The sequence below is a fragment of the Dasypus novemcinctus genome, chromosome 19, assembly GCF_030445035.2.
Source record: "Dasypus novemcinctus isolate mDasNov1 chromosome 19, mDasNov1.1.hap2, whole genome shotgun sequence".
Classification (NCBI taxonomy): domain Eukaryota; kingdom Metazoa; phylum Chordata; class Mammalia; order Cingulata; family Dasypodidae; genus Dasypus; species Dasypus novemcinctus.
Window position 1 is genome coordinate 49447109 of NC_080691.1, and position 288358 is coordinate 49735466.

A 288358-nucleotide genomic window follows, 5' to 3' on the forward strand; every position below is an offset into this window, starting at 1 on the left:
CCAACAGGCCCACCCCAAGACATATACTTGTCAAATTATCCAATGCTCAAGACAAAGAAAAAATTCTAAAAGCAGCAAGAGAAAAGAAAACCATCACATACAAGGGAAACTCCATAAGATTAAGTGCTGATTTCTCATCTGAAATGATGGAGGCAAGAAGGCAGTGGTATGATATAGTCAAGGTACTAAAGGAAAAAAAATTTCCAACCAAGAATACTCTATCCAGCTAAACTAGCATTCAAAAATGATGGAGAGTTCAAAATATTCACAGAAAAACAGAAACTGAAAGAGTATATCAACAAGAAACCTCCCCTTCAAGAAATTCTTAAGGGAATTCTGCAGGAAGAAAGGAAAAAACAGGACAGTCAGAGATGGAGGAGAGTTTAAAAGCAACAAGAAAGACAAAAATAGAAGGGGAAAATAAAATAATACAAACAAAATATAATAAACACAAATCCAACCAAAATATGGCTACCATAAATAACTCTCTAAACGTAATAACACTGAATGTCAACGGATTAAACTCACCTATCAAAAGATTCAGACTGGGACACTGGATAAGGAAATACGACCCATCTATATGCTGCCTACAAGAGACACATCTTAGACCCAGAGACTCATGGAGGTTGAAAGTGAATGGCTGGAAAACAATCATACAAGCAAACAACAACCAAAAAAAAGCAGGACTAGCTATATTAATATCAGACAAAATAGACTTTAAATGCGAAACAATTGTGAGAGACAAAGAAGGATACTATATTTTAGTGAAAGGGACAATTTGTCAAGAAGATCGAACAATCATAAATATTTATGCTCCTAATAAGGGCGCCTCTAAATATGTGAGGCAAACGCTGGAAAAACTAAGTGAAAGAATAGATGCATCTACAATTATAGTGGGGGATTTTAATACACCACTATCAACTCTGGACAGAACATCTCAAAAGAGAATCACTAAAGAAACAAAACATTTGAACAGTATATTAGAAGAGCTGGATCTAATAGACATATATAGATCATTACACCCAAACACAGCAGGATATACATTTTTCTCAAGCGCACATGGAACATTCTCCAAGATTGACCGTATGCTAGGCCACAAAGAAAGGCTTAATGAATTCAGAAAGATCGAAATCATACAAAACAATATCTCTGACCACAGTGGAGTCAAGCTGGAAATTTGCAAGGGACAGAGACCCAGACTTCACACGACAATTTGGAAATTAAACAGCACACTCTTAGAAAAACAGTGGGTCAAAGAGGAAATCTCAAAAGAAATCAATGACTACCTTGAAACAAATGATAATGATAACACAACATACCAAAATTTAAGGGATGCAGCACAAGCGGTACTGAGAGGGAAATTTATAGCCATAAATTCATATAGCAAAAAAGAAGAAAGAGCAGAAATTGAAGAATTAACTGCACATTTGAAGGAATTAGAAAAACAACAACAAAGTAACCCAATAGGAAGAAGAAGGAAGGAAATAACAAAGATAAGAGCAGAACTAAATGAAATAGAAAATAAGAAAGCACTTGAAAAAATAAACAAGACCAAGAGCTGGTTTTTTGAGAAGATCAACAAAATTGACAAACCTTTAGCGAGACTAACAAAGAAAAAAAGAGAAAAGATGCAAATACACAAAATAAGAAATGAGAAAGGTGAGATCACCACTGACCCCACAGAAATAAAGACTATCATAAGAGGATACTTTGAAAAACTATATTCCAACAAAAATGACAATTTAGAGGAAATGGACAAATTCCTAGAAATACATAAGCAGCCCATACTGACGAAAGAAGAAATTGATGATCTTAACAAACCAATCACAAGCAAAGAGATAGAATCAGTCATTAAAAATCTCCCAACTAAGAAGAGCCCAGGGCCAGACGGCTTCACAGGTGAATTCTACAAAACATTCCGGAAAGAACTAACACCAATCCTGTTGAAACTATTCCAAAAAATCAAAACAGAAGGAACACTGCCTAATTCCTTCTATGATGCCAACATTACCCTAGTACCAAAGCCAAACAAAGACACCACAAGAAAGGAAAATTACAGACCAATTTCTCTAATGAACCTAGACGCAAAAATACTTAACAAAATACTTGCTAATCGTATTCAACAACACATTAAACGAATTATACATCATGACCAAGTGGGATTTATTCCAGGTATGCAAGGATGGTTCAACATAAGAAAATCAATCAATGTAATACACCATATAAACAGATTGAGAGAAGAAAACGACATGATTATATGTATAGATGCAGAAAAGGCATTTGAAAAAATACAGCACCCCTTCCTGATAAAAACACTCCAAAAGATCGGAATACAAGGAAACTTTTTGAACATGATAAAGAGTATATATGAAAAACCTAAAGCCAACATTGTTTACAATGGCGAAATCCTGAAATCCTTCCCTCTAAAATCAGGAACAAGACAAGGATGCCCATTGTCTCCGTTCCTATTTAACATTGTCTTGGAAGTACTGGCTCGAGCACTGAGACAAGAACCAGATATAAAAGGCATTCAAATTGGAAGGGAAGAAGTCAAAATTTCATTATTTGCAGATGACATGATCCTATATATAGAAAACCCTGAGAGATCTACAACAAAGCTCCTAGAACTCATAAATGAGTTTAGCAAAGTCGCAGGTTATAAGATCAATGCGCAAAAATCAGTAGCATTTCTATACACCAATAATGAGCAAGATCAGGAGGAAATCAAGAAACAAATACCATTCACAATAGTAAATAAAAGAATCAAATACTTAGGAATAAATTTAACTAAAGAGGTAAAAAACTTATACATCGAGAACTATACAAGATTGTTCAAGGAAATCAAAGAAGACCTAAATAAATGGAAGAATATTCCCTGTTCATGGATAGGAAGACTGAATATTATTAAGATGTCTATCCTACCAAAACTGATCTACACATTCAATGCAATCCCAATAAAAATCAATGCAGCCTTCTTTAAGGAACTAGAAAAACTAACTATGAAATTTATTTGGAATAGAAAGAGGCCCCGAATAGCCAAAGACATATTGAAAAAGAAAAATGAAATAGGAGGAATCACACTTCCTGACTTCAAAACATACTACAAAGCTACAGTAGTGAAAACAGCATGGTACTGGCATAAGGAGAGACACACAGACCAATGGAATCGAATTGAAAGTTCAGATATAGAACCTCATGTATATAGCCATATAATATTCGATAAAGCCACCAAACCCTCTCAACTGGGAGAGAATGGCCTATTCAACAAATGGTGCCTGGAGAACTGGATAGCCATATGTAGAAGAATGAAAGAGGATTACCATCTCACACCTTATACAAAGATCAACTCAAGATGGATCAAAGACCTAAATATAAGAGCCAAGACCATAAAGACCTTAGAAAGCAGTGTAGGGAAACATCTACAAGACCTTGTAATAGGAAATGGCTTCATGAATATCACACCAAAAGCACGAGCAGCAAAAGAACAAATAGATAAATGGGACTACCTCAAAATTAAAGCCTTCTGCACCTCAAAGGAGTTTGTCAAGAAAGTAAAAAGGGAACCCACACAATGGGAGAAAATATTTGGCAACCATATATCTGATAAGAGACTTATAATTTGCATATATAATGAACTCATATATCTCAAAAACAAAAAGATAAACAACCCATTTAAAAAATGGGAAAAAGATTTAAACAGACACTTCTCCAAAGAAGAAATACAAATGGCTAAAAAGCACATGAAAAAATGCTCCAAATCCCTAGCTATCAGGGAAATGCAAATCAAAACTACAATGAGATACCATCTTACTCCCATAAGATTGGCATCCATGAAAAAAACAGTAGAATACAAATGCTGGAGAGGATGTGAAGAAAGGGGAACACTCATCCATTGCTTGTGGGAATGCAGAAGGATCCAACCATTCTGGAGGACAGTTTGGCAGTTTCTCAAAAAATTATCCATAGATTTGCCATATGACCCAGCAATACCACTGCTGGGTATATACCCATCAGATCTGAAAACAAGGACACAAACCGATATATGTACACCAATGTTCATAGCAGCATTGTTCATCATCGCCAAAAGTTGGAATCAATCCAAAAGTCCATCAACAGATGAGTGGATCAATAAAATGTGGTATATACACACAATGGAATACTACTCAGCTATAAGAACCAATACACTACAATCGCACGTGATAACATGGATGAACCTTGAGAATCTTATGTTGAGTGAAGCAACCCAGGCATTGAAGGACAAATACTATATGACCTCAATGATATGAAATAAGTTAACTGCGTTAGAGAGCTAGAGTCTGGAAAAGTGGCTTACTGGAAATCGGGGGGTGGAGGAAGGATGTGAGTTAATGTCTGTAGGGGTGGAATCTGTGATGAGCTGGGGGTAAGTATGAGCACAAAGAAGGGACAAAATGGGGGCAAGGGGTTACCTTTGGGTGGGGTTTTCTGGGTTTGAGGGGGGCTGGGGATGGGAAGAGGGGTAATATGGTCCAAGAAATAGGTGGGAGGGAGGGGCAACATACAAACATGGGAGAGTGCCAGAAGTTCGTCGAGAACTAAATGTTGAGTAAAACGTATCAGAGTATAAGTAGGAGGGTTACCTGGTTAGGACGCTCAGGGGGTATGGTCTGATGCGGGACGGACTCCGGAGGGAATAGCTGAAGGCTCATTTTTCCAAGGTGGGTTCTACCATTGGGTGGGGTGGACCCATATCCTGGGGAAGACTAATGCCGTTGAATAGAGAGAACTGTATCTCTTGTGAGAAAGGACGGCTCCCAGGGCATTAGATTGGCAGGTGTTGTGGGCCCTAAGGGGAGGGGAAAATGGACGTGCAATGGATGGAACAAAGGTAAATAAGGGGGCAAAAGAGGAGTTATGTGAGAGTACACGAGGATGAATATAAAACAGCTAATATTACACCAAAAACATATAGGGGACGACAGACTAATAATGAAAACCATAAGACAAAACATAGGATAACTAAAAAATTTAGAAAACTGTACAACCTAAAGTATGGACCACATAGTAAGCACAAATGTTACCTTGTTTGAAAACTATAGTTTCGGAATCTGTACATCAGTTTCAGGAAATATGATATGAATAAGTTAAAAGATTATTGCTGTGGAAGGGAAAAGGTTTTATGGTGGATCTGGGGAAATACTGTATATTGTATATATGAATTTTGGTGATCTAAGACTCTTCTGAAGCTGACATTATGTTGGGATTCACTTTATGGGAAGTTTTGGATCACAGAGTGGTTCAACAATGGCAACGGAGGAATACTGATATGGGATGTTATTGACAGGATATATATGGTTGACAGGGAGTTATACAGGGCATATGCCCAGGGTATATGGTAATGTCTATATATACTCATAGTGGAAACAATTAAAAACAACAGCTGGGGGGGTACTGGGCTCCTGGCCGGGGGGTCACTGTTGTGGGCCCTGGGAGAGCAGCGGCAATCCTCCAGGTGCAACGGCAAGAACCAGGAAGGAAGGAGGGCCCAACAGTGGGCTCTTGATACTAATGGCTACACTTTTGAGCCTATGCACCTGCAATAAGAACAAGGCCTAGAGTAGCATTGTGCCTGGGGGTTTCCTCCTGACAGCCTTCATGTTACTCAAATGTGGCCACTCTCACAGCCAAACTCAGCGTGTAGATGTGATGCATTCCCCCCAGCATGGAACACGACACCCAGGGATGAGCCTCCCTGGCACCGAGGGATCACTACCACATACCAGCTGAAGAAGCAACTAGAAAATGACCTTGAATTAAAGATTCAATGCGGAACAGCAGAATATACCTGTCTACATATAATAACATGACTTCGGGAAGCGGTTTGACCTAATGTAAGGGGGAAATGGAAAGGAGAAATGAGATTATAAGGCTGTGAGTCTCTAAAAAAGAGTCTGGAGGTTGTCAGAAGGAATACCCCTATGTACAACTGAACAGAGTCTAAGAGACAGATAAGGTAGATACAACCCCAGGTATTGGTTCTTTTGAGGGATAAAGAGACCCACGGGTTCTATGGTCATGGCAGAAGGGGTTCACTGCCATGACAGATGGCCCTTCTTTGGAGCTGGTGTTTCTGCGTGATGGAAATGGACTCAGAGAGGATCTCTTTTCACAAGACTTGCATGCTACTTTATTGGAATTGTAGTTGGTGCTGGGTTTAAGATATATGTAGGGGATTTGAATCTCTGGACTGATAATATGACACCCAGGCCCAGAGCCTCAACAGACTTCAGCTCCTACACTTTGACTTATTGGACTTACTCCACTCAGCTAACATGGAGTTGAAGAAGGTCAACCACCACAACATGGAGCCTAGAGTGTCTACAACTAGAAGCGGGAAGAGTGCATCCAGTACCCATGTGGAATCTAAGCCCTCACTTGACATAGGTGTGCAATGGACACAACCAATCCAATGTCCACAGAGAAAATGTGAAATGGGTGTGGGAACGGTAGCCATGGGGGCTGCTGGGTGTGGGGAACGGGAGGAAGAGATGAGATGTGGAGGCGTTTTCGGGACGTGGAGTTGTCCTGGATAGTGCTTCACGGACAATTACGGGACACTGTAGATCCCCCCAGGGCCCACTGGATGGAACGTGAGAGAGTCTGGGCTATGATGTGGACCATTGACTATGGGGTGCAGTGATGCTCAGAGATGAACTTACCAGGTGCAATGGATGTATCATGATGATGGGAGAGAGTGTTGCTGTGGGGGGAGTGGGGAGCGGGGGCGGTGGGGTTGAATGGGACCTCATATATATTTTTTAATGTAATTAAAAAAATAATAATAAATAAATATTTAAAAAAATGCAAAAAAAAAAAAAAGCATCATCAGAGATGCTCTCTCACTGAAGGTTGGTTGCTGGCAATCCTGGATTCCTTCCACATGGGAAGACACATGGAGGCACCTGCTCATCCGGGTCTCTGCCTTCTTCAGGGTTAATTTCTCCCTGACCTCAAATGTGGGCAATCAGGCATATTGCTTGTCTCTTCCCTCTCTTCTAGACCTCTTCACTTTGAGTCTCTCCTGGGCCTCTTTCTGAGTCTATACTCCACTGATTCTAGCCTCCTCTCTCTTGGACCTCTCAGCCATGCAGGATTTTTCTGTCTCTGCTACCTTTTTCTGTGTGTCTGCTGCTTTCAGTCCTCCACTTATAAAGGAATTCAGCAAGAGGACCAAGACCCACCCTGGGTCACACCTCACTTAAGTAATCCAAACGCCCCCCAACTGAGTCCAATCCAATCCAATCAAAGAGTCTCACACCCACAGGAAGGGATTAACCCTAAGGATATAATTGTCTGGGTTATACCCAGTTTCAAACTGTCACATATTGTTTTTGTTTTTTGTTTTCAATTGCTGTTGTAAATGGAGTTATTTAATGATTTCCTTAACAGATTGTCCACTACTGGTCTTTAAAAACCCAACTGACTTCTGTATGTTTATCTTGTATCCTTCAACTTTGCTAATTTTGTCTATTCTAGCAGCTTTCTTGTGAATTCTTTAGGATTTCTTATTTATAGGATCATATCATCTGTGAATAGGGATAGTTTGATTTCTTCCTTTCCAATTTGCCTGATTACTCTGGTTAGAATTTCCAGTAGAATGTTGAATAACAGTGGTCATAGCAGGTATACTTGTTTCATTTCTGATCTTAGGGGGAAAGCTTTCAGTTTTTCACCATTGAGTATGATATTTATTGTGGGTTTTTTGTAAATGCTCTTTATCATGTTGAGAGATGTCCCTTCTTTTTTTAAAAATTGTTTTTGTTTTTTCATCTTTTTGAGAGATTCCTTCTACTCCTAGTTTTCTGAGTGTTTTTATCATGAAAAGATTTTGAATGTTGTCAAATGCCATTTCCGTACAAATCGAGATGATCATGTATTTTTTTCTCATTCTATAAATGTTGTATTACCTTGATTAATTTTCTTATGTTGAACCAATACATTCCACTTGGCTATAGTGTGTAATCCTTTTAATATACTGTTGTATTCAGTTTGCTAGTGTTTTGTTGAGGATTTTTTCATCTATATTCATAAGGATATTGGTCTGTAATTTTCTTTTACTGTGTTGTCTTTATCTTTCTTTGGTATCAGACTAATGCCAGCCTCATAGAATCAGTTAGGAAGTAATCCCTCCTGTTCTACTCTTTGGAAGAGTTGGAGAATGATTGGTGTTAAATATTTTTTAAATGCTCAGTGGAATTCAGCAGTGAAACCATCTGGTAATTGTCTTTTCTTTGTTGGGAGGTTTTTAAAATTATTGATTCAATGTCTTTTCTTGTTATAGGTCTGTTGAGATTTTCTATTCTCACAACAGATTAGGTAATTTGTATATTTCAAGGAATTGGTCCACTTATTCAGATTTTTACTTTGTTGGGCTGTAATTGTTCCTAGTGCCCTTTTATAAACGTTTTATTTCTAGTAAGGTCATAGTAATGTCTAAACTTTCATTCCTGGTTTTAGTTTTTTTGTGTTCTCTCTTTCTTTTTGTCAGTCTCGCTAAAGGTTTATCAATTTTGTTGATATTTTCAAAAACCCAAACTTTGATTTATTGATTCTCTGTATTGTTTTTAGTCTTTCTTTCATTTATCTCCACTCTACTCTTTACTGTGTCCTTCTTTCTACTAACTTTGGGTTTAGTTTGGTCTTCTTTTTCAGTTTCTTTAGGTGTGAAGTAAGGTATTCTGTTTGTTTGTTTGTTTGTTTATTTATTTATTATTATCATCCCCCCACACATTGTTTGCACTCACTGTCTGATTTCTGTGTCTCTGTTGTGTACTCTCGGTGTCTGCTCGTCTTCTGAAGGGGCATCCCCCATAGGCATAACAGAGATGGGTTTAATTAATGATTTTCTGCCAGCAGTTATATTAAGCAAAGCCCTTTGCACTCTGAACGTTCTTAACATTTAGACTAATATTCATATATCAGCAGCTGGGTGGTTCTGGGAAGAAAAATCAGGACCCTGTAAAAATCTTCAACAACTGATATATTATAAAAGGCTTTTAGATAATACGTGGTATGCTGCTATGGTAAAAGTGTGAGGTCAAGGGTATGCTCTTGTTATTACAAAGGATGGAGAAGAGTGTTGGATACCTTCTAGTCACATTAAACTTCATTTCTTTGGAGATGATGGTCCCCTGAGCCCCATCGTGTTGTGTCTTTTGTGTTTTTCTTTTCACTTCTTCATTCAACAGGTTCCTGCAACAGTCTTCTTTTTAGGAGGCACTGGGAACTGAACCCAGGACCTCCTATGTGGGAGGGAGGCGTCCAATCATTTGAGCCACCTGTACTCCATGCTTCTTGGGTCTCTCATTTTGTCTCCTCATTGTGTCATCTCACTGCACAAGCCCATTGTGTCAGCTTGCTGTCTTGCTCATCTTCTTTAGGAAGCCCTGGAAATTGAACCTGGGATCTCCCATGTGGTAGGCGGGTGCCTAACTGCTTGAGCCACATCTGCTTCCTGAAGTTAGATTATTGTTTTGCAACCTTTGTTTTTCAATGTAGACATTTAGAGCAATAAATTTGCCTCTGAGTATTGCCTTCCCTTCATCTCATATGTTTTGGTATGTTGTGTTTTTATTTTCATTCAATTCAAGGTATTTCCTAATTTCCTTTATGACTTATTCTTTGACCCATTGATTGGTTAATAGTGTGACATTTAATTTCCATGTATTTTAAAATTTTCCAGTTTTCCATCTCTTATTGATTTCTAGTTTTATTCCTTTATGGTCTGAGAAGATAGTTTGTATGATTTCAATGTTTTAAAACTTACGAAGATTTTGTTTGTGGCCTAATGTGTGGTGTATCCTGGAAAATGTTCCATGGGTCTTTGAGAAGAATGTGCATTCTGCTTTTGGGTGGAGTGTACTAAATATGTCCATTATGTCTAACTGGTTAATAATGTTGATCAAGTCCTCTATTTCCTTATTGGTTTTCTGTTTAGATGCTGTGTTAATTATTGAAAGTGGAGTGTTGAAGTTTCCAACTTTTATTGCAGCACTATTTCTTCTTCTAATTTTTTCCATTTTATTTTTCCATAATATTTTTGGGACTGTGTTGTGAGCTGCATATATGTTAATAATAGTTATACCTTGTTGGACTGAATTTTTTATCAATATATAATACTCTTCTTAGTCTTGTGTAATTTTTCTTTTTTTTGAGATACTGGGGGCCAGGGATTGAACCCAAGACCTCCTATGTGAGAAGCCAGGACTCAACCACTGAACCACATCGACTTCCCTGAGTTGTTGTTTTTTGTTTGTTTTGCTATTTGTTTGTTTTTGTTTTTTCAGGAAGCACCAGGAACATGTAGGAGGTGGGAGTTCAACTATTTGAGCTGCATCCGCTCCCCAATCTTTTTATTTAAAGTGTATTTTAGGGAAATGAATGTGGCTCAACCAATTGGGTTCCCATCTACCATGTAGGAGGTCCAGAGTTCAATGCTCAGGGACTCCTGGTGAGGGCAAGCTGGCCCATGCAGTGAGCTGGCCCACATGGGGTGTCGCCCTGCACAGGAGTGCTGCCCTGTGTAGGAATGCCACCCAGCACAGGAAAGCCATGCCATGCAGAAGTGCTGGCCAACGTGGAGAGCTGGTGCATCAAGATGACGCAACAAGAGATACAGAGGAGAGAAAATAAGAAGACATAGTAGAACAGGGAGTTGAGGTGGCACAAGAGAGTAATTGCCTTTCTGCCACTCAGGAAGGTCCCAGGATCAGTTCCTGGAGTGCCTAATGAGAATACAAGCAGACACAGAAGAACACACAGTGAATGGACACAGAGAGCAGACAACGAGAGAATGGGAGGGTGAGAAATAAATAAAATAAATAAATCTTAAAAAAAAAAGTGTATTTTGTCTGAGAATAATATAATGACTCCTGCTCTTTTTGATTACTCTTTTCATGGAGTGTCTTTTTTTTTTAATATTACATTAAAAAAATATGAGGTCCCCATATACTGCCCACCTCTTCACCCCACTCCCCCCCCATAGAAACAATCTCCTCCATCATCATGAGACATTCATTGCATTTGGTGAACACATCTCTGAGCACCACTGCACCTCATGGTCAATGGTCCACATCATAGCCCATACTCCCACAGTCCACCCAGTGGGCCATGGGAGGACATACAATGTCCGGTAACTGTCCCTGCAGCATCACCCAGGACAGCTTCAAGTCCCGAAAACGCCTCCACATCTCATCTCTTCCTCCCATTTTCCACCCCCAGCAGCCACGATGGCCACTTTCTCCACACCAATGCCATATCTTCGATTACTAATCACAATAGTTCATGAATAAAGTATCGGTAACTCCACTCTAATCCATATTCTGTTCCTCCATCCTGTGGACCTTGGAATGATTGTGTCCACTCCACATCTATATCAAGAGGGGGCTTAGCATTGGCTGGACCGTACTGCTTGAGGACCTCCTCGATGGTGCCCTGGCGGCTCAGGCCTGCAGTGGCTACCTGGACGCCATGTTTGGTCACCAAATTCACTATCTCACTGAGACCCACATAAGCACCTGGCAGGTGCTCTTCCTGGCCTGGTACGCAGACTTCCTGGCCTCTGGTATCATTCTTCTTGTCTCTGCCTTTCTCTCCTGTGGAGCCTGCGTCTCCTCCTGGCTCAACTACACTTTCACAGTTGTCAGCCTCTGTGTCATCATCTTTATCATCATCCTGGGCTTCTCTCTGGCCAGCCTGGAAAACTGGAGCACTGAAGAGGGCGGCTTTATGCCCTTCGGCTTCTCAGGCATCATGGCTGGCGCTGCCATCTGCTTCTATGCCTTCGCGGGCTTCGAAGACATTGCCACCTCCAGCGAGAAGGCCCAGAACCCGCAGAAGGCTGTGCCCATGGCCATCGCCATCTCAGCCTGGCGGCCACGGCCTACATCCTGGTGTCCACCGTGCTTACCCTCATGGTTCCCTGGCACAGCCTCGACCCTCAATTGGCGCTCGCCGACACCGTATATCAGCGGGGCTACAGCTGGGCCGGCTTCATCGTGGCAGCGGGCTCCATCTGCAGTGAGGAAGCAGCACCTTGCAGGGTGGGAACTGGGTGGGGTAGTGGGGGGAGAGGCAGCCTTACGTCCTGGGCTTCCCGGGTTGACCCCTGCTGTGTAACTGTCCCAGGAGGGCTGTGATGATTAGAGAATCCTCCACTCCCACTCATCACCTTCCCAAATTTTCCAGTGGGCCTGTAACTGAGCACCCACACCCAGCCAGGCTCACACACCCTTTCTGACAGGCCCCTCACTCCCACCCCTCTACTGCAGCCATCATCACGGTCCTGCTCGGCAACCTCTTCTTCCTGCCTCACTTGGTCTATGCCATGGTGGCTGACGGGCTGTTCTTCCAGGTATTTGCCCGCGTGCACCCCAGGACCCAGGTCCCTGTGGTGGGCACCCTGGTGTTTGGGGTCCTCATGGCCCTTCTGGCGCTGGTGCTGGACTTCGATGTACTGGTGCAGTTCATCTCCTTCGGGGCACTGCTCGACTACACCTTCGTGGCCGCCAGCACCATAAGGCTGTGCTTCCAGAAGATCTCTCAGCCCAGGTCCCTGGGCCCAGCTAGCCCCGAGCCTGAGGCCAACTCCTCAGTGCCCCTGCAGCAGCTCTTGGTTTTGTTTATTTTTTCTATTGCCACCTTATTTTCCATTTCATTTAGTTCTGCTCCTATATTGGTTCTTTCTTTCTTTCTTCTTTGTTTGGGGTTAGTTTGTTATTTTTTTGCTAATTCCTCCAAATGTGCAGTAAGGTCTTCAATTTTGGCTCTTTCTTCTTTTTTGATGTATGAATTAATGGCTATGAATCTCTCTCAGTACCGCTTTTGCTGCATTCCATAAGTTTTGATATGTTGTGTTGTTGTTTTCATTGGTTTCAAGGTAGTTACTGATTTCTTTTGAGATTCCCTCCTTGACCCACTCTTTATCTAAGAGTGTGTTGCTTAACTTCTATATCTTTTTGCCTAATCTGGTCCTCTGGCCCTTGCTGATTTCCAGCTTCATTCCACTGTGGTTGGAGAAATTATTTCTTCTATGATCTCAATCTTTCTGAATTCATTGAGACTTTCTTTGTGGCCTAGCATGTGGTCTATCTTGGAGAATGATCCATGTGCACTTGAGAAGAATGTATATCCTGCTGTATTTGAATGTAATGTTCTATATATGTCTGTTAGGTCCAGATCCACTAATACATTGTTCAATGTCTTTATTTCTTTATTGATTCTCTGTTGAGATGTTCCGTCTAATGGTGATAATGGTCTATGAAAGTTCCCCCCCTATAATTGTAGAGGCATCTATTCCTTTACTTAGTTTATCCAGTGTTTGCCTCACATATTTGGAGAGGCCCTGGTTAGGAGCATCAATGTTTATTCTTCTTCTTTCTTCTTGAAAGATTCCCCTTTTTACTAATATGTAGTGTCCATTTTTGTCTCTCACAATAATTTTGCATTTAAAGTCTATTTTGTCTGATATTAATATAGCTACTCCTGTCCTTTTTTGTTGTTTGCTTGTAAGATTGCTTTCCAGTCATTCACTTTCAACTTGAATGCCTGTGTCTAAGATGGGTTTCTTGTAGACAGCATATCCATGGGTCCTGCTTCCTTATCCATTCTGCCAATCTGTGTCTCTTGACAGATGAGTTTAATCCATTGACATTCAGTGTTATTACTCTCAAGGAATTACTTTCATTAACCATATTTTCTTTGGATTTGTGTATGTTATCTGTTGTTTTTATTTCTCTTTTTGGTTTTTCTTACTGTCTCCTCCAAATCTGTCTCTCCTGTTCTTTTTTTTTACTCCTGCAGAACTCCCTTTAGTATTTCTTGAAGGACAGGTTTCTTGTTGGCATACTCTCTTAGTTTCTGTTTATCTGTGAATATTTTGAACTCTCCATCATTTTTGAATGCCAGCTTTGCTGTGTAGAGTATTCTTGGCTGGAAATGTTTTTTCTTGTAGTACCTTGACTATGTCATACCACTGCCTTCTTGCCTCCATGGTTTCAGATGAGAAATCGGCATTTAATCTTATTGAGCTTCTCTTGTATGTGATGGTTCTCTTTTCTCTTGCTGCCTTCAGTATTTTCTCATTGTCTTGAGCATTGGCTAATTTAGCAAGTATATGTTTTGGGGTAGGCCTGTTGGGATTTGTGCTGTTTTGGGTGTGTTGTGCTTTCAGGACATGTACATCCATGTCTCTCAATAGGTTTGGGAAGTTTTCAGGCATTATTTCCTCCAGTACCCCTTAGTCCCCTTTCCCTTCCCTTCACCTTCTGGGATGCCTATAATGTGCATTGTTATGTTTTTATTTTTCATTGTCATTAAGATCCCTAAGACCCTGCTGGATTTTTTTCTATCTTTTTATCTATCAATTCTCCTGTTTTGATTTCAGAGGTACTGGTCTTCCATATCACTAATTCTTTCCTCTGTCTCTTCAAATCTGCTGTCATTTGCTGAGAGTGTAGTTTTGGTTTCTAGGATTGTGCTATTCATCACCATCATATCTGTAATCTTTTGGGTATGTTTACAATTTCTTCTGTATGCTCTGCAAGTGTTTTCTTAATATCCTTAATCTCTTCCTTGTCTTCATTAACTTGGCCCATGATATTTTTCTGGAGAGCTTTGATATTATGTTTGATGTTCTGCTCCTCTTCCTGTTTTTTAGTTTGTTCAATTGCTTTAGCCATGTCTTCCTGGTTATTGGTATAGTTTGTAATTTTTTGTTGCTGTCTGGTCATCATTTTATCTTGATGGATTTGTTCAGTTGATTAGTTTCTCCATCTAGTCTTGGGGTTTATTTAGGTGCTGTTTGTGTGTGTGTTGTCTTCTCTTTGACATTTTGTTCTTCTTATTCTATTCCCTGTTGTTGCCTAAGTTCCCTTGAAGGAAAATGATTAGGGCCAAGGAAAGTAAAAGAGGTAAGAAAAGAAAACGTATAATAGCAGTATTAATAGTAAATATTAGCAGAAGAACCATGTAAGACATAGGAGAATGAATATTAAACTCATGTACGCTGTGTAGAGTTATAACAGTAAGAAAGTGGAGAGCCTACAATGAGATGGGAAACTGAATATGGAGCAAAATATAATATGAATTAAAAAGCCAGTGTGAACAGAAGAGAGGGAAAGAGAAAAGAAAGGACAATAACAAAAAAAGTGAATAAAAGATAGAAAACAGAATAGAGGTGTTAGAAATAAAAAGTCGGAAAGATTCAGGGCTATACAAAGAGAGGCAGAATGTAAGAGCAACAACAGAAGATGGAAGATAGAAAGATGTAAAGGAAAAGTGATAGCATTTGAGGCCAAAATCAGTATACACAGAAAAGAGGAAACTGAGGATGAGGAAGCACAACAAACAAGAAACACTGCCTGCAGCACTTCATAGAAAAAAAGAAAAAGAAAAAAAAAAGCTTGGTGAAGGATGAAAGGAAGGAAACACAAGAAAACAAATGAACAACAACAAAAGCAAACCAAACAAACAAACAGATAAGCCCTCAAGCAAGGAGTTCTCTTTACATCTGAATAAACTGCTTAGGAATCTGCCCTTCCCTTTTTCTCCCTTCCTCATTTCTCTCTTTCCTAGGGCAGCAGGAAGCCTGTGTAAGAGCTCCCCTCCAAGATTCCAATGGGACTCTGCCAAACCAACTCACCACAGAAAATAATGACTCTCAGTCTCTTTAAGAGCTAGCACCCACACCTTGGTGGGAACCCTAAATATGCTGTTGGAAGCCTACCAAGCAGGTTGTAATGTTCCCCTTCCTTAGGTGTTTTGCTCAGGACTAGTTAATTGCCTTACTCCACCTTCTCCCAGACCAATTTTCCCTATACCAGGGCATTTAGTTAAATCAGGGAGCCTCAGAAACTTCACCTCTCCTCTCTTCCTAGCCTCTTCTGAAGCCAAATAGCATGCTCCCCCAAGCTCAAAAAAGGGGGTCCAGACAATTGGACCCACAATCCTTGGGCCCCTCTGTACCTCTCACCAGAACCCTCCCACTCTCAGAGTTTGTCGGAGACCAGTGGGCTCGGGAATGCCGTGGTTTGGAAGATCTGGGTTCAGGGAACATGGGCTCAGGGAACACAGATTTGGGAAGCAAGGTGCTTGGGAATGCCAGCATGTCACCGGCAGTGTTCAGGGGATGCTGCAACTATCAGCCCTAGGGGAAGGGTTTAGTCTTCTGACAGCTTTGGGCAAAAGTGCCAGAAAACCTGGTTTTACCTTGAGCAAACACTCCTTTTGTCGCCCTCTCTCCAGATCGATGTCCAGAAACGTCCTGCTTTTTGGGTTCCCAAAACAGCTCACTCAGGCAGGATTCTGCCCCACTCATCTGGTTTTTTGCAGGAGAGATGACGAGGGTGCACTCACTTAGATGCCATCTTGTGTTACCTCCTCTATTAATTATTGAAAGTTGTGTACTTAAGTTTCCAACTTTTATTGTAGCATTATCTATTTCATCTTTCCATTTTTTCCCTTATAGCATCATATGTTTGGGACTCTGTTGTCAAGTATATATAAGTTTATAATTGTTATATCTTTTTGTTTGAATCTTTTTATCAACATAAAATACTCTTCTTTGTCTTCTGTAATTTTTTTTTTTTTTTTTTGAGGTACTGGGACTGGAGGATTGAACATGGGACCTCTTATGTGGGCAGCCAGCACTCAACCACTGAGCCACATTGGCTTCCCTCAGTTTTTTTTTTTTGTTTGTTTATTTCAGTGATTGCTTGCTTTTGTTTTTTCAAGAGGCACCAGGAACTGAATCTGGAACCTCACGTATGGGAGGTGGGAGGTCAAACAGTATTTTTAAAAAATTTATTTATTTATTTATTTCCCCCTTCCCCTCCCCCCCCCAGTTGTCTGTTCTCTGTGTCTATTTGCTGTGTCTTCTTTGTCCACTTCTGTTGTTGTCAGCGGCATGGGAATCTGTTTCTTTTTGTTGCGTCATCTTGTTGGTCAGCTCTCTGTGTGGGTGGCACCATTCTTAGGCAGGCTGCACTTTCTTTTGCACTGGGTGGCTCTCCTTATGGGTCACACTCCTTGTGCGTGGGGCTCCCCTACGTGGGGGAAACCCCTGCGTGGCACAGCACTCCTTGCACGCATCAACACTGAGCGTGGGCCAGCTACACACGGGACAAGGAGGCCCGGGATTTGAACCATGGACCTCCCATGTGGGAGATGAATGCCCTAACCACTGGGCCAAGACAGCTTCCCAGGAGCTCAACCACTTGATCCACATCTGCTTCCTTATCTTTTTATTTATAGTGTATTCTTTCTAAGAATGTTATACTGACTCCTGCTCTCTTTTGATTACTCTTTGCATGGAGTATTTTTTTCACCCTTTACTGACAGTGTCTTTGTGTTTTGTATCTAAAGTGAGTCTCTTATAGACAGCATATAGATGGATCATGCCCTTTCACCCAATCTACCAATTTGTGCCTTTTAATAGGGTAGTTTAATCCATGGACATTCAAGGTAATAACTGAGCAGGAAGGTTTGACTTCTGCCATTCAGCCATTTGTTTTCTGAGTCTTATATGTTTTTGTTCCACAATTATTCCATTACTGCCTTTTTAAAATTCCTTCCCCACCTCCACACCTGAAATGTCTCCCTCCTCTCTTTGCTCACTGTCATTTATTTTTTTCCCTTGTTGTCTGCCTATTGTCTGTTTTTTCTTTAGGAGGCACCAGGAACTGAGCAGGGGACCTCCCATGTGGGAGCTGGATGCCCAAGTGCTTGAGCCACATTTGCTCCCCTTTTTTGTATTTAATTGCCTTATCTATCCACTTCTCTTTTCCTTTTCTATGTATTTTTAGTTGTTTTATTGTGGTTTTTTTACTTTTTACAATGAACATCTTAAACTAATAACAACCTAATTTGACTAGTAACAACCTAGTTTCAGTACTATGCAAACTCTCTACTTCTATATATCTCCATCCCTCTTCTTCACGTTGTTATGGTCTCATATTACATCTTTATATGTTGTGTGTCATTTTAGCAATGTGTGTGTGTTTGTGTGAATGTATAATTCTTTGGCTTCCTGAAATGATCCTTATGGGATCTCCTGCCTCATCCTCTCCTGTGCCTCAGCCTGTTGCCATTTACTGCCCCAAAGTTGCCAGTCCAACCTGTTTCCAACCCACATCTGTTACTGTCCAGCTTCAGCCCACTGGACAAAATCAAACTCCTTGGTCTTGTTGCGGTCATACCAGCACCACATACCCAATACCTCAAGTATCACCCACTTCACTGCAGCCCAGATGCGTGGTGGAACCTCTAGCTCGCAGATCTCCCTGTCCCCATGCTTGCCCTCCCCCTTTGCTGCCTGGAAAGCTCTCATGATTCTTCAAGGCCTCCCCACCCTGTCAGGTCCCTAAGCCTTTGGAGGGGTACACTTAATGCTTCCCTCTTTCTCCTGGAGCCCCCTCCCTGCTTCCCTTCTGGAAGTCGTCAGGTGGGACGCATCACGTGATCTTGCAAGATGGGGGCGACACGTATGCTCTTGAGGGCGGATCTGGGTCAAAGTGCTTAGCAGCTCGGCACTAACATGTATTTGCACATGCAGGAGTGTTCAAAGCCCTTTCACAGCTGCTAATTCTCATAACTTCTCTCGCCCCTGTAAAACCTCAGAGCGTGGTCCCATTTTGCAGGTGGCTGACTGTACGGGGTTCAGTCTGGGTAAGCTCCCTCTGCACATACTCCCTGCGTGGCCGCCGCTTCCCGCCCTAATCGACGACCAGTTAGAAGGAGGACCTCACCATAAGAATTAAACTGGCCAATTGTGATCAGTATCCCGCGCGATGTCCTCAGCGAGGGAGGCAGGGCAACGGAAGTAACGGGGCATCTCTGCCCCTCCTCTTTCCCATTTGTCTCTTCTGTTTGAGGCACTGAATGCAATAGGCAAGGTTTATACCGTCTAGAAAGAAAGAGAACTGCAGAAAACGGTATGAGCTGAGAAGTCTTGCTTTCCCCATTTGATAATATTTTAGTTTTTCCTTCCTTTTATTATTTTTAATGCAAATTGGGATACATAGAGGTATTTTGCTCCTTTTTTTTTTGCATGAAAGGTGGCACACCGTACCTACAATTCCACCTTATTTTTTCATTGCACAAAAATTCTGGAGTTCCCTGGATCAGCATACATGAAGAGGTGAATTATTGTTTTCAGCTGCTTAATAGTCCATTGAGTGGCCTGACCTTAGGTTATTCCAAGTGGTCCCGGTCGATGGACACTTGGATTGTTTCCAGGATGGTGCACATAAAGCTGCAGTGAGTCACCTGAGTGGGTGCCACATCTTACAGGTGTCTGTGTATCTGGGATGGGTGCCAGGAGTGGGGTGGCTCTGATTTCATGGATGCTGTCAGATCCCCTTCCACCTGCTATAAATGAGAATTCTTGTTTCTTCACAGCAGGGCAGGCTTCTGCTGGGCACTTGTTGAATTAATCCATTACACATTCTTGGAGACCAATCAACACCGCTGTTTTTGTGCACATCCAAAACAAGGGATGCCCAAGAGACAGCTTATGTGGACAGAGATCAGAAGGACCCTTGGCAGGACTTTGCGAGGTCCAGGTCAAGTACCGTTTGTCCACTATTAACTGTACCTGATGGCAGGTCAACAATGAGCCTCAACTTCCTCTCCCCCCTCCAAACTTTATAAAAACTTACTGACTGGAGAGCAGGTGTAGCTCAGTGGTGAGTGCCTACTTTGCATGTATGACATCCTAAAAACAAATTATTATATAATGATCAAAGCAAAATTTCACACTCACCCGTTGTAAAAGTTGGTATAGAGGGAGAACCAGCAAGATGGTGGCCGAGTAAGGAGCTTCTAGAGTCAGCTCCTGCTACAGGGCAGTTAGCAAACACCCAGAGCTCTCTGGACCTAGATGAAGGACTTGTTTGGGGACTCCAGGAGGCCAGAAGAGCATCCTACAGTGTCCTTGGAGAGGAAGGAGGAGACTCCGCATCTGCAGAGAAGACTCGTAAGTAGAGTGCTCCATGCCACAGAGGCCAGTGCCCATCCTCTACCGGAAGCACAAGCCACCTCAAGAGCTGTTCTGTGGCTGGAACTGAAAGCTCCACTTCCCCAAAATGGGGCAGGAAGAGGTGGTTGGGCACCAATTTCAGCTATGATGAGGAAATTCAGTGGGCTACAGTATGATCCTGAGAACAGCTAAGGTTTGAGCCTGTCCAGGTCAGAAAGAGGCCAGAAGCTGCCATCTTAACTCCGTGGCTGGCACAAGGGGGAGCAGGGCGGACTGAGAATCCCAGTGCAGGTGGGGACCAGCTTCTTCCCATCCAGATCATATTGCAGGTCTAGCCTAAGACCCAGTGCCACCTCCAGCAGGGAGGAAGCTGTGGGGACCTGCGCCAGCCTCTCTGGGAAATTACTAGCCAAACCATGGACGTTGGTAATCATCCTACTCTGGCGCACGAGCCACTTCAGGAGCTGTTCTGTGATGGGAATTGGAAGCTCCATTTCCCAGAAATCGGGGAGGAGGAGACAGTTGGCTGCTGATTATGGCTACTGATTGGGAGACTTTGATGGTGAAGAGATAACCCTGGAAACAGCTGGGGTGAGAACTAGCCCAAGTCAGAAAGGCCAGTAGCCACCATTCTGACTCTGCCCTCAGTCTGAGGGGAAGCAGGGTTGACTGAAACTCTCAGTGTTGGTAGGAACCAGATTCTTTCACACAGATCAGCCTGCAGCCCTAACCTAGGCTTCAGCCCTGCCTCTAAGGGTGTGGAGGGTGAGGAGCCCTGCACCAGCCTACATAGGTAACTGCAGGGAACTTTGGCTGGCATAGACTGAAAATCAGAAGTCTACCAGGGCAACTGCGGTCATCTTGGACCTGCACTGCATAGATTGCTGCCCATACCTGCAGCTCCATCCCTGCCCCAGGTAGGGGAGAAAGCGATGTGAAGCTTCATCAGTCTCTCTGGGCAACTACAGTCTAGGTGTGCGCATGGATTATGCCACATAGCCATCACTCTGTCCTTACCCCTGGCAAAGGAGAAAGGTGGAAGAAGTTCCATTGGTCCCTGGAGCAACAAGGGCGGCTTGAGCCTCCACAGCTTACAGCACCAACTACATGCTTGGCTCCTATGGCATAACCAGCAAGGGAGAAACAATAGGAAGCCCTAAACTGCAGAGAAAAACTGCACCCAGAAAAAACACTCTAGTAAGCCAGATGCCAAGACACCAACCAAAAATTACAATCCACACCAGGAAACAGGAAGCAATGGCCCACTTAAAGGAAAAAGATAAGCCTCTAGATGACATAAAGGAGTTGAGACAACTAATCATAGATGTTAAAAATAAATCTCCTTAATAAATTCAATGAGATGGCTAAAGAGATTAAGGATATTAAGAAGACATTGGGGCAGCGAACTTGGCCTAGAGGTTAGGGCATCCGTCTACCACATGGGAGGTCCACGGTTCAAACCCCGGGCCTCCTTGACCCTTGTGGAGCTGGCCCGTGTGCAGTGCTGATGTACACAAGGAGTGCCCTGCCATGCAGGGGTGTCCCCCTTGTAGGGGAGCCCCATGTGCAAGAAGTGTGCCCCATAAGGAGAGCTGCCCAGCATGAAAGAAAGTGCAGCCTGCCCAAGAATGGCGCCACACACATGGAGAGGTGACACAAGATGACACAATAAAAAGAAACACCGATTCATGTGCCACTGACAACAACAACAGAAGCGAAGAAGAAGATGCTGCAAAAAGAAACAAACAACAGACAGCTGGGGTGGGGAGTGGGGGGAAGGGGGAAGAAATGAATAAATAAATAAATCCAAAAAAAAAAAAGGAAGACATTGCATGAGCACAAAGAAGATTTTGAAAGCATACATAGAAAAATAGCAGATCTTATTGGAAAGAAAAGTGCAATCAATGAAATTAAAAAAAACATTGGAATCATAACAGCAGATTTGAGGAGGCAGAAGAAAGGATTGGTGAGCTTGATGAAATGACCTCTGAAAGTGAACATACAAAGGAACAGATGAAGAAAATAATGGAAAAAATTGAACAAGCTCTCAGGGAACTAAATGACAGCAAAAAGCTTGGAAACATACGTGTCATGGGTGTCCCAGAAGAAGAGAAGGGAAAAGGGTCTGAAGGAATATTTAAAGAAATAATGGTAGAAAATTTCCCAACCCTACTAAAGGACATATATATCCCTGTCCAAGAGGCACAACGTACTCCCATCCAAAAAAATCCAAATAGACTAACTCCAAGATGCATACTCATCAGAATGTCAAAGGCCAAAGACAAGGAGAGAATTCTGAGAGCAGCAAGAGAAAAGCAATGCATAACATATAAGGGATATCCAATAAGATTAAGTGCTGATTTCTCACCAGAAATCATGGAGGCAAGAAAACAGTGGTCTGATAAATTTAAGATACTACAAGAGAAAAAGTTCCAGCCAAGAATCTTATATCCAGCAAGACTGCCTTTCAAAAATGAGGGCAAAATTAGAATATTCATAGATAAACAGAAAGTGAGAGAATTTCTAAGCAAGAGACCAGAATTTCAGGAAATACTAAACGGTGTGGTAGAGCCTGAAAAGAAAAGACAGGAGAGAGGGTTCTGGAAGAGAGTCTCAAAATGAAGAATATATCAATAAAAGTAACTAAAAGTGTCAAGAGAGTGGTAAAATAAAATGTGACAGATAAAACTAAAATAGGCAGGAATAAACTTAACCAATGATATAAAGCACTTGTATTCAGAAAACTGCAAGTCAATGTTCAAACAATTTTTTAAAAATCCCTGAATAACTGGAAGAACAGTCCATGCTCACGGATTGGAAAACTAAATATCATTAAGATGTCAATTCTAATCGAATTGATATACAGATTTAATGCAGTCCTGATAAAAATTCCACCAGCATTAAAGAAAAAATTGAAAACATGATCATTAAATTTATTTGGAAGCGTTAGGAGTCCTGAATAGCCAGAAACATCATAAAAAGGAAAAGTGAACCGTCATGTCCATACTTGAAATCATAATACCTACCTATAGTGGTGAAAAGAGCATGGTACTGCCCTAAAGACAGACACAATAGACCAATGGAAACAAATTTATGGTTCAGAAACAGACCCTCACAGGTATGATCAAGTGATTTTTGACTAGCCTGTCAAACTCACACATTGCGGGCAGAACAATCAACAAATGGTGCTAAAAGAATTGGACATCCACAGCTGAAAGGAAAGAGGATCCCTATCTCACACCTTATCCAAAAATTAACTCAAACTGGATCAAAAGACTAAAAATAAAAGCAGGAGTCATGAAACTTCTAGAAGAAATTATTGGAAAATATCTTCAAGACCTGATGGTAGGTGGTGGATTCTTAAAGGAGATAAGAGGACTGAGTGGACTACTGATGTTTAATGTGTGTAGAAGTTGTAATTAGCTTTACTGTAAAATTGTGGAAATGTATAGAGTGGATGGTAACACAGTGAGTAACAGCTAGTTTATAAATGGGGATGTGACTGAAAATGGTAGTCTAGTTATGTAAATGCTATTTGACAGATGCTTGAGAATAATCTAGGAACTGGATAGCACAATAAACCAAGAGGTGGGTAAGAATTGTGGCTGACGGTACAGATCCAAGAGTGTCCTTTGTTAGCTAGAACAAATGCATATCAGTACTGCAGGGTGTTGGGAATGTGGGGAAGCATGGGAAAAATACAGCTGGAGTGACCTCTGGACTGTGGTTAGTAGTACTAATATAATATTCTTGCATCTATGCAAAAGATGTACTGTGTTGATACTGAGGTGGTATGGAAAATGTGAGCCAAATGGACACTATGAACATGGCAAAAATCAGATGATATTATTTTATCAGTAGAAAATGACACACCACATTGTGGTGTGTTGATGGAGGGGTGTTGTTTGTGAATTCTGCACATGTGCATGATTGTTTTATAAGTTTACAACTTGTCATGAAAATTATATTTAAAAAACAATAATAGGTTTGGTTGGGGGAAAAACACACCAAATGTAAGAAAAGAGCTATGATTAGTAGTAAGGTTTTGACAGTGTTCTTTCATAGTTTGTAACAAATATCTCTTGAGAATGCAAGGTGTTGGTGGAGGTTTGTTGTATGGGACCCTGTATGATGTTATGCATGTTTGCTTTGTAAGTGCATAACTTTTACTATACACTTAATTGTTTATGTATGATATAAAGATAATAATAATCAGATTGGTTAGGGGAAAAATACTTTGTTTAGTAGTAATGTTTTGACAATGTTCTTTTAATCATTAGTTGAAAAGGTTTAAAAACAATGCAAGTAGGGAAGCGGACCTGGCCCAGGGGTTAGGGCATCTGTCTACCACATGGGAGGGCCACGGTTCAAACCCCGGGCCTCCTTGATGCATGTGGAGCTGGCGCACGTGCAGTGCTGATGTGTACAAGGAGTGCCATGCCATGCACAGGTGTTCCCCATGTAGGGGAGCCCCACATGCAAGGAGTGCACCCCGTAAGGAGAGCCGCCTAGTGTGAAAGAAAGTGCAGCCTGCCCAGGAATGGTGCCACACACACACAGAGCTGATGCAGCAAGATGATGCAACAGAAAGAGACACAGATTCCCGTACCGCTGACAACAACAGAAGCGGACAAAAACAAGAACATGCAGCAAATGGACACAGAGAACAGGCAACTGTGGTAGCGGGGGGAAGGGGAGAGAAATAAAATAAATCTTTAAAAAAAAATGTTGCAAGTTATTGGTGGTAGGGTGAGATGTTATATATTTTTGTTTGATGTTATATGTTTGTTTTGTAAGTTCACAAACTATTACACATTTCTTGTTTATGTATGTTTATGTATGAGTGATATACTTCAATAAATTATAAAAAAAATTTTTAAAAGCTGGTGTAGAGGCTGCTTTTATTGGTCATTGCACAGTTGAAAAAAAACTGCTCAAATATTTGTTTTATTTTTATGTTTCTTTAGAGAGGAATTATTCCACATGTAAAGGAAAGGGATCCTCTTTTACCCACCATGTTAACAGATGTTTCAGGATTGGAAGAAATTTGTGGAGTTCACCATTTTTAAGAGCTGTTATTTTTAGCAAAACCTTTGTCTTAAAAAAAGGAGAAAAATGACCATGATTAAGTAATACTGTCAAAAGAGCTATGAACCATGTTTTTGTTGGGATGAGATGATCTTTTCAAGTTGAAATGCCTAATGATGACTTAAAAGTTGTAATTTAACTTGAATTGATTTAATCAGGAAATTTTCCCAGTAGGCGGGAGATGTGGGATATTGCTGTGAATATAAGCTCAAATAACTTGTACAGCTTTTTCTCTGAGCAAATGTTGGGCATTCAGGTGCTTTTCCTTTGTGTTGTTAGAAGGATTTGCATCTCAAGATGAATTTAATGGTAATCTCAGCAGCAAAAATTGTGCCTAATCCTACTTTATGTATCTATGAGCCTTATCACAAAGTTGATTACTTTCTGAAGAATTTGTCCCTGAGGGAATTCCATGTTGAAAACTAAGGGTAATTTTTTTTTTTTCTGTCTCAGTGCTCCAGTTTGGTTAGAATCAGATTTAGACTGTTAGCTATAACTTAGCCAGTTTTCTTAGGCCTACTAAGGATAAGACAGAAGTAGAATTTCTGGACTTCTAGACTGTTCCCCTTATGAGCCAGGGGGTACTAAAGCCAGTCTAGAAAATAGCCCAAGATTTCTGAAATCTATTGTGATCATAATTATATGGTGTAAATATAATACCCTTTAAGTGAACTGGATCATGATATGACCTTTTTTTTAAAAGATTTATTTTTTATTTATTTCTTTCTCCTTCCCCCCCAGTTGTCTGCTGTGTCCATACGCTGTGTGTTCTTCTGTATCTGCTTGTATTCTTGTTAGTGGCACCCAGAATTTGTGTATCTTTTTGTTGCATCATCTTACTGCGTCAGCTCTCCGTGTGTGCGGTGCCATTCCTGGGCAGGCTGCACTTGTTTCACATGGGGCTGCTCTCCTTATGGGGCACACTCCTTGTGTGTGTGGCTCCCCTATCTGGGGGCACCCCTGCGTGGCACAGCACTCCTTGCACACATCAGCACTGTGCATGGGCCAGCTCCAAACGGGTCAAGGAGGCCCTGGGTTTGAATATTGGACCCCCCACGTTGTAGGTGGATGCCCTATTCATTGGGCCAAATCCACTTCCCAATATGGCCATCTTAATTGTCTATTTTATTTTATTCTCGTTCTCCCTTCTTGTGTGAGTTTTCATAATTTCCCTTGTCATCATTTTAACATCTATAAGATCAGTAATATGTTCCTTATCATTCCTGATATTAGCACTTTGTGTCTTCTTTTTCCTGATCTATTTAAAGAAAGGTTTATCAATATCATTGTAAATATTAATATATTCTATTCACTACAGTCCATAGTTTGCTTTAGGTATATTTTTGTCCCCATGTCATCCTATTATTAATACCTTTGTTTTAGTTTGCCAAAGGTTGCTGATGCAAAGTACCAGAAATGTGTTGGATTATTAGGTGATTTGTTAGGGGTAAATGCTTACAGCTTCAAGGTTGCAAAATATCCAAATCAAGGCACCATCAGAGTTGCTTTCCACCAGAGTCAGCTACTGTTGATCCTGTTGTCCAGCCACGTGGAGAAGCAAGATGGCAGTTGATCTCTGCAGAGGTCTCTGCCTTCCTCTCTGGAATCTACTGTCTACTGGAGCCCACCTGTGGGCAACCAGGCATATGGCTTGTCTCTTTACAGGTCTCCTCTATCAGAATAGGCTTCTCTGCTTTCTTCCTGAGTTAGGTAGAAGCTATCAGGCATATAGCTCATCTCTCCCTGGGATTCAGCTCTTTGAGCCTCTCAGGGGCTTCTCTCTTGCATCTCAGCTGTGGGTAAAACTTAGTCCATTTTCTCACATTGAAGGAACAAATATGGCAACTTCCTTTAGCTGAGAGTCTCTAGACCCAGCCAGAGGGCAGAGCCTCAATCTGAGTCATGCCTCATTGATGTAGTCCAGTGACAAGGTCTCACACCCACACGAATGGATTAGTTTAGAAACAATCTTTCAGTTTTGGGGATTCATGAAGGAATTTCAAACTGCCACAACCTTGTAATTGTAACATACATTTGTTTTAATTCATGGAAGAACATTCTTATATTTGTACCACTGACCATAGTCATCGTTCACAACAGGGTTCACTATCTTACACAGTCCCATGTTTCATCCTCCAGCTTTCCTTTTAGTGACACACATGACCCTATACTTGCCCTTTCAACCACAATCACACACTCATATCAGCACTGTTAATTACACCCACTCTAATGGGCTGTCATCACCTCTCTCTCCATTTCCAAACATTTACAATCAACGTTATTACAAATTCTACACAAATTAAGTGTCGGCTCCCTATTTTCTACCCTCATTCTATCTTCTGGTGAACCATATTCTAGATACTAACTCCATGAGATTGCTCATTATATTTAGTTCATACTAGTGAGATGATCCAATATTTGTCTTTCTGTGTCGAGTTATTTCACTCAACATAATGTCCTCAGGGTTCATCCATGTTGTCACATACATCAAGACTCCATTTTTTTCTTACAGTGGAATAATATCCATCATATGTATAAAGCACATTTTGTTTATCCATTCATCATTTGATAGACACTTCCATACTTTTACTGATGTAATCTTCCTTTCTATAATTTCTCCCATGCCTCTCTCTCCTGTCTTCTCTTTCCAGGCTGTAGCACTCCCTTTAGTGTTTCCTACAAAGCCTGTCTCTTGGTTACACACTCCTTCAGTTTCTACTTACCTGAATATTCTAAACATCCTCATTTTTGAAAGACAGTCTTTTTGTAAAAAAATTTATTTCTCTCCCCTCCTAACCCCCAGTTGTCTGCTCTCTGTGTCCATTTGCTGTGTGTTCTTCTGTGACCACTTCTATTCTTATCAGCGGCACCGGGAATCTGTGTTTCTTTTTGTTTCATCATCTTGCTGCATCAACTCTGTGTGTGCGGCGCCACTCCTGGGCAGGCTGCACTTTCTTTCATGCTGGGTGGCTCTACTTACAGGGTGTACTCCTTGTGTAAGGGGCTCCCCTACATGGGGGACACTCCTGCATGGCACAGCACTCCTCATGTGCATCAGCACTGTGTGTGGGCCAGCTCAACATGGGTCAAGGAGGCCTGGGCTTTGAACCATGGACCTCCCATGTGGTAGACAGATGCCCTATCCACTGGGCCAAGCCTGCTTCCCTTGAAAGACTGTCTTGCTGGATATAAGATTCTTGGCTGGCAGTTTTTTCTTTTAGTATCTTAAATGTATCATGGGTTCTGATGAGAAATCAGCATTTCATCTTATTGGGCATCCCTTGTATGTAATGAATTTCTTTTCTCTTGCTGCTCTGAGGATTTTCTCTTTATTTTTGTCATTTGACATTCTGGTTAGTATGTGTCCTGGGCTATGTCTATTCAGATAGGAGTATGTTGTGCTTCTTGGCCTGGGAAGGCGTAGCTGTGTCTTTCAATTGAGTTTGGAATTTCACTACCATTATTTCCTCAATATTCCTTCTGCCTCTTTTCCCTTTTCTTTTCCTTCTGGGCCACCCATGACAAGCATGTTTGTATGTCTCTCGCTGTAATTTAGTTCTCTTGGACTTTTTTGAAATTTTTTCCATTCTTTTCTTTATCTGTTCTTTTGTATGTTTGCTTTTGGAGGCATGTTTTCAAGCTTAGTGATCCTTTCTCCTGCCCCTTCAAATCTTGTTATATGCCTCCAGTGTATTTGCAATTTCATTCATTGTGTCTCATTCCTATAAGATCTGCTGCTTTTCTATGTTTGCTTTTGAAGTCTTCTTTGTGCTCATCCAGTGTCGTCTTAGTACCTTTAATGTCTTTAGCCATCTCATTGGATTTATTAAGGAGATTTACTTGAACATCTATGATTAGTTTTCTCAACTCCTTTATGTCATCTGGAGGCTTAGTTTCTTCCTTTGGTCCCTATCTTGTTTCTTGGTTTGGGTGGTAAATCTTTGTTGGTATTTTAGCATCTGATTTACTTGATATATTTATTCTGGGCTCATTTTCTCTCTTTACTCTAGGTCTTTCTTTTTGATTGGCTTTGTGCTACAGCCCTTGTTTGATACTTGGTTCAACTTAATTTGGAACTTCATAGTGGCTTGTGTTTAGCCAATCTAAATTTTTTTTTCAGTTCATCTTGCACTTCCTCTGTTGCTAGTTGTGGAGTAGAGCCATGGAGGCAGTTGGTACTGTAAACCATGGAGTCTAAAGCTGCCCATGTCACCCCAGGAACTGGTGAAGCTTCTTCCAGCTTTCTCCTCTGCAAGGAGAAGGGACTGAGCAACAGCTGTGTGCAGTAATTGCAATCCATGACCTGATATTAATATAGTTGCCTGGAGAGACTGATGAAATGCCTTACCCCTTTCTCAACTTCCTGGGGTGGGGATGGAGCTAAGGAGTGGGCATTAAACTAAACCCTGAAGGTCAAAACTGCTTGCAGTTGCTTAGATAAACTGATGAAGCACCTGACACTCTTCCCCTGCCAGGGGTGAGGATAGAGTCACAGGTGTGCACAACAATCTTGTCTGTTCAGGCTAAAGGTAATTGGAGTGCCCAGAGAAGCTGAGGAAGCACTGCCCCTCTTCTTCCTTGCCATGGGTGGGGATGAAGCCACAAGGGTACCCAACAGCCTAGTCTGTGTGAGCCATAAGCGACTGAAGTTGGCCGGTGAGCCTGGGGGAGTCTAGCCCTCCTTCTCCCTGTGAGAGGCAGGGATGGAGCTCAGAAGTGTCCAACAGTCTAGTTCATGGGGGCCAAATGCAGCTGCAGGTGCCCAGAGGCTCTGGGAAAACACTACCCCGCACACCATTCTATCAGGCGGGTCGGGATGCAGCTACCGGTGTCCAACCATCTAGTCCCTATGGGCCAAAAGTGCCTGCAGAACCCCAGAGATGCTGAGGAAACACTGCCTACCCTCCTTTCCTATTGGAGGCAGGCATGTAGTCACATGGGTGCTCAGCGATCTAGTTTGTGTAGACTGAAAGCGTCTATAGTTGCCTAGAGAGGCTGGTGCAAGTCCTCTTAGCTTCCTCCCCATCGGAGATGGGGCTGGGTCCTAGGCTAGGGCAGTAAGTTGATCTGGGTGGAAAGAAGCCAGTACCTATCATCACTGTGATTTTCAGTTAACCCTGCTTCCCACCAATTGCTGGAAGGTGGTGATAAATGGAGGCTGCTGATCTCTTTCCATCTTAGTTTCAGACTTTAGCCATTCTTAGTATTGGACTTCAGCCAACCTATTTTACTAATTAGTGGCTAAATCCAGTGTGTGACCATCTCTTCCTGCCCCGTTTTTTGGGAAATGGAGCTTTCCATTCCAGGTGGACAACAGCTCTTGAGCTGCCAGTGGTGGATGGGCTGTACTCAAGAATCTTCACTGCAGATGGAGACTATCCTTCTTCTGTTCATCCAAGGATATGGCAGGATGCTCTTTTTGTCCCCTGGTCCCCCCAACATGTGATTAAGATAGTTCTGGGGGCTCTGGAGACACCCAGGCACTATGGTTAGGGCAGTTAGCTCATGAGATTGGTGCCTTGCCAGTGGGCCATACTTTGAGATTTGTGCTGCCTAGTGTGACAGAATTGGACTAAGTTATGGTTTCCCTACACGTGACTCTTGGGTCCCTGCTGTTTCAACCTATAGTTGGTGCTGGAGTTGGAGGTGTATGCCCAAGGGATTTGAATCTTTAGGCTGTCCATGTGCCAGCTGGGCCCTGAGCATCAATGGAGTTGCAACACCTACTCTCCAGTTCATTGGACTCACCAGGACAACTAATAAGGATGGATGGACAACCAGCATACCAAGGAACCAGGAGGTCTACAACTGCAAACAAGAGAGTCCCATTCATCAGATGTATGGGGCTGAAGCCCCCTCTCAATTAGAGGTGGAGTGGGCATCACCATCCCATAATCCTCAAGCTTGAGGAATGAGCTACACCTGAGAGTGGACTTACTGGTATTCTGCTACATACTTATTGTGATTCTAGTAATGGAAGAACTTATATCATTGATGTGGAGGCAGTGGCCACTGGAGGTTATGCGATCAGAGAGAGGGATAGCAGGTGTACTAAGGGGGCATTTTCAGAACTTGGGATTTGTCCTAAATGACATTGCAATGACAAATACAGGCCATTGTACATCTTGCCATAACCTACAGAATTGTATGGGAGTGTAAACTACAATGTGAACTAAAATCCATGCTTAGTGGCAATACTTCAAAATGTGTTCATCAATTGCAATGAATGTACCACACTAATGAATGACATTGTTAAAGAGGGTAAATGTAGGTGATGTGGGGAGCAGGGCACAAGGGAGTCCACTATATTTTTTATGTAACATCTATATACTCTAGTATCTTTTAAAAAAATTAAAAATTTCCAAAAAGAAACATAGCTCTGACTGATTACTAACTGCACTCTAGGGCGAGCTGACACTTAGAGCACCTTACTTGTTGCCATCTTGCCCCTCCCTTGTCAGATGCCTTTTCTGGGTCAATCAAAATGATCATATGGTTTTTATCCTTTGATTTGTTGTTGTGGTATATTACATTAGTTGATTTGCTTATGTTGAACCACCATGAATACCTGGGATAAACCCACTTGAATATGGTGTATAATTCCTTTGATGTGCTGTTGGAATCTATTTGAAAGTATTTTATTGAGGATTTTTGCATTTATATTCATTAGAGAGATTGGTCTATTGGTTTTATTTTAGACTAGTATCTTTATCTGCTATAGAATTAGGGTGATGTTGGCTTCATAGAATGAGTTAGGTAGTGTTCTCTTCAATTATTTGGAATAGCGTGAGCAGGAGTGGTTTTAATTCCTCTTGGAATGACTGGTAGAATTCATTTGTGAATCATTCTAGTCCTGAGCTTTTCTTTTTTGGGAGGTTGTTTTCCTTAAAAATTCTTATTAAAACATATTCATAAACCATACAGTTCATCTAAAGTATATAATCAGTGGCATTTGGTATAATCACAGAGTTGTGCATTCATCACTTCAGTCAACATTAAAGCATTTTCATTTACTCCCCCCAAAAGGAAACAACATAAAGGAAAAATAGATGCACAAAAAACCTACCCCTTTGTAGCCACCTCTCAGTCTCTCTATCCTTCCCCTGCCATATAAAAATTGCTAATCTATTTCTGTCTTTGTAATTTATTTGCATTTATATTTTGCATAGATGGAATTCAGCAATGTATATTACTTTTTCCCCAATATAAGCACCAATTTTATTCCTAATAATCCCATAATTTAAAAAATTACTTCTTAAACTTTTTATAAAAAGTACCCCAAGTGTCATATCTGGAAATTGTTTTGTACCTAAATACTATCTTAGTTGCACTGAAACTGTCCAAAAATGCCATAGTATCTACAGATTTCATTTAAACAGTAAAAATAAAAACCTTTCTATTTATATTTCATGATAAATGATGCTACTGATACCTTCCCTTGGCAGAATTTTACTTACATAATTTTTGGTTTTACAAATATGGAACACATATATCATATATATAACTAACAAGTCAGTCTAATGGCTTGCATTGGAGACCCAGGACTTGCATTTTGCTAAACCCAAATTGAACAGAGTTGAATTTAGGTTCTTACAGAGAAAGACATGCTCTGGACATGTTGTTCTTGGTATTTCTTGAAGCAACAGATGAATTGTAAAGAGTTGAAAGTGCTTCTTATTACTCTTGATTTTGTAAAGTTCCTATAGAACAACACTAGGCTTTTCTGTATTTGAAGATCAAGCTTTGGGGTTTGAAGCAACATGGACCAAGAATGAAAAAAATAAAGTATTGGTACAGGCTTCCAGAAAAGGCTGCAAGAATTAGAGTCTACTGTCATCCAAAGCAAACTATCAATGACATTGGACAAGAGTCCTTTACTGGATAGTCTTAGATGACTTAATATTACTGGTTCAGCTTGATTTTTCCAAAGCAAGGTTTTCCTTCATCTGTCTTCAGATCCAACAAAGAGAATCAGATGTCTGAGCCAGATAATCAGCATATTAAAATTACTCTCTCCCAGCTTCCTATGTTACACTGCTTCTTTACTATGCTATTTCAGCTTTGCGTGTTGCTTTGAGAACAGTTAAAGTTGATAAAAATCTCAGTGGTAAATAAAAAATATGAACACTTCATGAATTTGCATGTCATGCTTATTTAGGGGCCATGCTAATCTTCTCTGTATGGCTCCAGTTTTAGTGTATGTGCTGCCAAAGTGAGCACTGTATTACATATTGCATAGTTTCTTTTATTTTACTTTCATTTTTTTTTCTTTCTAACATTTATTTCTCTCCACCCCCTTGTTGTTTTCACTTGCTGTGCTTGTTTCTCTTCCTTGTTTCTTTAGGAGGTACCGGGAGCCAAACCTGGGACCTCTGATGGTGGAGGGAGATACCTATCATTTGAGCCACCTCCACTTCCTGCTTTTGTTGTGTCGCTCATGATTTTCCTACCCATGTGTCTTGTTATCTTGTTGTGTCAGCTTGCCACACCTGTCCGTCACGTCAGCTCGCTGTCTACTTTTAGGAGGCACCAGAAAGCTCTGCTCCCTACTTTGTTGGGTCTCTCATTATGTTTTTTCTTGATCTCTTGCTGTGTCAGCTTACAGTACCTACCTGTTGAGCCAGCTTGCTGTCTTCTTTAGAAGGCACCGGGATCTGAACCAGTGACCTCCCATGTGGTAGGTGGGAGCAAGTTGCCTGAGCCACATCCACTTCCCATATTGGCTTTTGTAAAGGGTATTTATTTGGGGTAAAATCTTACAGTCATGGGTCATAAAGAGAAAGTTACTTCCCTCACCAGAGTCTGTTGCCATGTGTTGGAGTAAGATGGCTCTGGTGTCTGCTAGGGTTCAGCGTTCCACTTCCTCCTTAGGATCCATGGTCCCAGCTTCTTTTGATCTCAGCTACTGGCTGGCATAAGGCTCCTCTCACTCCCCAGGTCTTGTTTCTTTCTGGGCTTTCACAGCTGTTCAGAGCTCTGGTCTCTTCAGCTACCAACTACCAGATGCACTATATGGCTCTCTCCTCAGGGCTCCAGCATCCAAAACAAAACTCTGTGTTCTCCTTCTCTGTGTATTTACTTCCCTGTCTTTGATTGAGCATCCGTTTATATAGTGCAGAAAGCAGCTGGGGGTGAGAAATCAAACTGAGTCACCTTAATGATGTAAAAAAAAAAAGCCCTAATCTTGATTTAATAAAGTAAAAAGGGAAACCTCTGAATCTAATACAATCTTATATGCCCAGAGCAGACCAGTTTACAAACACAATCCATATCTATTTCTGTAGTACATAAATAATATCAAACTGCTACAACATCCTGTACAGTTTTTGATTCAAAGAAAAACCATCACAATCTTGTGAAGAAAATGGCAAATCTTTATTTCTCTCTTGGTTAGCATCCTAATCCTTGGCCTGCCAGCACAGATTTGTGTGAACTGTCACATGACTCCTCATGGAGCCCTTCCTGTGGTTTCCAGCTCTGGAGCCCTGGATTCATGAATGCTGTCAGCATTGCATTGGAACTTCTAGACCCTGGGCAGGTAGGTTTTGTACCTAAGAAGTGACTGATAATTTCCTCATGGTGACACACTTTGTTTTTTTTCCCCTGTAAATTGTAGGCTTTTTTTTTTTTTTATAATTTATCCCCCCCTTGCCATTTGCGCTTGCTGTCTGCTCTGTGTCCATTTGCTGCGCATTCTCCTGTGTGTATTTGTTCCCCTTTATTTCATCATCTTGCTGCACCAGCTGCCTGTGGTGTGGGCCATCAGCTTTCTGTGGCATGGGCCAGTTTGCCTTCACCAGGAGGCTACTGGAATTGAACGTGGGCCTCCTGTGTGGTAGATGGAGGCTCAATCACTCAAGCCACATCCTCTTCCCTAGACTATTTTTTATGAAGTTAAGTAGAGAGATAAACACAGAAGGCTGTTCCATTTAACTTCCCCAAACTCATATGCCACTTCCTTTAACCCACAGTGCCAGAAATCTTACAAGAAATAAGCAAGATTTCCAGAAGGCCTTTTCTTCCTCCTTCTCCTTAGCAGTAATATCTGGTGAATTACTTACAAAGAATTAAGTTGCTACTAACTTAAATTTTCATTGTCCAAAGAAACTCATCTTTTAAGAAGCTCACATGTGCCAGTGAATCTGCCACTACTCTTGACATGAGAGCAAAGTACAAATGACTCTAATTCTATAAAAGACTACAAGGGAAGCCTCAGTTATATTTTCTGTTGTTAAATCCCTGTGCCCATTAGGGGAGAAGCTGGAGACACCAACAAGGCAGAGCCTGCCATTTCACATGGTTCTGAAAGGTTGTCATCTTGTCATTCTGTTTTTAAATTACTCTATTTCTTAAAGTTAAGAAATGATCAAAACAAAATGGTTTACAATTCACTCACCCTGTCTTTTTATTTTATTTTTATTCTCTGTCTTGAGTGGTTATTTATTATTATTATTTTAAAGATTTATTTTTTATTTCTCTCTCCTTCCTTTCCCCTCCCCCAGTTGTCTGCTCTCTGTGTCCATTCGCTGAGTGTTCTTCTTTGTCTGCTTGTATTCTTTTCTGTAGCACCGGGAATTGGTGTCTCTTTTAGTTGCATCATCTTGCTGCGTCCACTCTCCGTGTATGCAGCGCCACTCCTGGGCAGGCTGGACCTCTTTTGTGCTGGGCTGCTCTCCTTGAGGGAGAGCAGATTTTATTTTGTTTTATTTTTGTTTGCTTGGAGGGACTGGGAATTAGACCCCAGACCTTGTACATAGGAACCTGGGGCCTTGTACATAGGACCTTGTACATAGGGCCTTGTACATGCTCAACTACTGAGCTATATGTGCTCCTGGATGAATTTATTTTTTTATATCAGAGTTACATGTTAGTTAACAAGATACTAATTACAGTAACAATAAATCTGCTTTAGTCAGCAGTTACACTCTTCCCTTATTTCTGTTCTTTCCTCAGTCTTTTGCTGTCCATTCTGACTACTTCCATCTGAGAACAGATGTAGATGTTATGGGGCAGAGGAACTATTTTGCAGTTGAAGATACTCCTTCCTTTTGGGCTGGGGCTGGTCCATCATCATTGTGTTCATTGTCCATTGCAGGCCTGAAGAACTGGAGAGTAGGAACTGGCCATGTATCTGCTGGCTTTCAGACTCCGCTAGCACTGGAAGAGTACAAAAGGCTTTAAGTCTCTGAGAAATAGTCTAAATAATTAAAATGAAAATTATAGGTTCATAAAAGGAGAAGAATCATAGTTAGGGGATTTATAAATGAGGATAACTATGTTCTATTGGGGAAATACCTTTTCATATATCCCCAGATAGAGCCTGCTGAGGGTGTGCTGGTTTCATGAGGCCCTGTGGTCTGCCTATGCTGTCCAGATGTTCCTAGGACCCTAAGGGGCAGGCTTTATTTTATATATTTTTTTATTTAATTTTAAAAGATATATAGATAATAGAAATTGCTACAGTAAAAAATATAGGAGGTTCCCATATGCTTCACTCCTCACAACCCCGACTTTTCCCACATCAACAACTTCTTTCAGTAGTGTGATACATTAATTGCATTTGATGAATACAATTTGGAGCACTGCTACACAGTATGGATTATAGTTTACATTGTAGTTTACACTCTCTCTCAGTCTATTCAGTGGGTTATGGCAGGACATATAATGTCATGCATCTGTCCCTGCAATATCATTCAGGACAACTCCAAGTCCCTGAAATGTCCCCATATCACACCTCTTTTTCCCTCTCCCTGCCTTCAGCAACTCCACTGGCCACTGTCTCCACATGAATGATATAATTTCTTTCACTGGTAGAGTCACAATAATTCTATAGTAGAATACCAGTAAGTGCACAGTTATTCCTCCATCCTGAGGACCCTGGGATGGCAATGCCCACTCCACCTCTCAACTGAGAGGGGCCTTTGAACCCACATGACTGGTGGATGGGATTTTCCTGCAAGACAAGGTCTTTTTCCAGTTGTATCACCACCCAGTGCTTGGTGGTTGTATTAGTCAGCCAAAGGTATGCTGTTGCCAAATACCAGAAATTGGTTGGTTTTAATAAAGGGTATTTATTTAAGGTAGGAGCCTACAGATACCAGACCATAAAGCATAAGTTACTTCCCTCACCAAAGCCTATTTTCATTTGTTGGAGCAAGATGGCTGCCGACAGCTGAGAGGGTTCAGGCTTCCTGGGTTCCTCCCTTCCAGGGTCTTGCTTCTCTCTGGGTTCATGATTCCTTTCTTCCTGCGGCTAGCTTCTCTTTCCTCTGTGAGCTTATGTCCCAGGGCTCCAGCTTAAGTTTTCAGCATCAAACTTCAACATCAAATCTTGAACATCAGAATCCCTCAACTCTGTTCTTTGCCATGCCTTTTATCTGTGAGATGCCACCCACCAAGGGGTGGGAACTCAACACTCTAATCATAACTCAATCATGCCCAGGTACAGATCAGATTACAAACATAATCCAATATCTATTTTTGGATTTCATAACCATATCAAACTGCTACAGTAGTAATCCCTTGGTGCCATAGATGCTCATCCTTAGGAATCATGTCCCATGCTGGGGGGAAGGTTGTGCATATATATACTGAGTTTGGCTCAGAGAGTGGCCACATTTGAGCAACATGTAGACTCTCGGGAGGTAACTCTTAAGCACCCTGCAAGACTAGGTCAAGTTGAAATTTCAAGCACAACAGGCTCATAAGCATAGTCATCAGTATCAAAGGTCCATCACTGGGACATCCTTCTTCACTGGACACTGCCCTTGCACTTTGGGGATTGTTGCTGTTCCATTGGGGAATGTGGCAGAGCTCCCCAGGATGGGAATCCAGTACTCCCTCCCTGCAGGCCATCTCTAGAAAACCTTTCAGTTCCAGGTCTATGCTCGTGTGCTACCGGCATGGGTAGCTTACAGCCCACAAGGCCATAGGGCCCTGTTCCCCCTCATTGCTAAAAGGACTGTGACTCACACATAGGGGATCTCACTTCTGCCTCTCTGTCACACTATCTCAGCTGAGACTACCCTTTACTGGGCCCTTTGGTGTATACTTGGCCTTCTCTAAGAGCTCTCTCTTCTTGGGCACCTGTGATCCCTTTGCAGGGCCCCTTCCCCACAGGTGCTAGTTTCTGGTTGTCTCTTTGTGCACCCTATCCCTCATGTCTGAACACCTTCCTCTGCCTCCCCTTTGACTTGTCCCCACAAGGTGGATGGTGGCACAAGACACTCTAGGCAGGGCTCTGTACCTCTACAGAAGCTTTAATCAACAAGCAAGAATTGGGAAACATCTTTTTAAAGCCCTGGAAAATTTTGAAGGGTTCCAAAAAGACTCAAATACCTAAGAATAAGTTTCACCAAAGATGTACAGGATGTGTATTTAGAAAACTACAAAACAATGCTGAAAGCAATCAAAGAAGACCTAAAGAAATGGAAAGACATTCCATGCTCATGCATTGGAAGGCTAAATATTGTGCAGATATCAATCTGACCCAAACTGATTTTATAGATTCAATGCAATATCAATCAAAAGTCCAACAACCTACTTTACCGAAATAGAAAAGGCAATTGCCAAATTCATTGGGAAGGAAGACTGCACCCTAATAGCCAAAGCATTCTAAAAAAAAAAAAAAAGAGTGATGTGGAGGAATTTCACTGCCTGACCTTGAAAGAAAACTATAGTGGCCAGAACAGCATGGTACTAGCATAAAAACAGACAATGGATTTTGGAGAACAAAGCAGGGATTTCATTTATCATTAAGAATCATTTCCTGGAGCCAAAGAAGCACCTAGGTCATGAGGGGATGGTAGCAGATGCTGAAAGGTCAGTCCTGTCTCTGTGTGGAAGTTGTGGCCTCATCAAAGTGAAAGCTGAATCCATGGAAGGTTCTGGAATTTCCCTAGAAATGGAAGCTGTGACAGTAAAGGAAGAATCAGAAGATCCTGATCACTCTCAAATACATCATTCTTCAGAAGGCAATGAAGGAACAGAAAGAGAAGTGCCAGCTGAGGATTCTACTCAGCTGGTCACTTCAGAAACCAGTGAGGAACCAACTTCCAGGAAGATGGCCCACCAGAAAGATACCGGCCTCTCTTCTATCCCAGCAAAATAGCTAGAGGATAGTCAGAAAAGGCCTGGGGAAAAATGTTGTAGGGTTTAGGACACCACAGGAAGGCTGGACACCACCCTGAAGAAAAAGGGGCAAAGGAAAAGAATCATGATAGCAAAACTGAGTTAAAAGCTGCAGCTGCAACTGGTGGCATGTTCCACCACCTGATAGACACTTTGAATTGTCAGGCCTTGGAGCTGGTGGCTACAGCAAAGTGGGACCCAGGGATCCACCTCCCTAGGAAAGGAGAGTGAGAGGGACACAGTGTAAGGCTCACTCAGCTTTTTTTTTTCCGTTAAGGTACGGAGACTGGAGATTGAACCTGGAACCTCATGTGTAGAAAGCGAGTGCTCAACCACTGAGCCATGTTGGCTTCCCTGACTCAGTTTTTGGTTTTTCTTTTTCTTTTTTATTAAATCCTTTTTTATTTTGAAAGATACATAGATTACAAAAAATGTTACAATAAAAAATATAAGAGGTTCCCACATATCCCACACCCCACCCCCCGGTCCTCCCGTGTCAACAACCTCTTTCATGATCGTGGCACATTCATTGCATTTGGTGAATACATTTTGGAGCACTGCTGCACAGCATGGATTATGGCTTACATTGTAGTTTACACTCTCCCCCAGTCCGTTCAGTGGGTTATGTCAGGATATATAATGTCCAGCATCTGTCCCTGCAATATCATTTAGGACAACTCCAAGTCCCGAAAATGCCCCCACATCTCATCTCTTCTTTCCTCTCCCTGCCCTCAGCAACTACCGTGGCCACTTTCTCCAGATCAATGCTTCAGTTTCTGCAGATTTGGTTTCTTTATCCCAGGAGTCCTTCCGGGCTGGGTGGGACCACACCATTGTTTGCCTTGGGAGTCATGGACTAGAGAGATTCAACACTCTCAGTCTTCCTCTCTCCTGATGGAGTCTCGTTGTTCAGGATGCAGAGGGGAGAGGAATTATTTCCTACCTGGGAAGAGAGGGGGCTGCCAGCAAAGGTTGCAGAACTACCTTTGAGCAAGATTGAATTATGATACACTTAGTCTCCAGGTAGGATCCTCTACCACATTGATCCAGTTCATGTTGCAGCAAGACACAACCAGTCTCTGAACTGAGGGCTGTTGATACGTGACATCTTCTGGCAGAGCAAGGAAATTCACATAAGGTAATTGAAAGTAAATAAATACATGAGGCTTTTGTGGCCTTTACAGAGTCACTCCCCAAGGCCCTTGGAAGCAGGTCTGCAACCCAATACTGGCTCCAGTGCCCAGATTTGAGCAACTAACTGAGAATCCTAAAGACCCAGAACAGGTTGAATCAAGAATCAAAGAACAGCAGTAAAACACAACCTCCTGCCACCAAATCCCCATGAAAGAGAGAAATTGAGCATTTGAGTAAACTCACCCTCCTAACCAGATGTCTAGATATCAGCAAAAAATTATAAGGCATACTATGAAAACTGAAGAAATGTCCCAAGCAAAGGAATATATCAAAGCCCCAGATGAGATACAGGATTTTTTTTAGGATGCAGAAGTTTTTATTCACCACCCACTCCCCAAAGGTACTCTGCTTCTTGCTGCCTCAACATATCAGAGATACTCATGACCATTACATATTAATAAAAGGGACAATCCACCATGAAGAAATAATAGCCATAAATATATATGTACCTATCAGGGATGTCCCAAAATACATCAGGTGAATTCTGGCAAAACTGAAGGGAGAAACAGACATCCCTATAATAATCCTTGTTGACTTCAACACCCCACTCACATCATTAGAACACCTAGAAAGAAGATCAACAAGGACACAGAAAACCTGAACAATATGATAAACAAGCTAGACCCAACATATACACAAAATTGCATCAAACTCAGCAGACTCTGCATTCTTTCAAGTGCTCATGGGTCTTTCTCCAGGATAGACCACATGTTAGCATGAGGCATTCCTCAACAAATACAAAAAGACTAAAATTATATAAAGCACCTTCGCATGTTAGAATGGAATGAAACTCAAATAACTGACAGGAAAGAGGCAAATTCACAAATGTTTGGGGCTGAACAAAAGACACACCTAAATAATCAGTGGGTCAGAGAAGAAGTTATAAGTGAGATTATGAAAAAATATTCAGATGAATGAAAACAAGAACAGAACTTGTCAAAATTTATGGGATACAGCATAGGCAATTCTGAGTGGGTAATTTATAGCACTATAGACCTATATTTAAAAAGAAAGAAAAGAAAAAGCTGAAATCAAAGATTTAACCAAACAATGAGAAAGTAGAAAAGAAGAGCAAACCATTCCCAATGCAAGCAGAAGGAAAAACGTAGTAAAGATTAGAGCAGAAATAAATGGTTCTGAGAACAAGAAATGGAGAAAATCAACACAACCAAAAGTTGGTTTTTTGAGATCAATAAAATTGACAAACCCCTAGGTAGACCAACAGCGAAAAAAAGAGAGAAGATGTAAATAAATAAAATCAGAAATGAAAGAGGGGAAGTTACAACTGGCCCCACAGAAACAAAAAGATTGTAAGAGGATATTATGAGAAACTATATGCCAATGAAGTAGGCGACCTAGATTAAATGGACAAATTCCTAGAAATGCACAAACTATGTACACTGACACTACAAGAAATACAAGAAGCTAACAAACCAATCATATTTAAAGAGATTGACTCAGTTTTAAAAAATCTCCCAACAGGGAAGCAGATGTGACTCAGGCAGTTGGGTGCCCGCCTACCACATAGGAGGTCCCAGGTTCAGTTCCTGGTGCTTCCAACAGAAGACAGGCAAGACAGCGAGTTGAGGCAATAGGCTGGCATTGCGAGCTCTCACAAGACAATTCAACAAAGAGGCACAATGAGTGAAAACATTGAGAGACATAATAATTGGGAGCAGAGGTGTCCCAAGTGATTGGGTGCCTCCCTCCCACATGCACGATCCAGGGTTCTGTTTCTGGTGCCTCCTAAAAAGAGACAAGTGCACAACGAACAGACACAGAGAGCAGACAATGAGCGCAAACAATGAGGGGTCATACCCCACTCTGCACACCCTTGCTCACCACTCTTCCGTGGCTCCCAGCTCTCTCTCATGCTTTTCATTCAGCCTTTGCATATACTCCTCCCTCCATCCTGCCCCAGCTCTATCCCTTGCTGAACTTCACAATCTTCAGGTGTCAGCTCAGAGGTCATTTCTTCTAAAGCTTTCCTTGGCCCCTCCTCGGGGCTCCTGCCAACCCCAGGCTGCTTCGACAACCTGGTCACTGGGCGGGTAGGGGCCAGAGGGGCCCAGTGGGGAAGAGAGGGCTGGAGGTGTGGGGCCACAGGTACGACCTGAGGCTGGCTCAGCCGGGGTTTCTCTCTCCGGCAGGGAGGTTCGGGCTTATTCCCACGACCCTCACTCTGGGCACTGGAGCAGCTTGTCTGGGCATGGTGAGTGGCCGCCGCCTGCTTCCAATGGCAGTGGCTGTGGTGCCTGCGTGCACAAGCACCTTGTGCTTGCAGATGGTGTCTTGGGGTGCAGGTTGGGTTGGGGAGCTAGACGTGGGTCTGCCTTGCCTCTCCCAAGGTCACCTTCCTCTGTGACCTGCTGCTGCTGTATGTGGACAGAGAAGCCCATTTCTCCTGCAGGAACAAGTACGAGGAGGTGAGCTGCAGGCCAGCTGGGTGCTGAGGCCACTGTGCCGGGCTGCTGTGCTCCCTGGGAGGACAGAGGCCAGAGCCCTGATCCGCTGTCCTTACCTGCAGGCAAAGGCCGCGGGTGGGAGAGCTCACCCCGTCTGGACCCACCTGATTTTCCCAACACCACAGCAGGCTGCCCAGAGGCCTTAGATGGGCCCAGAACCCACCCCCAGCCAGGTGGTGACACCAGGGTTCGGGGCTCTGGTCCCACCACCAGCTCATGCCTGAGGTCTGGAGCTGTTCCTCCTGGGTCAGGGGTCTGGAAGGGTGGGGGACCTCAGGGACGAAAGACCAGCACCCTCATACCCCTAGGAAGACTCTCTTTCCCTCCCTCCCACCCTCCCACCCTCCCTACTGTAATCTTGGCAGGTGCTCCCTGATGTGGGAACCCAGAACCATCTGCTTCCATAGAGGCCTACTATGAAACCAGGGAGACAGGGAGAGCCTGGGGCACGCACATCTCTGGTTGCTGCTGGCAGGCCGTTCTCCCAGCCTCTGTCACCATCTCCCACAGGCGCCCCTCCTCCCCTGTCTCCCACAGGTGCTGCCCACTGGCTGTTGTGGACTCCACCCTTTGAACTCTCCTTCCCTGGGGTCCGTGCAGCCTGAGCCCAGGCAAGGTAGCAAGAGGCCACCCAGGGCTGGTCTCATCCAGCTTTGGGGCTCGTCTGCAGAATGGAGGTGGGGGTAGCACCTGCTCAGCGTCAGAGCATCAGCCCCTTCTCTGGGGGGCCACGCTAGGGACAGGAGGGCTAGGAGGGGAGGAGAGGGCAGAGGGGCTGTGTTGGTGGTCACTGAAGGCCTTTGGGGACCTTTTATGTGAGTCCTTGGTAACCCCCAGCCCAGCCCCACCCTGCCTACTGGGCTTCCTGGGAGCCCTGAAGACAGGCAACCAGTGCATCTGGAATTCACTGCTGCCCCAGGCCATGCCTAGGAACCTATCTGGGCAGCTGCCCCCCCATAGCCTGGGGCGCCTATAGTTGGGAGGCCCAGGCCCCCCAGATGGAAGAGCTATCTAGAAGGAATGCTACCATGAGATGTCAGAGAGGCAGACCTGCCCCCAGTTGTCCCAATCAGTTTGAAGGTGCTGGGCAAGAGTCCACAGCACCACCACTGGCCATGGCCCAATCCTCGAGGACCCGGAATTTGGCACCAGCAGCTGAGGCCCTGAGAGCCAGAGGCTCCCCGACCCACACCAGCCCAAGCTGCCAAGGACAGAAAGGGCATGGGCACTGGCAGGCCATGGGCAGCCTCATGGTCCAACAGGCTGCTCCGTGCAGTCAGGCTCCTGGGCAGGTGGCTGCACAGCCTGCACCATCTCCTCCAGGCTGCACTGGGCAACACCATATGGTGTGAGCTCGCTAGCCGGCTCCCGTGGCTCCCGCAGGTTCTCCTTGCTGTGCCGGATGCCGTAGCCGAAATATACAGTGAGTCCTGTGGTGGTGGGAGGGGTCTGAGGCAGGTCCAGCCCACCTGGCCCTCTTTCCACCACCTGCTCAGCATCCCAATCTCCCATGTCCCCCCTCACCCCAACTCACCAATCAGCAGCCAGACGAAAAAGCACAGCCAGGCCAGGTAGCCTAGATTCAGCATGAGGTAGATGTTGAGGAGGATACTCAAAGCTGGCGTCAGGGGCATGAGGGGTACCTGAGGGGACAACGGCTGAGCTGTGGGGAAGATCGGCTGGCCAAGGGCCTCATTTTCCTCCTTGGGAGATTTGGGAGGCATGTGCCCATCCCAGATGCTGAAAGAAAGGGGGTTGGACACAGTGGTGTCCCCAGCCCTCCAAGTTCTCCTCCTTCATTCTGCAGTGGCAGAAGCTGGCCATGGAGCCAGCTGAACTACGAGCAAGGGGTGGAGGGGGTGGGTTGGGGCGGTACCTGGAAGGCATCCTGTAGGCGCTCCTGCTGGTGGGCTGCCAGGACAGCGAGACTGAGCAGAAAGGTGACCCCGCTGAGCAGGACCAGCAGGATGTAGCCCCAGTGTGGGAGGTGCAGGGCCGAGTCCCCAAAGATGAGCACGCCGCTCAGGGTGATGGCAGAGGCCACCAGGAGGCCGAGCGCCCAAGCCACGGCAGTTCCATGGCCGCACTCACCCAGGAAGCCCAGGTAGGGCCTCAGGGCTGGCCGCAACTGCCCGGGCTCAGGACCTGAGGCATGCTCATCGCTCACTGGCTGGAGGGGCACTGAGGAGTTGGCCTCAGGCTCGGGGCTGGCTGGACCCACGGACCTGAGCTGAGAGGTTTTCTGGAAGCGCAGCCTTAGGGTGCTGGCGGCCACAAAGGTGTAGGTGAGCAGTGTCCCGAAGGAGATGAACTGCACCAGTGCGTAGAAGTCCAGCACCAGCGCCAGGAGGGCCGTGAGGACTCCAAACACCAGGGTACCCACCATGGGGACCTGAGACCGGGGGTGCACGCGGGCAAACACCTGGAAGAAGAGCCCGTCGGCCGCCATGGCATAGAGGATGCGTGGCAGGGAGAAGAGAATCCTGAGCAGGACCGTGATCATTGCTGTGGCAGAGGAGCAGGAGTGAGGGGCCCGTCAGCAAGGGTGTGTGGACCTGGCTGGGTGTGGGTGCTCAGTCACCTCCCACCCAGTGTCAGTCACAGGTCCATTATAGAATTTGGGGAAGGTGGTGAGTGGGAGTGGAGGATTCTCTAATCATCAGAGCCCTCCTGGGACAGTTACACAGCAGGGGTCAACCCAGGGAGCCCAGGACAGGGGGTTGCCTCTCCCCCCACCACCCCACCCAGTTCCCACCCTGCAAGATGCTGCTTCCTCACCACAGATGGAGCCTGCTGCCACGATGAAGCTGGCCCAGCTGTAGCCCCGCTGGTAGAAGGCGTCGGCGAGCGCCGAGACTGGGTCGAGGCTGTGCCAGGGAACCATGAGGGTAAGCACGGTGGAGACCAGGGTGTAGGCCGTGGCCACCAGGCCGAGAGAGATGGTGATGGCCATGGGCACGCCCTTCTGTGGGTTCCGGGCTTTCTTGCTAGAGGCAGTGATGACGTCGAAGCCCACGAAAGCGTAGAAGCAGATGGCGGTGCCAGCCATGATGCCTGAGAAGCCGAAGGGCCCAAACCCGCCCTCCTTGGTGCTCCAGTTTTCCAGACTGGCCAGGGAAAAGCCCATGATGACAATAAAGAGGATAACGCAGAGGCTGATGGCTGTGAAGGTGTGGTTGAGCCAGGAGGAGAATCGGGCTCCACAGGAGAGAAAGGCAGAGGCAAGAAGAATGATGCCAGAGGCCAGGAAGTCTGGGTACGGGGCCAGGAAGGGCACCTGCCAGTGGCTTATGTGGGTCTCAGTGAGGTAGCGAATTTGGTAATTGAACATGGAGTCCAAGTAGCCACTGCAGGCCTGGGCCACCGTGGCACCTCTGAGGAGGCCCTGGAGAAGTAAGTTCCAGCCAATGACGAAGGCCCACAGCTCACCCACGGACACGTAGGTGAAGAGGTAGGCAGAACCTGGACCAGGTACGCGGGCTCCAAACTCCGCGTAGCACAGGGCTGCCAGCAGGGCGGCCACGCCGGCCACCATGTAGGACACGAGCACGGCTGGACCAGCCATCTGCCTTGCCACATTGCCCGTGAGCACATAGAGGCCCACGCCCACCATGCCACCCACTCCCCGAAGGGTCAGGTCCAGCATGGACAGGCCGCGACTAGGTGACGTCTCCATGGTGGACTCCTCCAGTGGCTTCAGCCGGTTCAGCTTCCTGCAGAAGTGTGCCAGGCTGGCGGCGCTGGGCAGTTGCCAGGCCATGGTGGGCAGCAGAGAGGAGTGTGGGCCCAGTCACCTGCCAGGGTCAGAGGGGAATGACGGGCTGCCGGGTGGGGTCAGGCATCTTCAGTCCCTTCTGGATTGCCCACCCACAGCCCAGTCCCCGTCCTTGACCTGGTGATGGGAGCACATGCACCTGCTGGAGGGCTGAGATGGGGGAGGGCTCAGGGCTCGCTTACCGGGGTCAGGGGGTCGCGGGGAAGCCCGGGGGTCCTGCCTGCCTGCCTCCTCTCCCAGCGAATCTGGTGCAGCCAGACCTGGGGGGTGAGCCGAGTGTCACTGAGGGCAAGGTGGGAACATTCCCGGGGAGCATGAGGTGGGAAACCCTCCTGATCTGGGATCTGAGAGCAAGGTGGAAACCAGAGGCTCAGCGATCCGGAATAGGAGCGGCTCTATCATCCGGGGCGTCGCCCATACGGGCCACCTCGCCTCTGACAGTGGCGGTCAGTCCCTCACCCTGTGCCAAGTCCCAGGTGAGGAAGCTGACGCCCGGCGCAAGTCTCTGCGCAGCCAATTCCGCCGCGTCCCTGTCCCCAGTACCCGGGTCTTCATCCCCCCACTCCCCGCCAGGTCTCAGCCCTAACCGGCACAGGCTGCCACCCACCTGCTGCCGCCGCCCCTCAGAGCCCGCCCCCCGTTTGTGTGCATGATCGCTCCCTTCCTGGGGGCCCGGCTGCGTCCCCGTCCCCCCCCTGGGGCCCCGACCCCGAACGTCGCCTCACTGTTCGGAGCCCGGACTCCGCCCACCGACGCCCCGGGTCTGCACACTGCCCTTCACCGCAGCGACCCACCCTCGCCCCGCGCACGGATTAAAATGGGCCACCCTACCCTTCTTTACAGGATGAAGTCCGGCGCTCGACAGGTTCCTGGGAAGCTCTGTGTTCACAGATAAAGAAGCAAAGCCCATCAGGAAGCGCCTTTCCGGGCGCTGGGTCACGGGGTGCGCTGGGGGGGGGGGCGGGGTTAAGACCCAGATAAGGGCCTTTAAAGGTCACCCACTTCACAACCGCGGTGAATGCACAGAAAGTGTGCGTGAGAGGTGTGGAGGCCTCTAATGAGCTGAGCCTGGGGGTTTGGTGAGTGCCCCTGGGCAGGGTGGCAGGGATGGGGAGGGGAGTGCCTGCCACCAAGCACTTCACAAATGCTGGATGTTCTGAGCTTTTAGCTACAGACACCGCCCTTCAGAGGCCCATGGAGTCGCAGTGAGGCTGGAGGACTCTGCTCCAGGACTAGTCCCTCTCCCATGCCCTCAGGCGGCCATCCTAAGCTCCCTGGGGCTCATTTTTTTCCCGAGTCCAGGAGTCATCCTACTCCTGCTGTATGACTGAAAGTGAAAAGGATGGCGTGATCGGCTCTCACTTGTTTAGAGCCAAATGACCGCCAGACCCTGCCACATCGAAACAAACCAGAATGCATCATCCTCTTCGCTCAGAACTTTCTGTGTGTTTTCTACGTGGCTGGGGCTGCTGGGTCTCGGGGCAGCTACAGCCTGTCTGGCTCTACCTCTGGCAATGGGAAGATGCATTTCCAGAGACGATGGTGGCACTTGGAACCCTCTGCAGCCCCCCGATATTTGTCTGAGGAATTTCTCAGACGGGTTTCCATCTCCTGCCAGGATGACATCTACCCCACTCCCTGTCCTTCATTTGTGCTCATCACCCTGATCATTATTATCCCAGTTAGGGGAGCTTTTGCTCTCCTGCCATTACCCCCTGTCCGGGCATGTGCTGCCTTTCCCATTCCTTCAGCACCGCCCTCCTCACCCTTCCCCTTTCTTCTACTGTAAAGAGGATATTCAATATAGATGTATGTTCAGACTGCATATATAAAAATAAACTAGGGCCTAGGAATTAATCCACTTGTGCTCAGCTAGCCCTGCTGGATCTGGCATTAATGACTTCATCTCCTTTAAAAAGTTTCTGACTTCTGTACTTGTCAGTGGGGCAGTTACATAACCAATTTCTCCTAGCCCAATTGGTACTTCTCTCAAGGGGTATAGAGGCTCAGTGGGAATATGTTCCCTCACCCCCTTTTCTTCAGTGGCCTTGGGGAACAGAAAGTTCTGTGTGTCCTTCCTCCATTGTTCCACTTCCTTCCTTAACTGCTGGTGGGTCATAAGGGGTGGGGCGGTTGGCACCCATTGGCCCTCTGTATCCCTGGGGGTTTGGGTAGGTTCTGTGGGACTTTCTGAATCAGCCAGTTCCTGTCCTGGGAGGGGAGGGAAACATAGGGCAGAAAAGGCTCAATAGAGGGTCCCAGGTTTTAGCTTTTATAGACTTAGTTTCTGGGTTCAGAGTTTTAGCTTTCATGTTTCAAATTACAAGGTCAGCACATAGCAAATCCTCTTCTGCCCCGTATTTTGTCCAAAATACATTGGGTAATAAAATGCTTCCCTTCGCCCAAATGTAACAGCGATATTTAATCAATTTCTTTTTTTTTATTTTTTATTTTAAAGATTTATTTTTATTTATTTAATTCCCCTCCCCTCCCCCGGTTGTCTGTTTTCTGTGTCTTTTTGCTGCGTCGTTTCTTTGTCTGCTTCTGTTGTCATCAGCGGCACAGGAAGTGTGGGTGGCGCATTCCTCGACAGGCTCCTCCTTCCTTTGCGCTGGGTGGCTCTCCTTATGGGGTGCACTCCTTGTGCGTGGGGCTCCCCTACGCGGGGGACACCCTTGCGTGGCACGGCACTCCTTGCGTGCATCAGCACTGTGCATGGGCCAGCTCCACACGGGTCAAGGAGGCCCGGGGTTTGAACCGCGGACCTCCCATGTGGTAGACGGACGCCCTAACCACTGGGCCAAAGTCTGTTTCCCAATCAATTTCTTTTTATCCTTTCCCTTGGTCTAATCATTATTGTTCCAATGTTTCAACATCCTCCCTACTGGATGATCTGGAGGTATGTCCCCAGGGGACCCTACAGGTACCCCCTTTCCTCTTTTCTTGCCGGCTGACAGCCCCTTTTCCCCATTCTGAGTCTTGTCCGGGTTTCTTCCTGTCAAATCTTTCCACTTCGATCGTCTCTATCCCTTTCTCTCATGGAAAACGTGAGTTGGGACACTGCACTTGCTTCACGCAGTATGTCGCACATCTCATGCACACACAGTCAACCCCAGGCTCATCAGAACTTCCCCACCACTAAGGCAATACTTTGGTCTGTGCACAAAGGTACCTGGTCACTGAGTGACAGGTTTTTTTCCCCCTTTCCTCTTCCACAATAAACAGATCTAAGCCTCTGGTCTCAGGTCCTGCCACCTGTCAAAGCAGGGCCCCCAATGGCCAAGTCCGAGACCACTCACTCAGTGGGGCGCACCTTCCCCTTGTCTGCCCTGAGGGACCCCTCAGAAACTTTAGATCCCAGTTGAGCCCTCAAACTTATTAGAAAGGAAGCTGCACCTGTAAGAGAATAAAAACTCCCCCGATTGTGGAGGAGAAAAGAAATTTATCAATGATCTTGCAAAAACAGGCTAACAACCTGGATAAAATGGCCGGCGCGACACGCAGCAAGACACAATGACGTTTATATGCTAAACCGAGCCTGTAGGTCCTTCCCCTGTTCCCTATAGTTGGGTACTTCAGGGGTTACAGCCTATCTGAGATGTCTAACTAACTTATGTGGGTGCTCACTCTGAGTTGCAGCTCCCATTCCCTACATTCCAGCGGCTCAGCACCATGTTCACTCCTGGTGCCGCTTTCAAGTTCAGCGCTGCTCTTCACCATTGGCCCTGCCCTCGCTTTGTCCCACCCTCGCTTTGGTGCCACATTTCAAATTCTTTATGCCAAAGTTGCTAGAACCCCTTTCCCTCCCTCCTCCAACTGCAGAGCTGATTTCGGTTTCACCTTTATGTGAAAACCAAACTTAACCGTCTCCTTACAATAGTAAACATCTTTTTTTTTTTTTACTATTGATGGAAGATTATTAATATATTACTATACACTACTGTCCATAGTTTGTCTTGGTTGTATTTTGCCCAAATATTACCCTGGTATTAGCCTCTTGTAATATTAACTTACACTTGTTCTGTTTCAGAGAAAAACATTCTTATATATGCATTTTAAAAATTTTGACTTATGTTTTAAAGGGACTTTAGATTACCTAAGTGCTACATAAAAAATATAGGGGATTCCCACATGTCCCACTCTCTCCCCCTCCCACACTTTCCCACATTAACGACATCCTTCATAGAGTGTGGCACATTTGTTGCAATTGATGGACATGTATTGAACCATTGCCCCTAAGCACGGATTATAGTTTACATTATATTTTCCACCCTGTTCCACACAATTTTGTAAGTTATGATAAAATATATAATGACCTATGGACTCATTGCAACGTCATGCAGGACAATTCCAATTGTTCCTATATGCATTATTAACCATACTCAATTTTCACAAGAAGTTTGCTGTGGTTTAAAGTGTCATGTTTCCTTTTTTAACTTTCATTCTAGTGATATACACTTCCTTAGACTTTCCGTTTCAGCCACTATCAGTCAAAGAGCTGCAGATGCAAAGTACCAGTACCTTTTATATAGTACCTTTTATAAAGGGTATTTATTTAGAATTGAAGCTTACAGATACAAGACCCTAAAGAATCCAACTCAAGGCTACTTACTCATCAAAGCCTGTTGCCACATGTTGAGGTGAGTTGGCAGGTGACCTCTGCCTGGCCTTTCCTTTCTCCTTACTTTTAGGACTCCGTGGGCCCAGCTTCTGATCTCAGCTGTGGGCTGGCATAGGCTCATCTCTCTTCCTGGGGCTTTTGTGGTTTGAGCCTTCTCCTTCCCATCACATGGCAGGACTGAAATGACCAAGTTCTCTCCTCTTCTGTATCTTCTTCCATATATGTCTGTTTCTGTCAGCCCACCAAGCGGGCAGAGACTCAACCCTGAGTCATGCCCTGCTACTGTTGGATTCAACTTGCCAGTATTTTGCTAAGAATTTTTGTGTCTATGTTCATTAGAGAGATTGATCTATAATTTTCATTTCTTGTAGTATCTTTACATAGCTTTGGTAATAGAGTGATGATGGTTTCACACAATGTATTAGGTAATTTTTCTTCCTTTTGAATTTTTTGGAAACATTTAAACATATATATATTTTTTTTATTTATTTATCTCCCCCTCTCCCAGGTGGTTCTGTCAACTGTCTGCTCATTGTTTCCTCGCCTTCTCCAGGAGGCACTGGGAGATGAACTTGGGACCTCCTGCATGAGAGGCGAGCGCCCAATGGGCTGAGCCACATCCAGTCCCTCTGGGCTGCAGCTTCTTTTGTCTTGTGGCATCTGATAGTTGCTGTGGGGGTGAAGTCTGCTTGTCTTCTTTTAGGAGGCACCAGGACTGAACCCTGGAACACCTACATGTTAGACGGGCACACAAGTGCTTGAGCCACATCTGATTCCCCAGGTTTGGTATTAATAATTTTCGATGCTTGGCAGAATCACTGCTGATGCCATCTGGTCCTGGGCTTTTCTTTGTTGGAAGATTTTTCATGACAGATTCAATCATTTATTCTCTTTACCTGTGATTGTTTTGTTGAGTTCCTGTATTTCTTGTTGAGTCAGTGTAAGTTGTGCATTTCTAGGAATTTGCCCATATCATCAAGGTTTTCTAGTTTGTTGCATAGGGTTTCTCATAATACTCTTATTATCCTATTTATTTCTGTGGGTTCAGTCATAATATGCTTCTTTCAGTTCTGTTTGTATTTATTTTCATCTTCTCTCATATTTTTCTTTGTTAGACTAGCTACAGTTTGTTGATTTTATTGGTCTCCTTAAAGAACAAGCTTTTTGTTTTGTTGATTTTCTCTATTGCTTTTGTTCTCGATTTCATTAATTTCTGCTCAAATCTTTATTTCTTTCTTTCTGTTTGCCTTGGGATTAGTTTAAGGTTCTTTTCCTATTTCCTCTCAGTCTTCATTTTGTTTTTTAAATTTTAGCTCCTTCTTCTTGTAAAATATAGGCATTTTGGCTATAAATTGCCGTCTCAGAACCTCCTTCACTGTATCTCATTAGTTTTGATAAGTTGTGTTCTTGTTTTCATTCATTTTGAGATAGCTACTACTTTCTCTTGCAATTTCTTCTTTAGCCCACTTATTATTTAGGAATGTGCTGTTTATTTACCCTCTAACCTGGAGAAAGATCCATGAGCACCTGAGAAAAATGTATAACTGCTGATTGGGGGTGCAATGTTCTATATACATCTGTCAGGTCCCACTTGTTTGTCATATTGTTCATGTTCAGTTTCCTTGTTGATATTCTCTTTAGTTATTCTATCAATTGATGTGAGTTGTGTGTTGAGGCCACCAACTATTATTATAGAGATATCCATTTCTTCTTACAGTTTTGCCAGAGTTTGCTTCATGTATTTGGGGTTCATGTATTTTGGTTACATGCATACGTATTTATGATTTACATCTTCCTGGTGGAATGTCCATTTTATTAATACATAATGACTTTCTGCATATCTTATCACTGTTTGCTTTTGGGGGGGGATTTGGCCTATAATGGCCTTGCCTATCCTTTAATTTTAGTATTATCTTTTTAAAATTGAAAATGTTCTTTTTTTAGGAAACAAATGATTTTATACATATTAATAAAGCATACAATTTATCCAAAGTATACTACAGTCAATGGTATTTGGTAGAATCACATAGTTGTATATTCATCACTTCAAGCATTATTACAGCATTTTCATTATCTCAACAATAATAATAACAAACAAACAAAAAAAGACAAAAAACAACAAAATTCTTTACCTCTCAATCTCTGTGTTTCCCCTGCTCTACATAGCTGCTATTTCTGCCTATTCTTGGGCAACTATTCATTTATTAAGCAGTTTTATTGAGATATATTCACATGCCACATAATCTATCCAAAGTGTATAACCAGTGGATTTTAGTACAATTACAATGTTGTGCATTCATTGTCACAGAAAATCTTATTCCAATAAGAAACTCTCCACGTCCCTCAGCATGCCTTCCCCATCCCTACATAACCACCAGTCTAATTTCACTTTTATAAATTGATTTACATTTACATTTTATAGAAATGGATTCACATGATGTGTTACACAATTTATTTAGTTCATAGTAGCACAGTCATAATACAGTATTTGTCTTTTTGGTCTGCACTTACTTCACTCAACACAATGTCCTCCAGGTTCACCATATTATCATATGCTTTGCGACTTCATTTCCTCTTAAAGATGCGTAATATTCCATTGTGTGGCTGCACCAGAGTTGTTTATCCATTCATTGGTTGATGGGCATCTAGGTTGTTTCTAAATTTTGGCAATCATGAAAAATGCTGCTGTGAACATTGGTGTGCAGATGTCTGGTGTGTTGTGTTTTCTTATGTTGAACCATCCTTGCACATAAGGAATAAATTCCACTAGGTCATGATGTATAAGTCTTTGATATACTGTTGGATTTGACTTTTAAGTTTTTTTTTGAGAATTTTTGCTTCTATGTTCATTAAAGAGAATGAACCAGAAATGGTATTGCAGGGTCATGTGGCAAATCTATATTCAACTTCTTTAGGAACTGCCAAACATTCCTCCACAGTGGCTGTACCATTCTACATTTCCCACCAACAGTGAACAAGTGTTCCTATCTTTCCACATCTTCTCCAACACTTGTAGCTTTCTATCTTTTTAATAGTGACCACTCTGATAGGTGTGGCATGATATCTCATAGTTTTGTTTTGCAATTCCCTGATTGCTAGTCATGTTGAATATTTTTCATATGTTTTATTGCCATTTGTATTTCTTCTTTGGACAAATGTATATTCAAGTCTTTTGCCCATTTTTTAGTCAGGTCATTTGACTTTTAATTGTTGAGTTTTAATATCTCTTTATATATCATGGATATTAAACCTCTCTCAGACTTGTGATTTGCAAATATTTTCTTCCATTGAGTTCCCTGCCTTTTCACTTTTTGACAAGTCCTGTGAGGTGCAAAAGTGTTTAATTTTTAGGAGGTACTTTTTATCTATTTTTTCCTTTGTTGCACATGCTTTGGTTGTAAAGTCCAAAGAACCACACCTACCACAAGGCCTTCAAGATGTTTTCCTACATTTCTTCTAGTAGTTTTATGGTTTTGGGTTTTTTATTTAAGTAGTTGATCCATTTTGAGTTGATTCTTTTATAGGGAGTCAGATAGGGGTCCCCTTTAATTCTTTTAGTTATGGATATCCAGTTCTCTCAGCACCATTTGTTGAAGAGACTGTTTTGCTCATTAACATGGACTTGGTAGGTTTGTCAAAAACCAACTGGCCATCGAGGTAAGGGTTTATTTCTGGATTCTCAATTCTATTCCATTGATCAGTGTGTCTATCTTTGTGTGATTACCATGCTGGCTTTTTAAAAAAAAGATTTATTTATTTCTCTCCACTTCCCCCCCACCCCAGTTGTCTGTTCTCTGTGTCTATTTGCTGCATGTTCTTCTTTGTCCAATTCTATTGTTGTCAGCGGCATGGGAATCTGTGTTTCTTTTTGCTGCATCATCTTGTTGTGTCATCTCTCTGTGTGGGTGGTTCCATTCTTAGGCAGACTGCAGTTTCTTTCACACTGGGCAGCTCTCCTTATGGGGCACACTCCTTGTGTGGGGGGCTCCCCTATGTGGGGGACACCCCTGTATGGCACAGCACTCCTTGCGTGTATCGGTACTGTGAATGGGCCAGCTCCACACAGGCCAAGGAGGCCCAGGGTTTGAACTGCGGACCTCCCATGTGATAGATGGATGCCCTAACCAGTGGGCCCAGTCTGCTTCCTACCATGCTGTTTTGACCACTGTAGCTTTGTAATATGTTTTAAGGCCACATGGTGAAATTCCACTCATGTCGTTTTTCTTTTTTTAGAATGCTTTTGGCTATTTGGGTGCACTCTCCCTTCCAAATGGATTTGATCATTGTCTTTTTATTTCTGTAAAGTAGGCTGTTGCAATTTTGATTGGGATTGTGTTGAAGTTATAAATCATCTTGCCCAGAATTGTTGATGTCTTCACAGTATTTAGTCTTCCAATCTGTGGACATGGAATATCTTTCCATTCATTGATTGCATTTGGTATCATTTTATACTTTTCTGAATATAGGCCCTGTACTCTACGGCTAAATTGATTCCTAGATATTTGAGTCTTTGTGTTGCTATTGTAAATGGAATTTTCCCCCTGATTTCCTCCTCAGATTGTCCAATACCAGTGTACAGAAACATTACTGATTTTTGTGTCTTGATCTTGTATCCTGCCACTTTGTGGATCTCATTTATTGGCTCAAGTAGTTTTGTCACAGACATTTCAGAATTTTCTAAGTATAGGATCATGTCATCTGCAATGACATGAGTGTTTTACTTCCTTTTTTCCTATTGGATGCCTTTAATTTTTTTTTCTTATCTAATTGCTCTATCTAGAACTTCTAGTACAATGTTCAATGACCATGCTAACAGTGGGCATCCTTGTCTTGTTCCCAATCTTAGAGGGAAAGGTTTCAACCTTTTGCCATTGAGTCCGATGTTGGCTGTGGGTTTTTCAGATATGCCTTTTATGATATTAAGGAAATTTCCTTCTATTCCTAACTTTTGAAATGTTTCTGTCAGAAAGGATGCTGGATTTTATTGAATGCCCTTTCTGCATTGATTAAGATGGTTATGTATTTTTTTCCCTTCAATTTATTGATTCAGTGTATTATGTTGTTTGGTTTTCTTATGTTGAACCATCCTTGCATACAAGGAATAAATTCCACTTGATCGTGATGTATAAGTCTTTGATATACTGTTGGATTTGTCTTGCAAGTTTTTTCTTGAGAATTTTTGCTTCTATGTTCTTTAAAGAGATTGGTCTGTAATTTTCTTTTCTTGTAGTGTCCTTACATGGCTTTGGTATTAGGGTGATGTTGGTGCCATAAAATGTATGGATAATTTTCCCTCCTCTTCAATTTTTTGGAGGAGTTTAGACAGCATTGGTGTTAATTCTTTTCAAAATACTTGGTAGAACTCACCTGTGAAGCCATCTCCTTCTGGGTTTTTCTTTGTTGGAGATTTTTAATGACAAATTCAATTTTTAAAAATGAGATTGGTTTGTTAAGTTCTTGCGTTTCGTAGGGTCAGTGTAGATTGTGCATTTCTAGGCATTTGTCCATTTCATCCACATTGTTTAGTTTATTGCCATACAGTTTCTCAAATCTTCTTTTGATCCTTTTTATTTTGGTAAAGTCAGTTGTAACTTCCCTACTTTCATTTTTTTATTGTATTTCTTTGTGTCTTCTTTATTTATTTTTTCTTTTTTAGTCCAGATATTGTTTTGTCAATTTTATTGATCTTCTCAAAAACCAGCTTTGGTACTGTTGATTTTCTCTATTGGTGTTTTTTCTCTCAATGTCATTTTTTTCTGCTCTAAGCTTCATTATTTCTTTCCTTCTTTCTTTGGAATTGCTTTGCTGTTGTATGGAGGCTCGAGGAACTAAATATGGGAACTCCCATATAGAAAGCAGGCACTCAATTGCTCGATCCACATCTGCTCCTCATCTAGAAGATTTTTTTACAGCCTGTTTCTGCCTGTCCTCTAGCTATTTTTCTGGGAGAGAAGAAATCCCATGTCTTTCTAGTCTGCCATTTTCCCGAAAGTCTCACTTTTTTGCATTTAAAGTCTGTTTTGCTCGGCACCTGTATAGCTACCCCTGCTGTCTTTTGGTTACTGTTTGTGTGAAATATCTTTTTCCAACCTTTCACTTTCAGCCTATCTGCTTTCTTGGTTCTAAGTTGTGTCTCCTCCAGACAGCATATGGATGGCTCATTTAAAATAAAAAATCAATTCTGTCAGTCTGTCTTTTGATGGAGGACTTTATTAACATTCAGTGTTGTTATTGTAAAGGCATTACTTACTTCAACAATTTAATCTTTGACTTTCATACGTCACATCTTATTTTTGTCTGTGCTTTTACATGTTTGGTTACTCTTTCTTTTAGTTTTGCCTTCTACACTCTCCTCCATGTCTCTGTCTCCTTTCTTTTCTTCTCTGGTTGCAGTACTATCTTTAGTCTTTTCCATAGAAACACTTGTTTACAAACTCATTTAGTTTCTGTTTATCTGTGAATATTTAAAATTCACTGTCATATTAGGACAGTTTTTCCAGAAAAAGTATTCATGGCTGGCAGTTTTAATCCTTCAGTATCTTAATTATATCATACCATTGTCTCAGCCCTCCATTTTTTCTAAGGAGAAATCCGTACTAAGTCTTATGGGCATTTCTTATATGTGGTGTTTTGCTTCTCCCTTACTGCTTTCAGAATTTTCCCTTTATCTTTGGCATTTGACATGTTGGAAATTATGTGTCTTAGAATAGTTCTATTTGCATTTATTCTGATTCGAGTATGCTGTGCTTCTTGGACATGTACATTCATGTCTTTCACAAGAGTTGGGAAATTTTTGGCTGTTATTTTCTCAAATATTGTTTCTGCCCCTTCCCCTTCCCTTCTCCTTCTGGAACTCCCATGACATGTCTATTGGTGTGCTTGTATTACCATTCAACTCCCTTAGACCCGCCTCAAACTTTTGCATTCTTCTCTCTCTATTCATCTCTCTTTTCAATTTCAGCTGCTCTGTCCTCTGTATAGGTGATTCTTTCTTCTGTGATTTCAAATCTGTGCTTATATGCCTCATTTGTATTTTTTTCATTTAAAACATTTTTTGAAGTATATCACTCATACATTAACATATATAAACAATAATTGTAGAGTAATAGTTGTGAGCTTACAAAACAAACATGCATAACATCATACAGGGCTCTCCTTCCTCACCCAACCACCAATACCTTGCATTGTTGTGAAATATTTTTAACTGTCAATTAAAGAGCATCCTTAACATATTAGTACTAATCAAAGTATCTTACATTACATGTATTTTCCCCCTACCCACCCTATTATTATTATTACTTTTATATCAATTATCAATGAACATAAACAAAAAATGTATAGTAAAAGTTGTGAACTTACAATGCAAACATGCATAAAATCATACAGGGATCCCATACATCAACCCACCACCAATACCTTGCCTTGCTGTTAGCTTTTGTTACAAATTATGAAAGAATATCATAAAAATCTTACTGCTAACTATACTCCTTATCTTACGTTTGGTGTATTCCCCCCCCAACCTACCCTATTATTATTTTTAAAATATACTTTTATGACAGAAGTTGTCAATGTACTAAACAATCATGCACATGTGTAGAATTCCCATACAACACCCCTCTATCAACACACCACACCATGGTGGAACATGTGTTACAGTTTATGAGCTATCATCAGATTATTAAATAATCCACAGCATACATTTGGCACACTTTTCCTATACTCCCCAATTATCAACATAGTACATCTTTGGCATTGGTGCATGAATATTACATTATTACTGTTAACCCCAGTCCATAGGTCACTCCAGCTGTTCTTTTCCCATGCTTCTCCACTTTCCCACCACCCTGCAAGAGTGTTGTACATCTGCTCTAGCTCACAAAGGACACTCTTTATTTCTGTACCATCAACCACAATTCTTATCCACCTCTGGGTTTACTGTGTTAATCAGTCCCTAGACTATTCTCCAGCTGTCAATTGGCATTTACATCCTTAGACTACCCTTTTGAGCCTCATTCCCATTTATAAACCAGCTATTACTTACTATAATGTGTTACCATCAACTCTATACACTTCCACACTTTTACAAGAAAGTTAATTAATACTTCTACGTACATTAAGTATCAGTAGTGCATCTCAGTCCTCCTATTCCTCCTTTAAAATTTACCACCTACAACCAGGTCTTGAGGGTATTTTCCTACATTTTATTCTAGGAGCATTATGGTTGTGCTTTTATATTTAGGTTTATGGTTCTTGCTTTTATATTTAAGTTTTTGTTCCATTTTGGGTTAGTTTTTGTATAAGGAGTGAAATAGGGGCTCTCTTTCCTTCTTTTGGTTATGGTTGTCCAGTTCTCCCAGCATCATTTGTTGAATGGACTATTCTGCCTGAGCTGGTTGTGTTGACAGGCTTGCCAAAAATCACTTGATTCTAGATGTGATGGTCTGTTTCTAAACCATCAATTTGGTTCCATTGGTCTATATGTCTGTCTTTATGAATGTACCATTCTAATTTACCACTGTACCTAGGTAATATGATTTAAAAACTGGAAGTGAGAGTCCTCCAACTTTGTTTTTCCTTTTCAAGATGTTTCTGGTCATTCAGGACTCCTTACCCTTCCAAATAAATTTGATACTTATGCTTTCCATTTATTTTGAAAATGCTGGTGAATTTTTATTGGGATTGCATTGCCATCTGTATATCCATTTGAGTAGAATTGGAATTTTAATGGTATTTAGTCTTCCAATCCATTAGCATTGGAATGTTCTTCCAATTATTTAGGTCTTTTAAAAAATTTCTTTTGTAGTTTTTTTGAATTCAAGTGCTTTACATTATTGATTATGTGTATTTCTAAATATTTGGGTTTTATCTGTCATATTTTATTTTCACCACTCTTTAGTTTGGAGTTTTCTTGCCCTTTCTCCCTTGCTGGTTGTGTTGTAGGAGCCAAGGATGTAGTTGGTACTGTAAGCTAGGGAGGCTCAAGCTGCCCTCATTGCCCCAGGGAATGATGCAGCTTCTCCCAACTTTCTCCTTTGCCAGGAGTAGGGACAGAGCCACAGTTGTGTGTAATAATCCAAGTTGTGCAGGCCTAGGTTGTAGTTGCCCAGAGAGACTGATGAAGCTTCAAGCCTCTTTCTCCCCTGCCTATGGTGGGGATAGAGCTGCAGGTGTAGGGAGCAATCTATGCTTTGAAGGTCCAAAATGACTGCAGTTGCCACAAATGTATCTGCAGTTACACAGAGAGGATGGTGCATGGTCCACCAGCTTCCTCTCTGCTAGAGATGGGGTTGCAAGCTGAGATCTGGGTGAAAGAAGCTAGTCCCTACCAGCACTGTGATTTTCAGTCTGTCCCGCTTTCCCTAGTGGCAGGGGCAGAGTTAAAATGCAGCTACCAGCTTCTTTCTGACTTGGACAGTTTCAAACTTTAGCTGTTCTTAAGATTATCCTTTAGCCTGCCAAATTTACCAATCAGTAAGTGAAGATGGGGCCCAATTGCCTCTTCCTCCCCCAGTTTTGGGAAGTGGAGCTTCCAATTCCAGCCACGGAATAGCTCTTGAGGTGTCTAGTGCTGCCAGTGGAGGATGGGCACTGGTCTCTGGAGTGTGCTGTTCTCTACTTTCGGATCTTATCTGCAGATGGGAGTTGGTGTTTTCCCAGGCTTGCTCCTTTCCTAGGGGCCTTGCTGGGCGGGGCCAGCAGGTTTGCTCTCTTAATGTACTGTTGCTGCCTACTTCCTGCTCAGCCACTTATGCCACCCGCTCAACCCCACTGGAGCCGGGGAGACAGAGGGCGCGCGGAGAGGATCAGTAGGAGCCAGACTGGAGAGGGTGCACCGCTGTGCCGAGGTTACCATGGCCAAGGAGGGCCCAGAAGAGGAGCCGAGCAGGTAAGGATGCACAGAGACTTTCACACACAGCGACTGCTCTGGAGACGCAGGCTCGTGGTGCAGGTCTGGTTTATTGAGGAAGTGCTACAGCTTATATGGGCAGGGAGAGGGAGTTGGTGCGACATGGCAAAACTTTATAGGCTGCAGCATGGTGGCAGTGTTGATAGGCTGTTGGATTCTTGTTACCAGGGGAAGAGGAAGACTTCAGTTTGGCGCACGCAGGAAAGGCAGCGTGGGCCGATGCCATTTGGCATTATTGGTCATTTTAGGGAGAGTGTTTTGTGTGACATTTGAGTTCCCCAATGACTGACTTGGCTAGTCGGGGTCCCTTGCAATTCCATATAAATTTGAGTATCAGATTTTCCATTTCTGCAAAAAAGAATGCTGGAATTTTGATAGGGAGTGCATTGAATTTTTAATTGTTTTAGGTAGTATTGACATCGTAACAATATTCAGTCCTCCAATCCATGCATATGGGATGTCTTTCCATGTTTAATTTTGTTTAATTTCTTTGTGCAATGTTTCTTAGTTTTCATTGTACAAGTCATTTCACCTCCTTAATTAAATTTAAGTCTTCTTTAATTTATTTAAGCATTGATTTTAGTTTTCAGTGTACAAATCTTTCATCTTGGTAAAATTTATTCCTAGTGTTTTAGGTTGCTAAAGGCTGCTGGGAACAATATACCAGAAATGGGTTGGCTTTCATAATGGGAATTTATTAGGCTAAAAGCATACAGTCCTTAGGCTATGAAAATATCCAAATCAAGGCATCATCAGAGATGCTGTCTTACTGAGGTTGGCTGCTGGAGATCTTGGACTCCTTCCACATGGGAAGACACATGGAGTCATCTGCTTGTCTGGGTCTCTGCCTTCTCCTCCAGGCTTAGTTTCTCCCTGACCTCAGCTGTGACTGATCAGACCTATGGCTTGTCTCTTCCTTCCCTTCCAGGCCTCTTCTCTTTGAGTCTGTCATGGGCCTCTTACTGATACTCTATGCTCCACGGATTCCAGCCTCCAGTCTCTGGGACCTCTCTTTCAGCCTTACAGGGTTTTCTGTCTCTGCCACCATTTTCTGTGTGTCTGCTGCTTTCAGGCCTTCAATTCTAAATGTATCCAACAAGCAGACCAAGCCCCTCCCTGGGTCACACCTCATTGAATTAATCCAATCAAAGGCCCCCCAACTGAGTCCAATCCAATCCAGTCCAAGACTCTCAGCCTACAGAAACAAATTAGCCCTAAGGATATGATTTTCTGGAATCCACCCAGTTTCAAACTGTCACAGCTCAGTGTTTTAGTTTTTTAGTTGCTATTGTAAAAAGAATTGTGTTAATGATTTCCTTAACAGATTGTCCACTACTGGTGTTTAAAAACCCTGCTGACTTGTGTATGTTTATCTTGTATACTCCAATTTTGCTAATTTTGTCTATTAGGTCTAGGAGCTTTCTTGTGGATTATTTAGATTTCCTACCTATAGGACCATATCATCTGTGAAGAGAGATAGTCTGTTTTCTTCCTTTCCAATTTGCCTGATTACCCTGGTTAGAATTTCCAGTAGAATGTTGAATAACAGTGGTTACAGCAGATATATTTGTCTTATTTCTGATCTTATGGGGAAAGCTTTCAGTGTTTCCCCATTAAGTATGATATTTACTGTGGGTTTTTCATAAATGATCTATATCATGTTGAGAGAGGTTCCTTCTTTTTTTTAGTGGTTTTGTTTTTGTTTTTAAATTTTTTGAGAAGTCCCTTCTACTCCTGGTTTTCTTTTTTTTTAAATGTCTTTTTTAAATTTATTTTTTATTTCTCTCCCCTTCCCCTTGCAAACCTCCCCCCCCCCCATTTTCTGCTCTCTGTGTCCATTTGCTGTGTGTTCTTCTTTGTCCACTTCTGTTATTGTCAGAGGCACAGGAATTTATGTTTCTTTTTGTTGCTTCATCTTGTGTGTCAGCTCTCTGTGTGTGTGGTGCCATTCTGGGCAGGCTGAACTTTCACACTGGGCGACTCTCCCTACGGGGTGCACTCCTTGTGCATGGGGCTCCCCTACACCAGGTACACCCCTGCGTGGCACAGCACACCTTGCCCACAACAGCACTGTGCATGGGCCAGCTCCACACTGGTCAAGGAGGCCCCTGCTTTGAACGGTGGACCTCCCATGTGGTAGACAGACGCCCTATCCGCTGGGCCAAGTCTGCCTCCCTACTCCTGGTTTTCAGAGTGTTTTTTTTTTCCAATCATGAAAGGCTGTTGAATGCTGTCAAATGCCATTTTTGTACAAATTGAGATGATCCTGTATTTTTTTCCTCATTCTATTAGTGTGGTATTACCTTTGCTATATTTTCTTATGTTGAACCAAAAAATTACACTTGGTTATGGTGTGTAATCCAATGAATATACTGTTATATTCCATTTGCCAGTATTTTGTTGAGGATTTTTTCATCTATATTCATAAGGATATTGGTCTGTAATTTGTTTTTTCTGTGTTGTCTTTATCTTTGGTATCAGACTAATGCTAGCCTGATAGACTAAGGTAGGAAATAATCCCTCTTCTTCTATTTTTTTGAAGAGTTGGAGAAAAATTGGTGTTAAATTTGTTTTAAATGCTTAGTAGAATTCAGCTCTGAAACCATCTGGTAATTTTCTTTTCTTTGTTGTGAGGTTTTTAAAATTACTGATCCAGTCTGTACTTGTTATAGGTCTGTTGATATTTTCTTTCTTTTTTTTCCTAAAGATTTTATTTTATTTATTTTATTTTTTATTCATTTCTCCCCTTCTCCCCCAGCTGTCTGTTTTCTGTGTCTATTTGCTGAATGTTCTTCTTTGTCCGCCTCTGTTGTTGTCAGCAGCATGGGAATCTGTGTTTCTTTTTTGTTGCATCATCTTGTTATGGGGTGCACTCCTTGCACATGGGGCTGAATTGTAGGGCACTCCTCGCATGCATCAGCACTGCGCATGGGCCAGCTCCACACTGGTCAAGGAGGCCCGGGGTTTGAACCGTGAACCTCCCATGTGGTAGACGGATGCCCTAACCACTGAGTCAAGTCCGCTTCCCAAGATTTTCTATTCTCATGACAGATTAGATGATTTGTATGTTTCAAGGAATTGGTGCCTTTCATCCAGATTTTTAAATTCATTCACCTATAATTGTTCCTAGTGCCCTTTCATATGCCTTCTTTAAGGCTATAGTAATGTGTACATTTTCATTCCTGTTTTAGTTACCTGTGTTCTCTCTCTTTTTGTCAGTCTTGGTAAAGGTTTGTCAATTTTGTTGATATTTTCAAAAACCGAACTTTGATATGTTGCTTCTCTGTATTATTTTTAGTTTTTTATTTATCTCCACTCTACTCTTTACTATGTTCTTCCTTCTACTAACTTTGGGTTTGGTTTTCTCTTGTTTTTCTGTTTCTTTAGGTGCGAAATTAGATTATTTATTTATTATCCCCCCTCATTGTTTGCATTTGCTGTCTGCTCTCTGTGTCTCTTTGTTGTGTGCTCTCTTTGTCTGCCTGTCTTCTTTTTAGGCACTGGAAAGTGAACCCAGGTCCTCCTATCAGTGAGGGAGGTGCCTAATCACTTGAGCTACCTCTGCTCCATGTTTGCTGTGTCTCTTACTGTGTCTCCTCATTGTGTTAGCTCGTTGTGTCAGCTCACTGCACCAGCCTGATGCATCAGCTCTCTATCTTGCTCATCTTCTTTAAGGGGCACTGGGAACTCAACCTGGGACCTCCCATTTGGTGTGTAGGTGCCCAACTGCTTGAGCCACATTTGCTTCCTGAAGTTAGATTATTGATTTCTGGACTTCCTTTTTCAATGTAGACATTTAAAGCTATAAATTTCCCTCTGAGTAATGCCTTCCCTGCATCTCATATATTCTGGTACATTGTTATATTGTATTTCATTTTCATTCATCTCAAGATATTTCCTAATTTTCCTTGTTAGTTGATTGACTAATAGTGTGACATTTAATTTCCACATGTTTGAAATTTTCCATTTTTCCATCTATTATAGACTGCTAGCTTTATTCCTTTAGGGTCTAAGAAGATACTTGGTATGATTTCAATATTTAAATAGATTTGATTTATGTCCTAACATGTGGTATATCCTGGAAAAGGTCCCAGGGGCCTTTGAGAAGAATGCGTATTCTGCTGTTTTCTGTGGAGTGTTTTAAATATGTCCGTTATGTCTAAATGGTTAATACATTGATCAAGTCCTCTATTCCCTTATTGGTTTTCTGTTTAGGTATTCTGTTAATTTAAATAATCTTTTAAATCTTTTTTTAAAAAGATACATAGATCACAAAAAAGTTACATTAAAAATATGATGTTCCCATATACCCAACACCCCACCCCATTCCTCCACATCAACAATGTCGTTTATCATTGTGGCACATTCATTGCATTTGGTGAATACATTTTGGAACACTGCTATGCCGCATGGATTGTAGTTTATATCATAGTTTACACACTTCCCCAGTCCATTCACTGGGTTATGACAGGATATATAATGTCCTGCATCTGTTCCTGCAATATCCTTCAGGACAACTCTAAGTCCCAAAAATGCCCCCACATCACACCTTTTCAGGAACTCCCTGAGCCTCAGGAACTGTGCCCTCAGGAACTCCCGTGGCCACTGTCTGCACATCAATGATACGATTTCTTATATTGCTAGAGTCACAACAGCTCTATAGTAGAATACCATTAAGTGCACTCTAATCCATATTTTATTGCTCCATCCTGTTGACCCTTGGATGGTGATGTTCACTCCACCTCTAAATTGAGAGGGAGCTTAGATCCCACATGGCTGATGTATGCAATTCTCCTGCTTGCAGTTGTAGACTCTCTTGGTTCCCTGGTATGGTGGTTGACCATCTTTACTTCCCTTTTAGGTAAACTGGGTATGTCCAACAAAATGGGGAGTAGGTGTTGAACTCTGCTGAGGGTCAGAGCCCAGCTGGCACATAGCCAGTCCAGAGAGTCAAGTCTCTTGAGTATACACCAACATCAGCACCAACAACAGGTTCAGTAAAAGTGACAGAAGTATGTGTACAAAAGTCACATCTGAGTCTAAATGCGTCACATTCAGGAGCACAAATTCCAAATCAGGTCCACTGGCAAGGTGCTGAACTCCAGAGCCATCTGCCATGACTGTAGAACCTATGTGTCTCCATAGCCCTCAGAAGCACCAGTACCTGGGGTGGTATCTACTTTGGCTGTCTCTGGGATCCTGTTGAGACGCATGTAAGCGCAACCCCTCTGATGACCTCCCAACTCATTTTGAAGCCTCTTAGTCATAGAAACTTATTTGTCTTTACCATTTCCCCTTTTTATTCAAGGTCTTTTTCTAACTGCATCACCAGTTGGTGATTGGTAGTAATCCTTTGGTGCCAGATTGGCTCATCCCCAGGAGTCATGTCCCATGCTGGTGGGAAGGTAATGCATTTACATGATGAGTTTGGCTTGGAAAGTGGCCCCATTTGAGCATCATGGAGGCTCTCAGGAGGTAACTCTTAGGCACCCTGCAGCTCTAGGCCTAGTTGGAATTTCAAGCACACAGGCTTATAAACATAGTCATCAGTATCAAGGGCCCATCATTGGACCACCCTTCTTCACTGATCTTTGCCATTGCACTTGGGGGATTGTTGCTGTTCCATTGGGAAATGTGACAGAACTCCCCTAGATGGGAACTCAGCACTCCCTCAGTTGTCACATGTAACTGTATCCACTATGACAATACCCAAAGAACATCCGAACATATCTATATGCCCTATATGCATGCCTTGGAGAATTCCCTTCCACCCATGCATCCCCAATCAATGATATCCCACACCAGTGCTCCTTCCCTAACCTAGTTGATCCCCTCTGTAATCCAAAACTTCTTCAAAAATGAAGCCTAATATATTGCCAACTCAATTAGTAGGAAAATTAAATAGTATTGAGAAGTTTAAAGATTAGAAATAGAATACATAATAATTAAGAAAAGCTAAAATAAAGTGAAAAATAGATTGGGGTATTAAAAAACAGAAAATATCATAAAAAATTTTTTTGGCATTTTGCCTTTCATTACAGTAATAGGTGTTGCCCTGCAGGTACAGTGGCAAGGCATTCTCTTCCATTCCTTCCTCAGTGTTTGCGTCCCTTTTTTAATTTTTAATTTTGTCTTCTAAAAGTTTTAGATCACAGTAAAGTCACATATACAGTATAGGGGACTCCCATATATCCAACATCAAACCCTTTCCCCCTTCCCCAACAATGAATTTTTTACTTGTTGATGTTATATTTGCTATAGCTGATGTATAGATATTGAAACAGCTACTAACTATGATTCCATTATGGCTTACATTATGGTTTATATTTTAGACTGTATGCTTTTCTAAATCTTTGATTTCATTATGGTTTACATTATGGTTTATATTTTAGACTACAGACTTTTATAAATTTTTAGTGAAATTTAGCATGGTTTATATCCATCATTGCACAATCTTGTGGCACACTTCCATTGCCCCCTAGTTACCCTCTCTTCCATCTATTCTATTCCTCTCTCCCCCTCCTTTCAAGGTCCACAGTGACAACCAAGCTTCACTGCTTGATAGACAAGATTCATAGATACTCACAACAGTGTTGAGGGCTTGACACTCTAGTCTGTCCACCCCCATTGGGAGCCACCATTGCTCTCAAGAGACACCCTCTCCTGCATTTGAGAATATCAGGCCTCCCCAGCATGGGGGTACAACACTTTCCTGCTCATTGTACATGTCTCGACCCACTGCTATAACCCAATAGACAAGATAAGCACCCACACACTCCCTAGAAGCCTGCCCCAGGAACACCCTGTGCCAGATGTCCCCGTTAAACACCTTAAACAAGTAACACTTTCTTATTATATTTTCTGAAGGGTTTTCTCAATATTATAATTTCCACCATGTACCTGACAAACTCCCATGTTCACCCCCTCCCCTCAAACTCTCCCCCCAAGTTCATGGATCATCTGACCCATCCTCCCAACCCCAGCCCCCCTCAAGCCTGCAAAGCCCCACCCATTAACATCCCTATACCCCAGTCTTATCCCTTCACTGCACAACTACTTACCTCCACTGCATCATAGATTTCACCCTTGTAGGCATCAGCTCACAACCTTTCTCTCCCACCTTTATTTCCTGTAAGCCTATTTTCCAGTTTCTAGCTCTCTGAGACAGCTTGAATTGCTTAATTCATATCAGAGAGGTCATGCAGTATTTGTCATTCAATGACTGGCTTGCTTCTCTCAACATAAGGTCCTCAAGATTCATCCGTTATCCCATCTGTTAGTACTGTATTCTATTGTATGGGTGAGTGGTATTCCATTGTATGTATATACCACATTTTGTTTATTCATTCATCTCTTGATGGGTATCTGAATTGATTCCAACTTTTGGCAATAGTGAATAATGCCGATATGAACACTGGTGTGCATGTATCAGTTTGTGTCCATGCTGTCAGTTCTGGGTATTTACACAGTAGTGGAAGTGCTGGATCATATGGAAATCTATAGCTAGTTTTTGAGGAACCACCAAACTGCCCTCCAGATGTCTGGATCCTTCTTCATTCCCTCCAGTAGTGGATGAGTGTTCCCATTCCTCCACATCATCTCCAACACTAGTAGTCCTCCATTTTTTTAATAGCCGCCAGTCTAATGGGTGTAGATGGTATCTTATTGTACTTTTGGTTTGCTTTTCCCTAATAGCTAGTGATGTTGAACCTTTTTCATGTGCTTTTTAACCATTTGTATTTCTTCTTTGGAGAAGTGTTTGTTCAAATCTCTTGCCCACTTTTTGAATGGGTTATTTATCTTTTTTATTTTTGAGATATAGGACTTCTTTACTGATGTTTGATATTAGGCTCCTTTCAGATATATGGCGTATTAGTAAGGGTTCTCCAGAGAAACAGAATCAACAAGAGGTATCTGTCAATAGGATGCGATTTTATAGGAGTTTTTCACACAGCCATGGGGATGCACAAGTCCAGGTTCTGCAGGCAGGCTGCACCAGGGACTCCAATGAAAGTCTAGTGAAGGTTCTTGACAAATTCTGGGAGATGATGGCTGTCCAAAGACAAGTTGGGAAATTCTCTCTCAATGGTGGAATCTCTTCCCCTTTTAAGGTATTCAACTGATTGGATCAAGCATCACTCATTGCTCATCCCTGATTGATGTAATTGTAATCAGCTATCTGTGATTTACCACTGCAATAAAGTCAATGTTGATTAGAATCCACAAATGCCCTTGCATTACAGTTAGTATAGTGCTTGCTTGACCAAAGAATTGGGTACAATTACCTCACCAAGTTGACATAATAGCCTAACCATCACATATGGTTATGAAGTATTTTCTCCCATTTGGTAGGCTCTTTTTTCTCTTTCTTGATAAACTCCTTTGAGCTGCAAAAGACTTTAATTTTGAGGAGGTCCTATTTATTGATTTTTTCTTTCACTGCTCATGCTTTGGGTGTGTTCATAAACCTATTTTCTATTCTAAGCTCCTGTAGATGCTTCCCTACATTGTCTTCCAAGGTCTTTATGGTCTTGGCTCTTATATTTAGATCTTTGATCCATCTTGAGTTGGTTTTTGTATAAAGTGTGAGTTGGCAATCCTCTCTCATTCTTTTGCATATGGATATCCCGTTCCCCAAATACCATTTGTTAAAGAGGCCATTCTCTCCCAGTTGAGTGGGCTTGGTGGTTTTGTCAAATATGAGATGACTGTATATGCAAGGACAAATATCAGAACTCTTAATTTGGTTCCATTAGTCAGTGTGTCTATTGTTGTGCCAATACCATGCCATTTTGACCACTATAGCTTTGTAGTATGTTTTAAAGCCAGGTAGTGTGATTCCTGTCATTTTATTTTCTTTTGCAGTATGTCTTTGGTTATTCTGTGTCTCTTTCCCTTCCAAATAAATTTCATAGTTTTTCTAGTTCAGCAAAAATGCTGGGTTGATTTTTATTGGAATTGCATTGAATCTGTAGATCAGTTTTGGTAGGATAGACATCTTAATGATATTTAATCTTCCTATCCATGAACAGGGAATATTCTTCCATTTATTATGGTCTTCTTTGATTTCCTGGAACAGTGTTGTGTAGTTTTCTGTGTATAAGTCTTTTCCATCTTTAGTTCTATTATACCTAGATATTTGATTTTTAATTTACTATTATAAATGGTATTTGCTTCTTGACGTCTTCCTAGATTACTCATTATTGGTGTACAGAAATGCTACTGATTTTTGTGCATTGATCATATAACCTGCAACTCTATTGAACTCATTTATAAGTTCTAGAAACTTTGTTGTATATTTCTCAGGGCCTTTTATGTATAGGATGATGTCATCTGCAAATAGTGAAGTTTTGACTTCTTCCTTTCCATTTTGGATGCCTTTTATATCTGTTTCATGCCTCAGTACTTGAGCAAGTACTTCTAACACAATGTTAAATCAAAGCAGTGATGTGGGCATTCTTGTCTCATTCCAGATCTTAGAGAGAAGTATTTTAGGATTTCACCACTGCAAATGTCAGCTGTGGGTTTTTCATATATAACCTCGATCATGTTCAAAAAGTTTCCTTCTATTCCTATTTTTGAAGTGTTTTTATCAGGAAAGGGTGCTTTGTATTGTCAAATGATTTTTCTGCATCTATAGGTATGATCATGTGATTTCTACCCCGATCTGTTTATATGGTGTATTATGTTGATTGATTTTCTTATGTTGAAACATCCTTGCATACCAGGGATGAAACCCACTTGGTCATGGTGTATAAATCATTTGATGTGTTCTTGAATAGGATTAGCAAGTATTTCATTGAAGATTTTAGCATCTAGGGTTATTAGAGACATTGGCTGTAATTTTCCTTTTTTGCGTGTTGTCTATGTTTGGCTGTGATAGTAGGGCAATGTTGGCATCAAAGAATGAGTTAAGCAATGTTTCTTCTATTGCGATATTTTGGAAGAGTTTAAGCAAGTTTGGTGGTAGTTTTTTTCCAGACTGTTTGGTAGAATTCACCTGTGAAGCCATCTGGCCCAGGGCTCTTCTTAGTTGGGAGGTTTTTAATGACTGATTCTATCTCTTTACTTGTGATTGGTTTGTTAAGATGATCAGTTTCTTCTTTCATCAATGTAGGCTGCTTATGTGTTTCTAGGATTTCCTCTAAATTGTCCTTCTTGTTGACATATAGTTTTTCAAAATATCCACTTATGATAATCTTTATTTCTGTGGGGTCAGTGATGATATCCCCTTTCTCATTTCTTATTTTGTGTATTTGCATCTTCTCTCTTTTTTCTTTGTTACGCTAGCTAATGGTTTGTCAATTTCATTGATCTTCTCAAGAACCAAATCTTGTTTTATTTTTTTTGAGTGCTTCCTTATTTTATTTTTAATTAAGTTCTGCTCTGATCTTTGTTATTTCTTTCTTTCTTCTTTGGGGTTGGTTTTTAGTTTTTTTTTTTTTTTACTAATTTCTCCAACTGTGCAGTTAGTTCTTCAATTTTAGCTCTTTCTGCCTTTTTGATGTATGAATTGATGGCTATGAATTTCCCTCTCAGCACAGCTTTTGCTGCATCCCATAAGTTTTGATATGTTGTGTTGTCATTTTCCTTGGTTTCAAGATTAGGCACAAAGATATGGAATCAAGCAATGTGCCACAATGACTGATCTTTTAATTCATACTATATTCCTCCCCATATTCAGTTTACTGTCTCATTATAGGTACTCCACTTTTTATGGTTATAACAATACACAGCTTATGTGAGTTCAATATCCATTCTCCTAGATCTCACATTGTTCTTCTGCCAATGTTCACTGTCAATACTACTATTATATATGATTTTCTTACCCCTTTCGCTTTCTCTGACCCTAATATTTTCCTTCAAGGGAACTTAACCAACAAGAAGGAAATAGAATAAGAACAAAGTGACAAAGAGAGGACTTAACATGTACATAAAAACAACTAATTAAACCTTGAGATGAAGAAGCTAATCAACAGAATAAATCCAATAAGATAAAATGATGACCAGACAGCAACAAAAAACTACAGACCATACCAATAATCAGGAAAACATGGCCCAATGCAATGAACAAACTAAAAACTAGGAAGAGAAGTGGAACACTAAACAAATAATTCAGGCTCTCAAAACATGTATCATGGACCACTTCAATGAAGTGAAGGAAGAGATTAAGCATATTAAAAAAACACTTAGAGAGCATACAGAAGAAATTGCAATCATGCACAAAAAGATAACAGATACGATGGGGATCAACAGCACAATCCAAGGAATCAAAAATAAACACTCAGCAAATAACAGCAGATTTGAAAAGGCAGAGGAAAGAAATAATGATGTGGAAGACAGTACATCTGAAATCCAACAGATAGTAGAATTGATTGATAAAAAGATACAAAAAACCTAGCAGGGACTGAGGGACCTGTATGACAATACAAAACACACAAACATACTCATCATAGGTATCCCAGAAGGAAAAGAGAAGGGAAAGCGGAAGGGGAATGTAAGAGAAATAATAAATGATGGAGGATAGAATGATGTAAAGAAAAGGGGATAGTCTTGGTAGCCAAAAGCAGCACACACAAAAAGGGGAAACTGAAGGTGAGGAAGCACAGCAAATAAGAAATGTTGCCTGTAGCACCTAATATAAAAAAAGAAAAAAAAGGAAAAAATTAAACTTTTTAAAAGTAAGCAAGAAAAAGACAAAGGGAAAAAAGAAAAAAGAAAGATCCGTGGGGAAGATAAAGAGGAAAGGAAAACAAGAAAACAAACCAACAAAAAAGAACAGATAAGGCTTCAGGCAGGGAATCCTCTTTACAATTGAATAAACATTTTAGGAGTCTGACCTTTCCCTTTTCTCCCTTCCTCACTTCCCTCTCTCCCAGGGCAGCAGGAAGGTTGTGTGCAGGTTCCTGTAGGAAATTTAAATGGGTCCCTGGTGAACCAACTCACCTCAGAAAATAATGTCTCTCAATTTCTTGAGAGAGAGAGCACCCACCCCTTGCCAGGAACCCTATGCTATTGGAAACCTGCAAAGCATGTTGTACTGTTCCTCTCCCTTAGGTGTGCTACACAGGGGCTAGTTACTTTTCTGACTCCACCTTCTTCCAGACCAAGTTTCCTATGCCAGGATGTTTAGGGAAATCGGGCTCTCTCAGCAGATACTCCTCTACTCTCTTCCTAGGCTCTCCCCAAGTCAGCTGATATGCTCCTCCAAACTAAATAGAAGTGGGAATCAGAAAATTGAACCTGCACTCCTTTGGCCCCTCTGCACCTCCCACCTTAACCCTCCCACTCCTGGAGTTAGTCCATGATTGGAGGGGTAGGGCAATGCTGGATTTCCGGGCATGTTGGGCTCAGGAAACAGAGCCCCAGGAGAATGTGGACTCAGGCTATGTAGGTCTGTGAAATGTGGGTTGCGGGGGTTCAGGGAACATGGGTTTGTGGTTCACATGTTTGGGGAACATGGGGCTTGGGAATGCTCCTGCATGACTGGCAGCTCTCCAGGAGCACTACGCTCTCAGCCTTAGGGAGAAGGATTTATCTTCCCATAGCTTTGAGTTCAGTGTTAGAAACCCACAATTCTACCATGAGGAAGCACTAATTCTGCTGCAGTCTCTCCAGGTCAATGTTCAGACACCTCCTGCCCTGTAGGTTCCCAAAACAACCCGCTCCAGCAGAATTCCCTCACCACACAGCCAGACTTTGCAGGAGAGATGATGACGGTGTACTTACTCAGATTCTAGCTTGCCCCACCTCCCCTGATTTGTTTTTTCATTTGTTTTGCTTGTTGTTTGTTTTTGTTTTTTCAGGAGGCACCTGGAAACAAATCTGGAGCCTCATATGTGGGAGGCCAGAGCTCAACCACTTGAGCCATATCTGCTCCTTTATCTTTTATCTTTTTATTTATTCTAACAGTATTATAGTGACTCCTGCTCTCTTTTGATTACTCTTTTCATGGAGTATCCTTTTTCATCCTTTACTGACATTCTTTTTGTGTTTTGTATCTAAAGTGAGTCTCTTATAGACAGCATATAGATGGATCATGCTCTTTCACCCAATCTACCAATCTCTGCCTTTTAACAGGGGAGTTTAATCCATGGACATTTGAGGTAGTAACTGAGCAGGAAGGCTTTACTCCTCTCATTCAGCCATTTATTTTCTGTGTCTTATGTTTTTGTTTCACAATTATTCCATTACTGCCTTTTTATTTATTTTTTATTCATTTTTTAAAAAAGATATTACATTAAAAAAATATGAGGTCCCCATTCGCCCCCACCGCCCCCACCCCACCACTCCCCCCGCAATAACACTCTCCCCCATCATCATGTCACATCCATTGCATCTGGTGAGTACATCTCCGGGCATCGCTGCACCCCATGTCCCTTGTTCCACACCATAGCCCACACTTTCCCACGTTCCATCCAGTGGGCCATGGGAGTACATATAACATCCGGCAGTTGTCCCTGTGGCACCACCCAGGACAACTCCAAGTCCCGAGAATGCCTCCACATCTCTTCTCTTCATCCCATTCCCCACACTCAGCAGCCACCATGGCCACTTTTTCCACATCAATGCCACATTTTCTTGATTATTAACCACAATAGTTCATGAATAGAATATCGTTAAGTCCACTCTGATCCTTACTGTATTCCTCCTTCCTGTGGACCTTGGCTTGGTTGTATCCATTCCATATCTATGTCAAGAGGGGGTTTATATTCCACATGGATATTGGATGTAATCCTCCTGCTTTCAGTTGTAGGCACTCTAGGCTCCATGGTGTGGTGGTTGACATTCTTCAACTTCATGTTAGCTGAGTGGAGTAAGTCCAATAAATCAGAGTGTAGGAGCTGAAGTCTGTTGAGGTCAGGGCCTGGCTATCGTATTGTCAGTCCAGAGATTCAAATCCCCTAGATATATCTTAAGCCCCAGCACCAACTACAATTCCAGTAAAGTAGCATGAAAGTCTTGTGAAAAGAGATCCCACCTGAGTCCATCTCCATCACGCAGAAACACCAGCTCCAAAGAAGGGCCAACTGGCATGGCAGTGAACCCCATCTGCCATTACCATAGAACCTGTGGGTCTCTTTAGCTCTCAAAAGGATCAATATCTGGGGTTGTATCTACTTTATCTGTCTCTGAGACTCTGCTCAGGTGTACATAAGGGCAATCCTTCTGACAACCTCCAGACTCTTTTTTAGAGACTCATAGCCATATGAACTCATTTGTCTTTTCCATTTCCCCCTTACTTTAGGTCAAACAGCATTTTTAACTCCTGTTATTATATGTAGACAGGGATATTTTGCTGGTGCATATTGAACCTTTAATTCAATGTCATTTTCTAGTTACGTCATCAGCTGGTACTTGGTAGTGATCCCTCGGTGCCAGGGTGGCTCATCCCCAGGTGTCATGTCCTACGCTGGGGGGAAGGCATTGCATTTACATGCTGAGTTTGGCTTTGAGACTGGCCACATTTGAGTAACATGGGGGCTGTCAGGAGGGAACTCTTAGGCACAGTGCTGCTCTAGGCCTTGTTCTTATTTCAGTCATATAGGCTCACAAGCATAGTCATTAGTATCAGGGGCTCACTGTTGGATCCTCATTCCTTCCTGGTCCTTACCGTTGCACCTGGGTGACTGCCGCTGCTCCCCTAGGGACCATGACAGAGACCGCCCCCCCCGGCTGTTGTTTTTAATTGTTTCCACTATGAGTATATCCAAACGTTTCCATGCACCCTGAACACATGCCCTGTATAACTCCCTGTCAACCATATATTGCCTGTCAATAACATCCCATACCAGTATTCCTCCGCTGCCATTGTTGAACCACTCTGTGATCCAAAACTTCCTGAAAAGTGAAGCCCAATATAATGTCAGGTTCCCTTACTAGTAAAATGGAATATAGCGATGAGTTTAAAGGTTAGATATGAAATACATATTGATTTGGAAAAATTCTACATCCTATCTTTTTCTTTTCTTTTTTCCTAATTATTGAGCTTCTCTTCACAAGAGCCTTAGATCACAGTAATTCATATATACAATATACAGTACTCCCACGCATCCACCATAAAACCTTTTCCCTTCCACAGCAATAATCTTTTAACTTATTCATATCATATTTACTGAAACTGATGTACCGACTCCAAGACAATAGCTTTCAAACAAGGTGACATCTGTGCTTACATTGTGGTCCATACTTTAGGCTATACAGTTGTCTAAATTTTTTAGTTATCCTATGTTTTACATTATGGTTTACATTATTAGTCTGTCATCCCCTATATGTTTTTGGTGTAATATTACATGTTTTATATCCATCCTTGTGTACTCTCACAAAACTCCTCTCTTGCCCCCACATTTACCTTGGTTCCATCCATTCAACATCTACTTTCCCCTCTTCTTGGGGCACACAATGACAGCCAATCTCTATTTCCCGAGGAGCCATGTCCAGAGATACTTACTTTCAACAGTGTTCAGGGCCTGACTTGCTCAATTGCCCTAATGCCTTGGGAGCCACCCTTTCTCTCAAGAGATACAGTTCCCTCTATTTGATGGCATTAGTCTTCCCCATGATGTGTGTCTACCCCCACTCTCGCTACTTGGGTCTCTATCCAATGGTACAACCCACCCTGGCAAAATGAGCATTCAGACATTCCCCAGGAGTCTGTCTCATGTCAGACCATCCCCTCCGAGCATCCTAAACAGATAACCCTCCTAATTATATTTTGATACGGTTATCTCAGTATTTCACTCTCATTTACTGCCTTTTTAAAATTCCCTCCCCACCCCCACCCATGTGATGTCTCCCTTGTCTGTTTGCTCATTGTTGTTTTTTCCCCCTTGTTGTCTGCTCATTGTCTGTTTGTTTTTTCTTTAGGAGGCACTAGGAACTGAACCTGGGTCCACCCATCTGGGAGGTGGATGTCCAAGTACTTGAGCCCCATCTGCTCCCCTTTTATGTATTTAATTGCTTTTTCAGTCCACTTCTCTTTTCCTCTTCTATATATTTTTAGTTGTTTTTTTTTAGTGGTTATCTTTCTATTTACAATGAACATCTTAAACTAAGAACAGCATAGTTTGACTAGTACCAACCTAGTTTCAGTAGTATACATACTCTCTGTACTACTCTATACTGCCATCCCTCCTCTTTCTATTGTTATGGTCTCATATTACATCTTTATATCTATTCTTAGCATAGATTTAAAATGTTATTTTATACAGTTGCCTCTTAATTCATATGAGGGGAAACAGTAGCAAACCAAAAGAACAATAATACAGGACTTTATATTTACCTCTGTAATTACTCTTAGTGATGTTTTTACTTTGTATGGTTTGAGCTATTGTCTAGTGTCCTTTTATTTCAGCTTCAAGGACTCCCTTTAGCATTTATTACAAGGCTGATCATGGTAATGAACTCTTTCAGTTTTTATCTATAAAGGTCTTAATTACACCTTTTATTTTTTAGGATCTATGGGTACCTCTTATGTTTTTTATAATGTAACCTTTTTTGTGATGTATGTATCTTCAAAAAATACAATTTACAAAAATGATGGCGGTGGGTGAGTGGGGTGTGGGTTATATGGGAACCTCTTATGTCTTTTTAATGTAACATTCTATGTGATCTATTAACTTTAATTTAAAAAGTGTTATTTAAAAAAGTGATGGAGGGAAGCAGATGTAGCTCAAGTGGTTGAACACCTGCTTCCCATGTATGTGGTGTCAGGTTCAATCTTGGTACATCCTAAAAAGAATCAAATGAAAAAATCATCTCTCATTGGGGAGCAATTGTAGCTCAGTGGTTGAGTGCCTGCTTCTCATGTATGAGGTTCTGGGTTCAAACTCCAGTATCTCCTGAAAAAGAGATGGAGAAGTCAAGACATTCACAAATAAAAGGTAAAAAAAAGTTACATTAAAAATATACGAGGTTCCTGTAAACCCACACTCCCCCACCCCACTTCTCCCACACCAATATCCTCCTCCATCATTGTGGCACGCTCATCGCACTTGGTGAACACGTTTTGGAGTACTGCTGCACCATGTGGTTAATAGTTTACTCTATAGTTTACACTCTCCCTTGGTACATTCAGTGGGTTATGGCAGGATATATAATGTCCAGCATGTGACCCTACACTATCATTTAGGACAACTCTAAAGTCCCCAAAATGCTGCCTCATCACATCTCTTCTTCCCACTTCCTGCCCTCAGCAACTACTGTGGCCACTTTCTCCCCGTCAGTGATACAATTTCTTTTATTAGTAGCCACAAAAGTTTTATAGTAGAATATCAGTAGTCCACTCTAATCCATATTGTATTCCTCTATTCTGTGGGCCGTGGGATGGTGATGTGTACTCCACCTCTATATTGAGAAGGGGCTTAAATTCCACATGGGTGGTGGATGCAATTTTTTGCTCGCAGTTGTAGGCACTCTCATTTCCCTGGTGTGTCGATTGACCATCTTCAACTTCCTGTTAGCTGACCTGCGTATGTCCAATTAACCAGAGAGTAGGAGTTGCAACTCTACTGAGGCTCAGAGCCCAGCTGGCACATGGGCAGTCTAGAGATTCAAGTCTCCTGAGTATACACCAATGCTAGCACCAGTCAAAGGTTCATTAAAAGTGACAGAAGGGGCATGTGTAGAAAGGTCACATCTGAGTCCAACTCCATCACACTCAGGGACACCAAATCCAAAGTAGGGCCCACTGATATGGTACTGAGCTCCATAGCTATCTGCCATGACCATCTCCCTGTGGGTCTCTGTAGCCATCAGGAGAACCAGTACCTGGGGTTGTATCCACTTTGGCTGTTTCTGGGGTCCTCCTGAGGAGTGCATAAACGTGACTCTCTGATAACTTCCTGACTCTTTTTTGAAGGCTCTTAACCATATAAACTAATTTGTCTTTGCCATTTCCCCCTTTTATTCAAGGTCAAAAAGCATTTTTAACAGATGATCCTACATGTGGGCTGAGATAGTCTGCTGGTCTGAGTTGACCGTTTTATTCAGGGACTTTTCTATTTACATCACCAGCTGGTGCTTGGTAGCAATCCCAAGGTGCCAGGGAGGCTCATGCTCTGGAGTCATGTCCCATGCTGGGAGGAATGTAATGCATTTACATGCTGATTTTGGCTTAGAGAGTGGCCACATTTGAGCAACATTGAGGTTCTCAGGAGATAACTCTTAGGCACCCTGCAGCTCTAGACCTAGTTCATATTTCAGGCACACAGACTCAGAAGCATAGTCATTAGTATCAAGGGCTCATTGTTGGAAAATCCTTCTTTGATGATCTTTGCCGTTGCTCTTGGGGGATTGTTGCTGTTCCATTGGGGAATGTGACAGAGCTCCCCTGGCCAGGAATTCAGCACTCCCTCAGTTGTCGTTTGTAACTGTTATCCAAACATTGTTATGTCCCCTACATATGCCCTGGAGAACTCCCTCCAAACCATGTGACCCCCTCCCCATTAATAACACCCCACACCAGTGTTCCTCCCCTGCCATGGTTGAACCTCTCTGTGGTCCAAAACTTATTCAACAATGAAGCCTAATATATTGCCAAATTCAATTAATAGGAAAAGGAAAAATAGTGGTGGGTTTAAAGATTAGAACTATAAATGCTAACTTAGAAATACTAAGAAAAAGTAAAAATAAATTGGTGTATTAATAAAAATGAACAATATTATAAAGATTTTTTAAAAAAATATTTTGCCTTTCATCACTGTAATAGGTGTTGCCCTGTGTGTGCAGTGGTGAAGTACTTTCTTTCATTTCTTCCTCAGTGTCTCCATCCATTCCTTAAAAAAAAATTTTTTTTCTAATTTTTAATTTTGTCTTCAGAAAAGTTTTAGATCACAGTAATTCACATATACAATATAGGGGACTCCCATATATCCAATATCAAATACTTTTCCCCTTCCCCAGCAATGATCTTTTTACATGTCCCTGTTACACTTGCTGCAGCTGATGTACAGATTTTGAAACATAGCTTTCAAACATGGTTCCATTTGGTTTACATTATGGTTTATATTTTAGACTTTACAAATTTCTAAATGTTTAGTTTCCTGATGTTTTACATTATGGTTTACATTTTAGCTTATAGAGTTGTATACATTTTTGGTGCACATTAACATGTCCTATATTCATCGTTACATGATCTTGTGGAGCACTTCCTTTGCCTCCCAGTTGCCCTGCTTCCATCTATTCTTTACCTCTCTGCCCATCCCCTTGGGGCCCACAGTGACAATCAATCTTCACTACTTGAGGGACCAGATTTACAGATACTTGCAACAATGCTGAGGGCTTGACATACTAGATGGCCTTAACCCATTGGGAGCCACTGATTCTCTCTAGGGACACAATTCTCTCCATTTGAGAATATCAGGTCTCCCCAGGATGTGGGTACACTTTTACACTCACTGTATGGTCTCCACTCAATGATTTAATACACTATGACAAACTGAGCACTCACACACTCTCTAGCAGCTTGTCCCTGTGCCAGATTCCCCCCCTTAAGGTCTGTAAACATGTAATCTTCCTATTATATTTTCTAAAGAGTTTTCTCAACTTTATAGTTTCAACGATATACCTGAGATTCTCCCATATTCAACTGTTCCCTCCACCTTCCCCCCAATTCCTTGGGCCATCTGGCCCATCTTCCCAACCCTAGTCCCCCTGAAGTCCTCAAAGCTCCATCCAATGGTATCCCTATGCCCCCATCTTATCTCTTCCCTGTATGAATACGTACCTCCAGCTTATCATAGACTTCACCTATGTAGGTGTCAGCTCACAACCTTCCTCTTCCCCCTAAAAATTCCAATAAGCCTATCTTCCAGTCTCTATCTCTGAGACAGCTTGGTTTGCTTGTTGCATATCAGAGAGGTCATGTAGTATTTGTCCTTCAATGCCTGGCTTGCTTCACTCAACATAAGGTTCTCAAGATTCATCCATGTTATCACGTGTGTTTGTACTGTATTCCTTCTTGTAGCTGAGTAGTATTCCATTGTATGTATATACCACATTTTATTTTTCCATTCATCTGTTGATGGGCATTTGGGTTGATTCCAACTTTTGGCAATAGTGAATAATGCTGCTATGAACATTGGTCTGCATATATTGGTTTGTGTCCTTATTTTCAGTTCCTCTGGGTATATACCCAGCAGTGGAATTGCTGGGTCATATGGCAAATCTATAGCTAACTTTTTGAGAAACCGCCAAACTGTCCTCCAGAATGACTGGATCCTTTTGCATTCCCACCAGCAGTGAATGATTGTTTTCATTCCTCCACATCCTTTCCAGCACTTGTAGTCTTCTGTTTTTTTGATAGCTGCCAGTCTTATGGGAGTAAGATGGTATCTCATTGTAGTTTTGATTTGCATTTCCCTAATACCTAGTAATTTTGAGCTTTTTTTTTAATGTACTTTTTATCCATTTGTATTTCTTCTTTGGAGCAGCGTCCGTTCAAATCTTTTTTCCATTTTTCAAAATGGTTTTTGTCTTTTTATTTTTGAGATATAGGAGTCCCTTATATATGCAGGATATAAGTCTCCTATCAGATATATGGTTACCAAATATTTTCTCCCATTGTGTAGGCTCTCTTTTCACTTTCTTGACAAATTCCTTTGAGGTGCAAAAGGCTTTAATTTTGAGGAAGTCCCATTTATCTATTTGTTCTTTTGCTTCTCATGCTTTGGGTGTGAAGTTCAGGAAGCCATTTCCTATTACAAGGTCCTGTAGATGCTGCCCTACATTATTTTTCTAAGGTTTTTATGGTCTTGGTTCTTATATTTAGGTCTTTCAGCCATCTTGAGTTGGTTTTTGTATAAGGCGTGAGATGGTAATCCTCTTTCCTTCTTTTGCATATGGATACTCAATTCTCTAGGCACCATTTGTTGAAGAGGCCATTCTCTCCCACTTGAGTGGATTTGATGGCCTTGTTGAATATCAGATGACTGTATATGTGAGGATCTATATCAGGACTCTCAATTCAATTCCAGTGGTCACTGTGTCTATCCTTGTGCCAATGCCATGCCGTTCGTCCATCACTTTTGAAAGATAATTTTGCCAGATAGGAATTCTTGGTTGACAAATTTTTTCTCTAAGGACTTTAAATATGCCATTCCACTCTCTTCTGGCCTTCATGATTTTTGATGAGAAATTTACTGTTAATCTTTTTGGGGAATCCCTTGAAAATGACAAGTTACTTGTCTCTTGCTGTTTCAAAATTCTACCTTTATCTCTGGAGTCTGACATCTTCCTAAAATGAGTCTTGGTATAGATCTCTTAGAATCTGTCCTGTTGGAGTCCCTTGAGAATCCTGCACAGCTTTCATTAGAGTTCCTATCTTTCATTTCTTTCATCAGGTTTGAGAAGTTTTCAGCCATTATTTCTTCATATACTTTTCTGTCCCTGTGATGGTTGGTCTCATGTGTGAACTTGGTCAGGTAATGGTGCCCAGTTGTTTGGTCATGCAAGCATTGGCCTAATGGTTAATTTCAAGACAGTTTTTGGGCTTAAATCATGGGTAAATTGATTGTATCTATGGTTGACTACATCTACAACCACTGAAGAGACTGCCTTAAGTAACAAGAGATAGCTCCTCCAATCAGTTGAAGGCTGTAAAAAAGGTTTCAGCAGTCAGAAGAGAGGATTTCCATCTCTCCTTCGGCCAGTCAGCTTCACTTGGAGAATTCATTAAGAACTTTCAGTGGCGTTCTGAGCTTGCAGCCTGCTCTATGGAGTTTGGACTTGTGTATCCCCACTATGAGATGCAGTGATTTTATGAAATTTCATATTTACAGATATCTCCTGTTGGTTCTGTTTCCCTAGAGAACCCTGCCTAATGCACATTTGGTACTGGGTGTGGTTCTTGAGAAACAGAATCTTAAAAAATGGATTTCTGAATTGGTTTTGTCTTTTTTGTAATACTTTTTTATTTTACAATTTATTTTTATATCAAAGTTACTTATCACTCAGTTATCACAAGATAATAACTACAATAACAATAAATCTGTTTTAGTCAGCAGTTAAACTCCCCCTATATTTTTGTTCATTTCTCAATCTTGTGGGATTCGGGATGTTTTCCACTCTATTTCAGCTGAGAAGGGAATAGGGCAGAAGAATGGAATTGTTTTGCTTGCAGTTTAAGATAGTCCCTTCTTTTGGGCTGGAGCTGGTCCATCATCATCATGTTCTCTGTCCAGGGCAGTCCTGAAGAAGTGGAGAGTAGGAGTTGGCTGCATATCGGCTGAGTTCAGTGCTCCCCTTTGGCTGACTAGTACACCTCATATACTTATTATTAACACCCTGTACTAGTGATGTACTTTTGTTTCAGATCCTGAAAAAACATTCTATATTTATATTAACACCAATTTCATCCCTGAGATGATCAGCCTTCTATACCTTAATCCTATTACTGGAGTCCTTTATAAATGGAATGAAGTTCAGAGAGACATGGAAAGCCATGGGAAGAAGTGGCTGAAATCCAGTGGAACCCACTGAATTAGGAGGCATGGGGAACTGAACCAGAGACCTCCCATGTGTTAGGCATGAGCTTAATCACTTGAGTCACATCTGCTTCTCTATGTCAATTTCCATGTCCTACTGCCATGGCCAGATCAAAGCCTTGCGCATCATTGAATCAAGTAAAAGTGAAACCCTTGAATCTAACATAATCTGATATACCCAGAGGAACAGATCAATTCACAAGCATAATCCAATGTCTATTTTTGGAATTCATTAATGATACCAAACTGCTACAGAACTGTAAGTTTTTACCCAAATAAAATTCCCATTACAGTGCCCAAAGTGGAAAACATCCTGAATCCCACCGTTTCTGGTACTTTGTATTAGCAGCCTCTTATCAAACTAAGACACCTCGTAAGTATTAGGAGAACTTTCCTGTGGCAGTTTGGCATTGTTTATGAATTCCAAAAAAATAGTTATTAGGGGAAGTGGATGTAGCTCAAGCGATTGGGCTCCCATCCACCATATGGGATGTCCAGGGTTTGATTCCTGGGACCTGTGCAGCATGCTGGACTGAGTGGAGAGCTGGTCCATGCCAAGTGCTAGCCCACGCAGAGTGCTGGCCCTGCAGGAGTGCTGGTCGGGGCGGCAAGCTGGCCCGAGCAGACAGCTGGTGCAGCAAGATGATGACACAGGCAGACCAGGGAACTGAAGTGGCAGAAGACATTGAGCACCTCTCTCCCACTCCAGAAGGTCTCAGAGTTGGTTCCTGGTGCCACCTAAAGAGAAGACAAGCAGACCCACAGAAGAATGCAAAACAAATGGACACAGAGAGTAGACAACTGAACCCCACATCTGCTTGTTTCCCAAACACCACTCCCTGGAAGCCCCAGCTAGGCTACCTAATCCTTCTGCCTCCCAGACTGCACTCCAGAATCTGCCAGAACAAGGCATGAGCTATTAAGTGAAGAATTTGTCCTACTGGGGGCTGGGGGGGTTCAAACCCAGACACATTGCAACTGCCATTGTGAAACCCATGCCTTGAACGACCTAGCAGTGGTAGGAAGAGTAAGAAATCTATATTTTGCCTCCTCCTCCTTTCTTCTTCATTTACTTTAGGTATTTTTTTTTTTCCTGTATTCTCTACATTTATTTCTCTTCTGGTCCTGCGAATTCTGGTTGTGCTTGAAAGAACCAAGATAAGAGGCTATTTTCTCTATGAGGGTAAAAACACACTCTCCCAGGGAACATAAAAAGAAATGGGGCAGGGAATTTTTGAGGGGGGTGAAGGAAGTGTCAGCTTAGAAACTCTGTTTGTCCTTTTAGCAAATTGTGTGTGGGTTTGTGTGAATGTATAATTCTTTGGCTTCCTGAAATGATCCCTATGGGATCTCCTGCCTCATCCTCTCCCCTGCCTCAGCCTGCTGCCATATACTGCCCGAAAATTGCCAGTCCAACCTGTTTCCAACCCACATCCATTACTGTCCAGCTCCAGCCCACTGGACAAAATCAAAGTCCTTGGTCCTGTCCTGGTCACGCCAGCACCACATACCCAATACCTCCAGCATCACCCACTTCACAGCAGCCCAGATACATGGTGGAACATTTAGCTCTCAGGCCTCCCTGTCCCCATGCCTGCCCTTCCCCTTTGCTGCCTGGAAAACGCTCATGATTCTTCAAGGCATCCCCACCTTCTCAGGTCCTTGAGTCTTTGGTAGGGTACATGTAATTCTTCGCTCTTTCTCCTGGAGCCCCCCTCCCAGCTTCTCTTCTGGAAGTCGCCACTGGGACCGCATCACGTGATCTTGCAAGAGGGGGCAACATGCCTGCCCTCTAGGGCGGATCTGGGTCTTAAAGTGGTTCGCAGCTGGGCACTAACATGTATTTTCCCACACAGGAGTGTGCAAAGCCCTTTCACAGCCAGTAACTCATAACTTCTCACGCCCCTGTAAAACCTCGGAGCGTGGTCACACATTGCAGGTGGCTGTTTGGGGTTCAGCCCAGGTAAGCTCTCTCCGCGCAGCCTCCCCGCATGGCCGTCGCTTCCCGCCGAAACCAACGACCAATCAGAAGAGCACCACGCCGTGACAATTAAACTGGCCAATTGCGATCAGGGTCCCCGCGCCCTGAGACCCGCCCGGAAATGGGTCACAGCCAATGGCAGCTGCGCGGGTGGCTGGGCAGTCGGGGCACTGCTTACGGCAGCTGGAGAAGGGAGCGCCGCGTGCGGATGAGAAGAGGCAGAGGCCGCCGTGATGAGTCCAGCCGAGGGGTCCTGGGGGGATGTCTGGGGTCCCCGGGGAGCGTGCAGCCTGGGGCCGGGAGCAAGGGAACCGTCCGCAAAATGCTGGATGTCGTGGGCGACGGACGACGAGCCCAGCAGCCCTTCTGTTCGAAAGCAACGGGGCGCCTCTGCACCTCGCTCTCCTACTTGTCTCTCCTGTTTGTAACTTTTGAGGGCGCTTAAGGCAATAGGCGAATTTTACACCGTCTAGAAAGAAGAACTGCAGAAAACGGTATAAGCTGAGAAGTCTTGCTTTCCCCATTTGATAATATTTTAGTTTTTACTTTTATTATTTCCAAAGCAAATTGGGATAGATAGGGGTATTTTGCTCCTTTTTTGCATGAAAGGTAGCACACTATACATGCAATTGCACCTTATTTTCTCAATGCACAAAAACTTCTGACGTTCCCGGAATCAGCATATATGAAGATGTGAATTATTGTCTTCAGTTGCATTATATTCCATAGAGTGGCCTGAACTTAGGCTATTCAAACTGTTCCCGGTCACTGGACACTTGGATGATTTCCAGGGTAGTTCACATAAAGCTGCAGTGAGTCACTTGAGTGGGTGCCACATCTTACAGGTGTCTGTGTACCTGGGATGGATGCCAGGAGTGGGGTGGCTCTGATTTCACAGATGCTGTCAGATTCCCTTCCATCCGCCATAAATGAGAATTCTTGTTTCCCCACAGTAGGGCAGGCTTCTGTGGGCACTTGTTGAATTAATTAATACATTACAAGTTTACACATCCTTGGAGCCCAATCAACACCTCTGTGTTTTTGTGCACATCCAAAACAAGGGATGCCCAAGAGGCAGTTTATGTGGACAGAGGCCAGAAGGACACTTGGCAGGACTTTGCAAGGTCCAGGTCAAGTACCATTTGTCCCTGATTAACTGTGCCTGATGGCAGGTCACCACTGAGCCTCAACATCCTCTCCCATCTCCAAACTTTATAAAAACTTACTGACTGGAGAGCCAGTGTAGCTCAGTGGTTGAGTGCCTACTTTGCATGTACGACCTCCTAAAAACAAATCATTATATAATGACCAAAGCAAACTTTCACACTCTCCCATTGTAAAAGTTGCTGTAGAGGCTGCTTTTATTGGTCATTTCACGGTAAGAAAACAAACTGCTCAAATGTTTGTTTTATTTTTGTGGTTTTTTTTTAGAGAGGAATTATTCCACATGTAAAGGAAAGAGATCCTCTTTTACCCACCATGTAAACAGATGTTTCAGGATTGGAAGAAATTTGTGGAATTCACCATTTTTAAGAGCTGTTATTTTTAGCAAAAGCCTTTGTCTTAAAAAAAGTTAAAAAATGAACATGATTAAGTAATACTGTCAAAAGAGCTACTCAGTCATGTTTTTGTTGGGATGAGATGATCTTTTCAAGTTGAAATGCCTAAAGAGGATGTTAAAAGTTCTAATTTACCTTGAACTGATTTAATCAGGAAGTTTTCCCAGTAGGGAGGAGATCTGGGATATTGCTGTGAATATAAGCTCAAATAACTAGTACAGCTCTTTCTCTGAGCAAATGTTGGGCATTCAGGCGCTTTTCCTTTGTGTTGTTAGAAGGATTTACATCTCAAGATGAATTTAATGGTAATCTCAGCAGCAGAAATTGTGTCTAATCCTACTTTATGTATCCAAAAACCTTATCACAAAGTGGATTACTTTCTGAAGAATTTGTCTCTGAGGGCAGTTCATGCCTAAAACTAAGGGTAATTTTTTTTTGTCTCAGTACTCCAGTTTAGTTAGAATTAGATTTAGACTGCTATGACTTAGCCAGTTTTCTTAAGCCTACTAAGGACAAGGCAGAAGTAGAATTTCTGGGCTTCTAGACTGTTCCTCTTATGAGCCAGGTGGTACTAAAGGCAGTCTAGAAAATTATAAACAACTGGAAATAGCCTAAGATTTCTGAACTGTAGTGTGATTATAATTATATGGTGTAAAAGTAATATGTTTAAATGACCTGGATCATGATATGGCCATTTTAATTGTCTATTTTATATTTATTCTGGTTTTCTCTTCTTGGGTGAGTTTTCTTAATTTCCCTTGTTATCATTTTAACATCTGTAAGGTCAGTAGTAATATGCTCCTTCACATTCCTGATATTAGCACTTTGTGTCTTCTTTTCCCTGATCAATTTAAAGAAAAGTTTATCAATATCATTGTAAATGTTAATATAGTCTATTCACTACAGTCCATAGTTTGCTTTAGGTATATTTTTGTTCCCATATCACCCTATTATTAATACTTTTTAGTTTGCCAAAGGCTGCCAATGCAAAGTACCAGAAATGTGTTGCATTTTATTAGGCAATTTTTTAGGGGTAAATGCTTACAGTTTCAAGGTTGCAAAATATCCAAATCAAGGCACCATCAGAGTTGCTTTCCAGCAAAGTCAGCTACTGTTGATCCTGTTTTCCAGCGAAGTTGAGAAGCAAGATGGCCTCTGATCTCTGTAGAGGTTTCTACCTTCCCCTCTGGAATCTATTGTCTTCTGGAGCCCAGCTGTGGGCAACCAGGCATATGGCTTGTATCTTTCTGGGTCTCCTCTTTCAGAACTGGCTGCTCCACTTTCTTTTGAGTTAGGTAGAAGCTGTCAGGCATATAGCTCATCCCTCCCTGGGATTTAACTCCTTGAACCTCTCAGGGGCTTCTCTCTTGCATCTCAGTTGTGGGTGAAACTCAGTCCTTTATCTCACATTGCAGGATCAGATATGGCAACTTCCTTTTGCTGTGAGTCTCCAGATCCTGTCAGAGGGCAGCCTCAATCTGCATCATCCCTCACTGATGTAGTTCAGTGACAGGGTCTCACACCCACAGGAATTGATTAGTTGAAAAAACAATTTTTTCTGTTTTTGGGATTCATGAAGGAATTTCAAACTGCCACAACCTTGCAATTGTAACATACAGTTGTTTTAATTCATGGAAGAACATTCTTATATTTGTACCACTGACTATAGTCATTGTCCACAAAAGGGTTCACAATTTTATACAGGACCATGTTTCATTCTCTAGCTTTCCTTTTAGTGACATACTTGACTCTAAACTTGCCCTTTCAACCACAATCACACCCTCATATCAGTGCTCTTAATCACACCCACTCTAACATGCTATCATCACCTCTCTCTCCATTTCCAAACATTTACAGTCAGCATTATTACACAAATTAAATGTCAGCTCCTCATTTTCTACCCTCGTTCTATCTTCTCATGAACCATATTCTATATATTAAATATATGAGATTGCTCATTATATTTAGTTCATACTAGTGAGATCATCCAATATTTGTCCTTCTGTGTCTGAGTTACTTCACTCAACATAATGTCCTCAGGGTTCATCCATGTTGTCACATACATCAAGACTCCATTTTTTCTTACACTGGAATAATAGCCATCATATTTATAAGGCACATTTTCTTTATCCATTCATCATTTGATAGACATATCCGTACTTTTACTGATGTAATCTTCCTTTCTATAATTTCTTCCATGCCTCTCTCTCCTGTCTTCTCTTTTCAGGCTGTAGCACTCCCTTTAGTGTTTCCTACAAAACCTGCCTCTTGGTTACAAACTCCTTCAGTTTCTATTTTTCTGTGAATATTCTAAACTCTGTAATTTTTGAAAGACAATCTTGCTGGATATAAGATTCTTGGTTAGCAGTTTTTGCCGATTTTTTTCTTTCAGTATCTTAAATATATCATGAGTTCTGATGAGAAATCAGCATTTAATCTTATTGGGCATCCCTTGTATGTGATGAATTCCTTTTCTCTTGCTGCTCTGAAGAGTCTCTCTTTATTTTTGTCATTTGACATTCTGGTTAGTATGTGTCCTGAAGTATGTCTATTCAGATGGGAGTCTGTTGTACTTCTTGGCCTGGGAAGGGATATCTATGTCTTTCAATCGAGTTTGGACATCCACTACCATTATTTCCTCAATATTCCTTCTGCCCCTTTCCCCTTCTCTTCTACTTCTGGGACACCCATGTCAAGCATGTTTGTATGTCTCTTGCTGTAATTTAGTTCTCTGGGACTCTGTTCAATTTTTTTTCCATTCTTTTCTTTATCTGTTCTTTTGTATGTTTGCTTTTGGAGGCCCTGTTTTCAAGCTTAGTGATCCTTTCTTCTGCGCCTTCAAATCTTGTTATATGTCTCTAGAGTATTTGCAGTTTCATTCATTGTGCCTTTCATTCCTATAAGATCTGCTGCTTTTCTATGAGTGCTTTTGAAGTCTTCTTTGTGCTCATCCAGTGTCATCTTAGTATCCTTAATCTCTTTAGCCATCTCATTGAATTTATTAAGGAGATTTTTTCAACATGTATGATTACTTTTCTCAACTCCTTTATGTCATCTAGAGGTTTAGTTTCTTCCTTTGGTCCCTATCTTGTTTCTTGGTTTGGGTGGTAAATATGTGTTGGTATTTTGGCATCTGATTTCTTGATATATTTATTCTGGGCTCATTTTTTCTATTTATTCCAGGGCTTTCTATTTGATTGGCTTTGTGCCACAGCCCTTCTTTGATACTTGGTTCGACTTAATTTGGAACTTCATAGTGACTTGTGTTTAGCCAGCCTAAATTTTTTTCAGTTCTTCATCTGTTCCTTGCACTTCTTCCCTTGCTAGTTCTGGAGTAGAGCCGTGGAGGCAGTTGGTACTGTAATCTGTGGAGGCTAAAGCTGCCCACGTTGCCCTGGAACTGATGAAGCTTCTTCTAGCTCTCTCCCCTGCAAGGAGAAAGGACTGAGCAACAGCTGTGTGCAGTAATCCAGTCTGTGCAATCCAAGACCTGATATTAATATAGTTGCCCAGAGAGACTGATGAAGTGCCATACCCCTTCCTCTACTTCCTGGGGTGGGGATGGAGATGCAGTTGTGAGCAATAAACTAAACCATGGAGGTCAAAAGTGCTTCCAGTTGCTCAGTCTGACTGATGGAGCGCCTGACACTCATCCCCTGCCAGAGGCGAGGATAGTCACAGGTGTGCACAACAATCTTGTATGTGCAGGCTAAAAGTAACTTCAATGCCCAGAGAACCTGAGGAAGCACTGCCCCTCTTCTTCCTTGTCATGGGTGGGGATGTACCCAACAGCCTTGTCTGTGTGAGCCATAAGCGAATGAAGTTGGCCAGTGAGCCTGTGGGAGTACTAGCCCTCCTTCTCCCTGTGAGAGGCAGGGATGGAGCCACAGAAATGTCCAACAGTCTAGTTCATGGGGGCCAAATGCTGCAGTACCCAGAGGCTCTGGGAAAACACTGCCCCCCACACCATCCTATCAGATGGGTGGGGATGGAGCCACTGGTGTCCAACCATCTAGTCCTTATGGGCCAAAAGTGCCTGCAGAACCCCAGAGATACTGAGGAATCACTGCCTACACTCCTTTCCTATTGGAGGCAGGCATGTTGCCACATGCGTGCCCACCAATTTAGTTTGTGTAGGCTGAAAGCATCTACAGTTGCCAAGAGAGGCTGGTGCAAGTCCCCTTAGCTTCCTCCCTGTCGGAGATGGGGCTAGAGCCTAGGCTAGGGCAGTAAATTGATCTGGGTAGAAAGAAGTCGGTTCCTATCATCACTGTGATTTTTAATCAGCCCTGCTTCATCATGCTGGAAGGTGGTGATAAATGGAGGCTACCAATCTCTTTGCATCTTAGTTTCAAACTTTAGATGTTCTTAGTAGTGGACTTCAGCCAGCCAATTTTACTAATCAGTGGCTAAACTCAGTATGTGACCATCTCTTCCTCTCCCATTTTTTGGGAAATGGAGTTTCCTACTCCAGCTGGGCAATATCTCTTGAGCTGCCAGTGGAGGACAGGCTGAACTCAAGAATCTTCACTGCAGATGGACAGTATCATCCTTCTGTTCTTCCAAGGATGTGACAGGATGCTCTTCTGGTCTCCTGGTCCCCCCAACATGTGATTAAGATAGTTCTGGGGGCCTGGAGACACCCAGGCACTATGGTCAGGGCAGCTAGCTCATGAGTTTGGTGCCTTGCCAGTGGGACATACTTTGGGATTTGTGCTGTCCAGTGTGACAAAACTGGACTCAGTTATGGTTTCCCTACACATGACTCTTGGGGCCCTTCTGTTTGAACCTATAGTTGGTGATGGAATTGGAAATGTATACGCAAGATTTGAATCTTTGGGCTGTTCATGTGCCAGCTGGGCCCTGAGCCTCAACAGATTTGCAATGCTCACTCTCCAGTTCATTGGACTCACCAGGACAACTAACAAGGAGGTGATGATGGACAACCACTGTACCAAGGATCCAAGAGTGTCCACAACTGCAAGCAAGAGAGTCCCATCCATCAGCTGTATGGGACTGAAGCTCCCTCTCACTTAGAGGTGGAGTGGGCATCACCATCCCAGAATCCTCAGGTTTGCGGAATGAACTATGGACTAGAATGGACTTACTGATATTCTATTATAGACTTATTGTGATTTTAGTAATGGAAGAACTTATATCACTGATGTGGATGCAGTGGCCACTGGAGGTTATGAGATGGGGGAGAGGGATAGCAGGTGTAATAAGGGGGCATTTTCAGAACTTGGTAATTGTCCTGAATGATATTGCAATGGCAGACACAGGCCATTGTATATCTTGCCATAACCATAGAATTGTATGTGAGTGTAAACTACAATGTGAACTAAAATCCACGCTTAGTGACAGTACTTCAAAATGTGTTCACCAATTGCAATGAATGTACCACACTAATGAAGGATATTGTTAAAGAGGGTAAATGTAGGTGATGTGGGGAACCGGGCATAAGGAAGTTCCCTGTATTTTTTTATGTAACATCTATATAATCTAAGTATCTTTAAAAAAAATTAAAAATTACCTAAAAAAAAAAAAAAGATAGCTTTGACTGATTGATTACTAACTGCACTGTAGGGCGAGCTGACTCTTAGAGCCCCTTACTTGCTGCCATCTTGCCCCTCCCTTGTGAGATGCCTTTTCTGGGTCAATCAAAATGATCATATGGTTTTTCTCCTTTGATTTGTTTTTGTGGTATATTACATTAATTGATTTGCTTATGTTGAACCACCCATTCATACCTGGGATAAAACCCACTTGATCATGGTATATAATTCCTTTGATGTGTTGTTGGAATCTATTTGAAAGTATTTTATTGAGGATTTTTGCATTTATATTCATTAGAGAGATTGGTCTATTGGTTTTATTTTAGTCTAGTATCTTTATTTGCTATGGAGTTAGGGTGATGTTGGCTTCATAGAATGAGTTAGGTCGTGTTCTCTTCAATTACTTGGAATAGTGTGAGCAGGACTGGTTTTAATTCCTCTTGGAATGACTGGTAGAATCCATTTGTGAAGCCTTCTAGTCCTGGGCTTTTCTTTGTTGGCAGGTTGTTTTTCCTTAAAAATTCTTATTAAAACATATTCATAAACCATACAGTTCCCCTAAAGTACATAATCAGTGGCATTTGGTATAATCACAGAGTTGTGCACTCATCACTTCAGTCAATATGAGAGCATTTTCTTTTACTCCCCAAAAAAGGAAACAAGATAAAACAAAAACAGATGCAGAAAATACCTACCCCTTTGTAGCCACCTCTGTCTCTATCCTTCCCCTGCCATGTAAAAATTGCTACTCTCTTTCTTTGTAATTTATTTGCATTTATATTTTGTGTAGATGGAATTAAACAATGTATATTACTTTTCCTCAATATAAGCACCAATTTTATTCCTAATAATCCCACAGTTTAAAAAAATTTTCTTAAACTTTTTATAAATGTTCCCCAAGTGTAATTATATCTGGAAATTCTGTTTTGTACCTAAATACTCTCTTAGTTGAACTGAAACAGTCCAAAAATTCCATAGTATCTACAGATTTCATTTATACAGTTTAAAAATAAAAACTTTTCTATTTATCTCTCTTGATAAATGATGCTACTGATAGCTTCCCTTGGTGGAATTTTACTTTCATGCTTTTTATAGTTTTATAAATAAGGAACACATATACAATATATATAAATAACAAGCCAGTCTAATGGCCTGCATTGGAGAACAGGGGATTGTTTTTTGCTAAACCCAAATTGAACAGAGTTGCATTTAGGTTCTTACAGAGAAAGACATGCTCTGGACATTGTTCTTGGTATTTTTTGAAGCATCAGATGAACTGTAAAGAGTTGAAAGTGCTTCTTATTACTCTTGATTTTGTAAAGTTCCTATAGAACAACACTAGACTTTTCTAGTATTTGAAGATCAAGCCTTGGGGTTTGTAGCAACACAGACCAAGAATGAAAAAATAAAGTATTGCTACAGGCTTCCAGAAAAGGCTGCAAGAATTAGAGTCCACTGTCATTTTAAAAAATAAGATTTATTTTATTTATTTCTCTCACCTTCCCCCCCTCCACCGCAGTCATGTGTTCTCTGTGTCCATTTGCTGCATGTTCTTCTTTGTCTGCTTCTGTTGTTGTCAGTGGCATGGGCATCTGTGTCTCTTTTTGTTGCATCATCTTGCTGACATCAGCTCTCCCTGTGTGTGGCACCATTCCTGGGCAGGGTGATCTTTCTTTCATGCTGGGCATCTCTCCTTGTGGGGTGCACTCCTTGCATGTGGGACTCCCCTACAAGTGCCTGCGTGGCACGGCACTTCTTGTGCACATCAGCACTGTGCGTGGGCCAGCTCCACAGGGGTCAAGGAGGCCCGGGGTTTGAACTGCAGACCTCCCATGAGGTAGATGGATGACCTATCCATTGGGCCAACTCTGCTTCCTAGTCCTGTGTGTGGCACCATTCCTGGGCAGGGTGATCTTTCTTTCATGCTGGGCATCTCTCCTTGTGGGGTGCACTCCTTGCATGTGGGACTCCCCTACAAGTGCCTGCGTGGCACGGCACTTCTTGTGCACATCAGCACTGTGCGTGGGCCAGCTCCACAGGGGTCAAGGAGGCCCGGGGTTTGAACTGCAGACCTCCCATGAGGTAGATGGATGACCTATCCATTGGGCCAACTCTGCTTCCTAGTCCACTGTCATTTGAAGCAAACTATCAATGACATTGGACAAGAGTCCTTTACTAGATAGTCTTAGATGATTTAATATTACTGGTTCAGCTTGATTTTCCCAAAACAAGGTTTTTCCTTCATCTGTCTTCAAGTCCAAACAAAGAGAATCAGATGTCTGAGCCAGATAATCAACATATTAAAATTACTTTCTCCCAGATTCCTATGTTACATTGCTTCTTTACTATGCTATTTCAGCTTTGAGTGGCTGCTTTGAGAACAGTTAAATTTGATAAAAATCTCAGTGGTAAATAAAAAATATGAACACTTCATGAATTTGCATGCCATCCTTATGTAGGGGCCATGCTAATCTTCTCTCTATGGCTCCAGTTTTAGTGTATGTGCTTCCAAATTGAGCACTGTTTTACTTATTGCATAGTTTCTTTTATTTGGTTTTCTTTTTTTTCCTAACATTTATTTCTCTCCACTCCCTTGTTGTTTTTCACTTGCTGTTTGTTTCCCTTCCTTGTTTCTTTAGGAGGTACTGGGAGCCGAACCTGGGACCTCTGATGTGGGAGGGAGGTGCCTATCCACTTCAGCCACCTCCACTTCCTGCTTTTGTTGTGTCTCTCATGTTTTTCCTCCCGGCGTGTCTTGTCAACTCATCTTGTTGCATCAGCTCGCGACACCTGTCTGTCACATCAGCTCCCTGTCATCTTTTAGGAGGCACCAGAAAGCTCTGCCCCTACTTTGTTTGACCTCTCATTATGTTTTTTTCTTGTATCTCTTGCTGTGTCAGCTTCCCGTGCCTTCGTGTTGAGCCAGCTTGCTGTCTTCTTTAGGAGGCACCAGGATCTGAACCAGTGACCTCCCATGTGGTAGTTGGGAGCAAGTCACCTGAGCCACATGCACTTCCCATGTTGGCTTTTATAAAGGGTATTTATTTGGGGTAAAATCTTACAGTCATGGGCCATAAAGAGTAAGTTCCTTCCCTCACCAAAGTCTGTTGCCACGTGTTGGAGTGAGATGGATGTGGTCTCTGCTAGGGTTCAACCTTTCTCTTCCTTCTTAGGCTCCATGGTCCCAGCTTCTTCTGATCTCAGCCACAGGCCAGCATAAGGCTCATCTCACTCCCCAGGTCTTGTTTCTTTCTGGGCTTTCACAGCTGTTCAGAGCTCTGGTCTCTTCAGCTGCAAACTGCCGGATGAACTGTTAGAGTCTCTCTCCAGGGCTCCAGCGTCCAAAACAAAACTCTCTGTGTTCTCCTTCTCTGTGTATCTACTTCTCTGTCTTTGATTGAGCATCCATTTGTATAGCCCACAAAGAGGGTGGGGGTGGGGAATCAAACCGAGTCACCCTAATGACATCATCAAAAAAAATCCCTAATCTTGATTTAATAGAATAAAAAGTGAAACCTCTGAATCTAATGCAATCTAATATGCTCAGAGAAGCACACCAGTTTACAAGCACAATCCATATCTATTTCTGTAGTACATAAATAATAGCAAACTGCTACAACATCCTCTACAGTTTTTGATTCAAAGAAAAACCATCACAAACTTCTTGTGAAGAAAATGGCAAATCTTTATTTCTCTCTTGGTTAGCATCCTAACCATTGGCCTGCTGGCACAGAGTTCTGTGAACCTTCACATGACTCCTCATGGAGCCCTTCCTGTGGTTTCCAGCTTCTGGAGCCCTGGATTCCTGAATCCTGTCAGCATTGCATTGAAATTTCTAGACCTTGGGCAGGTAGGTTTGCCACCTTGAGAAGTGACTGATAATTTCCTCTTGGTGACACACTTTGTTTTTTTTTTCCTGTAAATTGTAGACTTTAAAAAAAAATAATTCATCCCCCCCCTTGCCATTTGCACTTGCTATCTGCTCTCTGTGTCCATTTGCTGCACATTCTCCTGTGTCTACTTGTTTCCCTTTATTGCATCATATTGCTGTGCCAGCTGTCTGTGGCATGGGCCACCAGCTTTCTGTGGCACGGGCCAGTTTGCCTTCACCAGGAGGCTGCTGGAATTGAATGTGGGGCCTCCCGTATGGTAGATGGGGGCTCAATCTCTTGAGACACATCCTCTTCTCTTGACTATTTTTTATGAAGTTAACTAGAGATAAACACAAAAGCCTGTTCCATTTAACTTCCCCAAACTCATATTCCACTTCCTTTAACCCACAGTGCTAGAAATCTTACCAGAAATAAATAAGATTTCCAGAAGGCCTTTTCTTCCTCCTTCTCCTTAGCAGTAATATCTGGTGAATTACTTACAAAGAATTAAGTTGCTACTAACTTAAATTTTCATTGTCCAGAGAATCTCAGCTCTTAAGAAGCTCACGTGGGGAAACGGACTTTGGCCCAGTGGTTAGGGCGTCCGTCTACCATATGGGAGGTCAGCGGTTCAAACCCCGGGCCTCCTTGACCCGTGTGGAGCTGGCCATGCGCAGTGCGGATGCGCGCAAGGAGTGCCGTGCCACGCAAGGGTGTCCCCCGCGTGGGAGAGCCCCACGCGCAAGGAGTGCGCCCGTGAGGAAAAGTCGCCCAGCGTGAAAGAAAGTGCAGCCTGCCCAGGAATGGCGCCGCCCACACTTCCCTTGCCGCTGACAACAACAGAAGCGGACAAAGAAACAAGACGCAGCAAATAGACACCAAGAACAGACAACCAGGGGAGGGAGGGAAATTAAATAAATAAATAAATCTTAAAAAAAAAAAAAAAAAAAAAGAAGCTCACGTGTGCCAATAGAATCGGCCACTACTCTTGACATGAGAGTAGAATAGAAATGAATCTTATTCTATAAAAGACTACAAGGGAAGCCTCAGTTATATTTTCTGTTGTTAACTCCCTGTGCCCTTTAGGGGAGAAGCTGGAGACACCAAGAAGGCAGATCCTGCCATTTCAGATGGTTCTGAATTGTTGTTATCTTGTCATTCTGTTTTAAATTACTCTATTTCTTAAATTTAAGAAATGATCAGAACAAAATGGCTTGCAATTCACTTACCCTGTCTTTTTATTTTAATTTTTATTCTCCATCTTGTGTGGTAATTTATTATTATTTTTTTAAAAATTTATTTTGTATTTATTTCTCTCCCATTCCCTGCCCCTCCCCTGGTTGTCTGCTCTCTGTGTCCATTCGCTGTGTGTTCTTTGTTGTCTGCTTGTATTCTTGTCAGCAGCATGGGGAATCTGTTTCTCTTTTTGCTGTGTCATCTTGCTGAGTCAGCTCTCCGTGTGTGCGGCACCATTCCTGGGCAGGCTGCACCTCTTTCGTGCTGGGCAGCTCTCCTTACGAGGTGCACTCCCTGCGTGTGGGGCTCCCCCGTGTGGGGGATACCCCCGCGTGGAATGGCACTCCCTGTGCACATCAGCACTGCATATGGGCCAGCTCATCACACGGGTCAGGAGGTCCTGGGTTTGAACCATGGACCTCCTATGTGGTAGGCAGATGCCCTATCTGTTGGGCAAAATCTGCTTCCCAATTTATTATTTTAAAATTTTATTTGGTTTTATTTTTATTTATTTTTCTTTGCTTGGAGGGACTGGGGATTGAACCCGGGACCTTGTATATAGGAACCCAGGACCTTGTACATAAGACCTTGTACATGCTCAACTACTGAGCTATATGTGCTCCCATATGAATTTATTTTTTATATCAGAGTTACATGTTAGTTAACAAGATGCTAATTACAGTAACAATAAATCTGCTTTGGTCAGCAGTTACGCTCTTCCCTTATTTTTGTTCTTTCCTCAGTCTTTGCTGTCCCTTCTGACTAATTAATTCTGAGAACAGATGTAGATGCTATGGGGCAGAGGAACTGTTTTGCGGTTGAAGAAACTCCTTCCTTTTGGGCTGGGGCTGGTCCATCATCATTGTGTTCATTGTCCATTGCAGGCCTGAAGAACTGGAGAGTAGGAGTTGGCCATGTATCTGCTGGCTTTCAGACTCCACCAGCACAGGAACAGTACAAAAGGCTTTAAGTCTCTGAGAAATATTCTAAACAGTTAAAATGAAAATTATAGGTTCATAAAAGGAGAAGAATCATAGTTAGGGGATTTATAAATGAGGATAACTGTGTTCTTTTGGGGAAATACCTTTTCATATATCCCCAGGTAGAGCTTGCTGAGGGTGTGCTGGTTTCATGAGGCCCTGTGGTCTGTCTGTGCTGTCCAGATTTTCCTAGGGCTCTCAGGAGCAGGTTTTATTTTAATATATATTTTATTTAATTTTAAAAGATACATAGATAACAGAAATTGCTACGGTAAAAAATATAGGAGGTTCCCATATGCCTCACTCCTCACAACCCCGACTTTTCCCACATCAAGAATTTCTTTCATTAGTGTGGTACATTCATTGCATTTGATGAACACAATTTGGAGCAACTGCTACACAGTATGGATTATAGTTTACATTGTAGTTTACACTCTCTATCTACTCAGTGGGTTATGGCAGGACATATAATACCTGCATCTGCCCCTGCTATATCATTCAGGACAACTCTAAGTCCCCTAAATGTCCCCATATCACACCTCTTTTTTCCTCTCTGTGCCTTCAGCAACTCCACTGGCCACTGTCTCCACATGAATGATATAATTTCTTTCACTGGTAGAGTCACAATAATTCTATAGTAGAATACCAGTAAGTGCACAGTTTTTCCTCCATCCTGAGGACCCTGGGATGGCAATGCCCACTCCACCTCTCAACTGAGAGGGGGCTTTGAACCCACATGACTGGTGGATAGGATTTTCCTGCAAGGCAAGGTCTTTTTCCAGTTGCATCACTGGCTGATGCTTGGTGGTTGTATTAGTCAGCCAAAGGGGTGCTGATGCCAAATACCAGAAATTGGTTGGTTTTAATAAAGGGTATTTATTTGGGGTAGGAGCCTACAGATACCAGACCATGAAGAATTAGTTACTTCTCTCACCAAAGTCTATTTTCAGTTGTTGGAACAAGATGGCTGCCAACAGCTGTGAGGGTTCAGGCTTTCTTGGATCCTCCCTTCCAGGGTCTTGCTTCTCTCTGGGTTCATGATTCCTTACTTTCTGCAGCTAGCTCCTCTTGCCTCTGTGAGCTTACTTTCCAGGGCTCCAGCTTAAGTTTTCAGCATCAAACTTCAACATCAAATCTTGAACATCAGAATCCCTCAACTCTGCTCTTTGCCATGCCTTTTATCTGTGAGCCCCCACCCACCAAGGGGTGGGGACTAAACACTCTAATCATAACTCAATCATGCCCAGGTACAGATCAGATTACAAACATAATCCAATATCTACTTTTGGAATTCATAACCATATCAAACTGCTACAGTAGTAATCCCTCAGTCCCATGGATGCTCATCCTTGGGAATCATGTCCTATGCTGGGGGGAAGGTAATGCATATATATGCTGAGTTTGGCTCAGAGAGTGGCAACATTTGAGTAACATGTATGCTATTGCATGGTAACTCTTAGGCACCCTGTAACACTAGGTCAAGTTGAAATTTCAAGCACAACAGTCTCATAAGCATAGTCATCAGTATCAAAGGTCCATCATTGGGACATCCTTCTTCACTGGTCACTGCCCTTGCACTTTGGGGATTGTTGCTCTTCCATTGGGGAATGTGGCAGAACTCCCAAGGACGGGAACCCAGTACTCCCTCCCTACAGGCCATCTCTAGAGAGCCTTTCAGTTCCAGGTCTACACACATGTGCTACTGGCATGGGCAGCTTACAGCCCACAAGGCCATAGGGACCTGTTCCCCCTCACTGCTAAAAGGACTGTGACTCACATATAGGGGATCTCATTCTGCCTCTTTGTCACACCGTCTTAGCTAAGACTGCCCTTTACTGGGCCCTTTGGTGTACACTTGGCCTTCTCTAAGAGCTCTCTCTTCTTGGGCACCTGTGATCCCCTTTGCAGAGCCCCTTCCCCACAGGTGCTAGGTGCTGGTTGTCTCTCTGTGCACCCTATTCCCTATGTCTGAACACCCTTTGCCTCCCCTTTGACTTGTCCCCACAAGGTGGATGGTGGAACAAGACACTCTAGGCAGGGCTCTGTACCTCTACAGAAGCTTTAATCAACAAGCAAGAAATGGAAGAAACATCTTTTTCAAAGCCCTGGAAAATTTTGAAGGGTTACAATGAGCACCGAACTGAGAAAAAGGTAAAAATGTTAGGGTTTCATAACACCCTTGCTGGTCCTTCCCTCATCCCCTAACCAGCTCAGCAAGAAACCAGCCCATGTTTCTAATCAGGTCTCAGGTTCCAGTTTTGGAAGCAAGAGTATGACCCTTGTGCATATACTAGGGTGAATGCATGTCCATTCCGTTGTGCCTGGAGACAGCCTGAAGGGTGAACCTGGATGCTCATTGCAGATTTACCATCCCAGATATTACCCTGCACATAGAGGTGACTCACAGAGCTCTCCTATAGAACACTACAGGAGAAGAGTCAGTTTGCAGTCGCCTGGTGCAAAGGACTACAGGTCATGGGACATACTCTGTAGCACCTGGGACCATGAAGAAACACTTGTTTCCTAGCAGAATGAGGATATTCATCTCCATGTAAGTGGGAAAATTCCTAGGGTTACGCGTGTATGCCAGAACAAGAGACAGCTGCAGAAAATGCTGGAAGGGGCCTTACACTTTTACTTTGGGCTATTCTTTATACTCAGAACAGCCAGGCTCTGAAGATCAGCATGCACACAAGCCAATCTGCAAGACTGGAAAAGGCTTTTTTTTTGGTTGTTTTTGTTAATTCCTGGTGATCAAGGAAATCTCTGTCATCACACTACCTGAACACAAACATAAGGAATAGATGCTTCAGTCTCTAAATTCCAGAGTTAGCACCTTAAAATATAAAATTGCCCAAAGTGCAACAAAAAGATTGCAAAAACATAAATAGGAAGTGAGAGCTTGTGCAAAGGACCAGGATAAAAAAAAATAGAAATCACCAATGAGGAAACCAGCTCTTGGAAATACTAGTCACAGCCTTTTGAAAATAGTTCTAAATATACTCCAAGAGCTAAAGGAAATCAGAAAAACTAGATGAACACAGAGAATTGTGATAAAGAGAAATCATGAAGAGGAGCTAAACAGAGCTGAAGCTCACAATGACAAAGAATTTCCTACAAGAGTTCAATAGCAGATTGGAGCTCTCAGAAGAGTCAGTGACCTTGAGATAAATGTAAATGATTAAGTTTCAGAAGCAGAAAGATAAAAGAATGAAGAAAAGTGAACACAGCCTAGAGTCTTCTTGAGCACCATCAAGGGACCCAAAATACTCATTGTCGGGACACTTCTAGAAGAAAGAGAAAGGGGTAGAGACAATATTTGAAGAAATAGTGGGACTTCCAAGAAGATTGTAGATTAGAAACATGGAATTCTCTACTCTGCTATTAAAATAGCTAGGGGACAGGCTAAGACAGCTTGGAAAAAGATCTAGGGTTTAGGTTACAAGGCAAGGGTTGGACACTGCCCAGGAGAGAGAGGGACAAAGGAGGGCAATGGCGATGACAGCAAAACTGAATCGAAACGAGCAGCTGCTACTGCCAGCACCCTCCCCCACACTAAAGAGTCTAGAATTCCTAGGCCTCTGAACTGGATACAAAGGGGGCTCCAGGGATCCATTGCCCCAGAAAAAGGAAGACAGAGGGACACATCCAAAGGCTGACTCAGTTTCTGATCTACAGACTAGGTCTTTTGTGTCCCACCAGTCCTTCCAGCCCAGGTGGGACAATGCCGTTGTCTGCCCTGGGAGACAGCACAGGACTGGGGAGATCCTACCCTGGCAATCTCCTCTCTTCTAGCCAGGACTAATTGTTGAGGATGCACCTCCCCAGGAAAGGGGAGAGAGAGGGACACAGCTTCTGACCACACACTTGGTCTGCTTTGTCCCATGAGCCCTTCCACGCTGAGTGGGCCACACCATTGTCTGCCTTGGGAGCTGGAATGGGCTAAAGAGATACAACCCTCCAAATCTCCTTCTCTACCAACCAGGACTGATTGTTGAGGATTCAGAGGGGAGTGGAATTATTTCCTACCTGGGAAAAAGGAGGGGGCTACCAATGAAGGCTGAAGGACTGTCTCTGAGACGGTGTGAATTTCAAGCCTTTTAGCCTCCAGGCAGGAACCTCTAACAGGACAATCCTGTCAGTGTTGCAGCTGACATAGCCCCAGCAGGCCCTGATCTGAGAGGACCACTAAAGTATGGCATCTCCTGGAAGAGCGAGGAAGTGGACATAAAAGGTCTAGGAAGCAGGTCTGCAGCCCATTCCTGGGTTGAGAGCCCAGTTTTGAGCAGCTAACAGGGACAGTCCTAACGTTCCAGGTTGAACCAAGAATCAAAGAGCAGCAGTAACACACAGCCTCCCACCACTAAGCCCCTATAAAAGCGAAAGAATTCAAGCATCTGACTAAACTACCATCCTAATCAGAAGCCAAGACATCAGTTAAAAAATGATGAGCCATACTAAGAAAATGGAAGACACGGCCTAAGAAAAGGAATACATTCAAAGCACCAAAAAAGATGCATGATTTGAGTGAACTAATTAAGAACAGCATGGAAATTTGCAAAACCAAATAATGAATTGAAAGACAACATAGCTAAAGAGATAAATGACATCAAGAAGACACTGAGCAAGCACAAGGAAAAATTTGAAATCCTGAGTAGTGAAAACACGGAGCTCATGTGAATGAAAGACATAACAGATGAGATTAAAAAAAACCCCACACACATTAGAGGCAGCAGACTTGAAATGATAGAAGAAAGAATAAGTGATACTGAAGACAGAACAATTGAAACTGAAGAGAGGAACGAATGGAAAAATTGAGCAGGGGCTCACAGAGTTGAATGACAACATGAAATGCAATAATATACATGTCATGTGAGTTCCAGAAGAAGAGAAGAGAAAAGGGGTAGAAAGAGTATTTGTGGAAATAATGACTGAAAATTTCCCCACTCTCACAAAAGAAATGAACTTTTATGTCCAAGAAGCACACCATACACCAATCAGAATAAATCCAAATAGACTTACTCCAAGACACACACTACCCAGAATGTCCAATGTCAAAGGTAAAGAGAAAATTCTGAGGAGAAGCAAGGGAGAAGCAAACCATCACATAGAAAGGATGTCCAATGTGACTTAGCATGGATTTCTCATCAGAAACAGAGGAGATGAGAAGACAGTTGTATGTTATAATTAGGATACTGGAAGAGAAAAACTGCCAGCCAAGAATTCTCTATCCAGCAAAATGGCCCATCAAATAGGAAGGTGAGTATAAAATAGTCACAAACAAACATAAACCAAGAGCGTTCATAAAAAACAACCCACCTTTGCAGGAAATACTAAAGGAAGCCTTAGAACCTGAAAGAAAATCAAAGGAGAGAGAGGCCTGGAAAAGAGTATAGATGAAAGGGTAGCAGAAAGAATAACCAAAAGTGTAAAAATACAGGCAGAACTACGATATGATATATGATAGCCAAAGAAGAAAATGGAGGAAGTAAATATTGCATTTACAGTAATACCTTTGAATGTGAATGTATTAAACTCCCCAATCAAAGGATATAGGCTGACAGAATGGATAAGAGAAACAGGAGCTATCCATATGTTGCTTACAAGAGACTCATCTAAGACCCTGGGATAAAAAACCGGCTGAAAGTGAAACATTGGAAAAAGATTCTCCCTGAAAACAGTAACCAAAAATGAGCAAGAGTAGCTATACTAATATCGGACAAAACAGACTTTAAATGCAAAAAAGTTATGAGATACAGAAGGTCATTATATATTAATAAGAGGGACAATCCACCACAAAGATATAACAGTCATAAATATTTATGAGCCTAACCATGGTGCCCCAAAATACATGAGACAATCTCTGGCAAAACTGAAGGGAGAAATAGATATCTCTACAATAATGGTTGGAGATACCAGAATGATTAGATAGAATTAGAACAACTGGTCCCCAAAGCAATAAGGAAACAGAGAGCTTGAATAATATGATAAGTGAGTTAGACTTAACAGACATACAGAATGCTGCACACAAACTCAGCGGGTTATACATTCTTCTCAAGTGCCCATTTTTCTCCAGGATAGACCACATGTTGGGTCACAGTGTAGCTCTCAATAAGTAAAAAAGATTGAAATTCTACAAGGCACCTTCTCAGATCATAGTGGAATAAAACTGGAAATCAGGAATAGGAAAAAAGTAAAGCAGCAAATGTGTGGAGCCTGAACAACTCACTTCTAAATAATGAGTGTGTTAAAGAAGAAAGTGCAAGTGAAATCAGTAAATATATTGAAACAAATGAAAATGAGAACATAACTTATCCAAACTTAAGAGATACAGTGAAGGCAGTCTTGAGGTGGAAATTTATAGCCCCAAAGATTCATTTAAAGAGGAAGAAAGCTAAACTCAAAAATTTAACAGAACGTCTAGAGAAATTAGAAAAGGAAAAGCAAACCAATCCCAAAGAAAGCAGAACGAATAATATAATAAATATTAGAGCAGAAATAAATGAAATAGAGAATAACAACAACAACAAAATAGAGAAAATCAACAAAACCAAAAGCTGATTCTTTGAGAAGATCAATAAAATTGACACCCCCAGCTAGACTAACCAAGAAAAAAAGAGAGAAAGTGCAAATAAATACAATCAGAAAGGAAAGGGGGGGGGGGAAGTTATGGTCCCACAGAAATAAAAAGGATATGAGGATATTATGAGAAACTAGATGCCAACAAACTAGACAACCTAGGTGAAATGGACAAATTCCTAGAGATGCACAACTTGTAACAACACTGATGTTATAAGAAATACAAGAACTTAACAAACCAATTCCATTGAAAGAGACTTAATCTGTCATCAAAAATCTCTCAACAAAGATATGATTAGGACCAGAAGACTTCACAGGTGGATTCTACCAAGTGTTCTGAGAAGAAATAACATCCACCATGTTTAGACACTTCCAAAAATTTGAGACTGAGGGAAAATTACCCAAATTATTTTATGAAGTCATGGTCACTCTGATACCAAAGCCAGATAAAGATCCTGTAAGAAAATTACACATCAATCATTATAATGATCATGGATGAAAACATTCTCAAAAAAATTCTGCAAATTGAATCCAACAGCACACAAAAAGACTTACACATCACGACCAAGTGTGATTTATTCCTGGTATGCAAGGCTGGTTCAACATAAAAAAAAAAAAATCAATGTAATAACATTGACAAATGGAAGGGAAAACCCACATGATTGCAATTGATGCAGAAAAGGCATTCTACAAAACACAGCATCCTTTCTTGATGAAAACACTCTGAAAGGTAGGAATAGAAAAAAATTCCTGATATGATAAAAGGCATATTTGAAAAAACCCACAGCCAACATCGTATTCAATGGGGAAAGGTTCAAAGCTTTCCCTCCAACAGATGAGTTCAGTCAAGTGGCAGGATATGATACCACCACACAAAAATCAATAATGTTTTTATACACTAGTGTTGAACAATTGGAGGAAGAATTCACGGAAAAAATTCCATTAACAATAGCAACAAAAAGACTCAAATACCTAGGAATCAGTTTCACCAAAGATGTACATGATCTGTATTTAGAAAACTACAAAACAATGCTGAAAGCAATCAAAGAAGACCTAAAGAAATGGAAAGACATTCCATGCTCATGGATTGGAAGGCTAAATATTGTGCAGATATCAATCCTACCCAAACTGATTTTATAGATTCAATGCAATACCTATCAAAAGTCTAACAGCCTACTTTACAGAAATAGAAAAGGCAATTTCCAGATTCATTGGGAAGGAATACTGCACCCTAATAGCCAAAAGCATTCTAAAAGTAAAAAAAAAAAAAAAAAAAAAAAAAAAAAGAGTGATGTGGAAGAATTTCACTGCCTGACCTTGAAAGAAGGCTACAGTGGTCAGAACTGCATGGTACTAGCATAAAAACAGACAATGAATTTTGGAGAACAGAGCAGGGATTTCATTTATTAAGAAACATTTCCTGGAGGCAAAGAAGCACCTAGGTCATCAGGGGATGGTAGTAGATGCTGAAAGGTCAGTCCTGTCTCTGTGTGGAAGTTGTGGCCCCATCAAAGTGAAAGCTGAATCCATGGAAGATTCTGGAATTTCCCTAGAAATGGAATGTCTGATAGTAAAGGAAGAATCAGAAAATCCTGATCACTCTCAAATACATCGTTCTTCAGAAGGCAATGAAGGAACAGAAAGAGACGTGCCAGCTGAAGATTCTACTCAGCTGGTCACTTCAGAAACCAGTGAGGAACCAACTTCCAGGAAGATGGCAGACCAGTAAGATACCAGCCTCTCTTCTATCCCAGAAAAATAGCTAGAGGACAGTCAGAAAAGGCCTGAGAAAAAAATGTTGTAGGGTTTAGGACACCACAGGAAGGCTGGACACCACTCTGAAGATAAAGGGGCAAAGGAAAAGAATCATGATAGCAAAACTGAGTTAAAAGCTGCAGCTGCAGCTGCAACTGGTGGCATGTTCTGCTACCCTTTAGACATTTTGAATTCTCAGGCCTTGGGGCTGGTGGCTACAGCAAAGTGGGACCCAGGAATCCACATCATTAGGAAAGGAGAGGGAGAGGGACATAGTGTAAGACTGGCTTAGCTTTTTTTGTTGTTGTTGTTCTTAAGGTGCAAGGCTCAAGATTGAACCTGGAACCTTTTGTGTGGAAAGTGAGGGCTCAACCACAGAGTCATGTTGGCTTCCCTGAACCAGTTTTTGTTTTTTCTTTTTATTTCATTTTTTATTAAATCCTTTTTTTAAAGACACATAGATCAAAAAAAATGTTACTTTAAAAAATATAAGAGGTTCCCATATATCCCACCCCTACCGCCTAATCCCCCCAGATCATCAATCTCCCTCATCATTGTGGCACATTAATTTCAAATGGTGAATACATTTTGGAGCACTGCTGCACAGCATGGATTATAGCTTACACTGTAGTTTACACTCTCCCCCAGTCCATTCAGTGGCTTATGGCAGGATACATAATGTCCAGCATCTGTCCCTGCAATATCATTTAGGACAACTCCAAGTCCCAAAAATGCCTCCACATCTCATCTCTTCTTCCCTCTCCCTGCCTTCAGCAACTACCATGGCCACTTTCTCCAGATCAATGCTACCGTTTCCACAGATTTGGTCTGCTTTATCCCAGGAGTCCTTCCAGGCTGGGTGGGACCACACCATTGTTTGCCTTGGGAGTTGACAGGAGCTAGAGAGATCCAACCCTCTCAGTCTTCCTCTCTCCTGGTCGAGTCTGGTTCTTGAGGATGCAGAGGGGAGAGGAATGATTTCATACCTGGGAAGAGAGGGGGCTGCCAGCAAAAGTTGCAGAACTACCTTTGAGCAAGTTTGAATTATGAGGCACTTAGTCTCCAGGTAGGATCCTCTATCACATTGATCCAGTTCACGTTGCAGCCAACACACAACCAGTATCTGAGCTGAGAGGGCTGTCGATCAGCACCATCTTCTGGCAGACCAAGGAAATTCACATAAGGTAATTGAAAGTAAATAAATACATGAGGCTTTTGTGGCCTTTACAGAGTCCCTCCCCAAGGCCCATGGAAGCAGGTCTGCAACCCAATACTGGCTCCAGTGCCCAGATTTGAGCAACTAACCGAGAATCCTAAAGACCCAGAACAGGTTGAATCAAGAATCAAAGAACAGCAGTAACACACAACCTCCCACCACCAAATCCCCATGAAAGAGAGAAATTGAGCATTTGAGTAAACTCACCATCTTAACCAGATTTCTAGATATCAGCAAAAAATTACAAGGCATACTATGAAAACTGAAGAAATGTCCCAAGCAAAGGAATATATCAAAGTCCCAGATGAGATACAGTAGTTTTTTTTTTAGGATGCAGAAGTTTTTATTCACCACCCACTCACCAAAGGTACTCTGCTTCTTGCTGCCTCAACATAGCAGAGCTACACATGACCATTACATATTAATAAAAAGGCCAATCCACCATGAAGAAATAGCAGTCACAAATATATATGTACCTATCAGGGATGTCCCAAAATACATCAGATGAACTCTGGCAAAACTGAAGGGAGAAACAGACATCTCTATAATAATCCTTGTTGACTTCAACACCCCAGTCGCATCATTAGAACACCTAGAGAGAAGATCAACAAGGAAACTGAAAATCTGAACACTATGATAAACAAGCTAGACCCAACATATACACAAAATTGCACCCAAACTAAGCAGATTATACATTCTTTCAAGTGCTCATGGGTCTTTCTCCAGGATAGACCACATGGTAGCACAAGGCATTCCTCAACAAATACAAAAAGACTGAAATTATATAAAGCATCTTCGCATGTTAGAATGGAATGAAACTCAAATAACTGACAGGAAAGAGATAAATTTGCAAATGTTTGGGGCTTAGCAAACGACACACCTAAATAATCAGTGGATCAGAGAAGAAGTTATAAGTGAAATTATGAAAAATATATTCAGATGAATGAAAACAAGAACAGAACTTACCAAAACTTATGGGATACAGCGTAGGCAATTCTGAGAGGGTAATTTATAGCACTACAGACCTATATTTAAAAAATAAAAGAAAAAGCTGAAATCAAAGATCTAACCAAACAATGAGAAACTAGAAAAGAGCAAACCATTCCCAATGCAAGCAGAAGGAAAAAAGTAAAAGTAATAAAGACTAGAGCAGAAATAAATGGTTCTGAGAACAAAAAAATAGAGAAATCAACAAAACCAAAAGCTGGTTTTTTGAGATCAATAAAATTGACAAACCCCTAGGTAGACCAACAGAGAAAAAAAAAGGGAGAAGATGTAAATATATAAAATCAGAGATGAAAGAGGGGAAGTTAACACTGACCCCACAGAAACAAAAAGATTTTAAGAGGATATTATGACAAACTATATGCCAATGAGCTAGGCAACCTAGATGAAATGGATAAATTCCTAGAAATGCACAAACTTCCTACATAGACACCACAAGAAATACAAGAAGTTAACAAACCAATCACATTTAAAGAGATTGACTCAGTCTTCAAAAATCTCCCAACAGGGGTTGTTTGCAGGGTAGCAGGTGTCTGGATGTCAATTTAGTGGGACGGTGACAGAGGAGATTCTTGTAAGAGGTAGAAGTTTGGGTCTCTTTCACGGAGGTTGGGGCTATGAGTGGGACACTTCTGGGGTGGCAGCCTGGCAGCAGTGATTCCTGGAAGCTTTGCTGAGCTGGGGAGTTCCCAAGCCCTAAGCAGGCTGTTTCAGGGGCTTGCAGGATGGGAGGTATCTGGAAGTCGATTTGGTAAGACAGTGATGGAGGAGATTCTTGCAAGAGGTGGATCTTTTGGTTTCTGTCATGGAGGTCAGAAGTTCTAAGAGGAATCCTTCCATCTAGGGCTGGCAGCCCATCCACGGCAGTTCCTGAACTCCGTGTAGTGCAGCAGAGCCACAAGCAGGCTCTTTTGGGGGCTTGCACGCTGGGAGGTGTCTGGAAGTCAATTTGGTGAGAAAGTGATGGAGGAGGTTCTTGCAAGAGGTGGAACTTTTGGTTTCTGAAATGGAGGTCAGAAGTCCTAAGAGGAATCCTTCTGCCTAGGGCTGGTGGCCCATCCATAGTGGTCCCTGAACTCTGTGTAGTGCAGCAGTGCCACCAGCAGGCTGTTTCAGGGGCTTGCAGGGCGGGAGGTGTCTGGAAGTTGATTTGGTGAGACAGTGATGGAGGAGATTCTTGCAAGAGGTGCAACTTTTGGTTTCTGACATGGAGGTCAGAAGTTCTAGGAGGAATCCTTCCACCTAGGGCTGGAGGCCCATCTGCAGTGGTCCCTGAACTCTTTGTAGTGTAGCGGCGCCCCCAGCAGGCTGTTTTGGGGGATTGTAGGGCAGGAGGTATCTGCATGTCAATTTGGTGAGACAGTGACAGAAGAGATTCTTGTGAGAGGTGGAATTTTAGGTTTCTGACATGGAGCTCAGAGTCTGCAGGCAGGACCCCTCCCCCTAGGGCTGGCACCCAGCTGCAGGGATCCCTGAAGGCTGTGTTGCACTGTGGTGCTCCCAGGCCACCTGTTAACCAGATGCATGGTTCCCAGGTCTGTGTCCCCTAAACCCTGGTGGCCCATGCTCCAGAGACTCACACACCTTGAGTCTGCAATATCACAGACTTCCCATCCCTGAATCCACCATGTCCTGAGGTCCATCTGAGGTCCTTGATTATCCTAGCCCTTGGTGTTTTTTTTTTTTTTTTTTTTTTGTCTTGGTTGCTAATATTGAATTATCTCCTTGTCTTTTCTCCAATTGTATCCCCCAGGGCCCTTTTTTTTTTTAATTTAGTTTTTCTCCTTTTCTTTTTCTTGCTTGTTTCTCTCCCTTTTCTTTGCCCACCCCCTTTTTTTCTTCTTTTTTCCCTTTCTTTTTCTTATTTTATTTTATTTATATAATAGGTGCTGCAGGGAGCTCTTCACATTTGCTGTATTTCCTCATCCTCCATTTCCTCTTTTCTGTGTGAATTGATTTTGGCCACCTACACGATCCCCTTTCCCCCACATCGTGCTATCCTCCATCATCTACTGTCTCTCTTACTTTCTACCTCGCTTTCTTTGGCCCCCAAATTGCCTAACTTTTAATTTCTAATAATACCTTTGTTCTGTTTTCTGTCTTTTATCCACTCTTGATATTATTGTCTTTCTTTTCTCTTTCCCTCTCTCATGAAAACACTGTCTTTTTAATTCATACTATATTCCTCCCCATATTCAGTTGACTATCTCATTATAGGTGCTCTATTTACTGCTATAACTCTATGCAACTTACATGAGTCTAATATCCATTCTCCCAGATCTCACATTGTTGCTCTGTTAACATTTATTACCAATATTACTTTACACATTTTCTTCTCTTACTCATTTTGCTTTACCTGGCCCTAATATTTTCCTTCAAAGTGAACTCAGCCAGCAACAAGAAATTAGAGTAAGAAGAACAAAGTGACAAAGAGAAGACATAACACTTACACAAGAACAACGAATTAATCCCCAAGACTAGACAAAGAACCTAAGGAACTGATTAAACCCATCAAGATAAAATGATGACCAGACAGCAATAAAAAACTATAAACCAAACCAATAATCAGGAAAACATGGCTGAATCCAATGAACAAACTAAAAACCAGGAAGGGGAGCAGAACATTGGACAAGAAATTAAAGATCTCAAAACATATATTAGAGACCAACTTAATGAAGTAAAGGAAGAAATTAACAATATGAAGAAAACACTTAGGAAATTGGAGACATAAGTAAAAAGATAACAGATATGATGGGGTTGAACACCACAGTTCAAGAAATCAAAAATACAGTCTCAGCAAATAGCAGCAGATTAGAAGAGGCAGAGGAGAGAATTAGCAATGTGGAAGACAGTATATCGGAAATCAAACAGATAGTAGAACTGATCGATAAAAAGATAGAAAAAATCCAGCTAGGACTTAGGGACCTGGATGACAATGAAAAATGCACAAACATATATATTATAGGCATCCCAGAAGGAGAAGAGAAAGGAAAGGGGACAGAAAGGGTGTTGCAGGAAATAATGGCTGAAAACACCCCAAATCTACTGAGAGAGATGGATGTACATGTCCAAGAAGCACAACACACCCCAAATATCATAAATCCCAACAGGCCCACCCCAAGACATATATTTGCCAAATTATCCAATGCTCAAGACAAGGAGAAAATTCTAAAAGCAGCAAGAGAAAAGAAAACCATCACATACAAGGGAGGCTCCATAAGATTAAGTTCTGATCTCTCATCTGAAACCATGGAGGCAAGAAGGCAGTGGTATGATATAGTCAAGGTACTAAAAGAAAAAAATTTCCAACCAAGAATACTCTATCCAGCTAAACTAGCATTCAAAAATGTAGGAGAGTTCAAAATATTCACAGATAAACAGAAATTGAAAGAGCATACCAACAAGAACCCTACCCTTCAAGAAATACTAAAGGGAGTTCTGCAGGAAGAAAGGAAAAAACAGGAGAGGCAGAGTTGGAGGAGAGTATAAGAAAGCAACAAAAAAGAAAAAAGAGAAGGAACAAACAAACAAAATATGAGAAACACAAGTCCAATCAAAATATGGCTAACAAAATGTTAATGGATTAAACTCACCTATCAAAAGATTCAGACTGGGAGACTGGATAAGGAAATATGACCCATCTATATGCTGTCTACAAGAAACACATCTTAGACCCAGGGATTCATGAAGGTTGAAAGTGAATGGTTGGAAAACAATCTTACAAGCAAACAATAACCAAAAAAAGGCAGGAGTAGGTATATTAATATCAGACAAAATAGACTTTAAATTCGAAACAATTGTGAGAGACAAAGAATGATACTACATATTAGTGAAAGGGACAATCTCTCAAGAAAAATGAACAATCATTAATATTTATGCTCCTAACAAGGGCACCTCCAAATACATAAGGCAACCACTGGAAAAACTAAGTGAATGAATAGATGCCTCTACAATTATAGTGGGAGATTTTAATTCACCACTATCAACTTTGGACAGAACATCTCAAAAGAGAATCACTAAAGAAACAAAAACTTTGAACAGTATATTAGAGGAGCTGGATCTAATAGATATATACAGATCATTACATTCAAATACAGCAGGATATACATTTTTTGTCAAGTGCACATGGATCATACTCCAATATAGACCATATGCTAGGCCACGAAGAAAGGCTTAATGAATTCACGAAGATCTAAATCATACAAAATAACATCTCTGACCACAGTGGAGTGAAGCTGGAAATCTGCAAGGGCCAGAGGGCCAGATTTCACACCAAGATATGGAAATTAAACAGTACACTCTTGGAAAAACAGCGGGTCATAGAGGAAATCTCAAAAGAAATTAATAACTACATTGAAACTAATGAAAATGATAACACAACAAACCAAAATTTATGGGATGCAGTAAAAGCAGTACTGAGAGGGAAATTTATAGCCATAAATTCTTACATCCAAAAAGAAGACAGAGCAAAAATTGAAGAACTAACTGCACATTTGGAGGAATTAGTAAAAAAAACAACAAAGTAACGTTGCAGGAAGAAGAAAGAAAGAAATAACAAACATAAGAGCAGAACTAAATGAAATAGAAAATAAGAAAGCACTTGAAAAGATAAACAAAACCAAGAACTGGTTCTTTGAGATCAATAAAATTGACAAACCCTTAGCTAGACTAACAAAGAAAAAAAAAGAAGGAAGATGCAAATACACAAAATAAGAAATGAGAAAGGAGATATCACCACTGACACCACAGAAATAAAGACTATCATAAGAAGATACCTTGAAAAACTGTATTCCAACAAAAATCACAATTCAGAGGAAATGGACAAATTCCTAGAAACACATAAGCAGCCTATATTGATGAAAGAAGAAATTGATGATCTCAACAATCCAATCACAAGTAAAGAGAATCAGTCATTAAAAACCTCCCAACTGAGAAGAGCCCAGGGCCAGACGGCTTCACAGGTGAATTCTACAAAACATTCTGGAAAGAACTAACACCAAACCTGCTGAAACTCTTCCAAAAAGTTGAAACAGAAAGAACATTACTGAAGTCATTCTATGATGCCAACGTTACCCTAGTATCAAAGCCAAACAAAGACACCACCAGAAAGGAAAATTACAGACGAATTTCTCTAATGATCCTAGATGCAAAAATCCTCAAAAAAACACTTGCTAACCATATTCAACAACACATTAAATGAATTATACACCATGACCAAGTGGAATTCATTCCAGGTATGCAAGGATAGTTCAACATAAGAAAATCAATCAATGTAATACACCCTATAAACAGATTGAAGGAAAAAAACCACATGATTATATCTATAGATGCAGAAAAAGCATTTGACAAAATACAGCATCCTTTCCTGATAAAAACACTGCAAAAGATTGGAATACAAGGAAATTTTCTGACCATGATAGAGAGTATATATGAAAAACCCACAGCCAACATCATTTACAATGGTGAAATCCTAAAATCCTTCCCTCTAAGATCAGGAACAAGACTAGGATGCCCACTCTCACCCCTTCTATTTAATATTGTCTTAGAAGTACTTGCTCAAGCACTGAGGCAAGAAGCAGATATATAAAGCATTCAAATTGGAAAGGAAGAAGTCAAAATTTCATTATTTGCAGAGACATGATCCTATACATAGAAAACCCTGAGAGGTCTACAACAAAGCTTCTAGAACTCATAAATGAGTTTAGTAATGTTGAAGGTTATAAGATCAATGTGCAAAAATCAGGAGCATTTCTGTACACCAATAATGAGCAAATTCAGGAGGAAATCAAGAAACAAATACCATTTATAATAGTCAATAAAAAAATCAAATACCTAGGAATAAATTTAACTAAAGATGTAAAAAATTTATAAACAGAGAACTATACAAGACTGTTCAAGGAAATCAATGAAAACCTAAATAAATGGAAGAATATTCCCTGTTCATATATAGGAAGACTAAACATTATTAAGATGTCTATCCTACCAAAACTGATCTACACATTCAATGCAATCCAAATAAAAATCAACACAGCTTTCTTTAAGGAACTAGAAAAACTAAGTGTGAAATTTATTTGGAAAGGAAAGAGGCCCCAAATAGCCAAAGACATATTGAAAAAGAAAAATGAAATTGGAGGAATCACACTACCTGACTTCAAAACATACTACAAAGCTACAGTAGTGAAAACAGCATGGTATTGGGACAAGGAGAGACACACAGACCAATGGAACCGAATTGAGAATTCTGATATAGATCCTCATATATATAGCCATATAATATTCAATAAAGCCACCAAACTCTCTCAACTGGAAGAGAATGGCCTATTCAGCAAATGGTGCCTGGAGAACTGGATATCCATATGTAAAAGAATGAAAGAGGATAACCATCTCACACCTTATACAAAGATCAACTCAAGATGGATCAAAGACCTAAATATAAGAGCCAAGGCCATAAAGACTTTGGAAAGCAGTGTAGGGAAGCATAGACAAGATCTTGTAATAGGAAATGGCTTTGTGAACTTCACACCAAAAGCACAAGCAGCAAAAGAACAAATAGATAAATGGGATCTCCTCAAAATTAAAGCATTCTGCACCTCAAAGGAGTTTGTCAAGAAAGTGCAAAGAGAGCCTACACAATGGGAGAAAATATTTGGAAACCATATATCAGATAGGAGACTTATAACCTGCATATATAAAGAACTTCTATATCTTGAAAATAAAAAGATAAACAATCCATTTAAAAAATGGGAAAAAGATTTAAACAGACACTTCTCTAAAGAAAAAATACAAATGGCTAAAAAGCACATGAAAAAATGCTCCAATTCTTTAGCTATCACGGAAATGCACATCAAAACTACAATGAGATACCATCTTACTACCATAAGATTGGCAGCTATGAAAAAAACAGAAGACTCCAGATGCTGGAGAGGACGTGGAGGAATGGGAACCCTCATCCACTGCTGGTGGGAATGCAGAAGGATCCAACCATTCTGGAGGACAGTTTGTCAGTTTCTCAAAAAACTAACCATAGATTTGCCATATGACCCAGCAATTCCACTGCTGGGTATTTCCCCGGTAGATCTGAAAACAAGGACAAAAACCGATATATGCACACCAATGTTCATAGCAGCATTGTTCACTATTGTCAAAGGTTGGAATGAACCCAAATGCCCATCAACAGATGAGTGGATAAAGAAAATGTGGTATATATATAGAATGGAATACTACTCAGCTTTAAGAAGAAATACACTATAAGCACATGTGATAACATGGATGAATCTTGAGAACATTATGTTGAGTGAAGCAACCCAGACATTGAAGAACAAATACTACATGACCTCAGTGATATGAAATAAGTAAACCAAACTGCCTCAGAGAGCTAGAGACTGGATGATAGGCTTACAGGAAATCAGGGGATAGATGAAGGATATAAGCTGACACCTACATGGGTGAAATCTATGATAAGCTGGAGGTAAGTATATGTACAAGGAAGGGATAATTGGAGGCATAGGGTTACCTTTGGGTGGGGCTTTGTAGGCTTGAGGGGGCCTAGGGATGGGAGGATGGGTAATATTGTCGAAGAAATTGGGGGGAGAGTGGGGCAAGATACGAACACAGGAGATTGTCAGGTATTTGGTTGAGAGTATAATGCTGAGAAAACCTTTCCAAAAATATAATAAGGAAAATTACCTCTTTAAGATGCTTAAAGGGGATGATCTGATGCAGGACAGACTCCTAGGGAATATCTGAATGCTCGTTTTGCCATAGTGGGTTATATCATTGGATAGAGACCCATATAGTGAGAGTGAAGGTATACGCACATCCTGGGGAGGACTGATGCAATCAAATAGAGGGAACTGTATCTCTCAAGAGAAATGGTGGCTCCCAGGGCATTAGGGCAGTTGAGCATGTCAAGCCGTCAACACTGTTGCAAGTATCTCTGAACATGGCCCTTCAAGCAATGAAGATTGACTGTCACTGTGGGCCCTAAGGGGAGGGGGAAAGAGGTATTGAATAGATAGAACCAATTTAACTGTGTGGGCAATAGAAGTGTTTCACAAGAGTACCCAAGGATGGATATAAGACATGTAAAATTTCACCAAAAATATATAGGGGCTGATAGGCTAAAATGTAAATCATAATGTAAAACATAAGATAACTAAAAATTTAGAAAATTGTATAGTGTAAAATATAAACCACAATGTAAACACAAATGTTACCTTGTTTGAAAGCCATTGTCTCAATATCTGTACATCAGTTTCAGTAAATATAGTATGAATATGTAAAAAGATTATTGCTGTGGAAGGGAAAAAGTTTTATGTTGAATATGTGGGAGTACTGTATATTATATATATGAAGTACTGTGATCTAAAACTCTTGTGAAGATAAACTTAATAATTAGAAAAAAGAAAAGAAAAAGATATGATGTAGAATTTTTCCAAATTAATATGTATTCTATATCTAATCTTTAAACTCATTGCTATATTCCATTTTACTATTAAGGGAACCTGGCAATATATCGGGCTTCACTTTTCAGGAAGTTCTGGATCACAGAGAGGTTCAACAATGGCAGCGGAGGAATACTGGTGTGGGATGCTATTGACAGGGGACACATGGTTGGCAGGGAGTTCTACAGGGCATATATCCAGGGTACGTAAAAATGTTTTAATATTTTCATACTGGAAACAATTAAAAACAACAACTGAAGGAGTGCTGAGTTCCTAGCCAGGGGAGCTCTATCAGTGTCCCTAAAGGAAGAGCAGTAATCCCCCAAGTGCAACAGCAAAGCCCAAAAAAGAATGAAGGTCCAACAATGAGCCCTTGATACTAATGACTATGCTTGTGAGCCTGTGCACCTGAAATACGAACAAGGCCTAGAGCTGCAGGGTGCCTAAGAGTTACCTCCTGAGAGCTTCTGTGTTGCTCAAATGCGCCCAGTCTCAAAGCCAAACTCAGCATGTAAATGCATTGCCTTCCCCCTAGTGTGGGACATGACTCCTGGGGATGAGTCTCCCTGGCGCCGAGGGATTACTACCAAGTACCAGCTGATGATGTAACTAGAAAAGGACCTTGAATAAAAGCGTCAACTCGGACCAGCAGAATATCTCAGTCTACATATAATACCAGGAGTTAAAAATGCTTTTTGATCTGAATCAAGGGGGAAATGGAAAAGACAAATGAGTTTATATGGCTATGAGTTTCCAAAAAAGAGCTGAGAGGTTATCAGATGGGTCATACTTATGCACACTTTAGCAGAGTCCCAAAGACAGATAAAATAGATACAACTCCAGGTATTGGTTCTTCTGAGGGCTACAGAGACCCACAGGTTATATGGTCATGGCAGATGGAGTTCAGTGCCATGTCAGTTGGCCCTTCTTTGGAGTTTGTGTTTCTGTGTGATGGAGCTGGATTCAGATATGGTCTTTTTTCACAAGCCTTTCTGTTACTTTACCGGAATTGTAGTTGGTGCTGGGGTTTAATATATACCCAGGGGATCTGAATCTCTGGACTGACCATATGACAGCCAGGCCCTGAGCCTCAGCAGACTTCAGCCCCTACACTCTGGTTTATTGGACTTACCCCACTCAGCTAACATTGAGTTGAAGAAGGTCAACCACCACACCATGGAGCCAAGAGTGCCTACAACTGAAAGCAGGAGGATTGCATCCAGCATCCATGTGGAATCTAAGCCCCCTCTTGATATAGATGTGGAGTGGACACAACCAATCCAAGATCCACAGGATGGAGGAACAGAATATGGATTATAGAGTGGACTTACTGATATTCTATTCATGAAGTATTGTGATTAGTAATTGGAGAAAATGTGGCATTGGTGTGGAGAAAGTGGCCATTGTGGCTGCTGGGTGTGGGGAATGGGAGGAAGAGATGAGATGTGGAGGTGTTTTTGGGACTTGGAGTTGTCCTGGGTGGTGCTGCAGGGACAATTACTGGACATTGTATGTCCTCCCCTGGCCCACTGGATGGAACATGGGAGAGTGTGGGCTATGATGTGGACCATTGACCATGAGGTGCAACTATGCTCAGAGATGTATTCGCCAAGTGCAATGAATGTCTCATGATGATGGAGGAGAATGTTGCTATGGGGGGAGGAGTGGGGTGAGGGCGGTGGAGGGTATATGGGGACCTCTTATTTTTTGAATGTAATATTAAAAAAATGAATAAAGACAAAACAAACAAAAAAACACACAAAAATCTCCCAACAGGGAAGAAGATGTGACTCAGGCAGTTGGATGCCCGCCTACCACATAAGAGGTCCCACGTTCAATTCCTGGTGCTTCCTACAGAAGGCTGGCAAGACAGCGAGTTGACACGATAGGCTGGCATGGCGAGCTCTCACAAAACAATTCAACGAAGAGGCACAATGAGCAAACACATTGAGAGACACAATAAGTGGAAGCAGAGGTGTCCCAAGTGATTGGGTGCCTCCTTCCCACATGAACAATCCAGGGTTCCGTTTCTGGTGCCTCCTAAAAAGAGACAAGTGCACAATGAACAGACACAGCAGACAATGAGTGCAAACAATGAGGCAGGGATCATACCCCACTCTGCACACCCTTGCTCACCACCCTTCCGTGGCTCCTAGTTCTCTCTCCTGCTTTTCATTCAGCCTTTGCATATACTCCTCCCTCCATCCCGCCCCAGCTCTATCGCTTGGTGAACTTCACAATCTTCAGGTGTCAGCTCAGAGGTCATTTCTTCTAAAACTCCTTGGCCCCTCCTCGGGGCTCCTGCCGTCCCCAGGCTGCTTCGACATCTTGGTCACTGGGCGGGTAGGGGCCAGAGGGGCCCAGTGGTGGAGACAGGTCTGGAGGCGTGGGGCCACAGGTACGACCTGAGGCTGGCTCAGCCGGGGTTTCTCTCTCTCAGGCAGGGAAGTTCGGGCTCATTCCCACGACCCTCACTCTGGGCCTGGAGCAGCTTGTCTGGGTGTGGTGAGTGGCCGCCACCTGTTCCCAATGGCTGTGGCTGCGGTGCCTGCGTGTCTAAGTGCCCTGTGCTTGCAGGTGGCGTCTTGGGGTGCAGGTTGGGTTGGGGAGCTAGACGTGGGTCTGCCCTGCCTCTCCCAAGGTCACCTTCCTCTGTGACCTGCTGCTGCGGTATGTGGAGAAGCCCATTTCTCCTGGAGGAACAAGTACAAGGAGTGAGCTGCAGGCCAGCTGGGTGCTGAGGCCGCTGTGCCAGGCTGCTGTGCTCCCTGGGAGGCTGGAGGCCAGAGCCCTGATCCACTGTCCTTACCTGCAGGCAAAGGCCCCGAGTGTGACCACTCACCCCTTATGGACCCAGCTGATTTTCACAACCCCCCAGCAGACTGCCCAGAGGCCTTAGATGGGCCCAGCACCGTTTCCACCCCCAGCCAGGTGGTGACACCAGGGGTCTGGGCTCTGGTCCCACCACCAGCCCATGCCTGAGGCTTGGGGCTGTTCCCTCCTGGGTCAGCGGTCTGGAAGGATGGGGGACCTCAGGGACGAAAGACCAGCACCCTCACACCCCCAGGAAGACTCTCTTTCCCTCCCATCCCGAGTCCAATATTGGCAGGTGTTCTCCCTAGGGAGCCAGGGTCATCTGTTTCCATACAGAGACCTGCTGTGAAACCAAGGAGACAGGGAGAGCCTGGGGCACCCACTTCTCTGGTTGCTGGTGGCAGGCTGTTCTCCCATACTGTCACCCCTGTCTCCCACAGGCGCCCCCCTCCCCCATCTCCCACAGGCACCGCCCACTGGTTGTTGTGGATGCCACCCTTTGAACCCTCCTTCCCTGGGGTCTGTGCAGCCAGAGCCCAGGCAAGGTAGCAAGAGGCCACCTGGGGCAGGTCTCATCCAGCTTTGGGGCTCGTCTGCAGAATGGAGGTGGGGGGTAGCACCTGCTCAGCTTCGGAGCATCAGCCTCTTCCCTGGGGGCCACCCCAGGCTCTGGAGGGCTGGGAGGGGAGGAGAGGGCAAATGGGCTACATCGGTGGTCACTGAAGGGCTTTGGGGACCTTTTATATGAGTCCTTGGTAACCCCCAGCCCAGCCCCACCCTGCCCACTGGGCTTCCTGGGAGCCCTGAGGACAGGCACCCAGTGCATCTGGAATTCACAGCTGCCCCAGGCCATGCCTAGGAACCAGTCTGGGCAGCTACCCAACCCAGCCTGGGGCACCTGTACTTGGGAGGCCCAGGCCCCCCAGGTGGAAGAAATATCTGGAAGGAATGCTACCAATAGATGTTAAAGAGGCAGACCTGGCCCCCAGCTGGCTGGCCAGATTCCAGTTCTGGACCCCTTCAGTGGGGCCCAGTCCTGCCTGCCCGAGAATTTCCCTATTGCTCCCAGAACCAACAGTCAAGACAGGGCTGAAGGAGCCAGGCACCTCTTGATCCCAGGGTGGTGGGCAGGGGTGGTAAGGGGCTACTTTCTCACGGGCCCCGGTGGCCAGGGTTGTGCTGGTAGGTAGCCCTTAGAGTGACATGGACCTGGTGGGGGAGGGCCAGAGCTGGGGCTCCTGATGGGCCAGTGTCGGGATTAGTCAACTCCAGGAGCCTCTGCAAAGCCCTTGGGGACCCTGCTGCCCCTCAATCTCTGGAGGATGCCCAGGGTAGGTGGGCTAGCAGAGCCAGGGAGGGAAAGGGGGGCCCATCCAAGGCCTGGTTTTCACAGCAGGACCCCAAGAAAGCTCATGTCATGGCTGGAGAAGGCTGAGGAGTTAAAACCTGACAAAGCCTCCAGCTTCTTGACTTTTCTTTACGGGCCAGAATGGGAAGGGTCCATCAGCGGTGGACACTGCACAGCCATCGGGGGTGGGGGAGGGCTGGAGCTTTTGTGGAGACTCCCCCCACCCCAGGAATGGGGCCCCCTCATGCATGCGTGCCACCCTGAGCCCTCACTTCCAATCCCCTGAGTGGGAGGGCAGAGGGAGAGGGCATGAGTGTGGGCTGTGGCAGCTGAGAGCTGCCACCTGGGAGAATCGAAATGCAGGATGGAGCTTGGATGGAGCTTGGAAAGAGCTATGGCCTCAGTCTGCTGATGGTAGTGACAGCACCTGTGGGCTGCCAAGGTGGGCGTGGGCCGTGCAGGCATGTGCCCACAGTGGGGTGTGAGTGTGGGGGGTCGCAACATCCCCGAGCAGGCCTCAGGCACACAGCCTACTGTCTTAGAGTCCCGGGAAGTCGAAGGTTCTCTGGGAATCATAGCCTTAGGCCCGAGCCTCTGCTTCCTGGATCTGCTCCTGGGGGACATGGGGAAGTCTGCAGATGGGTCCTGACCCCACTTCTGTCATGGGCCCTGTTGGCCCTTGGAGACACGGCCCATAACCGCCGTGCATGTCGCCTTTCTGAGCTGGGCAGAGGGCACTGGCCTGGCCCAGCCTTGACCACCCCTTTTGCAGAACTTTTGGCATCTCTGCTGGGCCTTGGGGCAATCAACTGGTTCCCAGAGGTAGGAGAGGACGCAGTGCCACAAAGAATGCCACAGTGGACACAGCAGCAGGCCATGCAGATGGCTGGGTAGGTATTATTGTAGATCTCCCAGAACCGTGGGCTTCTTTCTAGCCCACCCGGCTGTCTGGCCTGTGGCTAGAGTGTGTCACAATCCGCTGGAAGGTGCTGGGCAAAGAGTCCATGCCACCAGCGCTGGCCATGGCCCGCTCCCCGAAGACTTGGAACTTTGTGCTGGTGGTTGAGGGCCTAAGGTCCTGAGGCACCCTGACCCATGCCAGCCCAAGCTGCCCAGGACAGAAGGGGCAGGGTCACTGGCAGGCCACGGGTAGCCTCATGGCCGGACAGGCTGCTCCGTGCGGTCAGGCTCCTGGGCAGGTGGCTGCACAGCCTGCACCGTCTCCTCCAGGCTGCTGCTGGGGAACACCACGTAGCGTGCAACGGCCGGCTCCTGTGGCTCCCGCAGGTTCTCCTTGCTGTGCCGGATGCCGTAGCCGAAATACACAGCAAGGCCTATGGCGGTGGGAGGGTCTGTGAGGCAGGTCCAGCCCGCCTGGCCCTCTTCCCACCACCTGCTCAGCATCCCGACCTCCCAAGCCCACCCTCACCCCAACTCACCAATCAGCAGACAGCCGAAAAAGCACAGCCAGGTCAGGTAGCTTAGCTTCAGCATGAGGCAGATGTTGAGGAGGATACTCAAAGCTGGCGTCAGGGGCACCAGGGGCATCTGAGGGGACAACAGCTGAGCTGTGGGGAAGATCTGCTACCCGAGGGCCTCCTTTTTCCAGGAGATTTAGGAGGCATGTGCCCACCCCCCCATGCAGAAAGAAAGGGTGGCCACATGCAGTGGCGTCCCCAGCCCTCCAAGTCCTCCTCCTTCATTCTGCAGTGGCAGAAGCTGGCAGTGGAGCCAGCTGGACTATGAGCAAGGGGGTGGAGAGTGTGGGTTGGGGCAATACCTGGAAGGCATCCTGTAGGTGCTCCTGCTGGTGGGCTGCCAGGACAGCGAGACTGAGCAGAAAGGTGACCCCGCCGAGCAGGACCAGCAGGATGTAGCCTCAGCATGGGAGGTGCAGGGCCGAGTCCCCAAAGATGAGCACGCTGCTCAGGGTGATGGCAGAGGCCACCAGGAGGCCCAGCGCCCAAGCCACGGTGGTTCCGTGGCTGCACTCACCCAGAAAGCCCAGGTAGGGCCTCAGGGCTGGCCGCAACTGCCCGGGCTCGGGACCTGAGGCATGCTCATCCCTCACCAGCTGGAGGTGGTCTGAGAAGGAGTTGTGCTCCTTGGCCTCAGGGTCGGGGCTGGCCACACCTGGGGAGCTGGGCTGAGAGGTCTTCTGGAAGTGCAGCACGATGATGCTGGCTGCCACGAAGGTGTAGGCGAGCAGCATCCCGAGGGACAGGAACTGCACCAGTGCATCGAGGTCGAGTACCAGCGCTAGGAGGGCCATGAAGACCCCAAACACCAGGATGCCCATCACAGGGACCTGGGTCCTGGAGTGCACGCAGGCAAACACCTGAAGAAGAGCCCATTGGCCGCCATGGCATAGACGATGTGTGGCAGGGAGAAGAGGTTACTGAGCAGGACCATGGTCATGGCTGCAGCAGAGGAGCAGGAGTGAGGGGCCTGTCAGCAAGGGTGTGTGGACCTGGGTGGGTGTGGGTGCTCAGTTACCTCCCACCCAGTGTCAGTCACAGGCCCGTTGGAGAATTTGGGGAAGGTGGTGAGTGGGAGTGGAGGATTCTCTAATCATCAGAGCCCTCCTGGGACAGTTACAAAGCAGGGGTCAACCCAGGGAGCCCAGGACATGGGGTTGCCTCTCTCCCACCACCCCACCCAGTTCCCACCCTGCAAGATGCTGCTTCCTCACCGCAGATGGAGCCCGCTGCCACGATGAAGCCGGCCCAGCTGTAGCCCCGCTGGTAAAAGGCGTCAGCAAGTTCAGAGTCTGGGTCGAGGCTGTGCCAGGGAACCATGAGGGTAAGCACGGTGGAGACTAGGATGTAGGCCGTGGCCACCAGGCTGAGAGAGATGGCGATGGCTGTGGGCACGGCCTTCCGCGGGTTCCGGGCCTCCTCGCTGGAAGCAGCAATGATGTCAAAGCCAATGAAGGCGTAGAGCATGTGGCAACGCCAGCCATGAAGTCCGAGTAGCTGAAGGTTGCAAACCCGGCCTCCTCGGTGCTCCAGTTTTCCAGGCTGGCCAGGGAGAAGCCCAGGATGATGATAAAGATGATGACGCAGAGGCTGATGGCCGAGAAGGTGTGGTTGAGCCAGGAGGAGATGCAGGCTCTGCAGGAGATGAAGGCAGAGGCCAGAAGTAGGATGCCGGCGGCCAGGAAGTCCAGGTAATGGGCCAGAAAGGGCACCTGCCAGCTGCTTATAAGGTCTCAGTGAAGTTGCGGATGTGGTGGCCGAACATGGCATCCAGGTAGCCACTCCAGGCCCGGGCCACGGCGGCACCACCAATGAGGTACTCGAGCAGCACATTCCAGCCAATGAGGAAGGCCCACAGCTCACCCACAGACACGTAGGTGAAGAGGTAGGCAGAGCCCATACGGGGCATGCTACACAGGGCCACCAGCAGGGAGGCCAAGGCGGCCACAGTGAAGGACACGAGTACGGCCGGGCCAGCCATCTCCTTGGCCACAGTGCCCATGAGCACACAGAGGCCACCCACTCCCAGAAGGGTCAGGTCCAGCGTGGACAGGCAGCGAATCAGGGATGTCTCCATATGGACTCCTCCAGGGGCTTCAGCCGGTTCAGCTTCCTGCAGAAGTGTGTCAGGCTGGCGGCGCTGGGCAGTCGCCAGGCCATGGTGGGCAGCAGAGAGGAGCGCGGGCCCAGTCACCTGCCAGGGTCAGGGGGAATGACGGGCTGATGGGTGGGGTCAGGCATCTTCAGTCCCTTCTGGATTGCCCACCCACAGCCCAGTCCCAGTCCCTGACCTGGTGATGCGAGTACATGCACCTGCTGGAGGGCTGAGCTGGGGGTGGGCTCAGGGCTCGCTGCAGCGGGGGGGGGGGGGGGGGGGGGGGGGGCCGGGGTTCACGCAGAAGCACAAGGGTCCTGCCTGCCCTCCTCCTCTCCCCAGCAAATCTGGTGCAGTCGGACCTGGGGGGTGAGCCGAGTGTCACTGAGGGCAAGGTGGGAACATTCGCAAGGAGCATGAGATGGGAAACCCTCCTGATCTGGTATCTGAGAGCAAGGTGGAAACCCGGAATAGGAGCAGCTCTATCATCCGGGGCGTGGCCCGCGCAGGCCACCTCCCCTTAGACACTGGCGGTCAGTCCCCACCCCCCGCGGCAGGCTGGGGAATCAACGCACCGAGCCCCGGACCCCAAAGCTGACGTCCCGCGCACCTCTCCGCGCCGCCAACTCCGCTTTGTCCCTGTCTCCAAGCACCGGAGCCTTCGACCCCGCACTCCCCCGCCGGGTCTCAGCCCTACCCGCACTGCCGCCCGCGACCCACCTGCCGCCGCCGCTGCCGCCGCTCTGCGCCCGCCCCGCCCCGCCTGTGCGCAGGGCCCGCCCCCTCCCTGGGGCCCGGATCCCGTTCGCCGCCTCCCTGCCCCCAGCATGGGGCTCAGACCGTGTACAAAGCCCCAACGTCCGGACCCCGCACAACGACCTCCCTGGGTCTGCAGACTGCCCCTCCCCGCAGTCACCCATGCACCCCCTCCCCCACGCACGCACCAAGATGGTCCACCCTACCCTTCTTTACAAGATCAAGACCAGCGCTCGCCAGGTTCCCGGGAAGCTCTGTGTCCACAGATAAGGAAGCCCAGGCCCCCAGGTAAGTGCCTGGCGCTGGGTCACGGGGTGCCCCGGGGGGCGGGGTTAAGGCCCACTCTGTAGCCACCCACTTCCTACCTCAGCAGGCACCTGCCGTGAATGCATCCCAACGCGTGCATTAGAGGTCTGGAGGCCTCTGATGAGTTGAGCCCGGGAGTTTGACGGGATGGGGAGGGGAGTCCCTGCAACCAAACGCTGAACAAATGCTGGATGTTCTGAGCTTTTAGCTACAAACACAGCCTTTGCGAGGAGGGCAAGTAGCCTCCTGGGACAAGCTGCAGCCGTCCAGCATGGGGCACCCCCTCAGAGACCCATTTCATCGTAGTTAGGCGTGGAGGACCCTGGGGAACCCCGACCCAGCTCCCCCTCTAGTTGCCATCCCGTGTCTCTAGGCGGCCATCATGAACTCCCTGGGGCTGAGTTATTTCCTGAGTACAAGTGTCTTTCCACTTAGCTCTTCCTGTATGTCTGAAAGTGAGAAAGTTGGTGTGAAAGAATGCTCACTTGTTTAGAGCCAAATGACCACCAAACCCAGCCACACTGAACCGAACCAAAACAGGCATCCTCCTTGCCCAGAACCTTCTGTGTGTTTTCTATGTGGCAGGTGCAATTGGGCCTCAGGGAGCTGCAGCCCACCTGGCTCACTGCTCAATGGGAAGGTGCACGTCTAGAGAAGATGGTGGCATTTTGAACCCTGTGCCTAAGCCGGCCTGTGTGGCCCCTTCTGATTATTTGTCTGAGGACCTTCGCAGGTGGGTTTCCGTCTCCTGCTGGGCTGACATCTCCTGCACTTCTCACCCGTAAAGTTGCCTAAACATAACTGACATTCCTTGTCCTGAAATGCCTCCACAAAAAAATGTAATGCAGTACCCTTTCTTTAAAAAAAATTAGATCCTTTCTTTATTACACGAAAGGTAGCATAGATGCCACACGAAAGGTAGCATAGATGCCTTTTAAAAAGTCTCTTAATAATATGTCCTGGAAATCATTCCGTCTGTCACAGAAATCCTCATCATTCTTTTCCCCTTTGGGTGACACACTAGAGATTATTCAGCTTCTTTGCCGTGCATGGGCTTTGGGATTCTTCTAGTAATTTGCAATTACAGACAGCACTTGAATGGATAGCCTTTTGCACCTGCATTTTTGTACTGTTAGAGCTGTATCTTCAGGGTCAATTTCTGAAAGAAAGAAATGGCTCTTTGTAACAATTTCTATAAGAAGATAAGAAGGGAGGGCTTTTTCTGTAATGATAATATATTTTATTGTAATAAAATATTAACATATAACATAAACATCATTTTAAGTGGACAATCTTTGACATTAAGTACATTGACAATATCGTGTATTTCTACTATTTCCAGATTGTTTTTATCATCCTAAAACTAAAATTCATACTCTTTATTTTTTTTTTTAAGATTTATTTATTTATTTATTCCCCCCCACCCTGGTGTCTGCTCTCTGTGTGTTCTTCTGTGACTGCCTCTGTCCTTATCAGTGGCACCGGGAATCTGTGTTTCTTTTTGTTGCATCATCTTGCTGTGTCAGCTCTCCTTGTGTGGGGTACCATTTTTGGGCAGGCTGCATTTTCTTTTGCACTGGGCAGCTCTCCTTACGGGGCGCACTCCTTGCACGTGGGCGCTCCCCTACACGGGGGACACCCCTACCTGGCACAGCACTCTTTGCATGCATCAGCACTGCGCATGGGCCAGCTCGACTCGGGTCAAGGAGGCCCAGGGTTTGAACCATGGACCTCCCATGTGGTAGGCGGATGCCGTAACCACTGGGCCATGTCCGCTTCTCCATACTCATTTTTAACAACTCCTTAATCCCCTCTTCCCTTAACCATGGTAACCACTATTCTGTCTTCTGCCTTGATGAATTTGCTTATTCTAAGTATTTCATAGAGGAGAAACTCATGGAGCATTTATCCGTTTGTGTCTGGGTGATTTCAGTCAGCATGATGTCTTCAAGGGGGTCTGAGGAGGAGGACAGGGGCAAGGTCAATCTTTGGTAAGGCAGAAGATGCTATATGTGTATATGTACACATGTAACTATGTGTATCACACACTTAATTCACTTAGCATAATGTTTTCAAAATTCTTCTATGAATGAGCACTTCCCTTCTTTTTATGGCTCAATAATATTCCATTGTTTGACTCTACTATGTTTTGTTTATCCATTCATCTGTGGTTGGATGCTTCGGTTGCTTCCAGCTTTTGACTATTGTGAATAATGCTACAATGAACATTGGTGTACAAATATCTGTCTGGGTCACTGCTTTCAATTTTTGTGTGTATATACCTAGGTGTGGGATTGCCAGGTCATATGATTCTATGTTTAACTTTCTGAGAAACTGCCAAACTGTTTTCCACAGTAGTAGCACTATTTTACATCCCCACCAAGTATGTACAAGGGTTCCTCCTTCTCCACATCATCACCAACACTTGTTATATTCAGTTTTTTATCAATAGTCATAATAGCAGGTGTGGAAGTTGTATTTCATTGTAGTTTTTTTTTTAAAGGAGGTTCCAGAGATTGAACCGAGGACCTTGTACATGTGAAACAGGTGCTCAACCACTGAGCAGCACCTGCTCCCCTCATTGTAATTTTTTAAAATGAATTTTATTGATACATGTTTATAAACCATAAAATCCATCTAAAGTTTACAATCATTGGCATTGGGTATAATCACAGAGTTGTGCATTCATTACTTCAACCATTAACAGAATTTTCATTAGTCCAAAAAAAAAAAAGAACAAAAACAAAAAACCCACCTCTCAATCCCTCTATCCTTCCCCTGCCATACTTAACTTCTAATCTATTTCCGTCTCTGTAATTTATTTATATTTACATTTTTCATAGATGGAGTCAAATAACATGTAGTATTTTTTGTGTAGTTTCTTTCACATAGCATGCTTTACTTTTTTTCTTTACCATTGATGGAAGATTATTAATATATTACTATATACTACTGTCCATAGTTTGCTTTGGTTTTATTTTTGCCCAGATATTACCCTGGTTTTAGCTCCTTGTAATATTAATGTACATTTCTTCTATTTCAGAGAAAAACATTCTTGTATATGAATTTTTTAAAATTAATTTTTTAAAAGAAACTTTAGTTTACATAAATGTTACATAAAAAACATAGGGGATTCCCATATGTCCCACACCCTCCCCCTCCCACACTTTCCCACATTAACAACATCCTTCATGAGTGTGGCACATTTGTTGCAATTGATGAACATGTATTGAAGCATTGCCACTAACCATGGAATCTATTTTATATTACATTTTATACTCTGTCCTGCACAGTTTTGTAAGCTATGATAAAATATATAATGGCCTGTATCCATCATTGCAACATCATGCAGGACAATTCCAATTGTCCCTATATGCATTATTAACAATACTCATTTTTCACAAGAAGTTTCGCTATGCTGTATAGTCTCATGTTTCCTTTTTTTGGCTTTCCTTCTAGTGGTATACACTTCCTTAGACTTTTCCTTTCAGCCACTGTCATACCTATATTAGTCAGCCAAAGGGGTGCTGATGCAAAGTACTAGAAATCTGTTGGGTTTCATAAAGGGTATTAATTTGGGGTAGAAGCTTACAGTTACAAGGCCCTAAAGAATCCAGCTTTATGATGGTGGGTGACTTCTGCCTGGCCTCTCCTTCCTTCTTCCTCTTAAGACTCCATGGACCTCGCTTCTTCTGATCTCAGCTATAGGCTGGCATAGAGATCGTCTTTCTTTCTGGGGCTACAGCTATAGCCTGTCACATGGCAGGACTGAAATGACCAAGTTCTCTCCTCTTCCATATCTTCTTCCATGTGTGTCTGTTTCTCTCAGGCCCCAAGTGGGCAGAGACTCAACTCCGAGTCATGCCCTACTGCTGAGGTCGAAACAAAGCCCTAATCTTGAGTTCATTAAGTGAATGTAAAACCTTTGCATTTAATTCTATCAGTGGATATCATGCCCAGATGAACAGACCAGTTCATAAAAATAATATCTATTTTGGAATTCATAACATCAAACTGCTAATAATACTCATATATTAGCACTACTAATTACAAATCGTGTGATGTTCTTTCACCATTTTTATTCATTTGCAAACATATACAAACATTTTTATAAATTCTGCACAGATTAAACCTCCGCTTTCCATTCTCTAACCACATTCTTTCCTCTGATAATTTATATTCTAGCTATAACTCCATGAATTTGCTCATTATATTTAGTTTGTAATAGCAAAATCATACAATCATTCAATATTTGTTCTGTTATGTCTGGCTTGCTTCACTCAACATAATGTCCTTCAGATTCATCCATGTTGTCATATGCTTCACGACTTCATTCTTCTTACAGCTGAATAGTGTTCCATTGTCGGTATATCTGTTTATCAGTTGATGGACACCTGAATTGTTTCCATCTATTGGCAATTGTGAATAATGCCACTATGACATCATTGTACAGATGTCTGTTTGCGAATCTGTTCTCAGATCTTCTGGGTATATACCTAGTAGTTGTATTGCCAGGTCACATGGTAGATTTATATCTAACTTCCGTAGGAACTGCCAAACAGACATCCCCAACGACTATACCATTGTACATTTCCACCACCAGTGAATAAGCATTCCTATCTCTCCACATTTCTCCAACACTTGTTGTTTTCTGTTTTGCTAATAGTGGCCATTCTAGTAGGTATGAAATGATGTCTCATAGCCTTGATTTACATTTCTCTAATAGCCAGTGATGCTGAATGTTTTTCCATGTGTTTTTTCACCATTTGTAATTCTTCTTTAGGAAAATGCTTATTCAGGTCTTTTGTCTATTTTTAAATTGTGTTACTCGTCTTTTTATAGTTGAGTTGTAGGATCTCTTTATATATCATGGATATTAGACCCTTGTCATATTTTCTCCTATTGAGTAGGCTACCTTTTCACGAAGCCCTTTGAGGTGCACAAGTGTTTAATTTTGAAGAGTCCCCTTTGCCTTTCTTTTGTTGCTCGTGCTTTGGAGGTAAGACTTAAGAGACTGTCACCTGCCACAAGATCTTGAAGATGTTTCCCTATATTCTTTCCTAGGAATTTTAAAGCCCTGACTTTTAGGTTTAGGTCTTAGGTCCCCTTCCTTCCTTCCTCCCTCCCTCCCTCCCTCCCTTCCTTTTCTTTCTTTCTTTCTTCTTTCTTTCCTTTCTTTCAGGTTTATTTATTTATCTCCCCTTCTCCTCCCACCCTGGTTGTCTGTTCTCTGTGTCTATTTGCTGCATCTTCTTTGTCTGCTTCTGTTGTCAGTGGCACGGGAATTTGTGTTTCTTTTTCTTGCGTCATCTTTGTTGCGTCATCTTGTGTGGCAGCTCTCCGTGTGTGCGGCACCATTCTTGGGCAGGATGCACTTTCTTTTGCACTGGGTGACTCTCCTTATGGGGCGCACTCCTTGCTCATGGGGCTCCCCTATGCGGGAGACACCCCTGTGTGGCATGGCACGGCACTCCTTGTGCGCATCAGCACTGCACATGGGTCAGCTCCACATGGGTCAAGGAGGCCAGGGTTTGAACCACGGACCTCCCATGTGGTAGACGGATGCCCTAATCACTGGGCCAAGTCCACCCATCTTTGATCCATTTCAAGTTGATTCTTATATAGAGAGTGAGATAGGAATCCTCTTTCATTCTTTGGTTATAGATGTCCAGCTTTCCCAGTACCATTTGTTGAAGTGACTGTCCCAGAAAAGTGGACTTGGTAGCTTATCAAAAATCAGTTGGCCATGGAGATGCGGGTCTCACTTTGATTCCATTGATTAATGTTTCTATCTTTATGCTAATGTCATGCTGTTTGACCACTGTAAATTTATAATACATTGCAAGGTCAGGAAGCATGAGTCCTCTGATCTCATTCTTCTTTTTAGAAAGTTTTTGGCTATTCGGGTGCCCTTTCCCTTTCAAATAAGTGTGGTAATTGACTTTTCTATTTCTGTGAAGTTGACTGTTGGAATGTTGATTGAGATTATGTTGAATCTATAAACCAGTTTGTGTAGAATTGACATCTTCATGATGTTTAGTCTTCCAGTCTGTGACTACAGAATGTTCTTCCATTTGTTTAGGTCTTCTTTGATTTATTTTAGCAGCATTTTGCAATATTCAGAAGATAGATCCTTTCCATTTCTGGCTAAATTAATTCCTAGATATTTGATCTTTTTGTTGCTGTTGTAAATGGATTTATTTTCTCGGTTTCCTGCTCAGCTTGTTCATATAGTAGTAGAGTATATAAACAGCACTTATTTTTGTGTGTTGATCTTTTATCCTGCCACTTTGATGAACTCATTTATTAGCTCTAATGGCTTCGTCCTAGGTATTTTGAAATTTTCTAAATATAGGATCATGTCATTTGTCAATAGAGCTTTACTTTTTCTTTTCCAATTTGTATGCCTTTTATTTCTTTTTGTTGCTTAATTGCTCTAGCTAGAACTTCTAGCACAAAGTTGAATAACTGGTGACAGTGGACTACCTTGTCTTGTCCTATCTTGGAGGGAAATCTTTCAACTTTCCCCCATTGAGTACGAAGTTGGCTGTGAGATTTTCATATACGACCTTTATCATGTTGAGGAGCTTTCCTTCTATTCCTATCTTAAGTGTTTTTATCAAGAGAGGATGCTGGATTTTATTGAATGCCTTTTTTGCATCAATTGATATGTTCATGTGTTTTTTTTTCCCTTTGATTTGTTAATGTGGTGTATTACATTGACTGATTTTCTTATCTTTTTTTTTTTTTTTTTTTTAGGGTCATCAGAAGGTGGGCATTTTTATTTAAGTTGAGGAAATGGAAAACAATTTTCAGGTAATATTTACTAACACCATGCTGTATCTTCACAATACAATAGGGGTTCCAGAGAGTTCAGCGAGAAATATGAGAAGGAGTCATCATATGGAAAACAAATGAAGAAAGAGGAAAATGTAAGACAAAATCAATAATAATAATAGCTATCATTTATTGAAACTTCCTGTATTTTATCATTTGAACCATATGCTACATTGCACAGGCAATGTTTTACTAATTTTCTTTTTTTTTTCCAAATTCTACTCAATTTATTCATTTTTTAAAAAGATATTACATTAAAAAAATATGAGGTCCCCATTCGCCCCCCACCACCCCCACGCCCCATGCCCCCCCCCAGTAACACTCTCCCCCATCATCATGTCACATCCATTGCATCTGGTGAGTACATCTCCGGGCATCGCTGCACCCTGTGTCCCGTGTTCCACACCATAGCCCACACTTTCCCACGTTCCATCCAGTGGGCCATGGGAGGACATACAACATCCGGCAGTTGTCCCTGGGGCACTACCCAGGACAACTCCAAGTCCCAAGAATGCCTCCACATCTCTTCTCTTCCTCCCCTTCCCTGCACCCAGTAGCCACCATGACCACTTTTTCCACATCAATGCCACATTTTCTTGATTATTAACCACAATAATTCATGAATAGAATATCATTAGGTCCACTCTGATCCTTACTGTATTCCTCCTTCCTGTGGACCTTGGATTGGTTGTGTCCATTCCAAATCAATGTCAATAGGGGGTTTAGATTCCACATGGATATTGGATGCAATCCTCCTGCTTTCAGTTGTAGGCACGCTAGGCTCCATGGTGTGGTGGTTGACATTCTTCAACTCCATGTTAGCTGAGTGGAGTAAGTCCAATAAATCAGAATGTAGGAGCTGAAGTCTGTTGAGGTCAGGGCCTGGCTGTCATATTGTCAGTCCAGAGATTCAAATCCCCTAGATATATCTTAAGCCCCAGCACCAACTACAATTCCAGTAAAGTAGTATGAAAGGCTTGTGAAAAGAGATCCCATCTGAGTCCAGCTCCATCATGCGGAAACACCAGCTCCAAAGAAGGGCCAACTGACATGGCAGTGAACCCCATCTGCCATGACCATAGAACCTGTGGGTCTCTTCAGCTCTCAAAAGGACCAATACCTGGGGTTATATCTACTTTATCTGTCTCTGAGACTCTGCTCAGGTGTGCATAAGGACAATCCTTCTGACAACCTCCAGACTCTTTTTTAGAGACTCATAGCCATATAAACTCATTTGTCCTTTCCATTTCCCCCTTACTTTAGGTCAAAAAGCATTTTTAACTCCTATTATTTGTAGATAGGGATATTCTGCTGGTCTGCATTGAACATTTTATTCAAGGTCATTTTCTAGTAATGTCATCAGCTGGTACTTGGTAGTGATCCCTCGGCACCAGGGAAGCTCATCCCTGGGTGTCATGTCCCACTCTGGGGGGAAGGCTGAGTTTGGCTTCGAGACTGGCCTCATTTGAATAACACAGAGGCTGTCAGGAGGGAACTCTTAGGCACAGTGCTGCTGTAGGCCTTGTTCTTATTTCAGGTGTATAGGCTCACAAGCATAGTCATTAGTATCAGGGGCTCACTGTTGGACCCTCATTCCTTCCTGGTCCTTGCCATTGCACCCTGGGGACTGCCACTGCTCCCCTAGGGACCATGACAGAGCCCCCCTGGCCAGGAACTCAGCACCCTCCCACTATGAGTATATCCAAACATTTCTATGCACCCTGGACACATGCCCTGTATAACTCCCTGTCAACCATATGTCCCCTGTCAATAACATCCCATACCAGTATTCCTCTGCTGCCATTGTTGAAGCACTCTGTGATCCAAAACTTCCTGAAGAGTGAAGCCCAGTATAATGCCAGGTTCCCTTAATAGTAAAATGGAATATAGCGATGAGTTTAAAGGTTAGATATAGAATACATATTGATTTGGAAAAATTCTACATCCTATCTTTTTCTTTTCTTTTTTCCTAATTATTAAGCTTCTCTTCACAAGAGCTATAGATCACAGTAATTCATATATATTCAATATATAGTACTCCCACATATCCAATATAAAACCTTTTCCCTTCCACAGCGATAATGTTTTAACATATTCATATCTTATTTACCGAAACTGATGTACAGATATTGAGACAATAGCTTCCAAACAAGGTAACATTTGTGTTTACATTGTGGTTTATACTTTATACTATACAGTTTTCTAAATTGTTAGTTATCCTATGTTTTACATTATGGTTCACATTATTAGTCTGTCATCCCCTATATGTTTTTGGTGTAATATTACATGTTTTATATCCATCCTTGTGTACTCTTGTGAAACACTTCTATTGCCCTTACAGTTACTTTGGTTCCATCTATTCAATATATATTTCCCTCTCCCCTTGGGGCCCACAGTGACAGTCAATCTTCATTTCTTGAGGAGCCATGTTCAGAGATACTTGCAACAGTGCTGAGGGCTTGACATGCTCAACTGCCCTAATGCCCTGGGAGCCACCATTTCTCTCGAGAGATACAGTTCCCTCTATTTGATGGCATTAGTCCTCCCCAGGATGTGGGTCTACCTTCACTCTCACTATATGGGTCTCTACCCAATGGTATAACCCACTCTGGCAAAATGAGCATTCAGATATTCCCTAGGAGTCTGTCTTGCATCAGATTATCCCCTTTGAGTATCTTAAACAGGTAACTTTCCTAATTATATTTTGAAAAGGTTTTCTCAGCATTATACTCTCAACCAACACCTGACAATCTCCTGTGTTCATATGTTGCCCCACACTCCCCCCAATTTCTTGGGCAATATTACCCATCTGCCCATCCCTAGCCCCCCTCAAGCCCACAAAGCCCCACCCAAAGGTAAACCTGTGCCTCCATTTTATCCCTTCCTTGTACACATACTTACCTCTAGCTTATCATAGATTTCACCATGTAGATGTCAGCTTACATATTTCCTCTACCCCCCGATTTCCTGTAAGCCTATCTTCCAGTCACTAGCTCTCTGAGGCAGCTTGGTTTACTTAATTCATATCATTGAGGTCATGTAGTATTTGTCCTTCAATGCCTGGGTTGCTTCACTCAACATAAGATTCTCAAGATTCATCCATGTTATCATGTGTGTTTGTAGTGTATTTGTTCTTAAAGCCGAGTAGTATTCCATTGTATGTATACACCACATTTTATTGATACACTCATTTGTTGTTTTTTGTTTTTTTTTAATTTAAATTTTCTTTTTTAAATTCATTTTTTAAAAAATATTACATTAAAAAAGTATGAAGTCCCATTGAAGCCCACCGCCCCCACCCCCCACTCCCCCCACAGCAACACTCTCTCCCATCATCATGACACATCCATTGCATTTGCTAAGTACATCTCTGGGCATCGCTGCACCTCATGGTCAGTGGTCCACATCATAGCCCATACTCTCCCACGTTCCATCCAGTGGGCCCTGGGGGGATCTACAATGTCCCATAATTGTCCATGAAGCACCACCCAGGACAACTCCAAGTCCCGAAAACGCCTCCACATCTCATCTCTTCCTCCCATTCCCCACACCCAGCAGCCACCATGGCTACTTTTCCCACATCAGTGCCACATTTTTTCTGTGGACATTGGATTGGTTGTGTCCATTGCACTTCTATGTCAAGAGGGGGCTTAGATTCCACATGGATACTGGATGCAATCCTCCTGCTTTCAGTTGTAGGCACTCTAGGCTCCACGGTGTGGTGGTTGACATTCTTCAACTCCATGTTAGCTGAGTGGGGTAAGTCCAATAAATCAGATGTAGGAGTTGATTTTTGAGGTTCAGGGCGTGGCTATCATATTGTCAGTCCAGAGATTCAAATCCCCTAGATATATCTTAAACCCCAGCACCAACTACAATTCCAGTAAAGTAGCAGGAAAGGCTTGTGAAAAGAGATCCCATCTGAGTCCAGTTCCATCACACTGAAACACCAGCTCCAAAGAAGGGCCAACTGACATGGCAGTGAACCCCATCTGCCATGACCATAGAACCCGTGGGTCTCTTTAGCCCTCAAAAGAACCAATACCTGGGGTTGTATCTACTTTATCTGTCTCTGAGACTCTGCTCAGGTGTGCATAAGGGCAATCCTTCTGACAACCTCCGGACTCTTTTTTAGAGACTCATAGCCATATAAACTCATTTGTCCTTTCCATTTCCCCCTTACATTAGGTCAAACAGCATTTTCAAGTCCTGTTATTATATGTAGACAGGGATATTCTGCTTGTCCACATTGAATCTTTAATTCAAGGTCATTTTCTAGTTGCAGCATCAGCTGGTATTTGGTAGTGATCCCTCGGTGCCAGGAAGGCTCATCCCTGGGTGTCATGTCCCAAGCTGGGGGAAATGCACTGTATCTACATGCTGAATTTGGCTTCGAGACTGGCCACATTTGAGTAACATGAAGGCTTTCAGGAGGAAACTCTCAGGCACAGTGCTGCTCTAGGCCTTGTTCTTATTTCAGGTGTATAGGCTCACAAGCATAGTCATTAGTATCAGGGGCTCACGTTGGACCCTCATTCCTTCCTGGTCCTTACCATTGCACCTGGGGGACTGCTGCTTCTCCCCTAGGGACCACGACAGAGCACCCCCGGCCAGTAACCCAGTACCCCCAAGCTGTTGTTTTTAATTATTTCCACTATGAGTATATCCAAACATTACCATGCACCCTGGACATATGCCCTGTATAACTCCCTGTCAACCATATATCACCTGTCCATAACATCCCATACCAGTATTCCTCCACCACCATTGTTGAACCATTCTGTGATCCAAAACTTCCTGAAAAGTGAAGCCCAATATAATGTCAGGTTCCCTTACTAGTGAAATGGAACATAGTGATGAGTTTAAAGGTTAGATCTAGAATACATATTGATTTGGAAAAATTACTACATCCTTTCTTTTTCTTTTCTTTTTTCCTAATTATTGAGCTTCTCTTCACAAGAGCCTTAGACCACAGTAATTCATATATACAATATACAGTACTCCCACACATCCACCATAAAACCTTTTCCCTTCCACAGCAATAATCTTATAACTTATTCATATCATATTTACTTAAACTGATGTATAGACTCCGAGACAATAGATTTCAAACAAGGTGACATCTGTGCTTACATTGTGGTCCATACTTCAGGATATACAGTTTTCTAAATTGTTAGTTATCCTATGTTTTACATTATGTTTTACATTATTAGTCTGTCGTCCCCTATATGTTTTTGGTGTAATATTACATGTTTTATATCCATCCTTGTGTACTCTCGCGAAACTCCTCTCTTACCCCCACATTTACCTTGGTTCCATCCATTCAACATCCATTTTCCCCTCCCCTTGGGGCCCACAGCGACAGCCAATCTCCATTTCCCGAGGATCCATGTCCAGAGATAGTTGCAACAGTGGTGAGGGCCTGACTTGCTCAACTGCCCTAATGCCCTGTGAGCCACCCTTTCTCTCGAGAGATACAGTTCCCTCTATTTGATGGCATTAGTCCTCCCCCGGATGTGGGTCCACCCCCACTCTCACTACTTGGGTCTCTACCCAATGGCATCCAACCCACCCTGGCAAAATGAGCATTCAGACATTCCCCAGGAGTCCGTCCCACATCAGACCATCCCAAACAGGTAACCCTCCTAATTATATTTTGATATGATTTTCTCAGCATTTTACTCTCAACCAACACCTGATACTCTCCTATGTTCGTATGTTGCCCATTCCCCCCAATTTTTTGGGCAATATTACCCATCTGCCCATCCCCGGCCCCCCTCAAACCCGCAAACCCCCACCCAAAGGCAACCCCTTGTCCCCATTTTATCTCTTCTTTGTGCTCATACTTACCACCAGCTCATCATAGATTCCACCCCTGCAGACGTCAGCTCACATCCTTCTTCCACCCCCCGATTTCCTGTAAGCCTATCTTCCAGTCTCTAGCTCTCTGAGGCAGCTTGGTTATTTCATATCATTGAGGTCACGTAGTATTTGTCCTTCAATGCCTGGGTTGCTTCACTCAACATAAGGTTCTCAAGATTCATCCATGTTATCACATGTGTTTGTAGTGTATTTGTTCTTACAGCCGAGTAGTATTCCATTGTATGCATATACCACATTTTATTGATCCACTCATCTGTTGATGGGCATTTGGGTTGATTCCAACTTTTGGCGATCGTGAACAATGCTGCTATGAACATTGGTGTATATATATCGGTTTGTGTCCCTGTTTTCAGTTCTGCTGGGTATATACCCAGCAGCGGTATTGCTGGGTCATATGGCAAATCTATGGTTAGTTTTTTGAGAAACCGCCAAACTGTCCTCCAGAATGGTTGGATCCTTCTGCATTCCCACCAGCAGTGGATGAGTGCTCCCATTTCTTCACATCCTCTCCAGCATTTGTACTCTTCTGTTTTTTTTCATAGCTGCCAATCTTATGGGTGTAAGATGGTATCTCATTGTAGTTTTGATTTGCATTTCCCTGACAGCTAAAGATTTGGAGCATTTTTTTATGTGCTTTTTAGCCATTTGTATTTCCTCTTTGGAGAAGTGTCTTGAATGTTCAAATCTTTTTCCCGTTTTTTAAATGGGTTGTTTATCTTTTCATTTTCAAGATATAGGAGTTCTTTATATATGCAAATTATAAGTCTCATCGATTATATGGTTGTCAAATATTTTCTTCCATTGTGAAGGCTCCCTTTTTACTTTCTTGACAAAATCCTTTGAGGTGCAGAAGGCTTTAATTTTGAGGAAGTCCCATTTATCTATTTGTTCTTTTGCTGCTCGTGCTTTTGGTGTGATGCTCATGAAGCCATTTCCTATTACAATGTCTTCTAGATGTTTCCCTACACTGCTTTCCAAAGTCTTTATGGTCTTGGCTCTTATATTTATGTCTTTGATCCATCTTGAGTTGATCTTTGTATAAAGTGTGAGATGGTAATCCTCTTTCATTCTTCTACATATGGATATCCACTTCTCCAGGCACCATTCGTTGAATAGGCTGTTGTCTCCCAGTTGAGAGGGTTTTGTGGCTTTATCGAATATTATGGCTACATATATGAGGTTCTATATCAGAACTTTCAATTCGATTCCATTGGTCTGTGTGTCTCTCCTTATGCCACTGCCATGCTGTTTTCACTACTGTAGCTTTGTAGTATGTTTTGAAGTCAGGTAGTGTGATTCCTCCAATTTCGTTTTTCTTTTTCAATATGCCTTGGCTATTTGGGGCCTCTTTCCTTTCCAAATAAATTTCATTCCTTGTTTTTCTAGTTCCTTAAAGAAGGCTGTGTTGATTTTTATTTGGATTGCATTGAATGTGTAGATCAGTTTTGGTAGGATAGACATCTTAATAATATTTAGTCTTCCTATCCATGAAGAGGGAATATTCTTCCATTTATTTGGGTCTTCTTTGATTTCCTTGAATAGTCTTGTGTAGTTCTCTGTGTATAAGTTTTTTACATTTTTAGTTAAATTTATTCCTAGGTATTTGATTTTTTTATTGACTATTGTAAATGGTATTTGTTTCTTGATTTCCTCCTGATCTTGCTCATTATTGGTGTACAGAAATGCTACTGATTTTTGCGCATTGATCTTATAACCTGCGACTTTACTGAACTCATTTATGAATTCTAGAAGCTTTGTTGTAGACCTCTCAGGGTTTTCTATGTATAGGATCATGTCATCTGCAAATAATGAAATTTTGACTTCTTCCTTTCCAATTTGAATGCCTTTTATATCTGGTTCTTGCCTCAGTGCTCGAGCAAGCACTTCTAAGACAATGTTAAATAGAAGGGGAGACAGTGGGCATCTTTGTCTTGTTCCTGACTTTAGAGGGAAGGATTTTAGGATTTCTCCATTGTAAACGATGTTGGCTGTGGGTTTTTCATATATACTCTTTATCATGTTCAAAAAATGTCCTTGTATTCCGATCTTTTGGAGTGTTTTTATCAAGAAAGGGTGCTGTATTTTGTCAAATGCTTTTTCTGCATCTATAGATATAATCATGTGTTTTTTTCCTTCAATCTGTTTATATGGTGTATTACATTGATTGACTTTCTTATGTTGAACCATCCTTGCATACCTGGAATGAATCCCAATTGGCCGTGGTGTATAATTCATTTAATGTGTTGTTGAATACGATTAGCAAGTATTTTGTTAAGTATTTTTGTGTCTAGGTTCATTAGAGAAATTGGTCTGTAATTTTCCATTCTTGTGGTGTCTTTGGCTTTGGTACTAGAGTAATGTTGGCATCATAGAATGAGTTAGGCAATGTTCCTTCTGTTTCAATTTTTTGGAATAGTTTCAGCAGGATTGGTGTTAGTTCTTTCCGGAATGTTTTGTAGAATTCACCTGTGAAGCCATCTGGCCCTGGGCTCTTCTTAGTTGGGAGGTTTTTAATGACTGATTTTTTCTTTTTACTTGTGGTTGGTTTGTTGAGATCATCAGTTCCTTCTTTCGTCAATATAGGCTGCTTATGTCTTTCTAGGAATTTGTCCATTTCCTCTGAATTGTCGTTTTTGTTGGAATACAGTTTTTCAAAGTATCCTCTTATGATAGTCTTTATTTCTGTGTGGTCAGTGGTGATATCGCCTTTCTCATTTCTTATTTTGTGTATTTGCATCTTCTCTCTTTTTTTCTTTGTTAGTCTCGCTAAGGGTTTGTCAATTTTATTGATCTACTCAAAAAACCATCTCTTGGTCTTGTTTATCTTTTCAAATGCTTTCTTATTTTCTATTTCATTTAGTTCTGCTCTTATCTTTGTTATTTCTTTTTTCTTCTTCCTGTGGGATTACTTTGTTGTTTTTTTACTAATTCCCCCAAATGTGCAGTTAGTTCTTCAATTTTTGCTCTTTCTTCTTTTTTGAGGTATGAATTTATGGCTGTAAATTTCCCTCTCAGTACTGCTTTTGCTGCATCCCATAAGTTTTGGTATGTTGTGTTATCATTATCATTTGTTTCAAGGTAGTTATTGATTCCTTTTGAGATTTCCTCTTTGACCCACTTTTTTTCTAAGAGTGTGCTGTTTAGTTTCCATATCTTGGTGTGAAATCTGGGCCTCTCGCCCTTGCAGATTTCCAGCTTCACTCCACTATGGTCAGAGATATTATTTTGTATGATTTCGATCATTCTGAATTCATTAAGACTTTCTTTGTGGCCTAGCATATGGTCTATCTTGGAGAATGATCCATGTGCACTTGAGAAAAATGTATATCCTGCTGTGTTTGGGTGTAATGATCTGTATATGTCTATTAGATCCAGCTCCTCTAATATACTGTTCAAATATTTTGTTTCTTTAGTGATTCTCTTTTGAGATGTTCTGTCCAGAGTTGATAGTGGTATATTAAAATCCCCCACTATAATTGTGGATGCATCTATTCTTTCACTTAGTTTTTCCAGGGTTGCCTCACATATTTAAAGGTGCCCTTGTGAGGAGCATAAATATTTATGATTGTTCCTTCTTCTTGAGAGATGTCCCTTTCACTAATATGTAGTATCCTTCTTTGTCTCTCACAATTGTTTCGCATTTAAAGTCTATTTTGTCTGATATTAATATAGCTACTCCTGCCTTTTTTTGGTTATTGTTTGCTTGTAAGATTGTTTTCCAACCATTCATTTTCAGCCTCCATAAATCTCTGGGTCTAAGATGTGTCTCTTGTAGACAGCATATAGATGGTCATATTTCCTTATCCAATGTCCCAGTTTGAATCTTTTGATAGGTGAGTTTAATCCATTGACATTCAGTGTTATTACTTTCAAGGAATTATTTATGTTAGCCATATTTTGATTGGACTTGTGTTTGTCATATTTAGTTTGTTTGTTTTTCTTCTCTTTTTGTCTTTTTTGTTGCTCTTACACTCTCCTCGAACTCTGCCTGTTCTGTTTTTTCCTTTCTTCCTGCAGATCCCCCTTTAGAATTTCTTGAAGGGGAGGTTTCTTGTTGGCATACTCTTTCAATTTCTATTTATCTGTGAATATTTTGAACGCTCCATCATTTTTGAATGCTAGTTTAGCTGGATAGAGTATTCTTGTTTGAAATTTTTTTTTCTTTTAGTACCTTGACTATATCATACTGCTGCCTTCTTGCCTCCATGGTTTCAGATGAGAAATCAACACTTAATCTTATGGAGCTTCCCTTGTATGTGATGGTTTTCTTTTCTCTTGCTGCTTTTAGAATTTTCTCTTTGTCTCGAGCATTGGATATTTGACAAGTATATGTCTTGGGGTGGGCCTGTTGGGGTTTATGATGTTTGGGGTGCATTGTGCTTCTTGGATATGTACATCTGTCTCTCTCAGTAGATTTGGGATGTTTTCAGCCATTATTTCCTGCAACACCCCTTCTGACCCCTTTCCCTTCTCTTCTCCTTCTGGGTTGTCTATAATACATATGTTTGTGCGTTTTGCTTTGTCATTCAGTTCCCTAAGTCCTAGCTGGATTTTTTCTATCTTTTCATCAATCAATTCTTCTGTCTGTTTGATTTCTGATGTACTGTGTTCCACACATTCTCTACTCTGCCTCTTCTAATCTGCTGCTATTTGCTATGAGTGTATTTTTGATTTCTTGAACTGTGGTATTCATTTTCATCATATCTGTTATCTTTTTGTGTATGTCTGCAATTTCCCCTCCAACTGTTGTCTTCATATTGTTAACCTGTTCCTTTACTTCATTAAATTTGTCTCTGATATATGTTCTGAGATCTTTAATTACTTGTGCGAAGTTCTGCTCCCCTTCCTGGTTTTTAGTTTGTTCATTGGATTCAGCCATGTTTTCCTGATAACTGTTTGTTTTGGTTTGTAGATTTTTGTTGCTGTCTGGTCATCATTTTATCTTGACAGGTTTAATCAGTTCCTTAGCTTCTTTGTCTAGTCTTGGGGGTTGATTAGCTGTTGTTTTTGCGTAAGTGTTATATCTTCTCTTTGTCACTTTGTTCTTCTTATTCTAATTTCTTATTGCTGCCTGAGTTCACTTTGGATGAAAGCATTAGTGCTAGGGAAAGGCAATTGTGTAAGAAAGGAAAATGTGTAAAGTAGTATTGGTAATAAATGTTAACAGAGCAACAGTATGAGATCTGGGAGGATGGATATTAGATTCATGTAAGTTGTGTAGAGTTATAGCAGTAAGTAGAGTACCTATAATGAGGTAGTCGACTGAATATGGGAGGAATATGGAATGAATTAAAAAGCTAGTGTTTTCATGAGAGAGTGAAAGAGAAAAGAAAGGCAATAGTTTCAAGAGTGCATAAAGGCAGAAAACAAAACAAAGGTATTAAAAATTAAGAGTTAGACAATTTGGGGATCAAAGAAAGGGAGGTGGATAATAGGAGTGACAGTAGAAGATGGAGGATATCAAGATGTGGGTGAAAGGGGATAGTGTAGGTAGCCAAAATCAGTTCACACAGAAATGAGGCAATGGAGGATAGGGAAACCCAGCAAATGTGAGGTGTTCCCTGCAGCACCTATTGTATAATTAAGATAAAATAAAATAAGAAGAAAATGAGGGACAAGAGAAAAGAAAAAAAAAAGAGAATAAAGAAAGAAAGAAAAGGGGGGTGGGTAAAGAAAAGGGAGGGGAACAAGTAAGGAAAAGAAAACAAGATATAGAACAACAACAGAAACAACAACAAAAAAAAAACCCTAAATAAATGAAAAAAAAGACCTTGGGGGATACAATGGGAGAAAAGACTAGGAGATAATGCAATTTTAGCAACCAGGACAATAAAAAATTAAAAAAAATGCAAATGTTGAGGGCTAGGACAATCAGGGACCTCAGATGGACCTCAGGGCGTGTTGGATTCAGGGATGGAAAGTCTGTGATATTGCAGACTCAAGAGGTGTGAGTCTCTGGGGTGTGGGCCACCAGGGTTTAGGGGACACAGACCTGGCAACCTCAAATCCAGTTAACAGGGAGCCTGGGAGCACCGCAGTGCAACACAGCTTTCAGGGATCCCCGCAGCTGGGTGCCAGCCCTATGGGGGAGGTCACATCTGCAAACTCTGACCTATGTGTCAGAAACCTGCAGTTCCCCCTCTCACTAGGGTCTCTTCTGTGGCTTTATCTCCAATTCGACTTCAGGACACCTCCCGCCCTGCAAGCTCCTAAAACAGCCATTTAGGGGCGCCTCTATATTGCCACCAATTTAAGGATGCTGCACATCCTAGCCAGGCCTAGGGGGCGGGGTTCTACCCGGAAGCGCTAATATCAGTGTCTGAAACCAAAAATCCCACGCCTTGCAAAAGATTCCCCTAATCGGCTTCCAGATGCCTCCCACCCTGCAAGCCCCTGAAACAGCCTCCTGGCGACGTTTCTTCACTACTTGCGATTTAAGGCCACTGCAGATCGGCAGCCGGCCTTGGGGGCCAGGCTCTAGCCAGAAGTGCCACCACTTGTGTCCAAAATCAAAAATTCCCCACCTCACAAAAAACTCCTGTCTGTCCCACCAAATTGGTTTGCGAAGAGCTCTTGCCCCTTAAGCCCCAAAACAGCCTCCCCAGGGCTCACGAATTCACCAGCACCACAGAGCCTCCAGGAATCACAGCCGCGACACGGTGCTGCGACTCCGCCCGCTCTAGTGGGGAGTGTCCTGCGTGCAGCCCCCAACTCCGTGCAAGAGAGCCTCAATTTTATCTTTTACACGAATTTTCTCTATTACCTTCCCACCAAATCGATGTCCAGACACCTCCTGCCCTGCAAAGTCCCGAAACAGCCTGGTCCTGAAGAATTTCCAACACTGCCCAGCCGCTTCTTTGCAGGAGAGACTATAAGGTGCACTCACTCAACCACCATCTTGCTCCACCCCTCTCTCAACCAGAAAATATATTCTTTTTTTTTTTTTTAATTTTTTAACTTTATTTTGCATATTTAATAATTAAAAGTATAAACAATTAAACATTAAAAAGAAAATATAGTTGAATAAATACATTTTTCATTTAAATGTACTGGTTATATATAATTTTTTTGAATCAAGCAACATGTTACAAAAAATATTTGGTTCATAGTAATGCAATTATACAGTATTTGTCCTTTTGTCCCCGGGCTTCTGCTGTGTCCAAGAAGTTGTCTCTGGTCCTCTGTGTTCTTCTCCTGGCTCCAGCTTAAGACTTCAGCATCAAACTCCAACATCAAAACTCCATCATCAAAAACCCCAGCAGCAAAAAGCTCCAACTCTGTCTTTTGCCATGCCCTTTATCTGTGAGTCCCCAAGGGGCAGTGACTCAACACCATACTGATGTGACCCAATCAAAGCCCTAATCATAACTTAATCATGCCCAGTACAGACCAGTTTACAAACATAATCCAATACCTATTTTTGAAATTCATAACTATATCAAACTGCTACATGTGTCTTGGAGCAGGTCTATTTGGATTTATTTATTTATTTTTTTTATAATTTTTTTTATTGACTTTGTAATAATATTACATTAAAAAAATATATATATGTGAGGTCCCATTCAACCCCACCCCCCCACCCCCCCCTCTCCCCCCCCAACAACACTCGTTCCCATCATCATGACACATCCATTGGATTTGGTAAGTACATCTTTGGGCACCTCTGCACCTCATAGACAATGGTCCACATCATGGCCCATACTCTCCTCCATTCCATCCAGTGGGCCCTGTGAGGATTTACAATGTCCGGTGATTACCTCTGAGGCACCATCCAGGGCAGCTCCATGTCCCAAAGATGCCTCCACCTCTCATCTCTTCCTGCCTTTCCCCATACCCATCGTCCACCATGTCCACTTTTCCCAATCCAATGCCACCTCTTCTATGTGGGCATTGGATTGGTTGTGTCCATTGCACCTCTATGTCAAGAGGAGGCTCAGATTCCACATGAATGCTGGATGCAATCCTCCCATTTTCAGTTGTAATCACTCTAGGCTCCATGGTGTGGTGATTGTCCTTCTTCAACTCCATCTTAGCTGAGTGTGGTAAGTCCAATAAATCAGATTGTAGGTACTGGAGTCTGTTGAGGCTCAGGACCTGGCTATCACATTGTCAGTCCAGAGATTCAAATCCCCTAAATATATCTTAAATCCCAACGTTAACTGCACCTCCAGCACATTAGCATGAAAGTCTTATGAAGGGAGATCCCCTCAGAGTCCAGATTCATCACACATAAACACCATTTCCAAAGAGGGGCCATCTGCCCTGGTAGTTAACCCCATCAGCCATGACCATAACTCTCATGGGTCTCTTTAGCCTTCAAAGGAACCAATATCTGGGGGTTGTATCTGCTTTATCTGTCTCTCTGACTCTGCTCAGTTGTGCATGAGGGCAATCCTTCTGCCAGCCTCCAGACTCTTTTTTAGAAACTCGTAGCCATATAAACTCATTTCTCCTTTCCATTTCCCCCTTACTTTAGGTCAAACAGCATTTTAAAGTCATGTTATTTTATTTTATTTTATTTTATTTTGTGTTTTATTATTTTTTTATTGACTTTGTAATAATATTACATCAAGAATTCTATAAGGTGAGAAGGCATCCCTAAGTTTTTCCTACAATTTTACATTTTGTGTTAAGTCAAGTATTATGATAGTGTCCAAACACCAGAGCCACAAGTTTGGATTATTTGGGCATAGAATTCTACCTAACTCCAGATTTGAGTCATTTGAGTGGACTAATGGTTTCTTGTGTTTTAATCTAATTGATGAGAGAAAAGAGAGAAAAAAAAAAACCATCATAAAGCAAATAAAATGAGAAGCATCTTGTATCCCAGGTGTGGCTTCTTCAAAGGACCAAACTGCAAAGCAGTATTGATTTGACAGAGCCTCTACTTCAATGATGTCTCTCTCAAAATGGCTCCAAATGATTTCTGTACTGCAAAATAAAGCCAAACTCTGGAAACCAAAAAAAAAAAAATATATATATATATATATATGTGAGGTCCCATTCAACCCCACTCCCCCACCCCCCCTCTCCTCCCCCAACAACACTCGTTCCCATCATCATGACACATCCATTGGATTTGGTAAGTACATCTTTGGGCACCTCTGCACCTCATAGTCAATGGTCCACATCATGGCCCATACTCTCCTCCATTCCATCCAGTGGGCCCTGTGAGGATTTACAATGTCCGGTGATTGCCTCTGAAGCACCATCGAGGGCAGCTCCATGTCCCAAAGACACCTCCACCTCTCATCTCTTCCTGCCTTTCCCCATACCCATCGTCCACCATGTCTACTTTTCTCAATCCAATACCACCTCTTCTATGTGGACATTGGATTGGTTGTGTCCATTGCACCTCTATGTCAAGAGGAGGCTCAAATTCCACATGGATGCTGGATGCAATCCTCCCATTTTCAGTTGTAATCACTCTAGGCTCCATGGTGTGGTGATTGTCCTTCTTCAACTCCATCTTAGCTGAGTGTGGTAAGTCCAATAAATCAGATTGTAGGTGCTGGAGTCTGTTGAGGCTCAGGACCTGGCTATCACATTGTCAGTCCAGAGATTCAAATCCCCTAAATATATCTTAAATCCCAACGTTAACTGCACCTCCAGCACATTAGCATGAAAGTCTTATGAAGGGAGATCCCATCTGAGTCCAGATTCATCCCACATAAACACCATTTCCAAAGAGGGGCCATCTGCCCTGGTAGTTAACCCCATCGGCCATGGCCATAACTCTCATGGGTCTCTTTAGCCTTCAAAGGAACCAATATCTGGGGGTTGTATCTGCTTTATCTGTCTCTCTGACTCTGCTCAGTTGTGCATGAGGGCAATCCTTCTGCCAGCCTCCAGACTCTTTTTTAGAAACTCGTAGCCATATAAACTCATTTCTCCTTTCCATTTCCCCCTTACTTTACATCAAACAGCATTTTAAAGTCATGTTATTTTATGTAGACATGGATATTCTGCTGATCCGCATTGAACCTTCCGTATAAGGTCCTTTTCCAGTTGCATCATCAGTTGGTATTTGATAGTGGTCCCTCGTTGCCAGGGAGGCTCGTCCCCGGGTGTCATGTCCCACGCTGGAGGGAAGGCATTGCATTTACATGCTGAGTTTGGCTTCGAGACTGGCCACATTTGAGTAACATGAAGGCTGACAGGAGGAAATTCCCAGGCACAATGTTGCTCTAGGCCTTGTTCTTATTTTAGGTTTATCAGCTCACAAGCATAGTCACTAGCATCAGGGGCTCACTGTTTTACCCTCACTCCCTCCCGGTCCCCGCCGCTGAACCTGGGAGACTGTCACTGCTCTCCTAGGGACCACGACAGAGCACCACTGGCCAGGAACCCAGTACCCCCCCCTGCTGTGGTTTTTAATTGTTGCCACTATGAGTATATCCAATCATTACCATGCACCCTGGACATATGTTCTGTACAGCTCCCTGTCAGCCATATATCACCTGTCATTGGTATCCCATACCAGTATCCCTCCTTTGCCATTGTTGAAACACTCTGTGATCCAGAACTCCCTGAAATTTGAAGCCCAATATAATGTCATGGTCCCTTACTAGGGAATGGCATATAGCGATGGGTTTAAAGGATAGATAAAGAACTTGGATAAAGTTAGATAAAGAACTTAGATAAAGAATGTTGATTTGAAAAAATTCCACATCCTATCCTTTTTTTCCCCCCCCCCCCCCTAATTATTCAGCATTTCTTCACAGGAGTCCTAGACCACAGCAATGCATATATATAATATACAGCACTCCCACACATCCACCAGAAAACCTTTTCCCTTCCACAGTGATACTCTTATGCCCTATTCATATCATATTTACTTAAGGTGATGTACAGAGTCTGAGATATTAGCTTTCTAACAAGGTAACATCTGTGCTTACATTATGGTGCATACTTTAGGATACACAGTTCTTTACATTTTTAGTTATCTTATGTTTTACATTATGGTTTACATTATCAGTCTGTCATCTCCTATATGTTATGGTGTAATAGTACATGTTTTATATCCATCCTTGTGTACTCTCAAGAAACTCCTCTCTTGGCCCCCATTTACTTTGGTTCCACACATTTAACGCCCATTTTCCCTTCCACCTTGGTGCCCACAGTGACAGCCAACCTCCGTTTCCTGAGGAGCCACTTCCAGAGATAGATGGAATAGTGTTCAGGGCCTAACTTGCTCAACTGCCCCAATGCCCTGGGAGCCACCCTTTCTCTCGAGGGATACAGTTCCCTCTATTTGATGGCATTAGTCCTCCCCAGGATGTGGGTCCACCCCCACTCTCACTACTTGGGATTCCACCCCATGGTGTCACCCACTCTGGCAGAATGAGCATTTAGACATTCCCCAGGAGCCCGTCCTGCATCAGACCCTCCCCTCCGAGCATTCTAAACAGGTAACCCTCTTTATTATATTTTGATATGATTTTCTCGGCATTTTACTCTCCACCACCTCCTGACCCTCTCCTGTGTTCGTATGCTACCCCTCCCTCCCCCCACTTTTGGGCAACGTTACCCATCCGTCCCTCCCCAGCCACCCTCAAACCCGTAAAGCTCCAACCAAAGGCAACCCCTTGCCCCCCTTTTATCTCTTCTTTGTGTTCATACTTACCACCATCTCGTCTTAAATTCCACCCCTGCAGACATCAGCTCATATCCTTCCTCCACCCTCCGATTTCCTGTAAGCCTATCGTTCAGTCTCTTGCTATCTAGGGCAGCTTGTTTATTTCATATCATTGAGGTCATGTAGTATTTGTCCTTCAATGTCTGGGTTGCTTCACTCAACATAAGGTTCTCAAGATTCATCCATGTTATCACATGTGTTTGTAGTGTGTTTGTTCTTACAGCCGAGTAGTATTCCATTGTGTGTATATACCACATTTTATTGATCCACTCATCTGTTGATGGGCATTTGGGTTGATTCCAACTTTTGGCAATAGTGAACAATGCTGCTATGAACATTGGTGTACATATATCAGTTTGTGTCCTTGTTTTCAGTTCTGCTGGGTATATACCCAGCAGTGGTATTGCTGGGTCATATGGCAAATCTATGGCTAGTTTTTTGAGAAACCGCCATACTGTCCTCCAGAATGGTTGGATCCTTCTGCATTCCCACCAGCAGTGGATGAGTGTTCCCCTTCCTTCACATCCTCTCCAGCACTTGTATTCTTCTGTTTTTTTCATAGCTGCCAATCTTATGGGTGTAAGATGGTATCTCATTGTAGTTTTGATTTGCATTTCCCTGATAGCTAGAGATTTGGAACATTTTTTCATGTGCTTTCTTGCCATTTGTATTTCTTCTTCGGAGAAGTGTCTGTTTAAGTCTTTTTCCCATTTTTTAAATGGGTTGTTTATCTTTTCATTTTCAAGATATAGGAGTTCTTTATATATGCAAGTTATAAGTTTCTTATCAGATATATGATTGCCAAATATTTTCTCCCACTGTGTGGGCTCCCTTTTTACTTTTTTGACAAACTCCTTTGACGTGCAGAAGGCTTTAATTTTGAGGAAGTCCCATTTATCTATTAGTTCTTTTGCTGCTCGTGCTTTTGGTGAGATATTCATAAATCCATTTCCTATTACAAGGTCCTGTAGATGTTTCCCTACACTGCTTTCTAAGGTTTTTATGGTCTTGGCTCTTATATTTAGGTCTTTGATCCATCTTGAGTTGATCTTTGTATAAGGTGTGAGATGGTAATCCTCTTTCATTCTTCTACATATGGCTATCCAGTTCTCCAGACACCGTTTGTTGAATAGGCCACTCTCTCCCAATTGAGAGGGTTTGGTGGCTTTATCGAATATTATGTGGCTGTATATGTGAGGTTCTATATCAGAGCTTTCAATTCGATTCCATTGGTCTATGTGTCTCTCCTTATGCCAATACCATGCTGTTTTCACCACCGTAGCTTTATAGTATGTTTTGAAGTCAGGTAGTGTGATTCCTCCAATTTCGTTTTTCTTTTTCAGTATGTCTTTGGCTATTCGGGGTCTCTTTCCTTTCCAAATAAATTTCATAGTTAGTTTTTCTAGTTCCTTAAAGAAGGCTGCGTTGATTTTTATTGGGATTGCATTGAATGTGTATATCAGTTTTGGTAGGATAGACATCTTAATAATGTTCAGTCTTCCTATCCATGAACAAGGAATAGTCTTCCATTTATTTAGGTCTTCTTTGATTTCTTTGAACAATCTTGTATAGTTCTCGTTGTATAAGTTCTTTACCTCTTTAGTTAAATTTATTCCTAAGTATTTGATTTTTTTATTTACTATTGTGAATGGTATTTGTTTCTTGATTTCCTCCTGATCTTGCTCATTATTGGTGTACAGAAATGCTACTGATTTTTGCGCATTGATCTTATACCCTGCGACTTTACTAAACTCATTTATGAGTTCTAGAATCTTCGTTGTAGATCTCTCAGGGTTTTCTATGTATAGGATCATGTCATCTGCAAATAATGAAATTTTGACTTCTTCCTTTCCAATTTGAATGCCTTTTATTTCTGGTTCTTGCCTCAGTGCTCGTGCAAGTACTTCTAAGACAATGTTAAATAGGAGCGGAGACAGTGGGCATCCTTGTCTTGTTCCTGAGTTTAGAGGGAAGGAGTCTAGGATTTCTCCATTGTAAATAATATTGGCTTTAGGTTTTTCATATATACTCTTTATCATGTTCAAAAAATTCCCTTGTATTCCAATCTTTTGGAGTGTTTTTATCAAGAAAGGGTGCTGTATTTTGTCAAATGCTTTTTCTGCATCAATAGATATAATCATGTGATTTTTTTTCTTCAATCTGTTTATATGGTGTATTACGTTGATTGATTTTCTTATGTTGAACCATCCTTGCATACCTGGGATGAATCCCACTTGGTCGTGGTGTATAATACGTTTAATGTGTTGTTGAATATGATTAGCAAGTATTTTGTTAAGTATTTTTGCGTCTAGGTTCATTAGAGAAATTTGTCTGTAATTTTCCTTTCTTGTGATGTCTTTGTTTGGCTTTGGTACTAGGGTAATGTTGGCATCATAGAAGGAGTTGGGTAATGTTCTTTCTGTTTCGATGTTTTGGAATAGTTTCAGCAGGATTGGTGTCAGTTCTTTCCGGAATGTTTTGTAGAATTCACCTGTGAAGCCATCTGGCCCTGGGCTCTTCTTAGTTGGGAGATTTTTAATAACTGATTCTATCTCTCTGCTTGTGATTGGTTTGTTAAGATCATCAATTTCTTCTTTCGTCAATATGGGCTGCTTATGTGTTTCTAGGAATTTGTCCATTTCCTCTAGATTGTCATTTTTGTTGGAATATAGTTTTTCAAAATATCCTCTTATGATAGTCTTTATTTCTGTGGGGTCAGTGGTGATATCGCCTTTCTCATTTCTTATTTTGTGTATTTTCATCTTCTCTCTTTTTTTCTTTGTTAGTGTTGCTAAAGGTTTGTCAATTTTGTTAATCTTCTCAAAAAACCAGCTCTTGGTCTTGTTTATCTGTTCAAGTGCTTTCTTATTTTCTATTTCATTTAGTTCTGCTCTTATCTTTGTTATTTCCTTCCTTCTTCCTGTTGGGTTACTTTGTTGTTGTTTTTCTAATTCCTTCAAATGTGCAGTTAGTTCTTCAATTTTTGCTCTTTCTTCTTTTTTGATATATGAATTTATGGCTATAAACTTCCCTCTCAGTACTGCTTTTGCTGCATCCCATAAGTTTTGGTATGTTGTGTTATCATTATCATTTGTTTCAAGGTAGTCATTGATTTCTTTTGAGATTTCCTCTTTGACCCACTGTTTTTCTAAGAGTGTGCTGTTTAATTTCCAAATCATGGTGTGAAATCTGGGCTTCTGTCCCTTGCAAATCTCCAGCTTGACTCCACTGTGGTCAGAGATAATGTTTTGTATGATTTCAATCTTTCTGAATTCGTTCAGCCTTTCTTTGTGGCCTAGCATATGATCTATCTTGGAGAATGATCCATGTGCGCTTGAGAAAAATGTATATCCTGCTGTGTTTGGGTGTAGCGATCTATATATGTCTATTAGATCGAGCTCCTCTAATATACTATTCAGATGTTTTGTTTCTTTGGTGATTCTCTTTTGAGATGTTCTGTCCAGAGTTGATAGTGGTGTATTAAAATTCCCCACTATAATTGTAGATGTATCTATTCTTTCACTTAGTTTTTCCAGCATTTGCCTGACGTATTTAGAGGCACCTTTGTTAGGGGCATAGATATTTATGATTGTTCGATCTTCTTGACAGATTTTCCCTTTCACTAAAATGTAGTATCCTTCTTTGTCTCTCACAATTGTTTCACATTTAAAGTCTATTTTGTCTGATATTAATATAGCTACTCCTGCCTTTTTTTGGTTATTATTAGCTTGTATGATTGTTTTCCAGCCATTCACTTTCAATCTCCATGTGTCTCTGGGTCTAAGATGTGTCTCTTGTAGACAGCATATGGATGGGTCATATTTCCTTATCCAATGTCCCAGTCTGAATCTTTTGATAGGTGAGTTTAATCCGTTGACATTCAGTGTTATTACTATCAAGGAATTATTTGTGTTAGCCATATTTTGATTGGATTTGTGTTTGTCATATTTTGTTTGTATATTTTTTTTGTCTTTTTTTTTGTTGTTGTTGGTCTTATACTCTCCTCCAACTTTGCCTTTCCTGTTTTTTCCTTTCTTCCTGCAGAACTCCCTTTAGAATTTCTTGAAGGGGAGGTTTCTTGTTGGTATACTCTTTCAGTTTCTGTTTGTCTGCGAATATTTTGAACTCTCCATCATGTTTGAATGCTAGTTTAGCTGGATAGAGTATTCTTGGTTGGAAATTTTTTTCCTTTAGTACCTTGACTATATCATACCTCTGTCTTCTTGCCTCCGTGGTTTCAGAAGAGAAATCAGCACTTAATCTAATTGAGCTTCCCTTGTATGTGATGGTTTTCTTTTCTCTTGCTGCTTTTAGGATTTTCTCTTTGTCTTGAGCATTGGATAATTTGACAAGTATATGTCTTGGGGTGGGCCTGTTGGGGTTTATGACTTGTGGAGTGCGCTGTGCTTCTTGGATATGTACATCTGTCTCTTTCAGTAGATTTTGGAAGTTTTCAGCCATTATTTCCTGCAACACTCCTTCTGACCCCTTTCCCTTCTCTTCACCTTCTGGAATGCCTATAATACGTATGTTTGAGCGTTTTGCATTGTCATTCAGGTCCCTAAATCCTAATTGGATTTTTTCTATCTTCTTATTGACCCCTTCTACTATCTGTTTGATTTCTGATGTACTGTCTTCCACATCACTAATTCTCTGCTCTGTCTCTTCTAGTCTACTGATATTTGCTGCAAGTGTATTTTTGATTTCTTGAACTGTGGTGTTCATTCCCATCATATCTGTTATGTTTTTGCATATGTCTGCAATTTCCCCTCCAAGTGATGTCTTCATGTTGTTAACCTCTTTCATTACTGCATCAAATTTGTCGGTGATAAATGTTCTGAGATATTTCATTGCTTGTGCCAAGTTTTGCTCCCCTTCGTGATTATTGGTTTGTTGATTGGATTCAGCCATGTTTTCCTGATTATTGGTTTGGTTTGTAGATTTTTGTTGCTTTCTGGTCATCTCTTTATTTTGATGAATTTAATCAGTTCCTTAGCTTCTTTGTCTGCTCTTGGAGGTTAATTAGTTGTTATTTTTGCATAGGTGTTATATCTTCTCTTTGTCACTTTTTTCTTCTTATTCTAGTTACTTGTTGTTGGTTAAGTTCACTTTAGAGGAAAGTATTAGTGTTGGGGAAAGGCAATTGTGTAAGCAGGGGAAAAGTGTAAAGTAGTATTGGTGATGTATGTTAATAAAGTAAGAATATGAGATCTGGGAGGATGGAGGTTAGATTCATGTAGATTGTATAGAGTTATAGCTGTAGGTAGAGTACCTTTTATGAAGTAGATGACTGAATATGGGGAGAATATGGTATGAACTACAGAGCTATTGTTTTCATGAGAGAGGGAAAAAGAAAAGAAAGGTAATAGTTTCAAGAGTGGATAACAGACAGAAAACAGAACAAAGGTATTAGAAATTAAGAGTTAGACACTTTGTGGATCAAAGAACGGGAGGTGGGGGGTGGAATATAGGAGAGACAGTAGATGATAGTGGATATCAAGATGCAGGGGAAGGGGGATAGTGTAGGTAGCCTAAATCAGTTCACACAGAAATGAGGCAGTGGAGGATGGGAAAACCCAGCAAATGTGAGGTGTTCCCTGTAGCACCTATTGTATACTTGAATTAAAATAAAATAAGTGGAAGATGAGGGACAAGAGGGAAAGAGAAAACCGAAAAAAAACCTAATTATAATAAAGAAAAAAAGGAAAGACAAGAAGAAAGGAAGAAAGAAAAAGAGGATGGGCAAACGGTGGGGAACAGATAGGGGGAAGAGAGATACAGGTATACACGTGTCACAATTGCAACACTATCTAAAACAACAACCAAAAAACCCCTAAATAACTGTATAAAAAAAAAGGACTTTGGGGGACACACTAGGAGAAAAGACTAGGGGATAATGCAATATTAGCAATCAGGGCGTCAAAAAGAGTAAAAAATAAGATAAAGTGAAAATAAAAACAAAACAATATGAACCAATAAAGATAAAACGCAAACGTTAAGGTCCAGGGCACTCAAGGACCCCAGGTAGACCCCAGGGCGTGATGGACTCAGGGGTGGAAAGTCTGAGACACTGAAGACTCAAGAGGTGTGAGTCTGGGGTGTGGACCGCCAGAGTCCAGGGGACCCAGGCCTGGCAACCTCAAATCTGGTCCACAGAAAGCTTAGGAGTCCCGCAGTGCAACACAGCCCTCAGGGATCCCCGTAGCTGGGTGCCCGCCCCGTGGGGGAAGCCAGGTCCGCGAACTCTATCTTGAATGTCTGATCCCTGCAATTCACCTACTCCTCAGGGTTTCAGCCTTTGGACAGCTCCCTCCCTGTGCTCCCACAAAACGGCCACTTGAGGGCGCCTCTACACCACAGCCAGTTCAATGACCCAGATCCCAAGCTCCGCCGGGTGGGGTGGGCTTCAGCTGGAAACGCGGAAAACAGACTCTAAGATCCGAAATCCCAAACTTCGCAAAATATTCCCCACTCGGCTTCCAGACGTGTCCTCCTCCCTCACTGCACCCTACAACAGTCTCCCAATTGTGTCCCCTTATTGCCCAAAATCCAATTCCGTTGCAGATCGGCAGCCGGACCTGTGGGGGTGGGGCTCCAGGCGGAAGCGCTACCCCCCCTGTCCGGGGACCAAAACGTCCCCCGCTTCACAACAAAACACCGTCTGTCTCCCCAAATCGATCTGCAAAGGAGTCTTGTCCCAACAACCCCTCACCAGCCAACCCAGTATCCGCGAATTTCTCAGCACCGCAAAGCCTCCAGAAAAAGGAAAAAAACCCAAAAACCCTCGCCGCCGCGGCTCCGGAGCTGCAGGAGTGCCCGCTACCGCGGCTCCGCCCACCCAAGGAGGGAACTTCCCGTGCCCAGCTGGGACCTCCGTTTATATATTATAGACGTATCCTCTCTGTTACCTTCCCACCGAATTGACATCCAGACACCTTCCAACCAGCAAAAATCCCCGAAACAGCGCGGTCCCAAAGAGCCTTCAACGCTGCCCAGCCGCCCCCTGCAGAGACATTACCAGGCAAGCTCACGCAGCCACCATCTTGCCTCAACCTCTTGGTTTTGTCTTTTTTGTAGTACTTTTTTATTTTACAATTTATTTTTATATCAAAGTTACTTATCACTCAGTTATCACAAGATAATAACTACAATAACAATAAATCTGTTTTAGTCAGCAGTTAAACGCCCCCCTATATTTTTGTTCATTTCTCAATCTTGTGGGATTCGGGATGTTTTCCACTCTATTTCAGCTGAGAAGGGAATAGGGCAGAAGAATGGAATTGTTTTGCTTGCAGTTTAAGATAGTCCCTTCTTTTGGGCTGAAGCTGGTCCATCATCATCACGTTCTCTGTCCAGGGCAGTCCTGAAGAAGTGGAGAGTAGGAGTTGGCTGCATATCTGCTGAATTCAGCGCTCCCCTTTGGCTGACTAATACACCCCATATACTTATTATTGACACCCTGTACTAGTGATGTACTTTTGTTTTAGATCCTGAAAAAACATTCTATATTTATATTAACACCAATTTCATCCCTGAGATGATCAGCCTTCTATACCTTAATCCTATTAATGGAGTCCTTTATAAATGGAATGAAGTTCAGAGAGACATGGAAAGCCATGGGAAGAAGTGGCTGAAATCCAGTGGAACCCACTGAATTAGGAGGCACAGGGAACTGAACCAGGGACCTCCCATGTGTTAGGCACGAGCTTAATCACTTGAGCCACATCTGCTTCTCTATGTCAATTTCCATGTCCTACTGCCATGGCCAGATCAAAGCCTTGAGCATCATTGAATCAAGTAAAAGTGAAACCCTTGAATCTAACATAATCTGATATACCCAGAGGAACAGATCAATTCACAAGCATAATCCAATGTCTATTTTTGGAATTCATTAATGATACCAAACTGCTACAGAACTGTAAGTTTTTACCCGAATAAAATTCCCATTACAGTGCCCAAAGTGGAAAACATCCTGAATCCCACCATTTCTGGTACTTTGTATTAGCAGCCTTTTATCAAACTAAGACATCTTGTAAGTATTAGGAGAACTTTCCTGTGGCAGTTTGGCATTGTTTATGAATTCCAAAAAAATAGTTATTAGGGGAAGTGGATGTAGCTCAAGCGATTGGGCTCCCATCCACCATATGGGATGTCCAGGGTTTGATTCCTGGGACCTGTGCAGCATGCTGGACTGAGTGGAGAGCTGGTCCATGCCAAGTGCTAGCCCACGCAGAGTGCTGGCCCTGCAGGAGTGCTGGTCGGGGCGGCAAGCTGGCCCGAGCAGACAGCTGGTGCAGCAAGATGATGACACAGGCAGACCAGGGAACTGAAGTGGCAGAAGACATTGAGCACCTCTCTCCCACTCCAGAAGGTCTCAGAGTTGGTTCCTGGTGCCACCTAAAGAGAAGACAAGCAGACCCACAGAAGAATGCAAAACAAATGGACACAGAGAGTAGACAACTGAACCCCACATCTGCTTGTTTCCCAAACACCACTCCCTGGAAGCCCCAGCTAGGCTGCCTGATCCTTCTGCCTCCCAGACTGCACTCCAGAATCTGCCAGAACAAGGCATGAGCTATTAAGTGAAGAATTTGTCCTACTGGGGGCTGGGGGTGTTCAAACCCAGACACTTTGCAACTGCCATTGTGAAACCCATGCCTTGAACTACCTAGCAGTGGTAGGAAGAGTAAGAAATCTATATTTTGCCTCCTCCTCCTTTCTTCTTCATTTACTTTAGGTATTTTTTTTTTCCTGTATTCTCTACATTAATTTCTCTTCTGGTCCTGCGAATTCTGGTTGTGCTTGAAAGAACCAAGATAAGAGACTATTTTTTCTATGATGATAAAAACACACTCTCCCAAGGAACATAAAAAGAAATGGGGCAGGGAATTTTTGAGGGGGGTGAAGGAAGTGTCAGCTTAGAAACTCTGTTTGTCCTTTTAGCAAATTGTGTGTGGGTTTGTGTGAATGTATAATTCTTTGGCTTCCTGAAATGATCCCTATGGGATCTCCTGCCTCATCCTCTCCCCTGCCTCAGCTTGCTGCCATATACTGCCCCAAAGTTGCCAGTCCAACCTGTTTCCAACCCACATCCATTACTGTCCAGCTCCAGCCCACTGGACAAAATCAAAGTCCTTGGTCCTGTCCTGGTCACGCCAGCACCACATACCCAATACCTCCAGCATCACCAACTTCACAGCAGCCCAGATGCATGGTGGAACATTTAGCTCTCAGGCCTCCCTGTCCCCATGCCTGCCCTTCCCCTTCACTGCCTGGAAAACGCTCATGATTCTTCAAGGCATCCCCACCTTCTCAGGTCCTTGAGTCTTTGATAGGGTACGTGTAATTCTTTGCTCTTTCTCCTGGAGCCCCCGTCTCAGCTTCTCTTCTGGAAGTCGCCACTGGGGATGCATCACGTGATCTTGCAAGAGTGGGCAACATGCCTGCCCTCTAGGGCGGATCTGGGTCTGAAAGTGGTTCGCAGCTGGGCACTAACATGTATTTTCCCACACAGGAGTGTGCAAAGCCCTTTCACAGCCACTAACTCATAACTTCTCACGCCCCTGTAAAACCTCGGAGGGTGGTCACACATTGCAGGTGGCTGTTTGGGGTTCAGCCCAGGTAAGCTCTCTCCATGCAGCCTTCCCGCGTGGCCGCCGCTTCCCGCTGAAACGAACGACCAATCAGAAGAGCACCACGCCGTGACAATTAAACTGGCCAATTGCGATCAGGGTCCCCGCACCCTGAGACCCGCCCGGAAATGGGTCACAGCCAATGGCAGCTGCGCGGGTGGCTGGGCAGTCGGGGCACTGCTTACGGCAGCTGGAGAAGGGAGCGCGGCGTGCGGATGAGAAGAGGCAGAGGCCGCCGTGATGAGTCCAGCCGAGGGGTCCTGGGGGGATGTCTGGGGTCCCCGGGGAGCGTGCAGCCTGGGGCCGGGAGCAAGGGAACCGTCCGCAAAATGCTGGATGTCGTGGGCGACGGACGACGAGCCCAGCAGCCCTTCTGTTCCGAAGCAACGGGGCGCCTCTGCGCCTCAGTTCTCCTACTTGTCTCTCCTGTTTGTAACTTTTGAGGGCACTTAAGGCAATAGGCGAATTTTACACCGTCTAGAAAGAAGAACTGCAGAAAACGATATAAGCTAAGAAGTCTCGCTTTCCCCATGTGATATTTTAGTTTTTACTTCCTTTTATTATTTTCAAAGCAAATTGGGATAGATAGGGGTATTTTGCTCCTTTTTGCATGAAAGGTAGCACACTATACATGCAATTGCACCTTATTTTCTCAATGCACAAAAGCTTCCGACGTTCCCTGAATCAGCATATATGAAGATGTGAATTATTGTCTTCAGTTGCATAGTATTCCATAGAGTGGCCTGAACTTAGGCTATTCAAACTGTTCCCGGTCACTGGACACTTGGATGGTTTCCAGGGTAGTGCACATAAAGCTGCAGTGAGTCACTTGAGTGGGTGCCGCATCTTACAGTTGTCTTTGTACCTGGGATGGATGCCAGGAGTGGGGTGGCTCTGATTTCACAGATGCTGTCAGATTCCCTTCCATCCGCCATAAATGAGAATTCTTGTTTCCCCACAGTAGGGAAGGCTTCTGCTGGGCACTTGTTGAATTAATTAATACATTACAAGTTTACACATCCTTGGAGCCCAATCAACACCTCTGTGTTTTTGTGCACATCCAAAACAAGGGATGCCCAAGAGGCAGCTTATGTGGACAGAGGCCAGAAGGACACTTGGCAGGACTTTGCGAGGTCCAGGTCAAGTACCATTTGTCCCTGATTAACTGTGCCTGATGGCAAGTCACCACTAAGCCTCAACATCCTCTCCCATCTCCAAACTTTATAAAAACTTACTGACTGGAGAGCCAGTGTAGCTCAGTGGTTGAGTGCCTACTTTGCATGTACGACCTCCTAAAAACAAATCATTATATAATGACCAAAGCAAACTTTCGCACTCTCCCATTGTAAAAGTTGCTGTAGAGGCTGCTTTTATTGGTCATTTCACGTTATGAAAACAAGCTGCTCCCGAGGGACCACTATCAACTACCAACTGATGATGCAACTGGAAAATGACCTCATACGGAAGGTTCAACACGGATCAGCAGAATATCCCTGTCTACATAAAATAACATGACCTTAAAATGCTGTTTGACCTAATGTAAGGGGGAAATGGAAAGGAGAAATGAGTTTATATGGCTACGAGTCTCTAAAAAAGAGTCTGGAGGCTGTCAGAAGAATTGCCCTTATGCACAACTGAGCAGAGTCTGAGAGACAGATAAAGCAGATACAACCCCCAGATATCGGTTCCTTCGAGGGCTAAAGAGACCCATGGGAGTTATGGTCATGGCCGATGGGGTTAACTACCAGGTCAGATGGCCCCTCTTTGGAACTGGTGTTTATGTGTGACGAATCTGGACTCAGATGGGATCTCCCTTCATAAGACTTTCATGCTAATGTGCTGGAGGTGCAGATAGTGTCGGGGTTTAAGATATATTTAGGGGATTTGAATCTCTGGACTGACAATGTGTTAGCCAGGTCCTGAGCCTCAACAGACTCTAGCACCTACAATCTGACTTATTGGGCTCACCACACTCAGCTAAGATGGAGTTGAAGAAGGACAACCACCACACCATGGAGCCTAGAGTGATTACAACTGAAAGTGGGAGGATTGCATCCAGCATCCAGGTGGAATCTGAGCCTCCTCTTGACATAGAGGTGCAATGGACACAACCAATCCAATGTCCACATAGAAAAGGTGGCATTGGATTGAGAAAAGTGGACATGATGGCTGATGGGTATGGGGAAAGGCAGGAAGATATGAGAGGTGGAGGCGTCTTTGGGACATGGAGCTGCCCTGGATGGTGCTTCAGGGGCAATCACTGGACATTGTAAATCCTCACAGGGCCCACTGTATGGAATGGGGGAGAGTGTGGGCCATGGTGTGAACCGTTGACCATGGGGTGCGGGGGTGCCCAGAGATGTCCTTGCCAAATGCAATGGCTGTGTCATGATGATGGGAGGGAGTGTTGCTGGGGTGGGGAGAGGTGGGGTGGGGGTGGCAGGGTTCAATGGGACCTCATATATATATATTTTTAATGTAATATTATTACAAAGTCAATAAAAAAAAAGAAATATAACGAATGACAATAAATAAATGATGAGATTTGAAAAAAAAAAAAAGAAAACAAGCTGCTCAAATGTTTGTTTTATTTTTGTGTTTTTTTTTTTAGAGAGGAATTATTCCACATGTAAAGGAAAGGGATCCTCTTTTACCCACCATGTAAACAGATGTTTCAGGATTGGAAGAAATTTGTGGAATTCACCATTTTTAAGAGCTGTTATTTTTAGCAAAAGCCTTTGTCTTAAAGAAAGTTAAAAAATGAACATGATTAAGTAATACTGTCAAAAGAGCTATTCAGTCATGTTTTTGTTGGGATGAGATGATCTTTTCAAGTTGAAATGCGTAAAGAGGATGTTAAAAGTTCTAATTTACCTTGAACTGATTTAATCAGGAAGTTTTCCCAGTAAGGGGGAGATGTGGGATTTTGCTGTGAATATAAGCTCAAATAACTTGTACAGCTCTTTCTCTGAGCAAATGTTGGGCATTCAGGTGCTTTTCCTTTGTGTTGTTAGAAGGATTTGCATCTTGAGATGAATTTAATGGTAATCTCAGCAGCAGAAATTGTGTCTAATCCTACTTTATGTATCCATGAGCCTTATCACAAAGTTGATTACTTTCTGAAGAATTTGTCTCTGAGGGTAGTCCATGCCTAAAACTAAGGGTAATTTTTTTTTCTCAGTACTCCAGTTTAGTTAGAATTAGATTTAGACTGTTTGCTATAACTTAGCAGTTTTCTTAGGCCTACTAAGGACAAGGCAGAAGTGGAATTTCTGGGCTTCTAGACTGTTCCCCTTATGGGCCAGGGGGTACTAAAGCCAGTCTAGAAAATTATAAACAACTGGAAATAGCCTAAGATTTCTGAACTGTAGTGTGATCATAATTATATGGTATAAAAAGAATACCTTTAAATGACCTGGATCATGATATGGCCATTTTAATTGTCTATTTTATATTTATTCTGGTTCTCTCTTCTTGTGTGAGTTTTCCTAATTTCCCTTGTTATCATTTTAACATCTGTAAGATCAGTAGTAATATGCTCCTCCACATTCCTGATATTAGCATTTTGTGTCTTCTTTTCCTGATCAATTTAAAGAAAAGTTTATCAATATCATTGTAAATATTAATATATTCTATTCACTACAGTCCATCATTTGCTTTAGGTATATTTTTGTTCCCATATCACCCTATTATTAATACCTTTATTTTAGTTTGCCAAAGGCTGCCGATGCAAAGTACCAGAAATGTGTTGCATTTTATTAGGCAATTTGTTAGGGATAAATGCTTACAGTTTCAAGGTTGCAAAATATCCAAATCAAGGCATCATCAGAGTTGCTTTCCAGCAAAGTCAGCTACTGTTGATCCTGTTGTCCAGCCACGTGGAGAAGCAAGATGGCCTTTGATCTCTGTAGAGGTTTCTGCCTTCCCCTCTAGAATCTACTGTCTTCTGGAGCCCAGCTGTGGGCAACCAGGCATACAGCTTGTCTCTTTCTGGTCTCCTCTATCAGAATTGGCTGCTCTACTTTCTTTTGAGTTAACTAGAAGCTGTCAGGCATATAGCTCATCCCTCCCTGGGATTTAACTCCTTGAACCTCTTAGGGGCTTCTCTCTTGCATCTCAGTTGTGGGTGAAACTCAGTCCTTTATCTCACATTGCAGGATCAAATATGGCAACTTCCTTTTGCTGTTGAGTCTCCAGATCCAGCCAGAGGGCAGCCTTAATCTGCATCATCCCTCACTGATGTAGTCTACTGACAGAGTCTTACACCCATGGGAATTGATTAGTTGAAAAACAATTTTTTTCTGTTTTGGGGATTCATGAAGGAATTTCAAACTGCTACAACCTTGTAATTGTAACATACATTTGTTTTAATTCATGGAAGAACATTCTTATATTTGTACCACTGACTATAGTCATTGTCCACAACAGGGTTCACAATTTTATACAGGCCCATGTTACTTTCTCTAGCTTTCCTTTTAGTGACATACATGACCCTAAACTTGCCCTTTCAACCACAATCACACCCTCATATCAGTGCTCTTAATTACACCCACTCTAATGTGCTATCATCACCTCCCTCTCCATTTCCAAACATTTACAGTCAGCATTATTACACAAATTAAATGTCAGCTGCCCATTTTCTACCCTCGTTCTATCTTCTCATGAACCATATTCTATATATTAAATATATGAGATTGCTCATTATATTTAGTTCATACTAGTGAGATCATCCAATATTTGTCCTTCTGTGTCTGAGTTATTTCACTCAGCATAATGTCCTCAGGGTTCATCCATATTGTCACATACATCAAGATTCCATTTTTTCTTACAGTGGAATAATATCCATCATATGTATAAGGCACATTTTGTTTATCCATTCATTGTTTGATAGACACTTCCGTACTTTTACTGATGTAATCTTTCTATAATTTCTTCCATGCCTCTCTCTTCTGTCTCTCTTTTCAGGCTGTAGCACTGCCTTTAGTGTTTCCTACAAAACCTGTCTCTTGGTTATAAACTCCTTCAGTTTCTATTTTTCTGTGAATATTCTAAACTCCGTAATTTTTGAAAAACAGTCTTGCTGGATATAAGATTCTTGGTTGGCAGTTTTTGGCATTTTTTTTCTTTCAGTATCTTAAATATATCATGGGTTCTGATGAGAAATCAGCATTTAATCTTATTGGGCATCCCTTGTATGTGATGAATTCCTTTTCTCTTCCTGTTCTAAGGATTCTCTCTATTTTTGTCATTTGACATTCTGGTTAATATGTGTCCTGAAGTATGTCTATTAAGATAGTAGTCTGTTGTGCTTCTTGGCCTGGGAAGGGATATCTATGTCTTTCAATCGAGTTTGGAAATCCACTACCATTATTTCCTCAATATTCCTTCTGCCCCTTTTCCCTTCTATTCTACTTCTGGGACACCCATGACAAGCATGTTTGTATGTCTTTTGCTGTAATTTCGTTCTCTGGGACTCTGTTCAATTTTTTTCCATACTTTTCTTTATCTGTTCTTTTGTATGTTTGCTTTTGGAGGCACTGTTTTCAAGCTTAGTAATCCTTTCTTCTGCCCCTTCAAATCTTGTTATATGTCTCTAGAGTATTTGCAGTTTCATTCATTGTGCCTTTCATTCCTCTAAGATCTGCTGCTTTTCTATGAATGCTTTTGAAGTCTTCTTTGTGCTCATCCAGTGTCATCTTAGGATCCTTAATCTCTTTAGCCATCTCATTGAATTTATTAAGATTTGTTTGAACATGTATGATTACTTTTCTCAACTCCTTTATGTCATCTGGAGGCTTAGTTTTTTCCTTTGGTCCCTATCTTGTTTCTTGGTTTGGGTGGTAAATATTTGTTGGTATTTTAGCATCTGATTTACTTGATATGTTTATTCTGGGCTCATTTTCTCTCTTTACTCTAGAGGTTTCTATTTGATTGGCTTTGTGCTACAGCCCTTGTTTGATACTTGGTTCGACTTAATTTGGAACTTCATAGTGGCTTGTGTTTAGCCAATCTAAATTTTTTTCAGTTCTTCATCTGTTTCTTGCACTTCTTCCCTTGCTATTTGTAGAGTAGAGCCATGGAGGCAGTTGGTACTGTAAGCTGTGGAGGCTAAAGCTGCCCACGTTGCCCAGGAACTGATGAAGCTGCTTCTAGCTTTCTCCCCTGCAAGGAGAAAGGACTGAGCAATGGCTGTGTGCAGTAATCCAGTCTGTGCAATCCAAGACCTGATATTAGTATAGTTGCCCAGAGAGACTGATGGAGTGCCATACCCCTTCCTCTACTTCCTGGGGTGGGGATGGAGATGCAGGTGTGGGCAGTAAACTAAACCATGGAGGTCAAAAGTGCTTGCAGTTGCTCAGTCTGACTGATGGAGCACCTGACACTCATCCCCTGCCAGAGGTGAGGATAGAGCCACAAGTGTGCACAACAGTCTTATCCATGCAGGCTAAAAGTAACTTCAGTGCCCAGAGAAGCTGAGGAAGCACTGCCCCTATTCTTCTTTGTCATGGGTGGGGATGTACCCAACAGCCTTGTCTGTGTGAGCCATAAGTGAATGAAGTTGGCCAGTGAACCTGTGGGAGTACTAGCCCTCCTTTTCCCTATGAGAGGCAGGGATGGAGCCACAGAAGTGTCCAACAGTCTAGTTCATGGGGGCCAAATGCTGTGGTACCCAGAGGCTCTGGGAAAACACTGCCCCCCACATCATCCTATCAGGTGGGTGGGGATGGAGCCACTGGTGTCCAACCATCTAGTCCCTATGGGCCAAAAGTGCCTGCAGAACCCCGGAGATACTGAGGAATCACTGCCTACACTCCTTTCCTACTGGAGGCAGGCATGTTGTCACATGGGTGCCCAGCAATCTAGTTTGTGTAGGCTGAAAGCATCTACAGTTGCCAAGAGAGGCCAGTGCAAGTCCCCTTAGCTTCCTCCCTGTCAGAGATGGGGCTGGAGCCCAGGCTAGGGCAGTAAATTGATCTGTGTGGAAAGAAGTTGGTTCCTGCCATCACTGTGATTTTTAATCATCCCTGTTTCCCATCATCCTGGAAGGTGGTGATAAATGGAGGCTACCAATCTCTTTGCACCTTAGGTTCAAACTTTGGCCATTCTTAGTAGTGGACTTCAGCCAGCCAATTTTACTAATCAGTGGCTAAACTCAGGGTGTGACTATCTCTTCCTCTTCTTTTTTTTAGGAAATGGAGCTTCCCACTCCAGCTGGGCAATAGCCCTTGAGCTGCCAGTGGAGGATGGGATGAACTCAAGAATCTTCACTGCAGATGGATAGTATCCTCCTTCTGTTCTTCCAAGGATGTGGAAGGATGTTCTTCTGGTCTCCTGGTCCCCCCAACATGTGATTAAGATAGTTCTGGGGACCTGGAGACACCCAGGCACTATGGTCAGGGCAGCTAGCTCATGAGTTTGGTGCCTTGCCAGTGAGCCATACTTTAGGATTTGTGCTGCCCAGTGTGACAGTACCGGACTCAGTTATGGTTTCCCTACACATGGCTCTTGGATTCCTTCTGTTTGAACCTATAGTTGGTGCTGAAATTGGAAGTGTATACCAAAGAGCTTTGAATCTTTCAGCTGTTCATGTACCAGCTGGGCCCTGAGCCTCAGCAGATTTGCAGTGCTCACTCTCCAGTTCATTGGACTCACCAGGACAACTAACAAGGAGGTGATGTTGGACAACCACTGTACCAAGGAACCAAGAGTGTCCACAACTGCAAGCAAGAGAGTCCCATCCATCAGCTGTATGGGACTGAAGTCCCCTCTCAATTAGAGGTGAGGTGGGCATCACCATCCCAGAATCCTCAGGTTTGGGGAATGAACTATGGACTAAAATGGACTTACTGGTATTCTACTATAGACTTATTGTGATTCTAGTAATGGAAGAACTTATATCACTGATGTAGAGGCACTGGCCAATAGAGGTTATGAGATGAGGGAGAGGGATAGCAGGTGTAATAAGGGGGCATTTTCAGAACTTGGGAATTGTCCTGAATGACATTGCAGTGGCACATACAGGCCATTGTATATCTTGCCATAACCATAGAATTGTATGGAAGTGTAAACTACAATGTGAACTAAAATCCACGTTTAGTGAAAGTACTTCAAAATGTGTTCACCAATTGCAATTAATGTACCACACTAATGAAGGATATTGTTAAAGAGTTAAATATAGGTGATGTGGGGAACAGGGCATAAGGAAGTTTCCTGTATTTTTTATGTAACATCTATATAATCTAAGTATCTTTAAAAAAAAATTAAAAATTACCAAAAAAAAAAAAATAGCTCTGACTGATTGATTACTAACTGCACTGTAGGGCGAGCTGACTCTTAGAGCCCCTTACTTGCTGCCATCTTGCCCCTCCTTTGTCAGATAACTTTTCTGGGTCAATCAAAATGATCATATGGTTTTTCTCCTTTGATTTGTTATTGTGGTATATTACATTAATTGATTTGCTTATGTTGAACCACCCATGCATACCTGGGATAAAACCCACTTGGTTATGGTGTATAATTTCTTTGATGTGGTGTTGGAATCTATTTGAAAGTATTTTATTGAGGAGTTTTGCATTTTTATTCATTAGAGAGATTGGTCTATTGGTTTTATTTTAGTCTAGTATCTTCATTTGCTATGGATTTAGGGTGATGTTGGCTTCATAGAATATGTTAGGTAGTGTTCTCTTCAATTACTTGAAATAGTGTGAACAGGATTGGTTTTATCCTCTTGGAATGACTGGTAGAATTCATTTGTGAAGCATTCTAGTCCTGGGCTTTTCTTTGTTGGGAGATTGTTTTTCCTTAAAAATTCTTTGAAAACATATTCATAAACCATACAGTTCCTCTAAAGTACATAACCAGGGCATTTGGTATAATCACAGAGCTGTGCATTCATTACTTCAGTCAATATTAGAGCATTTTCATTTACTCCCCATGAAAAGTAACAAGATAAAACAAAAACACGCAGAAAATACCTACCCTTTGTAGCCATCTCTGTCTCTATCCTTTCCCTGCCATATAAAAATTGCTACTCTATTTCTTTCTTTATAATTTATTTCATTTATATTTTACATAGATGGAATTAAGCAAAGTTTATTACTTTTTCCCCAATATAAGCACCAATTTTATTCCTAATAATCCCACAGTTTAAAAAATTTTTTCTTGAACTTTTTACAAAAAGTCCCCCAAGTGTCATTATATCTGGAAATTCTGTTTTGTACCTAAATACTCTTAGTTGAACTGAAACAGTCCAAAAATTCCACAGTATCTACAGATTTCATTTACACAGTTTAAAAATAAAAACCTTTCTGTTTATCTCTCTTGATAAATGATGCTACTGATAGCTTCCCTTGGTAGAATTTTACTTTCATGATTTTTACAGTTTTACAAATAAGGAACACATATATAATATATATATCTAACAAGCCAGTCTAATGACCTGCATTGGAGACCAGGGAGTTGCATTTTGCTAAACCCAAATTGAACAGAGTTGAATTTAGGTTCTTACAGAGAAAGACATTCGCTGGACATGTTGTTCTTGGTATTTCTTGAAGCATCAGATGAATTGTAAAGAGTTGAAAGTGCTTCTTATTACTTTGAGTTTGTAAAGTTCTTATAGAACAACACTAGGCTTTTCTAGTATTTGAAGGTCAAGCCTTGGGGTTTGTAGCAAAACAGACCAAGTATGAAAAAATAAAGTATTGCTACAGGCTTCTAGAAGAGGGTGCAAGCATTAGAGTCCACTGTCATTAAAAAAAAAAAAAAGATTTATTTTATTTATTTCTCTCCCCTTCCCCCCCTCCACCCCAGTTGTGTGTTCTCTATGTCCATTTGTTGCATGTTCTTTGTCCGCTTCTGTTGTTGTCAGTGGCATGGAAAGCTGTGTCTCTTTTTGTTGCATCATCTTGCTGACGTCAGCTCTCCTTTTGTGTGTAGCACCATTCCTGGGCAGGGTGAACTTTCTTTCATGCTGGGCAGCTCTCCTTATGGGGTGCACTCCTTGCGCATGGGGCTCCCCTAAGTGGGGGGCACCCCTGCATGGCACGGCACTTCTCGCGCACATCAGCACTGGGCATGGGCCAGCTCCACATGGGTCAAGGAGGCCCGGGGTTTGAACTGCAGACCTTCCATGAGGTAGACAGATGACCTATCCATTGGGCCAAGTCTGCTTCCCAGTCTACTGTCATTTGAAGCAAACTATCAATGACATTGGACAAAAGTCCTTTGCTAGATAGTCTTAGATGACTTAAAATTACTGGTTCAGCTTGATTTTTCCAAAACAAGGTTTTTCCTTCATCTGTCTTCAAGTCCAAACAAAGAGAATCAGATATCTGAGCCAGGTAATCAGCATATTAAAATTACTCCCTCCCAGCTTCCTATGTTACATTGCTTCTTTACTATGCTGTTTCAGCTTTGAGTGGCTGCTTTGAGAACAGTTAAAGTTAATAAAAATCTCAGTGGTAAATAAAAAATATGAACACTTTATGAATTTGCATGTCATCCTTACGTAATGGCCATGCTAATCTTCTCTGTATGGCTCCAGTTTTAGTGTATGTGCTGATGAAGTGAGCACTATATTACTTATTGCATAGTTTCTTTTATTTTCTTTCTTTTTTTTCTAACATTTATTTATTTCTCTCCACTCCCTTGTTGTTTTTCACTTGCTGTGTTTGTTTCCATTCCTTGTTTCTTTAGGAGGTACTCGGAGCTGGACCTGGGACCTCTGATGTGGGAGGGAGGTGCCTATCCACTTCAGCCACCTCCACTTCCTGCTTTTGTTGTGTCTCTCATGTTTTTCCTCCCGGCGTGTCTTGTCAAGTCATCTTGTTGTATCAGCTCACCACACCTGTCCATCACATCAGCTCGCTGTCATCTTTTAGGAGGCATGGAAAGCTCTGCTCCTTACTTTGTTGGGTCTCTCATTATGTTTTTTTCTTGTACCTCTTGCTGTGTCAGCTTCCTGTGCCTGCCCGTTGAGCCAGCTCGCTATCTTCTTTGGGAGGCACAAGGATCTGAACCAGGGACGTCTCATGTGGTAGTTGGGAGCAAGTCACCTAAGCCACATCCACTTCCCATGTTGGCATTTATAAAGGGTATTTATTTGGGGGTAAAATCTTACAGTAAAGGGCCATAAAGAGTAAGTTATTTCCCTCACCGAAGTCTGTTGCCACATGTTGGAGTAAGATGGCTCTGGCCTTTGCTAGGGTTCAGCCTTCCTCTTCCTCCTTAGGCTCCATGGACCCAGCTTATTCTGATCTCAGCTACAGGCCAGCATAAGGCTCATCTGACTCCCCAGGTCTTGTTTCTTTCTGGGCTTTCACAGCTCTTCAGGGCTCTGGTCTCTTCAGCTACAAACTATCAGATGAACTATTTGACTCTCTCCTCAGGACTTCAGTGTCCAAAATGAAACTCTCTGTGTTCTCCTTCTCTGCGTATCTACTTCCCTGTCTTTGATTGAGCATCCATTTGTAGAGCCCACAAAGAGGGTGGGGGTGGAAAATTAAACCGAGTCACCCTAATGACATGGTCAAAAAAATCCCTAATCTTGATTTAATAGAAAAAAAAGTGAAACCTCTGAATCTAATATAATCTAATATGCCCAGAGAAGCAGACCAGTTTACGAACACAATCCATATCTATTTCTGTAATACATAAATAATGTCAAACTGCTGCAACATCCTGTACAGTTTTTGATTCAAAGAAAAACCATCACAATCTTCTTGTGAAGAAAATGGCACATCTTTATTTCTCTCTTGATTAGGATCCTAACCCTTGGCCTGCTGGCACGGATTTCTATGAACCTTCACGTGACTCCTCATGGAGCCCTTCCTGTAGTTTCCAGCTTCTGGAGCCCTGGATTCCTGAATCCTGTCAGCATTGCATTGGAATTTCTAGACCCTGGGTAGGTAGGTTTGTTACCTTGAGAAGTGACTGATAATTTCCTCTTGGTGACACACTTAGTTTTTTTCCCCTGTAAATTGTAGACTTTTTTTTTTTTAACAATTTATCCCCCCTTGCCATTTGCACTTGCTGTCTGCTCTGTGTATCCATTTGCTGTGCATTCTTCTCTGTCTACTTGCTCCCCTTTATTGCATCATCTTGCTACATCAGCTGTCTGTGGCATGGGCCACCAGCTTTCTGTGGCATGGGCCAGTTTGCCTTCACCAGGAGGCTGCTGGAATCAAACATGGAGGCTCCTGTATGGTAGACAGAGGCTCAATCACTTGAGCCATATCCTCTTCCCTAGACTATTTTTTATGAAGTTAAGTAGAGAGATAAACACAGAAGGCTGTTCCATTTAACTTCCCCAAACTCATATTCCACTTCCTTTAACCCACAGTGCCAGAAATCTTATAAGAAATAAGCAAGATTTCCAGAAGGCCTTTTCTTCCTCCTTCTCCTTACCAGTAATACCTGGTGAATTACTTACAAAAATTAAGTTGCTACTAACTTAAATTTTCATTGTCCAAAGAATCTCATCTTTTAAGAAGCTCACATGTGCCAGTAGAATCTGCCACTACTCTTGACATGAGAGCAGAGTACAAATGACTCTAATTCTATAAAAGACTACAAGGGAAGCCTCAGTTATATTTTCTGTTGTTAACTCCCTGTGCCCATTAGGGGAGAGGCTGGAGACACCAACAAGGCAGAGCCTGCCATTTCAGATGGTTCTGAATGGTTGCCATCTTGTCATTCTGTTTTTAAATTATTCTATTTCTTAAAGTTAAGAAATGATCAGAACAAAATGGTTTGCAATTCACTTACCCAGCCTTTTTAGTTTATTTTTATTCTCCATCTTGTATGGTGATTTATAATTATTTTTTGAAAATTTATTTTGTATTTTTTTCTCTCCTCTTCCCTGCCCCTCCCCCAGTTGTCTGCTCTCTGTGTCCATTCGCTGAGTGTTCTTCTTTGTTTGCTTGTATTCTTGTCAGAAGCATCGGGAGTCTGTGTCTCTTTTTGCTGAGTCAGTTCTCCGTGTGTGTGGTGCCATTCCTGGGCAGGCTGTGCCACTTTCGCACTGGGCAGCTCTCCTTACGAGGTGCACTCCTTGAGTGTGGGGCTCCCCCATGTGGGGGATACCCCTGCATGTCATGGCACTCCCTGTAGACATCAACACTGTGCATGGGCCAGCTCATCACATGGGTCAGGAGGCCCTGGCTTTGAACCATGGACCTCCCATGTGGTAGGCAGATGCCCTATCCATTGGGCCAAATCTGCTTCCCAATTTATTATTTTTGAATTTTATTTGGTTTTATTTTTATTTATTTTTGTTTGCTTGGAGGGACTGGGGATTGAACCCTGGACTTTGTACATAGGAACCTGGGACCTTGTACATAGGACCTTGTACATAGGACCTTGTACATAGGGCCTTGTACATGCTCAACTATTGAGCTATATGTGCTCCCGTATGAATTTATTTTTTATATCAGAGTTACATGTTAGTTAACAAGATACTAATTACAGTAGCAATAAATCTGCTTTAGTCAGCAGTTACACTCTTCCCTTATTTCTGTTCTTTCCTCAGTCTTTTGCTATCCATTTTGACTACTTCAGTCTGAGAAGAGATGTAGGTGTTATGGGGCAGAGGAACTGTTTTGCGGTTGAAGATACTCCTTCCTTTTGGGCTGTGGCTGGTCCATCATCATTGTGTTCATTGTCCATTGGAGGCCTGAAAAACTGGAGAGTAGGAACTGGCCATGTATCTGCTGGCTTTCAGACTCCGCCAATACAGAAACAGTACAAAAGGCTTTAAGTCTCTGAGAAATATTCTAAACAATTAAAATGAACATCGTAGGTTCATAAAAGGAGAAGAATCATAGTTAAGGGATTTATAAATGAGGATAACTATGCTCTATTGGGGAAATACCTTTTCATATATCCCCAGTTACTGCCTGCTGAGAGTGTGCTGGTTTCATGAGGCCCTGTGATCTGCCTGTGCTGTCCAGATGTTCCTAGGGCTCTCAGGATCAGGCTTTATTTTAACATACTTTTTATTTAATTTTAAAAGATATGTAGATAATAGAAATTGCTGCAGTAAAAAATATAGGAGATTCCCATATGCCTCACTCCTCACAACCCCCACTTTCCCCACATCAACAACTTCTTTCAATAGTGTGGTACATTCATTGCATTTGATGAATACAATTTGGAGCATGGCTACATAGTATGGATTATTGTTTACATTGTAGTTTACACTCTCTCTCAGTCTATTCAGTGGGTTATGGCAGGACATATAATGTCCTGCATCTATCCCTGCAATATCATTCAGGACAACTGCAAGTCCCCGAAATGTCCCCATATCACACCTCTTTTTCCCTCTCTGTGCCTTCAGCAACTCCACTGGCCACTGTCTCCACATCAATGATATGATTTCTTCCACTGGTAGAGTCACAATAATTCTATAGTAGAATACCAGTAAGTGCACAGTTATTCCTCCATCCTGAGGATCCTGGGATGGCAATGCCTACTCTACCTCTCAATTGAGAGGGGGCTTTGAACTCACATAACTGGTGGATGGGATTTTCCTGCAAGACAAGGTCTTTTTCCAGTTGCATCAGCAGCTGGTGCTTGGTGGTTGTATTAGTCAGTCAAAGGCATGCTGATGCCAAATACCAGAAATTGGTTGGCTTTAATAAAGGGTATTTATTTAAGGTAGGAGCCTACAGATACCAGACCATAAAGCATAAGTTACTTCCCTCACCAAAGTTTATTTTCACTTGTTGCCGCAAGATGGCTGCCAATAGCTGTGAGGGTTCAGACTTTCTGGATTCCTCCCTTCCAGGGTCTTGCTTCTCTCTGGGTTCATGATTCCTTTCTTCCTGCGGCTAGCTTCTCTTTCCTCTGTGAGCTTATGTCCCAGGGCTCCAGCTTAAGTTTTCAGCATCAAACTTCAACATCAAATCTTGAACGTCAGAATCCCTCAACTCTGTTCTTCGCCTTGACTTTTATCTGTGAGTCCCCACCCACCAAGGGGTGGGGACTCAACACTCTAATCATAACTCAATCATGCCCAGGTACAGATCAGACTACAAACATAATCCAACATCTATTTTTGGATTTCATAACCATATCAAACTGCTACAGTAGTAATCCCTCGGTGCCATGGATGCTCAGCTTTGGGAATCATGTCCCATGCTGGGGAGAAGGTAATGCATATGTATATTGAGTTTGGCTCAGAGAGTGGCCACATTTGAGCAACATGTAGACTCTCAGGAGGTAACTCTTAGGCACCCTGCAACACTAGGTCAAGTTGAAATTTCAACCACAACAGGCTCAAAAGCATAGTCATCAGTATCAAAGGTCCATCATTGGGACATCCGTCTTCACTGGTCACTGTCTTTGCACTTTGGGGATTGTCACTGTTCCATTGGGGAATGTGGCAGAGCTCCTCAGGTTGGGAACCCAGTACTCCCTCCCTGCAGGCCATCTCTAGAGAGCCTTTCAGTTCCAGGTCTACACACATGTGCTACCGGCATGGGCAGCTTACAGCCCACAAGGCCATAGGGCCCTGTTCCCCCTCACTGCTAAAAGGACTGTGACACACATAGGGGATTTCACTTCTGCCTCTCTGTCACAGTATCTCAGCTGAGACTGCCCTTTACTGGGCCCTTTGGTGTACACTTGGCCTTCTCTAAGAGCTCTTTCTTCTTGGGTACCTGTGATACCCTTTGCAGAGCCCCTTCCCCACAGGTGCTAGGTGCCGGTTGTCTCTCCGCACACTCTAGCCCCATGTCTGAACATCTTCCTCTGCCTCCCCTTTGACTTGTACCCACAAGGTGGATGGTGGAACAAGACACTCTAGGCAGGGCTCTGTACCTCTACAGAAGCTTTAATCAACAAGCAAGAACTGGAAGAAACATCTTTTTCAAAGTCCTGGAAAATTTTGAAGGGTTTCAATGAGCACCGAACTGAGAAAAATGTAAAAACAGTAGGGTTTCATGGCATCCTTGCTGGCCCTTCCCTCATCCCCTAACCAGCTCTGCAAGGAGCCAGCCCATGTTTTTAATCAGGGCTCTGGTCCAGTTCTGAAGGCAAGAGCATGACCTTTGTGCATATGCGAGGGTGCATGCGTGTCCATTCCATTGTGACTGGAGACAGCCTGAAGGGTGAACCTGGACACTCATTGCAGGCTTACCATCCCAGATATTGCCCTGCATGGAGAGGTGACTCACAGAGCTCTCCTATAGAACACTATAGGAGAAGAGTCAGTTTGCAGTTGCCTGCTGCAAAGGACTACAGGTCATGGGACATACTGTGTAGCACCTGGGACCGTGAAGAAACACTTGTTTCCTAACAGAATGATGATATTTGTCTCCATGTAAGTGGAAAAATTCCTAGGGTTGCATGTGTATGCCCAGGACAAGAGACAGCTGCAGAAAAGGCTGGGGAGGATCCTACACTTTTGCTTTGGGCTGTTCTTTATACTCAGAACAGCCAGGTTCTGAAGAACAGCACTCACACATGCCAATCTGGAAAGATTGGAAAAGGTTTTTTATGGTTGTTGTTGTTGTTGTTGTTAACTCCTGGTGATCACGGAAATCTCTGTCATCACACTACCTGAACACAAATATAAGGAATAGATGCTTCAGTCTCTAGATTCCAGAGTTAGCACCTTAAAATATAAAATTGCCCAGATTGCAACAAAAAGATTGCAAAACATAAACAGGAAGTGATAGCTTGTGCAAAGGACCAGAATAAAAAAAAACTAGAAATCACTGATGAGGAAACCAGCTCTTGGAAACACCAGTCACAGCCTTATGAAAATAGTCCTAAATATGCTCCAAGAGCTAAAGGAAATCAGAAAAACTAGATGAGCACAGAGAATTGTGATAGAGAGAAATCATGAAGAGGAACTAAAGAGAGCTGAAGCTCACAATGAGAAAGAATTTCCTACAGCGGTTCAATAGCAGATTGGAGCTCTCAAAAGAAAGTCAGTGACCTTGAAAATAAATGTAAAGGATTAAGTTTGAGAAGCAGAAAGATAAAAGAATGAAGAAAAGTGAACAGAGCCCAAGAATCTTCTTGAACACCATCAAGAGACCCAATATACTCATCATGGGGAGACTTCTAGAAGAAAGAGAAAGGGGTAGAGACAATATTTGAAGAAATAGTGGAACTTCCAAGAAGATTGTAGATTAGAAACACAGAACTCTCTACTCTGCCATTAAAATAGCTAGGGGACAGGCTAAAACAGGCTGGAAAAAGATCTAGGGTTTAGGATACCAGGCAAGGGTTGGACACTGCCCGGAAGAGAGAGGGAAAAAGGAGAGCAATCACGATGATAGCAAAACTGAGTTGAAACCAGCAGCTGCTACTGCCAGCACCCTCCCCCACACTAAAGACAGTCTAGAATTCCTAGGACTCTGAGCCAGCTACACAGGGGGCTCCAGGGATCCATTGCCCCAGAAAAGGGAAGACAGAGGGATACATCCGAAGGCTGACTCAGTTTCTGATCTACAGACTGGGTCTGTTTTGTCCCACCAGCCCTTCCAGGCTAGATGGGCCCATGTCGTTGTCTGCCCTGGGAGACAGCAGAGGACTGGAGTAATCCTACCCTGGCTATCTCCTCTCTTCTAGCCAGAACTGAGTGTTGAGGACACGCCTCCCCAGGAAAGGGGAGTCAGCCTATGGCTGACTCAGCTTCTGACCACACACTTGCTCTTAGTTCCACGAGCCCTTCCAGGCTGGGTGGGACATGCTATTTTCTGCCTTGGGAGCTGGATTGGGCTAAAGAGATATGACCCTCCCAATCTCCTTGTCTACCAACCAAGACTGATGGTTGAGGATGCAGAGGGGAGTGGAATTATTTCCTCCCTCGGAAAATGGAGGGGGCTATCAGTGAAGGCTGAAGGACTGTCTCTGAGAAGGTGTGAATTTCAAGCCTCTTAGCCTCCAGGCAGGAACCTCTAACAGGACAATCCAGTCAATGTTGTAGCTGACACAGTCCCAGCAGGCCCTGATCTCAGAGGACCACTAAAGTATGCCATCTCCTGGAAGAGCAAGGAAGTGGACATAAAACATCTAGGAAGCAGGTCTGCAGCCCATTCCTGGGTTGAGAGCCCAGTTTTGAGCAGCTCACAGGGACAATCCTAACGATCCAGGCTGAACCAAGAATCAAAGAGCAGCAGTAACACACAGCCTCCCACCACTAAGCCCCTACAAAAGCAAAAGAAATTGAGCATCTGACTAAACTATCATCCTAATCAGAAGCCTAGACGTCAGTAAAAAAATGATGAGCCATACTAAGAAAATGGAAGACACGGCCTAAGAAAAAGAATACATTCAAAGTACCAAAAAGGATGCATGATTTGAGTGAATTAATTAACAACAGCACTGAAATTTGCAAAACCAAATTAATGAATTGAAAGACAACATGTCTAAAGAGATAAATGACATCTAGAAGACATTGAGTGAGCGCAAGGAAAAATTTGAAATCTTGAAAAGAGAAGACACGGAGCTCATGGGAATGAAAGACACAATAGGTGATATTAAAAAAAAACACTGAAGCATGTAACAGCAGACTTGAAGTGATAGAAGGAAGAATAAGTGATACTGAAGCCAGAACAATTGAAACTGAAGAGAGCAAAGAATGGAAAAATTGGGCAGGGGCTCAGAGAGTTGAATGACAACATGAAATGCAATAACATACATGTCATGTGAGTTCCAGAAGAGGAAGAGAGAGAAAAGGGGTGGAAATAATGACTGAAAATTTCCCCACTCTCACAAAAGAAATGAACTTATATGTCCAAGAAGCTCACCATATCCCAATCAGAATAAATCCAAATAGACCTATTCCAAGTCACACACTACCCAGAATTTCCAATGTCAAATATAAAGAGAAAATTCTGAAAAACAGCAAGGGAGAAACAAACCATCACATAGAAAGGATGTCCAGTGTGACTTAGCATGGAATTCTCATCAGAAACAGAGGAGATGAGAAGAGAGTTGTATGCTATAATTAGGACACTGGAAGAGAAAAACTGCCAGCCAAGAATTCTCTGTCCAGCAAAATTGTCCATCAAATATGAAGGTGAGTATAAAATAGTCACAAACAAATATAAACTAAGAGTGTTCATGAAAACAACACACCCTTGCAGGAAATACTAAAGGAAGCCTTAGTTCCTGAAAAAAAAATCAAAGGAGAGAGAGACCTGGAAAAGAGTATAGATGAAAGGGTAGCAGAAAGAATAACCAAAAGTGTAAAAAGACAGGCAAAACTACGATACGACATGAAAACCAAAAAAGAAAATGGAGGATGTTAATACTGCATTTACAGTAATATCTTTGAATGTGAATGGATTAAACTCCCCAGTCAAATGATATAGGCTGACAGAATGGATAAAAAAGAACATGAGCTATCCATATGCTGCTTACAGAAGACTTATCTTAGACCCAGGGATAAAAAAGCAGCTAAAAGTGAAAGGTTGGAAAAAGATTGTCCATGAAAATAGTAACCAAAAATGAGCAAGAATAGCTATACTAATATTGGACAAAACAGACTTTAAATGCAAAAAAGTTATGAGATACAGAAAGTCATTATATATTAATAAAAGGGACAATCCACCATGAAGCTATAACAGTCATAAATACCTATGAAACTAACCATGGTGCCCCAAAACACATGAGACAAATTCTGGCAAAACTGAAGGGAGAAATAGATATCTCTACAATAATGGCTGGAGATTTCAAAACAGTTAGAATTAGAACAACTAGACAGAAAATCAGCTAGGAAGCAGAGAGCTTGAATAATATGATAAATGAGACTTTACAGACTTATACAGAATGTTGTACACAAACTCAGCAGGTTATACATTCTTCTCAAATTCTCATCTTTCTCCAGGATAGACCACATGTTGGGTCACAGTGTAGCTCTCAATAAATAAAAATGATTGAAATTCTACAAAGCACCTTCTCAGATCATAATGGAATAAAACTAGAAATCCATTAAAAGGAAACAAGTAAAGTAGCAAATGTGTGGAGCCTAAACAACTCACTTCTAAATAATCAGTGTGTCAAAGAAGAAATTGCAAGTGAAATTGGTAAATATATTGAAACAAATGAAAATGAGAACACAACTTATCAAAACTTAAGGGATACAGCGAAGGCAGTCTTAGGATGGAAATTTATATCCCCATAGATTCACTTAAAGAGGAAGAAAGCTAAACTCAAAAATTTAATGGAACCTCTAGAGAAACTAGAAAAGGAAAAACAAACCAATCCCAAAGAAAGCAGAACAAATGATATAATAAATATTAGAGCAGAAATAAATGAAATTGAGAACAACAACAAAAAAAAAAAATAGAGAAAAGCAGTAAAACCAAAAGCTGATTCTTTGAGAAGATCAATAAAATTGACAACCCCCTAGCTAGACTAACCAAGAAAAAAAGAGAGAAAATGCAAATAAATACAATCAGAAAGGAAAGGGGGAAGTTATGGCCCCACAGAAATAAAAAGGATATGAGGATATTATGAGAAACTGGATGCCAACAAACTAGACAACCTAGGTGAAATGGACAAATTTCTAAAAATTCACAACTTGTAACAACACTGATGTTACAAGAAATACAAGAATTCAACAAACCAATTCCATTGAAAGAGATTTAACCTGCCATTAAAAATCTCTCAACAAAGATATGTTTAGGACCAGAAGACCTCACAGGTGGATTCTACAAGTGTTCTGAGAAGAATTAACATCCATCATGTTTAGACACTTCCAAAAAATCGAAACTGAGGGAAAATTATCCAAACCATTTTATGAATCCATGATCACTCTGATAGCAAAGCCAGATAAAGACCCTATCAGAAAATTACACACCAATCACTCTAATGAACAATTCTCAAAAAAATACTTGCAAATCAAATCCAGCAGCACACCAAAAGACTTACATATCACAACCAAGTGTGATTTATTCCTGGTATGCAAGGATGATTCAACATAAAAAAAAGAAAATCAATGCAAAGCATTAACAAATAGAAGGGGAAAACCACATGATTGCAATTGATACAGAAAAGGCATTCTACAAAATCCAGCATCCTTTCTTGATGAAAACACTCTGAAAGGTAGGAATAGAAAAAATTCCTCAATATGATAAAAGGCATATTTGAAAAAACCCGCAGCCAACATCATACTCAATGGGGAAAGGTTGAAAGCTTTCCCTCTAACAGATGAGTTCAGTCAAGTGGCAGGATATGATATCACCACACAAATATCAATAATGTATTTATACACTAGTATTGAACAATTGGAGGAAGAATTCAGGGGAAAAATTCCATCAACAATGGCAACAAAAAGACTCGAATACCTAGGAATCAGTTTCACCAAAGATGTACAGGATCTGTATTTAGAAAACTATAAAACAATACTGAAAACAATCAAAGAAGACCTAAAGAAATGGAAAGACATTCCATGCTCATGCATTGGAAGGCTAAATATTGTGCAGATATCAATCCTACCCAAACTGATTTTATAGATTCAATGCAATGCCAATCAAAAGTCCAATAGCCTATTTTACAGAAATAGAAAAGGCAATTGCCAAATTCATTGGGAAGGAAAACTGCACCCTAATAGCCAAAAGCATCTAAAAAAAAAAAAAAAAGTGATGTGGAGGAATTTCACTGCCTGACCTTGAAAGAAAGCTACAGTCCTCAGAACAGCATGGTACTAGCATAAAAACAGGCAATGGATTTTAGAGAACAAAGCAGGGATTTCATTTATCATTAAGAAACATTTCCTGGAGCCAAAGAAGCACCTAGGTGGTCCGGTGATGATAGCAGATGCTGAAAGGTCAGTCCTGTCTCTGCGTGGAAGTTGTGGCCCCATCAAAGTGAAAGCTGAATCCATGGAAGATTCTGGAATTTCCCTAGAAATGGAAGCTGTGATAGTAAAGGAAGAATCAGAAGATCCTGATCACTCTCAAATAACATCGTTCTTCATAAGGCAATGAAGGATCAGAAAGAGAAGTGCCAGCTGAAGATTCTACTCAGCTGGTCACTTCAGAAACCAGTGAGGAACCAACTTCCAGGAAGATGGCAGACCAGAAATATACCAACCTCTCTTCTATTCCAGCAAAATAGGTAGAGGACAGTCAGAAAAGACCTGGGAAAAAATGTTGTAGGGTGTAGGACACCACAGGAATGCTGGATACCACCCTGAAGAAAAAGGGGCAAAGGAAAAGAATCATGATAGCAAAACCAAGTTAAAGCTGCAGCTGCAACTGGTGGCATGTTCCACCACCCTATAGACACTTTGAATTCTCAGGCCTTGGGGCCGGTGGCTACAGCAAAGTGGGACCAAGGAATCCACCTCCCTAGGAAAGGAGAGGGAGAGGGACACAGTGTGAGACTGGATCAGCATTTTTTTTTTTTAAAGATTTATTTATTTATTTAATTTCTCCCCCTCCCCTGGTTGTCTGTTCTTGGTGTCTATTTGCTGCGTCTTGTTTCTTTGTCCGCTTCTGTTGTTGTTGGCAGCACGGGAAGTGTGGGTGGCGCCATTCCTGGGCAGGCTGCTCTTTCTTTTCACGCTGGGCGGCTCTCCTTACGGGGCGCACTCCTTGCGCGTGGGGCTCCCCGCGCCCCACGCGGGGGACACCCTTGCGTAGCACGGCACTCCCTGCGTGCATCAGCGCTGGGCATGGCCAGCTCCACACAGGTCAAGGAGGCCCGGGGCTTGAACCGCGGACCTCCCATGTGGTAGACGGTCGCCGTAGACGGTCGCCCTACCCACTGGGCCAAAGTCCGTTTCCCAGCATTATTATTATTATTTTTTTTTTGTTAAGGTACGGGGCTCAAGATTGAACCCGGAACCTCATGTGTGGAAAGCGAGTGCTCAACCACTGAGCCATGTTGGCTTCCCTGACTCAGTTTTTGTTTTTTCCTTTTTTTTTCTTTCTTTTTTATTAAATCCTTTTTTTTGAAAGATACAAAGATCACAAAAAATGTTACATTAAAAAATGTAAGAGGTTCCCACATATCCCACCCCCCACACCTCCCAGTCCTCCCATGTCAAAAGCCTCTTTCATCAGTGTGGCACATTCACTGCATTTGGTGAATACATTTTGGAGCACTGCTGCACAGCATGGATATAGCTTACATTGTAGTTTCCACTCTCCCCCAGTCCGTTCAGTGGATTATGGTGGATACATAATGTCCAGCATCTGTCCCTGCAATATCATTTAGGACAACTCCAAGTCCTGAAAATGCCTCCACATCTCATTTTTTCTTCCCTTTCCCTGCCCTCAGCAACTAGCATGGACTCTTTCTCCAGATCAATGCTACAGTTTCCACAGATTTGGTCTGCTTTATCCCAGGAGTCCTTCCAGGCTGGTAGGACCACACCATTGTTTGCCTTGGGAGTCAACATGAGCTAGAGAGATCCAACCCTCTCAGGCTTCCTCTCTGCTGACTGAGGCTGGTTGTTGAGGATGCAGAGGGGAGAGGAATTATTTCCTACCTGGGAAAAAAGGGGGCTGCCAGCCAAGGTTACAGAACTACCTTTGAGCAAGTTTGAATTATGAGGCACTTAGTCTCCAGGTAGGATCCTCTCTCACTTTGATCCAGTTCATGTTACAGCCAAGACACAACCAGTTGATCCCCGCCATCTTCTGGCAGACCAAGGAAATTCACATAAGGTAATTGAAAGTAAATAAATACATGAGGCTTTTGTGGCCTTCACAGAGTCCCTCCTCAAGTCCCTTGGAAGCGGGTTTGCAACCCAATACTGGCTCCAGTGCCCAGATTTGAGCAACTAACTGAGAATCCTAAAGACCCAGAACAGGTTGAATCAAGAATCAAAGAACAGCAGTAACACACAACCTCCTATCACCAAATCCCCATGAAAGAGAGAAATTGAGCATTTGAGTAAACTCACCATCCTAACCAGATGTCTAGATATCAGCAAAAAATTACAAGGCATACTATGAAAATTGAAGAAATGCCCCAAGGAAAGGAATATATCAAAGCCCCAGATGAGATACAGGATTTTTTTAGGATGCAGAAGTTTTTATTTGCCACCTACTACCCAAAGGTACTCTGCTTCTTGCTGCCTCAACATATCAGAGATACACATGACCATTATATATTAATAAAAGGGACAATCCACCATGAAGACATAGCAGCCGTAAATAAATATGCACCTATCAGGGATGTCCCAGAATACATCAGGTGAACTCTGACAAAACTGAAGGGAGAAACAGACATCCCTATAATAATCCTTGTTGACTTCAACAGCCCACTCGCATCATTAGAACACCTAGAAAAAAGATCAACAAGGAAACAGGAAACCTGAACAATATGATAAACAAGCTAGACCCAACATGTGCACAAAATTGCAACAAACTCAGCAGATTATACATTCTTTCAAATGTTCATGGGTCTTTCTCCAGGGTAGACCACATGATAGCACAAGGCATTCTTCAACAAATACAAAAAGACTGAAATTATATAAAGCACCTTCGCACGTTAGAATGGAATGAAACTCAAATAACTGACAGGAAAGAGGTAAATTTGCAAATGTTTGGGGCTGAACAAAACACACTTTAATAATCAGTGGGTCAGAGAAGAAGTTATAAGTGAAATTATGAAAAATACATTCAGATGAATGAAAACAAGAACAGAACTTACTAAAACTTATGGGATACAGGATAGGCAATTCTGAGTGGGTAATTTATAACACTATAACCTATATTAAAAAGAAAAAGAAAAAGCTGAAATCAAAGATCTAACCAAACAATGAGAAACTAGAAAAGAAGAGCAAACCATTCCCAGTGCAAGCAGAAGGAAAAAAGTAGTAAAGATTAGAGCAGAAATAAATGGTTCTGAGAACAAGAAATGGAGAAAATCAACCAAACCCAAAGCTCAATAAAATTGACAAACCCCTAGGTAGACCAACAGAGAAAAAAGAGAAGATGTAAATAAATAAAATCAGAAATTACAGAGAGGATGTTACAACTGGTCCCACAGAAACAAAAAGATTGTAAGAGGATATTATGAAAAACTATATGCCAATGAACTAGGCAACGTAGATGAGATGGACAAATTCCTTGAAATGCACAAACTACCTACACTGACACTACAAGAAATACAAGAAGTTAACAAACCAATCACATTTAAAGGGATTGACTCAGTCTTCAAAAATCTCCTAACAGGGAAGCAGATGTGACTCAGGCAGTTGGGTACCCACCTATGACATAGGAGGTCCCAGGTTCAGTTTCTGGTGCTTCCTACAGAAGACAGGCAAGACAGCGAGTTGACATGATAGGCTGGCATGACGTGCTCTCACAAGATGATTCAATGAGGAGGCACAATGAAGAAATGCATTGAGAGACCAAATAAGTGGGAGCAGAGGTGTCCCAAGTGATTGGGTGCCTCCCACCCACATGCACGATCCAGGGTTCCATTTCTGGTGCCTCCTAAAAAGAGACAAGTGCACAACAAACAGACACAGAGAGCAGACAATGAGCATAAACAATGAGGGAGGGGTCATACCCCACTCTGCACACCCTTGCTCACCACCGTTCCATGGCTCCCAGTTCTCTCTCCTGCTTTTCATTCAGCCTTTTCATATACTCCCTCCATCCTGACCCAGCTCTATCCCTTCCTGAACTTCACATACTTCGTGTGTCAGCTCAGAGGTCATTTCTTCTAAAGCTTTCCTTGGCCCTTCCTCAGGGCTCCTGCTGTCCCCAGGTTGCTTTGACATCCTGGTCACTGGGTGGGTAGGGGCCAGGAGCCCAGTGGGGGAGACAGGCTGGAGGCGTGGGGCCACAGGTATGACCTGAGAATGGCTCAGCTGGGGTTTCTCTCTCTCTCAGGCAGGGAGGTTCGGGCTCATTCCCATGACCCTCACTCTGGGCACTGGAGCAGTTTGGCTGGGCATGGTGAGTGGCTGCCACCTGCTCCCTGTGGCTGTGGCTATGGTGCCTGCATGCCCAAGTGCCCTGTGCTTGCAGGTGGTGTCTTAGGGTGAGGGTTGAGTTGGGGAGCTAGACGTGGGTCTGCCCTGCCTCTCCCAAGGTCACCTTCCTCTGTGACCTGCTGCTGCTGTATGTGGATGGAGAAACCCATTTCTCTTGGAGGAACAAGTACGAGGAGGTGAGCTGTGGGCCAGCTGGGTGCTGAGGCCACTGTGCCAGGCTGCTGTGCTCCCTGAGAGGATGGAGGACAGAACCCTGACCCTCTGTCCTTACCTGCAGGCAAAGGCCCCGAGTGTGACAGCTCACCCCGTGTGGACCCAGCTGATTTTCCCAACCCCACAGCAGGCTGCCCAGAGGCCTTAGACAGGGCCAGCACCTTACTCCTCCCCCAGCCAGGTGGTGACACCAGGGGTCAGGGCTCTGGTCCCACCACCAGCTCACCAGCTCATGCCTGAGGCCTGGGGCTGTTCCTCCCGGATGAGTGGTCTGGAAGGGTGGGGGACCTCAGGGATTAAAGACCAGAACCCTCACACCCCCAAGAAGACTCTCTTTCCCTCCCCCTCCTCCCTCCACACCCCCACCCTCCCTATTTCAGTCTTGGTAGGTGCTCCCCGATGTGGGAGCCAAGTCATCTGTTTCCATACAGAGACCTGCCATGAAACCATGGAGACAGGGAGAGCCTGGGACACCCACATCTCTGGTTGCTGGTGGCAGGCTGTTCTCCCAGCCTCTGTCACCATCTCCCACAGGTGCCACCTCCTCCCCTGTCTCCCACAGGTACCACCCACTGGCCGTTGTGGACTCAACCCTTTGAACTCTCCTTCCCTGGGTATGTGCAGCCTGAGCCCAGGCAAGGTAGCAAGAGGCTACCCAGGGCAGGTCTCATCCAGCTTTGGGGCTCGTCTGCAGAATGGAGTTGGGGAGTAGCATCTGCTCAGCTTAGAAGCATCAGCCCCTTTCCTGAGGGAGCCATGCTAGGGACAGGAGGGCTGGGGGGAGGGGAGGAGAGGGCAGAGGGGCTGTGTTGGTGGTCACTGAGCACTTTGGGGTCCTTTTATGTGAGTCCCTGGTCACTCCCAGCCCCACCCTGCCCCTCCACCCCCAGGCTTCCTGGGAGCCCTGAGGACAGGCACCCAGTGCATCTGGAGTTCACTGCTGCCCCAGTCTGTGCCTAGGAACCTATCTGGGCAGCTCCCCCTGCCCCCCATAGCCTGGGGTGCCTGTGCTTGGGAGGCCCAGGCCCGGAGGCACAGGCAGAAGAACTATCTGGAAGGAATGCTACCATGGGGCATCAGAGGGGCAAACCTGCCCCCTGCCTGCTGGCCATATTCCAGGTCTGGAGCCATCTCCTGGGGCCCAGTGCTGCCTGCCAGAGAAGTTCCTCATTGTCCCAGGGCCAACAGTCACACACCCTACTGTCTTGGAGTCCTGGGAAGCCAAAGGTTCTCTGGAAACCGAGCCTCTCTCCTCACTTCTGGGGGATGTGGGGAGTCTTTGCGTAGGTGCTGACCCCATTTCCATCATGGGCCCCTTCGCCCTTGAGACACAGCCTATGCCCACCATGCATGTCTCCCTTCTGAGCTGGACAGAGGGCACTGGCCTGGCCCAGCCCTGACCTCCCCTTTTGCAGAGCTTTTGGCATATCTGCTCTGCCTTGGGGCAATCAATTGGTTCCCAAGGGTAGATGGGGACTCAGAGCCACAAAGAATGCCACAGTGGCCATGGCAGCAGGCCACTCAGATGGCCAAGTAGGTTTTATTTTAGATCTCCATGCACCAAGGGCTTCTTTCCTGCCCGTCCAGCAGCCTGGCCTGTGGCTAGAGCATGTCACAATCTGTTGGATGGCGCTTGGTAAAGAGTCCACAGCACCAGCACTAACCATGGCTGGATCCCCAAGGAACCGGAACTTGGGGCTGTTGACTGAGGGCCTGAGGGCCTGAGGCTCCCCGACCCACAACAGCCCAAGCAGCCCAGGACAGAAGCAGCACGGGCACTGGCAGGTCACGGGCCGGCCTCACATACCAATGGGCAGCTCCGTGCGGTCAGGCTCCTGGGCAGGTAGCTGCACAGCCTGCACCCTCTCCTCCAGGTCGCACTGGGCAATACCATATGGTGCATGTTCGCTAGCCTACTCCTGTGGCTCCTGCAGGTTCTCCTTGCTGTGCCGAATGCCATAGCTGAAGTACACGACAAGTCCTGCGGTGGTGGGAGGGTCTGAGAGGCAGATCCAGCCCGTCTGGCCCTCTTCCCACCACCTGCTCAGCATCCCGACCTCCCATGCCCCACCTCACCCCAGCTCACCAATCAGCAGCCAGACAAAAAAGCACAGCCAGGTCACGTAGCTTAGATTCAGCATGAGGCAGATGTTGAGGAGGATACTCAAAGCTGGCGTCAGGGGCACCAGGGGTGTCTGAGGGGGCAACAGCTGAGCTGTGGGGAAGATCTGCTGGCCAAGGGCCTCCTTTTACCCCTTGGGAGATTTGGGAGGCATATGCCCACTCCCTGTGCAGAAAGAAAGGGTGGTGGTGGGTGCAGTGCTTCCCCAGCCCTCCAAGCTCTCCTTGTTCATCTGCTGTGGCAGAAGCTGGCCATGGGGCCAGCTGGACTATGAGCAAGGGATTGAGGGGGTGTGTTGGGGCAGTACCTGGAAGGTATCCTGTAGGCGCTCTTGCTGGTGGGCCGCCAGGACAGCGAGACTGAGCAGAAAGGTGACCCCGGTGAGCAGGACCAACAGGATGTAGCCCCAGCGTGGGAGGTGCAGGGTTGAGTCCCCAAAGATGAGCACGACACTCAGGGTGATGGCAGAGGCCACCAGGAGCCTGAGGGCCCAAGCCACGGCGGTTCCGTGGCTGCACTCACCCAGGGAGCCCAGGTAGGGCCTCAGGGCTGGCCGCAACTGCCCGGGCTCGGGACCTGAGGCTTGCTCACCGCTCACTGGCTGGAGGGGCACTGAGGAGTTGGCCTCAGGCTCAGGGCTGGCTGGACCCAGGGACCTGGGCTGAGAGGTTTTCTGGAAGTGCAGCCTTATGGTGCTGGCGGCCACGAAGGTGTAGGTCAGCAGCCACCCAAAGGAGATGAACTGCACCAGTACATAGAAGTCCAGCACCAGCGCCAGGAGGGCCATGAGGACCCCAAACACCAGGGTGCCCATCACGGGGACCTGGGTCCTGGGGTGCACACGGGCAAATACCTGGAAGAAGAGCCCATCGGCCGCCATGGCATAGACCAAGCGAGGCAGGAAGAAGAGAATCCAGAGCAGGACCGTGATCATTGCTGTGGCAGAGGGGTGGGAGTGAGGGGCCCATCAGCAATGGTTGTGAGCCAGGCTGGGTGTGGGGTGCTCAGTTACCTCCCACCCAGTTTCAGTCACAGGCCCACTGGAAAATTTGGGAAGGTGGTGAGTGGGAGTGGGGGATTCTCTAATCATCACAGCCCTCCTGGGATAGTTACACAGCAGGGGTCAACCCGGGAAGCCCAGGACATGGGGCTGCCTCTCTCCCCACCACCCCACCCAGTTCCCATCCTGCAAGGCACTGATTCCTCACCACAGAAGGAGCCTGCTGTCACGATGAAGCCTGCCCAGCTGTAACCCCGCTGGTAGAAGGCATCAGCGAGCGCTGAGACTGTGTCGAGGCTGTGCCGGGGAACCATGAGGGTAAGCATGGTGGAGACCAGGATGTAGGCTGTGGTCACAAGGCTGACATAAATGGCAATGGCCATGGGCACAGCCTTCTGCGGGTTCCGGGCCTCCCTGCTAGAGATGGCGATGAGTTGGAGGCCCCCAAAGGTGTAGAGGCAGATGGCAGCACCAGCCATGATGCCTGAGAAGCCCAAGGGCACAAAGCCGCCTCCCTCAGTGCTCCAGTTTTCCAGACTGGCCAGGGAGAAGCCCATGATGACAATAAAGATGATGATGCAGAGGTTGATGACTGTGAAGGTGTAGTTGAGCCAGGAGGAGATGTGGGCTCTGCAGGAGAGAAAGGCAGAGGCAAGAAGAATGATGCCAGAGGCCAGGAAGTCTGGGTACGTGGCCAGGAAGGGCACCTGCCAGGTGCTTATGTGTGTTTCAGTGAGGTAGCGAATTTGGTAATTAAACATGGCATCCAGGTAGCCACTCCAGGCCTGGCCCACCATGGCACCACTGAGGAGGTTCAGGAGCAGCACATTCCAGCCAACGAGGAAGGCCCACAGCTCACCCATGGACACGTAGGTGAAGAGGTAGGCAGAGCCTGGACCAGGTACGCGGGCTGCAAACTCTGCGTAGCACAGGGCCATCAGCAGGGCGGCCACGGCGGCCACCATGTAGGACACAAGCATGGCAGGACCAGCCATCTGCCTTGCCTCAGTGCCTGTAAGCACGTAGAAGCCCACGCCCACCATGTGACCCACTCCTCGAAGTATCATGTCCAGCATGGACAGGCCGCGACTGGGTGATATCTCCGTGGTGGACTCCTCCAGTGTCTTCAGTCGGTTCAGCTTCCTGCAGAAGTGTGCCAGGCTGGCGGCGCTGGGCAGTCGCCAGGCCATGGTGGGCAGCAGAGAGGGGTGCGGGCCCAGCCACCTGCCAGGGTCAAAGGGGAATGAAGGGCTGCCAGGTGGGTCAGGCATCTTCAGTCCCTTCTGGATTGCCCACCCACAGCCCAGTCCTGTCCTTGACCTGGGGATACAAGCACATGCACCTGCCAGAGGGCTGAGCTGGGGGAGGGCTCAGGGTTCGCTGCAGGGGGTGCAGGTTGTCACAGGGAAGCACGGGGGTCCTGCCTGCCTGCCTCCTTTCCCTAGTGAATCTGGTGCAGCCAGACCTGGGGGGTGAGCTGAGTGTCACTGAGGGCAAGGTGGGAACATTCGCAGGGAGCATGAGGTGGGAAACCGTCCTGATTAGGGATCTGAGAGCAAAGTGGAAACCGGGAATAGGACCACCTCGCCTCCGACCGCGGTGGTCAGTCCCTTCACTGGGCGCCAAGTCCCAGGTCCGGAGCCTGAAGCCCAGTGCACCTCTCCACGCCGCCAATCCTGCCGCTTCCCTGTCCCAAGCACCCGGGCCTTCAACCCCAGTCCCCGCCAGTCTCAGCCCTACTGGCACAACTGGCTGCGACCCTCCTGCTGCCGCTGCCGCCTCCCCTCAGCGCCCACCCCGCCCCCGCCAGTGCCCCGGGTCGCTCCCTCACCCGAGCCCAGAGCCGTCCCCCGCCCACCCTCCCCTCCACCCCGACCCCACCCTGGGGCCACGACCACGGACACCGCCTCGCTGTCTGGCGCCCACACTCCGCACACCGACCCCCCATGTCTGCACACCTCAGTCACCCACGCATTTTCTCTCCCCACGCACGCGCCAAAATGGTCCACCCTACCCTTCTTTACCAGATCAAGACCAGCACTAGCCAGGTTCCTGGGAAGCTCTATGCCCACAGATAAAGAAGCGAAGGCCACCAGGAAGTGCCAAGCCTGGTGCAGGGTCACCGGGTGAGCTGGGGGCGGGGTTAAGACGCAGATATGGGCCTCTTTACCCACCCACTTCACCCCTTAGCCAGCACCTGCCATGAATGCACCCGAACCTCTGCGTCAGAGGTGTGGAGGCCTCTAATGAGTTGATTCTGGGGGTTTGGTGAGTGGCCCTGGGCAGGGCTGGCAGGGATGGGGAGGGGAGTGCCTGCGACCAAGCACTTAACAAATGCTGGATGTTCTGAGCTTTTAGCTACAAACACCGCCCTTCTGAGGAGGGCTAAAGCAGCCTCCTGGGCCCCCTCAGAGGCCCAAGGAGTCACAGTTAGGTGTGGAGGACTCTGGGGGACCACGACCCTGTTCCCAGACCAGTCACATGTAGTATCCCATGCCCTCAGGCGGCCATCTAAACTCCCTGGGGTTCATTTTTTTCCTGAGTCCAAGTGTCATCCTAGTATTGCTGCATGACTGAAAGTGAAAAGGATGGTGTGAACTATTCTTACTTGTTTAGAGCCAAATGATCACCAGACCCAGCCACATTGAACCAAACCAGAATGCATCCACCCTCTTTCATCAGGGGTATGACCTGACCTTGTTTCTGTAAATTTGGACACTCCCTCTTAAAATGACCAGGTTTTCTACAGTGATAACACCCTGCAGAGTCCTGCACTCTCTCAGTCCCTTTATCCAAGCTAACGCAGCTGGCTCTGCCTGCCTCCTCCCTGCCTTGCATCTAATCTTTCTGGACCATATGGTAGATCATGCTCATCATGACTTTCATTTTCTGCTTCAGCTTTTCCCCCTCTCTTCTCCCAAGCACTTTGAGACTCTCTCCATAACTCCTCCAGTGGTTTATCCATCCTAACACCCATCCATTCATTTTCTGGATCTTATTCTGAATATCAGGCCCAGAACCCTTTACATAGCAGACCTTTAGCATTCCCTGGGGCACAGAGTAACCAGGGTACATTCCTGAACAGATCCTCACATGGTCCCTCAACTCTGCAGGTAAGCAGAGGGAGTGTCATCTTTTTCTTGATTCACCTCAAAGGTCTTCCTTAAATTTTGGGATTTAGGTATGGCCAATTGTATCCCCTGAATAATGAGGTCTCTAAGATCCTTTATTTATGCTCATCACCCTGACCATTATTATTATAGTTAAGGGAACACTTGCTCTCCTGCCATTACCCCTGGTCCAGGCGCCTGTTGCCTTTCCCATTCCTTCATAGCCACCCTCCTCACCCTTCCTCTTTCTTCTACTGTAAAGAGGATATTCAATATAGATGTATGTTCAGACGACATATATAAAAATAAACTAAGGCCTATGAATTGATCCACTTGTGCTCAGCTAGCCCTGCTGGATCTTGCATTAATGACTTCAATCTGTTAAAAAGTTTCTGACTTCTGTACTTGTCAGTGGGGCATTAACATAACCAATTTCTCCTAGCCCAATTGGTACTTCTCTCAAGGGGTATAGAGGCTCAGTGGGAATATGTTCCCTCACACTCTTTTCTTCAGGGGCCTTGGAGAACAGAAAGTCCTGTATGTCCTTCCTACATTGTTCCAATTCCTTCCTTAAATGCTGGTGGGTCATAAGGGGTGGGGGGGTTGGCACTGATTGGCCCTTTGCTTCCCTGGGAGCTTGGGTAGGTTCTATTTGACTTTCCAAATTTGCCAGTTCCTGTCCCGGGAGGGGAAGGAAAAAGGGCAGAAGAGGCTCCATAGAGGGTCCCAGGTTTTAGCTTTTACAGACTTGGTTTCTGGGTCTGGAGTTTTAGCTTTCATGTTTCAAATTACAAGGTGGGCACATAGCCAATCCTCATCTGCTCTGTATTTTGTCCAAAACACATCGGGTGGTAAAATGCTTCCCTTGGCCCAAATGTAACAGCAATATTTAATCAATTTCTTTCTATCCTTTCCCTTGGTCTGATTGTTATTGTATCAATGTTTCAACATCCTCCCTAATGGACGATCTGGAGGTATGTCCCCAGGGGACCCTATAGATACCCCCTTTCCTCTTTTCTGGCCAGCAGGTGGCCCCTTTTCCCCATTCTTAGTCTTGTCCAGGTTTCTTCCAGTCAAATTGTTCCACTTCAGTCATCTCCACCCCTTTCCCTCATGGGAGAAGGAAAACATGAATTGGGATACTGCACTGGCTTCACGCAGTATGTTGCATGTCTCATGCACACACAGTCAACTCCAGGCTTATCAGAACTTCCCCACCACCAAGGCAATACATTAGTCTGTGCACAAAGGTACCTGGTCACTGAGAGACAGGTTTTCTTTCCCTTTCCTTGTCCACAATCAGCAGATCTAAGTGTCTGGTCTCAGGTCCTTCCAGCAGTCAAAGTCGGGCCTGCAAAGGCGGAGTCTGAGACCACTCACTCAGCAGGGCACACCTTCCCCTGTCTGCCCTGGGGGGGGGGGTGTCCCCCTCTGAAGCTTCAGAAAAGGTTGGAAAAAGATATTTCATACAAACAGTAACCAAAAGAGAGCAGGGGTAGCTATACTGGTGCCGTGTAAAACAGACATTAAATACTAAAAAGTGAGACTTTCAGGAAGATGGCAGACTAGAAAGACACAGGACTTCTTTCCCTCTCAGAAAAATAGCTAGAGGACAGGCAGAAACAGGCTATAAAAAAAAATCTTCTAGATGGGTAGCAGATGTGGATTACCAAATCCATTTGGAAGGGAAGTGCACCCGGATAGCCAAAAGCATTCTAAAAAAGAAGAGCGACATGAGAGAAATTTCACTACCTGGCCTTGAAATATATTACAATGCTACAGTGGTCAAAACAGCATGGTACTGGCATAAAGACAGACATATTGATCAATGGAATAGAATCGATAATCCAGAAATAAACCCTCGCCTCGATGGCCAATTGGTTTTTGACAAACCTACCAAGTCCACGTTAATGGGCAAAACAGTCTCTTCAAGAAATGGTGCTGAGAGAATTGGATATCCATTTAACTAAAAGAATTAAAGTGGACCCCTCTCTCACTCCCTATAAAAGAATCAATTCAAAATGGGTCAAATCTAAATATAAAACCCAAGACCATAAAACTACTAGAAGAAATGTAGGGAAACATCTTCAAGACCTTGTGGTAGGTGTGTTTATTTGGACTTTACAACCAAAGCATGTGCAAGAAAAGAAAAAATAGATGGAAGGCACCTCCTAAAAATTGAACACTTTTGCACCTCACAGGATTTGTGAAAAGGAGAAGAGGCAGTGAACTCAATGGAAGAAAAAATTTGAAAATCACAAGTCTGATAAAGGTTCAATATCCATGATATATAAAGAGATGTTACAACTGAACACTAAAAAGACAAATGGCCTGATTAAAAAATGGGCAAAACACTTGAATATGCAATTGCCCAAAGAAGAAATACAAATGGCAATAAAACATATGAAAAAATGTTCAACATGACTAGCAAGTAGGGAAATGCAAATCAAAATTATGAGATATCCTGTAACACCTATCAGAGTGGCCACTATTAAACAGACAGAACTACAAGTGTTGGAGAAGATGTGGAAAGATAGGAACACTTATTCATTGTTGGTAGGAAAATAGAATGGTACAGCCACTGTGGAGGACTGTTTGGCCGTTCCTAAAAAAGTTGAATATAGATTTGCCACAAGACCCTGCAATACCATTTCTGGGTATTTAGCCGAAGAACTGAGAGCAGTGACATGAATAGACATCTGCACACCGATGTTCACAGCAGCATTATTCATGATTGCCAAAATTTAGAAACCAGCTAGGTGCCCATCAACCAATGAATGGATAGACAACTCTAGTGTATTCACACAATGGGATATTATGCATCTGTAAGAAGAAATGAAGTCGCAAAGCATATGATAATATGGATGAACCTGGAGGACATTGTGCTGAATGAAGTAAGTGCAGACCAAAAAGACAAATACTGTATTATGACTGTGCTACTATGAACTAAATATATTGTGTAACACATCATATGAATCCATTTCTATAAAATGTAAATGTAAATCAATTTATAGAGATGAAATTAGACTGGTGGCTATTTAGGGATGGGGAAGGCATGCTAAGGGACGTGGAGTGTTTCTTATTGGAAAAAGATTTTCTGTGATAATGAATGCACAACATTGTAATTGTACTAAAATCCACTGGTTATACACTTTGGAAAGACTATATGGCATGTGAATATGTCTCAATAAAAGCGCTTCATAAATAAATAGTTGTGCAAGAATAGCCAGCAATAGCACCTATGTAGAGCAGGGGAAACAGAGAGATTGAGAGATAAAGAATTTCTTGTTTTTTGGTCTGTTTTTTGTTTGTTACTATTATTATTGAAATAATGAAAATGCTGTAATAATGATTGAAGTGATGAATACACAACTATGTGATTCTACCAAATACCAATGATCATACACCTTGGATGAACTGTATGCATTATTAATATGTATAAATAAAGTTTTTTGTTTTTAAGACATTTTCAATGAAAAAAAGATAATACTAAAATTAAAGGACAGGCATGGGCATTATAGCCCAAATTCCCACCTAAAAAAAGCAAAAAGTGATAAGATATGCAGAAAGTCATTATATATTAATAAAATGGACATTCCATCAGGAAAATGTAAATCATAAATATTTATGCATGTAACCAAAATACATGAAGCCCAAACACATGAAGCAAACTCTGGCAAAACTGAAAGGAGAAATGAACATCTCTACAATAATACTTGGAAGCCTCAATACACAACTCACATCAGTCGATAGAACAACTAGACAGAATAGCAACAAGGAAACGGAACATCAACAATATGACAAACAAGCTGGACCTTACAGATGTTTATAGAACATCTTACCCCAAATCAGCAGGTTATACATTTTTCTCAGGTGCTCACAGATCTTTCTCCAGGTTAGAGGCTAAATAACACATTTGTCAATAATAAGTGGGTTAAAGAAGAACATGCAAGAGAAATTAGTAGCTAACTCAAAATGAATGAAAGCGAGAATACAACTTTTCAAAACTTAGGAGATACAGTGAAGGCAGTGCTGAGAGGATAATTTCATACTGTGAATGCCTATACAATAAGAGAAGGAGCTAAAATAAAAAACGTAAGTGAACACTGAAAGGAACTAGAAAAAGAACCGCAAAGTAATCCCAAAGCAAACACACAGAAATAGCAAGATTTGCACAGACATAAATGAAATCAAGAACAAAAATGAACAATAGAGAAAATCAACAAAACAAAACCTTGTTCTTTGAGAAGATCAATAAAATCAACAAACCCTAGGTACTCTAACAAAGAAAAAAAAAAAGAAAATAAAAAGAAATACAACCAGAACTGAAAGAGGGAATATTATCACTAACCCCACATAAATAAATAGGATCATAAAAGACTATTATAAGAAACTGTACAATTAGCCCAGTGCATGCTTGACTAAACAACTGGGCACAAATACCTGGCAGAGTTGACACAATAGCCTAACCATCATATATGATTACCAAATATTTTCTCCCATTGGGTAGGCTCTCTTTTCACTCTCTTCATAAACTCCTTTGCATTTCAGAAGACTTTAATTTTGAAGAGGTCCCATTTATATATATTTTCTTTCATTGCTCGGGCTTTGTGTGTGAATTTCATAAAGCCATTACCTATTCCAAGTTCCTGTAGATGCTCCCGTACATGGTCTTCCAAGGTCTTTGTGGTCTTGGCTCTTGTATTTAGATCAGTGATCCATCTTCAGTTGATTTTTGTATAAGGTGTGAGATGGTAATCCTCTCTAATTCTTTTGCATATGGATATCCAGTTCTCCACGTACCATTTCTTGAAGAGGCCATTCTTTCCCAGTTGATTGGGCTTGGTGGTCTTGTCGAATATCAGATGACTATGCATACAAGTATCTATATCAGAACTCTCAATTCCCTTCCATTGGTCAATGTGTCTATCCTTCTGCCAGTACCATGCCATTTTCACTACTGTGGCTTTGTAGTGTGTTTTGAAGTCAGATAGTGTTATTCCTCCAATTTTCTTTTTCAATATGTCTTTGGCTATTTGGGATTTCTTTCCCTTCCAAATAAATTTCACAGGTTTTCCAGTACAGTAAAAAATGCTGGGTTGATTTTTATTGGGATTGCATTAAATCTGTAGATCAGTTTTGGTAGGATAGGCATCTTAATGTTATTTAGGTTTCCTATCCATGAACAGGGAATATTCTTCCATTTATTTAGGTCTTCTTTGATTTCCTTGAACAGTGTTGTGTGGTTTTCTGTGTATAAGTCTTTTACATATTTAGTTAAATTTATTCCTAGGTATTTGATTTTTTTAGTTACTATTATAAATGGTATTTTTTCTTGATTTTCTCCTCAGATTGCTCATTATTGGTGTAAGAAATGCTACTGATTTTTATGCATTGATCTTATAACCTGTGACTTAACTCATAAGTTCTGGAAGAGTTGTTATAGATTGCTCACGGCTTTCTATGTCATTTGCAAATAGTGAAGTTTTGACTACCTCCTTTACAATTTGGATGCATTTTATATCTGTTTCTTGCCTCAGTGCTTCAGCAAGTACTTCTAACACAATGTTAAATAGGAGGGGTGATAGTGGGCATCCTTGTCTCATTCCTGGTCTTATAGGGAAGGATTTGAGGATTTCACCATTGTAAAAGATGTTTGCTGTGGGTTTTTCATATATACCCTTGATCACGTTCAGAAAGGTTCCTTCTCTTCTTATCATTTGCAGTGTTTTTATCAGGAAAGGATGCTGCATTTTGTCAAATGCTTTTCCTGAATCTATAGGTATGATTTTGTGATTTTTTTATTTCAATCTTTTTATATGGTGTATTACATTGATTGATTTTCTTTGTTGAACCCTTCTTGCATACCGGGGATGAAACTCACTTGGTCAGGGTGTATAATTCATTTGATGTGTTGTTGAATATGATTAGCAAGTATTTCATTGAGGATTTTAGCATCTACATTTATTAGAGACATTGGTCTGTAATTTTCCTTTCTTGTATTGTCTATGTTTGGCTTTGGTATTACTGTAATGTTGGCATCATAGAATGAGTTAGGCAATGTTCCTTCTAATTTGATAGTTTGGAAGAGTTTAAGCAAAATTGGTGTTAGTTCTTTCTGGGATGTTGGTAGAATTCACCTGTGAAGCCATCTGGCCCCGGGCTCTTCTTAGTTGTGAGGTTTTTAATGACTGATTCTATCTCTTTACTTGTGATTGGTTTGTTGAGATCATCAATTTCTTCTTTTGTTAATTTAGGTTGCTTATGTGTTTCTAGGAATTTGTCCATTTGCTCTAAATTGTGCTTTTTCTTTTGGAATATAGTTTTTCAAAGTATCCTCTTATGATAGTCTTTATATCTGTGGGGTCAGTGGTGATATCTCCTTCTCATTTCTTATTTTTTGTATTTGCATCTTCTCTATATTTTTCTTTGTTAGTGTAGCTAATGGTTTTTCAATTTTATTGATCCTCTCAAAGAACCAGCTCTTGGTTTTGTTTATTTTTTCTAGTGCCTTCTTATTTTCCATTTCATTTAGTTCTGCTCCTATATTGGTTCTTTCTTTATTTGTTTGGGGTTAGTTTGTTATTTTTTTGCTAATTCCTCCAAGTGTGCAGTAAGGTCTTCAATTTTAGCTCTTTCATCTTTTTTGATGTATGAATTTATGACTATGAATTTCTCTCTCAGTACAGCTTTTGCTGTACTCCATAAGTTTTGATATGTTCTGTTGTTGTTTTCATAGGTTTCAAGGTAGTTACTGATTTCTTTTGAGATTCCCTCCTTGGTCCACTCTTTGTCTAAGAGTGTGTTGCTTAACTTCTATATCTTTTTGCCTAATCTGGTCCTCTGGCCCTTGCTGATTTCAGGTTTCATTCCACTGTGGTCAGAGAAATTATTTCTTTTATGATTTCAATCTTTCTGAATTCATTGAGACTTTCTCTGTGGCCTAGCATGTGGCCTATCTTGGAGAATGATCCATGTGCACTTGAGAAGAATGTATATCCTGCTGTATTTGAATGTAATGTTCTATATATGTCTATTAGGTCCAGATCCACTAATATATTGTTCAACGTCTTTATTTCTTTATTGATTCTCTGTTGAGATGTTCAGTCTAATGGTGATAATGGTCTACGAAAGTCCCCCCCTATAATTGTAGAGGCATCTATTCCTTTACTTAGTTTATCCAGTGTTTGCCTCACATATTTGGAGAGGCCCTGGTTAGGAGCATAAATACATATGATTCTTCTTTCTTCTTGAAAGATTCCCCTTTTTACTAAGATGTAGTGTCCATTTTTGTTTCTCACAATAATTTTGCATTTAAAGTCTATTTTGTCTGATATTAATATAGCTACTCCTGTCCACTTTTGTTGTTTGCTTATAAGATTGCTTTCCAGTCATTCACTTTCAACTTCCTTGAATGCCTGGGTCTGAGATGGGTTTCTTGTACACAGCATACAGATGCATCCTGTTTCTTTATCCATTCTGCCAATCTGTGTCTCTTGACAGATAAGTTTAATCCATTGACATTTAGTGTTATTACTCTCAAGGAATTACTTGCATTAGCCATATTTTCTTTGGATTTGTGTATGTTATATGTTGTTTTTATTTCTCTTTTTGTCTTTTTGGTTTTTCTTACCGTCTCCTCCAAGTCTGTCTCTCCTGTTCTTTTTTTTTTTACTCCTGCAGAACTCACTTTATTATTTCTTGAAGGACAGGTTTCTTGTTGGCACACTCTCTTAGTTTCTGTTTATCTGTGAATATTTTGAACTCTCCATCATTTTTGAATGCCAGCTTTGCTGTATAGAGTATTCTTGGCTGGAAGTTTTTTTTCTTTTAGTACCTTGACTATGTCATAGCACTGCCTTCTTGCCTCCATGGTTTCAGATGAGAAATCAGCACTTAATTTTATTGAGCTTCTTTTGTATGTGATGGCTCTCTTTTCTCTTGCTGCCTTCAGTATTTTCTCATTGTCTTGAGCATTGGATAATTTAGCAAGTATATGTCCTGGGGTAGGCCTGTTGGGATTTATGCTGTTTTGGGTGTATTGTGCTTCCGGGACATGTACATCCATCTCTCTCAATAGGTTTGGGAAGTTTTCAGCCATTATTTCCTCCAGCACCCCTTAGTCCCCTTTCCCTTCTCTTCACCTTCTGGGATACCTATAATGTGCATGTTTGTGTTTTTTTTTTCATTATCATTCAGATCCCTAAGACCCTTCTGGATTTTTTCTATCTTTTAATCTATCAATTTGGCTATCTCTTTGATTTTAGAAGTACTGGTCTTCCATATCACTAATTTTTTCCTCTGTCTCTTCAAATCTGCTGTTATTTGCTGAGAGTGTAGTTTTGATTTCTAGGATTGTGCCATTCATCACCATCATATCTGTCATCTTTTGGGTATGTTTACAATTTCTTCTGTATGCTCTCCAGGTGTTTTCTTAATATCCTCAATCTGTTCCTTGTCTTCATTAACTTGGCCCATGATATTTGTCTGGAGAACTTTGATATGATGTTTGATGTTCTGCTCCTCTTCCTGGCTTTTAGTTTGTTCATTGCTTTAGCCATGACTTCCTTATTATTGGTACAGTTTGTAATTTTTTGTTGGTGTCTGGTCATCATTTTATTCTTGATGGGTTTGTTCAGTTGATTAGTTTCTCCATCTAGTCTTGGGGTTTATTTAGGTGCTGTTTGTGTGTGTGTGTGTTGTCTTCTCTTTGACACTTTGTTCTTCTTATTCTATTCCCTGTTGTTGCCTAAGTTCCCTTGAAGGAAAATGATTAGGGCCAAGGAAAGTAAAAGAGGTAAGAAAAGAAAAAGTATAATAGCAGTACTGATAGTAAATATTAGCAGAAGAACCATGTAAGACATAGGATAATGAATATTAAACTCATGAACACTGTGTAGAGTTATAACACTAAAAGTGGAGCGCTAACAATGAGATGGGAAACTGAATATGGAGCAAAATATTGTATGAATTAAAAAACCAGTGTGATCAGAAGAGAGGGAAAGAGAAAAGAAAGGACAATAACAAAAAAAGTGAATAAAAGATAGAAAACAGAAGAGAGGTATTAGAAATAAAAAGTAGGAAAACTTGGGGGCTATACAAAGAGAGGCAGAATGTAAGAGCAACAACAGAAGATGGAAGATAGAAAGATGTAAAGGAAAAGTGATAGCATTCAAAGCCAAAATCAGTACACACAGAAAAGAGGATATTGAGGAAGAGGAAGCACAACAAACAAGAAAAACTGCCTGCAGAATTTCATAAAAAAAAAGAAAAATGAAAAAAAATAAAAGGTCAGTGGAGGATAAAAGGAAGGAAACACAAGAAAACAAAAGAACAACAACAAAAAAACCCCAGATAAGCCCTCAAGCAAGGAGTTCTCTTTACATCTAAATAAACTGCTTAGGAATCTGTCCTTCCCCCTTTCTCCCTTCCTCAGTTCTCTCTTTCCCAGGGGAGCAGGAAGCCCGTGTAAGAGCTCCCCTCCAAGATTCAAATGGGACCCTGCCAAACCAACTCACCACAGAAAATAATGACTCTCAGTCTCTTTAAGAGCTAGCACCTACACCTTACTGGGAACCCTAAATATGCTGTTGGAAGCCTACCAAGCTCATTGTACTGTCCCCCTTCCTTCATGTGTTGCTCAGGACTAGTTAATTAGTTTACTCCACCTTCTCCCAGACCAATTTTCTCTATACCAGGGCATTTAGTTAAATCAGGGAGCCTCAGAAAATTCACCTCTGCTCTCTTCCTAGCCTCTCCTAAAGCCAAATAGCATGCTCCCCCAAGCTAAAAAAGGGGGTCCAGACAAATGGATCCACATTCCTTGGGCCCCTCTGCACCTCTCACCAGAACCCTCCCAACTCTCAGAGTTTGTCCGAGACCAGTGGGCTCAGGAATGCTGTGGTTTGGGAGATCTGCATTCAGGAAATGCGGGCTCAGGGAACATGGGCTCAGGGAACACAGATTTGGGAAGCAAGGTGCTCAGGAATGCCACTATGTGACCGGCAGTGTTCAGGGGATGCTGAAACTATCAGCCCTAGGGGAAGGGTTTAGTCTTCTGAAAGCTTTGGGCACAACTGCCAGAAAACCCTGGTTTTACCTTGGGCAAACACTCCTTTTGTTGCCCTCTCTCCAGATTGATGTCCAGAAACCTCCTGCTTTTTAGGTTCCCAAAACAGCTCACTCGGGCAGGAATCTGTCCCCACTCAGCCAGTTTTTTGCAGGAGAGATGACGAGGGTTCACTCACTTGGATGCCATCTTGTCCTGCCTCCTCTATTAATTATTGAAAGTTGTGTATTGAAGTTTCCAACTTTTATTGTAGCACTATTTTGTCTTTCCATTTTTTCGCTTATAGCATTATATGTTTGGGACTCTGTTGTGAGGTATATATATGTTTATAATTGTTATATCTTTTTTGTCTGATTGAATCTTTTTATCAATATAAAATACTCTTCTTTGTCTCATGTAATTTTTTTTTTGAGGTACTGGGGCCAGGGGATTGAACATGGGACCTCTTATGTAGGCAGCCGGCACTCAACCACTGAGTCACATTGGCTTCCTCAGTTGTTTTTTTGCTTGTTTCACTGATTGCTTGCTTTTATTTTTTCAGGAGGCACCAGGAACTGAATCGGGAGCCTCATGTGTGGGAAGTGGGAGCTCAACCACTATTCTTTTTTAAAATTTATTTATTTCTCTCCCCTGCCCCTCTTTCCCCCCACACGGGTTGTCTGTTCTCTGTGTCTGTTTGCTGCATTTTCTTCTTTTTCCACTTCTGTTGTTGTCAGCGGCATGGGAATCTGTTTCTTTTTGTTGTGTCATCTTGTTGCGTCAGCTCTCTGTGTCGGCAGCACCATTCTTAGGCATGCTGCACTTTCTTTTGCACTGGGCAGCTCTCCTTATGGGGCACACTCCTTTCACATGGGGCTCCCCTACGTGGGGGACACCCCTGTGTGGCACGGCACTCCTTGCGTGCATCAGCACTGTGCATGGGCCAGCTAAATACGGGTCAAGGAGGCCTGGGGTTTGAACCGTGGACCTCCCATGTGGGAGACGGATGCCCTAACCACTGGGCCAAGTCCACTTCCCGGGAGCTCAACCACTTGATCCACATCTGCTCCCTTGTCTTTTTTATCTTTATCTTATTATGGTCTCATATTACATCTTTATATGTTGTGTGTCCTTTTAGCAAAATGTGTGTGTTTGTGTGAATGTATAATTCTTTGACTTCCTGAAATGATCCCTACAGGATCTCCTGCCTCATCCTCTCCCCTGCCTCAGCCTGCTGCCATATACTGCTGCAAAGTTGCCAGTCCAACCTGTTTCCAACCCACATCCATTACTGTCCAGCTCCAGCACACTGGACAAAATCAAACTCCTTGGTCTTGTCGCGGTCATGCCAGTACCACATACCCAATACCTCAAGTATCACCCACTTCACCGCAGCCCAGATGCATGGTGGAACCTCTAGCTCGCAGATCTCCCTGTCCCCATGCTTGCCCTCCCCCTTTGCTGCCTGGAAAGCTCTCATGATTCTTCAAGGCCTCCCCACCCTGTCAGGTCCCTAAGCCTTTGGAGGGGTACACTTAATGCTTCCCTCTTTCTCCTGGAATCCCCCTCCCTGCTTCCCTTCTGGAAGTCATCACATGGGACACATCACGTGATCTTGCAAGAAGGGGGTGACATGTCTGCCCTCAAGGGTGGATCTGGATCTTAAAGTGGTTCACAGCTGGGCACTAACATGTATTTGCACACACAGGAGTGTTTGAAGCCCTTTCACAGCTACTTATTCTCATAACTTCTCTCGCCCCTGTAAAAGCTCGGAGCGTGGACCCACTTTGTAGGTGGTTCACTGTACGGGGTTCAGTCTGGGGAAGTTCTCTCCGAGTCTGCGTGGCCACTGCTTCCCACCCAAATCGACGACCACTTAGGAGGAGGACCTCTCCATAAGAATTAAACTGGCCAATTGCGATCAGTATCCCCGCGTGATGTCCTCAGTGAGGGAGGCCAAGCAACAGAAGTAACAGGGCGCCTCTGTGCCTCATCTCTCCTATTTGTCTCTTCTGTTTGAGGCACTGAATGCAATAGACAAGGTTTATGCCATCTGGAAAGAGAACTGCAGAAAACGGTATGAGCTGAGAAGTCTTGCTTTCCCCATTTGATAATATTTTAGTTTTTATTTCCGTTTTTATTTTTAATGCAAATTGGAATAGATAGGGGTATTTTGCTCCTTTTATTTTGCATGAAAGGTGGCACACCATACCTACAATTTCCACCTTATGTTTTCATTGCACAAAAATTCTGAAGTTCCCTGAATCAGCATATATGAAGAGGTGAATTACTGTTTTCAGCTGCTTAACAGTCCACTGAGTGGCCTGACCTTAGGTTATTCCAACTGGTCCCGGTCGATGGACACTTGGATGGTTTCCAGGGTGGTGCACATAAAGCTGCAGTGAGTCACCTGAGTGGGTGCCACATCTTACAGGTGTCTGTGTACCTGGGATGGATGCCAGGAGTGGGGTGGCTCTGATTTCACACATGCTGTCAGATTCCCTTCCATCTGCCATAAATGAGAATTCTTGTTTCCCCACAGCAGTGCAGACTTCTGCTGGGCATTTGTTGAATTAATACATTACACATTCTTTTTTTTTTTAAGATTTATTTATTTATTTAAGTTCCCCCCCTCCCCTGGTTGTCTGTTCTTGGTGTCTGTTTGCTGCGTCTTGTTTCTTTGTCCGCTTCTGTTGTCGTCAGCGGCACGGGAAGTGTGGGCGGCGCCATTCCTGGGCAGGCTGCACTTTCTTTTCATGCTGGGTGGCTTTTCCTTCAGGGTGCACTCCTTGCGCGTGGGGCTCCCCCACGCGGGGGTCACCCTTGTGTGGCAGGGCACTCCTTGCGCACATGAGCGCTGCGCATGGCCAGCTCCACACGGGTCAAGGAGGCCCGGGGTTTGAACCGCGGACCTCCCATATGGTAGATGGATGCCCTAACCACTGGGCCAAAGTCCGTTTCCCCATTACACATTCTTGGAGCCCAATCAACACCGCTGTCTTTGTGCACATGTAAAACAAGGGATGCCCAAGAGACAGCTTATGTGGACAGAGGACAGAAGGACCCTTGGCAGGACTTTGCAAGGTCCAGGTCAATTACTGTTTGTCCCCAATTAACTGCCTGATGGGAGGTCACCACTGAGCCAGAAGTTCCTCTCCCCTCTCCAAACTTTATAACTTACTGACTGGAGAGTGGGTATAGCTCAGTGGTGAGTGCCTACTTTGCATGTACGACCTCCTAAAAACAAATGATTATATAATGACCAAAGCAAACTTTCACACTCGCCCATTGTAAAAGTTGGTATAGAGGGAGAACCAGCAAGATGGTGGCCGAGTAAGGAGCTCCTAGAGTCAGCTCCTGCTACAGGGCAGTTAGCAAACACCTAGAGCTCTCTGGAGCTAGCCGAAGCACCTGTTTGTGGGCTCCAGGAGGCCAGAAGAGAATCCTGCAATGTCCTTGGAGTGGAAGGAGGAGACTGCCCATTTGCAGAGAAGACTCATATATAGAATGCTCCATGCCACAGAGGCCAGTGCCTATCCTCTACCAGAAGCACAAGTCACCTCAGGAGCTCTTCGGCAGTTGGAACTGAAAGCTCCACTTCCCCAAAATGGGGCAGTAAGAGATGGTTGGGCACCAATTTCAGCTATGATGAGGAAATTCAGTGGGCTACAGTATGATCCTGAGAGCAGCTAAGGTTTGAGCCTGTCCAGGTCAGAAAGCGGCCAGGAGCTGCCATCTTAACTCTGTGCCTGGCACAAGTGGAAGCGGGGCAGACTGAGAATCCCAGTGCTGGTGGGGACCGGCTTCTTTCTATCCAGATCATATTGCAGGTCAAGCCTAGGTTCCAGTGCCACCTCTAGCAGGGAGGAAGCTGCAGGGACCTGCAGCAGTCTCTCTGGGAAATTACTGGCCAAACCACAGAGGTTGGTGATCATCCTACTTTGGCACACGAACTGCCCCAGGAGCTGTTCTGTGATGGGAATTGGAAGCTCCATTTCCCAGAAATAGGGGACGAGGAGACAGTTGGCTGCCAATTATGGCTACTGATTGGGAGTCTTTGCTGGCTAAGAGATAACCCTGGGAACAGCTGGGGTGAGAACCAGCCCAAGCCAGAAAGGCCAGTAGTCACCATTCTGACTCCGCCCCCAGCCTGAGGGGAAGCAGGGCTTACTGAAACTCTCAATGTGGGCAGGAACCAGATTCTTTCATGCAGACCAGCCTGCAGTCCTAGCCTAGGCTTCAACCCTGCCTCTAGGGATGTAGAGGCTGAGGAGCCCTGCACCAGCCTACATAGGTAACTGCAGGGAACTTTGGCTGGCATAGACTGAAAATCAGAAGTCTACCATGGCAACTGCGGTCATCTTGGACCTGCACTGCATAGATTGCTGCCCATACCTGCAGCTCCATCCCTGCCAGAGGCAGGGGAGAAAGGGATGTGAAGCTTCATCAGTCTCTCTGGGCAGCTACAGTCTAGGCCTGTATGTGGATTATTCCACTTCAAGAAACAGGAAGCTATGGCCCAGTAAAAGGAACAAGATAAGCCTGCAGGTGACATAAAGGAGTTGAGACAACTAGTCATAGATGTTCAAACAAATCTCCTTAACAAATTCAATGAGATGGCTGAAAAGATTAAGGATATTAAGAAGACATTGGATATGCACAAAGAAGAATTTGAAAGCATACATAGAAAAATAGCAGATCTTATGGGAATGAAAGGTGCAATCAATGAAATTAAAAAAACATTGGAATCATATAATAGCAGATTTGAGGAGGCAGAAGAAAGGATTGGTGAGCTTGAAGAAATGGCCTCTGAAAGTGAACATACAAAAGAACAGATGAAGAAAATAGTGGAAAAAATTGAACAAGCTCTCAGGGAACTAAATGACAGCAAAAGGTGTGCAAGCATACATTTCATGGGGGTCCCAGAAGGAGAAGAGAAGGGAAAAGCAGCAGAAGGAATATTTAAAGAAATAATGGTAGACAATTTCCCAACCCTACTGAAGGACATAGAAATACCTGTCCAAGAAGCACAATGTACTCCCATCCAAAAAAATCCAAATAGACCAACTCCAAGACACATACTCATCAGAATGTCAAAGGCCAAAGACAAGGAGAGAATTCTGAGTGCAGCAAGAGAAAAGCAATGCATAACATATAAGGGATATCCAGTAAGATTAAGTGCTGATTTCTCACCAGAAACCATGGAGGCAAGAAAACAGTGGTCTGATATATTTAAGATACTACAAGAGATAAACTTTCAGCCAAGAATCTCATATCCAGCAAGGCTATCTTTCAAAAATGAGGGCAAAACCAGAATATTCACAGATAAACAGAAAGTGAGAGAATTTCTAAGCAAGAGACCAGAATTTTAGGAAATGCTAAAGGGTGTGCTAGAGCCTGAAAAGAAAAGACAGGAGAGAGGGGTCTGGAAGAGAGTCTAGAAGTAAAGATTATATCAATAAAAGTAACTAAAATTGTCAAAAGGGTGGTGAAAATAAAATACGAGAGATAAAACTAAAATAGTCGGGAATAAACTTAACCAATGATGTAAAGTACTTGTATTCAGGAAACTGCAACTCAATGTTAAAACAAATTTTTAAAAATCCCTGAATAACTGGAAGGACATTCCATGCTCATGGATTGGAAGACTAAATATCATTAAGATGTCAATTCCAATCAAATTGATATACAGATTTAATGCAATCCTGATAAAATTCCACCAGCATTAAAGAAAAAATTGAAAACAGGATCATTAAATTTATTTGGATGGGTAAGGAGTCCTGAATAGCCAGAAACATCATAAAAAGGAAAAGTGAACCCTCATCTCCAGACTTTAAATCATAATACCTACCCATAGTGGTAAAAAGAGCATGGTACTGGCCTAAAGACAGACACAATAGACCAATGGAACCAAATTTATGGTTCAGAAACAGACCCTGACGGGTATGGTCAAGTGATTTTTGACTAGCCTGTCAAACTCACACATTGCAGGCAGAACAATCAACAAATGGTGCTGAAAGAATTGGACATCCATAGCTGAAAGAAAAGAGGACCCCTATCTCACACCTCATCCAAAAATTAACTCAAACTGGATCAAAAGACTAAAAATAAAAGCAGGAGTCATGAAACTTCTAGAAGAAATTATTGGAAAATATCTTCAAGACCTGGTGGTAGGTGGTGGATTCTTAAAGGAGAGAAGAGGACTGAGTGAACTACTGATGTTTAATGTGGGCAGAAGTTTTAATTAGCTTTACTGTAAAATTGTGGAAATGTGTAGAGTGGATGGTAACACAGTGAGTAGCAGCTAGTTTATAAATGGGGATGTGACTGAAAATGGTAGTCTAGTTATGTAAATGCTATTTGACAGATGCTTGAGAATAATCTAGGAACTGGGTAGCACAATAAACCAAGAGGTGGGTGAGAATTGTGGCTGATGGTACAGATCCAAGAGTGTCCTTTGTTAGCTAGAACAAATGTATATCACTACTGCAGGATGTTGGGAATGTGAAGAAGCATGGGAAAAATACAGCTTGAGTGACCAATGGACTGTGGTTAGTAGTACTAATATAATATTCTTGCATCTATGCAAAAGATGTACTGTGTTGATACTGAGGCGGTATGGAAAATGTGAGCCAAATGGACACTATGGACATGGCAATAATCAGATGATATTATTATTATATGTAGAAAATGACACACCACATTGTGGTGTGTTGATGGAGGGGTGTTGTTTGGGAATTCTGCACATGTGCATGATTGTTTTATAAGTTTACAACTTGTCATAAAAGTTATATTTTAAAAATAGTAATAGGGTGGGTTGGGGAAAAAAACACCAAATGTAAGATAAGAACTATGATTAGTAAGGTTTTGACAGTGTTCTTTCATAGTTTCTAACAAATGTCTCATGACAATGCAAGGTGTTGGTGGACGTTTGTTATATGGTACCTCTGTATGATGTTGTGCATGTTTGCTTTGTAAGTACAAAACTTTTACTACACACTTAATTGTTTATGTATGTTTATATATAAATGATATAAAGATAATAATTGGATTGGTTAGGGGAAAAATACTTTGTTTAGTAGTAATATTTGACAATGCTCTTTTAATCATTAGTTAAAAAGGTTTAAAAACAAAGCAAGTAGGGAAGCGGACTTGGTCCAGTGGATAGGGTGTCCGTCTACCAAATGGGAGGTTCGTGTTTCAAACCTGGGGCCTCCTTGACCCCTGTGGAGCTGGCCCAGGCACAGTGCTGATGTGTGCAAGGAGTGCCATGCCACGCAGGGGTGTCCCCTGTGTAGGGGAGCCCCACATGCAAGGAGTGTGCCCCATAAGGAGAGCTGCCCAGTGCAAAAGAAAATGCGGCCTGCTCAGGAATGGTGCAACACAAACAGAGAGCTGACGCAGCAAGATGATGCAACAGAAAGAGACATAGATTCCTGTGCCGCTGACAACAACATAAGCAGACAAAAACAAGAACACACAGCAAATGGACACAGAGAACAGACAACTGGGGTTGGGGGGAAGGGGAGATAAATAAAATAAATCTTTAAAAAAACAAAAACAATGCAAGTTATTGGTGGTAGGGTGAGATGTTATATATGTTTGATGTTATCTGTTTGTTTTGTAAGTTCACAACTATTATACACTTATTGTTTATGTATGTTTATGTATGAGTGATATATTTCAATAAATTTAAAAAACTTTTTTTTAAAGTTGGTGTAGAGGCTGCTTTTATTGGTCATTGCACAGTTAAAAATAAGCTGCTCAAATGTTTGTTTTATTTTTATGTTTCTTTAGAGAGGAATTATTTCACATGTAAAGGAAAGGGATCCTCTTTTATACACCAAGTAAACAGATGTTTCAGGATTAGAAGAATTTGTGGAGTTCACCATTTTTAAGAGCTGTTGTTTTTAGCAAAACCTTTGTCTTAAAAAAAGGGAAAAAACGAACATGATTAAGTAATACTGTCAAAAGAGCTATCAGCCATATTTTTGTTGGGATGAGATGATCTTTTCAAGTTGAAATGCCTGAAGATGACTTTAAAAGTTCTAATTTAATTTGAACTGATTTAATCAGGAAATTTTCCCGGTAGGGGTGGAGATGTGTGATATTGCTGTGAATATAAGCTCAAATAACTTGTACGGATATTTCTCTGAGCAAATGTTGGGCATTCAGGCACTTTTCCTTTGTGTTGTTAGAAGGATTTGCATCTCTAGATGAATTTAATGCTACTCTCAGCAGCAGAAATTGTGTCTAATCCTACTTTATATATCTATGAGCCTTATCACAAAGTTGATTACTTTCTGAAGAATTTGTCCGTGAGGGCAGTCCATGTTGAAAACTAAGGGTAATTTTTTTTTTTCTGTCTCAGTACTCCAGTTTGGTTAGAATCAGACTTAGATGGTTAGTTATAACTTAGCCAGTTTTCTTAGGCCTACTAAGGATAAGGCAGAAGTAGAATTTCTGGGCTTCTAGACTGTTCCTCTTATGAGCCAGGGGGTACTAAAGCCAGTCTAGAAAATTATAAACAACTGAAAATAGCCCAAGATTTCTGAACTGTAGTGTGATCATAATTATATGGTGGAAATATAATACCCTTTAGGGAAACGGACTTGGTCCAGTGGTTAGGACGTCCGTCTACCACATGGGAGGTCCATGGTTCAAACCCCGGGCCTCCTTGACCCATGTGGAGCTGGCCCATGCGCAGTGCTGATGCGTGCAAGGAGTGCCACCCCATGCAGGGGTGTCCCCCGCATAGGGGAGCCCCACACACAAGGAGTGCACCCCGCAAGGAGAGCCGCCCAGTGCGAAAGAAAGTGCAGCCTGCCCAGGAATGGTGCCGCCCACACTTCCCATGCCATGCCGCTGACGACAACAGAAGCGGACAAAGAAACAAGACGCAGGAAATAGACACAGAGAACAGACAACTGGGGGAGGGGGGGGAATTAAATAAATAAATAAATAAATCTTAAAAAATATATATATATATAATACCCTTTAAGTGAACTGGATCATGATATGGCCTTTTTTTAAAAAAGATTTATTATTTATTTATTTCTCTCTCCTTCCCCTCCAGTTGTTTGCTGTGTCCATTTGCTGTGTGTTCTTCTCTATCTGCTTGTATTCTTGTTAGTCGTACCTGGAATTTGTGTCTCTTTTTGTTGCATCATCTTACTGCATCAGCTCTCCATGTGTGCAGTGCCATTCCTGGGCAGGCTGCACTGTTTCACATGGGGTGGCTATCCTTATGGGGTGCACTCCTTGTGCGTGGGGCTCCCCTATGTGGGGGACACCCCTGCATGGCATGGCACTCCTTGCATGCATCAGCACTGTATGTAGGACAGCTCATCACATGGGTCAGGAGGCCCTGGGTTTGACCTTGGGCCTTCCATGTGGTAGGTGGATGTCCTATTCATTGGGCCAAATCCACTTCCTGATACGGCCATTTGAATTGTCTATTTTATTTTATTCTGATTCTCTCTTCTTGTGTGAGTTTCCATAATTTCCCTTGTCATCATTTTAACATCTGTAAGATTAGTAATATGTTCCTTCTCATTCCTGATATTAGCCCTTTGTGTCTTCTTTTTCCTGATGAATTGAAAGAAAAATTTATCAATATCATTGTAAATATTAATATATTATACTCACTACAGTCGATAGTTTGCTTTAGGTATATTTTTGTTCCCATATCATGCTATTATTAATACTTTGTAGTTTGCCAAAGCCTGCCAATGCCAAGTACCAGAAATGTGTTGGATTATTAGATGATTTGTTAGGGGTAAATGCCTACAGTTTCAAAGTTGCAAAATATCCAAATCAAGGCACCATCAGAGTTGCTTTCCACCATAGTTGGCTACTGTTGATCCTGTTGTCCAGGCACGTGGAGAAGCAAGATGGCCATTGATCTCTGCAGAGGTCTCTGCCTTCCCCTCTGAAATCTACTGTCTTCTGGAGCCCAGCTGTGGGCAACCAGGCATATGGCTTGTCTCTTTCTGGGTCTTCTCTATCAGCATAGGCTGCTCCGCTTTCTTTCTGAGTTAGCTAGAAACTGTCAGGCATATAGCTCCTCTCTCCCTGGGATTCAGCTCTTTGAGCCTCTCAGGGGCTTCTCTCTTCCATCTCAGCTGTGGGTGAAACTTAGTCCTTTTTCTCACATTACATGATCAGTTATGGCAACTTCTTTTTGCTGAGAGTCTCTAGACCCAGCCAGAGGGCAGAGCCTCAATCTGAGTCATGCCTCATTGTAGTCCAGTGACAGGGCCTCACACCCACACGAATTGATTAGTTCAGAAACAATCTTTCTGTTTTTGGGATTCATGAAGGAATTTCAAACTGCAACAAACTTGTAATTGTAACATACCTTTGTTTTAATTCATGGAAGAACATTCTTATATTTGTACCACTAACCGTAATCATTGTTCACAACAGGGTTCATTATGTTACACAGTCCCATGTTTCATCCTCTAGCTTTCCTTTTAGTGACATACATGACCCTAAACTTGCCCTTTCAACCACAGTCACACCCTCATATCAACACTGTTAATTACACCCATGCTAATGTGCTATAATTACCTCTCTCTCCATTTCCAAACATTTACAATCAGCATTATTACAAATTCTACACAAAATAAGTGTCAGCTCCCAATTTTCTACCCTCATTCTATCTTCTGATGAACCATATTCTAGATATTAACTCCATGAGATAGCTCATTATATTTAGTTCATACTAGTGAGATCATCCCATATTTGTCCTTCTGTGTCTGAGTTATTTCACTCAACATGTCCTCAGGGTTCATCCATGTTGTCACATACATCAAGACTCCATTTTTCTTACAGTGGAATAATGTTCCATCATATGTATAAAGCACATTTTGTTTATCCATTCATCGTTTGATAGACACTTCCATACTTTTACTGATATAATCTTCCTTTCTATAATTTCTTCAATGCCTCTCTCTCCTGTCTTCTCTTTTCAGGCTGTAGAACTCCCTTTAGTGTTTCCTACAATGCCTGTCTCTTGGTTACACACTCCTTCAGTTTCTATTTATCTGTGAATATTCTAAACTCCCTCATTTTTGAAAGACACTCTTTTTTTTAAAAATTTCTCTCCCTTCCTACCCCCCCCCAGTTGTCTGCTCTCTGTATCCTTTCACTGTGTGTTCTTCTGTGACCACTTCTATCCTTATCAGTGACACCGGGAATCTGTGTTTCCTTTTGTTTCATCATCTTGCTGTGTCAACTCTCCATGTGTGCAGCACCACTCCTGTGCAGGCTGTACATTTTTTCATGCTGGGCGGCTCTCCTTATGGGGCACACTCCTTGAGCATGGGACTCCTCTATGCAGGGGACATGCCTGCGTGGCACAGCACTCCTTGTGCTCATCAGCACTGCACACGGGCCAGCTCCACATGGGTCAAAGAGGCCCAGGGTTTGAACCGTGGACCTCCCATGTGGTAGACAGATGCCCTATCCACTGGGCCAGGTCTGCTTCCCTTGAAAGACAGTATTGCTGGATATAAGATTCTTGGCTGGGAGATTTTTCTTTCAGTATCTTAAATGTATCATGGGTTCTGATGAGAAATCAGCATTTCATCTTACTGGACATCCCTTGTATGTGATGAATTCCTTTTCTCTTGCTGCTCTGAGGATTCTGTCTTTATTTTTGTCATTTAACATTCTGGTTTGTATGTGTCCTGGAGGATGTCTATTCAAATGGGAGTATGTTGTGCTTTTCGGCCTGGGAAGGGATATCTATGTCTTTCAATTGAGTTCAGAAGTTCACTACCATTATTTCCTCAACATGCCTTCTGCCTCTTTTCCCTTTTTTTCTCCTTCTGGGACACCTATGACAAGCATGTTTGTATATCTCTTGCTGTACTTTAATTCTCTGGGACTCTGTTCAATTTTTTTCCATTCTTTTCTTTATCTGTTCTTTCATATGTTTGCTTTTGGAGGCCCTGTTTTCAAGCTTAATGATCCTTTCTTCTGCCCCTTCAAATCTTATTATATGCCTCCATTATATTTGCAATTTTATTCATTGTGCTTTTCATTCCTATAAGGTCTGCTGCTTTTCTCTGTACACTTTTGAAATCTTCTTTGTGCTCATCCAGTGTCATCTTAGTATCCTTAATCTCTTTAGTCATTTCATTGAATTTATTAAGGAGATTTCCTTGAACATCTATGATTAGTTTTCTCAACTCCTTTATGTCATCTGGAGGCTTAGTTTGTTCCTTTGGTCCCTATCTTGTTTCTTGGTTTGGGTGGTAAATATTTGTTGGAACTTTAGCATCTGATTTACTTGATATATTTATTCTGGGCTCATTTTCTCTCTTTACTCTAGGGCTTTCTATTTGATTGGCTTTGTGCTACAGCCCTTCTTTGACACTTGGCTCGACTTAATTTGGAACTTCATAGTGGCTTGTGTTTAGCCAGTCTAAATTTTTTTCAGTTCTTCATCTCTTTTCTTGCACTTCCTCCCTTGCTAGCTGTGGAGTAGAGCCATGGAGGCAGTTGGTACTGTCAGCCATGGAGGCTAAAGCTGCCCACATTGCCCCAGGAACTGATGAAGATTCTTCCAGCTTTCTCTCCTGCAAGGAGAAGGGACTGAACAACAGCTAAGTGCAGTAATCTAGTTTGTGCAATCCAAGACCTAATATTAATATAGTTGCCCAGAGAGATTGATGAATTGCCATACCCCTTCCTCTACTGCTGGGGTGGGGATGGAGCTGCAGGTGTGGGCAGTAAACTAAACCACAAAGGTCAGAACTGCTTGCAGTTGCTCAGATAAACTGATGGAGCACCTGACACTCGTCCCCTGCCAGGGGCGAGGATAGAGCCACAGGTGTGCACAACAGTCTTGTCCATGCAGGCTAAAGGTAACTTCAGTGCCCAGGGAAGCTGAGGAATCACTGCCCCTCTTCTTTCTTGTCATGAGTGGGGATGTATGCAACAACCTTGTCTGTGTGAGCAATAAGCGACTGCAGTTGGCCATTGAGCCTGCGGGAGTCTAGCCCTCCTTCTCCCTGTTAGAGGCAGGGATGGAGTCACAAACGTGTCCAACAGTCTAGTTCATGGGGGCCAAATGTAGCTGCAGTTGCCCAGAGGCTCTGGGAAAACACTGCCTTCCACACCATCCTATCAGGCGGGTGGGGATGGAGCCACTGGTGTCCAATCATCTAGTCCGTATGGGCCAAAAGTGACTGCAGAACCCCAGAGATGCTGAGGAAACACTGCCTACACTCCTTTCCTATTGGAGGCAGGCATGCTGTCACATGGGTGCCCAGCAATCTAGTTTGTGTAGGCTGAAAGCATCTATAGTTGCCTAGAGAGGCTAGTGCAAGTCCCCTTAGCTTACTCCCTTTGGGAATGGGGCTGGAGGCCAGGCTAGAGCAGTACATTGATCTGGGTGGAAAGAAGCCAGTCCCTAACATCACTGTGATTTTCAGTGAGCCCTGCTTCCCATCAATAGCTGGAAGGTGGTGATAAATGGAGGCTGCCGATCTCTTTCCATCTTAGGTTCAAACTTCAGCTGTTCTTAGTCCTGGGCTTCAGCAAGCCTATTTTACTGATCAGTGGCTAAACTCAGCATGTGACCATCTCTTCCTCCCCTGTTTTTGGGAAATGGAGCTTCCCACTCCAGCTGGGCAACAGCTCTTGAAATGCCAGTGGAGGATGGGCTATACTCAAGAATCTTCATTGCAGATGGATAGTACCCTCCTTCTGTTCTTCCAAGGATGTGAGAGGATGTTCTTCTGGTCTCCTGGTCCTCCCAACATGTGATTAAGATAGTTCTGAGGATTCTGGGGACATCCTTGCACTATGGTCAGGGCAGCTAGCTCATGAGTTTGATGCCTTACCAGTGGACCATACTTTTGGATTTGTGCTGCCCAGTTTGACAGAAATGGACTCAGTTATGGTTTCCCTACTCATGGCTCTTGGGTCCCTTCTGTTTGAACCTGTAGTAGGTGCTGGAGTTGGAAGTATACACCCAAGATATTTTAATCTTTGGGCTTTCCATGTGCCAGCTGGGTCCTGAGCCTCAGTGGAATTGCAACACCTGCTCTCCAGTTCATTAGACTCACCAGGACAACTAACAAGAGATGATGATGGATGACCACCATACCAAGGAACCATGAGGGTCTACAACTGCAAGCAAGAGAGTCCCATCCATCAGCTGTATGGGACTAAAGCCCCCTCTCAATTAGAGGTGGATTGGGCATCACCATCCCATAACCCTCAAGCTTGGGGAATGAGATATGGCTGAGAGCAGACTTACTGGTATTCTACTATAGACTTATTGTGATTCTAGTAATGGAAGAACTTATATCACTGATGTGGAGGCAGTGGCCACTGGAGGTTATGAGATCAGGGAGAGGGATAGCAGGTGTAATAAGGGGGCATTTTCAGAACTTGGGCATTGTCCTGAATGACATTGCAATGACAGATAAAGGCCATTGTACATCTTGCCATAACCTACAGAATTGTATGGGAGTGTAAACTACAATGTGAACTAAAATCCACGTTTAGTGACAGTACTTCAAAATGTGCTCACCAATTGCAATGAATGTACCACACTAATGAAGGATATTGTTAAAGAGGGTAAATGTAGGTGATGTGGGGAGCAGAGCACAAAGGAGTCTGCTATATTTTTAATGTAATATCTATATACTCTAGTATCTTTAAAAAAATAAAAAATTACCAAAAAAAAAAAAAAAAAAAAAAAGCTCTGACTGGTTACTAACTGCACTGTAGGGCAAGGTGACTCTTAGAGCACCTTACTTGCTGCCATCTTGCCCCTCCTTTGTCAGATAACTTTTCTGGGTCAATCAAAATGATCATATGGTTTTTCTCCTTTGATTTGTTATTGTGGTATATTACATTATTTGATTTGCTTATGTTGAACCACCCATGCATACCTGGGATAAACCCACTTGATCATGGTGTATAATTCCTTTGATGTGCTGTTGGAATCTATTTGAAAGTATTTTATTGAGGATTTTTGCATTTATATTCATTAGAGAGATTGGTCTATTGGTTTTATTTTAGTCTGGTATCTTTATTTGCTATGGAGTTAGGGTGATGTTGGCTTCATAGATTGAGTTAGGTAGTGTCTCTTCAATTATTTGGAAGAGTGTGAGGAGGACTGGTTTTAATTCCTCTTGGAATAACTGGTAGAATTCATTTGTGAAGCCTTCTAGTCCTGGGCTTTTCTTTGTTGGGAGGTTGTTTTTCCTTAAAAATTCTTATTAAAACATATTCATAAACCATACAGTTCATCTAAAGTATATAATCAGTGGCATTTGGTATAATCACAGAGTTGTGCATTCATCACTTCAGTCATTATTAGAGCATTTTCACTTACTCCCCCAAAAAGGAAACAACATAAAGCAAAAACAGATGCGCAAAAAATGTACCCCTTTGTAGCCACCTCTCAGTCTCTCTATCTTTCCCCTGCCATATAAAAATTGCAAATCTATTTCTGTCTTTGTAATTTATTTGCATTCATATTTTGCATAGATGGAATTAAACAATGTTTATTACTTTTTCCCCAATATAAGGACTAATTTTATTCCTAATAACCCCACATTTAAAAAAATATTTCTTAAACTTTTTATATAAACTACCCCAAGTGTCATACCTGGAAATTCTGTTTTGTACCTAAATACTATCTTAGTTGAACTGAAACAGTCTGAAAATTCCATAGTATCTACAGATTTAAATGGTTTAAAAATAAAAACCTTTCATTTATCTTTCATGATAAATGATGCTACTGATAGCTTCCCTTGGTAGAATTTTACTTTCATGATTTTACAGTTTTACAAATATGGAAGACATATATAATATGTATAATTAACAAGCCAGTCTAATGGCTTGCATTGGAGACCAGGGAGTTGCACTTTGCTAAGCCCAAATTGAACAGAGTTGCATTTAGGTTCTTACAGAGAAAGACATGCTCTGGACATGTTGTTCTTCATATTTCTTAAAGCATCAGATGAATTGTGAAGAGTTGAAAGTGCTTCTTATTACTCTTATTTTGTAAAGTTCCTATAGAACAACACTAGCCTTTCCTGGTATTTGAAGATTAAGCTTTGGGGTTTGAAGCAACAGAGACCAAGTATGAAAAAATTAAGTATTGCTACAGGATTCCAGAAAAGGCTGCAAGAATTAGAGTCCACTGTCATTTGAAGCAAACTATCAATGACATTGGACAAGAGTCCTTTACTGGATATTCTTAGATGACTTAATATTACTGGTTCCACTTGATTTTCCCAAAACAAGGTTTTTCCTTCATCTGTCTTCAGTCCAAACAAAGAGAATCAGATGTCTGAGTCAGATAATCAGCATATTAAAATTACTCTCTCCCAGCTTCCTATGTTACACTGCTTCTTTACTATGCTATTTCAGCTATGAGTGGCTGCTTTGAGAACAGTTAAAGGTGATAAAAATCTCAGTGGTAAATAAAAAATATGAACACTTTATGAATTTGCATGTCATCCTTATGTAGGGGCCATGCTAATCTTCTCTGTATCGCTCCAGTTTTAGTGTATGTGCTGCCAAAATGAGCACTATATTACATATTGCATAGTTTCTTTTATTTTGCTTTCCTTTTTTTGTGTGTGACATTTATTTATTTCTCTCCACCCCCTTGTTGTTTTTAAGTTTTTCACTTGCTGTGTTTGTTTCCCTCCCTTGTTTCTTTAGGAGGTACTGAGAGCCAAACCTGGGACCTCTGATGTGGGAGGGAGGTACCTATTCATTTGAGCCACCTCCACTTTCTGCTCTTGTTGTGTCTTTCATGTTTTTCCTCCCCACCTGTCTTGTCATCGTGTTGCATCAATTCACCACACCTGTCAGTCACGTCAGCTCGCTGTCATCTTTTAGGAGGCACTGGAAAGCTCTGCTCCCTACTTTGTTGGGTCTCTCATTATGTTTTTTCTTGTATCTCTTGCTGTATCAGCTTCCCATGCCTGTCCGTTGAGCCAGCTTGCTGTCTTCTTTAGGAGGTACCGGGATCCAAACCAGTGACCTCCCATGTGGTAGGTGGGAACAAGTTGCCTGAGCCACATCCACTTTCCATGTTGGCTTTTATGAAGGGTATTCATTTGGGGTAAAATCTTACAGTCATGGGCCATAATGAGTAAGTTACTTCCCTCGCCGTGGTCTATTGCCACATGTTGGGGGAAGATGGCTCTGGTCTCTGCTAGGGTTCAGCCTTCCTCTTCCTCCTTAGGCTCCATGGTCCCAGCTTCTTCTGATCTCAGCTACAGGCTGGCTTAATGCTCATCTCACTCCCCAGGTTTTGTTTCTTTCTGGGCTTTCACAGCTCTTCAGAGCTCTGGTCTCTTCAGCTGCAAACTATCAGATGAACTATTTGACTCTTTCTCCAGGGCTCCAGTGTCCAAAACAAAACTCTCTGTGTTCTCCTTCTCTTTGTTTCTACTTCCCTGTCTTCTACTGAGCATCCGTTTGTATAGCCCACAAAGTGGGTGGGGGTGGGAAATCAAACTGAGTCACCCTAATGACATCATAAAAAAAAAAAGCCCTAATCTTGATTTAATAAAGTAAAAAGTGAAACCTCTGTATCTAATACAATCTAATATGCCCACAGGAGCAGACTGGTTTACAAACACAATCCATATCTATTTCTGTAGTACATAAATAATATCAAACTGCTACAACATCCTCTACAGTTTTTGATTCAAAGAAAAATCATCACAATCTTTTTGTGAAGAAAATGGCAAATCTTTATTTCTTGGTTTGCACCGTAATCCTTGGCCTGCCAGCATGGATTTCTGTGAACCTTCACGTGACTCCTCATGGAGCCCTTCCTGTGGTTTCCAGCTCTGGAGCCCTGGATTCCTGAATCCTGTCAGCATTGCATTGGAATTTCTAGACCTTGGGTTGGTAGATTTGTCACCTGAGAAGTGACTGAAAATTTACTCATGGTGACATACTTTGTTTTTTATCCCATGTAAATTGTAGACTTTTTTTTAATGATTTATCCCCCCTTGCCATTTGTGCATGCTGTCTGCTCTCTGTGTCCATTTGCTGTGAGTTCTCCTGTGTCTACTTGTTTCCCTTTATTGAACCATCTTGCTGAGCCAGTTGCCCGTGGTGTGAGCCACCAGCTTTCTGTGGAGTGGGCCAGTTTGCCTTCACCAGGATGCCACTGGAATTGAATGTGGGGCCTCCTGTATGGTAGATGGGGGCTCAATTGCTTGAGCCACATCCTCTTCCCTAGACTATTTTTTATGAAGTTAAGTAGAGAGATAAACAGAGGAGGTTGTGTCATTTAACTTTCCCAAACTCATATTCCATTTCCTTTAACCCACAGTGCCAGAAATCTTACAAGAAATAAGCAAGATTTCCAGAAGGCCTTTTCTTCCTCCTTCTCTTTAGCAGTAATATCTGGTGAATTACTTACAAAGAATTAAGTTGCTACTAACTTAAATTTTCATTTCCAAAGAACCTCATCTTTTAAGAAGCTCACATGTGCTAGTAGAATCTGCCACTACTCTGGACATGAGAGCAGAGTACAAATGACTCTAATTCTATAAAAGACTACAAGGGAAGCCTCAGTTATATTTTCTGTTGTTAAATCCCTGTGCCAGTTAGGGGAGAAGCTGGAGACACCAACAAGGCAGAGTCTGCCATTTCAAATGGTTCTGAATGGTTATCTTCACATTCTGTTTTTAAATAACTATTTCTTAAAGAAATGATAAAAACAAAATGGTTTGCAATTCACTTACCCTGTCTTTTTATTTTATTTTTATTCTCCGTCTTGTGTGGTAATTTACTATTAATTTTTTTTAAGATTTATTTTTTATTTACTTCTCTCTCCTTCCCTCCCCCTCCCCCAGTTGTCTGCTCTCTGTGTCCATTTGCTCTGTGTTCTTTGTCTGCTTGTATTCTTGTCAGCACCAGGAATCTTTGTCTCTTTTTGTTGTGTCATCTTACTGCATCAGCTCTCTGAGTGTTTGGCGTCACTCCTGGGCAGGCTACACCTCTTTCATGCTGGGCGGCTTTCCTTATGGGGTGTACTCCTTGCGCATGGGGCCCCCCCCACCTGGGAGACACCCCTGCATGGCAGGGCACTGCCTGCACATATCAGCACCACATATGGGCCAGCTCATCACATGGGGCAGGAGGCCCTGGGTTTGAACCTTGGACCACCCATGTGGTAGGTGGATGCCCTATCTGTTGGGCCAAATCTGCTTCCCAATTTATTATTTGTAAATTTTATTTGGTATTATTTTTATTTCTTTATGTTTGCTTGGAGGGACTGGGGATTGAACCCCAGACCTTGTACATAGGACCTTGTACATAGGACCTTGTACATGCTCAACTACTGAACTATCTGTGCTCCTGTATGAAATTATTTTTATATCAGAGTTACATGTTAGTTAACAAGATACTAATTACAGTAACAATAAATCTGCTTTAGTCAGCAGTTACACTCTTCCCTTATTTTTGTTCTTTCCTCAGTCTTTTGCTGTCCATTTTAACTACTTCAGTCTGAGAAGAGATGTAGATGTTATGGGGCAGAGCAACTGTTATGCGGTTGAAGATACTCCTTTCTTTTGGGCTGGGACTGGTCCATCATCATTGTGTTCATTGTCCATTGCTGGCCTGAAGAACTGGAGTGTAGGAGTTGGCCATGTATCTGCTGGCTTTCAGACTCCACCAGCAAAGGAACAGTAGAAAAGGCTTTAAGTCTCTGAGAAATATTCTAAACAATTAAAATGAACATTGTAGCTTCATAAAAGGAGAAGAATCATAGTTAGGGGATTTATAAATGAGGATAACTATGCTCTATTGGGGAAATACCTTTTCATATATCCCTAGGTAGAGCCTGCTGAGACTGTGCTGGTTTCATGAGGCCCTGTGGTCTACCTATGCTGTCCAGATGTTCCTAGGGCCCTCAGGAGCAGGATTTATTTTAATATATTTTTTATTTTTAAAAGATACATAGATAACAGAAATTGCTATATTAAAAAGTATAGGAGGTTCCCATATGCTGCACTCCTCACATCCGCCACTTTTCCCACATCAACAACTTCTTTCATTAGTGTGGTACATTCATTGCATTTGATGATACAATTTGGAGCACTGCTACACAGTATGGATTATAGTTTACATTGTAGTTTGAACTCTCTCTTAGTCTATTCAGTGGGTTATGGCAGGACATATAATGCCCTACATCAGTCCCTGCAATATCATTCAGGGTAACTCCAAGTCCCCAGAATGTCCCCATATCACATCTCTTTTCCCCTCTCCCTGCCTTCAGCAACTCCACTGGCCACAGTCTCCACATGAATGATATAATTTCTTCCACTGGTAGAGTCACAATAATTCTATAGTAGAATACCAGTAAGAGCACTGTAGTCCATATTTTGTTCTCCCATCCTGAGGACCCTGAGATGGCAATGTCCACTCCACCTCTCAATTGAAGGGGGCTTTGAAACCAAATGACTGATGGATGGGATTTCCTGCAAGACAAGGTCTTTTTCCAGTTGCATCTAACCAGGACAGATTGTTGAGGACTCACCTCCCCAGGAAGGGAGACAGAGGGACACAGCCTAAGGCTGACTCAGCTTCTGATCCACACACTTGGTCTGCTTTGTCCCATGAGCCCTTCCAGGCTGGGTGGGCCATGCCATTGTCTGCCTTGAGAGCTGGAATGGGCTAAAGAGATAAGACCCTCCCAATCTCCTTCTCTACCAACCAGGACTGATTATTGAGGATGCAGAGGGGAGTGGAATTATTTCCTATCTGGGAAAAGGGAGGGGGCTACCAGTGAAGGCTGAAGGACTGTCTCTGAGGAGGTGTGAATTTCAAGGCTCTTAGCCTCCAGGCAGGAACCTCTAACAGGACAATCCTGCCAGTGTTGCAGCTGACACAGTCCCAGCAGGCCCTGATATCAAAGTATGTCACCTCCTGGAAGAGCAAGGAAGTGGACATAAAAAGTCTAGGAAGCAGGTCTGCAGCCCATTCCTGGGTCAAGCATCCAGTTTTGAGCAGCTAATAGGGACAATCTTAATGATCCAGGTTGAACCAAGAATCAAAGAGCAACAGTAACATACAGCCTCCCACCACTAAACCCCTACAAAAGAGAAAGACATTGAGCATCTGACTAAACTACCATCCTAATCAGAAGCCTAGACATCAGTAAAAAAATGATGAGCCATACTAAGAAAATGGAAGACATGGCCTAAGAAAAGGAATACATTCAAAGCACCAAAAAAGATGCATGATTTGAGTGAACTAATTAACAACAGCACTGAAATTTGCAAACCAAATTAATGAATTGAAAGACAATATGGCTAAAGAGATAAATGACATCAAGAAGACATTGAGTGACTGCAAGGAAATATTTGAAATCTTCAATAGAGAAGACACGGAGCTCATGAGAATGAAAGACACAATAGGTGAGATTAAAAAAATACATTAGAAGCATATAACAGAAGACTTTAAGTGATAGAAGAAAAAATAAGTGATACTGAAGACAGAACAATTGAAACTGAAGAGAGCAAATAATGGAAAAATTGGGCAGGGGCTCAGGGAGTTGAATGACAACATGAAATGCAATGACATACATATCATGTGAGTACCAGAAGAAGAGAAGAAGAGAAAAGGGGTAGAAAGGGTATCTGTGGAAATAATGACTGAAAATTTCCCCACTCTCACAAAAGAAATGAACTTGCATGCCCAAGAAGCACACCATACCCCAATCAGAATAAATCTGAATAGACTTACTCCAAGACACACACTACCCAGAATGTCCAATGTCAAAGATCAAGAGAAAATTCTGAAGAGCAGCAAGGGAGAAGCAAACCATCACATAGAAAAGATGTCCAGTGTGACTTAGCATGGATTTCCCATCAGAAACAGATGAGATGAGAAGACAGTTGTATGCTATAATTAGGATACTGGAAGAGAAAAACTGCCAACTAAGAATTCCCTATCCAGCAAATTTGTCCATCAAATATGAAGGTGAGTATAAAATACTCACAAACAAACATAAACTAAGAGAGTTCATAAAAAACAACCCACCTTTGCAGGAAATATTAAAGGAAGCCTTAGAACCTGAAAGAAAATAAAAGGAGAGAGAGGCCTGAAAAAGAGTATAGATGAAAGGATAGCAGAAAGAATAACCAAAAGTGTAAAAAGACAGGCAAAACTAAGATAAGACATGAAGGCCAAAGAAGAAAATGGAGGACATAAATACTGCATTTACGGTAATATCTTTGTATGTGAATGGATTAAACTCCCCAATCAAATGATATAGGCTAATAGAATGGACCAAAAAAACATGAGCTATCCATGTACTGCTAACAGGAGACTCATCTTAGCCCCAGGAATAAAAAAAACAGCTGAAAGTGAAAGGTTGGAAAAAGATTCTCCATGAAAATAGTAACCAAAAATGAGGAAGAGTAGCTATACTAGTATTGAAGAAAACAGACTTTAAATGCAAAAAAGGTATGAGATACAGAAGGTCATTATATATTAATAGAAGGGACAATTCACCATGAAGGTATCACAGTCATAAGTATCTATGAACCTAACCATGGTGTTCCCAAATACAAGAGACAACTCTGGCAAAACTGAAGGGAGAAATAGATATCTCTACAATAATGGTTGGAGATTTCAAGACAGTTAGAATTAGAACAACTAGACAGAAAATCAGCAAGGAAGCAGAGAGCTTGAATAATATGATAAATGAGACTTTACAAACATATACAGAATGTTGCACCCAAACTCAGTGGATTATACACTGTTCTCAAATTCTCATCTTTCTCCAGGATAGACCACATGTTGGGTCACAGTGTAGCTCTCAATAAATAAAAATGATTGAAATTCTACAAAGCACCTTCTCAGATCATAATGGAATAAAACTGGAAATCAATAACAGGGAAAAAGTAAAGTAGCAAATGTGTGGAGCCTAAACAACTCACTTCTAAATAATCAGTGTGTCAAAGAAGAAATTCCAAGTGAAATCAGTAAATATATTGAAACAAATGAAAATGAGAACACAACTTATCAAAACTTAAGGGATACAACGAAGGCAGTCTTCAGATGGAAATTTATAGCCCCAAAGATTCGTTTAAAGAGGAAGAAAGCTAAACTCAAAAATTTAATTGAATGTCTAGAGAAACTAGAAAAGGAAAAGCAAACCCATCCCAAAGAAAGCAGAATGAATGATATAATAAAGATTAGAGCAGAAATAAATGAAATTGAGAACAACAAAAAAAGAGAAAATCAATAAAACCAAAAGCTGATTCTTTGAGAAGATCAATAAAATTGACAACCCCCTAGCTAGACTAACCAAGAAAAAAAGAGAGAAAATGCAAATAAATACAATCAGAAAGGAAAGGGGGGAAGTTATGGCCCCACAGAAATAAAAAGGATATGAGGATATTATGAGAAACTGGATGCCAACAAACTAGACAACCTAGGTAAAATGGACAAATTCCTAGAAATGCACAACTTGTAACATCACTGATGTTACAAGAAATACAAGAATTCAACAAACCAATTCCATTGAAAGAGATTTAATCTGTCATCAAAAATCTCTCAACAAAGATATGTTTAGGACCAGAAGAACTCACGGGTGAATTCTACCAAGTGTTCTGAGAAGAATTAACATCCATCATATTTAGACACTTCCATAAATTGAAACTGAGGGAAAATTACCCAAACCATTTTATGAAGCCATGGTCACTCTGATAGAAAAGCCAGATAAAGACCCTATCAGAAAATTACACAGCAATCACTCTAATGAACATGGGTGAAAAAATTATCAAAAAAATACTTGCAAATTGAATCCAACAGCACACAAAAAGACTTACACATCATGACCAAGTGTGATTTATTATTGGTATGCAAGGCTGGTTCAACATTTTAAAAATCAATGCATTGACTTTAATAAACAGAAGGAAAAACCACATGATTGCAATTAATGCAGAAAAGGCATTCTATGAAATCTTGATGAAAACACTCTGAAAGGTAGGAATAGGAGAAAATTTCTCAATATGATAAAAGGAATATTTGACAAAACCCACAGCCAACATCGTACTCAATGGGGACCGGTGGAAAGCTTTCCCTCTAATAGATAAGTTCAGACAAGTGGCAGGATATGATATCACCACACAAAAATCAATAATATTTTTATACACTAGTACTGAACAATTGGAGGAGGAATTTAGGGGGAAAATTCCATTAACAATAGCAACAAAAAGACTCAAATACCTAGGAATCAGTTTCACCAAAGATTTACAGGATCTGTATTTAGAAAACTACAAAACAATGCTGAAAGCAATCAAAGAAGACCTAAAGAAATGGAAAGACTTTCCATGCTCATGCATTGGAAGGCTAAATATTGTGGAGATATCAGTCTGACCCAAACTGATTTTATAGAGTCAAAGCAATACCAATCAAAAGTCCAACAGCCTACTTTATAGAAATAGAAAAGGCAATTGCCAAATTTGTTGGGAAGGAAGATTGCACTCTAATAGCCAAAAGCATAAAAACAAAAAAAAAAGTGATGTGGAGGAATTTCACTGCCTGACCTTGAAAGAAAGCTACAGTGGTCAGAACAGCCTGGTACTACCATATAAACAGAAAATGGATTTTGGAGAACAAAGCAGGGATTTCATTTATCATTAAGAAACATTTCCTGGAGCCAAAGAAACACCTAGGTGTTCCATTGATCGTAGCAGATGTTGAAAGGTCAGTCCTGTCTCTGTGTGGAAGTTGTGGCCCCATCAAAGTGAAAGCTGAATCCATGGAAAGACTCTTGAATTTCCCTAAAAATAGAAGCTGTGACAGTCAAGGAAGAATCAGAAGATCCTGTTCACTCTCAAATACATCGTTCTTCATAAGGCAATGAAGGAAGAGAAAGAGAAGTGCCAGCTGAAAATTCTACTCAGCTGGTCACTTCAGAAACCAGTGAGAAACCAACTTCCAGGAAGAAGGCAGACCTGAAAGATACCAGCCTCTCTTCTATACAAGCAAAATAGCTAGAGGACAGTCAGAAAAGGCCTGGGAAAAAATGTTGTAGGGTTTAGGACACCACAGGAAGGCTGGACACCACCCTGAAGAAAAAGGGGCAAAGGAAAAGAATCATGATAGCAAAACTGAGTTAAAGCCACAGCTGCAACTGGTGGCATGTTCCACCACCCTATAGACACTTTGAATTCTCAGGCCTCGGGACTGGTGGCTACAGCAAAGTGGGACCCGGGGATCCAACTCCCTAGGAAAGGAGAGGGAGAGGGACACAGTGTAAGACTGGCTCAGCTTTTTTTTTTTTTTTTGGTACGTGGACTGGAGATTGAACCAGGAACCTCATGAATGGAAAGCGAGTGCTCAACCACTGAGCCATGTTGGCTTCCCTGACTCAGTTTTTGGTTTTTCTTTTTCCTTCTTTTTTATTAAATCCTTTTTTTTTCTTGAAAGATACATAGATCACAAAAAATGTTACAATAAAAAATGTAAGAGGTTCCCCACTCCCCAATCCTCCCATGCCAACAACCTCTTTCATCATTGTGGCACATTCATTGCATTTGGTGAATACATTTTGGAGCACTGCTGCACAGCATGGATTATAGCTCACATTGTAGTTTTCACTCTCCCCCAGTCCATTCAGTGGGTTATGGCAGGATACATAATGTCCAGCATCTGTCCTTGCAATATCATTTAGGACAACTCCAAGTCTTGAAAATGCCCCCACATCTCATCTCTTCTTCCCTCTCCCTGCCCTCAGCAACTACTGTGGCCACTTTCTCCAGATCAATGCTACAGTTTCCACAGATTTGGTAGCTTTATCCCAGGAGTCCTTCTGGGCTGAGTGGGACTACACCATCATTTGCCTTGGGAGTTGACAAAGGCTAGAGAGATCCAACCCTCTCAGTCTTCCTCTCTCCTGACTGAGTCTGGTTGTTGTTGAGGGTGCAGAGAGAGGAATTATTTCCTATCTGGGAAGAGAGGGGGCTGCCAGCCAAGTTTGCAGAACTACCTTTGAGCAAGTTTGAATTACGAAACACTTAGTCTCCAGGTAGAATCCTCTACCTCGTTGATCCAGTTCATGTTGCAGCCAAGACACAACCAGAAAGGAGAGGGCTGTTGATCAGCGCCATCTTCTGGCAGACCAAGGAAATTCACAAAAGGTAATCCAAAGTAAATAAATATGTGAGGCTTTTGTGGCCTTTACAGAGTCCCTCCCCAAGGCCCTTGGAAGTGGGTCTGCAACCCAATACTGGCTCCAGGGCCCAGATTTGAGCAACTAACTGGGAATCCTAAAGACCCAGAACAGGTTGAATCAAGAATCAAAGAACAGGGAAGCAGACTTGGCCCAGTGGTTAGGGCATCTGTCTACCACATGGGAGGTCTGCGGTTCAAACCCTGGGTCTCCTTGACCCATATGGAGCTGGCCCATGTGCAGTGCTGATGCGTGCAAGGAGTGTCGTGCCACTCAGGGGTGTGCCCCGCGTAGGGGTGCCCTATGTAAAAGTAGTGCGCCCCATAAGGAGAGCTGCCCAGCATGAAAGAACATGCAGCCTGCCCAGGAATGGTGCCACACTCACAAAGAGCTGATACAACAAGATGATGCAACAAAAAGAGTTATAGATTCCCGAGCCGCTGACAACAACAGAAGTGGGCAAAGAAGAACACACAGTAAATAGACACAGAGACATGTGGGGGGGGGGATAAAAAAATAATCAAAGAACAGCAGTAACACACAACCTCACATGACCAAATCTCCATGAAAGAGAGAAATTGAGCATTTGAGTAAACTCACTATCCTAACCAGATGTCTAGATATCAGCAAAAAATTACAAGGCATACTATGAAAATTGAAGAAATTTCCCAAGCAAAGGAATATATTAACCCCCAGATGGGATACAGGAGTTTTTTTTAGGATGCAGAAGTTTTTATTCACCACCCACTCCCCAAAGGTACTCTGCTTCTTGCTGCCTCAACATATCAGAGATACACATGACCATTACATATTAATAAAAGGAACAATCCACCATGAAGTAATAGCAGCCATAAATATATATGTACCTATCAGGGATGTCCCAAAATACATCAGGTGAACTCTGGCAAAACTGAAGGGAGAAACAGACATCCCTATAATAATCCTCATTGACTTCAACACCCCACTCACATCATTAGAACACCTAGAAAGAAGATCAACAAGGAAACAGAAAACTTGAACACTATGATAAACAAGCTAGATCCAAAATACACAAAATTGCACCCAAACTCAGCAGATTATACATTCTTTCAAGTGCTCATGGGTCGTTCTCCAGGATAGACCACATGTTAGCATGAGGCATTCCTCAACAAATACAAAAAGACTGAAATTACATAAAGCATCTTCACATGTTAGAATGGAATGAAACTCAAATAACTGACAGGAAAGAGACAAATTTGCAAATGGTTGGGGCTGAACAAAAGACACACCTAAATAATCAGTGGGTCAGAGAAGAAGTTTTAAGTGAAATTATGAAAAAATATTCAGATGAATGAAAACAAGAACAGAACTTACCAAAACTTATGGGATAGAGCATAGGCAATTCTGAGTGGGTAATTTATAACACTATAGACCTATATTAAAAAAAAAAAAGAAAAAGCTGAAATCAAAGATCTAACCAAACAATGAGAAACTAGAAAAGAAGAGCAAACCATTCCCAATGCAAGCAGAAGGAAAAAAGTAGTAAAGATTAGAGCAGAAATAAATGGTTCTGAGAACAAGAAATGGAGAAAATCAACAAAACCAAAAGCTGGTTTTTTGAGATCAATAAAATTGACAAACCACTAAGTAGACCGACAGAGAGAAAAAAGAGAGAAGATGTAAGTAAATAAAATCAGAAATGAAAGAGGGAATGTTACAACTGGCCCCACAGAAACAAAAATATTGTAAGAGGATATTACGAGAAACTATCTGCCAATGACCTAGGCAACCTAGATTAAATGGACAAACTACCTACACTGATACTACAAGAAATACAAGAAGTTAACAAACTAATCATATTTAAAGAGATTGACTCAGTTTTCAAAAATCTCCCAACAGGGAAGCAGATGTGACTCAGGCAGTTGGGTGCCCACCTACCACATAGGAGGTCCCAGATTCAGTTCCTGGTGCTTCCTACAGAAGACAGGCAAGACAGCAAGTTGACGCTATAGGCTGGCATGGTGAGCTCTCACAAGATGATTCAACGAAGAGGCACAATGAGGAAAACCATTGAGAGACACAATAATTGGGAGCAGAGGTGTCCCAAGTGATTGGGTGCCTCCCTCCCACATGTACGATCCAGGGTTCCATTTCTGGTGCCTCCTAAAAAGAGACAAGTGCACAACAAACAGACACAGAGCACAAACAATGAGGCAGGTGTCATACCCCACTCTGTACACCCTTGCTCACCACCCTTCTGTGGCTCCCAGCTCTTTCTCCTGCTTTTTATTCAGCCTTTGCATATACTCCTCCCTCCATCCCGCCCCAGCTCTATCACTTGCTGAACTTCACATACTTCAGGTATCAGCTCAGAGGTCATTTCTTCTAAAGATTTCCTTGGCCCGTCCTCAGGCCTCCTGCTGTCCCCAGGCTGTTTTGACATCCTGGTCACTGGGCAGGTAGGGGCCAGAGAGGCCCATTGGGGAAGACAGGGCTGGAGGTGTGGGGCCACAGATACGACCTGAGGCTGGCTCAGCCATGTTTCTCTTTCTCTCAGGCAGGAAGGTGCGGGCTCATTCCCATGACCATCACTCTGGGCACTGGAGCAGCTTGGCTGGGTGTGGTGAGTGGCCGCCACCTGCTCCCAATGGCTGTGGCTGTGGGTTCTGTGTGCAAAAGTGCGCTGTGAGTGGGTGGTGTCTTGGGGTGCAGGTTGGGTTGGGGAGCTAGATATGGGTCTGCCCTGCCTCTCCCAAGGTCACCTTCCTCTGTGACCTGCTGCTGCTGTATGTGGATGGAGAAGCCCATTTTTCCTGGAGGAACAAGTATGAGGAGGTGAGCTGTGGGCCAACTGGGTGCTGAGGCCGCTGTGCCGGGCTGCTGTGCTCCCTGGGAGGATGGAGGCCAGAGCCCTGATCCGCTGTCCTTACCTGCAGACAAAGGCCCCGAGTGTGACAGCTCACCTCGTGTGGACCCAGCTGATTTTCCCAACCCCACAGCAGGTTGCCCAGATGCCTTAGACAGGCCCAGAACTGCTTAGACAGGCCCAGACAGAAGAACTATCTGGAAGGAATGCTACTATGAGACGTCAGAGAGGCAGACCTGCCCCTAGCGTGTCCCAATCTGTTTGCAGGTGCTGGGCAAAGAGTCCACAGCACCACTGCTGGCCATGGCCCAATCCATGAGGACCCGGAATTTGGCACGAGTGGCTGAGGCCCTGAGGGCTGGAGGCTCCCCGACCCACACCAGCCCAAGCTGCCCAGGACAGATGGGGCATGGTCACTGGCCAGCCATGGGCAGCCTCACGGCCCAACAGGCTGCTCTGTGCAGTCAGGCTCCTGGGCAGGTGGCTGCATGGCCTGCACAGTCTCCTCCAGGCTGCACTGGGCAACACCATATGGTGCGTGTGCGCTAGCCTGCTCCTGTGGCTCCCGCAGGTTCTCCTTGCTGTGCTGGATGCCATAGCCAAACACACACAGCGAGTCCTGTGGCAGTGGAAGGGGTCTGAGAGGCAGGTCCAGCCCACCTGGCCCTCTTCCCACCACCTGCTCAGCATCCCGACCTCCCATGTCCCCCCTCACCCTAACTCGCCAATCAGCAGCCAGACGAAAAAGCACAGCCAGGTCAGGTAGCCTAGATTCAGCATGAGGCAGATGTTGAGGAGGATACTCAAAGCTGGCATCAGGGGCACCAGGGGTACCTGAGGGGACAATGGCTGAGCTGTGGGGAAGATCGGCTGGCCGAGGGCCTCATTTTCCTCCTTGGGAGATTTTGGAGGCAAGTGCCCATCCCAGATGCTGAAAGAAAGTAGGTTGGACACAGTGGCACCCCAGTCGTCCAAGCTCTCCTCCTTCATTCTGCAGTGGCAGAAGCCAGCCATGGAGTCAGCTGGACTATGAGCGAGGGGGTGGAGGGGGTGGGTTGGGGCAGTACCTGGAAGGTATCCTGTGGGCGCTCCTGCTGGTGGGCCACCAGGACAGCGAGACTGAGCAGAAAGGTGACCCCGCTGAGCAGGGCCAGCAGGATGTAGCCCCAGCGCGGGAGGTGCAGGGCCGAGTCCCCAAAGATGAGCACGCCACTCAGGGTGATGGCAGAGGCCACCAGGATGCCGAGCGCCCAAGCCACGGTGGTTCCGTAGCCGCATGCACTCACCCAGGAAACCCAGGTAGGGCCTCAGGGCCGGCCGCAACTGCCTGGGCGTGCCACCTGAGGCATGCTCATCGCTCACCGGCTGGAGCAGCACTGAGGTGTTGGCCTCAGGGTCGGGGCTGGCTGGGCCCGGGGACTAGGGTGGAGAGGTCTTTTGGAAGTGCAGCATTAGGGTGCTGGCGGTCCACGAAGGTGTAGGCAAGCAGCGCCCCGAAGGAGATGAACTGCACCAGTGCATCGAAGTCCAGCACCAGCGCCAGGAAGTCCATGAGGACCCCACACACCAGGGTGCCCACCACGGGGATCTGAGTCCGGGAGTGCACGTGGGCAAACACCTGGAAGAAGAGCCCGTCGGCCGCCATGGCATAGATGATACGTGGCAGGGAGAAGAGAATCCTGAGCAGGACCATGGTCATTGCTGTGGCAGAGGGGTGGGAGTGAGGGGCCTGTCAGCAAGGGTGTGTGAGCCTGGCTGGGTGTGGGTGCTCAGTCACCTCCCACCCAGTTTCAGCCACAGGTCCATTGCAGAATTTGGGGAAGGTGGTGAGTGGGAGTGGAGGATTCTCTAATCATCAGAGCCCTCCTGGGACGGTTACACAGCAGGGGTCAACCCGGGAAGCCCAGGACGTGGGGCTGCCTCTCCCCCCACCACCCCACCCAGTTCCCGCCCAGAAGGAGCCCACAGCCGCGATGAAGCCAGCCCAGCTGTAGTCCCGCCAGTAGAAGGCATCCGCGAGCGCTGAGTCTGTGTTGAGGCTGTGCCAGGGAACCATGAGGGTAAGCACGGTGGAGACCAGGGTGTAGGCTGTGGCCGCTAGGCTGAAAGAGATGGTGATGGCCATGGGCATGGCCTTCCACAGGTTCTGGGCCTCCTCGCTGGAAGCAGCAATGACGTCGAAGCCCACGAAAGCATAGAAGCAATTGGCAGTGCCAGCCATGATGCCTGAGAAGCCAAAGGGTGCAAAGCCACCCTCCTCGGCGCTCCAGTTTTCCAGGCTGGCCAGCGAGAAGCCCAGAATGATGATAAAGAGGATGACGCAGAGGCTGATGGCTGAGAAGGTGTACTTGAGCCAGGAGCAGATGTGAGCTCCGCAGGAGAGAAAGATGGAGGCAAGAAGAATGATGCCGGCGGCCAGGAAGTCTGGGTATGGGGCCAGGAAGGGCACCTGCCAGGTGCTTATGTGGGTCTCAGTGAGGTAGCGAATTTCGTGACTGATCATGGCGTCCAGGTAGCCACTGCAGGCCCGTGCCACAGTGGTGCCTCCGAAGAGGCCCTGGAGAAGTAAGTTCCAGCCAATGAGGAAGGCCCACAGCTCACCCATGGACACGTAGGTGAAGAGGTAGGCAGAGCATGGACCAGGTACACGGGCTCCAAACTCTGTGTAGCACAGGGCTGCCAGCAGGGAGGCCACGGCGGCCACCATGTAGGACACATGCACGGCCAGACCAGCCATCTGCCTTGCCACAGTGCCCACCAGCACATAGAGGCCCACGCCCACCATGCCACCCACTCCCTGAAGGGTCAGGTCCAGCGTGGACAGACCGCGACTAGGTGACGTCTCCATGGTGGACTCCTCCAGTGGCTTCAGCTGGTTCAGCTTCCTGCAGAAGTGTGCCAGGCTGGCGGCGCTGGGCAGTCACCCGGCCATGGTGTTCAGCAGGGAGGAGTGCGGGCCCAGTCACCTGCCAGGGTCAGAGGGGAATGACGGGCTGCCGGGTGGGGTCAGGCATCTTCAGTCCCTTCTGGATTGCCCACCCACAGCCCAGTCCCGGTCCTTGACCTGGGGATGCGAGCACATGCACCTGCCGGAGGGCTGAGCTGGGGGAGGGCTCAAGGCTCGCTGAACGGGGGACAGGGGGTCACGGGGAAGTACTGGGGTCCTGCCTGCCCTCCTCCTCTCCCAGCGAATCTGGTGCAGCCAGACCTGGGGGGTGAGCCGAGTGTCACTGAGGGCAATGTGGGAACATTTGCAGGGAGCATGAGGTGGGAAACCCTCCTGATTTGGGATCTGAGAGCAAGGTGGAAACCCGGAATAGGAGCGGCTCTATCATCCGAGGCGTCGCCCCTACGGACCACCTCGCCTCTGACAGTGGCGGTCAGTTCCTCACCCTGCGCCAAGTCCCGGGTGAGGAAGCTGACGCCCGGCGCAAGTCTCCTCGCCGCCAATTCCGCCCCGTCCCTGTCCCAAGTACCCAGGTCTTCATCTCTCCCCACCCCGCCGGGTCTCAGCCCTAACCCGCACGGGCTGCCACCCACCTGCTGCCGCCGCCCCTCAGAGTCCGCCCCCAATCCCCCGCTTGTGTGCAGGGTCGCTCCCTTCTTCGGGGCCCGGTTGCGTCCCCCCCACCCCACCCTGGGGCCCCGACCCCGAACATCGCCTCACATCGCCTCACTGTTGGGGGCCCGGACTCCGCCCACCGACTCTCCCCCCCGCCCCACCCCGGTCTGCACACTGCTCTTCACCGCAGCGACCCACCCTCGCCCCGCGCACGCATTAAAATGGGCCACCCTACCTTTTACAAGATGAAGATCAGCGCTAGCCAGGTTTCTGGGAAGCTCTTTGTTCACAGATAAAGAAGCAAAGTCCACCAGGAAGCGCCTTTCCGGGCGCTGGGTCATGGGGTGCGCTGAGGGGGCGGCGGGGTGGGGTTAAGACCCAGATAAAGGCCTTTGTACCTCACCCACTTCACAACTGCGGTGAATGCACCGAACCTATGCGTGAGAGGTGTGGAGGCCTCTAATGAGTTGAGTCTGGGGGTTTGGTAAGTGCCCCTGGGTGGGATGGCAGGGATGGGGAGGGGAGTGCCTGCCACCAAGCACTTCAATGCTGGATGTTCTGAGCTTTTAGCTACAGACACCGCCCTTCAGAGGCCCATGGAGTCGCAGTGAGGCTGGAGGACTCTGCTCCTGGACTAGTCTCTCTCCCATGCCCTCAGGCGGCCATCCCAAGCTCCCTGGGGCTCATTTTTTTTCCAAGTTCAGGAGTCATCCTACTATTGCTGCAGGACTGAAAGTGAAAAGGATGGTGTGAATGACTCTCACTTGTTTAGAGCCAAATGACCGCCAGACCCAGCCACATCGAACCAAACCAGAATGCATCATCCTTTTCGCTCAGAACTTTGTGTGTTTTCTACGTGGCTGGGGCTGCTGGGTCTCAGGGCAGCTACAGCCTGTCTGGCTCCACCTCTGGCAATGGGAAGATGCACTTCCAGAGAAGATGGTGGCACTTGGAACCCTCTGCGGTCCCTCCGAAATTTATCTGAGGAATTTCTCAGACGGGTTTCCATCTCCTACCAGGATGACGTCTACCCCACTCCCTGTCCTTCATTTGTGCTCATCACCCTGATCATTATTATCCCAGTTAGGGGAACTTTTGCTCTCCTGCCATTACCCCTTGACCAGGCATGTGCTGCCTTTCCCATTCCTTCATAGCCACCCTCCTCACCCTTCCCCTTTCTTCTCCTGTAAAGAAGATATTCAGTATAGACATAAGTCCAGACCACATATATAAAAATAAACTAGGGCCTAAGAATTGATCCACTTGTGCTCAGCCCTGCTGGATCTTGCATTAATGACTTCATCTCCATTAAAAAGTTTCTGAAATCTGTACTTGTCAGTGGGGCATTTACATAACTGATTTCTCCTAGCCCAATTGGTACTTCTCTCAAGGGGTATAGAGGCTCAGTGGGAATATGTTCCCTCACCCTCTTTTCTTCAGGGGCCTTGGGGAACAGAAAGGTCTGTGTGTCCTTTCTCCATTGTTCCAATTCCTTCCTTAACTGCTGGTGGGTAATAAGCGGTGGTGTGGTTGGCACCCACTGGCCCTCTGTATCCATGGGGGTTTGGGTAGGTTCTGTTGGACTTTCTGAATCAGCCAGTTCTTGTCCTGGGAGGGGAGGGAAACATAGGGCAGAAAAGCTCAATAGAGGGTCCCAGGTTTTAGCTTTTATAGACTTAGTTTCTGGGTCCAGAGTTTTAGCTTTCATGTTTCCAATTACAAGGTCAGCACATAGCCAATCCTCTTTTGCCCAGTATTTTGTCCAAAATACATTGGGTAGTAAAATGCTTCCCTTGGCCCAAATGTAACAGTGATATTTAATCAATTTCTTTTTATCCTTTCCCTTGGTCTAATCATTATTGTTCCAATGCTTCAACATCCTTCCTACTGGATGATCTGGAGGTATGTCCCCAGGGGACCCTACAGGTACCCCCTTTCCTCTTTTCTCACCGGCCGACGGCCCCCTTTCCTCATTCTGAGTCTTCTCCGGGTTTCTTCCTGTCAAATCTCTCCACTTCGATCATCTCCATCCCTTTCCCTCATGGGAGAAGGAAAACATGAATTGGGACACTGCACTTGCTTCATGCAGTATGTCACAGGTCTCATGCACACACAGTCAACCCCAGGCTCATCAGAACTTCCCCACCACCAAGGCAATACCTTGGTCTGTGCACAAAGGTACCTGGTCACTGAGTGACAGGTTTTCTTTCCCCTTTCCTCTTCTACAATCAGCAGATCTAAGCGTCTGGTCTCAGGTCCTTCCACCTGTCAAAGCCGGACCCCCAACAGCCGAGTCCAAGACCGCTCACTCAGCGGGGTGCACCTTCCCCTCGTCTGCCCTGAGGGACCCCTCAGAAGCTTTGGATCCCAGGCAAGCCCTCAAACTTATTAGAAAGGAAGCTGCACCTGTAAGAGAATAAAAACTCACCTGATTGTGGAGGAGAAAAGAATTTTATCAATGATCTTGCAAAAACAGGCTCACAACCTGAATAAAATGGCTGGTGCACTGCACAGCAAGAAACAATGATATTTATACCGTAAACCTAACCCACAGGTCCCTCCCCTCTTCCCTATAGATTGGGTACTTCAGGGGTTACAGCCTATCTGAGACATCTAAGTAACTTATGTAGGTGCTCGCTCTGAGTTGCAGCTCTCATTCCCTACATTCCAGCGGCTCAGCACCATGTTTACTTCTGGTGCCACTTTCAAATTCAGCGCTGCTCTTCACCATTGGGCCTGCCCTTGCTTTGTCCCATCCTTGCTTTGGTGCCACATTTCAAATTCTTTATGCCAAAGTTGCTAGAATCCCTTTCCCTCCTCCTCCAACTGCAGAGCTGACTTTGGCTTCACCTTTATGTGAAAACCAAACTTAATCCTTTCCTTACAATAGTGAGTGTCTTTTCTTTTTTTTTTACTTTTGATGGAAGATCATTAATATATTACTATACACTACTGTCCATAGTTTGTCTTGGTTGTATTTTGCCCAAATATTACCCTGGTATTAACCTCTTGTAATATTAACTTACACTTGCTCTGTTTCAGAGAAAAACATTCTTATATATGCATTTTTAAAAATTAACTTTTTAAAGGGACTTTAGATTACCTAAATGTTACATAAAAATATAGGGGATTCCCATATGTCCCACTCCCTCCCCCTCACACACTTTCCCACACTAGCAACATCCTTCATGAGTGTGGCACATTTGTTGCAATTGATGAACATGTATTGAACCATTGCCCCTAAGCAGGGATTATAGTTTGCATTATATTTTCCACCCTGTTCCACACAATTTTGTAAGTTATGATAAAATATGTAATGGCCTATGGACTCATTGCAGTGTCATGTGGGACAATTCCAGTTGTTCCTATATGCATTATTAACCACACTCATTTTTCACAAGAAGTTTTGCTGTGGTTTAAAGTCTCATGTTTCCTTTTTAAATTTTCATTCTAGTGATATACACTTCCTTAGACCTTCAGTTTCAGCCACTAACAGCCAAAGGGCTGCTGATGCAAAGTACCAGAAATCTGTTAACTTTTATAAAGAATATTTATTTAGAATTGAAGCTTACAGATACAAGACCCTAAAGAATCCAACTCAATGTCACTTCCTCACCAAAACCTGTTGCCACATGTTGAGGTGAGATGGTGGGTAACCTCTGCCTGGCTTCTCCTTCCTTCTTACTTTTAGGACTCCATGGGCCCAGCTTCTTCTGATGTCAGCTGTGGGCTCACAGAAGGCTCGTCTCTCTTCCTGGAGCTTTTGTGGGCCTTCTCCTTCCCATCACATGGCAGGACTGAAATGACCAAGTTCTCTCCTCTTCCATATCTTCTTCCATGTATGTCTGTTTCTGTCAGCCCTCCAAGCAGGCAGAGACTCAACTCTGAGTCATGCCCTACTGCTGATGAATTCAATTTGCCAGTATTTTGCTGAGAATTTTTTTGTGTATGGTCATTAGAGAGATTGATCTGTAATTTTCATTTCTTGTAGTATCTTTTCATGGCTTTGGTAATAGAGTGATGATGGTTTCACACAATATATTAGGTAATTTTTCTTCCTTTTGAATTTTTTGGAAACATTTTAACACAGTTTTGTTTTGGTTTTTGTTTTTAGATTTATTTGTTTATTTTATTTCTCTCCCTCTCCCTCAGGTTGTTCTGTCACCTGTCTGCTCATTGTTTGCTTGCCTTTTCTAGGAGGCACTGGGAGATGAACTTGGGACCTCTTGCATGACACGTGAGCACCCAATAGCCTTAGCCACATCCACTCCCTCTGGGCTGCAGCTTCTTTTGTCTTGTGGCATCTGATAGTTGCTGTGGGGGTGAAGTCTGCTTGTCTTCTTTTAGGAGGCACTGGGACTGAACCCTGGAACTTCTACATGTTAGACGACATCCAAGTGCTTGAGCCACATCTGATTCCACAGGATTGGTATTAATTCTTTTCGATGCTTGGCAGAATTCAATGGTGATGCCATCTGGTCCTGGGCTTTTCTCTGTTGGAAGATTTTTCATGATGGATTCAATCATTCAATCTCTTTACCTGTGATTTGTTGAGATCCTGTATTTCTTGTAGAGTCAGTGTAGGTTGCTTGTGCATTTTTAGGAATTTGCCCATATCATCAAGGTTTTCTAGTTTGTTGTATATAGTTTCTCATAATACTTTCTTATTATCCTATTTATGTCTGTGGTTTCAGTCATAATATGCTTCTTTCAGTTCTGCTTGTATTTATTTTCATCTTCTCTTATATTTTTCTTTGTTAGACTAGCTAGGGTTTGTGGATTTTATTGAACTTCTTAAAGAAAATGCTTTTTGTTTTGTTAATTTTCTCTATTGTTTGTTTTTGTTCTCCATTTCATTAACTTCTGCTCAAAATCTTTGTTATTTTTTTCTTTCTTTTTGCTTTGGGATTAGTTTATGGTTCTTTTCCTATTTCCTCTTGGTGGTCACTTAGTTTTTAAAATTTTAGCTCCTTCTTCTTGTATAATATAGGCATTTTGGCTATAAATTTCCCTCTCAGCACCTCCTTCACTGTATCTCATTAGTTCTGATAAGTCATGTTCTTGTTTTCATTCATTTTGAGATAGCTACTACTTTCTCTTGCAATTTCTTTTTAGCCCACTTATTATTTATGAATGTGCTGTTTATCCTCTAACCTGGAGAAAGATCCATGAACACCTAAAAAAAACATATAACCTGCTGATTGGGGGTGCAATGTTTTGTATACATCTGTCAGGTCCTACGTGTTTGTCATATTGTTCATGTTCAGTTTCCTTCTTGGTATTCTGTTTAGTTGTTAAGTTGTTCAAGCAACTGATGTGAGTTGTGAGTTGAGGTTGCCAACTATTATTGTAGAGATATCCCTTTCTCCTTACAGTTTTGCCAGAGCTTGCTTCATGTATTTGGGGTTCATGTATTTTGGTTACATGCATAGATATTTATGATTTACATCTTCCTGGTGAAATGTCCTTTTGATTAATACATAATGACTTTCTGCATATCTTACCACTGTTTGCTTTTTTGAGGGGGGGCGGATTTGGCCTATAATGGCCATGACTGACCTTTAATTTTAGTATTATCTTTTTAAGGTTGAAAATGCTCTTTTTTTAGGAAACAAATAATTTTATACATATTAATAAAGCATACAGTTCATCCAGAGTGTTCAGTCAATGGTATTTGGTAGAATCACATAGTTGTGTATTCTTCACGTCAGTCATTATTACTGCATTTTCATTATATCAATAATAATAATAATAAACAAAAAAAGACAAAAAAACAACAAAATTCTTTATCTCTCAATTTCTTTGTTTCCCCTCCTCTACATAGCTGCTATTTCTGGCTATTCTTGGACAACTATTCATTTATTAAGCAGTTTTATTGAGATATATTCATAAGCCACATAGTCTATCCAAAGTGTATAACAAGTAGATTTTCGTACAATTACAATGTTGTACATTCATTATCACAGAAAATCTTATTCCAATAAGAAACACTCCACATCCCTGAGCATGCCTTTCTCATCCCTTCATAACCACCAGACTAATTTCATCTTTATAAATTGACTTACATTTGTATTTTATAGAAATGGATTCATATGATGTGTTACACAATTTATTTAGTTCAGAGTAGCACAGTCATAATACAGTATTTGTCTTTTTGGTCTGTACTTACTTCACTCAACACAATGTCCTCCAGTTTCATCCATATTATCATATGCTTTGCGACTTCATTTCTTCTTAAAGATGCATAATATTCCATTGTGTGGCTGCACCAGAGTTGTTTATCCATTCATTGGTTGATGGACACCTAGATTGTTTATAAATTTTGCAGTCATGAAAAATGCTGCTGTGAACATTGGTGTGCAGATGTCTGTTCATGTCATGCTTTCTTATGTTGAACCATCCTTGCATACAAGGAATAAATTCCACTTGGTCGTGATGTATAAGTCTTTGATATACTGTTGGATTTTTCTTGCAAGATTTTCTTGAGAATTATTGCTATGTTCATTAAAGAAATTGGTCTGTAATTTTCCTTTCTTGTAGTGTCCTTATATGGCTTTGGTATTAGGGGGATGTTGGTTTCATAAAATGTATAGGGTAATTTTCCATCCTCTTCAATTTTTTGGAGGCATTTAGACAGCATTGGTGTTAATTATTTTCAAAATACTTGAAGAATTCACCTGTGAAGCCATCTAGTTCTGGGTTTTCTTTTTGTTGATTTTTAATGACAAATTCAATTTTTAAAAATGTGATTGGTTTGTTAAGTTCTTGCATTTCTTGTAGGGTCAGTGTAGATTGTGCATTTCTAGGCATTTGTCCATTTCATCTACATTGTTTAGTATCTATCTATCTATCTATCTATCTATCTATCTATCTATCATCTATCTATCTATTTCTCTCCCCTTCCCCTACCCCAGCTGTCTGTTCTGTGTATCTATTTGCTGTGTGTTCTTTGTCTACTTCTGTTGTTGTCAGTGGCATGGGAATCTGTGTTTCTTTTTGTTGCATCATCTTGTTGTGTCAGCTCTCCCTGTGTGTGGCACCATTCTTGGGCAGGCTGCACTTTCTTTTGCACTGGGTGGCTCTCCTTACAGGGTGCACCCCTTGGTGTGGGGCTCCCCTACACAGTGGACATCCCTGTGTGGCAGGGCACTCCTTGTGTGCATCAGCACTGCACAAGGGCCAGCTCCACACAGGTCAAGCAGGCCCAGGGTTTGAACTGCAGGCCTCCCATGTGGTAGACAGACACCCTATCCATTGGGCCAAGTCCACTTCCCTACATTATTACTGTTAACCACAGTCCATAGGTCACTCCAGCTGTACTTTTCCCATGCTTCTCCACTTTCCCACCACCCTACAATAGTGTTATACATCTGCTCTAGCTCACAAAGGACACTCTTTATTTCTGTACCATCAACCACAATTCTCATCCATCTCTGGGTTTACTGTGTTAATCAGTCCTTAGACTATTCTCCAGGTTTCTGTCAATAGGCGTTTACATCCTTAGACTACCCTTTACAGCCACATTCCCATTTATAAACCAGCTATTACTTACTATAATGTGTTACCATCAACACTATACATTTCCACACTTTTACAAGAAAGTTAATTAAAACTTCTGCGTGATTAAGTATCAGTAGTGCATTTCAGTCCTCCTATTCCTCCTTAATCACCACCTACCACCAGGTCTTGAGGATATTTTCCTACTTTTCTTCTAGAAGCTTTATGGTTGTGGCTTTTATATTTAGGTTTACGGTTCTTGCTTTTTTATTTAGATTTCTGTTCCATTTTTGGTTAATTTTTGTATAAGGTGTGAAATAAGGGTCCTTTTTCCTTCTTTTGGCTATGGATAGCCAGTTCTCCCACCATCATTTGTTGAATGGACTATTCTACCTGAGCTGGTTGGTTGACAGGCTTGTCAAAAATCACTTGATTCTAGATGTGATGGTCTGTTTCTAAACCATCAGTTTGGTTCCATTGGTCTATATGTCTGTCTTTATGCCTGTACCATGCTAATTTACCACTGTACCTAGGTAATATGATTTAAAAACTGTGAGATCCTGGGTGGTGCCCCAGGGACAATTGCCAGATGTTGTATGTCCTCCCATGGCCCACTGGATGGAACGTGGGAAAGTGTGGGTTATGGTGTGGAACACGGGACATGGGGTGCAGCGATGCCCGGAGATGTACTCACCAGATGCAATGGATGTGACATGATGATGGGGGAGAGTGTTATTGGGGGGGGGGGGGAGTGGTGGGATGGGGGTGGTGGGGGCAAATGGGGATCTCATATATTTTTAATGTAATATCTTTTAAAAAAATGAATAAATTGAGTAGAATTTGTGAAAAATAAAAAAATAAAATAAAATAAAAAAATAAAAAATAAATAAAAAAAAGAAAAGGTACTGTGGTTAACAGGAGAAATATGCAAATGTTCCAATATTCCCTCATTAACTGTAAAAAATATAATATTCTAATAAAGGGTTTAATAATTCTGTGGGTTGCAGGAAAAATAAAACAAAGTCAGATACGAGCTATAGGAGTAATATTATCATGATTTTTCATAGTTTGTAAAAAATGTTTAGAACAATGCAAAGTGTTGGTGGTGCAGTGATGTATGGGATACTTGTATAATGATATGCATGTTTGTTTCATAAGTTTACAACTTTTACTCTACACTTATTGTTCATGTATATTCATGTATTAATGACATAGTGTAATAAAATTTTATTTAAAAAAGAAAAAAAAAACCACATCAAGCTTGGAATACGTTCACTATATATAGAAAAAAAGTTAATACAAAAAGTTCCTAAGTGCAAATCAATAAGAAAACATTTAACAATCCAATTTAAAATAGATTTTAAATCCATTGGAAGAGCAATTCATATAATACAATATAAATTGCACATAAGCAGAAGAGTTGCTTACCCTCACTAATAATCACATTAATACAAATGAAAACAGTGAAATAGCATTCCCCCTATTAGATCTAATCTAATAGGTTCATAGTACTCAGCATTGGTGATGTTGGTATAATATTTTGGGGACAAATTTGACAATATCTATTAAAAAGAAAAAAGTGCATATATTTTGAATTATAATTATATTACTTTCATCTATAGGGGACTGGTGAAGTGAGGTGTGGAATAACTCGGTGTTTAAAAGAATGAAATAGAAGATGGTGGCTGAGTGAGCTTACCTGACAGTCTCTCCTGCAAAGAAGTAGCTGAGCAGTGTTGGAGGTTCTCCGGGACCAGGCTGTTTCGGGATTTTTGCAGGGCAGGAGGTGTCTGGACATCAATTTGGTGGGAAGGTAATGGAGAGGATTAGTCTATAAGATATAATTGAAACTCTATTGCACGGAGGTGAGAGCTGCACACAGGACGCTCCATCCTGGGGTGGGTGGAGCCACAGAATCGGCACTGTGGCCGCTTTTTGGAGGCTCTGTGATACTGGGGAATTCGTGAGCCCTGGGCGGGCTGTTAGGGGATTGACAGGACTGGACGCCTTTGCAGACCGATTTGGGGAGACAAACGGGGGTTTTGTTGTGAAGTGGGGAATTTTTGATTGTGGACACAAGTAATAGCGCTTCTGCCTGGAGCCCCGCCCCCCCAAGTCCAGCTGCCAATCTGTAGTGGTCTTAGATTGCTGGCAATAAAGGGACGTAAGCGGGAGGCTGTTACAGGGTGTGGCGGGGGAGGGACACGTCTGGAAGCTGATTGGGGGAATATTTTGCCAAGCTTGGGAATTTTGGTTTTGGACTCTTGTCAGCGTTTCAGCTGGAGCCCCACCCCGAGGCCTGGCTTCTGATCTGCATCATTAAATTGGCTGCAGTGTAGAGGCGCCCTCAGGTGGCCAGTTCCGGGGGCTTACAGGGTGGGAGGTGTCCTGAAGCTAAATTGATGACACATCCACAGAATAGACCCCAGTGAGTGAGTGAATTGTGGGGTTCAGACACATAAGACAGAGTTTGCGGGTCTGACTTCCCCCATAGGGCTGGTACCCAGCTGTGGGGATCCCTGAAGGCTGTGTTACACTGCGGTGCTCTCAGGCTCCCTGATGACCAGATTTGAGGTTGCCAGGTCTGAGTCCCCTAAATCCTGGTGGCCCACACCCCAGAGATTCACACCTCTTGAGTCTTCAATATCTCGGACTTTCCATCCCTGAATCCATCATGCCCTGAGGTCCATCTGAGGTCCTTGAATGTCCTAGCCCTCAACGTTTGTGTTTTTTATTTTTTTGTTTCATTTTGTTTTTGTTTTTATTTTCATTTTATCTTATTTTTAATTTTTTTAATGTCCTGATTGCTAACATTGCATTATCTCCTAGTCTTTTCTCCCAGCGTATCCCCCAAAGTCTTTTTTTTTCAGTTATTGAGGTTTTTTTTTTGTTGTTGTTGCTGTTGTGCTTGGTGTATATGTTTTTTTTCTTTTCCCTACCTGTTCCCCGCCCTTTACCCACCCCCTTTTTCTTTCTTCCTTTCTTCTCTTTTTTTTCTGTTTTTTCTCTCTCTCTTGTCCCATATTTTCTTCTTATTTTATTTTATCTTAATTATACAATGGGTGCTGCAGGGAACACCTCACATTTGCTGGGTTTCCTCATCCTCCACTGCCTCATTTCTGTGTGAATTGATTTTGGCTACCTACACTATCCCCTTTCCCCTACATCTTGATATCCTCCATCACCTACTGTCTCTCCTATATTCCACCTCCCTTTCTTTGATCCACAAAGTGTCTAACTTTTAATTTCTAATACCTTTGTTTTGTTTTCTGTTATCCACTCTTGAAACTATTACCTTTCTTTTCTCTTTCCCTCTCTCACAAAAATACTAGCTTTTTAATTCATACCATATTCCTCCCATATTCAGTCGACTACCTCATTATAGGTACTCTACCTAATGCTATAACTCTACACAACTTACATGAATCTACTATCCATGCTCCCAGATCTCATATTGTTGCTCTGTTAACATTTATCACCAATACTACTTTACACTTTTTCCTTGCTTACACAATTACCTTTCCCTGGCCCTAATACTTTCCTTTAAAGTGAACTCAACCAGCAATAAGAAATTAGAATAAGAAGAACAAAGTGACAAAGAGAAGATATAACAAGTATGCAAAAACAACAGCTAATTAATCCCCAAGACTAGACAAAGAAGCTAAGGAACTGATTAAACCTGTCAAGATAAAATGATGACCAGACAGCAACAAAAATCTACAAACCAAACCAAAGAATGAAATATATTTACTGTATACAGTGATATGGAAATTGTCTTTAGTATATAGTTAAATGAAAAAGCAATTTATACAACAGTGTGTATAGCAGTTTGATATTATTGATGAATTCCAAAAAGAAATATTGGATTATGTTTGTAAACTGATTTTTTCCTCTGGGCATATGTTTATATTGGACTCATAGGTTTGCTTGATTAAGTAATCATGTAAATCTCTTGTGCCAGTAGGGCGGGGTGGGGACTCCCAGATAAAAGGCATGGCAAAGGACAGAGTTGGGGGCTTTTAATGTTGGAGTTTTGATGTTGGAGTTTGATGCTGAAGGTGGAGCCCCAGGGAGAGAGACAGAGCCATTCGCCTGATAGTCTACAGCTGACCTTGTGGAGAGAGGCAAAGCCTAGAGAACTTCATAGTCTACAGTTGATTTTGTGGAGAAAACAGAGGAATTGAGCCCAGAGGAACCCAGGATGACATCAGCAGCCATCTTGCTCCAACATGTGAAAATGGACTTTGGTGAGGGAAGAAACTTACACTTATGGCCTGGTATCTGTAAGCTCCTACCCCAAATAACTAGCCTTTTTAAAAAAAAATAAAAATAAAAAATAAAAACTGTGAGAGTCTTCCAACTTTGCTTTTCCTTTTCAAGATGTTTCTTGCTATTCAGGACTCCTTACCCTTCCAAATAAATTTGATAATTATGCTTTCAATTTATTTTTAAAGTGCTGGTGAAATTTCTGTTGGGATTGCATTGCATCTGTATATCCATTTGAGTAGAATTGGGATCTTAATGCTCAATCCATGAGCATGGAATGTTCTTCCAATTATTTAGGGTAAAAGACCTTTTCACAGTGACTTGTAGTGTTTTTTAATTCAAGTGCTGTAGCTGAGCGAGAGGGTTTCATCCTCGCTCAGGCCCAAGAGTCGGGGGGGCTTGCTCCTGCCGATCAGCCGGCGGGAGGTGCCCCAAGAGGGAGCACCGGTTCTCCAGGCGTGGGGGACGCGCGGTTGGGGAAAAACCACGGAGACCGCTTGAGCGCAAGAACAGGTCTGCTTTATTATGGAAGTACATTTAGCTATATAGGGGTGGGTAGAGGGAGGGGCGTGATGAAGGGAGGGTTGGCTAAGGGGCGGCTGTGGACAGGCTGAAGCTGATGGATAGACCTGAGGTAAGCAGTTACTGGGGAAGAGGGCAGATTATAGGTTGGCAATATGGGCGGGACTGGTGGGAAGGGCGGCGGGGGCTGAAAGGGGAGGAGGGGCGGAGAAGGGCGGCAACAATTGCTCCTTTTGTTTTAAAAAGAAATAGAGGCAACAAGTTTTGGTGCGCACTGTGGGTGTGAATAACTCGGCGTGCGCAGCAACAAAAGACAAGGATTATGAGGAGGAGGAGGAAAAGGAGGTTATAAGGATGGGTACTGGAATAGGACGAGGGGTGGGGGGAGACCACGAGGACCGGCTGGCCGTGAGCGGATGACATAGCATCTGGCCAGGATGCATGTGCCCGCCATTAGGGTTGGCGCACGCCGGCGCCTGGCGCGCGCCGAGCCTTGCCAGCGAAACGGGCCTGTGATGCCTCTGTACCCCTCGCCCGAGGGGGAGGAGTAGTTGGGGAGAAGTAAGGAGAGGAAGACAAGAAGCTATAGGCGTGCAGTCTGGAGTAGGTGGAGAAATCTGTGGCAGCGGGGTTGTGTCCCCCCCACTCATAAGACGGAAGGTTCGTGCGTCCAGTGAGGTTGGCGACATCAGTTGTGAAAGAGGGGGCAGAGGCGGTTACGTTTGAGGCGAGGAGCCTTTTTTGTTGCCAGAGGGAGAGAGTCCAATTGAAGGGCTGGTGACTTGGGTTGGCAGCAGCTGGGAGAGCGAGGGAAGCCAGGACGAAGAGAACGGCTGCGAGGCTGTGTAGAGGCATCATCTGACGGTGCGGCATCTGTGGAGAAAACTCCTCGCTCTCCACACTTGGCGAGCAGGCAGCATGAGGGGGGTAAGGAGAGCGGGGTAAGGGTCTGAAACGTTTTAAGAAGGGGCGTTCCTTGATGATGGCTGGTGCTGGATCCGGGTGAACGGGGCGACCTCTGGGCCGTATCCACTGTCAATGTTATCTCTCACTGAAGGCATAGGGTGCTGATCGTTCGGTGGAACTAATGGGTCAATGGCGGGCCGAATGCAATGCCCAGGAACCCAGAGTGGCTGCGGCTCAGAATCTGGAAAGATGCAAGCAAAGCCCCTCCCCTGTGCTAGGAGGGGAGCTGGATCTTGCCAATGATTTGTGGTAGGGTCTTTCCAATGGACGAGGGGAACTTGCGAGGGCTGCCACATGGGTCCCCAGTGTTTATGGGTGGGGGAGAGTCCATGGTCATCGAAGGTTAGGAGATTGTGATGAATGAGGCAGGCAGTCATGATGTCGGCAGGGGCCTTGTGGGGAGAAGAGGCCCTTTCTTTTTGAATAAGTAGCTTGAGCTGTTGGTGAATGCGCTCGACGATTCCTTGCCCCTGTGGATTGTATGGAATGCCAAAATGATGCGTGATGTGATACATCTGCACAAAGCTGGCGAAGGCGGCACTGCGATACGCTGGTCCGTTGTCTGTTTTGAGATCCCATGGAATTCCCATGAACAAAATAGCTTGGCGAAGCGCCTGGACGCAGTGTTTAGCACTTTCTCCCGCAAGAGGGACTGCATAGCACAGATGCGAAAAGGTGTCAATTGCTACATGAAGATATTTGAGGCGGCCAAAGGCACTGACATGAGTGACATCTAATTGCCACCTTGAGTTGGGGCGGAGGCCGCGGGGGTTAACGCCCTGAGGCTGCAAAGGCCCAAGTGGCAACAATGGCGCGCAAGTCCAGCACGCGCGCACAAGGTGTTTGCAAGTTTCAATGGGAAGGTCTGGGAAGAGCTTCCAGATGGACCGCACGGAGAAGTGGAATTGGGAATGCAGGAGCTTGGCTTGATTAACAAAGTCTCCAAGCCGCGGCCCGTCGGCAGGGTTTTCATGTAGGAGGACCGGGTTTACCTGGCGGCTTGACACAGAAGCATCAGCGAGGTCATTCCCTTGAGCCAGCGGTCCTGGTAGGCCAGAGTGGCTTCTGATATGAGCAATGAACCAGGGCTGTTGCCGTTCTTCAAGCAGTCGCTGCACAAAGGTGAGTGCCTGGTTGATGTTTGAGTTACTTGGTAGGAAAGTGGCAAGTGGAAGGCTACGACACACTTGAAAAGTGTATAGGCTGTCAGTAAAGATGTTGAGAGGCTGGTCTGGGTGAATATTGAGGACTGCAGCGATGGCTAGAAGTTCACCTACTTGAACAGAAAAGTCATTTGCGAACAGCAGTTGCCGCGGCTCAGGATTGTCAGGAGTGTATATGATGGTAGCAAACGTCGTTTTGGAGGCATCTGTTGGACGGCTTCTCGGGCAGCGGGGGTGATGGTGATGTTACGAGTAACCACAGTTGGTGGGCTATCCTTGGTCTGCAAGAGCTCGAAGGGGGCTGCATTTGCGCTGTTGTGATGGGGAGCGCTGATCGAAGCCAATTGATTTGCCCACAAAGCTGTTGGAGCTCAGTGAGTGTCATTTTGTGGGAGACGTGAATTTTTGGGCTCGCAGGTTGAATGGACTGGTGAAAATGAAAGCCTAAGAATTGAAAAGGAGGTTGGAGGTTTATTTTGTCAGACTGCACAGTAAGCCTGAGGCTGGAGAGGTTTGTTATTGTTGCCAAGAGCAGATCATTGAGGAGCGCACTGGAGCTCGCTGCTAAAAGGAGGTCGTCCATGTAGTGGAGGATGTATGTGTGCTCCGGATTGAACTGGGAGCGCAGCGGCTCAACAGCATGGTTGACATACAATTGGCACATAGTAGGGCTGTTGCGCATGCCTTGAGGTAATACTTTCCATTGAAATCGCTGTGCTGCGCCTTGGTTGTTGATGCGTGGAACTGTGAACGCGAATCTCGGACAGTCTCGGGGGTGGAGAGGGATAGAGAAAGAGCAGTCTTTGATGTCGATGGTTGCTGCATGAAAATGTTGGGGGACTGCGGTGGGATGCGGGCATCCTGGCTGAGGTGATCCCATTGGCTTAATATGCTTGTTGATTTCATGGAGGTCGTGGAGAAGGCAGAACTTGCCGGTGTTCTTCTTGCTAATGACAAAGATTGGTGAATTATAGGGACTAGTGGATGGCTCAGTATGCCCTGCTTGTAGCTGCTCTTTGATGAGGGCAGAGAGAGCTTGTAGTTTGTGAGCTGGCAAGGGCCACTGCTCGACCCAGATGGGCTCCTCTGTGTCCCATTCCAGAGGGATAGGGTCAGGTTTTGCGATGAGAGCAGTGGCCCCTATAAGGGGGGGGCAGCACAGCTGAGAAGGCTTCTGTGGTGATTCGGGCTTTTAGCTGGCTGAGGACATCTCTTCCCCATAAGATGGTTTGGACTGAAGAGAGGACGAGTGGGCGAATTTGGCCTTCGTGGCCTTCTCGATCGCTCCAATGCAGAGGCTGGGATGTTTTCCAGGAGGTAGCGGCTCCTGTGGCGCCGATGACCTGAGGGCCAGTCTCGAGGGGCCAGTGATTGAATGCAGCGACTTCGAAGGGAACACAGGAGATTTCAGTGCCAGAATCCAGGAGCCCATCGAGCCATTGCCCATCGATTTTAAGCTCTAATGAGGGTCTCTGGCGACGCGTGATAGGCATTGTCCACATTATGGCTTGGGAATTCTTCAGGGGGCCTCTTGGGGGTGGGGCTGAGGCTTGCCCCACTGGGAGTTTAAAGGCTGCTGGGAACCTTGGGTGACACGGCAGTCGCGGGCCCAGTGATATCCTTTTCCACAATGCGGGCATGGTGTAGAAGGGCCTCTTGGTCATTGCGACGGCGGGTTGGAGTGAGGTGCTGGGCCTGGCTGAGAGCACTCGCAGACAAAATGGCCGGGCTGGCCGCATCGAAAGCAGACGGAAGTGGAGGTAGATGAAACAGCCATGGCAGATGCAAAGGCAGCGGTGAGCATTTTGACTTGCGGGTCAACGTCACGGCAGGCAAGGACCCACTCATGCAGAGCCTTGTCACGTATAGGGAGGACTACAGCCCGGAATGGCGCAAGGCATCCATCTATGATAAGCTCTTTGGCCAGCACGAACTGGGCATCCTCGCTGGAGATCTTTCGTTGGCAAGCTTCCAGAACATGGGCGACGAATGCTGGGAAGGTTTCATTGGGGTCTTGAAGCAATTGCGCGAGCTTGGTGGGCTGCTTGGTGGAAACTAGAGAGAACGACCGCTGGACGAGGACTTTTACCCAGTGCCAAAACCCTGGGTCAATTTGGAGGTAAGAACAAGGGTCTGCATAATTGTTGGTGCCCGTGTATGCATCGGAGGGATCGAGGATGCCAGCTTGGGCATTCTCCATGATTTGCCAGTCAACAGCCGCTTGGTAATGGGCGTGCCATTCAATAAATTGACCCAGTGTCAGGATGGCACGGGCTAGTGCAATCCAGTCATATGGGAGAACGAGTTGGGTCCCCAACTCCTCAAGTAGTTGTTGCGCATAAGGGCTGCCAATCCCGTCTTCCTTTACAGCTTTGCGGAGGGTTCTGACCTCTTCCACTGTAAAGGGTAACCAAGTTTGGGGTCGCTGCTGTGTGGGCTGAGGATTCAACGGATATAGCTGGGGGGCTTGAGAAGGTGCGGCACTGGGGACTGATGGAGCAGCCAAGGCAGGTGAAGGGCTATTGCCGTACGGCGGCGGCGAGGGATAAGCGGAACACGGGTGAGAAAATGGCGACTTAGTGGCTTCCGGGCGACAACAAAATGGCGGCGGGACCCTTCCGGGCGCCGGCCAAGATGGTGGAGCAGCCACATCCGGTGGCGGACAAAATGGCATGAGGGGCGCTTCCGGTTTAGTGGAAGATGGCGACCATGCCGCTTCCAGGCCCAAACCGGATGCTGACTGGGCAGGAAGAGGCAGGTAGAGGCGGGAGGAGGAGGACACCAGCAGAGAAGAAGCCGGATGTGCGCCATCTTGGGCAGAAGTGGGGGAAGAAGGCGGAAGTCCGCCATCTTGGGGAGCGGCAGGAGTGGTTTCTGTCTGCTGCGGGGAGCTTGGGCGGGGAGGTTCGTGCTCGAGAGCAACAGCAAGTTGGTCAGACAGAGAGTCAGTGTCGGCAGGCTCATTGGGATCACAGTCTAGAGGCCGTTTGGGAGAAGCTTCATAAACGGCTTCGGTCGGAGCGCCAAGGAGACAGGCGCGAATGGCAACGAGAATGGGTAAGAGGCCTGCTGGGAAGGTGCATTTCTCGTGCTCCATGGCGGAGGAGACTCCATCTATGAGTCGCGAGTATGTGTCCGGGCTCCAGAGTTGGCAGGTGGCGAGCCATGGATTAAAAGGGAGCAAGAGATCCCAGTACTTTTGGAGCTGCCGCAAGGAGACGCGGACTCCATTGGCATCGAGCAGGGCAGCGAGGGCCCTGACTTGCGGCGCCTGACGCAATGACAAAGAGGCGCCCATGACGGGATAGGGACGGGACGACAGCAAGGGGTCCCTTGGGGCTCGTCCGGGCGAGGAGTCCCTACCTGGAGAGGAGGACGATCACAGCAGCAGCAGCAGCAGAGAGGGGCCGGGGGAGGAGCTGCCACGTTGGGCACCAGTTGTAGCTGAGCGAGAGGGTTTCGTCCTCGCTCAGGCCCAAGAGTCGGGGGGGCTTGCTCCTGCTGATCAGCCAGCGGGAGGTGCCCCAAGAGGGAGCACCGGTTCTCCAGGCGTGGGGGACGCGCGGTTGGGGAAAAACCACGGAGATCGCTTGAGCGCAAGAACAGGTCTGCTTTATTATGGAAGTACACTTAGCTATATAGGGGTGGGTAGAGGGAGGGGCGTGATGAAGGGAGGGTTGGCTAAGGGGCGGCTGTGGACAGGCTGAAGCTGATGGATAGACCTGAGGTAAGCAGTTACTGGGGAAGAGGGCAGATTATAGGTTGGCAATATGGGCGGGACTGGCGGGAAGGGTGGTGGGGGCTGAAAGGGGAGGAGGGGCGGAGAAGGGCGGCAACAAAGTGCTTTACATTGTTGATTAAGTTTATTCCTAAATATTTGGGTTTTATCTGTCATATTTTATTTTCACCACTCTTTAGTTTTGAGCTTTCTTGCCCTTTCTCCCTTGTTGGTTGTGCTGTAGGAGACAAGGATGTAGTTGGTGCTGTAAGCGAGGGAGGCTCAAGCTGCCCTCATTGCCCCAGGGAATGATATGGCTTCTCCCAAGTTTCTCCTTTGCTGGGAGTAGGCACAGAGCCACAGTTGTGTGTAATAATCCAAGTTGTGCAGGCCTTGGTTGTAGTTGCCCAGAGAAACTGATGAAGCTTCAAGCCTCTTTCTCCCCTGCCTATGGTGGGGATAGAGCTGCATGTGTGGGGAGCAATCTAGGCTTTGAAGGTCCAAAATGACCACAGTTGCCACAAATGTATCTGCAGTTACCCAGAGAGGCTGGTACATGGCTCACCAGCTTCCTCTCTGCCAGAGGTGGGGTTGCAAGCTGATCTGGGTGAAAGAAGCCAGTCCCTACCAGCACTGTGATTTTCAGTTTGTCCCACTTTCCTTAGTGCCAGGGGCAGAGTTAAAATGCAGCTACCAGCCTCTTTCTGACTTGGACAGGTTCAAACTTTAGCTGTTCTTAAGATTATCCTTTAGCCTGCCAAATTCGCCAATCAGTAAGTGAAAATGGGGCCCAATTGTCTCTTCCTCCCCCAGTTTTGGGAAGTGGAGCTTCCAATTCCAGCCATGGAATAGCTCCTGAGGTGTCTTGTGCTGCCAGTGGAGGATGGGCACCGATCTCCGGGGCGTGCAGTGCTCTACTTATGTATCTTATCTGCAGATGGGCAGTCTCCTCCCTCCATTCTTTCAAGGAGTTGCAGGATGCTTTTCTGGTCTCCTGGAACCCTCAAACAGGTGCTTTAGATAGCTCTGGATGATTACTGACTGCCTTGTAGCAGGAGCTGACTCTAGGAGCTACTTACTCTGCCACCATGTTGCTGGTTGTCCCTCTATTGTATTTTTTTAAATTATTTATTTATTATTATTTTTTAAAATTACATTAAAAAAATATGAGGCCCCATTCAACCCCACCGCCCCCGCCCCCCACTCCCCCCACAGCAACACTCTCTCCCATCATCATGACACATCCATTGCACCTGGTAAGTTCATCTCTGAGCATCACTGCACCCCATAGTCAATGGTCCACATCATAGCCCAGACTCTCTCATGTTCCATCCAGTGGGCCCTGGGGGGGTCTACAGTGTCCCGTAATTGTCCGTGAAGCACTATCCAGGACAACGCCACGTCTTTAATTACACCTATTGTCTTTCAGTCCAATAAGCTGTGTTATTTTTCTCTTCAAAAGTTCAAAACCTTCTTTGTACTCACCCAGTGTCTTCTTATTTATTACTTTTTTTTCAGTGTCTTCTTAATTAATTCTTTAGCCATGTTGTCCTTCAACTCTCTCATTTGATTTCAGACATATGTATTAACCTTATTGCTTAGTTGTTTCAAGTCCTGTGTCTCATGTGGAGCTTTGATTTGTTCCTCTGCTTGAGCCATATCTTCCTTTTTCTTACTGTGGCTTGTAATTTTTTGCTGATGTCTGGCAACTGGTCATGAAGGTTAATTTCCTCTGATGGTCAGTTTTTCTCTCTTGCCTAGGGATTTACTGTTATGTAGCTATGTACTTCTACCAATGTTCTTTGATTCTGGATCCAACATGTTCTAGATCTTTAGGATGGCCCATGTTTAATTGCTTAAACCAGGCCTATGGATCTATTAATGGGGTGCAGGCTAGTTTCCAAGGGACTTGAAGAGGGGGCAGTAATGAAACCAGATTCCTCCTTAATGAATTAATTTGTTAATTAATTAATTTCCCCCTTCCTTCCTGAACTTTCCTGGTTTGCCAGGAGATGGTGCTCTTCACCAAACCTCTCTGCTCAGACCCCATATGCTAGGGGTGACTGCATTCACTGGTGCAGAGACATTGACCCTCAGGCAGGGCCTTCAGAGCCAAGTCTAGCAAATCAAACTTTCTCAGAAGCTGCTCTACTCCTTTGGCCATCCACACCTTTATTCCCCCTATGGCCTCAGCATCCAGTCCAGGGAGGTGGTGAGGGTGTTTGAGAAGACAGGTTATCTTTCCCTCACTGCCAGCTCTCAGGGCAAACAATGTCTTGGAGCCACCCATTCTGGAAATGCATGAACCCTGTGATCTAGCAGAAAAGTGTGCTAACCAAAATCTGAATTTGCTGTAGGCTGCATCCCTCCCTTTCCCCTTTCTTGAGGAAGAGGACCTGTGCAACCCCCTTAGTCTGTAGCCACTGGCCAGGAGCCAGAGGACCCACTGCTCTTTGCTCTAAAGGGGGGTGAGATGGGTGCCAGTAGCTGCTTCTGCAGCTTTATTCATGGGAGCTTTCCAAGCAGGTGAAACTCCCTTTTTTGTCCCCCTCTCTTCTGGGTGGTGTCTAGCCTTCCTCTGGTGTCCTAAGCCCTAGAATAGTTTTCCAGACAGTTTCTGCCATCCTTCAGCTATTTTTTTCCGGGAGAAAAGTGAGTCCTCTGCCTCTCTAATCCTCCATCTTCTCAAAAATCTCACTGTAGTTTTACTTTGCTTTTCTCTAATTACTAATAAAGTTGAGTGTCTTTCCATATACTTACTGGCCACTTGTAGTAGTTGGGAGCTATGTAACACAGAAAATATGTTCTTAAACTTCATCCATTACTGTGTGTGTAAACCTTTGTAAATAGGATTTTTGGATGAGGTTACTTCATTAAGGTGTAGGCCAGCTGAATCAGGATGGGTGTTATTCCTATTACTGAAGGCCTTATAGGGAAGGTCCCACAGAGAGCAAAAACCAGGGGATGCAGCCAGGAGCTAAACATCATTGGAACCCAGAAGAGAAGAGAGAAACCAGGAGAGGTTGCCATGGGAATAGCTGTGAGAGAAGAGCCATGGACCGAGGACCACAGGCACCAATATCAGAGCACTGCTGTCTTCTGGGCAGAAGCATCACCTGTGTGATGCCTTATTTTGGACTTCTAACTTCAAAACTGTGGGTCAATAATTTCCCATAGTTTAAGCCAACCCATTGTAAGGTGTTTGTTTTAGCAGTGAGGAAACTTAAACACCATTTGAATTTCTTTTTTGGAAAAATATCTATTGAAATCCGTGGCCTGTTTTTAAATTGGGCTGTTTGTCTTTTTCTTGTTGAGTTCTTGGAATTCTTCATTTATTTGGATATTAAACCCATTTCAGATATATAGCTGGCAAACATTCTCTACCATTCTGTAAGTTATGACTTCATTTTTTGATGAAAATATGTAATACAATGCAGAAAATGTTTTCATTTTGATGAAGCCCATTATATCCATTTTTTTCTTTTGTTTCTTGTGATTTATTTGTAAAATCTAAAACTCCAGTGCCTATTTCCAGGCCCTCAAAATATTTCCCTATGTTTTCTTGTAAGAGTTTTATAGTATTTGCTCTGTTATTTAGGTCATTGATTCATTTTGAATTTTCTGTGTATGGTGAGAGATAGGGGCACACTTTCATTCTTTTCATATGGATTTCCAGTTGTCCCAGAACCATTTGTTGAAGAAACTATTCTTTCCCAGTTGAATGGAGTTGGCACCATTGCTGGATTTATTTCCAGACTCACAATTCTATTCCATTTGCCTGTATGTCTATCTTTACAGCAGCACCACATAATTACTCTAGGTTTGTAGTATGTATTGTGTGACATTTGAGTTACCTAATGACTGATTTGGCTAGTTGGGGTCCCTTGAAATTCCATATAAATTTGAGTATCAGATTTTCCATTTCTGCAAAAAAGAATGCTGGAATTTTGATAGGCAGTGCATTGAATTTTTAATTGTTTTAGGTAGTATTGACATCTTAACAATATTCAGTCCTCCAATCCATGAACATGGGATGTCTTTCCATGCTTAATTTCTTTGAGCAATGTTTTTTAGTTTTCAGTGTACAAGTCTTTCACCTCCTTCGTTAAATTTAGGTCTTCTTTAGTTTATTTGAGCATTGATTTTAGTTTTCAGTGTACAAATCTTTCACCTTGGTAAAATTTATGCCTAGTGTTGCTAAAGACTGCTGGGAGCAATATATCAGAAATGGGTTGGCTTTTATAATGGGAATTTATTAGGCTAAAAGCACACAGTCCTTAGGCTATGAAAATATCCAAATCAAGGCATCATCAGAGATGCTGTCTCACTGAAAGTTGCCTGCTGGAGACCTTGGACTCCTTCCACATGGGAAGACACATGGAGTCATCTGCTTGTCTGGATCTCTGCCTTCTCCTTCAGGTTTAGTTTCTCTCTGACCTCACCTGTGAGTGATCAGACCTATGGCTTGTCTCCTCCTTCTCTTCCAGGGCTCTTTTTTTAGAGCCTGTCATGGACCTCTTTCTGATACTCTATGCTCCACGGATTCCAGCCTCCAGCCTCTGGGATCTCTCTCTCAGCCTGGCAGGGTTTTTCTGTCTCTGCTACTTTTTTCTGTGTGTCTGCTGCTTTCAGGCCTCCATTTCTAAAGGAATACAGCAAGAGGGCCAAGCCCCTCCCTGGATCACACCTTATTGAATTAATCCAAATAAAGGCCCCCCAACTGAGTTCAATTCAATCCAATTCAATTCAATCCAAGACTCCCACACCTACAGAAATGAATTTGCCCTAAGGATATGGTTTTCTGGAATCCACCCAGTTTCAAAGTGTCACACCTCAGTGTTTTATTTTTTTAGTTGCTGTTGTAAATGGAATTGTTTTAATTATTTCCTTAACAGATTGTCCACCACTGGTGTTTAAAACCCAGGTGACTTGTATATGTTTATCTTGTATACTCCAAGTTTGCTAATTTTGTTTATTAGGTCTAGGAGCTTTCTTGTGGATTTTTTAGGGTTTCCTACCTATAGGATCATATCATGTGTGAATAGAGATGGTTTTATTTCTTCCTTTCCAATTTGCCTGATTATCCTGGTTAGAATTTCCAGTAGAGTGTTGAATAACAGTGGTCACAGCAGATGTACTTTCTTATTTCTGATCTTATGGGGAAAGCTTTCAGTGTTTCCCCAGTGAATATCATATTTACTGTGGGTTTTTCATAAATGCTCTTTATCATGTTGAGAGAGGTTCTCCCTTTTTTCCCCCCTTTTATTTCTCTCCCCTTTCCCCCACCCCCCAGTTGTCTGCTCTCTGTGCCCATTCACTGTGTGTTCTTCCATGTCGGCTTCTATTCTTGTCCGTGGCCTGGGAATCTGTGTCTCTTTTTTTTGTGTCTTTTTGCTGCATCGACTCTCTGTGTGTGCGGCACCACTCCTGGGCAGGCTGGACTTTCTTTCACACTGGGTGACTCTCCTTACAGGACACCCCTGCATGGCATGGCACTCCTTGCATGCATCAGCACTGCTTGTGGGCCAGCTCCACATGGGTCTAGGAGGTCTCAGGTTTGAACTGTGGACCTCCCATGTGGTAGGCTCTATCCATTGAGCCAAGTCTGCCTCCCAGTTCCTTTTTTTTATTAATGGTGTTTTTTAATTTTTTAATATTTTTTGAGAAGTCCCTTCTACTCCTGGTTTTCAGTGATTTTTGTTTAATCATGAAAGACTGTTGAATGTTGTCAAATGCCATTTTTGTACAAATTGAAATGATCATGTATTTTTTCCTCATTCTATTAGTGTGGTATTACCTTGATGTATTTTCTTATATTGAACCAAAAAATTCCACTTGGTTATGGTGTGTAATCCTTTGAATATACTGTTATATTCCATTTGCCAGTGTTTTTTTTTTTTTTTTTTTTTTTAGGATTTCTTCATCTGTATTCATAAGAATACTGGTCTGTAGTTTGCTTTTTCTGTGTTGTCATTATCTTTGGTATCAGACTAATGTTAACCTGATAGAGAGGTAGGAAATAATCCCTCTTCTTCTATTTTTTTAACAGTTGGATAAAAATCGATGTTAAATCTGTTTTAAATGCTTAGTAGAATTCAGCTCTGAAACCATCTGGTAATTGTCTTTTCTTTGTTGTGAGGTTTTTAAAATTACTGATTCAGTCTCTATTTGTTATAGGTCTGTTGAGATTTTCTATTCTTATGACAGATTAGGTAATTTGTATGTTTCAAGGAATTGGTGCACATCATCCAGATTTTTTAGTTTGTTGGCCTATAATTGTTCCTAGCACCCTTTTATACACCTTCTTTAAGGTTATAGTAATGTGTGCATTTTCATTCCTGATTTTAGTTATTTGTGTTCTCTCTCTTTTTGTCAGTCTGGGTAAAGTTTAGACAATTTTGTTGATATTTTCAAAAACCAAGCTTTGAAATGTTGATTCTCTGTATTATTTTTAGTTTTTCATTTATCTCCACTCTGCACTTTACTATGTCCTTCCTTCTACTAACTTTGGGTTTAGTTTGCTCTTGTTTTTCTGTTTCTTTAGGTGTGAAGTTGGATTATTTATTTATTATTTATGATCCCCTCCTCATTGTTTGCACTCGCTGTCTGCTCTCTGTGTTTCTTTGTTGTGTGCTCTCTTTGCCCGCTTGTCTTCTTTTTAGGCACTGGGAAGTGAACCCAGGTCCACCCATCTGGGAGGGAGGCACCTAATCATTTGAGCTACCTCTGATCCATGTTTTCTGTGTCTCTCAGTGTGTCTCCTCATTGTGTCAGCTCATCCTGTCAGCTCACTGCACCAGCCTAATGTGTCAGCTCATTATCTTGCTTGTCTTCTTTAGGAGGCACTGGGAACTGAACCTGGGACCTCCCATGTGGTATGTGGGTGCCCAATTGCTTGAGCAACATCTAATTCCTAAAGCTAGATTATTAATTCGTGAACTTCCTTTTTCAATGTAGACATTTAGAGCTATAAATTTCCCTCTGAGTATTGCCTTCCGTGCATCTCATATATTTTGATATATTGTTATATTGTGTTTCCATTTTCATTCATCTCAAGCTATTTCCTAGTTTTCCTTGTGACTTATTCTTTGACCCATTGACTGGTTAATAGTGTGACATTTAATTTCCACATATTTGTAAATTTTCCAGTTTTCCATTTATTATAGATTGCTAGCTTTTTCCTTTAGGGTCTGAGAGGATACTTTGTATGATTTCAATATTTTTTAAAGATTTGACTTGTGTCCTAACATGTGGTGTATCCTGGAAAAGATCCCATTGGCCTTTGAGGAGAATGCAATTCTGCTATTGTTCTGTGGACGGTTTTAAATATGTCCATTATGTCTAAATGGTTAATATATTGATCAAGTCCTCTATTTCCTTACTGGTTTTCTGTTTAGGTATTCTATTAATTTTAAAAAATGTTTTAAATCTTTTTAAAAAAAAAACATAGATCACAAAAAAATTACATTAAAAATACATTCACGTATACCCAACACCCCACCCCACACCTCCCACATCAACAACGTCTTTCATCATTGTGGCACATTCATTGCATTTGATGAATACATTTTGGAGCACTGCTATGCTTCATGGATGATAGTTTACATTGTAGTTTACACACTTCCCCAATCCACTCAGTGGGTTATGGCAGGATATATAATATCCTTCATCTGTCCCTGCAATATCCTTCAGGACAACTCTAAATCCCAAAAATGCCCCCACATCACACCCCTCCTTCCTTCTCCCTGCCCTCAGCAACTCCCGTGGCCACTGTTTGCACATCAATGATACAATTTCTTACATTGCTAGAGTCACAACAGTTCTATAGTAGAATACCAGTAAGTCCACTCTAATCCATATCTTATACCTCCTTCCTGTGGACCCTTGGATGGTGATGTTCACCCACTTCCAAGTCGAGAGGGGGCTTAGATCCCACATGGCTGCTGTATGTGATTCTCCTGTTTGCAGTTGTAAACACTCTCAGTTCCCTGGTATGGAGGTTGACCATCTTTACCTCCCTGTTAGATGAACTGGATAAATCCAACAAACCGGAGAATATGTATTGAATTCTGCTGAGGCTCAGAGCCCAGCTGGCACATAGCCAGTCCAGAGAGTCAAGTCTCCTGAGTATACACCAACATCAGCACCAACCACAGGTTCAGTAAAAGTGACAGAAGTATGTGTACAAAGGTCACATCTGAGTCCAACTGCATCATACTCAGGAGCACAAATTCCAAGTCAGGTCCACTGGAAGGCACTGAACTCCAGAGCCATCTGCCAAAACTGTAAAACCTATGTGTTCCATAGCCCTCAAGAGCACCAGTACCTGGGGTTGTATCTACTTTGGCTGTCTCTGGGATCCTGCTGAGATGCATGTTAGTGTAACCCCTCTGATGACCTCCCGACTCATTTTGAAGCCTCTTAGTCATAGAGACTTATTTGTCTTTACCATTTCCCCCTTTTATTCAAGGCCTTTTTCTAGTTGCATCACCAGTCGGTGATTGGTTGTAATCCCTCAGCACCAGGGAGGCTCATCCCCGGGAGTCATGTCCCACACTGGGGGGAGGATAATGCATTTACATGCTGAGTTTGGCTTAGAGAGTGGCCCCATGTGAGCATCATGGAGGCTCTCAGGAGGTACTCTTAGGCATCCTGCAGCTCTAGGCCTAGTTGGAATTTCAAGCACACAGGCTTATAAACATAGTAATCAGGATCAAGGGTCCATCATTGGACCACCCTTTTTCAGTGGTCTTTGCCCTTGCACCTGGGGGATTGTTGCTGTTCCATTGGGGAATGAGACAGAGCTCCCCCAGATGGGAACTCAGCACTACCCCAGTTGCCAAGTGTAACTTTATCCACTATTACAATTCCCAACGAACATCCAAACATTTCTATATGCCCTATATGCATGTCCTGGAGAATTCCCTTCCACCCATGCATCCCCAATCAATGATACCCCACACCAGTGCTCCTCCCCTGCCATAGTTGAACCCCTCTGTGATCCAAAACTTCTTAAAAAATGAAGCCTAATATATTGCCAACTCAATTAGTAGGAAAATTAAATAGTATTGACAAGTTGAAAGATTAGAAATAGAATACATAATAATTAAGAAAAACTAAAATAAAGTAAAAAATGGCTTGGGTATTAAAAAACAGAAACTATCATAAAACTTTTTTTTGGCATTTTGCCTTTCATCACAGTAACAGGTGTTGCCCTGCATGTACAGTGACAAGGCAGTCTCTTCCATTCCTTCCTCAGTGTCTGCATCCTTTTTTAAACAATTTTTAATTTTGTCTTCTAAAAAGTTTTAGGTCACTGTAATGTCACATATACAGTATAGGGGACTCCCATATACCCAACAACAAACCCTTTTCCCCCTTCCCCAACAATGATTTTTTTACATGTGGATGTTACATTTGCTATAGCTGATGTACAGATATTGAAACATAGCTACTAACCATGATTCCATTATGGCTCATATTATGGTTTATATTTTAGACTTTACACTTTTCTAAATCTTTGGTTTAATCATGGTTTACATTATGGTTTACATTTTATACTATAGACTTTTATAAATTTTTGGTGAAATTTAGCATGGTTTATATCCATCATTGCACAATCTTTTGACACACTTCCATTGCTCCCTAGTTACTCTCTCTTCCATCTTTTCTATTCCTCTCTCCCCCTCCCTTCAAGGTCCACAGTGACAACAAAGCTTCACTGCTTGATGGACAAGTTTCGTAGATACTCACAACAGTGTTGAGGGCTTGATACTCTAGTCTGTCCACCCCCATTGGGAGCCACCATTGCTCTCAAGAGACACCCTCTCCTCCGTTTGAGAATATCAGGCCTCCCCAGCATGGGGGTACAACACTTCCCTGCTCATCGTACGTGTCTCGACCCACTAATGTAACCCAAGAGACGAGATAAGTGATCACATATTCCCTAGAAGCCTGCCCCAGGAACACCCTGTGCCAGATGCCCCCTGCCAAACACCTTAAACAAGAAACACTTCCTTATTATATTTTCTAAAGGGTTTCTCAACATTTTAATTTCCACCACGTATGTGACAAACTCCCATGTTCACCTGCTCCTCACAAACTCTCCCCCCAATTTCATGGATCATCTGAACCATCCTCCCAACCCCAGCCCCCTTCAAACCTGCAAAGCCCCACCCAGTAGTATCCCTATACCCCCGTCTTATCCCTTCACTGCACAACTACTTACCTCCAATGTATCATAGATTTCACCCATGTAGGCATCAGCTCACAACCTTCCTCTCCCACCTTTATTTCCTGTCAGCCTATTGTCCAGTTTCTAGCTCTCTGAGACAGCTTGAATTTCTTAATTCATATCAGAGAGGTCATGTAGTATTTGTCCTTCAATGCCTGGCTTGCTTCACTCAACATAAGGTCCTCAAGACTCATCCAATATCCTATGTATTAGTATTGTATTCTTTTGTACAGCTGAGTAGTATTCCATTGTATGTATATACCACATTTTATTTATCCATTCATCAGTTGATGGGCATTTAGGTTGATTCCAACTTTTGGCAATAGTGAATAATGCTGATATGAACATTGTGTGCATATATTCCTTTGTGCAATGTTTTCAGTTCTTCTGGGTATTTATGCAGCAGTGGAAGTGCTGGATCATATGGCAAATCTATAGCTAGTTTTTTGAGGAAACACCAAACTGCCCTCCAGAATGGCTGGATCCTTCTTCATTCCCACCAGCAATGGATGAGTGTTCCTATTCCTCCACATCCTCTCCAACACTAGTAGTCCTCCATTTTTTTAATAGCCACTAGTCTATTCTAAGATGGTATCTCATTGTACTTTTGCTTTGCTTTTCCCTAATAGATAGTGGTGTTGAGCTTCTTTTCATGTGCATTTTAACCATTTGTATGTCATATTTGGAGAAGTGTTTGTTCAAATCTCTTGCCCATTTTTTGAATGGGTTATTTATCTGTTTATTTTTGAGATATAGGACTTCTTTACTGATGTTCGATATTAGGATCCTATCAGATATGTGGTGTATTAGGGTTCTCCAGAGAAACAGAATCAACAAGAGATATCTGCCAATAGTATGCAATTTTATGAGTCTCTCACACAGCCATGGGGATGTGCAGGTCCAGGTTCTGCAGGCAGGCTGCAACCAGGGACTCCAATGAAAGTCCAGTGAAGGTTCTTGACAAATTCTGGGAGACGTTAGCTGTCCAAAGACAAGCTGGGAAATTCCCTCTCAATGATGGAATAACTTCCCCTTTTATGGCATTCAGCTGTTTGGGTTAAGCGTCATTCATTGCTGATGCAATCTCCCTGATTGATGTAATTGTAATCAGCTATCTGTGATTTACCACTGCAGTAAAGTCAGTGGTGACTAAAGTCCACAAATGCCCTTGCATTACAGTTAGCCCAGTGCTTGCTTGACCAAATAATTGGGCACAATTACCTCGCCAAGTTAACACAACAGCCTAACCATCACATATGGTTACCAAATCTTTTCTCTCATTGGGTAGGCTCTCTTTTCACTTTCTTGATAAACTCCTTTGAGCTGCAAAAGACTTTAATTTTGAGGAGGTCCCATTTATCAATTTTTTTCTTTCACTGTTCATGCTTTGGGTGTAAAGTTCATGAAGCTATTTCCTATTCCAAACTCTTGTAGATGCAGTCCTACATTATCTTCCAAGTTATTTATGGTCTTGGCTCTTATATTTAGATCTTTGATCCACCTTGAGTTCATTTTTGTATAAGGTGTGAGATGGTAATCCTCTCTCATTGTTTTGCATATGGATATCCAATTCTCCAAGTACCATTTGTTAAAGAGGCCATTCTCTCCCAGTTGAGTGGGCTTGGTGGTCTTGTAGAATATGAGATGAATGTACATGCGAGGACAAATATCAGAACTCTCAATTCGGTTCCATTGGTCAGTGTGTCTTTGTGCCAATACCATGCCATTCCTTGATCACTTTTGAAAGATAATTTTGCCAGATAGGAATTCTTGGTTGACAAATTTTTTGTATAAGGAGTTTAAATATTCCACTGTCTTCTGGTCTTCATGATTTTTGATGGGAAATTTACTGTTAATCTTATTGGGGAATCCCTTGAATATGACAAGTTGCTTGTCTATTGCTGTTTCCAAATCCTACCTTTATCTCTGAAGTCTGACTTCTTCACTAAAATGAGTCTTTGTATAGATCTCTTAGAATCTGTCCTGGTGGAGTTCCCTGAGAATCCTGCATATCTTCCATTAGATTTCCTATCTTTCATTTCTTTCATCAGGTTTGGGAAGTTTTAAGCCATTATTTCTTTATATACTTTTCTGTCCCTGTGATGGTTAGGTTCATGTGTCAACTTGGTCAGATAATGGTGCCCAGTTGTTTGATCATACAAGCATTGGCCTAATTGTTACTTTCAAGACAGTTTTTGAGCTTTAATCATCGGTAAATTGATTTTATCTATGGTTGATTACATCTACAACCACTGAAGAGATTGCCTTCAGTAATGAGAGATAGCTCCTCCAATCAGTTGAAGGCCTTAAAAGAAGTTTTCAGCAGTTAGAAGAGAGGATTTCCACCTCTATTTCAGCCAGTCAGCTTCACTTGATGAATTCATTAAAAACTTTCAGTGGAGTTCCCAGCTTGCAGCCTACTCCTTGGAGTTTGGACTTCTATATCCCCATCATCAGATGAGGTGATTTTATGAAATCTCCTATTTACAGATATCTGCTGTTGGTTTTGTTTCCCTAGAAAACCCTGAATAATGCAGGTTTGGTATTGGGTGTGGTTCTTGAGAAACAGAATCTTAAAAAATGGATTTCTGAATTGGTTTTGTTTTTCTTAAATTTTTTTTTATTTTACAAGATTTTTATATCAAAGTTACTTGTTAGTTATCACAAGATAATAACTACAATAACAATTAATCTATTTGAGTCAGCAGTTAAACTTCCCCTATATTTTTGTGCATTTCTCAATCTTGTGGGATTTGGGATGTTTTCCACTCTATTTCAGCTGAGAAGGGAATAGAGCAGAGGAATGGAATTGTTTTGCTTGCAGTGTAAGGTACATCTTTCTTTTGGGCTGGCACTGGTCCATCATTATCATGTTCACTGTCCAGGGCAGTCCTGAAGAAGTGGAGAGTAGGAGTTGGCCGCATATCTGCTGGATTCAGTGCACCCCTTTGGCTGACTAATACACCCCATATACTTATTATTAACTCCCTGTACTAGTGATGAACTTTTGTTTTAGATCCTGAAAGAACATTCTATATTTATATTAACACCAATTTCATCCCTGAGATGGTCAGCCTTCTACCTTAATCCTATTACTGGAGTCCTTTATAAATGGAATGAAGTTCAGACAGACATGGAAAGCCATGGAAAGAAGTGGCTGAAATCCAGTGAAACCCACTGAATTAGGGAAATGAACCTAATGGAATCTCCCATGTGTTAGGCACGAGCTTAATCACTTGAGCCACATCTGCTTCTCTATGTCAACTTCCATGTCTTACTGCCATGGCCAGATCAAAGCCTTGAGCATCATTGAATCAAGTAAAAGTGAAACCCCTGAATCTAATATAATCTGATATGCCCAGAGGAACAGATCAATTCACAAGCATAATCCAATGTCTATTTTTGGAATTCATTAATGATACCAAACTGCTATAGAACTGTCAGTTTTTACCGAAATAAAATTCCCATTACAATGCCCAAAGTGGAAAACATCCTGAATCCCACCATTTCTGGTACTTTGTATTAGCAGCCTTTTATCAAACTAAGACACCTCGTAAATATTAGGAGAACTTTAGCAGTTTGGCATTGTTTATGAATTCTGAAAATAGTTATTGGGGGAAATGCATGTGGCTCAGGCAATTGGGCTCCCATCTACCATATGGGATGTCCAGGGTTTGATTCCCGTGCAACATGTTGGACTGAGTGGAGAGCTGGTCCATGCCGAGTGCTGGCCCACACAGATGATGGACCCTATAGGAGTGCTCCTCTGGGTGGCAAGCTGGCCCAAGCAGAGAGCTGGTGCAGCAAGATGATGCAACAAAAAAAGAGACACAGGCAGACCAAGGAAGTGGTGGAAAACACTGAGCACTTGTCTCCCACTCTGGAAGGTCTCAGGGTCGGTTCCTGTGCCACCTAAAGAGAAGACAAGCAGACACACAAAAGAATGCATACAAATGGACAGAGAGAGTAGACAACTGAACCACGCTTCTACTTGTTTCCCAAAGACCACTCCCTGGAAGCCCCAGCTAGGCTGCCTGACCCTTCTGCCTCCCAGACTGCACTCCAGAATCTGCCAGAACAATGCATGAACTACTAAGTGAAGAATTTGTCCCACTGGGGGCTGGGGGTGTTCAAACCCAAACACTTTGCAACTGCCAATGTGAGACCCATGCCTTGAATAATGTAGCAGTGGTAGGAAGAGTAAGAAATCTGTATTTTGCCTCCTCCTCCTTTTTCTTCTTCATTTACTTCAGTTTTTTTTTTTTCTTTCTGTATTCTCTACATTTATCTCCTTTGTGGCCCTGTTTATTCCGGTGCTTGAAAGAACCAAGGTAAGAGACTTTTTTCTCTGTGGGGGTAAAAACACACTCTCCCAGGGAACATAAGAAGAAATGGAGCAGGGAGTTTTAGAGGGGGGTGAACTAAAAGTGTCAGCTTAGAAACTCTGTTTGTTCTTTCAGCAAATTGTGTGTTTGTGTGTATGTGTAATTCTTTGGCTTCCTGAAATGACCCCTATGGGATCTCCTGCCTCATCCTCTCCCCTGCCTCAGGCTGCTGCCATATATTACCCTCAAATTTGCTAGTCCAACCAGTTTCTAACCCACATCTGTTACTGTTCTGCTCCAGCCCACGAGGTAAAGTCAAACTCCTTGGTTTTGTCGCCCTCACGCCAGCTCCACACACCCAGTACCTCCAGCATCACCCACTTCACCACAGCCCACATGCGTGGTGGAACCTCTAGCCCACAGACCTCCCTGTCCTCATGCCTGCCCTCCCCCTTTGCGGCCTGGAAAGCTCTCATGATTCTTCAAGGCATCCCCACCCTGTCAGGTCTCTAAGTCTTTGGAGGGGTACATTTAATTCTTCCCTCTTTCTCCTGGAGTTCCCCTCCCACTTCCCTTCTGGAGGTCGTCATGTGGGATGCATCATGTGATCTTGCAAGCTGGAGCAACATGTATGCTCTTGAGGGGGGATCTGGGTCTTAAAGTGGTTCACAAGTGGGCACTAACATGTACTTTCCCACACAGGAGTGTGCAAAACCCTTTCACAGCTACTAATTCTCATAACTTCTCACGTCCCTGTAAAACCTTGGAGCGTGGTCACGCTTTGCAGGTGGCTGTATGGGGTTCAGCCCAGGTAAGCTCTCTTCGGGCAGACTCCCCGCGTGGCCGCCGCTTCCCACCCAAACCAACGACCAAGCAGAAGAGCACCACACCATGAGAATTAAACTGGCCAATTGTGATCAGGGTCCCCACGCCCTGAGGTCCACCCCCAAGTGGGTCACAGCCGATGGCAGCCGCCCAGGTGGCTAGGCGGTCGGGGTGTGGTATGCGGCAGCTGGAGAAGGGAGCGCGGCGTGTGGTTGAAGAGAGGCAGAGGCCCCATGGTGAGCCCAGCCAAGGGGTTCTGGGGGGGTGGCTGATGTCCCCGGGGAGCGTGCAGCCTGGGGCCGGGAGCAAGGGAACCCTCCGCAAAATGCTGGATGTCCTGGGCGAGGGACGCCGAGCCCCGCAGCCCTTCTGTTCAGAAGCAACGGGGCGCCTCTGCGCCTCAGTTCTCCTACTTGTCTCTCCTGTTTGTAACTTTTGAGGGCACTTAAGGCAATAGGCGAGGTTTACATCGTCTAGAAAGAAAAACTGCAGAAAACGCTATAAGCTGAGAAGTCTTGCTTTCCCCATTTGATATTTTAGTTTTTACTTCCTTTTATTATTTTTAATGCACATTGGGATAGATAGGGGTATTTCACTCCTTTTTTGCCTGAAATTAGCACACCGTACATACAATTGCACCTTATTTTCTCATTGCACAAAAACTTCTGGAGTTCCCTGAATCTGCTTATATGAAGATGAGAATTATTGTTTTCAACTGCATAATATTCCATAGAGTGGCCTGAACTTATGCTATTGAAACTGTTCCGGGTCACTGGATACTTGGATGGTTTCTAGGGTAGTGCACATAAAGCTGCAGTGAGTCACCTGATTGGATGCCACATCTTACAGGTGTTTGTGTACCTGGGGTGTATGCCAGGAGTGGGGTGGCTCTGATTTCATAGACGGTGTCAGATTCTCTTCCATCTGCCATAAATGAGAATTCTTGTTCCCCACAGCAGGGCAGGCTTCTGCTGGGCACTCGTTGAATTAATACATACACATTCTTGGAGCCCAATCAACACCACTGTTTTTGTGCACATCCAAAACAAGGGATGCCCAAGAGGCAGCTTATGTGGACAGAGGCCAGAAGGACCCTTGGCAGGACTTTGCAAGGTCCAGGTTAAGTACCATTTGTCCCTGATCAATTGTGCCTGATAGCAGGTCACCACTGAGCCTCACCTTCCTCTCCCCTCTCCAAACTTTATAAAAACTTACTGACTGGAGAGCAGGTGTAGTTCAGTGGTTGAGTGCCTACTTTCTATGTACGACCTCCTAAAAACAAACAGATTATTATAAAATGACCAAAGCAAACATTTGCACTCTCCCGTTGTAAAAGTTGGTGTAGAGGCTCTTTTTAGTGGTCAGTGTACGGTATGAAAACAAGCTGCTTAACTGTTTGTTTTCTGTTTATGTTTTTTCAGAGAGGAGTTCTTCCACATGTAAAGGAAAGGGATCCTCTTTTGCCCACCATGTAAACAGATGTTTCAGGATTGGAAGAAATTTGTGGGGTTCACCATTTTTAAAAGCTGTTATTTTTAGCAAAGTGTTTGTCTTAAAAAAAGGAAAAAACGAACATGATTAAGTAATACTGTCAAAAGAGCTACTCAGCCATGTTTTTGTTGGGATGAGATGATCTTTTCAAGTTGAAATGCCTAAAGATAATGTAAAAAGTCTAATTTTGCTTAAGAGTTCTCTCCTGACAGCCTCCGTGTTACTCAAATGTGGCCAGTCTCAAAACCAAACTCAGCATGTAAATGCAATGCCTTCCCCCCAGCGTGGGACATGACATCCGGGGATGAGCCTCCCTGGCACTGAGGGATCACTACCAAGTACCAGCTGATGACGTAACTAGAAAATGACCTTGATTTAAAGGTTCAATGCGGACCAGAAGAATATCCTTGTCTACATATAATAACAGGAGTTAAAAATGCTGTTTGACCTAAAGTAAGGGGGAAATGGAAAGGACAAATGAGTTTATATGGTTATGAGTCTCTAAAAAAGAGTCTGGAGGTTGTCAGAAGGATTGCCCTTATGCACACCTGAGCAGAGTCTCAGAGACAGATAAAGTAGATACAACCCCAGGTATTGGTTCTTTTGAGGGCTAAAGAGACCCACAGGTTCTATGGTCATGGCAGATGGAGTTCACTGCCATGTCAGTTGACACTTCTTTGGAGCTGGTGTTTCTGCATGATGGAGCTGGACTCAGATGGGATCTCTTTTCACAAGCCTTTCATGCTACTTTACTGGAATTGTAGTTGATGCTGGGGTTTAAGATATATCTAGGGGATTTGAGTCTCTGGATGGACAATATGATAGCCAGGCTCTGAGCCTCAACAGACTTCAGCTCCTACACTCTGGTTTATTGGACTTGCCCCACTCAGCTAACATGGAGTTGAAGAATGTCAACCACCACACTATGGAGCCTAGAGTGCCTACAACTGAAAGCAGGAGGATTGCATCCAGTATCCATGTGGAATCTAAGCCCCCTCTTGACATAGATGTGGAATGGACACAACCAAGCCAAGGTCCACAGGAAGGAGGAATACAGTAAGGATTAGAGTGGACTTAATGATATTCTATTCATGAACTATTGTGGTTAATAATTGAGAAAATGTGGCATTGGTGTGGAAAAAGTGGCCATGGTGGCTGCTGGATGCAGGGAATGGGAGGAAGAGATGAGATGTGGAGGCATTTTCAGGACTTGGAGATGTCCTGGGTGGTGCTGCAGGGACAATTGCTGGACATTGTATGTCTTCCCATGGCCCACTGGATGGAACGTGGGAGAATGTGGGCTATGGTGTGGACCACAGGCATTGGGGTGCAGCATTGCCCAGAGATGTACTCACCAGATGCAATGGATGTGTCATGATGATGGGGGGAGTGTTACTGTGGGAGGAGCGGTGGTGTGGGGGCACTGGGGGTGAATGGGGACCTCATATTTTTTGAATGTAATATTTTTAAAAAAATGAATAAAATAAAATTTTAAAAAAAGTTCTAATTTACCTCAAAACAATTTAATCAGGAAATTTTCCTGGTAGGGGGGAGATGTGTGATATTGTTGTGAATATAAGCTCAAATAACTTGTACAGATCTTTCTCTGAGAAAATGTTGGGCATTCAGGCACTTTTCCTTTGTTTTGTTAGGATTTGCATCTCGAGATGAATTTAACGGTAATCTCAGCAGCAGAAGTTGTGTCTAATCCTACTTTATGTATCCATGAGCCTTATCACAAAGTTGATTACTTTCTGAAGAATTTGTCACTGAGAGCAGTCCATGCTGTAAACTAAAGGGTAATTTTTTTTTCTGGCTCAATACTCCAGTTTGGTTAGAATCAGATTTAGATTGTTTGCTATAACTTAGCCAGTCTTAAGCCTACTACGGACAGGGCAGAAGTAGAATTTCTGGGCTTCTAGACTTCCTCTTATGAGCCAGGGGGTACTAAAGCCATTCTAGAAAATTATAAACAACTGGAAATAGCCTAAGATTTCTGAACTGTAGTGTGATCATAATTACATGGTGTAAAAATAATACCTTTAAATGACCTGGATCATGATATGGCCATTTTAATTTTCTATTTTATATTTATTCTGGTTCTCACTTCTTGTGCGTTTTCCTAATTTCCCTTGTTATCATTAACATTTGTAAGATCAGTAGTAATATGATCCTTCACATTCCTGCTTTTAGCACTTTGTGTCTCCTTTTTCCTGATCAATTTAAAGAAAGGTTTATCAATATCACTGAATATTAATATATTCTATTCGCTACAGTTCATAGTTTGCTTTAGATATATTTTTGTTCCCTTATCACCCTATTATTAATACCTTTGTTTTAGTTTGCCAAAGGTTGCCGATGTAAAGTACCAGAATTGTCTTGGGTTATTAGCGATTTGTTAGGGGTAAATGCTTACAGTTTGAAGGTTGCAAAATATCCCAATCAAGGCACCATCAGAGTTACTTTCCAACATAGTCGGCTACTGTTGATCCTGTTGTCCAGCCACGTGGAGAAGCAAGATGGCCGTTGATCTTTGTAGAGGTCTCTGCCTTCCCCTCTGGAATCTACTGTCTTCTGGAACCCAGCTGTGGGAAACCAGGCATATGGCTTGTCTCTTTCTGGGTCTCCTCTATCAGAATTGGCTCCTCTGCTTTCTTCCTTAGTTAGTTAGAAGCTGTCAGACATATAGCTCATCCCTCCCTGGGATTCAGCTCTTTGAACCTCTCAGGGGCTTCTCTCTTGTGGGTGAAATGCAGTCCTTTTTCTCACATTGCAGGATCAAATATGGCAACTTCCTTTTGCTGTGAGTCTCCAGACCCAGCCACAGGGCAGAGCCTCAATCTGAGCCATGGCTCATTGATGTAGTCCAGTGACAGGGTCTCACACCCACACAAATGGATTAGTTCAGAAACAATTTTTTCTGTTTTTGGGATTCATGAAAGAATTTCAAACTGCCACAACCTTGTAATTGTAACATACATTTGTTTTAATTCATGGAAGAACATTCTTATAATTGTACCACTGACCATAGTCATCGCTCATAACAGGGTTCACTGTGTTACACAGTCCCATGTTTCATCCTCTAACTTTCCTTTTAGTGACATACATGACCCTAAACTTGCCCTTTCAACCACAATCACACCCTCATATCAGCACTGTTAATTACATCCACTCTAATGTGCTATCATCACCTCTCTCTCCATTTCCAAACATTTACATTCAGCGTTATTACTAATTCTACACAAATTAGGTGTCAGCTCCCCATTTTCTACACTCATTCTATCTTCTGGTGACCCATATTCTAGATATTAACTCCATGAGATTGCTCATTATATTTAGTTCATACTAGTGAGATCATCCAATATTTGTCTTTCTGTGTCTGAGTTATTTCACTCAACATAATGTCCTCAGGGTTCATCCATGTTGTCACATACATCAGGACTCCATTTTTTCTTACAGTGGAATAATGTTCCATCATATGTATAAAGCACATTTTGTTTATCCATTCATCGGTTCATAGACACTTTGGTAGTTTTACTGGTGTAATCTTCCTTTCTATAATTTCTTCCATGCCTTTCTCTCCAGTCTTCTCTTTTCAGGTTGTAGCACTCCCTTTAGTGTTTCCTACAAAACCTGTCTCTAGGTTACAAACTCCTTCAGTTTCTGTTCATCTGTGAATATTTTAAACTCCCTCATTTTTGAAAGACAGTCTTATTGTATGTAAGATTCCTGGCTGGCAGTTTTTTTTTCTCTTTCAGTATCTTAAATATATCATGGGTTCTGATGAGAAATCAGCATTTCATCTTATTGGGCATCCCTTATATGTGATGAATTCCTTTTCTCTTGCTGCTCTGAGGATTCTCTCTTTATTTTTGTCATTTGACATTCTGGTTAGTTTGTGTCCTGGAGGATGTCTATTCGGATGGGAGTATGTTTTGCTTCTTGGCCTGGGAAGGGATATCTATGTCTTTCAATCGAGTTTGGAAATTCACTACCATTATTTCCTCAATATTCTTTCTGCCCCTTTTCCCTTCTCTTCTCCTTCTGGGACACCCATGACAAGCCTGTTTGTATGTCTCTTGTTGTAATTTAGTTCTCTGGGACTCTGTTCAATTTTTTCCCATTCTTTTCTTTATCTGTTCTTTTGTATGTTTGCTTTTGGAGGCCCTGTTTTCAAGCTTAGTAATCCTTTCTTCTGCCCCTTCAAATCTTGTTATATGTCTCTAGAGTATTTTCAGTTTCATTCATTGTGCCTTTCATTCCTATAAGATCTGCTGCTTTTCTATGAATGCTTTTGAAGTCTTCTTTGTGCTCATCCAGTGTCATCTTAGTATCCTTAATCTCTTTAGCCATCTCATTGAATTTATTAAGGAGACTTATTTGAACAAGTATGATTAGTTTTCTCAACTCTTTTATGTCATGTGCAGGCTTAGTTTGTTCCTTTGCTTCATATATTGTTTCTTGGTTTGGGTGGTAAATATTTGTTGGTATTTTAGCATCTGATTTACTTGATATGTTTATTCTGGATGCATTTTCTCTCTTTACTCTAGGGCTTTCTATTTGATTGGCTTTGTGCTACAGCCCTTGTTTGATACTTGGTTTTACTTAATTTGGAACTTCATAGTGGCTTGTGTTTAGCCAATATAAATTTTTTTCAGTTCATCTGTTTCTTGTACTTCCTCCCTTGCTAGTTGTGGAGTAGAGCCATGGAGGCAGTTGGTACTGTAAGCTGTGGAGGCTAAAGCTGCCCACGTTGCTCCAGAACTGATGAAGCTTCTTCCAGCTTTCTCCCCTGCAAGGAGAAGGGACTGAGCAACAGCTGTGTGCAGTAATCCAGGCTGTGCAATCCAAGACCTGATATTAATATAGTTGCCCTGAGAGACTGATGAAGAGCCATACCCCTTCCTCAACTTCTTGGGGTGGGGATGGAGCTGCAGGTGTGTGCAGGAAATGAAACCATGAAGGCCAAAACTGCCTGCATTTGCTCAGATAGACTGATGAAGCACCTGACACTCGTCCCCTGCCAGAGGCAAGGATAGAGCCACAGGTGTGCACAATCTTGTCCGTGCAGTCTAAAGGTAACTTCAATCCCCAGAGAAGCTGAGGAAGCACTGCTCCTCTTCCTCCTTGCCATGGGTGGGGATGGACCCACAAGTGTACCCACAGCCTAGTCTGTGTGAGCCATAAGCAACTGAAGTTGGGCAGTGAGTCTATGGGAGTACTAGCCCTCCTTCTCCCTGTGAGAGGCAAGGATGGAGTCACAGAAGTGCCCAAAATTCTAGTCCATGGGGGCCAAATGCAGGTGCAGTTGCCCAGAGACTCTGGGAAAATGCCACCCCCCACACCATCCTATCAGGCGGATGGGGATGGAGCCCCTGGTGTCTAACCATCTAGTCCATTTTGGCCAGAAGTGCCCGCAGAACCCCAGAGATGCTAAGGAAACACTGCCTATACTCCTTTCCTATTGGAGGCAGGGATATAGTCATGCATGTAGGTGCCAAGCAATCTAGTTTGTGTAGGCTGAAAGCATCTATAGTTGCCTAGAGAGGCTGGTGCAAGTCCTCCTAGCTTTCTCCCCATCAGACATCGGGTTGGAGCCAAGGCTAGGGCAGTAAATTGATCTGGGTGGAAAGAAGCCAGTTCCTACCATCACTGTAATTTTCAGTCAGCCCTGCTTCCTATCAATTGCTGGAAGGTGGTGATAAATGGAGGCTGCTGATCTCTTTCCATCTTAGGTTCAAACTTCAGCCATTCTTAGTATTAGACTTCAGCCAGCCTATTTCACTAATCAGTGGCTAAACTCAGTGTGTGACCATCTCTTCTTCCCCATTTTTGGGAAATGGAGCTTCCCACTCCAGCTGGGCAATAGCTCTTGAGCTGCCAGTGGAGGATGGGCTGAACTCAAGAATCTTCACTGCAGATGCACAGTATCCTCCTTCTGTTCTTCCAAGAATGTGGCAGGATGCTCTTCTGGTCTCCCAATCCCCCCAACATATGATTAAGATAGTTCTGGGGGCTCTGGAGACACCCAGGCACTATGGTCAGGGCAGCTAGCTCATGAGTTTGGTGCCTTGCTAGTGGGCCATACTTTGGGATTTGTGCTGCCCAGTGTGACAGAACTGGACTCAGTTATGGTTTCCCTACACATGGCTCTTAGGTCCCTTCTGTTTCAACCTATAATTGGTGCTGGAGTTGGAGGTGTATGCTGAAGAGCTTTGAATCTTTGGGCTGTCCATGTACCAGCTGGGCCCTGGGCCTCAATGGAGTTGCAACACCTATTCTCCAGTTCATTGGACTCACCAGGACAACTAACAAGAGGTGATGATGGACAACCACCATACCAAGGAACCAAGAGGGTCTACAACATCAGGCAAGAGAGTCCCATCCATCAGCTGTATGGCACTGAAGCCCCCTCTGAATTAGAGGTGGAGTGGGCATCACCACCCCATAATTCTCAAGCTTGGGGAATGAGCTGTGGCCTAGAGTGGACTTACTGGTATTCTACTATAGACTTATTGTGATTCTAGTAATGGAAGAATTTATATCACTAATGTGGAGGCAGTGGCCACTGGAAGTTATGAGATGTGGGAGAGGGATAGCAGGTGTAATAAGGGGGCATTTTCAGAACTCAGGAATTGTCCTGAATGACATTGCAATGACAGGTACAGGCCATTATATATCTTGCCATAACCTACAGAATTGTATGGGAGTGTAAATTACAATGTGAACTAAAATCCAGGCATAGTGAGAGTACTTCAAAATGTATTCATTAATTGCAATGAATGTACCACACTAATGAAGGATAATATTAAAAAGGGTAAATGTAGGTAATGTGGGGAGCAGAGCACAAGGGAGTCCACTATATTTTTTATGTAACATCTATATACTCTAAGTATCTTTAAAAAAAATCAAAAATCTGTGAGGGTAAGTCAAGGATTACGATGCTGACCAAGAGAGAAATAAAGATTTGCCATTTTCTTCACAAGAAGATTGTGATGGTTTTTCTTTGAATCAAAAACTGTACAGAATGTTATAGCAGTTTGATATTATTTATGTATTACAGAAATAGATATGGATTGTGTTTGTAAACTGATTTGCTTCTCTGGGCATATTAGATTATATTAGATTCAGAGGTTTCCTTTTTTACTTTATTAAATCAAGATTAGGGCTTTTTTTTTTGGCCATGTCATAGGACAACATGGTTTGATTCCCCAACCCTACCCTCTTTGTGGGCTATATAAATGGATGCTCAATCAAAGACAGGGAAGTAGATACACAGAGAAGGAGAACACAGAGAGTTTCATTTTGGATGCTGGAGCCCTGGATAGAGAGTCGAATAGTTCATCTGATACTTTGCAGCTGAAGAGACCAGAGCTCTGAACAGCTGTGAAAGCCCAGAAAGAAACAAGACCCAGGGAGTCTTATGCAGGCCTGTAGCTGAGATCAGAAGAAGCTAGGACCACGGAGCCTAAGGAGGAAGGGGAAGGCTGAACCCTAGCAGAGACCAGAGCCATCTTTCTCCAACATGTGGCAACAGACTTCGGCGAGGGAAGCAACTTACTCTTTATGGCCCATGACTGTAAGATTCTACCCCATATAAATACCCTTTATAAAAGCCAACATGGGAAGTGGAAGTGGCTCAGGCGACTTGCTCCCACCTACCACATGGGAGGTCACTGGTTCAGATCCCAGTGCCTCCTAAAGAAGATAGTGGGCTGGCTCAACGGGCAGGCATGGGAAGCTGATACAGCAAGAGATACAAGAAAAAACATAATGAGAGACCCAACAAAGTAGGGAGCAGAGCTTTCCAGTGCCTCCTAAAAGATGACAGCGAGCTGACGTGACTGACAGGTGTGGTGAATTGATGCAACACGATGACAAGACAGGTGGGGAGGAAAAACATGAGAGACACACAACAAAAGCAGGAAGTGGAGGTGGCTGAAGTGGATAGGCACCTCCCTCCTACATCAGAGGTCCCAGGTTTGACTCCTGGTACCTCCTAAAGAAACAGGGAAGGGAAACAAACACAGCAAGTGTTCATATTTTATATTTACCACTGAGATTTTTTCAACTTTAACTGTTCTCAAAGCAGCCACTCAAAGCTGAAAGTCAAGGAAGTAAATACACAGAGAAGGAGAACACAGAGAGTTTCAATTTGGACGCTGGAGCCATATGGAGAGAGCCGAATAGTTCATCTGGTAGTTTGCAGCTGAAGAGACCAGGAATCTGTGTTTCTTTTTGTTGTGTCATCTTGTTGTGTCAGCTCTCTGTGTGTCTGGCACCATTCTTGGGTAGGCTATACTTTCTTTCCCATTGGACAGCTCTCCTTATGGGGCACACATCATGAATTTGCATGTACAGATTTTCATTCAAAGAAAAAGCTTCACAATCTTCTTGTGAAGAAAATGGCAAATTTTTATTTCTCTCTTGGTTAGCATCATAATCCTTGCCCACACGGATTTGTGTAAACTATCACATGACTCCTCAAGGAGCCCTTCCTGTGGTTTCCAGCTCTGGAGCCCTGGATTCCTGAATCTATCAGCATTGCATTGGAATTTCTAGACCCTGGGTAGTTAGGTTTGTCACCTGAGAAGTTGAGAAGTGACTGATCATTTCCTCTTGGTCACATACTTTGTTTTTTTTCCCCTGTAAACTGTAGACTTTTTAAAAAAAATGATTTATCCCCCCCCTTGCCAGTTGTGCTTGCTGTCTGCTTTCTGTGTCCGTTTGCTGCATGTTCTCCTGTGTCTACTTGTTCCCCTTTATTTCATCATCTTGCTGTGCCAGCTGTCTGTGGCATGGACCATCAGCTTTCTGTGTCATGGGCCAGTTTGCCTTCACCAGGAGGCCACTGGAATCGAATGTGGGGCCTCCCATATGGTAGACAGAGGCTCAATCACTTGAGCCACATCCTCTTCACTAGACTATTCTTTATGAAGTTAAGTAGAGAGATAAACACAGAAGGCTGTTCCATTTAACTTCCGCAAACACATATTCCACTTCCTTTAACGCACAGTGCCAGAAATCTTACCAGAAAAAAGCAAGATTTCCAGAAGGCCTTTTCTTCCTCCTTCTTCTTAGCAGTAATATCTGGTGAATTATTTACAAAGAATTAAGTTGCTACTAACTTAAATTTTCATTGTCCGAAGAATCTCATCTTTTAAGAAGCACACATGTTCCAACAGAATCTGCCACTACTCTTGACATGAGAGAATACAAATGACTCTAATTCTATAAAAGACTACAAGGGAAGCCTCAGTTATACTTTCTGTTGTTAAATCCCTGTGCTCATTAGGGGAGAAGCTGGAGACACCAACAAGGCAGAGCCTGCTATTTCAGATGGTTCTGAATGGTTGTCATCTTCACATTCTGTTTTAAAATTACTCTATTCCTTAAAGTTAAGAAATGATCAAAACAAAATGGTTTGCAAGTCCCTTACCCTGTCTTTTTATTTTATTTTTATTCTTTGTCTTGTGTGGTAATTTATTTATTACTATTTTTTTTAAAGATTTATTTTGTATTTATTTCTCTCCCCCTCCCTGCCCCTCCCCCAGTTGTCTGTGCTCTCTTTCCATTTACTGTGTGTTCTTCTTTGTCTGCTTGTATTCTTGTCAGTGGCACTGGGAATCTGTGTCTCTTTTTGGTGCATCATCTTGCTTTGTCAGCTCTCCGTATGTGCGGTGCCACTCCTGGGCAGGCTGCGCCTCTTTCATGCTGGACGGCTCTCCTTACGGGGTGCACTCCTTGCGTGTGGGGCTCCCCCACGTGGGGGACACCCCTGCGTGGCATGGTACTCCCTCCAGACATCAACACTGCATATGGGCCATCTCATCACACGGGTCAGGAGGCCCTGGGTTTGAACCTTGGACCTCCCATGTGGTAGGCGAATGCCCTATCTGTTGGGCCAAATCTGCTTCCCAATTTATTATTTTTAAATTTTATTTGGTTTTATTTTTATTTATTTTTGTTTGCTTGGAGGGACTGGGGATTGAACCCTGGACTTTGTACATAGGAACCCAGGACCTTGTACATAGGACCTTGTACATGCTCACCTACTAAGCTATATGTGCTCCTGTATGAATTTATTTTTATACCAGAGTTACATGTTAGTTAACATGTAAACATGTAGCAATAAATCTGCTTTAGTCAGCCATTACACTCTTCCCTTATTTTTGTTCTTTCCTCAGTCTTTTGCTGTCCATTCTGACTACTTCAGTCTGAGAAGAGATGGAAATGTTATAGGGCAGAGGAAATATTTTGCAGTTGAAGATTCTCCTTTCTGTTGGGATGGGGCTGGTCCATCATCATTGTGTTCACTGTCCATTGCAGGCCTGAAGAACTGGAGAGTAGGAGTTGGCCATGTATCTGCTGGGTTTCAGACTCCACCAGCACAGGAACAGTACAAAAGTCTTTAAGTCTCTGAGAAAGATTCTAAACAATTAAAATGAAAATTATAGGTTCATAAAAGAAGAATCATAGTTAGGGGATTTATAAATGAAGATAACTATGTTCTATTGGGGAAATACCTTTTCATATATTCCCAGGTAGAGCATGCTGAGGGTGTGCTGGTTTCATGAGGCCCTGTGGTCTGCCTATGCTGTCCAGATGTTCCTAGGGCCCTCAGGAGCAGGATTTATTTTAATATATTTTTAATTTATTTTTAAAAGATACATAGATAACAGAAATTGCCATATTAAAAAATATAGGAGATTCTCATATGCCTCACTCCTCACATCCCCCACTTTTCCCACATCAAGAACTTCTTTCATTACTGTGGTACATTCATTGCATTTGATGAACACAATTTGGAACACAGCTACACAGTATGGATTATAGTTTACATTGTAGTTTACACTCTCTCTCATTCTATTCAGTGGGTTATAATGTCCTGCATCTATCCTTGCAATATCATTTAGGACAACTCCAAGTCCCCAAAATGTCCCCATACCACACCTCTTTTTCCCTCTCCATGCCTTCAGCAACTCCACTGGCCACTGTCTCCACATGAATGGTATAATTTCTTCTGCTGGTAGAGTCACAATAATTCTATAGTAGAATACCAGTAAGTGCACTGTATCCATATTTTATTCCCCCATCTTGAGGACCCTGGGATGGCAATGCCCGCTCCACCTCTCAATTGAGAGGGGCCTTTGAACCCACATGACTGATGGATGTGATTTTCCTGCAAGACAAGTTCTTTTTCCAGTTGCATCACTGGCCAAGGCTTGGTGGTTGTATTAGTCAGTGAAAAGGGTGCTGATGCCAAATACCAGAAATTGGTTGGTTTTAAAAAAGGGTATTTATTTCAGGTAGGAGCCTACAGATACCAGACCTTACAGCATAAGTTACTTCTCTCACCAAAGTCTGTTTTCACTTGGAGCAAGATGGCTCCTGATGGCTGTGAGGGTTCAGGCTTTCTGGATTCCTCCCTTAGAAGGTCTTGCTTCTCTCTGGGTTCATGATTCCTTTCTTCCTGGGGCTAGCTCCTCTTTCCTCTGTGAGCTTTCTTCCCGGGGCTCCAGCTTAAGTTTTCAGCATCAAACTCCAACATCAAAACTTCAACATCAGAATCCCCCAACTCTGTTCTTTGCCATGCCTTTTATCTGTGAGTCCCCACCCCTTTGGTGCCCAGGTACAGATCAGATTACAAACATAATCCAATATCTATTTTTGGATTTCATAACCATATCAAACTGCTACAGTAGTAATCTCTTGGTGCCAGGGATGCTTATCCTTGGGAATCATATTCCATCCTGGGAGGAAGGTGATGCATATATATGCTGAGTTTGGCTCAGAGAGTGGCCACATTTGAGCAACATGTAGGTTCTTGGGAGGGAACTCTTAAGCACCCTGCAACGCTAGGTCAAGTTGAAATTTCAAGCACAACAGGTTCATAAGCATAGTCATCAGTATCAAAGGTCCATCATTGAGACATCCTCCCTCATTGGTCACTGCCCTTGCACTTTGGGGATTGTCACTGTTCCATTGGGGGATGTGGCAGAGCTCCCCAGGATGGGAACCCAGTACTCCCTCCCTGCAGGCCATTTCTAGAGAGCCTCTCAGTTCCAGGTCTACACACATGTGCTACTGGAATGGGCAGCTTACAGCCCACAAGGCATAGGGCCCTGTTCTCCCTCACTGCAAAAAGGACTGTGACTCACACATAGGGGATCTCACCTCTGCCTCTCTGTCACACTGTCTCAGCTGAGACTACCTTTTACTTGGTCCTTTGGTGTACACTTGGCCTTCTCTAAGAGCTCTCTTTTCTTGGGCTCCTGTGATCCCCTTTGCAGAGCCCCTTCTCCACAGATGCTAGGTGCTGGTTGTCTCTCTGTGCACCCTATCCTCCATGTCTGAACACCTTCCTCTGCCCCCCTTTTGACTTGTCCCCACAAGGTGGATAGTGGCACAAGACACTCTAGGCAGGGCTCTGAACCTCTACAGAAGCTTTAATCAACAAGCAAGAACTGGAAGAAACATCTCTTAAAGCCCTGGAAAATTTGAAGTGTTCCAATGAGCACTGAACTGAGAAAAAAGGTAAAAATGGTAGGATTTCATGGCATCCTTGCTGGCCCTTTCCTTATCCCCTAACCAGCTCAGCAAGGAGTCAGCCCATGTTTCTAATTAGGTCTCTGGTTCCACTTCTGGAGGCAAGAGCATGACCTTTGTGCATATACTAGGGTGCATGCATGTCCATTCCATTGTGCCTGGAGACAGTGTGAAGGGTGAACCTGGACACTCATTGCAGGCTTACCATTCCAAATATTGCCCTGCACGTAGAGGAAAATCACAGCACTCTCCTATAGAACACTATAGGAGAAGAGCCAGTTTGCAGTTGCCTTGTGCAAAGGACTACAGGTCATAGGAAATACTGTGTAGCGCCTGGGACCATGAGGACACACTTGTTCCCCAGCAGAATGAGTATATTCATCTCCATGTAAGTGGGAAAATTCCTAGGGTTACACATGTATGATCAGGACAAGAGAAAGCTGCAGAAAAGACTGGGGAGGACCCCACACTTTTGCTTTGGGCTTTTCTTTATACTCAGAACAGCCAGGCTCTGAAGATCAGCATTCACATACGCCAGTCTGCAGACTGGAAAAGGTTTTTTTTTTTTTGTGGTTGTTGTTTTTCTTAACTCCTGGTGATCAAGGAAATCTCTGTAATCACATTACCTGAACATACACATAAGGAATAGATGCTTCAGTCTCTAACTCCAGAGTTAGCACCTTAAAATATAAAATGGCCCAGATTGCAAAAAAAAGATTGCAAAACATAAACAGAAAGTGATAGCTTGTGCAAAGGACCAGGATAAAAAAACTAGAAGTCACCAATGAGGAAACCAGCTCTTGGAAATACCAGTCAAAGCCTTTTGAAAATAGTCCTAAATAGGCTCCAGGAGCTAAAGGAAATCAGAAAAACTAGATGAACACAGAGAATTGTGATGAAGAGGAACTAAAGAGATCTGAAGCTCACAATGACAAAAAATTTCGTACAGGGGTTCAATAGCAGATTGGAGCTCTCAGAAGAAAGTCAGTGATTTTGAAGATAAATGTAAATGATTAAGTTTGAGAAGCAGAAAGATAAAAGAATGAAGAAAAGTGAACAGAGCCTAGAGTCTTCTTGAACACCATGAAGGGACCAAATATATTCATCATGGGGATCCTTCTAGAAGAAAGAGAAAGGAGGAGACAATATTTCAAGAAATAGTGGGACTTCCAAGAACGTAAATGAGAAACACAGAACTCTCTACTCTGCCATTAAAATAGCTAGGGGACAATATAAGACAGGCTGGAAAAAGATCTAGGGATTAGGATACCAGGCAAGGGTTGGACACTGCCCGGAAGAGAGCATGACAAAGGAGGGCAAATGCGATGATGGCAAAACAGAGTTGAAACCAGCAGCTGCTACTGCCAGCACCCTCCCCACACTAAAGACACTCTAGAATTCCTAGGCCTCTGAGTCAGCTACAAAAGGGGCTCCAGGGATCCATTGCCCCAGAAAAGGGAAGACAGGGATACATCCTAAGGCTGACTCAGTTTCTGATCTACAGACTGGGTCTATTATGTCCCACCAGCCCTTCCAGCCCAGATGGGACCATGCTGTTGTCTGCCCTGGGAGACAGCACAGGACTGGAGAGATCCTACAATGGCAATCTCTTCTCTTCTAGCAAGAAGTGATTGTTGAGGAGGTACTCCCCAGGGAAGGGGAGAGAGGGGGACACAGCTTAAGGTTGACTCATTTTCTGACCGCACATTTGGTCTTCTTTTTCCCATGAACCCTTCCAGCCTGGGTGTGCCTCACCATTGTTTGCCTTGGGAGCTGGAATGGGCTATAGATAAGACCCTCCCAATCTCCTTGTCTACCAACCAGGACTGATTGTTGAGGATGCAGAGGGGAGTGGAATTATTGCCTACCTGGGAAAAGGGAGGGGGCTACCAGTGAAAGCTGAAGGACTGTCTCTGAGAAGGTGTGAATTTCAAGCCTCTTAGCCTCCAGGCAGGAACCTCTAACAGGACAATCCTGTCAGTATTGCTGCTGACACAGTCCCATCAGGCCTTGATCTGAGAGGACCTCTAAAGTATGCCATCTCCTGGAAGAGCAGGAGGTGGACATAAAAGGTCTAGGAAGCAGGTCTGCAGCCCATTCCTGGGTCAAGAGCCCAGTTTTGAGCAGCTAACAGGGACAATCCTAACGATCCAGGTTGAACCAAGAATCAAAGAGCAGCAGTAACACAGCCTCCCACCACTAAGCCCCTACAAAAGAGAAAGAAATTGAGCATCTGACTAAACTACCATCCTAATCAGAAGCCTGGACATCAGTAAAAAAAATGGAAGACATGGCCTAAGAAAAGGAATACATTCAAAGCACCAAAAAAGATGCATGATTTGAGTGAACTAATTAACAACAGCATGGAAATTTGCAAAACCAAATAATGAATTGAAAGACAACATGGCTAAAGCGATAAATGACATCAAGAAGACATTGAGCGAGCACAAGGAAAAATTTGAAATCCTGAGTAGGGAAGACACAGAGCTCATGGGAATGAAAAGACACAATGGTGAGATTTTTAAAAAAAGCACATTAGAAGCATATAACAGCAGACTTAAAGTGATAGAAGAAAGAATAAGTGATACTGAAGACAGAACAATTGTAACTGAGAGAAAAGAATGGAAAAATTGAGCAGGTGCTCAGGGAGTTGAATGACAACGTGAAATGCAATAATACACATGTCATTTGAGTTCCAGAAGAAGAGAAAAGGGATAGAAAGAGTATTTGTGGAAATAATGACTGAAAATTTCCCTACTCTTATGAAAGAAATGAAATTATATGTCCCAGAAGCACGCAATACCCCAATCAGAATAAAGCCAAATAGACTTACTACAAGACACACGCTACCCAGAATGTCCAATGTCCAATGTCAGAGATAAAGAGAAAATTCTGAGGAGAAGCAAGGGAGAAGCAAACCATCACATAGAAAGGATACCCAGTGTGACTTAGCATGGATTTCTCATCAGAAACAGAAGAGATGAGAAGACAGTTTTATGTTATAATTAGGATACTGGAAGAGAAAAACTGCCAGCCAAGAATTCTCTATCCAACAAAATTGTCCATCCAATATGAAGGTGAGTATAAAATAGTCACAAACAAACATAAACTAAGAGAGTTCATAAATAACAACCCACCTTTCCAGGAAATACTAAAGGAATCCTTAGAACCTGAAAGAAAAGCAAAGGAGAGAGAGGCCTGGAAAAGAGTATAGATGAAAGGGTAGCAGAAAGAATTACCAAAAGTGTAAAAAGGCAGGCAAAACTAAGATATGACATATGATAGCCAAAGAAGAAATGGAGGAAGTAAATACTGCATTTACACTAATACCTTTGAATGTGAATGGATTAAACTCCCCAATCAAAGCATATAGGCTGACAGAATGGATAAGAAAAACAGGAGCTATCCATATATTGCTTACAGGAAACTCAACTAAGACCCAGGGATAAAAAACCAGCTGAAAGTGAAAGGTTGGAAAAAAATTGTCCATGAAAATAGTAACCAAAAATGAGCAAGAATAGCTATACTAATATTGGACAAAACAGACTTTAAATGCAAAAAGGTTATGAGATACAGAAAGTCATTATATATTAATAAAAGGGACAATCCACCATGAAGCTATAACAGTCATAAATACCTATGAAACTAACCATGGTGCCCCAAAATACATGAGACAAACTCTGGCAAAACTGAAGGGAGAAATAGATATCTCTACAATAATGGTTGGAGATTTCAGAACAGTTAGAATTAGAACAACTAAACAGAAAATCAGCAAGGAAGCAGAGAGCTTGAATAATATGATAAATGAGACTTTACAGACATATACAGAATGTTGTACACAAACTCAGTGGGTTATACATTCTTCTCAAATTCTCATCTTTCTCCAGGATAGACCACATGTTGGGTCACAGTGTAGCTCTCAATAAATAAAAATGATTGAAATTCTACAAAGCACCTTCTCAGATCATAATGGAATAAAACTAGAAATCCATTAACAGGAAACAAGTAAAGTAGCAAATGTGTGGAGCCTAAACAACTCACTTCTAAATAATCAGTGTGTCAAAGAAGAAATTGCAAGTGAAATTGGTAAATATATTGAAACAAATGAAAATGAGAACACAATTTATCAAAACTTAAGGGATACAGTGAAGGCAGTCTTGAGATGGAAATTTATAGCCCCAAAGATTCGTTTAAAGAGGAAGAAAACTAAACTCAAAAATTTAATGGAATGTCTAGAGAAACTAGAAAAGGAAAAGCAAACCAATCCCAAAGAAAGCAGAACAAATGATATAATAAAGATTAGAGCAGAAATAAATGAAAATGAGAATAACAAAAAAAAAAAAAGAGAAAATCAACAAAACAAAAAGCTGATTCTTTGAGAAGATCAATAAAATCGACACCCCTAGCTAGACAAACCAAGAAAAAAAGAGAGAAAATGCAAATAAATATAATCAGAAAGGATGGGGGGAGGAGTTATGGCCCCACAGAAATAAAAAGGATATGAGGATATTATGAGACCTGGACGCCAACAAACTAGACTACCCAGGTGAAATGTACAAATTCCTAGAAATGCACAACTTGTAACAACACTGATGTTACAAGAAATACAAGAACTTAACAAACCAATTCCATTGAAAGAGATTTAATCTGTCATCAAAAATCTCCCCACAAAGATATGTTTAGGACTAGAGGACTTCACAGATGGATTCTACCAAGTGTTCTAAGAAGAATTAACATCCATCATGTTTAGACACTTCCAAAAAATGGAGGGAAAATTACCCAAACCATTTTATGAATCCATGGTCACTATGATAGCAACGCCAGATAAAGACTCTATAAGAAAATTACACACCAATCACTCTAATGATCATTGACGAAAAAATTCTCAAACAAATACTTGCAATTTGAATCCAACAGCATACCAAAAGACTTACACATCACGACCAAGTGTGATTTATTCCTGGTATGCAAGGTTGGTTCAACATATAAAAAATCAATGCAATAACATTAACAAATGGATGGGAAAACCCACATGATTGCACTTGATGCAGAAAAGGCATTCTACAAAATCCAGCATCTTTTCATGATGAAAACACTCTGAAACGTAGGAACAGAAAAAAATTCCTCAATATGATAAACG

At 43.1% G+C, this 288358-nt stretch overlaps 3 protein-coding genes, 1 long non-coding RNA gene, 4 other non-coding genes and 1 pseudogene across 8 annotated transcripts; 1 reads left to right on the forward strand and 8 right to left on the reverse strand.

Annotated features, from left to right (window-relative positions):
- Positions 1-32190: 32190 nt before the first annotated feature.
- Positions 32191-33102, reverse strand: LOC131274458 (coiled-coil domain-containing protein 138 pseudogene; annotated as a pseudogene).
- A 113-nt stretch (positions 33103-33215) lies between these two features.
- Positions 33216-33322, reverse strand: LOC131274710 (U6 spliceosomal RNA). The gene has a single exon (XR_009181996.1). It is a non-coding gene; the product is annotated as a U6 spliceosomal RNA (small nuclear RNA).
- A 5402-nt stretch (positions 33323-38724) lies between these two features.
- LOC101439620 (cationic amino acid transporter 4-like) lies at positions 38725-125695 on the reverse strand. The gene is given in 7 exon segments (XM_058281774.2): positions 38725-44321; positions 44426-44534; positions 44768-45396; positions 124715-124963; positions 124966-125229; positions 125232-125579; positions 125582-125695. Coding segments are annotated over 7 exon segments (1860 nt in total). The 5' UTR covers positions 125661-125695; the 3' UTR covers positions 38725-44139.
- LOC131274709 (U6 spliceosomal RNA) lies at positions 95188-95294 on the reverse strand. The gene has a single exon (XR_009181995.1). It is a non-coding gene; the product is annotated as a U6 spliceosomal RNA (small nuclear RNA).
- Positions 125696-126352: 657 nt separating the features above from the next.
- Positions 126353-169030, forward strand: LOC139436986 (uncharacterized). The gene is made up of 4 exons (XR_011646537.1): positions 126353-126639; positions 127243-127390; positions 133517-133589; positions 167838-169030. It is a non-coding gene; the product is annotated as an uncharacterized lncRNA (long non-coding RNA).
- Positions 169031-171113: 2083 nt separating this feature from the next.
- Positions 171114-171220, reverse strand: LOC111766060 (U6 spliceosomal RNA). The gene has a single exon (XR_002798223.2). It is a non-coding gene; the product is annotated as a U6 spliceosomal RNA (small nuclear RNA).
- A 17471-nt stretch (positions 171221-188691) lies between these two features.
- Positions 188692-191110, reverse strand: LOC131274459 (cationic amino acid transporter 4-like). The gene is made up of 4 exons (XM_058281014.2): positions 190109-191110; positions 189208-189836; positions 188865-188973; positions 188692-188759 (listed from the first exon to the last, which is right to left on the reverse strand). The coding sequence occupies exons 1-4, from the start codon at positions 191088-191090 to the stop codon at positions 188692-188694; spliced, it is 1788 nt and encodes a 595-aa protein (XP_058136997.1). The 5' UTR covers positions 191091-191110.
- A 28407-nt stretch (positions 191111-219517) lies between these two features.
- LOC111764018 (U6 spliceosomal RNA) lies at positions 219518-219624 on the reverse strand. The gene has a single exon (XR_002796733.2). It is a non-coding gene; the product is annotated as a U6 spliceosomal RNA (small nuclear RNA).
- A 12912-nt stretch (positions 219625-232536) lies between these two features.
- On the reverse strand, positions 232537-235032 carry LOC131273042 (cationic amino acid transporter 4-like). The gene is given in 6 exon segments (XM_058281015.1): positions 232537-232738; positions 232822-232934; positions 233168-233374; positions 233376-233567; positions 233569-233801; positions 234036-235032. Coding segments are annotated over 6 exon segments (1944 nt in total).
- Positions 235033-288358: the final 53326 nt, after the last annotated feature.

What these genes read in the sequence shown, in the direction of transcription:
- LOC131274459 (XM_058281014.2), bottom strand. Translation starts at nt 191,090, where the DNA reads ATGGCCTGGCGACTGCCCAGCGCCGCCAGCCTGGCACACTTCTGCAGG. An exon ending in GACAGCAGGCTCCTTCTGTG is followed by an intron (nt 189,837 to 190,108) that starts GTGAGGAATCAG and finishes CCTCTGCCACAG; the next exon opens with CAATGATCACGGTCCTGCTC. An exon ending in TTTTGTCTGGCTGCTGATTG is followed by an intron (nt 188,760 to 188,864) that starts GTGAGCTGGGGT and finishes CCACCACCGCAG; the next exon opens with GACTTGTCGTGTACTTCAGC.